General features: G+C 40.5%; 1 protein-coding gene and 2 long non-coding RNA genes across 6 annotated transcripts; 1 reads left to right on the forward strand and 2 right to left on the reverse strand.

Moving 5' to 3' along the window:
* Positions 1 to 14,628: 14,628 nt before the first annotated feature.
* LOC134336547 (uncharacterized) lies at positions 14,629 to 47,811 on the reverse strand. The gene is made up of 3 exons (XR_010015827.1): positions 47,674 to 47,811; positions 16,167 to 16,299; positions 14,629 to 15,500 (listed from the first exon to the last, which is right to left on the reverse strand). It is a non-coding gene; the product is annotated as an uncharacterized LOC134336547 (long non-coding RNA).
* Positions 47,812 to 73,058: 25,247 nt separating this feature from the next.
* Positions 73,059 to 207,928, reverse strand: LOC134342792 (uridine-cytidine kinase-like 1). Of its 4 annotated transcripts, none has more exons than XM_063041372.1 (15): positions 207,755 to 207,928; positions 138,980 to 139,173; positions 132,657 to 132,763; positions 131,680 to 131,850; positions 129,927 to 129,998; positions 126,331 to 126,520; positions 123,389 to 123,450; positions 108,785 to 108,801; positions 93,061 to 93,159; positions 87,539 to 87,632; positions 81,134 to 81,196; positions 78,708 to 78,830; positions 78,473 to 78,580; positions 76,762 to 76,918; positions 73,059 to 74,035 (listed from the first exon to the last, which is right to left on the reverse strand). In XM_063041372.1, exons 1-15 carry the CDS (start codon positions 207,826 to 207,828, stop codon positions 73,959 to 73,961), a joined length of 1,608 nt encoding a protein of 535 aa, XP_062897442.1. In that variant the 5' UTR covers positions 207,829 to 207,928; the 3' UTR covers positions 73,059 to 73,958. The 4 variants fall into 4 exon arrangements, with proteins under 4 accessions (XP_062897442.1, XP_062897441.1, XP_062897443.1 ...); XM_063041371.1 differs by lacking the exon at positions 108,785 to 108,801 and adding an exon at positions 107,926 to 107,945 and having other exon boundaries at positions 207,755 to 207,927; XM_063041373.1 differs by lacking the exons at positions 108,785 to 108,801; positions 207,755 to 207,928 and adding exons at positions 107,926 to 107,945; positions 164,109 to 164,417.
* Positions 128,008 to 149,363, forward strand: LOC134342793 (uncharacterized). Its single transcript, XR_010017097.1, has 3 exons — positions 128,008 to 128,075; positions 147,939 to 148,084; positions 149,179 to 149,363. It is a non-coding gene; the product is annotated as an uncharacterized LOC134342793 (long non-coding RNA).
* Positions 207,929 to 224,436: the final 16,508 nt, after the last annotated feature.

The following is a 224,436-nucleotide window of genomic DNA, read 5'->3' on the forward strand; positions in this document are numbered from 1 at the left end:
CAAATTTGAATTAGACAACAATTGGATTGAATGATTATTAGATACATAATGAGAATGGATAAATATAGAGATCAATTAAAGAAGTAGTCTATATGGAAAGAATTAAATGGGTATAAAGTTTACTACTTGGAAGGCAGAAAGCATATATGCCAAAAAAGCATCAAAAGAAGATGGTGGCATACAGAGATCAAAGTTGCTCAATGCAGAGTAGATGTATTTCAAACTTTCACCCAGCCCTCAAATTCACTTGGTCTATCTCGGACACTTCTCTCCCCTTTCTCGATCTCTCGGTCTCCATCTCTGGAGACAGACTGTCCATTGACATCTTCTACAAGCCCACTGACTCTCATAACTACCTCGACTATACCTGGCCATTCCCTATTTCCAGTTCCTCCGTCTCCGCCGCATCTGCTCAGAGGATGAGGTTTTCCATTCCAGGACATCTCAAATGTCCTCTTTCTTTAAGGGTTGTGGTTTCCCTTCTGCTGTCATCAATGATGCCCTCACCCGCACCTCCTCCATTTCCCGCACTTCGGCTCTCACCCCATCCTCCCGCCACCACAATAGGGACAGAGTTCCCCTTGTCCTCACCTACCACCCCACCAGCCTCCGGATCCAGCACATTATCCTCTGCAACTTCCGCCACCTTCAACAGGACCCCACCACTCAGCACATCTTTCCCTCTCCACCCCTCTCCACTTTCCACAGGGATCGGTCCCTCCACGACTCCCTGATCCACAGGTCCCTCCCCACGGATCTCCCACCTGGCACTTATCCCTGTAAGCGCAAGTGCTACACCTGTCCCTACACCTCCTCTCTTGCCACCATTTAGCGCCCCAAACAGTCCTTCCAAGTGAGGCAACACTTCACTTGTGAGTCTGTTGGGGTCATCTATTGCATCCGGTGCCCCCGGTGCGGCCTCATCTACATCGGTGAAACCTGACGCAGATTGGGGGACCTCTTCGTCGAGCACCTCTGCTCCGTCCGCCACAACAGACAGGATCTCCCAGTAGCCACCCACTTCAACTCTGCTTCCCACTTCCATTCAGATATGTCCATACATGGCCTCCACTACTGCCATGATGAGGCTAAACTCAGGTTGGAGGAGCAACACCTCATATACCATCTAGGTAGTCTCCAGCCCCTTGGTATGAACATAGAATTCTCCAACTTCTGGTAATTCCCTCCCCCTCCCTTCCTCTATCCCTATGTCACTCTGCCCCCTCCCCCATCTGCCTATCACCTCCCTCATGGTTCTACCTCCTTCTACATTGTGTTTTCCCCTATTCCTCCTCCACCTTTCCTGCCTATCACCTCCCTGCTTCCCCCCCCCCACCCCTTTATCTTTCCTCTTTTTCCTGGTTTTTTACCTGGAACCTACCCACCCTCCCCCCCCCCCACCTTCTTTATAGGGCCTCTGTCCCTTCCCTGTACAATCCTGATGAAGGGTTCTGGCCCGAAATGTCAACTCATCGTTTCCACGGATGCTGCCTGACCTGCTGAGTTCCTCCAGCGTTTTGTGAGAGGTTCTAAGGAGGAAGGTTCTACTGAGGGAAGAAATGAATGTTTTAAGGAAGTCAAAGGTGAAATGTGTTGATGAACTGGATCAAAGCACTGAACGTTGAACCAGGTAATAGATTGGTGGGACTTTTTGCATTTGCATTGGTTTTAAGATGTGAGCGAGTAAAGCAAAGGATAGGAATAGTTAAGTTTGGAAGTTACTAAAGAATAGTTGAGGATTAGATCAGCTGATGGGCTGAGGTGGATAATTCTGTAGAACGGGAAGCAGGAGAAAGTATAATGCTAGAAAGAAATTAAGGTGCTAGAATTCTGAGGTGGTCACTGGTAGATAGGGTCATAAAGAGACATTTTGTAAATCAGAGTACTGAGTACAGAAGTTGGGATGTTGAAGTTCTATGAGACATTGGTGAGGCCTATTATGGAGTATTGTATCCAGTTCTGGGCACCTACCTACAAGAAAGATATCAATAAAATTGTAAGAGTGCACCAAAAATCTACAAGGATGCTGCTGGTACTTGAGGACCAGAGTAATAAGGAAGGGTTGAATAGGCTTGAACATTTTCCTTGGAGTGTAGGAGAATAAGGGGAGATTTTAGAGAGATGTACCAAATTATGAGGGGTGTAGATAGGTTAAATGCAAGCAGGCTTTTTTCCACTGAGGGTGGGTTAGAGTAGAACTAGAGATCATGGGTTAAGGGTGAAAGGTGAAATATTTAAGTGAAGTTTGGCTGGGAGGGGTACAGAGGGTTCTGATCCAGCTACAGCTCCATGGGTATAAGTGGAATAACTAGATGGGCTTGTTTGTTTGTAGCTTGTTTCTGCGCTCTATGACTCCATTCCCTGAATAAAGCAAGGAGACAACCATCTGGATGCAGTTTCAATGCCGAGCAATGGCACTCCTCACTAAGTTTGCACTGTGGTTGCAATAAATGACCAATTTGTACAATAAAGTCTAATTGGAGAACTGGACACATTACTCCAAATTTGGCCTCACCAGCATCTTATATAACATCCCAACTCCTGCACTCAATACTTTGGAATGTATTTCTCAAGTTTCCCCTGCAAATTAAAAGCAAATATCAGGTCCTCTAGATGTCACAAAATTAAACTGTCGTCTTTACCCTGTGATTCTCCTTCCATCACAAGCACATCTCTATATCACTCTTCCCACCCAGAATGACTTTGGTAGCTGCCCCAAGGACAAGTCATGTGAACAATGCATGAACAAATCCTAGGCCTCAGAATGTCACCAGCCAGTCTCATTGTTGCTGAGATGACTAGTTAGCTATAGTCTAGCAGCTGGTTGACTAAAATCTGAAGCTCATGCAGGCACGACAACTAGGGCAAGAAAAAGGATTCCAATAATGTTAAAGCATCAGAGTAGACAAACTCCAGAAAGTACACTTAATTGTAAATGTTTCATGTTTCATTGAAGTTCATATAACTGACTGTGCATTGATTGTTGTAAGAGATGTATGTTCTATATTCCTCAATCTGCTTTATAATGGATTTACTTACAATGACAACACTGCATGGTTGTTTTTTCTATAAATTTATAAATACAGACTACATTCTTTAATATAAACAAGGAGATTTTGCAGTAGCTGGAAGTATAGAGCAACACATACAAAATGCTGGAGGAACACAGTTCAGGCAGCATCTAAAGAGGGGAATAAATAGTCGATATTTTGGGCTGAGACCCTCCATCAGGACTGGAAATAAAAGGAGAAGAACCCAGAATAAAAACCTGAGGGAGGGGAAGGTGTCACAACTGGGACGTGATAGGTGAAATATGGTGAGGGGGAAGGTGTTTGGGTGGGTGGGAAGAGCTTGTGAAGTGAGAAGCTGAGAGGTGATGGGTAAAGGACTGAAGAAGAAGGAATCTGGTAGGAGATGAGAGTGACCATGGGAGAAAGGGAAGGAGGAAGAGCACTAGAGGGAGGTGATGGACAGGGTAGGAGAAGAGAAGGGGTCAGAATGGAGAAGGGAAAAAGAAAGGAGGAGAAGGGAGATTAATTATTGTGTTATAGAAATTGATATTCTTGCCATCAGGTTGGATGCTATGCAGATGGAATTTGATGTGCTGCTTCTCCAACCTGAGATTGGCCACAATGTGGCAGTAGAGAAGGCCATATTTGGAATTAGAATTGGTGACCTCTGAGAAATTCTGCCTGTTGTGGTGGACAGAGCAAAGGTGCTTGGAGGAGCACCCCTCCCCCGCCCGCAGTACATAATACAGTAGATGACTCCAACAGACTTGCAGGTGAATTGTTGCCTCACATGGAAAGACTGTTTAGGGCCCTGAATGGTGATGAGGGAGGAGATGAAGGGGCAGGTGTAGCACTTGTCCTGCTTGCAGGGATAAGTGTCAGGAGGAAGATCAGTGGGGAGGATGAGTGGACAAGGAGAGTGATCCCTATAGAAAGTAGAGAGTGTGTAGTGGCAGAATCCTATTGAAGGTGGTGGGGTTATGGAAAACGATGTTCAGGATGCAGAGGGTTGTGGTATGGTAGATAAGAACACGGAGAATACTATCCCCTTTATGGCAGTGGTAAAATGTGGTGAGCGTGGAAGTCTGGGAAATGGAGGAGATGCAGGTGAGGGCAGCATCAAAGGAGACTTTCTTTTTGAGAAGGAGGATATCTCTGGAATGGAAGGTCTCATCCTGAAAACATATGTGACAAAGACAGAGGAACTGAGAAAAGGGAACAGCATTTTTACAGGTGACAGGGTGGGAAGTGACATAATGGGAAAAGTTATGGTCAAGTTTATTGAAGACATCAGGAGGCAGCCTGTCTCCAGAGATGGGGGCAGAGAGATCAAGAAAGGGGAGAAAAATCACAAACAAAAGAAAATCTGCAGATGCTGGAAATCCAAGCAATACAAACAAAATACTGGAGGAACTCAGCAGGCCAGGCAGCATCTATGGTAAAACATACAGTTGACTTTTCAGGCCAAGGCCCTTCACCTAATCTGTTACCTTCATAAGTTTATAACCACCTCTTTAAGTTCTACATATCATTTTAAAGTAGGCAGCACTTCAAGGGATGTTGTTCATAATGCAGCTTACAAAGTACAGTACAGGGAATGCAGCTTCATATAAATAATTGCTAAATTCTTAATAAACAAAAATTTTGCAAGTTGACATTACAAATATAAACTCTTTGTAGAATTAGTTCGCACAATCAGAATGAGATTTTCACAAAACAGCAATTGACCGTGTGAAATTTAAAATGAATATATGAATTTTATCGCTGATAATAGTTCTTTAATTCACATTGGAACACTTCAGTGACTCTTATGTCCCAAGCCCTAAAAAAGAACTGTTATAATTTAAGTGTCATAGATTTCCTTGTCCTATTTTGTTGCAAGACTACTTGAGATTATACAGAAGAAACTATTGGTATTTACAATAGGAAAAAAAAGCTTTATTTGTTATTTGTCTTCAATTAAAGATAGGATCTTTAAAAGGCGACGCCTCAGAAAGGCGGCATCAATCGATAAGGTCCCCACTACTCGGGAAAATGTACAAGAGTCTGAAGACACACACTCAACGTTTTAGGAACAGCTTCCACCGTCAGTTGCTCTCTTGTTCTATTACTTATTTTTTCTATTTTTATTATAATATACTTTTTAATGTATTGCATTCTACTGCTGCGGCAAAAAGAAAATTTCAGGATATATGTCAGTGATAATCAACCTGATTCTGATTCGGAAACAGTCCTACAACATTGCACAGACAATGAATAAGTGCTGCCACGTCTATGTTAATTAATTCAATTTAGATATAGAACAATTTCAAGCGAACGATTACTTCTCGAGAATGGTCATGAGTAAAACAATGCATTCCATTTCTGTCTCTGTCCCCCCCCCCCCCCATAAAGCATAGGTTTAATATGCTGGAAATGATCGGCTAGTGAGAGATGTGGAGGCAAAACTGGGAATGTTGGGGTGGCCACGACTGACTAATTCTTATTAAGATCTTTAAAAAGTTCAGCGGTTTCCTGGTTATTCAAATGCCGTCATGTTTGATCTGGGCGTCAATCATATTTTCAGCAAGCTTAACAGCGGAGCCGACTCCGAACAGATTAATTCTAGCCTATTTCATTGCAAAACGGATAAGTTCTGCTCCTATTTATTGACACCACCTCCCTCCCCCCCCCCCCATCCCTTTTGTTTTGCAATGAGTTTTCCTATCAACATTGAAGTCCGCGGCATATTGGCTGTTGACTGGGTAATCGCGATGGCTAATGAACTCTCATTTTGCGATGCCTAGCCTGACAGCAAGGATTCTTCAAGTCCCAGTTGATACATTCACTGTCATTTAGAACACCCGACTGAAACTGCCTTGAGATCGATGCGCATGCATATTTTGGGTCTAGTGTTTGGCAGATTGGTTGAGGAAAAGAAGGCAGCGAACATAAAATTAAGTGAAGGCTTTTTTTTCAAATTAAATGTCAGGAGTACTCTGTATCACCTGATGCTATTGCTTAAAGAGACCAAAAAGGAATAAGTCTTTAATTTCCTAAAATAGTTCAAGAAATGGACTTCCATATCCATAATCAAAACTGCACTCGATCTTGAACGACTATCACGTGCCGTTTTACTATCAACGTAAGCCCCTTGTAATAAGCAGCATCGGAGTAAAAAAAATACTGCGTTTATCACATCTTTCAGCAAAATGTGATCAGCGAACCAGTTTCGAATGTTGCTTCCACCCACCATTTAGGGTGTAACGCGTTTTGAACAACAGTATGGAAGAGGGTCGAGCGGAGGACTTCGGTCTTTGGACCTCCTGGGCTGTGAGAGCGAAGTGTACACTGAAGAACAGGTGTCTAAGAGCCCAGAGTTTCGTTCCGAACGCTGGCTGGGCCGAGGCACTAATGTCGGTGCTGAAACGCCAGAGAAGGTGTGCGGGGTGCACCGCTGATTTGGACAACAGAAATTTTAGGATGACAAACTTTTCCGGGACAGGCTACACGAACACCATAAACAACAAAACTAGCTTCGAAGAATGTCAGGTACCGATGCACTTTTACAGTTTTTTATTAGCAGAGTGATTAAGTACAAGCATTTATATTAAAGAGCAGGAAAAAAAAACAAAAATTAGCGAAAGTTGGTTAATTACGATTTCTTTAGGTTAACCTGTTGTGCAAACATTTGGTACATATTTAGAACAATAACAATTTATGCTGTATGAATTGAAATTTGGGTTCAAATAGTTTTAACATAATACACGTCGCACAACTATTAGGTGATTAATTCTAATAGACTGATCTGAATTATTTTCCAATGCTTTCCATAATCAGTCTATTACTCTCTGCTTTCTGGGCCATTTTTTCAGCTTTGGCCATTCCCAAAAATTCTCTCAGTAGATGAAAGGTAAGGTCGAGGGAATTGGGGTTACTATTGAATCTTTTATATCGGAGTGTGTCCTCTTCGCCTCCTGGACGGTCTTGCGTACTCTGACCATTTGAAAGTACTTGGCCCAGAGTAATCAGCGATGGCTCTCGCATTTGCGCCATGGTCCTTGATTCGTCCGAAGATGCTTGAAGTAGGTTCTGCTGAACTGGCAACTTTCGGCTGTGTTCCCAATGCTCTTGGTCTGGTCCAAGACCCTTGCTGTTGTGGCTGTCAAACCGTTTGATATTTGTTATGGGAAGCGATTCTTTCGCAGGAAGAAAGCAGAGCATGAAGAAGGATGTTGCCAAGAAGACCGCATTCATGTTGACAGGATCTAGATCTGGATCTCTACAAATACAAAAAAAACACCACAAACGCTCATGTATCAATTGATCACTGTTTCTGTCTTTCATTGATGCTACTCAGCCTGATGAGATCTTTTTCAAATGTGTCTTCCGCACAAATTTAGGCAACACCCTTCTAGTTGCTCAGGGAGTGTTTAATTTGCGGCGTTAAATTTCAGAATGGCCAATTGATTTGGTAATTAAAGTCCAGTTTTAAAGAAATTTGACAGTTAATGGTATTAAAAGCGACTTGATATCTATCTTCAAGCCGATAAAAAGTTTGTAACCGATAGAGTTGAAAAATAAAGCTTGTCCTTCTTACCCCAGTCTATAAATGTAACAAAAGCCACCTAAACGCCTAATGGGGGGGGGGGCGGGGGGGAGATAGTACTCTTCAAGTTTCTGCACAGATAACTTGCAATTTGATAAACGAAATGTTGCTTTAGATCACTATGCTATCCGTTACATTATAGAGTAATTGATGTAAGGTGTTGTTCCTGCCAGTATCATTCAGCCCCGTTACCCTACTGCTGTCCTCATCAACTTACAGTGCCGAATTCTTCAGATTCTTTGAATTTTCTTGCTTGTATTTCCTCCCCGATCCAAGTGCTGGAAGTGATGTGTTCCAGTGGGTAGCGGCGTTTTATATAGAAGTAAAAGTCCGGCAACTTTCCACAGGTCACTGAGCGTGTGTCCCAAGTGAAACTACTGCGTGCCGGAGCGTAGAAATCAAGGCAATCCCGATGTGACTTTTGCCATTTTTAAAATGTTTACATAACGGTGACGCCAATCAAGCGGCAGAGTTCGTGGTCATTGACGTAAGAAAACGTTTCCCTGTTGTCGAAGTCCAAGACAAGATGACTTTCATTGTAATTTCCCACGGAAGGTAAATTCGAGAGAGGGGGTTTGATTTAACCCAAGCAAGCGCTGTCCTTGGTACCTACAGGCGCTGACTCGAAGTGATCATCTCGATGGCGTCCACAATAAAAAAAAATCCGCTCAAGTGTTGCAGAAAAATATACGATTGGCGAGTGTAGTTTTAAATAGGAAAATCTTGTGGAAGGAACGGCGTGGCTGGCTCCGCTCTTACTATTTTGCCCCGCTCATATACTGGGACCTGAATTTAACGTGTTCCTTTCTATTACAGTATCCGAAGAACCGTTCCTCACCATCACACTCCCTACTCCCGCCCCTTTACTCGCTTCAGAGTGTGTTGCATCAAACACAACTGAATGTAAATACAGGAAGGGATCGCCGTTTTGAGATAATCGGATTGCAATTATTGTTTTTCTCTCAGTAAGCCGAGTAGTTGGTCCCAAGGGCAGAATCCACAGTGCTGGAACTAACTGGACCAATTGTATAACAGGACAGACAAGCGAATGACGAACGGAAGAAGATATCCTAGCTGAAAGGTCGGAAAGAAAACTGATCTCGATGTGTTCCTCAGATGATACGACAGGGTAGATTTAAATATATGAGAAAGCCGGACTTGAAAGTACCCGATCTCCTAAAACACCCGTTGCCCCTCTTAGAGGGAGTTGCTATTCGATGCATAGCAAGGAGGACTTTTAAAGTTCAGGCGTTGGTAAACGAGAAATGGTAGTTAGAGAGCGAAAGGGTGGCGGTTGAGCAAGAGGAGCCGGTTACGAGAGTATAGCAGTTAGAATGGGTTCAGCTTTGCAGAGGGTGGAAGTTCAGTACCCACAGTCGACAGCGTTGATAAGGTAGGTTCTCGAGGTGACCTGCGCAATGAACAAGTTCTCCCGAACTCTAAACTTAAAAAAAAGACGAATCCTGATCGGGAAATAATTGGTGATCGACCAGAAATTCTGATGGAAGTGCCACTTTCCAGCCTCCTATTTTGGGGGGATTTTATCCATATTAGTCAAAGTAGCCTTAAATGAACGCCATTCCCTCTGACTGCAATGATTTGTGAATACTTTCAACTCCACCTGACTAGAAGTGAACAATAGAACTATCCTCCAAATCAGAGTCACAGAGAGATACAGCAGAGGAATAGGCCCTTCTGCCCATTCAGTCTCTGCATGGATTATCAACTACCCATTTACACTAATCTTATATTAATCCCATTTTTATTTATTATATCTCTCATTTCTCATTATCTCTCCCAGACCCACTTACCTATACACCAGGGGTAATTTACAATTAACAATTAACTCACCAATCCATGTATCTTTAGGATGTGGGAAGAAACCAGATCACCATGGAAACCTACTCAGAGAATGTGCAAACTCCACAAAGTGAGCACCCGATGTCAAGATCATAAATGATAATATCTTGGATAATAAAATATCATAATTTATTAGGCTCATTACAGATAATATTCGTCCACAGAAGCTATCTAAGCAGCTGATTGTCAATATCGTGCAGAGATATTAATAAATGCATGACTGAAACAGGCCTTTCCACCTGCTGAATCCATGCTTACAATCAAACAATGTTCCCTCTCATTTTGTTTTACTGCTGTGTGGACCAGCCATTGCTCTGAGTAGGATTTTTTTTTTCACAGCCTGAAAACTGTGCAAACACTTTAATAAGTTGTCATGTAAAAGAAAATCCCAGCTGTGTGGCAACAAAGGCTATGTGCGTGGGAGCATTTCAGTTACTGTGCACCCGTGCTGATTAGAGGGAACAGTGCCGTCAAACACTCATTTTTACACAAATCCTACTGTAACCCATTTTAGTTTTCCCAGATTCCCATCAACTCCCCTGGATTCTACCAGGGATAACTATACAGTGGTCAATTAGCCTAATGGCCTGCATATTTCTAGAACGTAGTAGGAAAGCAGAACAATTTCCTCCTACGTAGGAAGAAACTAATGCACTGATGAAAAGAAAGTGCAAGATCCATATAGACAGCAGAAAAGTCAGGAATGAATTCTGGTTGCTGGAGTTATGAGACAGTTGCTGGCAGCCCCACTGCCTTTGGACCACTCTGATGCTGAAAGTCATTCTTTGTGTATGTGAGCTTTAGACTTTATGTTTTAAAAAACTAGTGAATAAGATCAATGACAAGGAAAGGAAGAATTAGAAAGAAGTCTAAACAATGATTAGAATTCATTGATTACAGATTACTGAAGAGCATAGTCTGGAAGTTGAGGCTCAACGGGCGAAGCGCTGGACTGTAAATCCACAAGCGAAGCTGATGGACCAGTGTCTGTGAGTCCTTAAGTCCACTGGAGGTCCAGAGCTGGCTTGTCCTCGGGTTAGAGGACTGTCTGTGAGTGTCGATGCGTGGGAGGGCAATAAGGGTCTTGGTTTGCTGTTCTGATGTTGTTGCCTGTGCGTTCTGGACATGCTATGTTGGTGCCAGAATGTGTAGTGACACTTGCAGGCTGTCCCCAGCACATCCTTAGATTGTGTTTGTTGTTCACAGAAAAGACCAATTTCACTGTATGTTGTGATATAGAGTACTGTGCCAAAGTCTTCCTTCTACTGTATGTAGCTAGAGTGCCTAAGACTTGCATAGTACTGTCAATGTTGAGCAGAGAGCGAGTTTGTAAATCTGGTGGGATCATTATCCTTTACATTGATACCAGTGTCTCAACTGGCTTCACCCCCATTGTGACGGTCACATGCACAGGCTATGTTTCCACAAGAAAATTACTAGATATCCAAATGGAAGAAGGAGAATTTTGCTAGTTCCAATGTTTACTTATCTTTGGTAGTGTAGAGTCCCATCGAAACAAAACTTAGAATTATTTTAGGGCTGCAGACTGACACTTTGATGATTCCAGGATTCCACTGTTTAAAATTATTTAAAATCAACTTGATTTTTCCTTTTTGTGTATCCCAATTTCATCTTCTGGTGTTGCCATTGTACAATAGCACTATCTGATGTGTCAGTGATACATTTTTTATTACTCTTATACCTACCATTAATTCTTGCCTATGGTTTTCAAACCATAGCATTAGCATTCCAATTCCAGCTACTGCATTCTTTTAAGATGAAGGAGTTGATAGCTGAAGACAGTGGTTACTGCAATAATATGTCACTTATTTGCTCTAAACTTTGCACTAAAATAAACATTTTGTCCTAATTGTATTCTTTCTTGTAATAATTGTGTTTGATTCATGTTTAATGTATAATTTTCTTCTGAGTACTGCTGATATGATGTGGCTGCACGTCAGGTTTTCATTGCGCCTGTGCACATCCGTACTTCTGCGGGAGACGGTAAAGTCAACTTGGATTTGTAACTTGGACTTTTAACATATTCTCTGGCCAGAGGTTCTTTTGAACTTTTGTCAAAATTGATACAGCACTTGTATGTATGGTACCATTCCTCCAGTCTGTGGTCAACTCCTTTATTCCATCTTGTCCAGCTGCATGAACTGTTGGAAAGTTCTTTATTTCTTCACAACTAATGAGGAGCTATTATATCTCCATTTCTTTCTCTCCAGAACAGTCACCCCCATCTCAGCTGAGCTGTAGTACATCAACATTACTTCCACATCACTCGAGAGAATAGGTCTTGCACTCAACATCTACAAGCCCAAGTTCCTGTACAACTTCAGCCTGCTGCACCACACCCTCAAAGTCAAGGCAAGGTGTTGGAAATGCCCATTACCTCCGGTTTCTCAGGAGCCATCCCTCTATGAAATCAAATATTAGATGATAAAATTCACTAACTCCTTCAATGTAGCTATGCAGCCTTCCATAGGTTCAGGAAAGTTTAAAGTTTAGTATCTTAAAGCGATCATAGTCTAAAGTGAGTGACAGTGATCCATTTTTTGAACAATTTAATCACATTTTTGGAATCCTTTCTGCAATGTGGGGGTAGTAATTCTTGCACTAGTGATCTGGCATCTCTGAATAGTACTCCCACAAAATACTCATGGCAATATTTTCTTATTCATTGGAAAACAAGGCTCTTTTCTCATAAGATCTTCCACCCACTCCCCCCTCTCCCCCCACCCACTGCCCAACCTCAACAGCCATGCCTAGCAATCTGTGTATCTTTGTAAGAATACTTCCTGCCACCATTCTCACTTGACAGCAATAAATTGTTGCTATGTTGGGATTCAAAATATCAAAGTACAGCTCGCCCTCAACTGAGACATAGAACCATAGAGCTTATAGCACAGAAGCAAATGGTTTGGCCCTAGTCACCCCGTCAACCCGCACCTGGTCCATAGCCCTCAATACACTCCTATCCATGCATTTATTGAATTTTCACTTAAATTTTGCAATCAGACGTACATACATCACTTCCACTGGCAACTCATTCCACATGTGGTCCACCTCTAAGTGAGGACCTTTCCCCTTGTGTTCCCCTTAAATTTTTTGCCTTTCACCCTTAACTTTTGATTTCCAGTCTCACCCAACCTCATTGGAAGAATCCTGCTTGCACTTACTTATAATTCTGTAGACCTCTTTTAAATCTCCCCTCACATCTTATGTTCCAGAGAAAGATAAGTCCTAACCTATTCAACTTTTCCCTTTCACTCAGGTCCTCAAGTCCGAACACCATCCTTGTAAGTTTTCACAGTACCTTTTCAGTCTCATTGATATCTATCCTGTAGGCAGGTGACGAGAACTGCATACAATACTCAAAATTTGGACTCAACAATGTCTTTTACAACTTCAGCATAACATCCCAACTCCTGTACTCAACACTGCCATTTTTCAGTCCAATTTTCCCAACAGATCCAGATTCTTTTGCAAGCTTTAATAGACTTCCTTGCTGTCCACTCTCCTTGCCCCACAAATCTTGGTGTCATATGCTAATTTTGCTGATGCGGTTTAACACATTATCATTCAAATCATTGATATATGTAGATGACAAACAATAATAGACCCAGCACTAATCCCTGCGGCACGCCACTAGTCACAGGCCTCCAGTCAAATTGGCAATCATGTACTATCTCTGTCCGATTACCCTATGAAGCCAATGTTGACTTAAATTTACTTCCTCATCTTGAATGCCAAGGCACTGAGCCTTCTTGACAAGTTACCCATGGAGACTTTGTCATGGGTCTTTCTAAAGTCCATGTAGACAATGCCCACTGCCTATCCTTTGTATTTCCTTCAAACCTTCCTAAAAACTCTGTAAGACTGGCTAAACATGACCTACCATGCACAAACCCATGTTGAATTTTCCTAATTATGTCCTGTCTATCCAAGTACTTGGATAGCCAGTTCTTTAGCATGCCGTCCAATAATTTACCCACTACTGATGTCAGGATCACCGTTCTGTAATTTACTGGCTTATTCTTAGACCCTTTCTCAAACAACAGAACAACATTAGTTATTCTCCAGTTCCTCAACACCCCATTTATGTCTAAGAATGCTTCAAGTACCTCTGCCTGAGCTCTTGTAATTTCTGCACTAACCCTCAACAAGGTCCGAGTGGACACCTTGTGACTTATCCCCCTTAATTTATCTCAAAACAGCATGTGCCTCCTCTTCTGTAACAGTGTACAGTCCGTGACCTCACTACTGTTTTGGCTCAGATTTATAGATTCTACAGCCAGCTCTTGAATAAATACAGATGCAAAAAATTGTTTCAAGATCTCCCCCATCTCTTTGGGTCCATGCATCGGTGACCACACCTTTTCCCCTTGCAATCATTGTGAGGTTTAAGCTGTTGTTTAATACAATATTATAACTGCCATGGAATTGGACACCCCTGGTGTCCCTGTCTTTTGATGAATGTTGGTGGTATTGTGGTTCTAGATTTATGGACTGGGCTATTACTGTGGACTTTTTCCAGACTTATGGTTATTATATTCTGTGTTTATTTATCACCCGTTCCTTTTCTGTCTTTGTTGTGTGAATAGAGGGTGTTTGGGGGGAGGTGGTCAATGATCCTTTTCCGTTTTGTGTGTGATGGGGGAATGCTTTGAAGTTGATGATTGGGATGCCCTTCTTTTTTGTGCATGTGCGGGTGAGTTTGATGTTTCTCTCTGAGTGACTTTCCTGTTCGTTCTTGTTTCATGGCTACCTGGAGAAGACAAATTTCAGAGTTGTACATGGATACACGCTTTGATAGTAAGTTAACCTTTGAATAGAAATTACAGGAATAGTATTAAATACCAAATGTATCAACATAATGCAATAGTTTGCTACATGCCTCAACCTAGCTCTGAGCAAGTGCATCAATGACTATCCTCCTTTTGTCCCATTTTTGCTATATTAAATCCTTTGTCCTACTTCATTAAGAAAGCTAGGCCTTAGCCATGAACAGTATCACAATTTGGAGTAGAGTTATTAAAGCAGAACTCTGAAATTGTTCATTTGTAAAGGGAAATTTCTAAATATAACATTCAACATTATGAGTTTTTTCATTAATAGAATTTTATACTGTTTTGTGTCCTTTATCTAATCTGGCAACAAAGAGATATTTGCCAACTATTTAAGTAATGGCATATTTGAAAATACTGTTCCCCAGGATATTTCACTGCTTTCCACAATTTCACAAGAGAATGTTAATTGAATTCGTGTACTGGGAATAATTAATGAGTTGTCTATTAAAACACGTCATCTCTTCCCTCAAAAAAAACTAAAAGCACACAAAATAAGGGAAAAATTGGAACTGTCGGACTTGTCAGTGTGCAGGGAATTCTGTTAAGTTGTATTAGCTTCCAGCAGGGATTAGATGTCTAAGTCTACATAATATGCCCCAGCTATAAAGAAAGCTACCTCTAATTTAGAAACAATACTGTTGTTAGACATATTCCAGACAGTGTTATTAGGAATTATGTGTCATGTAATGTCCTTTGGTATAAAACTCTGTCAATAAATGGTAAATCTCTGTCAAGCTTCATACTATTTTTACACTGGTATCTTACATTTTTTGGTATTGTATTCAATGAGTGTTACCAAGTTGAAAGAAAGTAACAATTTTCTAATAGCTGGCAAATACTGTATATCAATGTCAGTGAACTAAGAATACATAAGCACAAAAATTCTTTATGAATAGTCCTTTGTGCTAGATAGATTTTTAAAAAAGGCTTGTGGTTGCAGAGTTGAAATGTTGATAGCTCAGAAATGCCGACAGTTTACTATTGATATTTCATCATGTCAGGAATTTGATGAACACGTGCAACTCCCAAACTTGTTGGCTGGTGATTTTCTTTCCCCAGTGGTGCTCCAGAATTGTACTCCTCATGGTCTCCAGCATCCAAGTGCAAACTGGCTGAAGTCTCCTCGCAGTTATGCTGGAAACCTTTGCCAAGTTAGACCTGGTGCAGGAACAGCAAAACCAGTACCTTTAAAGGGAAAAACATTTAGAAGTGGAAGTATATAAGCAGGATTTTAAGTTAATTGTGTTTACTTTAATGTTTTTGTTTAGAAGTGCATAAATATTTTTATGGATTTTTATTGGAACAAATATTTAAATTGTTTTCAATAGCTTTGAATCCTTCAGAAATTAATAACATCAATGTCCTTGGCAGCTTTGACAGCTGGCAAAGCTGATTTTTGATTTGGGCTCTCAGCTTTTCCGCACTCTAGTGTTGCTTTCCATGAGGCCCTGTGACTCACTATTTAGGCAAGAGGTGTGAAATGCCAGAAATTCACTAATGTTGATGGTCTGCAAGAAATAATTTGAAGGGTTTTCATTAAATTGGTCCCCCTATAGCTAGTCCATGCGTCATGTGATTCATTGTCACCAGATGGTTTTATGCAACAGTGGGTTAAACTGTTAAATTGGAACTCTTGTGCAAACCACTGCAGTTGCCACTAGATGGCATTGTACCAATGTATTGTCACGATGCAGCAGACCCATTGGTGAAGGGGCAGAAGTTGTAAACGGCTCATCAAGGAAACTATTCGGCAATTCCACTTTCATTTAAGTTTTTTTTCTGCTCAAAGCTTTATCACACTCTTGCAGCACTTTAGTTCTGTTGCTTGGTTGGCTGGATTTCCCTACTCACCTCTCTCCCCAAAGCTCAGGAGGTCTTTTCAAATGAACTTCCTCCCTGTGAAAGAACTGAGTTTTATTCCAAAATCCATTCTGGTACTTGCAGATGAGGGAGTTTCAAACATATGCCTCAGCGCTCTTGCATGCTAGAAGAGACAAGATTGTGGAAGGCATTCCTTTAAGACCAACTGTTTAATATTCATGCCAATGTAGGATCATCCTAGCACAAATTCACCTCAGTCCAGTTTCACTTAGGGAGCACCTTGTACCATATAAGTTCATGTTTGTTTAGGGTAAATAAGAAGTAATTGTTAGAAGCATATTTTGAAACATTGATACACATTGTTAAATATTGTTCCTAATGCAAGTCTAATTTATGCACAAATGCTTGAAAATACTTCAGGCCCCTTTGGGTCCAAAAAATTGTGGCACATACAGTACTGTGCAAAAATCTCAGGCACGTATATGTAGCTAGGGTGGCTAAGACAATTGCACAGTACTGTAGTAATTTTATGTATTACACTGCTATCACACACAAAAAAACAAATTTCATGATGTGAGTGATGATACTCTGTTGTGGACTGAGTGGGAAGAGGACGGAAACCAACTGCTACCCCAGCAGTCCTTCTCCGCTACCTGTTCTATAGCCCTCCTAAGGTACTCAACCCTCTCCACTTCCAACATCCTTTACTCCCGCCAGATTTACAAACGAGCTCTCCGCTCCACGTTGACAAATGCAGTTCTAGGCTATGCAGCCTCACCTTTTCACTCAAACACTCCAGCCCTGTTAACATCCACATACTCTAAGTCTATATTTGCACTTTTTCCAGTTTAATGACAAGTTCATATGAAACTTTTTTGAGATTTTTGCAAGAAACATATTAATGTATTTTTCACACCTACAGAACATGTGGGAGGATTATGATAGGATATGAGTTATATTCTCATAGTAAGACCCTTGTTCTTCCTTGTTTGGATACTCCCTTATTAGGAGCACCTGTTGTATACCTGCTTGTTAATGCAAATATCTAACCAGCCAATCACGTAGCAGCAACTCAATGCATAAATTATGCAGACATGATCAAGAAGTTCAGTTATTCAGACCAAACATCAGAATGGGCAATAAATGTGATCTAAATAACTTTGACTATGGAATGATTGTTGGTGCTATTCAGGGTTGTTTGAATATCTAAGAAGCTGCTGACCTCCTGGGGTATTTAGATTCAAGATTCAAAAAACGTTATTGTCATTCTAACCATACATCAGCTCTGCAGGGCAGAATGAGACAGCGTTTCTCAGGGACAGTGCAATCATAACATAACAAATGCAACACTAAATAATAAACATAACAATAAATGGTAAAACACAACAGCCACATGTCAGTTAAAATCAGTTATAAGTGTCCAGCGCAAGTTAAAAGTGTTCAAAGCACAACAGTGTCTAGAGTTTACAGAAAATGGTGCTAAAAAAAGCATCCAGTGATCAGCAGTTCTGTGTGTGAAAACGCCTTGTTAATGAGAGAGGTTAGAGGAGAATGGCCAGACTGGTTCAAGATGACAGGAAGAAGACAGTAACTGAAATAACCATGCGTTGCAACAATGGTGTGAGATGAGCTTCTCTGAATGCACAGCACTTTGAACCTTGAAGTGAATGGGCTACAACAGCAGAAGACCATGAACATACACTTAGTGGCCACTTTATAAGGTATAGTATGTATTCATCTCTTAAATTCTTTCGAGTTCTGTACTAGTTTATTTATAATTCTCAGGGGCTCTGTTTGATTTTAGCTTACTAAACTTTAAATGTGTTTCCTTTACCTTCTTGACTAACATCTCTTTACATCCAATGTTCTTGGGCTTTGCCATACTTGGCGTTCCTTCTTAACTATCCTGTACTTCGCACAGTTTGTTTTTAAACACCATCTGCATATCAGATTTTAACTTACCTAAAGCATTTGTTGAACATAACTCTCCATAGTTCCTGCCTAATACTTTCATAACTTCCCCTGCTCCAATTTAATACCTTCCCATAAGGTCCATACTTATCTATAGATAACTTAAAACTTAAGGAGTTGTGATCACTGTTCCCTTGCCATTCTCCCACTAAAAAGCTAGTAACCTGATTAGGATTATTCCCCCAACAATAGGTTAAGAATGGCCCCTTCTGTTATTGGACTATTCACATATTGATTTTAGAAACTTTCCTGGATACACCTAACAAATTCTGCCTACATTTTTTGCATGTAGGAGGTCCCAGTCCATATTCAGAAAGTTTAAGACAGCAACCCTGTTGTTTTCACATTTCCCTGATATGCCTGCATGGCTATCAGATGGTCTGTAGTTTAATCCTATCAGAGTGAATGCACTTTAGTTCAGACAGTAAGTTTTGGGTTATACAGTATCTATGCCTCACACAGAAGAAGCAGCAACAGACTTTCAAGTGAAGATGTTGATTAGCTTGCAAATTAGTACATTTGAAAATTATTCAGTATATTTGAGAAAGTTCAGTCAGACTTGTTAGATGGAAAGCACTGTCAAACAGAAAACTAATCTGATAAGGTTTTACAGACATTGGAGAAAATTAGACTGCAGGACTCTACAAATTAAAAGCCACTGAGAGGATCACTGGGTCACCCACCCTCCTATTCGTGACAATTACCAAGAGCATTTCAGATGAAGGGCTCAAAGCATTGCTGAGGATCCCTACCACCCATCCCACAATTTCTTTGGCCCGCAACTGTCAGGAATAAGATTGCCAGACTGGATAACAGTTTATTCCTTCGGGCTGTGAGACTAATGAATTCCCTACCACCACTGATGTCTTGCCATTAGAACAGCAAGCTGTTTATCTTTACCATTTACCTGTATTGTGCTTTACTAGGGGCATTTTAAATAATATTTTATTAACTTATTAATAGTATAATAGTTTGGTTTATGTGCTGTGTGTGATATATGTTGTGGGTGCACTACATTCCAGAGGAATATTGTTTTGTTTGGTTGTGTATATGTCCAATCAGATGACCATAAACTTGAACTTGAAATGCACACTGTACAACATATAATATTGAGCAACCTCTGAAAACAAGCCAGTCTTAAACTAGTTTGGCAAGGGGGTGGGAATCAGAATGTGAGTGCAGAGATTAGGGTGGAAGGACAAGAGCATGATGCTATGTGTTCTGAGTTGGTGAGGAAGGACAAGCGGGGGACAAAACATGAATGTAGCCAGTTAGAGGGATTGAAGTGTGTCTATTTCAATGCTAGGAGTATTGGGAATAAAGGGGATGAACTCAGAGCATGGATCAGTATGTGGAACTACAAAGTTGTGGCTGTTACTGAAACTTGGCTGGAGGAAGGGTAGGATTGGCTAATGCAGATACTGGGGTTTAGGTGTTTTAAAAGGAATAGGATGGGAGGTAGAAAGGAGGGGGGAGTAGCATTACTGGTCAGGGATAGTAAAATGCTATAGAAAGGGAGGACATTGCAGAGGGAGTGTCCACTGAGTCAGTGTGTGTGGAAGTCAGAAAGAGGAAGGGATCAATCACTGTGCTGGGAGTGGTCTATAGGCCCCCAAATAGCCCTCAGAACACCGAGGAGCAGATAAACAGACAGATTTTAGAATGGTGCAGGAAATACAGGGTTGTAGTTATGGGTGATTTCAATTTCCCTCATTGACTGGCACCTCCTGACTGCAAGGGGCTGAATTTGTCAGGTGTGTTCAAGAAGGATTCCTGACACAGTATGTGGACCGGCTGATGAGAGGAGAGGCCATACTGGATCTAGTTCTGGGTATGAACCCGGTCAGGTGGCAGACCTCTTGGTGGGGAGCATTTTGTTGAGAGTGACCACAACTCCCTTAGCTTCAGCATAGCTATGGAAAAGGATAAAAACAGACAAAATGGGAAAGTGCTTAACTGGGGAAGGGCTAACTATGAAGGGATGAGGCAGGAACTAGCGAGAGTAAATTGGAAACCGATGTCCAAGGGTGAAAGCACAGAAGTAATGTGGAGGAAGTTTAGGGACAACTTGTGCTGGGTTCAGGATAGGTTTGTCCCACTGAGACAAGGAAAAAATGGTAGGAAAAGGGAACCGTGGCTGATGAAACATATGAGGCAACTCGTCAAGAGGAAGAAGAAAGCATATGTTAGGTATAAGAAGCAGGAAGCAGGAGGGGCTCATGAGAAAAATCGGGTAGCCAGGAAGAAGCTTAAGAAAGGACTTAGGAAAGCTTGAAGGGGGCATGAGAAGGCCTTGGCATGTGGGATGAAGGAGAACCCCAAGGCGTTCTATGCGTATGTGAAGAACAGAAGGATGACAAGAATGAAGATGGGGCCGCTAAAGGATAAAGAAGGCAACATGTGCCTGGAGGTGGAGGAGGTTGGGGAGGTCCTAAATGAATACTTTGCTTCAATATTCACAAGTGAAAAGGACGTTGATCAGGGTGAGGTTGAAATAGAATAGGTCTGTGTGCTGGACAATGTGGAGATTAAGGAAGAAGAAGTGTTGGATCTTCTTAAAAACATCAAGATTGATAAGTCTTCAGGGCTGGACATGATATACCCCAGGTTGCTGTGGGAAGTGAGAGAAGAGATCGCTGGAGCAGTAGCTATGATCTTTGAATCCTCTTCGGCTGCAGGGAAGGAGCCGGAGGATTGGAGAATGGCAAATGTAGTTCCCTTGTTTAAAAAAGGTAATAGGGAGAATCCTGCGAACTATAGACTGATGACTCTTACGTTGGTGGTCTGCAAACTATTGGAGAGGTTTTTTAAAAATAGGATCTTCGAGCACTTAGAGAAGTACAGTCTACTCAAGGATAGTCAATATGGCTTTGTGAAGGGAAGGTAGTGCCTCAAGAGCCTAACTGAGTTTTTTGAAGAGGTAACAAAAGAAATTGATGAGGGTAGGGCAGTAATCCATGGTCTACATGGATTTTAGCAAGGGATTTGACAAGGTCCCCCATGACAGACTCATCCAGAAAGTCATGAGGCATGGGATCAGTGGAACCTTGGCTGTTTGGATAAAAAATTGGCTTACAGGAAGAAAGCAGAGGGTAGTAGTGGAAGGAAAGTATTCTGCTTGGAGGTCGGTGACTAGTGGAGTGCTGCAAGGATCTGTCCTGGGACCCCTGCTCTTTGTGATTTTTATAAATGACCTGGATGAAGGGGCGGAAGGATGGGTGAGTAAGTTTGCGGATGACATGAAGATTGGAGGAGATGTGGATGGAGCTGTAGGTTGTTGAAGGTTACAAGAGGATATAGACAGGATGCAGAGTTGGGCAGAAAAGTGGCAGATGGAGTTCAATCCGGATAAGTGTGAGGTGATGCATTTTGGAAGGACAAACCAGAAGGCTGAGTACAGGGTTAATGGTCGGTTACTTAAGAGTGTGGATGAACAGAGGGACCTTGGGGTTCAAATCCATACATCCGTCAAGGTCCCTGCACAGGTTGATAGGATAATTAAGAAAGCCTATGGGATGCTGGGCTTCATTAATAGAGGGATTGAGTTCAAGAGTAGAGAGGTCATGTTGCAACTCTACAAATCTCTGGTGAGACCACACTTAGAGTATTGTGTTCAGTTCTGGTCACCTCATTATAGGAAGGATGTGGAAGCTATGGAGAGGGTGCAGAGGAGATTTACCAGGATGTTGCCTGGGTTGGAAAACAAATCTTATGAGGCAAGGTTAGCAGAGCTGGGACTTTTCACTTTGGAGCGTAGAAGGATGAGAGGGGACTTGATAGAGGTCTACAAGACTATGAGAGGCATAGATAGGGTGGATAGCCAGTACCTGTTTCCCAGGGCATGAATAGCAAACACCAGAGGGCATATGTACAAAGTTAAGGGAGGGAAGTTTAGGGGAGACATAAGTGGTAAATTTTATACACAGAGGGTTGTAGGTGCCTGGAATGACTTGCCAGGGATGGTGGTGGAGGCTAAAACATCAGGGGTATTTAAGAGCCTCTTGGACAGGCACATGGATGTCAGAAAAATGGAGGAATAGAGGGTTAACGGGTAGTGTGGGTTCAGTACGTTTTTTTAAGGAATATATGGGTCGGCACAACATCAAGGGCCGAAGGGCCTGTACTGTGCTGTAGTATTCTAGTGTCTAGTGTCTTTGTGGTAGGAAAGGCTGAGACAATTTGAGCTGGAGTGGAAAAAAGTGTTTCCAGCAGCAATGCTGCAAAGAAGCATTTTAACACTGCCTCACCGTACAGCAAGTCGAGCTGCTGCCTCATAGTGCAAGAGACCTAGGTTCAACCCTTACCTTGTACACGACCCAAGTGAACTATTTCCTTAATTTGGAGATCCTCTTTGGAAGTCCTCCCCATTTACATTGTGAACATGGGGTAGAAATTGTTGCATAGTGCAGTGCCATGCAATAGATTTTTGAGTCAGTTCACAGACTCCCCAGCCGCCAGTCATTTTTGTGGCTGAGTGGAGACAGTGCATCTGGAGTGTGAGAGGTTGCAGCCTCTATTTGAATACTTGAAGATGCTGCAATTCAGCCCCACCCCATGATCTCTGGTTACCAGGTACAGATGAGGAAAGCCTGCTCAGGAGATCTTCAGGTTGATTTGACACTTGGTCTGGATTAGTTAGGCATTCACGAGGACTCTGCCTCAGTGTCCCTGCAGAAGGAGCACATGGTATCCACGAGCACAATGGGGAATTTCTAGGAAAGGTGGGCCCCTCGGGCTTGTGTATGCTATTGATAATCATATTTTGAAACTGTAAATAGTTTATGAGGTCCTGAATAATGTATAGTGTATTGCTGTGATAGACTTCACTTCTCTCATGGCCACTTTGTCTAATACGTTTGTAGAATATAGCGTGGTGAGAAAGCATTCAGGGTTAGTGGTATGTTCTTTGTGTGAGATGTGGGCATGCTTGAAGACCTCCAGTCTCCCTGATAATTATATTTGCACAAAGTGCATTGAGCTGCAGCTCCTTAGAGACTGTGTTAGGGAACTGGAGCTGCAGCTTGATGACCTTTGGCTCACACAGGAGAATGAGGAGATAGATAGGAGCAACAAGGAGGTAGTCACTCATAAATTGCAGGAGGCAGGTACCTGGGTGACTGCCAGGAGAATGAACGGGAATAAGTGGCCATTTCTCTCAATAATAAGCATACCATTTTGGATAGTGTTGGAGGGGGTCAACCTACCAGGGGGAAGCTGTAGTGACCAGATCTCTGGCACTGAGTCTGACTCTGTGGCTCAGAAGGAAAGGGGGGAGAAGAGGAGTACAGTAATGAGGAGAAAAGTAAAAGTGGCAGGCCGACAAATCCAGGGCAAGCATTAAAGGGCCACTTTTCAACATAATTGTATAAGGGCTAAGAGAGTTGTAAAAGAGCGCCTGACGGCTTTGTGTGTCAATGCAAGGAGCATTCGTAATAAGGTGGATGAATTGAAAGTGCAGATTGTTATTAATGATTATGATATAGTTGGGATCACAGAGACATGGCTCCAGGGTGACCAGGGATGGGAGCTCAACGTTCAGGGATATTCAATATTCAGGAGGGATAGACGTGAAGGAAGAGGAGGTGGGGTGGCGTTGCTGGTTAAAGAAGAAATTAACGCAATAGAAAGGAAGGACATAAGCCGGGAAGATGTGGAATCGATATGGGTAGAGCTGCGTAACACTAAGGGGCAGAAGACGCTGGTGGGAGTTGTGTACAGGCCACCTAACAGTAGTAGTGAGGTCGGAGATGGTATTAAACAGGAAATTAGAAATTTGTGAAATAAAGGAACAGCAGTTATAATGGGTGACTTCAATCTACATGTAGATTGGGTGAACCAAATTGGTAAAGGTGCTGAGGAAGAGGATTTCTTGGAATGTATGCGGGTTGGTTTTTTGAACCAACATGTCGAGGAACCAACTAGAGAGCAGACTATTCTGGACTGGGTTTTGAGCAATGAGGAAGGGTTAATTAGCGATCTTGTTGTGAGAGGCCCCTTGGGTAAGAGTGACCATAATATGGTGGAATTCTTCATTAATATGGAGAGTGACATAGTTAATTCAGAAACAAAGGTTCTGAACTTAAAGAGGGGTAACTTTGAAGGTATGAGACGTGAATTCGCTAAGATAGACTGGCAAATGACACTTAAAGGATTGACGGTGGATATGCAATGGCAAGCATTTAAAGGTTGAATGGATGAACTACAACAATTGTTCATCCCAGTTTGGCAAAAGAATAAATCAAGGAAGGTAGTGCACCTGTGGCTGACAAGAGAAATTAGGGATAGTATCAATTCCAAAGAAGTAGCATACAAATTAGCCAGAGAAAGTGGCTCAGCTGAGGACTGGGAGAAATTCAGAGTTCAGCAGAGGAGGACAAAGGGCTTAATTAGGAAGGGGAAAAAAGATTATGAGAAAAAACTGGCAGGGAACATAAAAACGGACTGTAAAAGCTTTTATAGATATGTAAAAAGGAAAAGACTGGTAAAGACAAATGTAGGTCCCCTGCAGACAGAAACAGGTGAATTGATTATGGGGAGCAAGGACATGGCAGACCAATTGAATAATTACTTTGGTTCTGTCTTCACTAAGGAGGACATAAATAATCTTCCAGAAATAGTAGGGGACAGAGGGTCCAGTGAGATGGAGGAACTGAGCGAAATACATGTTAGTAGGGATGTGGTGTTAGGTAAATTGAAAGGATTGAAGGCAGATAAATCCCTAGGGCCGGATGGTCTGCATCCTAGAGTGCTTAAGGAAGTAGCCCAAGAAATAGTGGATGCATTAGTGATAATTTTTCAAAACTCATTAGATTCTGGACTAGTTCCTGAGGATTGGAGGGTGGCTAATGTAACTCCACTTTTTAAAAAAGGAGGGAGAGAGAAACTGGGGAATTATAGACCGGTTAGCCTAACGTCGGTGGTGGGGAAACTGCTGGAGTCAGTTATCAAGGATGTGATAACAGCACATTTGGAAAGCGGTGAAATGATCGGACAAAGTCAGCATGGATTTGTGAAAGGAAAATCATGTCTGACGAATCTCATAGAATTTTTTGAGGATGTAACTAGTAAAGTGGATAGGGGAGAACCAGTGGATGTTGTATATTTGGATTTTCAAAAGGCTTTTGACAAGGTCCCACACAGGAGATTAGTGTGCAAACTTAAAGCACACGGTATTGGGGGTAAGGTATTGGTGTGGGTGGAGAATTGGTTAGCAGACAGGAAGCAAAGAGTGGGAATAAACGGGACCTTTTCAGAATGGCAGGCGGTGACTAGTGGGGTACCGCAAGGCTCAGTGCAGGGACCCCAGTTGTTTACAATATATATTAATGACTTGGATGAGGGAATTAAATGCAGCATCTCCAAGTTTGCGGATGACACGAAGCTGGGTGGCAGTGTTAGCTGTGAGGAGGATGCTAAGAGGATGCAGGGTGACTTGGATAGGTTGGGTGAGTGGGCAAATTCATGGCAGATGCAATTTAATGTGGATAAATGTGAAGTTATCCACTTTGGTGGCAAAAATAGGAAAACAGATTATTATCTAAATGGTGGCCGATTAGGAAAAGGGGAGGTGCAACGAGACCTGGGTGTCATTATACACCAGTCATTGAAAGTGGGCATGCAGGTACAGCAGGCGGTGAAAAAGGTGAATGGTATGCTGGCATTTATAGCGAGGGGATTCGAGTACAGGAGCAGGGAGGTACTACTGCAGTTGTACAAGGCCTTGGTGAGACCACACCTGGAGTATTGTGTGCAGTTTTGGTCCCCTAATCTGAGGAAAGACATCCTTGCCATAGAGGGAGTACAAAGAAGGTTCACCAGATTGATTCCTGGGATGGCAGGACTTTCATATGAAGAAAGACTGGATGAACTGGGCTTGTACTCGTTGGAATTTAGAAGATTGAGGGGGGATCTGATTGAAACGTATAAGATCCTAAAGGGATTGGACAGGCTAGATGCAGGAAGATTGTTCCCGATGTTGGGGAAGTCCAGAACGAGGGGCCACAGTTTGAGGATCGAGGGGAAGCCTTTTAGGACCGAGATTAGGAAAAACTTCTTCACACAGAGAGTGGTGAATCTGTGGAATGCTCTGCCACAGGAAACAGTTGAGGCCAGTTCATTGGCTATATTTAAGAGGGAGTTAGATATGGCCCTTGTGACTACGGAGGTCAAGGGGTATGGAGGGAAGGCTGGGGCGGGGTTCTGAGTTGGATGATCAGCCATGATCATAATAAATGGCGGTGCAGGCTCGAAGGGCCAAATGGCCTACTCCTGCACCTATTTTCTATGTTTCTATGTTTTCTATGATTGTGGATTCCATAGTTAGATGATCAAGCTGAAGATTCTGTGGATGTGAAAGAGACACCCGGATGCTATGTTGACTCCCAGGTACCATAAATATAAAATAAATTTATATTTACCTTTATAAAATGTAAAAATAACAGTGAAAATTATAGTTAAAACCACAGTTAAATAAGCAGATTTTAAGCTGGCACTTAAAAGTGTCAACTGAGTCTGCATCCCTTATAGGTTTAGGTGTTGAGTTCCACAGTTTAAGAGTGTGGTTAAAGAAAGCCGACCTGCCAATTTTCTTTTGAGTGAGATTGTTTAAACTTAAGACCGGTGGAAGAAGAACCTGAACAGTAAAACAAAAATGATTCAGTGAAGTACTTCGATCTTAGATCATTTAGAGCTTTACAAACAAGTAAGATAACTTTAAGAGAAATTCTAAAAGATGCACAGTATGTAGGATGGGAGTGATAAGCTCCTTCATCGTGATTTCAGTTTAAAGTCTCACAGCATTGTTCTGATTTGAGTTGAAGTTGCTTTGGAAGGCCAGTAAAAAGTGCAGTGCAGTAATTTTGTTTATTCTACATAAAGATGTGAATTAGTTTTTCAAAGTCATTAAATTGAGAAACAGGCGTGCCTTTGCATTATTACTTGTGTGTAGAAATGTTGTACTGGTCACTTTATGTGAGATTTGAAATTCAAATCTGAATCAAGGAAAACACCCAGCCATACTCGTTACTTCTGATTTTACAAAGGCAGCCAAGTTCCCAAGTTCATCAAAACGTTTATCTCCTTTGGCCTTGGGACCAATGAAAAGTGTATCCGTTTTACCTTCATGTGGTTTTTGGAAAATATTGCTCATCTATTTGTTTATTGCAGCCATACCAGAAGTTAGACAAGATGAAGTGTTATCATCAGGGTCAACCAAGATGTACAATTGAGTGTCATCAGCATAATTGTGGAAATCACGTTTCTGCTTTCTAATTATGTCACCTGAGGAGAGTATGTAAAAGGAGAAAAGGGGATCAAAATGGCTTTCCTGAGCTATGCCTAAGGATACATCTTATCTCTTAGAAAAATAGTCTCCAAGACAGACAAAAAAATTTCTCTCTGGGATGTATGAGTTAAACAAATTAAGGGCACTATCAGAGAGGCCAAATCAGTCTTCAAAGTGATTGAGGAGAATGTTGTGGAAAATTGTGTTGAAGGCAGAATTTCAAATTAGGGGAATTAGAACTGAAACCCTGTTGGCGTCATTGCTGAGAATAAAGTCACTGACAATTTTGGTAAGGGTCATCTCCACGCTGTGGTTTGCTCTAACAGCTGAATTAAACTTTCCTAGAATATTGTTCTCATTCAGAAAGTTGTTGAGTGAGTTGAAAATGACCTTCTCAAGGACCTTGCTTAAAAAGAGAATATTTGATATAGCAACATACATCAAAGTTGCTGGTGAATGCAGCAGGCCAAGCAGCATCTATAGGAAGAGGCGCAGTCGACGTTTCAGGCTGAGACCCTTCGTCATTTGATATTTGATATAGGCCTGAGTTAGCTAGTACTTCACTATAAAGGTCTGGCTTTTTAAGTAGGGTTTTGAAAGCAGCAATTTTGAAGGCATCTGGAAAAACTTCAGTTTTGTTTAACAAATTGGAAAAAAGTTGAGTCCTTAAAAGTGTGGTAGGGATGGTGTCAAAACAGCAAGGAGACTAATAACCTCTTCTGGGGTTTCCAGCTGGGTACAGGTATCAATTATAACGTTGCAATGACAGACTCTGCCATCTTCAGGGATGAAGAAGCATCTTGAAGAAATCTCTCTGCCCAAAAAATAGACAATTTTTTTTTCTTTTCCTTAACTGCTGCTTGCCCTGCTGAGTTTCTGTAGCGTTTTGTGAGTGCTGCTTTGGAAGATAAAGGAGTCATGTTGGGTCCGTTGAGGGAGCCGGAACATTGGGATGGCTGTGAAAAAGAACTGGTGGATGGTGTGGAAGAAGTAGTTAGAGAAGGATCATACACACCATTGATTGGAAATAGTCAGACATGTTATGCACAAGATTAGTTCAGGGAGCCATGGATTTGTTGTTGCCATTATTACAGGACGAGAAAAATGCCTGATTTTGTTGCTCAAGAGCATGTATTAGCACAAAGTTTTTGCCACAAGAAGTAGCATAGGTTGGTATGAAGGTTGATAGTAATAGTTTACAATTTGTCAAGACAGAAGTAAACATTATAAGCAAAGCCTGTAGGTAGCAGAAGGAAGGTCATTCCTAGGGATGATACTTTGTTCCATCTACACCTTGCATTGGTGTTTACTTCATTACATCTCCTACTGAATGTGAAGTGGATCAAGAGGCAACAATGCACATTTGATTAATACAAGGAAAGTTTAGTAGGTAAAACTCTCTTTGCTCATTATATTTTTTCAACTTCATTTTGGCATATGAGGTGGCAAGCTATGTTGTAGTAATCATAAATTGTGTGGATGTAAATAAGCAAAATTGAATAGTTTTGCTACCTTTTTAGTATATTGTACATTGAGAAATGTGGTTGACCAATAGTATGGTAGTTTTGTGGGACTGAATAGTAGCCACTCAAAGTGGGTTGAAATGAAACTCATGCATTCACAGACTGTTGTTGCTATTTACAATAGATGAGTATGTGGATGTCGTGGTTTTAACTGAAGAGCTTGTTTCAGACATTTCCTAGTTTTGATCTACTTTGCAAACTTTATGAAAGAAAATAAATACCAATATGCTTTTGTTTCTTAACATCATCCAACTTTGTATGAAGCAAACTGAATTGTCCTCCACTGCAGAGGATTCTACTACTCTCTGAGGGAATAGCTTCAGTTACGAATAATCAATCCCTTATTTTGTAGCTATGTTCTCTTGCTTGAAAAGAGCTCAACATCTCCCTTGTCAAGCCTCCTTGGTATTGTTATATGTTTGAATAAGATCACTCCCACACGGCCATTCTTCAAGTCCAAGTGTACAGACCTAAACAGTCACCCCACTTTTTTAAAGAAGCATACCCTCATCCTAGGAATTAGTCTAGTGAATCTCCTTTGGACTGCCTCCAATGCTACTGTACAATTGCACAAAATCTTCCTATTCTTTAGTTCCAAACCTTTGGAATAAAGGCTAACTTGTCATGTTCCTTCTTAACTACCTGTTGGGCCTGTCTGCTAATATCTTGTGATTCATGCACCTGAAAACCTAATTCTCTCTGAATTACATGTCATATGATCTAAATGCACACTATCCATTTAGAGAATAATCTATAGTTTGATTTGTTTTACCACACTGTATGTCCTAAATGGACACTTACTTTATTGCAGTAGGCCTTTCTGGCCCTTTGAGCCATGCAGCCAGCAACCTCGACTTAACCCTAGTCTAATTATAGGATAATTTACATTGACCAATTAACCTACCAACCGGTACTTCTTTGGGCTGTGGGAGGAAACCGGAGCACCCGGAAGAAACGCTTACATTCACTGGGAGAACGTACAAACTCCTTACAGGCAGTGGTGGGAGTTGAGCCTATGTCACTGGCATTGTAAAATGTTGTGCTAACCACTATGCTACCTTTCCCTCCCAAGAGACTTCCACGTGAAAATGTCAGCTTTCTTCTTCCAAATGTTGATATCTCTATTGTTTATTTCTAGCATTTTCTGCTCTTTAAGTTTCTAAAAATTAAGTTATCAGTATCTTAATTTGTCTAAGCTATGCAGATGTTATTGGGAATGCCAGCATTTATTGTCTATCCCTTACTTACCTCTAAATTAAGGTGGATTTGAGAATCACAAACTAGAGAAAATCTGCAGATATTGGAAATCTGAGCAATGCACACAAAATGCTGGAGGAACTCAGCAGGCCAGGCAGTATCGATGGAAAAAGTACAGTCAACGTTTTGGGCTGAAACCCTTCACCTGTCACCTGGTGGTTCTCTCTCCCCACTCCCCACTTTTTAAATCTACTCCTCATCTTTTCTTTTCCAGTTCCTGCCAAAGGGTTTCGGCCTGAAACATCAACTGTACTTTTTTCATAGATGCTGCCTGGCCTGCTGAGTTCCTTCAGCATTTTGTGTGTGTTGTTTGGATTTGAGAGTCTGCAACCTTAGTGAACTAATTCCATTTTTATAACAATCCACTTGTTACTGAGACTAACCTTGTTTTTAAATATCAGATTTATTGAATTACTTGAATTTAATTTCCTGAGCACCACGATAGAATTTGAGTGTGTGTCTCTGGGTCAATGGCACAGAAATCTGGCTACAATTACAGTGATGTAAACAATGTGCTACCTTGCCTAACATTGCTAATAATTAATTGATATTCAAGATTGTAGCTGATTATTTAAGCCAATAGAGTGAGATTATAGTTGTATAAGCAGTGTTAAATTAATGTAAATAATGCTTCTCCACCTCTTCCTGTCTTCCCTAGTTTGATCTCATTTTACTCCTGTTTTAACTTCTCATTCCTTGATCTCTTCATGAAAAATACATCTAAAATTAGGAAACTGAACATCATGTGAGGTTTACTATATAACTTAGAATGAATAATAATATTATAACAGATGAATAATTTATACTTAAACTGAATATTTCAGCATGAAATTTGTTTCACTGAAATAATTATTTAGGCAGCAGAGAAGCAGAAAAATTAAAAGCAGTACTTCTGTGCTAAGAATGTAAAAATGTGAATGGAATGAATAGTAGACCATTTGGCCTCTTCTACGTGCTTTGATAGTCAATAAGATTATGGCTGATATTTTACTTCAGTGCCATTTTCTCAAGCAAATACATATCCCTTCAGCTACATAGTTTCTACAAATCTATTAATCTGTGTTTTGAATGTGGTTGATAACCGTGTCTTCCCAACCCTCTTGGATAAAATAAAAGGTCGCTATTCCCTAGAGGAAGTTTCTTCTCAGTTCTCTCTGTGGTTGACAATTTATTCTCAGACTGGTCCCTAGTTCTTTCACCCCACCTAGAGAAAACATCAGCCCTATATCTACCCTGTCAAACTTCTTAAAAATAATTGTATACATTTTAATGGAATCACCTCTCATCATTCTAGACTCAAGTATAAGCCAAGTCTTAAATATTCCTCAAACATCTAATTTACCATTCAATTTCACAGTCATCTTGCATTATTGCACCTCTCCTAACCAAATATATGTAGCTCTGTTGATAACTAATTTTAAATTCCCTTAGATCCTTTAATCAATTTGCAGTTGTCACGATATCATTCTGTTCAAAAACTAGGACAAATATTGCCCAGAAAGTTGAGGATATCATGATACTAAGCCAGTCCCATGAACCCAGATGGGGCTCAGAAGTTTCTTTATCTTTTCAGAAAATGATCACAATTTGTAGTTACCTTGGTATGGATGTTGAAACCAATTACATCTATCAGATCCAGTTAGTGTTGAGTTACATTCAGCAGTCTGTCCCGGTCATGTATGCTGTATTAATTTCCCACCCATACATCATTCCAAATTTACTGCAACAACGTCTTTCTATTCCTTCAATCTTCAAGTACGTCTTTCCCTGTCATGTATCTATACTACTTGTCTCACTTTCTCCTTGTAATATTACAGTCTCTTCTTGCAAGGCTGATTCCCCCCGAATTTGCAATTAAATTTATTAGTAATTTTCTACATTTATGCCCTTCCCCCACCCCAGTTTTGAATTCTTTCTCTGTTTCTGGGGATAGATGGCAGAAGCTGGGATTGTACTTTGAGAAAGTTGGAAGTTAAGAGATAGAAAAATTCAGAAGCAGGTCATTCAACATGATAAATAATGAGAAATTATTTCTGTTGACTATAGGCTTGGTAATCAGAAAACAAATTCAAGATGATTGGCATAATACAAGGATGACGTGGTGAGTAGTCGTGATGTGAATTTCATTCCCTAGAAGGGTAGAGTGAATGTAGAATGGTGGTCTTGGACTAACCAAGCTGAGGTCCAGATCACCTTGGCAATAATGGGAAAGTTGAAAGGATGGTAGTGGCCTGGTTTCCTCCTCTCCTTTAGAATTGCAGGAATAAGTTTGGACAATGTAATTATGAGATATGAGATTTGTATTTGATTTGTGGGAAGTGTAATAGAAAAGGTTGAACTCAGTACTGTTCCAGCTCATGATTGTCTTGATGAGAGTTCCATCAACTGAAGAAACAGAATTTAATAACTGGAAGTAGATACCACATTAGAGGATATGGGTAAATTATTTCAAGAACAGCATTAGCTTGAACGATAAAAAGAGTTTTATTTCTTTTTAAACAATCCAATGTTATCAGTGCCTTGTTTTTAAGAAAGCAATACATCCCAAAAGAAGGACAAACTAGCTCTTGTATTTAAAAAAATTGTAAGACACTTGAGGAAAAACACACACAGAAAAGAATTGAGGCAGGGGATTATTATGGATTACACTTACAGAGATGTCTTCCATACGATTATACTGCAGAGGATTGTGGGTGCAGTTCAGTACAACATGAAAACCACCCTCTCCTCCATGAACTTTGCCTACATATCTTGCTGCTTCAGTAAAGCAGCCAATGACCTCACCCACCACACCCCAGACTTCCTCTCTTCTCCCCACTCCCATCAGGCAGAAGACACAAAATCTGACAGAATGTACCACCAGGCTCAAGGACAGCTTCAATGTCACAGTTTGAAGACCATCAAATAGACCTCTTATACGTGAAGCTGGACTTTTGACCCAAGAATCTACCTTGCTGTTGCCTTATACCTTAACGACTGCCTGCATTGTCTGTAACTGTAACATTATATTTTGCATTTTGTTATTGCTTCCCCTTATACTACATCAAAGTACTGATGGGATGAAATGATTGTATGGAAGACATCCAAAACAAAGTTTTTCACTGTACCTCAGTATCTGTGACAATAATAAACCAATTTACCAATTCATGTTATTTGTTCTCAAGTTCAGAATATTTAATTGTTCTTTTCAGTTATTGTGTTTAATCAGAATTCTCGTGAGTACAAAGGATAATATGCAGCTTTTCCTTGAGAAATCAAGCTAAATTTAAACAAGATCTAACACCTTTATCAAAGAATAGTTCAAAATTTCTGGGCCATTAATTTAGCATCATGGATTATACTCCAGTGTGGCTTTTAACTGTTGGCATTGTGGTATTTCAAGCAATTTTATTGTAGTTATTATAAGGTTGTTTTTAAATGAGCTCAAACTGCAAAAAGGTTGGAAGGATATGCTGCACTGTCACACTTGCCTTTTCTTGAGAGCTGTTTGACCAAGGACCATCACTTCACTTAGACATATATTTTTTAAAAATCTCATGGCAGAAAAGATGACCACATTTGAGACTGTGTAGGTATTTAAAGTTGCCTTTTGTTGAGGACATGTTAAATCTTTTGTAGATAGGGAAAGTTGGTGAATGGTTATTAGTTGTGGAGAGGGCCATCCTTACTTCACTCTAACCTGTGCTCACACTCCTATCCACACAAGGAGCACATGATAAATAGCAATGATACCAATGCAGTGCAAGTGTGTGTTTGATAAGAAACAAAATTTGCAGGGCATCCCCTGACAGAACCATTGTTTTTTGAGACTAAAAGTAATGATCTGTTGGACATGATGTAAATAATGAATAACAATTCAAATATTTCATTATGATGAAGAGGAATGACTATGATAAGGCAGTTTATTTCCCAAATGATGTTTTAATAAGGTTTTCCAATGGTATATTTAAGAAGCTTTGCAAATAAGGAACAGTGTATGTACAGGCTTAAGATCAGAATGAAATTTCAAACTTAGTAACATATTGAATCATGTACATTTTCAAAAAAATTCCAAAAATAAAACCAATTAAATAAAATGCATCAAAATGGGGTCCAGTGTTTAATTCTGTAGAATAAATATAAAATATCTACACGTAGACACATAATGCTGATGAACTTGCAGAGTAGTTTTGTAATTTTCTTAGCAAATAAGAAGTGTTTCATGGGCTGACGAACCTGAGATTGACCTTCTTCTTCACCATTCTCAGGTTAGACAGTCCTTGAGGCACGTCTCCACATTTTCACATCTTGCTGTTCAATGTTCCTTTGATCCTGCTGGTAATTCATTACACACTGTCTTTTGTTCAGACGTTTAAACCTTCAAAATTGTCAAGTATTGGAGATGCTCTTTCAGGCTAGAATATTATGTAATAAATGGAAATGTTCACCCAAAGATATTTTCACATATAAGTAACCTTTCCAAATCCACATCAGCTTTGTAATTGGTTTTGTAACTGGAAAATGCTTTACAATATCTGAGAATATTGATTTAAAAAATATGCATTGTAACATTTTTTGAAATGTTTTTTCAAACCATCAAGATGGAATCTCATCGCTGTTTAGAATCTTGCCACCAAATATTGCTGGCATTATGTAAAAAAGAAAGCATCAGTTTAATTCACTTAGTTTGATGTCTTTATCTGGCAATGTTAGTTTAGACAAGAAGTTGCTGCTAGTAGTAACAAACAAGTATGGAAAATGTTTTTATTTAAGCTATTAACGATATAAAATCTATTTGCAAGGGTATTTGCACAAAATAATAAGTTATTGAAGTGAATCAGTCTGGATCTATAAAGGGGACCTTAATCTAATTGAGTTTTTGCAGACATCTCCACTGCAGAACCTGGAGTAAGTAGGGAGGCGATTGATTCTGAAGAGGTGTAGCAATGCCTGACGGAAGCACATCTCTCTATACCTACATTAAGGGTACAGGGTAGTCATCCAGTAAGAAATACTTATGCTTCAGAGACCTCCAGAAACGACCAAATATGTAATACTCCATTTGCTTTTGAGAACATTGAGGCTTTGTGAAATATACTTGTGAATGTGTATGACAGAGATGAAGACGTAGATGTATAGATAACCCTAACTAATATTACCTTTTATGATTTTTGATTATCCTCAGAGCTATAATACACACAATACTGTCAGAAAATCAGCTCCAAGTAGAGAACAACAGGAGCGAAGATTCTAAATAGATTTTAGTTTTGCCTGTTTGCAATGTACTCTAAAATGGGTACCAATTCCCCCTAGAGCTTTCTTGTGACTTGAAACCTTATTAAAGTGTATCTTATTATAACTACAGAAATTATATTAGACCATGTGGAATGTAATTCAAAATTATGATTAACAATAAATGCACTGCTGGGGCAGTGCAAAACTTAGTTTTTGGATAACGGGGAAGATACAGTCATAATTTACTTCCTGAGAAAACTAAAGAAACTTGGCCTATCCCCTGAAACCCTCACTAATTTTTATAGATGCAGCGTAGAAAGCATTCTTCTAGGATGCATCACAACCTGGTATGGAAGTTGTCCTGTCCAAGACTGGAAGAAGCTGCAGAAGATCGTGAACACGGTGAAGCACATCACACAAACCAATCTTCCGTCCTTGGACTCACTTTACACCATACGCTGTCGGAGCAGTGTTGCCAGGATAATCAAGGACATGACCCACCCAGCCAACACATTTTTCGTCCCTCTTCCCTCCGGGAGAAGGCTCAGGAGCTTGAAAACTCGTACTGCCAGATTTGGGAACAGCTTCTTTCCAACTGTAAAAAGACTGCTAAATGGATCCTGACCCGGATCTGGGCCGTACCCTCCAAACATCCGGACCTGCCTCTCGGTTTTTTGCACTACCATAGTTTCCATTTTTCTATTTTCTATTTATGATTTATAATTTAATTTTTAAAATATTTATTGATTTGTAATCCAGAGAGCGGGAAGCGCAGAATCAAATATCGCTGTGATGATTGTACGTTCTAGTATCAATTGTTTGGTGACAATAAAGTATAATTGTTTATGAATGATGAAGTTTTTATTTTTAAAAAAACTAAGCACTTAGCCAGGTGGACACTGTAGTTAGGAAGGTGGATGAGTGAGATGAGGCCTGCCATTAGGGATGCTCATTCATCAGAAGTTGTCCTCAAGGTTCAAAGTACATTTATTATCAAAGTATATATACAGTATACAACATTGAAATTTAGCAGACCACCACAAAACAAGAAATACCATAGAATCCATTTAAAGAAAAACCCCACACAAGACCATGATAAATGATAGGGAAAAAAGTGAACAAATTAGATAGAATATTAAACATTAAACCGTAAAGACCCCAGAAGCAAGTCCACAGCCACAGACTTGTGAGATTGGTAGTAGATTGTCCCTTTGAAAGGTGATGCATTTACGTTTGGGTTCAGCCATAGCATAGAGGAGTAATCCTTCAAGCTCAATTTGAGCACATCACCACAAAATAAAGATTACTTTTGGCCATTTAAAATTCCCTTGTCAAAAATTCTGCTCAGCCACCAGCAATTAATTTACCAGTCTGTTTGTAGGGATGAGGTAAAATACCAATCCTACAGAGTCTTTAACAGAAGAGTACTTTGTTTGAAATCTGAGGTAACCTTATTGATCTGATATTTTTTAAGCCATAAGAAAGTTTCTCCACCTTGGCAGAATATAACATGATTTCCTTTGGACAACTATCTTAGTGTCACAATTTTTCACCAAGGTTATTAATAACGAAATAGGAATAGACACATATTCTAGTCTGTTAATGATGTTCTCTTGGGTAGTATAGCTAGGGAGAGGGAGTTGCAATATGGAACTGACAGAACAATGGCAGGTAGAGTCCAGATTGAGGAAATATTAGATCATCCAATTTAGATCTGTGAAATGTGAATTGCATTTTTTTTTTGCCAATGAAAGAACTGTGGAGAAAATGGACTTGGATAATTTAAAGATAGTGTCATAGCAATGCAGCTCAGAAACAGGCCCTTCAATTTAACTGGTCCATGCCAACCACAGCAACCTCCCTGCTTGTCCCAGTTGCCAGGTTTGGCCCATAGCTCTCCAAACCCTTCTGTTCCGTGAATCAACCAAAATACCTCTTGGTACAAAGGTATAGAAAGTACTCAATAAGAAATATTGTCTTTAATCTTTAAAAAATCTGGAATTTATAAATAAGAAACTTTTTTTTTGTTGTACAGAACCTTGTACAGCTTAAATCCAGAGTACAGATTTCAGTTTTGGGTAATATGTTGCAGCAAAGTTATAGTGACCCAGCTTTGAATCCATCCTGGGTGCTGTCTGTGTGGAACTATTTCCTCTATTGCAAAAATCTAGAATGTAATCTTAAAATTAAAACTCGGCCATTTGGGACCCAATGAAGAAACAATATTTCACAAAGCTGTAATGAAAATCTGGGACAGACCCCCTCCCCCAAGGAGATATTGACTGTGATTTGATTGAATTTGGAAGATATTGTGGTCACATAATGATATGATCTAATGAATGTCAGTTTGCTTCAGGGGCTGAATGACCTAATTCCTTTGAATAGAAATGTCATAAAGCTGCACGTATTGTTTTTGAGTTATTCTCAGCAATTATTGTAAAGTAATTTGCATCAAAGCATAAATTTTTCAAACTTGCATTTCTAGCACTCGGCCTATTAAGATGTCTATTTAGAATTGCTCCAAATAGCACGATATTTTATCCCTTTAAAAACTATGGTCAAACAACCACATGGGCCCACTGTCCGACACAGGTGTTGCCTTGGCTGACAAAGATACTTGTTTTTGGAATTGCAGTTATTAGAATTAGAATTTGATATCACTTGATGTTACCGAGTGAAATCTAATCTTAAATAATCAGGTTTAGAAATTAAATTTATTTATTTTGAGTGTTCAAATGTATAGTGAGAAGGCCATGAAATGGATGTTCATATTTCAATGTTAGCTGTATTTTAAATCAGTGAATATTGTGTATTGTAGGAAATACAAGAAGAAGTAATTAAAATACAATATTTGTGCCATAAGATTAGCTGTGATATAATGATGGAACCAGATCTATGGTTAAGATGAGAAAATAATTTGTATTAGAATGCACAGGAACTGTTTCATGTAACACAGTTTAATTCACTGACAGTAGATACACTATCTAAATTAAATTTCATACACTTCTGGAGGGTTGCATTTGTGTAAGGATGGAATGGATTGAAACCAAGTTGAGCTATCAGGGATAACTTATGCAAAATGCATAACATCTCTTTTATCTTAATTCCACTGTTATGAAATTCTGTGAGGAACTGCCACAATGTATGAACTGTCTACAGGCAGATCATTCTTAATGTTAAAATCAGCATTGAAAGCTACATCATCAAAGACATGTTCAGAAACATAGAATATTGGAAGCATTTAGCAATTCAGGCATAAGACCTGTGGAAAGACAGGAAAAGTCAACAGTTCAGGCATTGCCTTTTATCAGAACCAGAACAAAATAATGACTTATAAGGAGGAACAACATAAAGGAAAGCATTCCCAAAAAAAGACACAGTAACAAATTATAAAAATCAAACTATTAAATGAACTTGTGAAATGTAGGTTGTGGATATATTTCTAGCATTTTAATTTACTGAGCTGAGCAGAAACATGAGTATGAAATAGAAAAAAGAAATACACGCCGAACAAGGGAATGTGCAGCTGGTTTAAGTGGCCTATTCAAATTTGAGAGGAAATTGCAACCACAGCAAAGGGACCATGTACTAAAGGTCCAGGTGGTCATAAAGGCACGTCTACATTAATCTTGTGATAACACTATTAACAGAAATTCTAAAGGCATCTTACTGCAATCTGCCAACACCTGCAAATAAAATGGAATTACGCATGACATTCAAAGGCTTTCGTAAAAAGCACAAAGTCAATTTAATCAAGAAATTCTGGTCAATTTTCGTTATTTTAAACAATCAATATCTATGCAAAATAGTCCAGAAATGTGCAAAGTTGAACGGGCAATATTGAATTCTTAATGTTTTGCAATTGACTGTAAAACTGCATGCATGAACTGATTTGTATTAAATACAAATCTGATAATCAATTCGGTTTTTAAACAAAATAATTAAAGGAGGAGGAAAAAGCACCAGGACATTACTTCACTAAATTATCCACAGTATGGGTTTGAACCACAATGACCTGATGGCTGTTATGACCTCTTATCTCTTTTCAGGTTGCTGTATGTCAGTGATATAATTCATAGACTTAACATTTTTATAATGTACACTAATGGTACTCCATCATAGCTTTTTCAATCCATCTGCCATCTCAGTTTTCAGACATCTTATCCAACTTTCAATACTAGGTAAGAAGTAAAAGCAAAAAGTGCTGGAAACAAGTAGCCAGACATGCAACATCAGTTATCATTTCAGATCCAGGTTTCTTCAGTGGAACTGGGAAAGAGAAAAATTCTCAACTCGTGTTTCTTGCTATTTTCTCTTTCCCAGTTCTGATGAAGGGTTCTGCAGCTGAAATGTCAACTGTTTCTCTTTCCACAGCTGCTGCCTGACCAGTGGAGTGTTACCAACATTTTTTGATTTTATTTCAGATTTTCAGCGACTGCAGTTTTATTGTTTTTGATTTTGATTACCAGATAGGAAGCCTCACCTGATACCGGGAACGCAGAAGTTAGTGCAATTGCTCCCCACTGCAAATTTGAATCCCCTACTTCATTTCACACCTTTGCTGGCACCAGACTATTCATATTCTTGTGTCTGATTTGATTACAGGATGAGCTTCACACTATGTATTCAAAAACAGTCCACTCATTCCCACCTCCACGGCTGTGCCTTTACCTCGGAAAAGAGTAAGCATCAGGATTGAGAAAAAAAGACCCTTCATCAGGATTGGGGGGAAAAAGAATGACAAATTAGAGCAAGAATGTGGGGGGAGGGGGAGGAAGAAGTGCATGGTGGTAGATGATGGGTAAAATCGGGAGAGGGAGTGTGGTAGTTGGAGAGGGGAAGTAAAGAGCTGGGAAGTTGATAGCTGAAAGAGATGAAGGGGAAATCTGATGGGAGAGGGTAGAAGACCACGGAAGAAAAGGAAGAGGGAGGAGCATCAGAGAGAGGCGATGGGCAGGTAAGAAGATAAGGAGAGAGAGGGAAAGAGGAATAGTAATGGTACAGTGGGGGATGCAATCCTGGAAGTTTGAGAAATCGATGCTTATGCCATCAGGGTGGACGCTACCCAGACAGAATATAAGGTGTTGCTCCTCCAACCTGAGTGTGGCCTCAACACAGCAGTAGATGAAGCCATGGACTGACATGTCGGAATGAGAAGTAGAATTGAAATGGGTGGCCTCTGGGAGATCCCATTTTGCCTGGGGGATGAGCGTAGGTGTTTAGCAAAGTGGTCTCCCAATCCACGTCCAGTCGCTCCAATATACAGGAGGCCACACTGGGAGAACCAGATACAGTAGATGACCCCAGCAGATTCACAGGCGAAGTATCGCCTCACCTGGAAGAAGCATTTGGCACCCTGAGTGGGAGTGAGGGAGGAGTTGTAAGAACAGGTGTAGTACTTGTCCTGCTTGCGCATTTAAGTACCAGGACGGAGATCAGTGAGGAGGGATGAATGGACAAGGGAGCCGCGCAGGAGCAACTCCTGTGGAAAGCGAAAGTGGGGGGGGGAGGGGGAGGGATAGGTGTGCCAGGTGGTAGGATTGCTTTGGAGACGATGGGAGATATGGAGAACCATGTGCTAGATGCAGAGGCTACTGGGGTGGTAAGTGAGTACAAAAGAAATCCTATACTTGGGGGGTCAGGAAGATGGGGTGAGGGCAGACATGCGCGAAATGGAAGAGACGCGGGAGAGGGCAGCATTGATGCTGGAGGATAGAAAGCCCCATTCTTTGAAGAAGAAGGGCATCTCATTGGTTCTGAAATGAAAAGCCTCATCCTGAGAGTAGATGTGGCGAAGACAGACAAAATGAATGAAGTGCATGGCAGAAGGAGAAGGGGAATGGGATGGCCTGTTGAGTTCCTCCAGCACTCTGTCTGTGTTGCTTTGATTTTCAGCATCAGCAGATTGTCTTGTTCTTTTGCCCTAATCTTTTTTGGTACAGTTTCCCTGATGCTGAAATTCTTATCCATACTCCTGGTAACTTCCACACAAAATGCTGGAGGAATTCAGCAGGCCAGGCAGTATCCATGGAAAAGAGCAGTCAACGTTTCCTTCTGAGACCCTTCAACAGTTACCCTCCTGTTAACTTGTCCACTACATTGTACTCCCTGACTGTTTTCCCTTGTTTTCCATTTTCAATAAACTTGGGCAGAAGTTTTGCAGAAAACCCTGTCAATACTCGGCATGAGTTCCAGGCATCCTTCACATGTGTTTGCTATTGCATAGTGGATTTTATTTGAGCGATCTTTCGGTTTTAAAATTCTCATTCTTGTTTACAAATTCCTCAATGTTCTTTCTTTCCTTCAAATCAACACCTCTGCAAGACAAATCCATTCCTCCAATTCTGCCTGTTGAATATCACTAAGTTTAGTTGTTTGCTCTTGAGCAAAGATCTTATGTGATGGAGATCTCACCCTAAAACATTCAGCCTCTATGTCTATGCCTTACTTTGGATCCTCCAAGATTGTCTCCTTGACTAATGTTTTGTTATGTGGCCCAGTATTTAAATTTTGTTTCATAACACTTCATGAAGAACCTTGCAATGTTTGATATTTATGTGTATATCTTTTTGTGTATAGTAAAGTTCTTAAATTAAAGTTATTTTAGTTAAATTAGTGACAAACATGAATGAAACAATATTTTACCAGGATTGATTTTATCACAACAATCAATTAAACACATCTGAAATAAATTAATGTGTGGTGGAAAATATTGAAAAAGACATTGAAACTGAGGCAAATGGTGGTACCAGACCATCAGAGGACAGTTCAGCAGAGATCCTGCGTCTCTGTGTTTAACTCAATTTCACTAGATATGTCAACTCACAATGCATTGGACTCAGCCTGCCAACTAATTTGACGCTAATTCACTGGCTGTAGTTGGCTGCTTTGAAGATGATGTTAAAACATAGTTATGTAGTTGGGAAATGAGATTTAACAATCATTTTGGAACATTTCAAGAAGGCTTCACAAAAGGGTAGTTTCAGCTTTGAATTATCTGTACAAGGTATTTAAGTATCATGAGTTCTTGAATAATTCCATGGTTTCTAGAATTGTTCTCACAGACTGGAAGATAACAAATGGAAATCCACCATTTAAAAAGAGACTGAGCAGGAAAATAGTGAATTACAGTTAAACAAGACTAACATCAGTCTAAAGGAAAATGCTAGAATTGATTATTAATAAAGAGGTAAAAGGGAACTTTGGGAAATAATAGTAAGTGGATCAGCTAGAGTCAGCAAGGTTTTATGAAAGAAACCATGTTTGAATGGAACGCTTTTAATGTGCACGCAGTACATTACCATACATGGATATCAACCCCAAGGCCAGAAAGGGTTCATCAGATTACGTTAACTGCTCCACAACTTGAAGATGCGAACACTGTAAATTATGCAGGCATTAAGACTTACCTGTGCATTCTCTCAAACAATATCAGCAATACTTCTCAGAGGTTTTATGTGGAAATTGCAGAGTCTTTTGAGTTGCAAACTAGCAAAGGGGAAATCAGTATGAAATTTTTGAAACTTCAGAAGACCCTCTACAAAATTCTACACCAACATATTAACACATTGGCCAGGATTGAGGATAAACTGGAAACAGAAGGAAAATTAGATCATTTTTGGCTTGAAAACTTTATGCAGTGGGATGCTGCAGCTTTAGCTTGGAGGTCTCCAACTGGTACAATCTGGATGAGGGTGATCAAGTGTAATGTATCCAAATTTGCAGATGAAACAAAGTTGGGTGATGGAGTAGGTTGTGACAAGGATGAAGAGAAACTAAAGGGGATAAAGGGAAGGATAAGTGAAGGAAAAGGACGTTATAAATGGAAAATAGATGAAATCATTCGGTTTCATTTTAATAATGAGAGAATGAAAGAGGAGCTTGTGTGTTCTGGTACAGAAATCACTGAAAGGTGATATGTGCCTATAGCAAACATTTAGGGTGACACGCACATGGACTTTTAATGCAGGAGGATGCAGAAATTATGAGTAAAGATCTTATATTGAAATTTCTTTTCAAACCTTGGTGAGAGCACATCTAGAATATTGTGTAAAGATCTTGACTATCTACCAAAGGAAAGATATACTTGTGATAGAGGAAGTAAAATGAAGATTCATTAGATTTATAGCATGTGGTGATTTATCCCCTGTAGACATATTAATCAGTGCTTATGCTGTCTAAACTTTAGAGGAAAGAGAGGGAATAGAACATAGAAATTTACAGCACATTACAGGCCTTTCGGCCCACAATGTTGTGCCGACCATGTAATCTACTCCAGAAACTGCCAAGAATTTCCCTAGCACATAGCCCTCTATTTTTCTAAGCTCCATGTACCTATCTAAGAGGCTCTTAAAAGACCCTATTGTATCCAATTCCTCCACCGCCGCCAGCAGTGCATTCCACGCACCCAGCACTGTCTGTGTGAAAAACTTACTCCTGATATCCCCTCGGTACCTATTTCCAAGCACCTTAAAACTATGCCCCCTCGTGTTAGCCATTTCAGCTCTGGGATGAAGTCTCTGGCTATCCATATGATCAATGCCCCTCATCATCTTATACACCTCTATCAGGTCACCTCTCATCTTCCATCACTCCAAGGAGAAAAGGCCAAGTTCACTCAGCCTATTCTCATAAGGTATGCCTTCCAATCCTGGCAACATCCTTGTAAATCTCCTCTGCAGTCTCTCTAGAGTATCCACTTATTGTATCTCATTGAAACAAACAAAATTCTTATTGGGCTTGACAAAGATGATGCAAGGGTGTTGTTTCCCTGGCTCAGCTGTCAAGAATCAAGTATCACAGCCTTAAAATAACAGATTCACAATTCAAGACTGAACTGAGAAGAATTTTAAGTCCTGAGAGTAGTGAATATTTGGAGATCTCCATAGAAGAGACTCAGTCACTGACCATATTCAAGAAAGAGATTTTAAATATTGAGTGAATGAAGGGTTATTATGAAGTAAGTGCAAGAAAGTGATGCTGCATTAACAGATTGACTAGGATCCTATTGAACAGCATGGCAAATAATTACTTATAACACGTGGAACCTCTTCTGCCCATCAAGACCACATGGCATTATGCAAAGCAAATGTTATCAGTCCCCTTCCTCTTCCTCTTGTATCCCCATAATCCTGCAATTAATTCTCTCCACTTGCGCCTCAATTTCCCTTGTTGCTACACCAGAGGTGATTTTATAGTGGTCATTAAGGATGTGGAGGGAAAGAACGGGAACACTCACAAAACAAAGTGGATGTACAAAATCCACATAAATGGCACCCAAGGCAGTGTCTCTGGAGGCAACAATACTAAATGCTGCACTATTCTGCCGCCCTCATATGACAGCAGGCCTTGGCCTTCAATACTTGCTCTGTTTCTTATCCTCCTGGAAATACAAACCTTATTAAAACTGCCTAGTTTGGTCACTGATGCAACAGAAGAACCAAAGCATGTACAATGTGCAAATGAAACTCCAAGCTCCCTAAACTTTTTCCCACAAAAATGGGAGCATGTTTCACCACCTCAGGGTGTTCCAAACCCCTTGGCACCGAAATATTTTTGAAAAGCACTCACTCTAGAATTTAAGTAGTCGCAGGGAGTGTGTAGGAGTACTTACAATATTAAAGGAACTAAGGAAATATAAGTTTTTCTCGTGACAACATTGCTGTGGTCACCTTATGATAAGAATATTTATTCAACTGGTGGTGATCTAAGCTCTGAATCAAACTGCCTTATTGAAGCTTGTTGAGGGATAATTGTACTGTCAGAAGTAGTGTCTGAATCTTTATCTTTTATATTATCCAAAAAAAGCACCTTAAATATTGAGCTTTTAAAGACTGTTGTGCAATAAAAATGGATAAATCCAGTGGGACTACAATGTATGTAGAATGACTCAGTCACTGCATTGAATATTCTGTCTTGCAGATGGCAGGGTTCAACCTATGCCAACTACCATTCTACAGTGCTTTGGTAAGATTAGACCTAGAGGACCGTGCTTTTCTTGGTCTCATTACCCAAGACAGGATATATTTGGAGTAGAGAGTGTATTGAAGGTTTACCAAACTCTTTCCTGGCAAACAGAAAACACCGGTACAAAATGTGAGGTCGGAGCTGGAGTGAGCCAGATGGCCTTTTAAGCCTGTTCTACCATTCAACACAATCATGGCAGATCCTTTATCTCAATCAAGTATTCGGACTCTTTCCTCCCCTCCCCCCCCCATACACATACCACTTAACCTTTGTATCTCGAAAAATATCTATCTCCTCTTTAATTATACCTAGTGGAGACTTTGCTACCACCATCTTCTATGCTAGAGATTTGCATGAATTCATCGTGACATTGAGAGAAGACATTTTTTTCATGTCATTTTCTTAAATGTCTTGCCCTGTAGCCTGAGACTGTAATCGCTGTTTTGAGATACGCAAAATTTTATGCATTTCAATAAGGTCTCTTCTCATTCTTCTAAACTCACATGAATACAGGCCTCTGCTTCCCCCTTGTACAACTGCCTTGCCATCCTGGGAATCAGTCAGTCAGGTGTATCCTTTCTTCACTTTCCCTTAATGCAGTATATTTAAACTTGTACCCCATACTCCTTGCCCGATCTTACCAACAAGCACTCTGCTGGAGAAGCTCAATGGGTCAAGTGGGATCTGCTGGTGGGGCGAATTGAGGAAGTGTCAATTTTTCTGGTTGAAACCCTGCATCACGATAATGAGCGTGGTTTGAACATTGCTCTCACTACATTTTGAATATTTGTCTCTACTGAGTCACTCTATGTACGTTTAACCTCCACTGCATTTCACGACAGTTAGGAAACATGAAATGGTTCGCTGATGTATCTCTGCAGTGGGTAGTCATTCAAAATGAAAAAAATCGTAGCTTGCCCAATGCTCACACCATAAAAAAAGTTTCTCTCTCAATATATTTAACCCATTTTATGTTTATATCTCCATTAATACTGCAACTTACTTTAACCTGCACCATGAATAATTAAAGCAAATTAAACAAAATGGATATTTTTCATTTTGCTCATACATGTTGTTCATTTCCTCATTGTTGCATGGAGATAAAGAACTTACTGACAGTTTACCTTGTTATTTTAATTAATGTATGTGGCTTTACTTTAAATCACAAAAATGCAACATTTGTCACAGTAATAAAACAGCAATGTTTATTGCTAATTCACTCCCACTCAGTCTGAAAATAATCTGGCCATCCTTAAAGGTTTTACTCTTAATGCATGTAACATAATAGAGAGGGGTTTTGGAAGTGGATATTGGTTATTTAGACCAAATAAGAAAGTTCCAGAAAACAAATTATTTTATAGTTGTTGTAGAATTTGTCTAAAGGCAAGCAAGAACAGATGATAAATGACAACCTTCCCAGCAATATCCACGCTATATGAACAAATATAGAAAGAAAAGTTGAATAGTTAACAATATTTTAAACCAAGCAGCTCTATAATAATCTCCAGAATTCTGGGTCTGCAAATATCCACAGCATAATTATCAGAAGTTCCAAAGTTTGACAAATTACCACTGCGTAATATTTAGAGCTTAAGTTTAATTAATATTATCATTATGACTAAAAGAAAATGTGCTAATGACTTTAATTCATCTTTCATAATGTTAAAACTGCACAGCATTTTCATTGAAAATAGTTTAATTTTAATTATTATTTATACTAACTGTGTTAAGGAATCTTATGAGATTTCTGCTGTATAACTAGTGCAATTTTACTGGATAGTTCAGTTAAGAGAACAAGAGCTTATTCTCATATGTCGGTTGTTGTCACGATGCCTGATAACTCTGATTCACATTATCTTCTTTTTAGCCTGAATTGTAAATTAATTAGGTATTTGTGAAACACACACAGAATCCTAGAGGAACTCACAAGTCAGTCAGCATCCATGGAGGGGAATAAACAGTTGAAATTTCAGGCCGAGGCCTTTCATCAGATTTGGAAAGGAAAGGTGCAGAAGCTGAAAACTTTTAGGATGCTCTGCTCCAAGATTATTTTCTTTTCATCACCCAGTTGTCCGAGACATTTTTAAAACTTCCCAGAATAATTTTATGGAATGAAGAACCTTTGGTAGCTTTTTGCTAAGAGGCATTTTAATCAATGAAAAACTAAATTTAAAAAATGAAAATTAATCAAATAATAAGTCCGCTATTCTATATTTCTATTACACGGCTTTCAATTGCTCGCAGTTTTGATTTTCTTGCATTTAGAATTTATGATTAGAATAAACATTAGCAAATCTAGACAACATATACAAATTCACCTTACCTGTGTACCTGTGACTGTTAGAAGCTCAGGTGCCTTGAAAGAGGCAATGGAAAGATACTTAGAGGGCCTAGCAAAATCTGCATAACAACCTTTCTAAAAGTGTGAAGTAAGTACTATCGTAAAATGTGCACACCAGGATGTCCTATGCTTTATGTCTCCAAAAGGCCTATTTGCTTTGAACTGGCTACTATATACCATCACACTGTAAGCTCATTTCCTGTTTATCAATTGTACTCTGGTTTGTGGTCAATTTTCCATTACACCTAAGGAGACTTGATAGTTCATTTTTGACTATTTAATGTAATTAACAAATTACATGCTTTTCACGGTGAAGGATTAAGTTGCTGTGCTGATGAGTCAAAGAAATGAAACAGCAGCACTAAAGCATTTGCAAGCAAAACTGGTATTTTAGAAGCATAAGATAGCATAACAATACCTAGTATGGCTCTCTCATGGAGTTATCTTTTCATCATTAATAATTGTTAATTGCATGTATTTTCCACATTAATTGATGAGGAAAAAAATCCAGTTTACTCACCATGTGCAAGGCTTTGCAATATCTTGCACTATAGTGAAGTTCATATTGAATTAAAGACTTTCCATACCATGATCGCGTCTGACACAAAACCTGACAGTTTTAATTTAAATTAAAGTGCAAGCTGTGCACAGTCAATAATTTATCTTAGATAGGAATAAATGTACACATGCTGCAATAATGGAAACTGATCACAGATATTGCTAGTTTCCATGTTGTGAACTGAACCACAGCATCCTTCCTGTCGTTACTCTGAATAAAATCTTTAACATTTTGAAGTGAACTATATTAACGAAGAATATTCAAGGATGAGCCTATCTGAAATAATTAAATTTCTCAGTCATACAGTCTACAGTGAATTTTCCAAGTGCAAATATTTAAAGTTAAACACATTGCATATTGTTGCCTTATCTTAGGATGGATTATTGTACTCTTAACATAAGCACTGACCCATTTGAGTTTAATCATCTGCAATTATACATTTTGTTTAATGGTGATGCACAAGTATCAAGGAACACTATAAGCCAATGTTAAAAACATTTCGCTGCATCCATTAGATCATAAGGGTTTATTGTGAATTTGAATCTTTAGACATGCCGGATATGGTTTTTGGAAAATTGAACCACTTGTGATACTAGCCACACACTCACCGACACCACAGAATGAGTTGGTTATATTGGCTGCAGACTAAATTTGGGCTTGCTGACACCACTTTGAGTCGGTTATATTGGCTGCAACATGAGAGTTGTTCTTTCCATAAGTTCTTTCGGCCTGATGTGTATTCTATTTATAAACATGGTCTGTGAGCTGACGAGCAAGTGAGAGCAGGTCTTTCGTTTCTTGACTCCAAATATTTGATCGCAAGTCCAGGACCATATTCATAGTAAGTCACAGGTAAACAAGTTAAATCTGGTTCAAATAAGCCTTATTTAAGTGATGGGTCCTGGCAAACTTTGTAAGAAGTAGATTGAATCATTAAAGTCTATGTGTACAAATCTGAGAAGTTTTTCAAATCCTGCTGACTGTTGCTCTAACTGCAGAATCAGCTCGTAACAAAGGTGCACGTTCCTACCGCTGGGATATATACCATACCAACATTGATATCAGGCATTTCATATGTAAACTACCTACTCTGCGGAATGTTCTCTGAAGCTCCGGTGTTGGGGTTAGAAATGCTCTAATAGAATTCCCATTCTGTCATATTTCCTTTTCCTTTACGTTTCCACCGATCTGCTTCAGGAAAAATGAAGCAAACTCCTCTGAGCATATGGTAGGTGGCAGCAGCCCTGTTCAGCTGGTTGTTTTTTGCATGTGAGCACAGAGTTTGAACTATAGTGATTATTTCAGGTATGGGGTAGGGAGAGGAAGATGATAGTGAAGCCATGATCATCAGCACAATATCAAGAATATTTCATTTTCCTCATTCCAGAGTCCAAGGGCAATCCACAGTTCATATGTATATAGAACATTTCACATAGGAAAACTTTCTAAAGCATTATCAGGCATCTTACATTAAGCTACAGGAGATACTAGGAAGGATAAAAAAGATTTGGGTGATGAGAAATTTTATGATATGCATTAAAGTAGGAGTTAAAAATAAAGAGGCAGATAGGTTTAGTATTGTTTTGAACCCAATGTGTGAATTTTTAAAATTAAAATATTAGTGGACGCGTGTTAAAATTTAGGCTGACAAGCACAAGAATGGTAGGTGACTGGCATTTGGTTCTTGAAAGGATAAAGTTGGGAAGTTTGAATGCATTAGAGTTTATGGAAGGCGGAAATGGGTATCCAGCCAGGATTGCAGTAGAATGCATAACAGATTTATTTAAAGATTTCAGTGAATGCCAGACACTATTTGGTGCCTTTTGTTTGGGACCACATCTTCTCTACAAATTCCGTTTTGTATGAATGCTAATGAGCCATCAAAGTTAATCGAGCCTTCAAAGAAAAAAAAGCTTTATTTTTGATCCTGCTTAATGGATTCACGATGCTTTCAGAAGAGTTTTACATTTGTGTTATAATATATTCAAGTTATACTTGGGAGTTATACATTTATATTCCTTGAAAGGTGTACCCTAAAGAAAAGCCAAGGGATGTACCTGTACCTTTAAAACAGGATGAACTGCCATTGAAAGTCTGCCCATAACTACTTTAGTTGTAAATCGAGCAAAGAAAACCTTTGTGGCTTAAGGAGTCAAGTATTACCATTTGACGTGAGCCCTGTGAGGTACAAATATAAATACAGTGAGTTTTGGCAGAATTTTTGTCTGAAGGTTAGGGAAGAGAGAGAGTTGGTGGCTGAAAGTCTAATCCGGGACATAAGGTTGGAGCAGGCTACACTGAAATCAGTGACTCCGGTTTAAAAAAACAAATGGAGTCCAGAGACTGGAGTAAAGAGTGCTCTGTGTTTGAGGTTTGAGCAGCTAACTGTAAACTGGGGCTTTTGAGGGATTGGGGATCAGTGCCTGGATTCTGAGTTTGAAGCATTGTCGGAGAGGAGTGCACTTACTCAGCGATCGGGACCCTGGGAAAATTGGTGAGTTCCAGGAGCTTGTTTCTTTGGATGGAGTAGGCATCTCTGTGCAAGTTTGCTTCTGGAATCTTGACAAGAAGCAATGGAGGGTGAAAAGGTTAGCATTCTGGGAGATAGGGCCTAAAGTTGATTTAAAAACGCATTGATGGACTTCCATGAGCCCAGTCATCAGCACCATGGTGGGACTACAACAGACAAATGCCACATCATTATCATTTAATTTTCCAGACTGCATCGAGCAGTGGATGGGAAATTGGTTTGTGTGTAAATCATATCAATAGTTCAATAATTCCATTTAGTATCAGAGAATGTATACAACATACAACCTGAAATTCTTGCTCTTCACAGACATCCACAAAAACAGAAGAGTATCCCAAAGAATGAATGGCAGTAAAAAAATGTTTGTACACCAAAGTCCCTTCTCCCCCCACCACACACAAGTAGCAGCGATGCATCTATCCTCCTCCTCCCCCACTTCCCCAGCACACACCACCCACCACCCACCAAGCAAGTAACATCAAAGCTCCCCAACAGAGATATGCAATACAACAAAAACTGATTGTTCACCCAACCAATTTGCCATGCCTCAGCCTCAGGCTCTCTCTCTCTCCATAATAAAAGGGCAGAAAGGTGTCACACAACAAGAGGGGAAATGAACAAAAACAAAACAACTACGAGGAAATCTGCAGACGCTGGAAATTCAAGCAAACCACACAAAAATTGCTGGTGAACGCAGCAGGCCAGGCAGCATCTATAGGAAAAGGTACAGTCGATGTTTTGGTCCGAGACCCTTCGTCAGGACTAACTGAAAGAAAAGCTAGTAAGAGATTTGAAAGTGGGAGGGGAAGGGGGAGATCCGAAATGATAGGGGAAGACAGGAAGGGGAGGAATGGAGCTAAGAGCTGGAAAATTCATTGGCAAAAGGGATATGAGGCTGGAGAAGGGAGAGGATCATGGGACGGGAGGCCTAGGAGGAAGAAAGGGGGAGGGGGGGAAAGCCCAGAGGATGGGCAAGGAGTTATAGTGAGAGGGACAGAGGGAGAAAAAAGAGAGAGGAAAAAAAAATTAATAAATAAATAAGGGATGGGGTACGAAGGGGAGGTGGGGCATTAACGGAAGTTGGAGAAGTCAATGTTCATGCCATCGGGTTGGAGGCTACCCAGACAGAATATAAGGTGTTGTTCCTCCAACCTGAGTGTGGCTTCATCTTCACAGTAGAGGAGGCCGTGGACAGACATATCAGAATGGGAATGGGACGTGGAATTAAAATGTGTGGCCGCTGGGAGATCCTGCTTTCTCTGGCGGACAGAGCGTAGGTGTTTAGCGAAATGGTCTCCCAGCCTGCGTTGGGTCTTGCCAATATATAGAAGTCCGCATCAGGAGCACCGGATGCGAGGGGACAGAAAAAAAAGCCTACAGAAAGAAAAAAAAAAGCCTTTTGTTGGCTTTGTGGAACAATCCATGTTCCAAGCCGATACTGGTATCTGTTCCCCACTATTCCTTCGCTACATCGACGACTGCATTGGTGCTGCTTCCTGCACGTATGCTGAGCTTGTTGACTTCATCAACTTTGCCTCCAACTTTCACCCTGCCCTCAAGTTTACCTGGTCCATTTCCGACACCTCCCTCCCCTTTTTTGATCTTTCTGTCTCTGTCTCTGGAGACAGCTTATCTACTGATGTCTACTATAAGCCTACAGACTCTCACAGCTACCTGGACCATTCCTCTTCCCACCCTGTCTTTTGCAAAAATGCCATCCCCTTCTCGCAATTCCTCCATCTCTGCCACATCTGCTCTCAGGATAAAGCTTTTCATTCCAGGACGAGGGGAGATGTCCTCCTCTTTTAAAGAAAGGAGCTTCCCTTCCTCCACCATCAACTCTGCTCTCAAACGCACCTCCCCGATTTCACGCATATCTGCTCTCACCCCATCCTCCCACCACCCCACTAGGAATAGGGTTCCTCTTGTCCTCACCTACCATTCCACTAGCCTCTGGATCCAACACATAATTCTCCATGACTTCCGCCACCTCCAACAGGATCCCACCACCAAGCACATGTTTCCCGCCCCCCCCTCTCTTTCTGCTTTCCGCAGGAATCGCTCCCTACGTGACTTCCTTGTCCATTCGTCCCCCCCATCCCTTCCCACCGATCTCCCTTTCAGCACTTATCCTTGTAAGCGGAACAAGTGCTACACATCTCACCACTATTCAGGGCCCCAGACAGTCCTTCCAGGTGAGGCGACACTTCACCTGTGAGTCGGCTGGAGTGATATGCTGCGTCCAGTGCTCCCGGTGTGGCCTTCTATATATTGGCGAGACCCGACACAGACTGGGAGATCATTTCGCTGAACACCTACACTCTGTCCGCCAGAGAAAGCAGGATCTCCCAGTGGGAATGGGACGTGGAATTTTAATTCTGTCTGGGTAGCCTCCAACCTGATGGCATGAACATTGACTTCTCTAACTTCCGTTAATGCCCCACCTCCCCTTCGTACCCCAGCCCTTATTTATTTATTTGTTTGTTTGTTTGTTTCCCCCCCTTTTTTCCCCTCTCTTTTTTCTCCCTCTGTCCCTCTCAGTATAACTCCTTGCCCATCCTCTGGGCTTCCCCCTCCCCCTTTCTTTCTCCCTAGGCCTCCCGTCCCATGATCTTCTCCCTTCTCCAGCCTCGTATCCCTTTTGCCAATCAATTTTCCAGCACTTAGCTCTATCCCTCCCCCTTCTGTCTTCTCCTATCATTTCGGATCTCCCCCTTCCCCTCCTACTTTCAAATCTCTTACTATCTCTTCTTTCAGTTAGTCCTGACGAAGGGTCTCAGCCCGAAACATCGACTGTACCTCTTCCTATGGATGCTGCCTGGCCTGCTGTGTTCAAAAACAAAACAACTGCCTGATTTACGATGGTGAAGTCTGCTTCCTCGATTTTTCCAGTCATCCAACTTGAGAATCACCAACAAACTCTCCCACCAAGAAGAAAGAGAGAGAGAGTGCAGTTCGCTGAGAATAGAGACCTCCAGCAGCTGATCAGCAGTTCCCAATATTCTGTTTTTTACCTGCAGCACCAGCATAGAATTGGCTCATCCATGGGGCCACAAAGCCTCAGGACCCTGAAGGCGTGCTTGTCTTCTAGACTGAGCTCTTGGGATATGGAAAAATGGCTGTTCAGTGAGCCCCGGCAGCAGGAACCATCACCGTAAAGAACCGCAGTTTAAGTGCAGCTGCAGGTCAAAGGCACTGACCAGAACCCATCCACCTTAAAAAGGAAAAAAAGTGACATTAAAAGTAGAAATTAAGCTGTGTAGAAGCTGCTCTCTCACAACATCATAGCTCCTGTGATTCACAATCAGGAGTGAATTTCACACAGAAATGGTTGCCGTTGTTCTCCTTGATTTTTCCCTTTGGGCATTTCTGAATTTCTGAGGAATATGGGGCCTAATTATCAAATCTGAAATACACAATCAGATTTTCATGTGTGTAACTTCAATATGAATGGGAAAACAAGCAAACACAGAAATACTGGGGATAATTCAATGCAATATATCAAGTTAACTGAAGGCCTCCAACTCTTTTCCCTAGCCATCAATTCTTAACTCTTGATTTGGCTGTTTCAGCAGTTTCCTGGATCACTTTGCATTTCCCACCATACATAACTGAAAAATTTCACAACTTTGTGAGTTCTCAACACCCATAGTCTGTCACACACACACAAATTTAGGCACATTGGCCTAAATTATAATCATTCCCCTAATGGTCCCAAAGCATGTCCCCAAATGTTTTTGAAATTTCTCTTATGAGAAGTGGTTGAACGAGCTGGGGCTTTTCTCGTAGAAGCGACAAAGGATGAGAGAGGACTTGATAGACATGTACAGGATGATAGGAGACATAGATCAAACGGATAGCCAGAGTTTTTCCCAGGGCAAAAATAGCTAATGCCAGGGGGCATAAAGTTAAGGTTATTGAAGGAAAGTATGGAGGGATGTCAGAGGTATTTTTTTTACACCCTGAATGATGGGTCTGCAGAACGCTTTACCAAGGGTGCTGGTAGAGGCAGATACATTAGAGGAATTTAAGAAGTTCTTAGACAAGCACCTGGATGTCAAAAAAATGGAGGGTTATGTAGGAAGGAGGGATTAAATTAATCTTAGACTAGCTTAAAAGGTCAGCACAACATCGTGGGCCAAAGGCCCTGTACTGTGCTGTAATGTTCTATGTTACTTGTTCTACAATTCTGTCATTTATACTTAGGTTGCATGCTTTGAATCTCTGCCTGCTTCTCTTGCTCTTGGGGTATTTCTACCAAATTCACATCAGCCATCCCTCTCTACCCCACTTCAACTTAAAGGAGTTTCCTGGATACAATAAACCAGAATGGAATGAGCCAAACCAGAACTCGTGTGAGTCCAAAGACAACACTTACGCCAGAATAAAAATATCTTGTACCATTCTTTCCAGAAAGCAAAAATACACCACCTTGTCTCATCAAAGAGTATATTCCACATTTCTTGCATGATATCAAAAATTATAATATATATATTGGACAGTTGCCATATTTCTTCAGCAAATGGGTAAGACCATAAGACATAGAATTTGGCCATTTGGCCCGTCAAGTCTTTTCCACCATTCCAACATGGCTGATTTATTATTCCTCTCAAACCCATTCTCCTGACTTCTCCTGAAGCACCTTTAAAAATCAAGAACCTATCAACCTCCACAAACAGGTGAAAATCTGCAGATGCTGAAAATCCAAGCAATACACACAAAATTCTGGAGGAAATCAGCGGGCCAGGCAGCATATATGGATAAAAGTACAGTTGATGTTTCAGGCTGAGACCTTTCGGCAGGAATGGAGAAAAAAAAAATGAGTAGATTTAAAAGGTGGAGAAGGGGAGAGAGAAACACAAAGAAATCAGTGAAACCAGGAGAGGGAGGGATGAAGTAAAGAGTTGGGAAGTTAATTGGTGAAAGGCATACAGGGCTAGAGAAGGGGAATTCCGATGGGAGGGGACAGAAGGCCATGGGGGAAAGAAAAGCAGAGAGGAGTGCCAGCAGGAGGCAATGAGCAGGCAAGGAGATAAGGTGAGAGAGGGAAAAGGGGATGGGAAATGATGAAGGGAGGGGTCGTTACCAGAAGTTTGAGAAATCAATGTTCATGCCATCAGGTTGGCAGCTACCCAGGGCTGGAGAAGGGGGAGTCTGATAGGAGAGGAAAGAAAGCCAGCCTCCTCCCTCATTACCATTCAGTGCCCTAAACAATCCTTCCAGATGAAGCGACACTTTGCCTGTGAATCTTTTGGGGTCATGTACTCTGCCTGGTGCTCTGGGTGTGGCTTCCTGTCTATCCGTGAGACTCATAGATTGGGAGACCACTTTGCCAAGCACCTACAATCCACCCGTCAGAAGAAGTGGGATCTCCTAGTGGCCACCCATTTTAATTCCACTTCCCATTCCCATTCCAATATGTCTATCCATGGCCTCCTCTACTGTCATGATGAGGCAACTCTCAGATTGAAGGGTCAACACCTTGTATTCCCTCTGGGTATCCCCCAACCCGATGGCATGAACATCAATTTCTCAAACTTCCAGTAATGGCCACCCAATTCACTATTCCCCATCCCCTTTTCTCTCTCTCATCTCCTTGCCTGCTCATCACCTCCTACTGGTGCTCCTCCCCCTTTTCTTTCTTCCATGGTATCCTGTTTTCTCCTATCAGACTCCCCCTTCTCCAGCCCTGTATCTCTTTCACTAATCAACCTTCCAGCTCTTTACTTCACCCCTCCCCCTCCTTGTTTCACCTATCGCCTTGTGCTTATCTCTCCCCTCCCCCACCTTTTAAATCTACTCCCCATTTTTTTTCTCCAATCCTGCGAAGGGTCCTGGCCTGAAATGTCGACTGTACTTTTTTCCGTAGATGCTGTCTGGCCTGCTGAGTTCCTCCAGCATTTTGTGTGTGTTGCTCGGATTTCCAGCATCTGCAGATTTTCTCTTGTTTATATTTCTTAATAATTCCGGTCCTTATCCGATAAAAACTGGCTCATTACATTAAAGTTCCTCTTGGCCTGCAAAGTTCCTCCAGCATTTAGTGTGTGTTGCACCAGCCAGCCTCCACTTTAGATAAACTCAATGCCTTAGCTTCCCTACAGCAATGAATTCCATAGACACACCATCCTCTGGCTAAAGAAATAAGAATTCTGAATTCAACTGCGAACCAATGGTAAACCATCTTTATCTTCCTTGAGGTTTTGTTTTAAAAACATGTCCAATTGATTCAGTGTCTTCTTTATCCTGATCACCATTCATTAACCTTAATGATGGAAGATGATAATACTGATTCTAGTTTCAAGCATTATTGGACTCAGTAAACAATTATTGGCTATATTAGGGGTCCCCAACCTTTTTTGCACCGCGGACTGGGTTAATATTAACAATAATCTTGCAGACTGGCTGAGCGGTGGCGGGCGGGGGGGGGCGGTGTTCAAGTAGGGATAAACTCACCTCAACATGTCTTTTACAGTTAGGGTTGCCAACTTTCTCACTCCCAAATAAGGAACAAGAGTAGCAGTTAAATCCTGGGACACTTTACCCCAAGAAAAACTACCATGACCATGAAGCCTTGCACAGGTACCTGTGTGCACATGCGTGACGTGCGCATGCGCGTACATGCCGATTTTTTTCTCCCACAAATCGGTTTTGCCTTCATCTTCCCAACTATACTGTACATAACACTATTTCTACTTTATATAGCCTGTGTATTTATCATATCATTCCTGCTTTTACTATATTTTAGTGTTATTTATTTTCGGTTTTATGTGTTATTTGGTATGATTTCTTAGGTTATTTTTTGGGTCTGGGAACACTCAAAAAATTTTCCCATATAAATTAATGGTAATTGTTTCTTCACTTTACGCCATTTCGGCACGAATGGTTTCATAGCAATGCTCTACCTTAGCGGGGGAAATACTGGACATGGGTGGTCCCATATGGGACAAACCAATTTAGCCCAATATACAGGATGTCCCGGCAAATACGGGACAGTTGGCAACTCTATGTTCAAGTTCAACAGTGCGTGACAGGGAATGAGGAAAAGTGCAGCTGACTCATATCGTTTCCTCACGGCCCGGTAGCATATGCTTTGCAGCCTGGTTCCAGTCCACGGCCCAGTGGTTGGGGACCGCCGGGCTATATGATGTAACCTGTGGAGAACTCCTGAGAGTTATAATACTGTCATGTGTTTGGAGCTTCACCTGGATATGAGTTAACTAGTGTTAGTAATTAACAATGGCAAGACAATAGAAAAGGAGTTTAAATATGGATTAGGTGCAGCATAATATAGCTGCTTCCCAAATGCCAATGGAGAGACAAGGCACAAGGGAAATATTTAGCCCGGGTAGTTCTTTATTTTAAAAAAACAAACTTGAGAAGCCAGTCATCTGGAAATTGAATTACTGGAGTTGCTGCAAACATTACTTTGGATGCAACTAACTAAAATACCCAGCCATCTGTTCTCAGCATATCAGAACCTCTGCAGCAGATTTAAACAAGTAGCTGCCAAGTGTGGGTAGATGGACAAGCAAAGATTTTCATGTTTATCTGATTAAAAGATTATTGCTTGTTAGCTCATTAACAAGCCATAATCTGAGTCAGAAAATTGTGGGCTCCAACAAATCTCTGGGGTATAGAAATCCTGCCAGGATGACAATGTTCAATAATGTTCTGGATGTACTTTGAAGCTCATCAGTAAAACAAGCCCTGGCATTTTAGGTGAATGTGAAAGACCCCTGGGCACTCTTTTTAAGAGAAACCAGTTTAATTCTTGACAGTACCTGGAGCAATATTTTTCTCTCTATTATCATTAATAAAATAAATATTGCTATTTCTCAGAGCCTGTCCAAATTAAGCTTTTATTTTATAATTACAGAAACCACTTAAACAAGAGATAGAGGCTGTACTTGATGATCTGGTATTGGAAAATGAACCTGGTTAGATGTCAGATCTCTCGGTGGGAGAGTGTTTTGGAGGTAGTGATCACAACTCTATCTCCATTACCATGGTACTGGAGAAAGATGGGAGCAGACAAATTGGGAAAACATTTAATTGGGGTAGGGGGAAATATGATGTTATTAAGCAGGAACTTGGGAACATAAATTGGGAGCAGAACGCCATGTTCTCAGGGAAATGCATGGCAGAAATGTAGCAAGTGTTCTGGAAACATTTGCATGGCGTTCTGTATAGTTCCATTGAGGCAGGGAAAAGATGGTAGGGTAAAAGAACCATGGTGTAGAAAGGATGCAGAAAATCTAGCTAAGAAGAAAAGAAAAGCTCACGAAAGGTTCAAGAAACTAGGTACTGTTAGAGCTCTAGAAAATTGCAAGGGTGTCGGGAAGGAGCTCCAGAATGAAATTGGGAGAGCTAGAAGGGGCCATGAGAAGGCCTTGGCGAGTAGGATTAAGGAAAACCCCAAGGCATTCTATAAGTATGTAAAGAGCAAGAGGATGAGCAAGAGTGGAAACGTGCATGGAGTCGGAGGAGGAAACAGAGGTACTTAATGAATACTTTGCTTCAGTATTCACCAATGAAAAGGACCTTGACAATTGTGGGGATGACTTACAGCGGACTAGAAACCTTGAGTGTATAGACATTCAGAAAGAGGATGTGCTGGAGCTTCTGAAATGTATTAAGTTTGATAAGTCACTGGGACCGGTTGAGGTATAGCCTAAGCTACTGCGGGGAATGAGGGATAAGATTGTTGAGCCTCCTGTGATGATCTTTGTATCATCAGTAGGGATGGGAGAAGTACCGGAGGATTGGAAGGTTGCAAACGTTGTTCCCTTGTTCAAGAAAGGGAATAGAGATAACCCAAGAAATTATAGACCAGTGGGTGTCACTACAGTGGTGGGCAAGTTTTGAGAGGCAGGATTTATGAGCATTTGGAGAAATATAATCTGATTACGGATAGTCAGCATGCCTTTGTCAAGGGCAGGTCTTGCCTTACGAACCTAATTGAATTGTTTGAGGATGTAACAAAACACATTGATAAAGGTAGAGCAGTGGATATAGTGTATGTGGATTTCAGTAAGGCATTTGATAATGTTCCCCATGCCAAGCTCCTTCAGAAAGTAAAGAGACATGGGATCCAAGGCGACATTGCTTTGTGGATCCAGAATTGGCTTGCCCACAGAAGACAAAGGGTGGTTGTGGATGGTTTGTATTCTGCATGGAGGATAGTGACCAATGGTGTCCTGCAGGGATCTGTTTTGGGACCCCTCCTCTTTGTGATTTTTATAAATGACCTGGATGAGGAAGAAGAAGGGTGGTTTAGTAAGTTTGCTGATGACATAAAAGTTGGGAGTGTTGTGGATAATCTGGAGGACTGTCAGAGGTTACAGCATGACATCAATGGGATGCACTTGGGCTGAGATGCAGATGGAGTTCAACAGATAATTCTGAAGTGATTCATTTTGCTAGGTCAAATTTGAAGATAAAATATAATAATGGTAAGATCTTGGGGTCCGTATCCGCACTCAAAGCTGCTGCACAGGTTAACAGTGTTGTTAAGAAGGCGTATGGTGTGTTGGCCTTCATCAGCTGCGAGATTGAGTTCAAGAGCCATGAGGTAATGTTACAGCTATATAAGACCTTAGTTAGACCCTACTTGGAATACTGTGTTCAGTTCTGGTCACCTCCTTACAGGAAGGATGTGGATACTATAGAGAGTGCAGAGGAGATTTACAAGGATGTTGCCTGGAGAATAGGAGCATGCCTTTTGAGAATAGGTTGCGTGAAATTGGCCTTTTCTCCTTGGAGCGACGGAGGATGAGAGGTGACCTGAGAGAGCTGTATAAGATGATGAGAGGCATTGATCATGTAGATAGTCAGAGGCTTTTTCCCAGGGCTGAAATGGCTAACACAAGGGGGCATAGTTTTAAGGTGATTGGAAGTAGGTACAAGGGACATGTCAGAGGTAAGTTTTTCACACAGAGAGTGGTGGGTGCATGGAATGCACTGCCAGTGAAGGTGGTTGAGGCAGATACAATAGGATCTTAGATAGGTACATGGAGCTTAGAAAAATAGAAGACTATGCGGTAGGAAAATTCTAGACAGTTTCTAGAGTCGGTTACACGTAGGCACAACATTGTGGGCCGAAGGGCCTGTAGATTCTATGTTTTCTAATCCAACCACCTGCCTTGATATTCAATAGCATTGCCATTAATGGTGTCACCATTGTTCAGGCATCAACAATATCAGCCATTTACATTCTGTGCTTATCAGAGCAAACTGAAGGTGTGATATGCAGTGGCAAATGAATCACTACCTAGTACCCCATAGCCTTTTATAACCTACAAGTCAAAAATCATGATGAACGTAGCTCCAATGCAGGAACTTCAACACCAGCCAGAACAAAGCAGTCAGGCTTTATTGGTATCTGATGCACTCTGCAGCGCCAATACACAATGGTGTGATCAGCTGCAAGATGCACTCTGGTTCCTTGACCCTTTATCCCAAACCCTTGACCGCTACCTCCAGTTCTTCAGATATAGTGTAACCTGCCCAAGTTTGTACAACATCTTGGCTTGGAAACCTATTGCTGGTCCTTCACTGTTACTGGATCTAAATCCTTGAAATCCTTCCTCACCAATGTTGTCACCACCAGGGCAGCAGCAGCAGCAGAAGAAAGTGGCCCATTACCACCTCTCTGAGGCAGTTATGCATGGGCTATATATGCTGGCCTTGCTCGCAATTCCCGCTTCCTGAAAAGTGAAAATATAAAATAAGTAATTGTAGTCTGTAGAGTTTTGAGTTCATGAAAGAGAAATTTATGTTTATCGGTTGCTTTATTCCTGAATTCAGTTGTATAAAACCCCTGGTGAGACAATTAGTGATGGAAGATGGGTTAAATGGAAGAAAATTTCCATTCCACCTCAAATCGTGATCCAGAAGGTTTATTGGAAAATCTAGGTGTTCATTTGTATGATTTCTTTTTAAATGCATGCAGAAAATGCATGTCTGTTTTTAGTCTTTTGCAAGAATCTTAAAGCTACTTTAAAGAATACATCCAAATGACAGAATCAATACAAAAAAAAAATGAATTGGTGTTGAAATAGTATTTTATATTCAAATTATCTCTTCCTAAACTACCCCATATTTCCACTTCCTGGACCAAGAGGTAAATTCAGATTCTAAAATCTAGTTGACTCTTTGTTAGGAGTACCTGCGTGACTGCCCCTTGAATAAGTACCAACTACCATCAATGCCATGGTATTCAAACCATAGAATTATAATTGCTGCAGATAATATGGACGAGAATTTTAAAAGGAACTAATGAAGGTTAAGGAGTTAAGCAAAAGCAATTACAGTAATTTGGATCTTCAAAGCCACAAAATGGTATCCATCGGAGTTACACATATTTGACAGATAATTGCATCAAATGCTGTATTGACTCAAAGATACAAAGTACATTTATTATCAAAGTATGTATGCAGTGTACAACCCTGAGATTTATCTTCCTGCAGACAGCCACAAAGCACAGAAACACTGTGGAACCCATTCAACGAAGACATCAAACACCCAATGCACAAGAGGTGATAAGTCAAGGAAACGGCAAAAAAAAACAAGTGAAAAATACACAGAATATTAAATAGATGAGATTGTTAACACATGCACAAACAGCATAATTTGCAACTTTCATACCAGCACCGCCAGTTTTAACTTGTGCTTCATCAAAGACCATCTCTCAACGTCACATGTTCAGAGGCAGGAAGGGCTTTCCTATTGATACAACTGACTGATATCAACAGTATCTTTAGGTAAGCCAGCTAAGTTAATTACTTTCAGCTGTTGTGCAATTATTTTCTCTTTTTTTGTAGTTACTACTTGATGGAAAGAAAGAATTGGTGTGGCATGTGTTGAAAGAAGCCTTGCTGTTTGAATTTTTTTGCAAACATGTTCATCTGAGAAACAAGCACTGGACTACTTTATGTTGTAGTAACACGTCGTTGAATGTGCTCTTAGGCATCTATTGAGCATGCACTATTAGGCGTGTATTGATCTGTACGTGTGTGTTCAGTTCGGTTTCAGTCAGTAAAGAACCCCGTCTTCAGCGTTTTTATTTATAGCTTCGTTGTGTAACCCGGCCACATACACACAAATTGTTGCCATTGTGGGAACAGGTCACATGACCCTGATGATTGTTGGTTTAAAGATGAAGAATACAGAAACTGTGGCAAACAGGGCCACATTGGCAGAGTATGCAAAGCTAGTAAACAGCAGAAAAAGGACAAAATACAGAGAAACAAGAAACTCCAGAAAGGAAAATACAACAATGTGCACAAAATGAAAGAAAGCAATTCCGATGAAAACGACTCAGACACAAGTGAATTGTCTTGTCTGCAACTTCACAGCATGAAAGAGACAGATGATCGAAGAGTAATATGGATCACTCCACAAGTGGCAGGCGTGAGACTGAAAATGGTGTTGGACACAGGCTCAGCTTTAACAGTGATCTCTGTACATGACTACAATCAACTGTTTTCTCACATACCTCTGAAACGAACTAAACTACTGCTAAAGACTTACACAGGACAGAAAGTGCCTCCCAAAGGTAAAGTTAAAGTGACAGTGACCTACAGAGACAAAACACAGCAGCTGAACCTCTATGTACTGAAAAATGGAGGACCGCCGTTGCTGGGACATGAATGACTCAGGAAAATTCCGTTGGATTGGCACAACATCAAGGCACCTTGCGGGCAGCAAGGCTACATCTGAGAGACTGCCACAATTACTTGCTGACTCTGAGGAAGTGTTCCTGAAAGGAATAGGAACACTTCAGGGCATGAAGGCAAAGACTGAGATTCAGGAAAATGCATGTCCAAAACTTTACAAACCCAGGCCAGTGCCATATGCAATCCGTCCAACAGTAGAGGCAGAGCTAAAAAATCTGGAGCAGACTGGGGTCCTGTCAAAGGTGGATTGGAGTGAATGGGCCATGCTCATTGTTCCAGTGATGAAGAAAACCTCCAGCACAAAACCAGGAAAACCAAGCAAGGTGCGCATATGTGGTGACTTTAAAGTGACTGTTAACCCATTTCTCCGCACAGTGCAGTATCCCCTACCCCGAATTGAGGACATTTTGCTTCCCTGTCAGGAAGGGAACATTTCACAAAAATTGATTTGATCCAGGCTTACCTCCAAATGGAAATCGATGAAGCATCCAAGAAATACCTGACAATAAATACACACAAAGGACTTTACCAGTACAATAGATTGGTGTTTGGGATAGCAACAGTGCCTACAATCTGGCAATGGAGCAGGTTCTACTGGGGATTCCAGGGACTCGGTGTTACCTGGATGACATCATTGTCACCGGCAAAGATGACGACGAACATCTTTCTAACCTAAAACAAGTGCTCACCAGGTTATGAGAATATGGGCTCAGAGCTAATCGACAGAAATATGAGTTTTTCGAAAAGGAAATCTCATACTGTGGGCATGTGTTCAACAAGAATTGCTTACACATGTGTCAAGACAAGATAGAAGTAGTGCTTAATGCACCACCACCTGAAAATGTGTCTCAGTTGAGAGCATATCTTGGTCTTGTGAACGACTACCACAAGTTCTTGCCTAATCTATCCACAGTCGTACACCCACTAAATGCATTATTATGGACAGGGACACAATGGAAGTGGACTGAGAGCTGTGAGAAAGTGTTTCAAGAAACTAGAAGACTCATAACTTCAGAAGGGGTGCTTGCGCACTTTGACCCCTCCTTATCTATCCGACTGGCTTGTGATGCCTCGCCCCATGAGATAGGAGCTGTGTTATCACACAAGTTTCCAGATGGCTCCGAAAGACCAATAGCCTTTGCCTCAAGAACGCTAACTTCAGCTGAATGCAACTACGCACAGATTGACAGAAAGGCCCTAAGCTTCCTGTGAGGAGTCAAGAAATTCAGTCACTACCTGTATGGCCAAAAGTTTACTCTGTTGACTGACCAACAGCCTCTCGTGTCAATCTTCAATCCAAGAAAAGGCACAAGTGATGACAGCACAAAGGCTGCAGCGATGGTCTCTTCTCTTCGGAGGTCACAGGTATGACATTGAAAACAAGGGGACCAAGCAACTCGGCAACACAGATGGTTTGTCACATTTACTACTGCCCACTTCCAAGATAACTATGTAAATGGATTCAGCAGAGGTCTTTCACACAACAATAGTTGAACAATTACCAGTAACAAACAGCCTTATTGAAAGGGAAACACACAATGACCCTATGTTGTCAGAAGTGTATGACATCATGGTAAAGGGATGGCCAGCGCGGGGTAACATACTGTTTCCAGCCTTTTCAGTGAGGAAGGAACACCGTTGTTAGTGTGTCAAGGAACACTAGTGTGTGGCTCACGAGTTGTGATGTATCCCAAGCTACGCACCAGAGTGCTGGAGGAACTGCACAAGGGGCACCTGGGTACCGTGAAGATGAAAAGTCTTGCCTGTGTCTGTGTGTGGTGGCCAGGAATCGATAAACAGATTGAGGACTTGACCAAGAACTGCTCTGGATGTCAAACGATTCAGAACACACCACCACAAGCCCCTCTCCATCCATGGGAGTGGCCCTCATTACCATGGCAACGAGTGCACATTGACTTTGCTGGACCGTCAATGGACTCTATCTTTTTAATCGCCTTTGGTGCACATTCCAAATGGCCAGAGGTCATCAAAATGAAGACAACCACATTGGAAAAGACCATGACAGTTCTGAGGACCATGCTCCCCAGGAATGGAATACCAGAACAAATCTGCACAGACAATGGACGACAATTTGACTCTAAAGAATTCCAAAGTTTTGCGAAGAACAATGGAATCAAGCACTTTACATCTGCCCCTTATCATCCATCCACAAATGGCTTGGCAGAAAGATTTGTGAAGACATTCAAGAAAGCCATCAAGGCAATGGACAGCGAAAACTGACCACTGCAACACAAGATAGACAACTTCCTCCTTGCCTATTGTAATGTGGTACATGCAACCACTAATCAGACCTCAGCAATGATGTTTCTGAACAGGAACCTGAGGTCCTGCATGGATCTTCTCAAACCAGATGTATGGCATGATGTGGAAAGCATACAGTTTTAACGCTAAGCCAACACTGAGCTTCAGTGTGGGACAGTCAGTTCTTGCACATGATTACCGGACTGAAAAGTGGCAATGGGTATAATTTCCGCCATAGACGGGCCGCTGATGTATAGAGTACAGGTGGGAGAGAATGTATGGAGACATCATGTGGATCAAATCCTGGATGCTCAGGTGAAAAACTCAACAACACCTTGCCCGGACTCCCATGACATAGAAACAAACACTCCTGATGTGACCACATTGGCCTCATCCACAGATAAGCCTGTCATCAGTGCTGAGGACCCACCTGATGTACCTGTGGAGACTAATTCCCCAAAGCAAAAGTTTCAGGGCAGACGTTACCCAGAGAGGGAGAGAAGACCCCCCCAGAGACTTGAGTTATAATTATTATTATTATTACGTTACTTTGTTATAACTTGATATTAAAAAGTTGCTAAGTAAACAATTGATAGGCATTTCTATGTTAAGGGTACACATTTGTTTAGCTTAGTGCCCCCGGAAAAAAAACAGTTGATACATTTTTAAAATAAAAGGGGAGGAGTGTACCATATAGCCTACTGTATATTATAGGACTTCCTTATGTTGTAGTAATACATCGTTGCATGCACTATTGGGCGCGTATTGATCTGTACGTGTGTGTTGAGTTCAGTTTCAATCAGTAAAGAACCCTGTTAACTTCGCTCCCGTCTCCAGCGTTTTTATTTATCACTATGTTGTGTAACCCGGCCACATACACAAGAACTGGGAAAACAGGACTGGGAAGAATCTGGTCTATTCAATGCCAAAAGTATCTAAATGCAACTATAGGATCCCCATTCCTAATTTGCCATCCATCTCCTTGACTTTCTAATTGTCTGTTTAATCACAGCAGAAAAATAAAACCCATTACAAGAAAACACTCCAGATATGCTAGTTCATTCCATACTTCTTCCAAAGGCCATAAAATCTCTTTTAGAAGTGCCTGGTCTTGACTTGCAAACACCTTTGGCAAAGCTGATGATTTTGTATGCTCTGAACTGATGGTTGCTGCTTCACAACAGACTTTTGCTTGAGGAAGTAGCAGATGGGTTTGACGTGAACATCTGTGAGACCTACTCCATCATCCTGGCAGCATTGACTCACAGTAGTAATACTTTTCACTAGTGGAGTGGTGGAGTAGCCTGAGGGAAGGTATTGATGCTGTGGAGTCACTGCTGTTGCCCCCAAGGCAACAGCCTTACTGATCCAGGTAACCTCATGAAGGCTAGTTTGCTGGATAGTCTTACTACCCAGCAAGCCTCATTGCACACAATATTCCACAGTTGTAATGGCATCAGGATGAGGTTTCTGGGGCATCTGGCCACTGAAGTGGACATTCTGACATTAGCTCCAAGCTACTGCATTATGATAGGTTCCTCAAGCACATGAGAAATGTTGACCATCATCTATATGCAGGTAAGACGAGCACCAAGCACTCTACAAAGTTGGAGCTGCAATCTTTATATTTCTTTGATATTGAAGAGCAGCTTTCTGAACTTTCACTGTAGAGCACAGCTACAATGTATGTTGTTCAGTGCTGTTTAGGGTGAGTGTTTGTAGAAGGAAATCCTATTGAATTTGTCATCTGAATCCTCTACAGGAGAACATTACTGATTTTTGATTGAAAGCCATATGCCTGGAATCTCACTAATGGAAAATCCATCCTCAATACTGTCCTCTAAATTACACAGATCATCATCAGCTTAGATACTGACATCAAGTATATAACAATGTGTCTTCATGATTACTGTCCTTGTTCCTCTACTGTCAGACCGATTAGTAATTTTTGCATCTCAGGAAGAAGAACTGGATTTGAAAGGTTTAGACTACGATAAGGGGGTAAAGGCAAGAGGCATACACTTACAGTCATTGCAACTTGTAAATCAAAAGGCTGTATGGATTAGGAGGAAGTGAGATGTGAGAAGATACAATGAGCGTAAGGACACCAATATCCTTGTTGCTAGACCTACTGCTACCATCTCCTCCATGGTGGCTGGGACAAGCACATCAATATTCCACTAGTCAGCTTTTGACTTGCAACACACTGTTAGAAGTTAGTCAGTGTGGTGCCTTCTGTCTGCATGATGTGGCTTCTCTTTTCAAATATCCAACAATGTGAGCAGGCAGTGAGGTGTGTGAGAGTATCCACTTAGTGTGTAAGGATCAGCAACACTGAGTCTGTAGAGATGAAATAGAACATTTGAATGATGTCTACGTCCTAGGTACACATTAATGAGTGGTGCAGTTGATGGGATGTGATTGACGATGCTTTTTTCTGATCTTGATGACTTGTGAGAACATTGAGCAACTTGCTGCATCATATAAATCCTGACGAGCAGCATTAACAAGGGAGGGCACAATTTCTGCCTTCAGTAGAAGAACCTACTCACAGCAAGGATGATACATTGTTTTCTTAGCAGAGGCTTGAGTAGGACAGAGATGTTTACCAGTAACTGAATCAGATCTGAGCCCCCTGGTTACAGCAGTCGTGGCTATGAAGCCCCTGTCATCCACAGGCTCAAACTGTGATTAGTTTAATGGAATTGACTGACATGAGCATTGCATGCAAATTAAAGCCATCGTGCATGCTCTGATACCTCTGTGCTTCAGAGCTGCAGCAGTCAACTGATAATTTCATGAAACTGCAAATGCTGAAAATTAAAGAGTGTGCTAGAAACAATCAGCAGGTTAAGAAGCATCAAAAACAAAGTCTTAGTCTAAGATAAGGAATTTTCATCAGATCTGATATGTAAATCAGCTTATTTTTCCACAGATGTGGCTTGAAGTGTTGAGTCTTTCCAGCATTTTTTGATTTTATCATCAATTTCTTGCATTGTACTATAGAAATAGCAAACCTTTTTAGAGATGTGCTAAGATCTTTTTAAGCATAACAATTACTCACTCCCTTATTGATCATACCAACATGCAAGGTTTTGCACTTTCTTTCATTATTAAATCTTGCTAATGTAAACCACATACCTGACTTTGTAGCAAACATGCATGTCAACAGTCCTGTTTAAAATCCTAATATCCATAAAATATTTAAAGGTTAAACAGCAGATGATGCTTTTGGGGATACACATAAAAACGGAAATGTACTCTCCAAAGCTGAATTGGTTCCTTTTTAATATAACAGTCTGAGATTAAAGTGCGCTGTATTCTTAACATACCATTCAATTTCTAAGGTGTGTCTCAAGGAAATTACTATGCAGTATTTATAATCTATGCAGAATAACAATCCATGTCTTTAAATACAACTTCCGAAATCATTAATTTCGCAATAATTCATCATTTTCACTCATGTAGTATTTTTAAAAGTACATTTATTATCAAAGAATGTACAAATTATACACCTTGAATCTTGTCTGCTTACAGATAGCCACAAAGCAAGAAACCAGGAGAACCCAATTTTAAAAAAGACTATAAAAAAGGGTATAAAACACACACATCATACAAACAATAGAAGCAAATGACGGCACTCTGAACCTGATTGAGTCCTTAGATCTGCTACCCCAGAGCAGCTGGAGTAGGCCCGAGCCTAGAACAGTCAAAGACTCCCTTTTTTTCTATTAGTAGACTGTACCATTTCGCAATTGTGAAAATATCAGTTTGGCAACTATTTGAAGTAGCTTTAGAACTTTTTTAAGTAACTGAAAGATTGATTATGACTGAAGTCACTGGCAGGTGTTTGATTCAGTATCTTTCAATTTTTGAACTTTCATGTGAAACGGGGATAGAAATAGATTGAAGGAGGACATTGTGGTTATGGAGCTCGCAAGATATAAAACATTCAATTACAATTTACACCAGACCCGCATCTCAAACAGTACTTCTGAATGTGTGCACTCCTGAAGGTGAAACTAATCTTTCCTGCCACCACTGTGTGCAGAGGAACTGATGCATTTGACATGCCTCCTGACCTCTTTCACTTATGGCGTCCATTTCAATCCTACAGCCTGCGCTCTTATGCAGGGAGCTTCAACTGTCTGTAGCATGTGGAAAATTGCTGATTTTTAATGAAGGGAACACAACACCTTTGTAGGGTGACCTGAAGCACCCACAGCTGTAGAAGACCTACATACAGAACAATATATTGTACTTAACAATATTAAATAAAAAAAACAGGATATGTTCAGAAAAAAAAAGATCTGATATCCACACCAATTCATGCCTGAGGAATGGAATACCTGCTTGCCATAAATAAATGCAAAAGAGAACTAAATAGACAAGGTAATACACAACTAGGAGAAAAATCATTATTAAATACTAAGATACAAAGATCCATGGAAAGTGACAAAACAAAGTAAGATAAACAAAAATAGATGTAAAGAACATTTCAAACAACATTGAGGTTGACGAAAAACTATTTACAATTACATTAGAAAGAAATGTGGTCAGGAGCAATACTAAGAAACGGATGTTTCTTTGCACCTGTATTATTAGCAGAGAAGTCAACCATCTGCTGGACATCCCTGGAATAAATGTCAAATCTGTAATAGGTATCCAACAAAATGTAATGAAGATTATAATGACAATGAAGATAAAAGGACTGACAAGTTCCCAGGACGTAGGCAAATACAGTGTGGATAGACCAATGATAATCTTCCAAAGCCCTCTTGATTTGGGAATTGTTCACTTCGATCTGAATATTGTGCATTTTCTCTGCTATTTAATAAAGAGGTTGGGAGAGAACTGGGGAAATAGAGACCATTTTTCAACATCAGCAGTTCAAAAATCACTAGAATCCGTAAGTGAGGATGGAGGTACTGAACACTGAATATTCTTGGTTGAATCAGAAAGAGTAAATAAGGATTTGTAAAGATTGTACCTAATGAACTCAAATATATTTTTTTCTGAAAAGTTTACTAAATAGTGAGTAGGAAAATATTTCTTATTTGGATTTCCGGAAGAGTATCAGTGCCTCTAAAAAAGTTAAAACTTAAGGAGGCAAAGACAACTTACTGATCTAACTGGGGAAATTGGATAACTAAGATGATAGAAATTCAAAAATCAAAGGTTTACAATGGCACAAAGGAGGCATTTGAAAGAAATGTAGTAACAAGCCTGAACTTAAAAGGTTGCGGTGTTAAATGAATATTTCTCATTGATATTTATCAGAGAAGATCATGAAATCTAAGGAATTAAGGGAAATGAATGTTAATATTTCCGCAGAGGAGGTGCTTATTGTCTTATTAAAGTGGATAAATCTCCAGGCCTGATCAAGTATATTCTTGGACATTGTGGGAAGCTAGGAAGGAAGTTGCAGGGGTCCTAGCAGAGATATTTGTGTCATCTTTAGCCACAGGTAAGGTTCAGGAAAACTGGAGCATTAAAAAATCCTTGAGTGTCTCACGGCCATTGTGTCATTATTCCCCAGAAGAATATGTGCTGCAGGGCTTCGGTCATCTGCTCCAGTCACAATGAAATGAATCAGAATCAGGTTTAATATCACTGGCATATAGTGTGAAATTTGTTGCTTTGTGTTAACAGTACATTGCTATACATAATAATACATAAAAACTATAAATTACGTTAAATGTATATATTAAAAAAATTAAGTAAGTAATGCAAAATGAGGGGAAAGTTCTGAGGTAGAGCTCATGGATTCATTATGCATTCAGAAATCTGATGACAGAGGGGAAGAAATGGTTCCTGAAATGTTGAGTGCGTGTCTTCAGACTCCCGTATCTCCAACCTTGTTGGTAGCAATGAGAAGAGGGCACATCCTGAGACAGGAGTCCATAATGATGGATACTGCCTTTTGAAGTGTCCGGCATGCTTGGGAGGTTAGTGCCCATGATGGAGCTGGCTGAGTTTACAACTTTCTGCAGCTTTTTCCAGACCCGACCAGTGGCCCTGCTATACTAGATGGGGATGCAACCAGTTAGAATGCTCTCTCCACAGTATGTCTGCAGAAATTTGTGAGTGTCTTTTGGGACATAAAAATTCTGCTCAAACCCCTGATGAAGTACAGCCACTATTGAACCTTGTTCATAATTGTGTTAATATGTTGGGCCCAGGATTGATCCTCAGAGATGCTGATACTTAGGAACTTGAAACACTCATCCTTTCCACTTCGATGAACTGTATTTCCCTCAATTGCAGGACTTTGCAGAGGGTGGTGCGGGCAGCCCAGGCATCTGTAGATATGAACTTCCCACTATGCAGGACATTTACAAAGACAGGTGTGTAAAAAGGGCCCAAAGGATCATTGGGGACCCAAGTCACCCCAACCACAAACTGTTCCAGCTGCTACTATCCGGTAAGCGGTACCACAGCATAAAAGCCAGGACCAACAGGCTCCAGGACAGCTTCTTCCACCAGGCCACCAAACTGGCTAATTCATGCTGACACAATTGTATTTCTGTGCTATATTGACTGTCCTGTTGTGCATACTATTTATTATAAATTATTATAAATTGCACATTTTGGAGATGTAATGTAAAGATTTTTACTCCTCATGTATATGTAGGATGTAAATACAAAGTCAATTCATTTCAATTCAAGAGGACTGGTGTGTGTTCCCTCAACTTCATGTGGATAGGACTTTAACTGTTCAACATACTGGTGGAAATTTTGACCTGCCAATCTGTGATATTTTGAGCGTTTCTCTCTTTAATCTTCACAATGAAGAAATGACTTAAGTCATCTGAATTTTTTCCACAACTTCCACTGGTTCATGGCAAGAAAGAAATTGCGAGCTGCTGTAGTTTAAAAATTCAGTTTGCAATTTTGCTACTTGTTTACACTTAATCAGAAATTAAGAGGGGGTATTTATTTCATAATTTCTCCAATAACCACACTCTGATCAGTGATTCAGAATTATTCATGTTACCCAAAATAATTTTTTGTTGGGCGGTTAGCACAACGCTTTACATGACAGGCGATCGGGTTCAATTCCCACCGCTGCCTGTAAGGTGTTTGTACGTTCTCCCCGTGACCGCATGGGTTTCCTCTGGGTGCTTGGGTTTCCCCTCACAGTCTAGAGACACACTGGTTGGTAGGCTAATTGCCCATTGTAAATTGACCTGTGATTAGGGTAGGACCAAATAGGGGGATTGTGAGTGGTGCGGCTCCAAGGGCCAGAAGGGCCTATTCTGTGCTATATGTAAAAAAAAATGAATCATCAGGTGAAACAAATCAAAATATAAAACTTTTTTATTTTAAAATACATGACAGTTTCATTCATTATAAACACAGATTCTGATTACAAGTATTGCAGCTAATGTCTATCAATGGAAGTATTTGTTGATCTCTCTCCTCTTTCTTTCTTTTCACAGTGACCCCACCACCCATACCAAAATGGCTGTAGTTGGGGGGTGATGATATTCCTTTTATGGTGAATATTTTCTCAGGATTTCAATGCATTTAAATTCACACAGATCTTCTAAATAGGAATGATAATTTACACCATTTTAATTTCTAAAGTGCTTGTGAACAATCTCCAGAAGTAATGCAATCATTGTCATAACTGTTAATAAAAGTGTACAACATAAGCACTCAGTAGTGATGTACCAAATTGAAGCTAGCTGCAAAAACAGATACACTATTTCAAGAGTATTCTGAGTCTGGGTAAAGTTTTATTTTAAGAAAGAACATTTTTGAGAAATCTTACATTCAATTATTTTAAATTAAAAGTACTATATTATCTAAAAAGTAACAATAAAAATAAGAACTTTCCTCAGTTTTGAAAAAAATGTTTCCATATTTCCAACGTTGCAGGAAAATGTCAACCTCAGCTATTTTGTATACAAACTCTTATCTGATGCAGGATAGTACCAACTGCATAGTAGATACTGTACTTACTAAGCTGTTGTACTTTTGATGTGAAATAAACCAACAGGTTGTGCTAAACTGAGGTGATAGGCTGAATTTGAATTGGCATTTTTAGTGCCAAACAAAGGTTAGTCCTTCCACTCCAAGGCGATAAGATATTGTGTCCAATAAAACTAAAGGATGTAGGCCATAACAAACAGCTGACCACTGCAACTAAATTCCATTGTGCAAAAGCTTGAATAGTTCCTCTAATAGTCCACAAGGCCCTTAACTACAACAGTGCCGACAATATGAATATGTATCACAATGCTGCATAGTCATCATCTTCACACCAATCAGCAGGGGCGTCAGTTCCAAAATAACGATCTCCAAAATTGCCTGAAATACAAAAGATAATTAATCATCTAGAATTCAGATTCCTCAAGCTCTACCAAATATCAACAGAAAGCTGATCCGGATTACAGGGAAATCACTTTCATAATAACACTTCTCAGTGCTAAAATGTCTATAATAGTTGCAATAGTTGCAGTGAACATTTTCACTGCAACTGGTTTGATGGGGTTAAAGGATAATCATTGCACAAAAAGTATGATATTAATGGACAAGGAAAATTTGCTGCAAATGTTGTTGTTGGGTTTTACTGGAGATGAGGAAAATCTTGTGAATTCAGGATATTTTCATGGCATTCTTTGAGATACTGTAAAATTAGACTATAGGAGGTGATGGCCAGAATTTACACTGAAGCTTAATCATGAAGTTATTTGTTGAAACAATATTTTATTCAACTACTACTTTAGGATGTCGGGGGCTTGCGAATACTTACAGCTATACCATCAACTTAGCTCAGCAAATTGCTCAAGATTTATTATTTATTGCAGTTGTGTTTCGTTCCAAATATTTCAATTCTAATTCTTTTTTCAAATATTTCTGAATGTCAATAAAGAATAGCAACATGTTAATTTTGTATTCTGGGGCTTCTGAGTTGAGCACATGGGTACAAACCCTAGAGATGTTATTTCCACCAGGTAATAAGTCAAATTACCATAGGTTTATTGTCATCATTTTGGAAAAACTGGAGACATGAATATCTTTTTCTTGTTGGTCCATCATTAAGGACCCTCACTATCTGGGACATGCCTCCTACTCGTTACTACTATCAGGGAAGAGATGAGGAGACAAAGACCTACACCCAGTGATTCAGGAACAGCTTCTTCCCCTCCACCACAACAATTTTGAATGGTCCATGATCTCTCTTTCTTTATTCCTTTTTTTTTACACTTTTTAAAAATAATTTATAGATTCTTATGGCTTTGTGCTGTATTGCTGTCCCAAAACAACAAATCTCATGTCACAAATCTGATTCTGAAACATAGGAGAACCTGGGGTGATTTACTTGGGTGTATATAACTAGGAGGGGCATAGAATGAACATGCAGTTTTTATCCCCCCAGGGTACGTAATTGAGATCTAGAGGACATAGGTTTAGGGCGAAAGGGGAGATATACAATAAGAACGCAAGGGAAGCAACATTTCCACACAGAGAGGGGTTAGTATATGCACTGAGCTGCCAGAGGAAGTGGTTGAGGCAGGTACATTAACAATATTTAAAAGACAGTTGGGGGACATGTGCAGTGATAGGAGAGGGATATGGTACAAAGGGCCCAGCTTAGATGGGAATCTGGGTCTGCATTGACCAATTGGGCTGAAGAGCCACTCTGTTTGCTATATTACTCTACGATACAGGAATATTGTTTTGTCACAAGTAATCAAAACGGGATGCTTAATTTTTGGAGCTGTCCTGTTCAGCATACTTGTTCCCCTAAACTAGCTGCAGTAAGTTTTGGCAAGCAATGTTCATACTTGTACTTTTGTATGAACTAAATTGGCAACATAAAATTTTCAAACTAGCCCTCATGTGGACATTGAGCAGCAGATGAAAGGGAAGCTGGCAAACATTGTAATCAGCCATATTATTACTATTCTAATATCTACAGTATGGCTGGAATTACATTAACATTTAAAGGTGATTCGACTGCACGAAGGGAAAGAAATCTATAAAAATAATCTATCCGAAGTAAGTAACCTGATAAAACTAAGTGTTATGTACATTTGTAAAAATCACCAAAATGGCTTTATAGATTAGGGTAAACTGGCAGCTGTGGGGCTTGAAAGGGACAGCTTTGGTTGAGAAACAAGTTTATTTTAAGGGGGAAGGATGTAATTCCCTTCATCATTTTCTCTTTACCTTTCCTACCTATCTTTGTGTTAAAGACATTCCAATGTTTGAAAATGTTGACATTTCACAGAACCTTCAGCTAAGCGAGAGGCTGTTTTACTAGTCGGAGATTGTCCATTTGGCCACCTGGCCATGACTGCTGGCTAAGCTCATACAGTAGTCTGAAATGGATTGATGACTAGTTGGTAGATCTGTAGAGAACCACAGGTTAACTACAGAGCATTGCAGATGACAGTGTCAGCACACTACAGCATAGAAATCTGAAATATGCTGGAGGCTCAGTGTGGGCATCCCCCACCTCTCATTCCATCCCTAGACTTGCCCCATTGAATTGCACGACATTCCATAGGTCGGTGAATTAAGGAGCCCTGATACTCTTTGTGAACATTCCCTTAGTTTTGTCCAGCCGAGGCTGATGCCCTGATGCAGTCCACTCATTTAAGAAAAAATGGTTTCAATGATTTTTACGTATTTTTTCTTTACATCATTTTAAATGTAGGCAAAAGAGATTAGTTTACCTGGTTATTTAATTACTAATTTAATTTGTTTGCACAACATTGTGGGCTGAAAGGCTTGTTCCCGTGCTGGCTGTTTTATGTTCTAAATGTGTGCATTTTAAATAGACCAAAAGGTTGAAGTTTTTAAACTCTTTTAATTTTTCTCATTTTCAAATACCTCTGAACAGAGCTATTTGGAAACAATAAAACCAAAGTTTTCAGGCAGCAAACTTTCAGGAAACCATCAACAGTCTATGGGCAGTGTCCAAATTTCTATCGCTTGCCCTTGGCTTGCTGCGTTCATGGAAGAGCCGATGTTAACTTCTCTGTTAAATTATGCAAATCATAAAAACAGTTAATTTGAATACTTGCCTATGCCAGGGATGATGTGGAACAAGTCATTGACTTTTTTGTCTACTGCTGTGGTGATAATTTTCACCCGTGGGAACGCATATGCCACTGAATGCACGCCCATTTCTGCCATCAGAAGGGAGATCAAAAAGATCTTATCCTCTTGCACATCATGATCCTGTGGCAGACAAAAATCAGGTACACATCAATTGGATAGCCTGTATCCACAGAATTATTCTTTTTTCCCCCCTCAAAACTGCATTCTGCAAAATAGCTGAGAAATGTTTTCTTTTAAAATTATTCACATCATTGAAATACTTCATGGTCTAATTTATTAGAAATAAGTACTTTGTAATTAAAATTATTAATAAAGTCTGCAAAAGTTAAAGCCATACACGTTTTCAATTAATAGTACAAAGATGGAACAAAAAGGAGCAATTAATCTGCTTACACATTTAGATTATGAGGGAATGATGATTATAAAATATGGAAAAAATTATATAAGCATTAATTGCTGGAAATAGATGGTAGAATCATATTTGTAACATCCATAAAAAGAGAGTAAAAACAAGACATTAGCTTTCACATATATAGTGAAATGAATCAGCTGCAACAGGGATATGCTGGAGACAGCCCAAAAAATGTTGCCACACTTCCAGCACTAACAGAGCATGCCCACAATTTCCAACCCTAACTCATATCTTTGGAACGTGAGAGGAAACTGGAGCATTTGGAGGAAACCAAGCGGTCACCGGGAGAATGGAAAAACACTGTTTAGGCAACCTTACAGATAGCAGTAGGAATTGTACTCTGATCTTATACCCAGCTTCTTAATTAGTAATGGCTTCAAAGATTAGGGGGAGAAGGCAGGAGAATGGGGTTGAGAGGGAACCGAGATCTAATGGTAGAGCAGACTCAATGGGCTGAATGGTCCAATTCTGCTACATTATCTTATGGCGGACCAACTCTCTGATTCAAGTCAGTATCACGTTAGTAAATCACACTACGTGAAAATTAGGTTGCTTAAACAGTGAGCAATCCTAATCTAAAAACTTCAAGTAGCATAATCAAAAGTGTCATCCCTTTCACAATTTTCATTAGTATTCCATGCAGCCACTGCCTGTTACATTTCAGTGAACAGTACCACCAACCTGCTGTACGCTGTAAAGAAATAACTGATATCTGTGGGCGAGTGTTAAGGCTTGTCAGTGTTGAGTCAGTGATATCAAAAACAAAGTACTTTTAATTCTTTGAAAACTATATAGAAAATAAAATGGAATGAAGTTTGTGTGCACACATAGCTTTTCGTCACCTCCTTTCTATAATTTACCTGAGTTTGATTATACCAAAGAGCGCGAACATTTACCAGCCGTCTGTCCAAACAATTACAAACCAGGTCATTTCAGAGATTTGAAAGAATTATTTTCTCTGACTTGCCAAAGGTCATGTTCTCCATTCTATTATTTATCTGGAAACTTTCTTCCTCTTCGTGTTGTTTCTATAACTATATAGAAATGGATTCCATGAGAAAAATCTTAGCAGTTTGATACCATTGCATTTTCTGTGGACTGGTGATAGAAACCTCAGATACTGGTAGAATGGACTGTACAGACTTGCTGCTGAATTATGGAATTAATTGTAATAACGTATCAGGAGAATGTTCTGATTGTTACTATAATTTGATTTTAACTTTAAATGCAACTTAAAATTACATACTCCAAAACTGTCTTACCAGTAACACTCTGATGGCCATCAACGCTGCAGCGCCCGTGGATACTGTACAGTCCATTAAAATAATGTGATCCTCACTGATGTCCTTAGGCAATCTCAGGTAGTGAAGCTGCAAATTGAGTGAACAGTTTCATAATGGCCCATAATAACAGGCTGACTCCATTTTAATTGCTGTGGCAACCCAGATTCAGTACTATTAAGTCACAATGAAGAGGGGGAGTTTTTTCAGTTTTTACCTCTGGTTCTCCTGTAGTGTGGTTAGTCTGGATCAGGATTTTGCCGACCCTCACGTCTTTACATACTGCTCGTAGGGCAGGTTCCATAGTCTCTCCTGCTCTTAGAATGGATACTCCTGTAATCTTTAAGCAAGAAGAGAATGGAATTACCAGCCTCAGACAAAGTGGAATCAATCTCTCTGTACTGCAGTACTATCTGTGTGGTGAGCAAAGGCATTATGAGAGGAGGCAATGGAAGGGAGGGAGCATTCTGATGAAAGATTATTAACTTAAAATATTAGCTTTGTTTCTCTACGGGCGTGACCTGACCTGCTGAGTAGGTCTAGCATATTCCAATTTCCAGAATCTATGGAATTATCTACCTGTTCTAATAAATTATTTTTTTCTATGTATCCAATTTAAAATAAAACACAACTATTATTTACTTAATTTGGAAGCCATATTTCCTTTATTCAGCAACTCACACACTGATGAACAAATCAAGTTACCAAGTGCATTAACTACTGTACCGTGTAAAAAGTATTCAGCCCCCAACCCCTTCTTCACATAAATGAGAATTATAACCATCGATTTTGCTCAATTTAACTGAGATTTTTTATTTGTGAATCACATGCTCCTTTATTTTTTGCCCACAGTTGAGCCCAAAAACAGGGGAAGTCATAAAGCCTGAAAAACTAAAAATTCAAAACCTGAAATGTCAGCAGTTCAAAAGTATTCATCCCTCTTTGCTCTGTATTTAGGTGAACCACCTCTCTTGTAAAATTGCTCAAGCTGTGCCCGATTAGTTGGGGAGCGGCAGTGGACAACAATCTTGCGGTCTTGCCGGAGATGTTTGATCAGGTTAAGGTCAGGAACCTAGGTCACTCAAAGACATCAATTTTTGTCACTGGAAGCCACTCCATGGTTGCTTTAGCTGTGTGCTGCTGAAAAGGTAATCTTTCAGCAGTTTGTTGTTCTGCTTATAGATGAACTTCCTCCCCCCCACCCCCTTTTAAGTTTTCTGGTCTCCTAAGTGACACTTTGCAAAGTCTTGACAGGCATTTTTTTAAAAGCCAGGTCTTCTTCCTTGCCATTTTTCCATAAATACCCTTTTTTTGTGCAAGGCCTTAGAGATAGAGGAGCTAAGAACTTCCTCTCCTGTTGCAGCCACTGACTTCTGCAGGTCAGAGTGATTGTTGGTGTCACAGTAGCCTCTCTTACAAGTGCCATTCTTCTCTGGTGACTAAGTTTTGAGGGGCAGCCTGACATAGGCAGTGTGGCAGTGGTTTCATATTTTACCCCCACTTTTTCTACAGTGGACAGCACTGACCTCCGAGTTATGTTCAATGTCTTAGGTCTTGTACCCTTCTCCAGATCTGTGCTTCTTATTATCATTTCCCTGAATTGTCTGGAATGCTGCTTTGTCTTCATTTTGGTGAAAATATACCACACTATTGGACTTTACATAGAGAGGGGCTAGTCATGCTTTTGAACTAACTGAAAACAGGTAATCCTCTAATTTGCTACATCAACAAACTGGGTGAGTAGGTTAGGCATTACATGTATACTGCACTTGAGGAAAGTTAGTGTTTAAAGTAGGTTTAAAGGGGATGGATACTTTTTCACTCTCACAATTTCATTTTTAATTTTTAGTAAATTGTTCACAAATTTTGGAATTTCTTTTGATTTGACATGATGTACAAATGTTTTGTAGATTCGCTCAAAAATCGTACTTCAATACATTTTAAATTTCAAAAATGAGACAGTAAAATGTGAAAATAGTTGAGGGGGCTGAATACTTTTTCAAGGCAGTATATACTGAAATGCCACATCAAGGTCATCTATTGTTCACCCAAGACCATTAAGGATTAACCAATCACATATAAATTTATCTCTAACTGAATTGGACATTTTATTACTAAGCAATATGATTATGATAATTTATGCTGTTTACTTTGTCCCATTTAATCATTAAAGCACACGAATTAATGGTTTAAGATTGGCAGTGTTTCTAACTGGATGGTAAATTAAGTTTGGGTGCCGAATTTGCTGCCGTTTGAGGGGTTGCTGGGTCCTGATGCTCCCGAAGATGTTATCGAAATTCTGAGATTTATGGATCGGACTGTAGTTCATATCGGCCTCTTTCAGTTCTATGCTTGTTTTTCCTGTTCTCGCCCATTCGTTCTTGTTATGGATTGGCAGGTGGGGGTTTGGGTGATCTGTTAGCTTTTGTGCGAGGGAGGGGTTGGGGGATGTTTGTGAGGTTTGCGAGTTTTCGTTTCTTTTTCACGCGGGGGAGTGATGTCTTTCAACTACTTGTACGGTTTTCTGTAATCTATCGCTATTTGGAGAAGACAAATTTCAGAGTTGTATTCTGTATACATATTTTGATAATAAAATTAACTTTTGAATGTTGCTTCACAACACAAACTTTGTAACATACTTACTCTTGTACCATCGTATCTTCTCCCTTCGTAGTCCTCTCCTTGTAGTGTCTGAACTGTGCACGTCTGTTGCGAAAGACCAGACCACAGTGAGTTGGTTTGGATGCATTCACGAGTTTCATTCACTCAATGCATCAACCTGATTTCAACGGTATGAAATCTAGATTCATTTCCTGGAAGCTTAACATTCTCTGCTCATGAAGTCAATGGGCCACACAAGTGGGAATGGGAACAGCAAATCGGATGTGAATATTATATATGCAAGCAGAAATCTGCTTGAGTACTTTTGGTACTAAGTAGTATTTATGGTCAAGAGTTCACTCGGGTAGTTTGATAGGGACAACAGAAATTTAAAACTGGAATTTAGAAGGATGAGAGGGGATCTAACTGAAACATATAAGATTATTAAGGGATTGGACACGCTGGAGGCAGGAAACATGTTCCCGATGTTGGGGGAGTCCAGAACCAGAGGCCACAGTTTAAGAATAAGGGGTAGACAATTTAGAACGGAGTTGAGGAAAAACTTTTTCACACAGAGGGTTGTGGTTCTGTGGAATGCTCTGCCTCTGAAGGCAGTGGAGGCCAAGTCTCTGGATTCTTTCAAGAAAGAGTTAGATAGAGCTCTTAAAGAGAGCAGAGTGAAGGGATATGGGGAGAAGGCAGGAAAAGGGTACTGATTGTGAATGATTAGCCATGATCACAGTGAATGGGGGTGCTGGTTCGAAGGGCTGAATGGCCTACTCCTGCACCTACTGTCCATTATCTAAATGATATTGTTTTGAATTTGGCAACCATTTTTTTTCTATGAATATCATCCCTGTTTTTGGATAATGGGCAATGGTCAGGAGTTCATAGTGTATCTGAAGTCAGCTAATAGGGGGGTGGCTATGACTGATGAGGTGATTCAAACGAAGGTCGGCCGGTTTTCCACTATTTCAAAATAATTAACAATTCTACTGCTTTGATCTCAATTTGTTTCCTTTTGACTGTTGTCACTTAAAAAAAGAGCACAGAAACTTGGTGGCTAATACAATGTGTTGGCTGTGAAGTGTGATATCTGAGAGGTTAAATTGCCAATGAATCACCTACCGTCCCATTTGTACTAGAGTCTCAGCTGCCTTTACTTCTACAAAAGGGCATGTAAAATCTATATATCAATCTACAAATATTACTTTGTGGATGTATACACAAGTAGAGATTTTCTTTTACATGTTTTATCACTACAAAACTAAATTCTACTTCAATATTGCTGAACCAGATTTTACTGTTAAAATGATTGTGAGGCTAATATGGTTTTGCATGTTTTTGCATAAATGGCACAATATTTTCATAACTGGAGGTAAACTCATGTCAAAGATCAACCAATCTACTGTAAACTTGGTTAAGATAATGGCATTTCCTATGCATTGAAAATCTGATAGTTATTGTAATGGGAAGGCAGATCTAAACAAAATATATTACAAAAATTTAGAGCTTAGAAGTACAGGCTTAAATAACTGTCAATTAAGATCTTGCACCACTAATTAGCTGTTGCAAGCATTAAGTATAATTTCTTGAAGTTGTCAATAGTTTTAGAATCTAAGTGATTTGCATTTTGCATCACTTTCCTGATGTTATATTTTTACGTATTATTCCCATTTCATCTCCCTTTTTCTTTCCAAAGCCTGTTTGATATTTTGTTTCTCCAATTGTTTGTTTGCTTCCTAATACTTAAACCTCATTGGTTAAGGTATTACTGTATTCAGGATCAATTCACAGTTTCCTTTGATCTGCCATTATCCAGTGAATATTTCCTGCAACTTTCGGAGTCAAACTCTTCAAGCTGAAGGATTTGTAGGGCAAACCAACTCATGCTAGATCCTGTCGGATAGCTACCTACATAAAAACAACCTTGTGTTTTTAACCTCGGGAGTTAATAATAAGCTAATGCATAAAACCACAGTTACAAAATTGGATTGATGGAACTAAATACTTCTAAAAGATCTGAGCTCCATTTGTAAGAGCCATCTTAATGACTGCCAGCATCCATGACTCTTCAAACTGTCTCCAGTCCCAGCCCATCCCAGTTCCTACCCACTTTCCTGGATGTGTTCTTTCCTTGAAATGGCTATTTTGGCAGTGAAAGCCTGTTATATGGTGACTGGTTAGTAAGTCACTCAAATTGCTGACAATTTTTCAGGGAATAACATCTGGAGGCTGAGACATTTTGTGAAAAGTAACTGACAAATTCACAAGTATCTGCACGCAGAGCGAAAAGAAAACACCTGTGCCTGAACCAATCAGGAGGCTGAACTCAATAACCTCTGTGTCAAGCTCTGCTGTGGTGGTTGCTTATGCAATGTATCAGTCTGTCCTTCACTGCAGTCTTGGGGACATTATTAATCATCTCAACTGAAGGATATGGAGCAACAACTGTACAGATATGCAGAAACTGCAAGGACAATGGGCCTCCTCAAGTTTAGGAAATTATAGATTGCATTCTTGTTGTACATTGGATTTCTTAGCAATTCAGGAATTCTAATTGTCTGTCACTCACAAGAGTAAGTCTACAACCATGAGATATACAAAAGGTACCTGAATATGCATGTATGTATGCATGTGCATGTCTTTATTGTTTTTGTTGCTCATTATTGTCACTTTACTGGTAACTAGGGAATTTGTTATTGCCATTCTATTGGTAACTTGGAAAATTGTGCTGTGCATGTGCAGCAATAGGAAGGGTTCATTTGCTGCAAGGCTATGTTTACCTGCTGGTGAGTCCAGAGGCAGAGACTCAAAGGATGAGCCAGGGACCGGAAGCTCAGGGCCCAGTGGCTGAGAGGCCAGGCCCAAGGCCTGTCCTGTGCTGCAGGTCTGCCTATATGTGTGAGGGTGTGACAGGAGCTTGTTTTGTTGTTTTCCTGTTTTGTTCTATTGTTGTTGTTGCTAGTGTTGTTCCACTGAACATTGTGGACATGCTATGTTGGTGTCAGAATGTGTGGTGATACTTGCAGGCTCCCCCAACATATCCTTGGTTGTTAGCACAAATAGGTATTTCACTACATGCTTCAATGCATATGTACAGAACTAAAAAATTCAGAATCTGGAGTTGGAAGAGCTAGCATGCTAATGGATACAGTTAGGAAATAGTGTTTCTATGGGCAAGCCAATTCTGAATCCAAATGCCCAATTTACCTTGGCTCCCATGCATCTTAATCTTCTGTAGGAGCCTCCATCAGAGTCCTTATCAAACACTTTACTAAAGTCCACGTGAACCATGTTCACAGCTTTACCTTCATCAATCATCAAAAAACTCAGCCAAGTTAGTTAGACACAACTTGCTCTATATAAAGCTATGCTGACTGTCCCTAATTAGGCCATGGTTTTCCAAATGCTCACAAGTCCTATCCCCCTCCGGTCACTTCCCTACTAATGATGCGAAACTCACTGGTTTATAGTTTCCCAGATTATCTCTATTTCCTTTCTTGAAAAGTTGAACATTAGCTACTTGCTAGTCCTCCAGGAACTTACTCATGGTTAGAATAGACAAAAAGATATTGCTCAAGGGCCCAATCTTACCTCCTGCCTCACTCAATAACCTGGTGTCTATCCCATCAGGCCCTGAAGACCTATCCATGTTAATGTCCTTTAAAAGATCCAAAGCTACCTCTTTATTTGAAATTGCCCTAACAAATTACCATATTCCACACTGATCCTCCTTTCCTCAATGTGCTTCCCTTTAGGAAATTCTGAGGCAAAGTATTCATTTAAGAGCTCAACCCTATCCTCTGCCACCAATCACATGTTCTCTCTTTTATCCCTAGTTATTCTCTTTCTTTTGATGCATATGCATAGAATGCCAGGGGATTCTCTTTAATCCCACTTGCCAAAGGCTTTTCATGGCCCCTTCTGGCTGTCCTAATTCCCAGTTTGAGTTCTTTTCTGGCTTCTTGTAATTCTCAAGGGCTCTGTTTGATCCAACTTCCTAAACCTTACATACAGTTCCTTTTTCTTCTTGACTAAATTTATTTCCCTTGACAGCTTATTGAAAACATACCTGTCTTTTATTGCATGCAGTTGGTCTTTAAACACCCTCTGCATATCAGATGTGAATATGCCCAATAACATCTGTTCCAAATTAACTCTCCTTAGTTCCTGCCTAAAACTTTCATAATTTGCCCTGTTCTAATTCAGTCTTACCCTGCAAGGTCCATACTTATCATCAAATTAAGGAGTTGTGATCACTGTTCCCTAACTGTTCTCCCACTGACAGGAGAGTCACCTGACCAGACTTACTACCCAACACCAGGTCCAGTATTATCCTTCCTCTTGTTGGACAATCTACACATTGATTTAAGAAACTCTCCTGGATTCTGCCCCATCTAAATATCTTGCACTAAGGAGGTCTAAGTCCATATTGGAGAAGCTGAATTCTACCCCTACAACAACACTGTTCTTTCTGCTCCTTTCCCTAATCGGCCTGCATATCTATTCTTCAATGTCCCAGTGGCAATGGCGGGGAAGGGGGGTGTAATATAATCCCGTCAGAGTGATTACACATTTCTCCACATAATCATTCAGTGGATGAGTCCTCCATTACATCCCCTCAAGTGAAGCTGTGATTTCATATCTGATTAATAATGCAACTCCCCGCCCCAAGCATCCCCTTTAATCTTCTATACTCTTAGCATTAAAATAGACACACTTCAACCCTGTGCTATTGTTTCTATTACTTTGCTCCTACCTATTCTTACTCAACATGACATCTACCCTCCCCACAATCCCTCTGTTTACTGACTTGGTGACTGATTCCCATCCACTTCAAAACTGGTTCAAACCTTAAACTAATCCTAATGCCCCAAGAGGGCAGTAGGGCACTCCCTCAGCCGTATCTAAAGAATTATATTCGTCATTGAAGGAGCTGATCACAGGGAAACCATGCACTGACTGTTAGTGGTCAGCCGTACGTACATCTGAAAACTGTCCTTTGGTTGACAGTAAAAGTCAGAGGTTTCCAGCCTCCTAGATGGTCAAGCGTGTGTCCAGCTCCAGCTCCAGTTCCTTGATGCCGTCTGTCAGGAGCTGGAGCTGGGTGCACTTCCTATAGATGTCGTCTTCCAGGAGACAATGAGGTTCCCTGGTTTTTCACATCTTGCACAAAGAGCATTCCACTGCCCCAACTACCATCCTGCCTACACTCATCAAGGACTAAGGATAAACAACAAAATAAAAACATTGCTTCTTCTTGCCCGTGACTTCTCACTAAAGCACTTTAAAGAGCTGCTCTCATCTCCACAATTAGGCCAAGTACTCTGCCTCTTCATGCTAAAGCCTCAGACCTACTCCTCATCTTGACCCTAATTTTATTTATTGGTTGTTGTCAATTAGCTAAATAGTCAATCAATTCAATCAATTATTAACAGTATGCAAACGTACCTCTTTTAGCATTCTGGTAGGTGAAATTCACCAAAAAGTCACAACCCCTACTTTTTTTTAAAAGAAAACACTCATATTTCTCACTCCAAGTCATGTCTCCTGATAATTAGTCCAATATGTCTTACTAGCCAAATACAACTTGAAGGAAACAAAAAAACTGCAGCCCAATAGATTTGATTTCAGTGCAAGCAGATTCTAATTCACCAACAATTAACTATTAGAAATATTCCTACTCTGCGACATACAAAACCACATGATCATCTCATTAATTAATTCCACCACATTTATCCTTTACAGGTTCCAGATTTCATAAATTGACAAATGAAAATATAATTAAAAATAAAAAACATTGCAGTTAATTTCTTTTTTAAAAAATCAACCATCGTTTCATAATTGATGATAATCCCATTTGAGTTTAAAAGCATTATTTACATAAATTGCAATACATTAAGGGAGCAGACAGAGGTACATAAATGCCAGGTCTTTCACAGCCTGTGCAGCAGAGAACAAGATGGTCTTTGAACTTTTCTCTCACAATTCCCAATACTCTAAATGAGTGACCAGAACTTTTATCCTTTCAACCCAACCTTAACAACCTCCTTCCTCTAACAACAGCTTTCCCCAATGTCTCCCATTCCCTCTGTGTATAGACAGCCACAGCAGTCTAGCACATTGACATTTCCTTCAGTTTCCTTTTTCTATATTTTCAGAGACCCCTCAAAACTCACTATGCATTTTCGCATTTCCTTTAACAATGATCATTTTTTGGTCCTTTGACATATTATTTATAGTACATCATTGACATAATGTAATTAAGAATATGATCATCTAAAAAAGTATAAAGGTGTTTCTAAGAGGAAAGGAAAGGCTAAAGGCATCAGGGAGCAGAGACGGCCAGGCTCAAGTGGAGGGAAATAAAGGACACAGGAATAAACAGTCTATTCCTGTGTAGCAACACTCTGAATTAATAGATAACAGTGTTTCCATACATACCCTGAAAGGCAATAATGAAAGTGCGTGCTCTATCAAAAGTCTCATCAACCTCTTTGAATAGAATATAAACTCATCTCGACATGTGTCTTTATTTCTATGAAAGGAAATGGCACTATGAGTTTTCAATATTTCATTTGGAAAATGTACAAAACATAAATTGCACCTCATTAACAATGTCAAGCACAATAAAAGTTTTTCATGGAGCTAATATATCTCAACATTTCCTAATAATTTATAGTTTAAACACAATTCAAAATTTCCTACCAAGTTGCTTGTGATATCTTCCCTCAGTTCTGGTTCTGTATCCTTTGGATTTCATTATTCTTTAACCTCCATGTTTCATTCACAAGAGAACAATTTACTAAATTGAGAAGTTAACAACTTCTTGATTATAAATTTCAGGGATGTAGTTTAGATTCCAGACTCTGATGACCTCCATGAATTATTAAAAGGCTAACATTTTAACTGAAATACATAACCAGAACTTCAGTTTGAAATATAAGCAATTAATTCACTGTAGTTGCAAATAAAAAGGGAGGAAAACACCAGATGCATCAATCATAACTATGTTGTTGCATAAACAAATTGCTTCACAGGATGGCAGAACTGATTAGCAAATTTGAAAGACAAGCTCACTGAAGCCTTCACAAATATCTTTGGGTAAAAGTATGGACAACAGTGAAGATGATCAGAGGTCAATACTTTTCAAAATGCAAAAAAATAAGTGCAACTAGAAGTGTGTGTGTGTGGCGGGAGTGTTGGAGTGTGGTTGATATCTAGCCTGAGCTAAAAACAATTAATGCTGGAGATACAGAGGTCCCACATGTTCATGAAGAAGAAAATCTTCTACCCATAGTTTATCTGGTAATTATGCAACTGGGGTTTTCATGAAACTAGCAAAAACAGTTTCATATTGAATTCTATTGTAAAACATTTTTACTTAAAAGAGAAAGGAGAAAAGCAGATGATACATTGTTCTGCAATTTATCAAAAGGTTAGTGTACAGAATACTGGGTGTGAAGAACAGTAATATTTTTGAACAATTCCCATGCAACCAGCATGATCATGTAACTGGCATCTCCCATTACCCCTGAATGGCTGAGAGTACATATAAATTACTAACCTAACTGCATCTCTGAACAGTGACAGGATTCCCCAGCACTGGCAGCTTTTAGTTTATTGTTCTGATAACCAGCCAAATTATTTTGCATTCATAATTTTGAAGCTTCTGAACCATCTGCTGCAAGTCTTGTGGCTCTTCATGTGGAATTTTATCTGATGACTTTTCAAAACAGCACTTTATCAAAGACCTTTTGGAAGTCAGGTACACAAATGTCTATTGCAGTCCAATCCAAAGAAAGATTGACAGGACTAATGTTCCTCTTTTAAAAGCTGAGTGTCTATCACTTGTTGCAGAGGCTACTTAAGTATATCTACAACTGTATTGTTGACAGTAAAATTCTGATTTGGAGATTAGTTTTGCATCCTGGCTTGGTGAGCTCATCTCATGACTGCAAGAAATGGTAAAATATTGTGGACACAGCTCAATGCATCATTGAAACCAGCTTCCACTCCATGACCTCTGCCTATACTTTTCACTTCCTCAGTAAAGCAGTCAGCACAATCAAAGACCCCACCTACCCCGTATATTCGCTCTTCTCCCCTTTCCTATCAGGCAGAAGATACAAAAAGCCTGCAAGCATGTACCACCCAGTTCAAAGACAGTTTCTATCCTGCTATTATGAGAATACTGAATGATTCTCCTGACCTGATAACCTACCTCGTTTCGACCTTGCACCTTCCTGTCTACTTGCACTGAGCCTTTTCAGTACTACAACTCTTTATTCTGTACTCCTATTGTTTTACCTCCTATGACCTCAATACACCGTGGTAATGAACTGTGCTGCATGGACAGTATACAAGGTAAGTTTTTCATTGTACTTTGTAGATGTGACAATAATATGCTAATTTACCAAGAAAAAAATAATCTAGTGAATCATTTTGCATGCGTGAATGACACTTACACGAGACATCTGCTTTTGTAACTGCATTGGTGCTGTAGCTTTCAGGATCACCAAATTTGCATCCAAATTAAATGTATTACAGTGTGGCAAGTACAGAGGAAAATGCACATCTGAAACAGCACCCTCATGGCCTTTGGTCATCCAAAAAGATTCTATGGCCAATGAAATTGCAATCACACAGAACTTAGAAACCTTCAAGAGATGGGGACAAGAGATTGGCAGCAATACCTTTTTCTGCAATTGGATCCTCAATTTCTTCACTTGCAGACCCCAATCAGTACGGATTGGCAACAACATTTCCTCCACAATCTCCATCAGCACAGGTGCCCCACATAGCTGTGTACTTAGTCCGCTGCTTTACTCACTTTATACTTATGACTGTGTGGCTATGCACTGCACCAATGCCATATTTAAGTTCGCTGACACCACTGTCGTTGGCCAAATCAAAAGTGGTGATGTATCAGCATATAGAAGGGAGACTGAAAATCTGACTGAGTGGTGCCACAACAATAACCTCTTACTCAATGTCAGCAAGACCAAGGATCTGATTATTCAGATGGAGAGGGTCAGCAACTTTAAATTCCTCGGTGTTAACATTTCAAAAGATCTGTCCTGGGCCCAGCATGCAAGTGCAATTATGAAGAAAGCACGACAGCTCTCATTACACACACATGCAGTTCAACTCTTTGAATGATTATGCAGAAAGTTTGAAGTTAATAACTGATGTCCTTCTACTTTAGGCCACAAACTTATCAATCACCCCTGCTGTGGACCACTTCTGGAGGTCCAAGTCGCCGACTTCTACAAAGAAGGAATCCGTATGCTCCACGACCACTGGACTAAGTGTGTACATGTAGGAGGGGGTATGTTGAAAAATAAATATGCTAGTTTTTCTAAAATTGACTCCTTCTACCTTAGGCCACGAACTTATCAATCATTCCTTGTACTGCATGTACTTTGATAATAAATTTACTTTGAACTTTGAAATGCTAATCAAATAGTGACTTAGCACTTGGTATATATTATTAATTTGGAATGAAAAATATTAACACAAATCCCGTATTGCTGAGAGTGGGAGAAAATTTAAGAGATATCAATAATTCATACAATAAATCAATGTAGACTTATTGAAGACAGCATCCATTTTAATAGAAAAGCCTGATGGGGTTCCCATATTCAAAAAGTGTGCGACTACTCACAGTGCACCATAAACCTAACTTCAATGATGTGTGAAATACTGGAGTTAATTATTAGTTACATATTTAAGGATTGTCACTGCAACAACAACAATCAAACTGGCTTCTGAAAGAAGATTCTGCCTGACAAACTTCCTTCAGACAGCACTGCAATAAGTACCATTATATACTTCACTTCCAAAAGATGTTTCAATAAAGTTCTGCTTGAAAAGCTGTCAGCCAAAGTTCCACATGAAAAGCTGCTAGACTTGGAGCAGATGTCTCAGCAGCTTCAGAATTAGATAAGCAAAATAATTAAGTCAGACAATGGTAGAGGAAAATTACCGAAGAGAAATGTACAACACAATAAACAGAAAGGCAAAGTATCCCTGTGAACTGTTTAAATAGCTAAGATTAATTTGACAGATACAGGGAAATATCAAATCATCCATTCAATAAAGTTGGGAGAATCAAGCAACACAGTCAATGAAGTGTGAAACCACATAGCCGTAAAAGCATAGTTCAGGAAATATTACAACTCCCTTCAACGCTGCTCAGAAACGTATTGAATTTGCTAGTCTACAAACAGTTCTTCTGGAGGAACACACATGGTATCGAACAGGATGCCACAGGCTGGTTTCAAATGAGTAAAAAGTAGGCTCGATCAGGAAATTCACTTTAATAGGCTATTGTTCTAGAAATTTAAAAATTAAATTAAATGGATTTGTTTGAAGTATCATCTGTCAGATGGAGAGCACTGTATTTTCAATGCTTTCAATACACATCCTTAGAAAGATGCAACTAAAGTTATTAACTATCGTCAAGAGATGCTGACAAGCAATTTTCAACTTAAAGACTGTATAACACCATCCAGCTAAGGGCATATTGAAAATTACTCGCAGCTTTTCAGTATCATTTCAGTAGCAGGATGGGCAAATTGCCTTCAGTTTGGATAAGTGTGCAGTATTGCATTTTGGGGAGGTACACAAGGTTTGGAGAAATGGGGTGAATGGCAGGCCCTGCTGAGTGTAGTGGAACCGAGGGATCTAGGATTACGAGTACACAGTCTGCTGCAAGTGACATCACAGTTACGTTGCATTTGAGGTGACATTGTGTACAGTTTTGGTCACCCTGTTATAGGAAAATCATTAAGATGGAAAATATTGAAAGAAGATTCATGAGAATGTTGACAGGAGCCCGAGTTATTGACGGAGGTTGGGCAGGCTAAGGCTTTATTCTTTGAAATGTAGGAAACTGAGGGGGTAACCTTATTTTTTTAAATTAGAATATACAGCATGGCAACAGGTCCACTCCGACCATTAAGTCTATGCCGCCCAATTACATCCATGTGACCAAGAACCCCAGAGAACCTGTACATCATTATAATGTGGGAGGAAAATGAAGCACCGCGGAAAGCTCACGTGGAGAACGTACCGACTCCTAACAGACAGTGGTGGATCTGAAACCAGATTGCTGGTTACACTAACTGCTCTGCCAGCGTGCTGCCCTACAGGGGTGTATTAAACCATGAGGGGCACAGATAGGGTGAGTGCACACCGTCTGCTTCTCTTAGGGAAATGGAGCTAAAATCTAGGGGTCATATGTTAAAGGTGAGAGGGGGAGGGATTATAAGGGACGAGAGGAACAACTTGTTCATGGTGGGTGAAGGTATATGGAATGATCTGCCAGAGAAAGTAGTGGAGGCAGGTGCAATAACAACACTTAAAAGGCATTTGAGTAAGTACGTGGACAGGAAAAGTTTAGAGAGATATGGGCCAAATATGGGCGAATGGGATTAGCTTAGGTGAGCACCTTGGTCGGCTCGGATAAGTTGGGCTAAAGGACCTTTTCCCATGCTGCACTACTCTATAAATATTTATTTTATTAGATTTAAAAATCAATAAACACAGCACATTTCTGATAAGGATTAAGCTAGGTTTATAGTTAAAGTGCAAGCTTTTGGCTATTTGAACAAAATATCAATCACTGGGTATACTAACAAATCAATGAATGTTAACCAACTCAAACTAATTATGTCTTAACTGCTGAAAAATAGAAGGCTTTAGTTTTATTCGTTTCATTTTACTGAACATACCTCATAGAGTAAAAGATCTGGGAACGTATCATCATAGCAATGAAAATGGGAATAGAAAAAAGGATTTTTAAAGAGTGGCATAGCAAAGGAATGGGATTAATTTACAGGCACTTTCAGTGGCCAGCTTTTATATGATGCCTCAGTGGTCTTAATGTCCAAAAGATGATGGTACTAAGTTAAGGAATTAAGGTGATCATAGGTTTGGATCAGACTGAATGGATACAGTACCTAATAAATGTATGCATCCCCTGAACCTGCGGAGTACTCTTCAACACACTCAATGTCTCTGGCAATGGTTGTGCTTGGTGAGCCGATGCCAAGGTTGCCCTAAAACAATACAATGTGGAAACATGTTACAAATCTCAATAGAAGACAACAACAACAAAAAAAATCAGAGCTTTCAGATATTAAAGACATGTTTGCTTTTTAGAATATGCAATTGCACAGATAGATGCAGAGTTATACTTGAAGATTTTTATATTTGACTCCTGAGTAAAAAAAAATACATCTTTATTGAGGTTTGTATCTGTTAAAATTAAAAAAAAACATTAAAAATTATTTGCACAACTAAAAAGCAAACAGAATTTCCCAAACAAGCAGTTACTGTATGCCTCAGCTTGATCACTAAAAGCTTAGCAACATATTGGACAGTGGTTTCAATTTCTGGCGTAAGTGAAAACTGTCAATAATCACATTGGCTTTCTAAGGTACATCATCTGATTCTGCGTGGAAACAAACACTGCATATGTTAAAAAAACAAGTCATCTCATAAAACCATTTTGCAAACCACTGCCCAAAAATAAATGCATTCCACCTTGTCAATAACAGCTTTTGTTGTCACTTTGGCATAGCAGCACCCAGGCAGATCTTACTGATTTTAAGTTGGATAGGTATGAACAAAGGTTGAGGTGTGAGATAAAGGTCCTCTTATGAAACCTATGCTGCTTTCATTCCAGAACAAGTGACAGTAAATGATCTAAGTTAGTCAGGTAAACTGTGAGGTATAGTACTCAATATTAAGCCTAACCTGTTAATCTTGTTATTTAGGTGTAAAAGATATTGGCTAACAGAGCGATACACAGCAGGTCAGACAGAATCTATGGAAGAAATGGATAGCCGACGTTTCAGATCGAGACAATTCATCGGGATCTGACAAAGACCTCAACACCAAACATCAACTGTTCATTTCCTCCACAGATGCTGCCTGACCTGCTGAGTTTCTCCAGCTCCTTTGTGTGTTGCACAATAACGTCCAACTTTTTACCAGATTCCAATATGAGACCCCACTAAACTCCTGGAGTTTGGCAATCTCATCTTCTGACAAATCCACATTCTCAATAATGTGTGGGAGATGTCAATTGGTTCTCACCCTGGCTAATAATATTACTGTGAAAGGAATCTCCAGCCGAGAGCAAAAAAAAACTACTTGATCAATCTCTCAGGCAACATCAGCACTCAAAATCCCCTAACTATTAAGAAATGGAGCAATAGAAATATACCAGAGTTACGCAAGACAACACAGTTTTGGGAACTGAACAAGATCAAACTGTATTTTAGAATGACTATACACTTAATGAGACTCCATACTCCCAGCTATACAACGAGGGACCAACAAGTAGCAGTTTTCCAGCCTAACAACTAAGTGCCTCCAACAGTCCAGTCACCTTCCCAGCTGGCAGTTACAGCAGTGACCTGTAATCAGTGGGTCAAACATTCTGGGCCATTGTGGCCTTTAAGAAGCAGCTTATGTTAAGCATCCTGAGAAATAGGCCTGCCTTTCCCACCGTGTCCCCATCTCTGCTGCTCACAGCAGTGTAACAAATACAGCAGATTTCAAAACCAAACTCCACAGCCTGAAATAAGTTTCCTTTACTTTTACCTATGTAGGCAGTCAGATTTGGTTGAGAGACAGGACAGTATACATTAACCTTCCACTCCATCACATCTTTTACCAGCAGGGTGGGAGGGTGGAGCTGCTGCCTTTCGTTGTCAGAGAACCAGGTTCGACCCTGAACTTGGGAGCTGTCTGTGCATAGCCTATATGTTCTTTCTGTGGGTCCACCTTCCACCCCCATTCAGGAGAAGTATGGGTAAGTAAGCCATTGTAAATTACCAAGTTTCCACTGTAAAATACATCCTCATGAGGTGGAATTTCTTTAGCTAGATAGGTAGTGAATCTGTGGAATTCATTGCCACAGATGGCTGTGGAAGCCAAGCCATTGAGTATACTTAAAGAAGAGGTTGGTGGGCTCTTGATTAGTAATAGCATAAAAGGTTATGGAGAAGACGGCAGGACAATGGGTTGAGAGTGATAATCAATCAGCTATGACGGAATGATGGAACTGACTTGATGGGCCAAATGGTTGCTCCTATGTCTTATAGGTCTCATTCATGTTTAGATAAGTGGCAAAATCTGGGAGGAGTTGAGAATAAAAAGTGGGCGGATGATGACTGGGGCAGACTTAGTGAGCTGAAGGGATTGTTTTCATGTTGTATCTCTCTACTGCTTCTAAAGGCATTTAGCAGACGCGGACACATATGAGAATGAGCCAAAGTGACCTATTTCTCTCATTCTGCTGTGGCTAAGTCTCAAGCCTCTTTTCTCCTAATAGTAAAAAAAATCTTATATAAGGAGATCTTTGTAATTTTCATACTTTCTGGCAGAGCACTTGATGCTGAAGGCATTGTTGTCTGGTACAGCTGCAGATACCTCACTTCTTAAGGTAAATGTTGATAAATTTATGACAGTATTTTACGGAATGCTAAAGCTAAAAGCCTAAGTTCTAGGATACCTTTACCGTAGAAACACTATGTGGTCTGCTCCAATGGAAGCCTGGTCTCCATTTAAATTTTCAGTTTTCTCCTTCCTTCTCATCCCTCCTTCATCATTCCCCCCCCCCCACCCACACCACCCAAACCACCATTCATCCATTCACTGATTCTGCACCTGGAAATTAACCTGTGGGTACACAGACATCCCACCTCTCCCGGAAATTCCAGGAGTCTCCCGCTTATTAATAGTGGCTCCCTGATGCCCACAAATTATATACAATGTCACTGAAATCAATTTTTTTGAGAGCAAGCGAGAGAGCGCGAGAGAGAAAGCAAAACAGAAAGCCCAAGAGCGACCACCAGAGAGAGCGAGAGCAAGCAAGCGACGGAGAGGGAGAGGGAGAGCGCGCGCGCGTGCGCGCGAGGGAGAGGGCAAGAGAGAGAGCGCGTGAGGGCGAGCATGAGAGAGCACGAGAGAGCGCGTGAGCAAGAAAGCGAGAGCGAGCGAGAGAGAGAGGGGGATAGAGCGCGAGCGAGAGAGAAAGTGCGAGAGCGACCACAAGAGATCGAGCGAGAGAGAAAGAAAGCAAGAGAGAAAGCGAGAGCGCACCATGGGAGAGTGTTCCAAAAAAAGAAAATATAAATCGTACATTACCCCAGACTACACTAAAGTGTACCCCTGCCTAATAGGGGTCAAAAATAATGACAGTGTTGCTCGCTGTGCTGTTTGCAACAGTGACTTTTCTATTGCCCATGGTGGGTTAAGACTGTAGAAGACATGTTGAGGTGAGTTTAACAGGTATCATTCGTTCATTAGCATAGCTAACGTTATTTAAACTAGCTGGCTAGCTGCTAAGGAGCTACTCTATTGCAGACATCCCACCTCTCCTGGAAGTCTCCCACAAATTGATGGTGCTACCTCCCTGGGATGTCTGGGTACAGAGAACTAAATTTAAAACCTAGGAACATTTCTGCTGTTTACACAGATTCCAATGTTCATTTCTACTCAACAAAGAGCATGCTGTGCTGTGTACCCAGTTGCAATTTTAGCAATACCACTTGCAGGACAATTTCTCCTCCTGTTCAGTACTTCAGCATACGTTTTGAATATAGTCTGTGCTTTAATGTCCATGATGTCTGGGAGAAGGGATGCTCAGTCCTAAGCCGCTGAATGTAGAAACACAGATCACATCAGTACTAAGTGGCAAATAACTTCCTGAGACTAGGATCCAGATACTATCCAGGAAAAGTGATCTCTCAGCGTCTACTCTGCAGAGCTTCTTAATAATTTTAAGTTTCTTTGAGATAATTTTTCATTCTTCTCAGTCCTAAATGGTGGAGCAGTCTACTCCATGTCTTTTCAGTGGAAGCTTTTTCATTCAATAAACTCATGTGGTATAATCTCAAAATCAGGTACTGCTTGGGTAAAATGACTGAAAGTGTAAACTATATTTGACTTGTGTTCACAGCAGAAGTCCTATATAGTCCTTCATAGTCTTACATTTCAATCTCTTGCAATAAACCCTAATGTATGATTTCCCTTCCCAACAGCTTCCTTTGCCTGTGTGTGAATTTTCTGTAATTCATTTACAAGGAAACCTTTGAGTTTTCTGCTTAATCCTCAACCCCCCCCCCAGCAAAAAGAAACACTCCTGCCTTTGTGCTTGTATCCATTGTAACAATTCTTCAGTCAGACACAGCAAAACTTGGTAGAAAACCAGGCTCTTAAAAAAAACATGCTGAATGCCTGATTAGCATTTGTCATTTTATCATTAAAATCTGATCCTAAAATTGTGTAACCTATAAATAATAAGTTATACTAAAGCATCAAACTTTTATTCACCCAACTTCATTTTAAATTGATTGACATCTTTGCCAAGATGGAGTAGAAATTAGCTCAAGCATATTGCATCCTTACTAGGGCCCTCAAATATTCTCATGCTATTTATTCATCAGATCTAATACCTCACAGGAGATTAAAAACAAACACTTAACTTTCTTGCTGTCAATTTTAGAAATGTGGACACAACGAAAACCCCAGAGAGGTTTTATAAAATTCTTCAAACACTGTAAATGAAAAAAAAATGAACAGACTAAACTGCAGATTAAATTAATCCCTAACCATCTCTCAAATGAACTGCGGAATCGTTGATGGGAATGTCACCCTTAATTAAGTTAGATGGTGGCAGTTGCTGGGCAACTGTCTCAGAGTTCAGCACTGACATTTATATTTTCAGCAGGTGAAGCCTGGTATAACTAGGCAGCAGTCATCTGCTCAGTTAGCATGTGCATTGTTGTTGCGTAGTTAATGGATTTCCATTAAACTGCTACAGGAAAAATAGATTCACAAAAATAAAAGATCACTAATGTTTTGGTGCCTTTCTAAAATAAAAGAGGAAGAATACCTTGAACACCTTGAGTTGTATCTACCTAGCTATGGAATATATTCTATTTGTAATATTGAAGGTAGTTCTCCTTTAAACTCTGTGCTACTATTGTCATAATTTCAATGTCAACGTTTTAAAAATTTGTTTGAAACAAAACAATAACTGAACAGCTGGTGAAAGTGGCCAAGGTAACTAAAGATAATCTGGCCAAAAGATGAGAGTAAATGCCATCAATGGTCTCTTTCCCAGTGGAGACACAAGAGAGTGCAAAGCTGGAATCTGGAGCAACACATGAAGCACTGGGGAAACTCTGCGGGTCAGAGAGCATCAAGGGAGGCAAGTGAACGGTTGACGTTTTGCGTTGAGATCCCTCACCTGGACTGACAGCTTCAGAGAAGATGGCCTCAACCACAAAGTCAGCTCCTTATTGTCACATCTTCATCCTCACTAAGATGTTGAGACTGGGAGCTCGGAGCTGAATTTGTGTCATCTGCAGCGATGTCAAATTTTATAAAGGCTTGTTTTGCATTATGGGGTTGCGTTGATTGGCAGTTTTCATACTTTCTGGGCTTTTCAAACTCACAAAACAGGCTACAACTTAAATGTAGGAAATGCAGTCATCAATGTGTAAACAGCAAGCTCCCACAAACAATAATGTGAGTCTTACTATTTATTATTATTATTGTCCAGAGAAGTCACTGGAGAAATTTGTTCAAAATGGGATTTCTCATTCAACTGGACAAGGCCAAACAGCCTTTGTTTGATATTCAAACCTGAAAGCCACACTACAATGATTGTGTTCTCAAGCCTAGAGCTAATAACATCTTTCACTGAGCAAGATGCTTTTCAACTCAGCGAAAGCAAAGGAGGCTGGTATCTAAAAGTTATCCAATTAGGTGCCAGGGTAGGTTAAGTGACTTAAAATGCCAGAGCTACCTAGGAGAATTTTGATTATTATATTTTTTTCATAAATCAGTTCATTTCTTAATAAATTAGTAAATTTGCTGATGACACAAAGGTTAGGGGTGTTGTGGATAGTGTGGAGGGCTGTCAGAGGTTGCAGCTGGACAGTGATAAGATGCAAAACTGGGCTGAGAAGTGGCAGATGGAGTTTAACCCAGGTAAGTGTGAGGAGGTTCATTTTGGCAGGTCAAATATAATGGCAGAATATAATATTAATGGTAAGAATCTTGGCAATGTGGAGGATCAGAGAGATCTTGGAGTCCGAGTCCACAGGACACTCAAAGCTGCTGCGCTGGTTGACTCTGTGTTTAAGAAGGCATACAGTGTATTGGCCTCCATCAACTGTGGGATTGAGTTTAAGAGCCGAAAGGTAGTGTTACAGCTATATAGGACCCTGGTCAGATCCCACTTGGAGTACTGTGATCAGTTCTGTTCACCTCACCACAGGAAGGATGTGGAAACTATAGAAAGGGTGCAGAGGAGATTTACAAGGATGTTGCCTGGATTGGGGAGCATGCCTTATGAGAATAGGTTGAGTGAACTTGGCCTTTTCTCCTTGGAGCAGCGGAGGATGGGAGGTGACCTGATAGAGGTGAATAAGATGATGAGAGGCATTGATCATGTGGATAGTCAGAGGCTTTTTCCCAGGGCTGAAATGGCTAACATGAGAGGGCACAGTTTTAAGGTGCTGGGAAGTAGGTACAGAGGAAATGTCATGGGGTAAATTGTTGTTGTTGTTATGTTTTTTTCTCCCCACACAGGGAGTGGTGAGTGCGTGGAATGGGCTGCCGGTGACAGTGGTGGAGGCAGATATGATAGGGTCTTTTAAGAGACTCCTGGATAGGTATATGGAGCTTAGAAAAATAGAGGGCTATGGGTAACCCTAGATAATTACTAAAGTAAGTACGTGTTCAGCACAGTATTATGGGCCAAAGGGCCTGTATTATGCTGTAGGTTTTCTATGTTTCTATGTCCCTAATTACATAGTACCCAATAGCATCATCTGTATCACGACATTATGTGTTTTGTACAACTTTAATTAAACTTGTGCCTAGTTGTGAATCACGTAAACTGAATCCTCATGCTGTTATGAAGTGTTTCAGTTTGTTCAATGCAAGCATAAATTAAGGCTTTACTTTTATGTTGGTATGTTCTACCCTTATGGTTACATCTAGGCCGCCCACACAGAACTAATGCAGCTTACAATGCAGATGCTTTATTTTTTACAAGTGATAAAGTTGGGGGAAGGGCAGAAAGCAGAAAGTTATTTTTGAAAAAACAAGTTGCTTAATAGTGATTGTGTTACGCATTTTAACTCGTTTTAGTAATTGGACTTTGTTTTTCCTGTAATCCTCTAATTGGCAGAGAATTTGCAGGAGAAAACTCAATGAAAACATGACTTAAAAGCATGTTGGAATCACCCAGCATGTTGGGGCTGTATTGATGGAATGACGAAACAGAGGCAAATTTTCAAGTCAGAGAAGATTAATCATAACTGAGAAGAGAGAAAGCAAGTTGGCTTTAAGTTGTAGAGAGACTGGGAGGAGGGGCATGGAATGATTGGGAAGGAATCTCTCTGAAAGTGCAACGCCAGTGTTCAACTTTGATGAATTAACCTGGTTGATGGATTAATAAGGATAGTTGGAAGTAACAAACAAAAGAATGCCAGAAGTGAAAAATGCAAAACTGTAGGGACTGCTAAGCAGGGGAGGCCATGTTAATGAAGAGAAGAACATTGAGACAACTTTATAGATAAAGCAGCATTGCCCAGCTCTGACACAGAGATAACTTAACACAAGCTATAAAGTTAAGGTGACTGGAGGAAAGTATGGTGGTGGGGGGTTGTGGTTAAGAAGTAGGTTTTATTCCCCCCCCCCCCCACCAAAGAGAGTGGTAGATGTGTGGAGCGCATTGCCAGGGGTGTTTGTAGGGGTAAGTATATTAAAGGTATTTAAGAAACTCTTAGATAGCCAAATGGATGAATGGAAAATAGAGGGCTTTGTGGGAAGGAGGTGTCAGAATGATTTTGCAAGGTCAGCACTGGGCTGCCGGCTCCTACGCTCCTACTGTGCTGACAGGTTTATATTCTAAGCTGCTGATTTCAATACAGTGAAGGTGAGTTGCAGTTCCTCGAGCTTGCTACAATGCTGGAGACACAGAGTGGGAGTAGGTGTTAAAAGTGGCGGTGCACAGGAGGCTCGCAGCTGACCTGCAGACTGAACACTGGAGCACTACAAAGTGATCACCCAATCTGTGTTTAGTTTCACCACTGCCGAGGACATGACACTGTGAGCACTGGATGGGAAAAAGTGGAAGTGAATCACAGTTCTACCTGGAAAGACCTTTTGGGTCCCTCGGTGGTGGAAGAAGGAAATGGATTAAAGCAACACTCACAACACGCTGGAGGAACTCAGCAGGTCGGGCAGCATCCGTGGAAATGATCAGTCACCATCCACCACAACAGACAGGATTTCCTGGTTGCTACCCACTTCAACTCTGCTTCACATTCCCATTCGGTTATGTTCATACATGCCATGATGAGGCTAAACTCAGGTTGGAGGAGCAACACCTCATATACTGTCTGGGATGCCTCCAGCCCCTTGGTATGAACATTGAATTCTCCAACTTCTGGTAATTCCCTCCCCCTCCCTTCCCCCATCCCAGTTTCACTCTGCCCCCTCCCTCAGCTGCCTATCACCTCCCTCATGGTTCCGCCTCCTTCTACTACCCATTGTGCTTTCCCCTATTCCTTCTTCACCTTTTCTGCCTATCCCCTCCATGCTTCCCTTCCCCCACCCCTTTATCTTTCCCCTTACTGGCTTTTCACCTGGAACTTACCAGCCTTCTCCTTCCCACTCTCCCCCCATCTTCTTTATAGGGCCTCTGCCCCTTCCCCCTACAGTCCTGACGAAGGGTTCCGGTCTGAAATGTTGACCAATCTTTTCCACGGATGCTGCCTGACTTGCTGAGTTCCTCCAGCGTGTTGTGAGTGTTGCTTTGACCCCAGCATCTGCAGATTATTTTGTGTTAAGGAAATGGATTAGTCCTGCAACTCCACGATTAGAGGAGAAATTGCCATATGAAGAAATTCACCAGGATGCTGCTGAATTAGAGAGTATTAACTACAAGGAGAGGTTGGAAAAACTTTGATAGTTTTCCCTGGAGTTTTGGAGACAGCGGAGACCTGATAATGTTTATAAAATTGTGAGAAGCACAGAGAGTGTAGGTAGTCAGATCCATTTCAGAGGCTAAAAATGTCATATATTAGAGGGCATAGATTTAAACTGGATAGGAGATTTTAAAGGAGATGCGTTTTACACAGAGCCCGTTGGGTGGCTCTAACAGGCTACCAGGGATGGTGGTAGAAGCAGACAGGATAGTAGAATTTGAGAGGCAGTCAAACGGGTAATGAACATTGCAGAGAATGGGAACATACACTCAGCGGCCACTTTATTAGATGCATCTGCTCATTAATGCAAATATCTAATCAGCCACCCATGTGGCAGCAATTCAATGCACAAAAGCATGCAGACATGTTCAAGAGGTTCAATTGTTCAGACCAAACATCAGAATGGGAAGAAAAATGATCGAAATAACTTTCACCCAACTTAAGTTTGAGGATCAGCACCTCGCCTTCTATCTGGGCACATGGCATCTTTTGGACTCAATATTAATCACAACAGCTTCGAATATATCTCTCCTATCAGAACTGGCAAGTTCTGCCATTAGTCACAATTCTCAGGTTTGTCCCTCTCTACTGGCATAGTTTGACGTGCTTAACCAGTCTCTGAAGTTCTGCCTTTCACAGCTTTTACATTACGTACTTTGGGTTTGTATTTGTATTATCTCCCTCACTGCCCTTATCACTTTCAAGGGCTCTACAAATCATGTTGTCAGTATTATTTATTTACTTATATGATTTACTTGTATATGCAGTTTGTCTTCTTTTGCATATTGGTTTCTTGTCGGTCATTGTGTGGAGTTTTTCATTGAGTCTATTGTATTTCTGTGCTCTACTGTGAATGCCTGCAAGAAAATGAATCTTAGGCTAGTATATGGTAACATATACATAATTTGATATAAGTTTACTTTGAAATTGTGAATCAACCAACGTACTTCAATGGTTTATCCGATGACAACCCTGACATCACATATTGGAGCTTCTCCTTTGTTTTCTTATTCATCCCTCCCTCACTCTTTCTGCAACTAAAATGAATTAATTACCCCTCCAACAGACTTCAACCCGAAACATCAACCCTATTCCTTTTTGCCCCCATAGCTGCTGCCTACTTTGCTGAGTGTTTCTAGCATTTTCTGTTTTTTAACCTTCTAGCATCAGCATTTAAACAAAATTCCAATGTAAATATGAAGTGACAATCTCAATCAGTAATATTTTAGACTTAACTGTATTAACACCGATCTTGGGAGAGAGATTACCACATCAGAACAGCTCATACGAGTTGTGGAATCCACTCATTTTCAAATCTGATGATTTTAAAACATTAAATTGGAGGGGAAGCCTCTCACTATGACTGACATAACCTACAAGTATTGCATTTCTATTAAAATATCCACATAAAGAACATGCCCAGAGAGCTAAATCAGGAAGATGTAAAAATCAAATAATTGCTTTAACATTTAGAGGGCAGATGATACTCACAGGGTGAAATACATTACTTTAAATGGGAAAAAATTACAGGAGGTAATTAGATTTTCCTCCATTTCTTCAGCTGCTTTGTGTAACTCTAGTTAACTATAAGCACAAGAAATTCTGCAGATGCTGGAAATCCAAAGCGATACACACAGAATAGGGTCATAAAGAGAGCTTTTGGGACACTAGCCTTCACAAAACAATGTATTGAGGACAGGAGATGGGATGATATGTTGAAGTTGTCCAAGATGTTGTTGAGTCCTAATTTGGAGTATTGTGTCTGGTTTCAGTCACCTACCTACAGGAAGGATGTAAACAAGGGTGAAGGAGTGAAGAGAAAATTTACAAGGATGTTTCCGGGTCTTGAGGACTTGAGTTATAAGGAAAGACTGAATAGATTAGTTCTGTATTCCTTAGAATGTAAAAGATTAAAGCACAGAACTGTTGAAATAATATCAAAAATGTCTTTCCAATATTTTTCCAAAAGAGGACGGGACCAAAACATATGAGTTAAAGAAGCCACTTCAGAGTGACATCTATCACAAGTAGGGTTTATATGGGAATAAAAACAAGCTAGTTTATCTTTGGACATATGAGCTCTGTGTACTACTTTAAATTGTATAAAAGTATGTTTAGCACATATAGAAGAAGTACTAACTAATTGAAAAATTTTATCCCATTTCTCTATAGGTAGGGAAAGTTGAAGTTCCCTTTCCCATTAATTTTTAATTTTATCAGATATATCTGGCTGTAATTGCCCCATCCTATTACGGCAATCTTTGGATTGCCAATGGTAGAACATAGATCTTTGTCTTCTTCAGCCTCTCGAATGATAGCTTTTGTTATTTTAATGGCGAGAAGATCTATTTTGTTGAACTGGAAGGAAACTAATCCTCCAACTACATTCCAATGGTTTTCTCAAACCATATTAAGTTTAAATTTAGAAAAAATTAAAAGTGATATTTTTGACCCTTCGGTTAAATTTGAAGATACTTGGAAACCTTTTATGCAACATTTTCATATGATGTAATCTGACCTTTTCGAATCTTTTTTCTAAAATTATATGATGAGAGGAGCGGAGTTAACGACATTATTGATCGTGTCTGATACAAGTTGTTGGTCTAGCCCTATTTTGCCATTTATTTGTTTTTTTTTTCTCTTTTTGCTTTGGGTTTTTTTTTGTTTATATGTTTTTTTCTTTTTACTTCTTTGTTAATGTTTAATCTCATTATGAGTTTGGAAGTCTTTTATTTCTATGTTACCTAAAATTCATTTTATATATGCTGATGAAAATTTTTCCAATCTCTTTGTACCAACTTTGTTATTGAGTTTATAATTTTGAAAAACTAATAAAAATATTTAAAAAGAAATAAAGATTGAGAGGAGATTTGACAGAGGTATACAAAATTATGAGGGGTATTAACAGGGTAAATGCAAGCAAGCTTTTCCCACTGATGTTGGGTGGGACGACAACCAGAGTTCATGGCTTAATGGTGAAAGGTGAGAAGTTTAAGAGGAACATGAGGGGAAACTTCTTCAATCAGAGGGTCATGAGAGTGTGGAACGAGCTGCCAGTGCAAGGAGTCCACGCGAGCTCTATTTCAAAGTTTAAGAGAAATTTAGATGTCTACATTTGTTCAAAAAAGGTAGTAGGGATAGTCCGGGTAATCATAGACCAGTGAGCCTTACGTCTTTGGTGGGAAAGCTGTTGGAAAAGATTCTTAGAGATAGGATCTATGGGTATTTAGAGAATCATGGTCTGATCAGGGACAGTCAGCATGGCTTTGTGAAGGGCAGATTGTGTCTAACAAGCCTGATAGAGTTCTTTCAGGAGGTGACCAGGCATATAGATGAGGGTAGTGCAGTGGATGTGATCTACATAGATTTTAGTAAGGCATTTGACAAGGTTCCACATGGTAGGCTTATTCAGAAAGTCAGAAGGCATGGGATCCAGGGAGGTTTGGCCAGGTGGATTCAGAATTGGCTTGCCCGCAGAAAGCAGAATGTTGTGGTGCAGGGAGTATATTCGTATTGGGGATTGTGACTAGTGGTGTCCCACAAGGATCGGTTCTGGGACCTCTACTTCTCGTGATTTTTATTAACGACCTGGATGTGGGGGTAAAAGGGAGGGTTGGCAAGTTTGCAGATGACACAAAGGTTGGTGGTGTTGTGGATAGTGTAGAGGATTGTCGAAGATTGCAGAGAGACATTGATAAGATGCAGAAGTGGGCTGAGAAGTGGCAGATGGAGTTCAACCCAGAGAAGTGTGAGGTGGTACACTTTGGAAGGGCAAACTCCAAGGCAGAGTACAAAGTAAATGGCAGGATACTTGGTAGTGTTGAGGAGCAGAGGGATCTGGGGGTACATGTCCACAGATCCCTGAAAGTTGCCTCACAGGTAGATAGGGTAGTTAAGAAAGCTTATGGAGTGTTAACTTGCATAAGTCGAGGGATAAAGTTTAAGAGTCATGAGGTAATGATGCAGCTCTATAAAACTCTGGTTAGGCCACATTTGGAGTACTGTGTCCAGTTCTGGTCGCCTCACTATAGGAAGGATGTGGAAGCATTGGAGAGGGTACAGAGGAGATTTACCAGGATGCTGCCTGGTTTAGAGAGTATGCATTATGATCAGAGATTAAGGGAGCTATGGCTTTACTCTTTGGAGAGAAGGAGGATGAGAGGGGACATGGTAGAGGTGTACAAGATAATAAGAGGAATAGATAGAGTGGATAGCCAGCGCCTCTTCCCCAGGGCACCACTGCTCAATACAAGAGGACATGGCTTTAAGGTAAGGGGTGGGAAGTCAAAGGGGATATTAGAAGGACGTTTTTTACTCAGAGAGTGGTTGGTGCATGGAATACACTGCCTGAGTCAGTGATGGGGGCAGATACACTAGTGAAATTTAAGAGACTACTAGACAGGTATCTGGAAGAATTTAAGATGGGGGGGGGTTATATGGGAGGCAGGGTTTAAGGGTCGGCACAACACTGTGGGCTGAAGGGCCTGTACTGTGCTATGTTCTATGTACATGGCTAGCAGTGATATGGGGGGCTGTGGTCCTAGTGTAGGTCTGTGGGAGTAGGCAGTTTAAGTGGCTTTGGCATGGTCTAGTTGGGCTGAAGGGTTCGTTTCTGTGCCGTACTTCTCTATGACTCTATGAATGTTGGAGGATCTCAGGTCTGGCAGTATCAATGGAAGTGAATAAACAGACACATTTTATGCCGAGACCCTTCTTCTGTGCCCAATTAACACTGAAGCATTGACAGTGCAAATTCAAAGACCTGTCAACACTAAACTCTGAGAAATCTGGTTAATAATCAGATTATAAATATTGGACAGAAATGGTGGAAGTTAGAGAGAATAGACAATGGAAGATTCTTTTTTTCTGCTCAGAAAAATAATCAGAATCAGGTTTATTATCACTGGCATATTTCCTGCAATTTGTTAACTTAGCAGCAGCAATTCAATGCAATATATATTAAAAAAACAAAATAAAAGAATAATAATAAGTAAATATGTAAATCAATTGCAGTATAATTGATGGCTCTGGTAAAAAGTATTTAAATTATCAGTGAAAGAGGGGAGAGGATGATTAGAAAGGATACTTTTAATGTTGTTATTAACAATCAAAATACTTGTTGCTTGTGATAGTGAGACAATCCATTACATTATTTAAAAATAAACTATTGCCAATGCATTCTCAAAGATATGCAGGATTGAACCTGGCTACCTGACCTGAGCCAAACTGTGTGATGGGTTTTCACCAGATGAGTAGTGAGCACCCAAAAATGAATTCACCTGGATTTGTGCGCTAAGGACCAAGCATTATAAATTGCAATACAAAACCTGTATTCAATTCACTTCAGATACTTTCTGAAAGTGTAAGGAGCAGAGTTATACTAAAACACAGATTTATTTGTGCATTTGGTTATGATAGGGATTTGCTAAATGTAGGTATCAACTAAAGTCAATCTCAAGCCAAGATCAATTATTAGTTCAGATGTTGTGATCAGTTTGTTGAAATCAATGAACACACCAAGCAATAGAGAATTATTTAACTTAAAGACCCACTCTCTACAAATCAGCCGTTAACTTTACTGATGTAACGAAAAGGGAAATTCTCTCAAGATGCAAGGAATTAATTTAATTAAGCCACTTCAAAACAATTCAAACTATTGGCTGACACTAACAGCAAATTAAAGAAAACTATTGTAAGCAGTAATATGCGATTATTCATTTTATGCTTTCTAAAAGAGCCATTCATAGGCTTGAAGTGCAAAAACAGCTAAGAAGAACAATGAAGTATGCAAATTCTGCTCACATATCCCAGCGCAGTTTCCTCTGTTCAGGTGGGAAATATATTCGAAGCAGGACAATGAAGGAAAAACAGATGGAGGAGAAAGAAGAGATTTCAACTCATTAATGCCTAACAACAAAAACAAATCACATCTGTCCCCAGTGTGTGACAGCAGGATATCAGTGTTCCATGTAGTGCATGATTACTCCTTTTGAAATTTTAAGGTTGCAAATTAATTTCATTAACATATTTAAATATTAAACTCTTAAATATGAGTTTTTAATTCATCCATCACATTTCCAATTTAAATGATTTTCCAAAGAACCGCACTACAAACACGGTAGATGTTACACGCTGTCACTATCAAATATGACATTAAATTCTGTACCCTCTAAACTTCCTGTATCTAAAACAGAAAGTTGACTTCCTGTTGTATTTCCATTGTGGGTGACCATTGATGGAAACTTGACTTGAATAAGATCGATTTTAAATTTTAAATTTTGGAAACTACCTTATCTGATCAGCCTTCCTTCATCTTAGATTTTTGATTTTACTAACTTGAATACACCAGGAAGTTTAGAGAGTTGTTCAATAGCCAGTTAACAACCTGTCAGTCAGCACAGAGACATTTTGAGTACTCACTTTGCTCCATAACATGAATATTCTTTTTTAAAGTTGGTTGAGTACTAGTTGAAAATTGTATTTAAAATGCCCTCAGATTAATAGGCATATCTTCATATAATTACTTAATTCAGAAACATGGGGGCAGGATGCCAAACGCAAGTTTGATGTGGGACTCTGTTTGTCAAAGCACGGGTCAGTATTCATAGTGCCTCTCACGTTTCATAGTATATGGTGCATTCCTACCGTCATTTGTTCATACCTTACACTGAGTTCACGCTGAGTTGAAAACAGTAACAATTCGTTCAAGCAGTTTTAATAGCACATACAAGAGGGAAAAGAAAGTTTTAAAACAAGAATTTATTCACATTTTGCAGCATTTAACAACATTCGGATTTGGGTACCTTTCCTGAAAGCTTTGCTCTGTGGAAACTACATTCATTACATAGACCATGGATGAGAGTTTTGGAGAAATTATTAATATTTAAATTTAAGAAAATCTACAGAATCACAATAAAATGCAGTGGAAGAATACAGTTAATGGGTTAAAAGGCAATCTTTGTATGGTAAACAAGCAAGCTTCAAAATATTGTAGAGTGCCTTAACCATTTGAGTGCTGAAAAGCTATCAAAGATTATTTTTCCAGTTATCTAAAGAGATTATGTTAAGAGTCATGGAACACTACAGCACCGAAACAGGCCCTTCTAGTCTGAACCAAACCATGCATCTACGTAGTCCCAGCGACCTGCACCCAGACCATAGACCTCCATGCCTGTCTCACCCATGTACCCATCCAAATTTCTTTTAAATATTGAAATCGACCCTGCATCCACCACTTGTACTAAATTTCAAATGTGGAAATTAAAGAAAAGCAAGAAACAAGGTATTTAGCCTTTCTAACTATTGGTAGTTGTAAATAGATTCCATTTCCCAGCCCATTCTCCTATTCTCTCTGCCCCACTCCTCAAACCCTAAGAACTCTCAGCCACTTCCTTCCTCTATCCTATTCTCCATACTTTGCTACTTATGGAAATGCTGGCATGTTCTGGAGATAACAGGTAACTTTGAACTCTGACACCCTTGCAAGTGGGTGAAAATTAACAGAAATTATCTGGCAGAACAAAAGCACTGATCCGAAAAGATGAGGTTAACTTTTGTTGCAATTTTACAAGTAAAACTGTTCAGACTTTGTGTAAGTAAATCACCTAAGCCATGAATGTCAACAATTTGATTATACTGGGCTGGTAAATTTTTTGTAGCACTGGAAAGACCGGGAGACTTGAATATTTGTCTTAAATTTTGGAACCCTTATTTGCTGCAAAAATGCAACTTTCAAACAGATCCCCATCTTCTAGAATATCCTGTCCTTGTAAAGTATCAGGAATAGGCCATGGCTATATCTACATCAACACCACTTCCAAAATACTTTATATCCAAGAAGTCTCCATCTTGAATGAATTCAACTATCAAGAGTTCCTTAGCCTTTCTTCCTTCTGCAAGTTAAATTGTTTCATATCTGTTCTACAGAAAAAAACTAGCTATAACTTTTAGCTCATGTTCCCCAACTAAAGACATCAGCTGTAGTTTCTGCCCATCAGCCCTAACAGTTCTCTTTAATCTCATAAAAAAATTAAATTATCCCTTAATTTTCTGATTTCATCAAATGCAATTATTTTTATTCTCAAAACTTTTTTTCCTGGATATTGTTCCAAACACTACGTGTAATTTGGACGTGTTCTAATCATATATATCTGTGCCAACCCAATCACTCCTTTCCTTCTGATGGTTCCACCAGCCCCCACTCTAAACACTGTCTCTTTAGGTACTTCATCACTGCATCAGTTCATGACTTTTTACTGACGTGTGTACAAGAATCTCCAAATCTCATTTGGTCTTCACTATTCCCAGCTTTGATACAGTATAGTTCCAAAATAGATTGCCTTTGTCTGTCTTCAAAGCCAGTTGCCACAGTTTGCTTATCAGCTTAAACCATTAATACTTCTGGTGTTTGTTCATTTTGCTTGAGATGCAGAGCTCATTTCTTAGTGAGGTCAATTATTTTGATTAATCTTTTCCTTTCACTATCATCTTCTTAAGAAGTAATTTCTATTTGCTTGCCCGAACTCTGTAACTACCATTCTCCTGTCCTCAACCTGTCACCTCTTCAAAAATAAATGTAATTCCGCTTATCAGGCCTGTTACAAATACTTATAGAATCTTTCGGATGAACTGAAAATATTCAGGGTCTTCAGTCACACTTGTTAATTATAAATTCTAGAAAATCATCAACAACAGATGTTAGGATAAATAATCCACAATTCCCTAGATCCCACCCCTCGCCTCTCTTGAATAAGCAGTGTGACATGCAGAGTTTTCTAACTAAAAGAAAAGGTTCTCCAACTGAGAGAACTTTGCAGATATCCGATGATATTATCATCTCCTTCCTTTAAAATCAATTGGCATTGAGGACTCCTTAGTCTTTATTGCCATATTTCATTCATTGCTATTACAGTAACTTTGGTGAATTCTCAAATGACAAAATATTATTATGGGAACACCTGGAATGACATTATCTTTTGCCATTGTAAATACTAATCCAAATTAACCATTCAACATGCCTGTCAATTCTTTATTTTTAGGTATAATATGATGATCTGTTTGCTTTTTCCATTCCAGCCTTTAACATTCAGACATATTCTAGGCATTCTTTGTGGATCTCAAGCCACAAAGCTTCAGTCTGATTTTCATTTGAGGATTTGTAACAAGCATGTATTTTACACTAGACATAAGGTCAAAGCACCATTACTGGACATTGCTTTTGAATTATGTGAACATTATAAATTGCCTCTGAAATATTTGTGTAAAACTGCTTACAAGAAAATGGCAGGTATAAGTGTCAATTTGAATGGAAAGTGTATCCACTGACAGAGGAGATGGGCTCAATGCCTTCAACCACCTATCACTGTCTATTTCAGCATTGTGCAATTCAAAGTTGACTTTTTTCTAGGCCAATAAAAAATAATGAACATGTCCAGGTTGCTTCACTTCACTTTGGAAACATAAGCAGGCCCTATTTGCATGATTGACACTTGCACACAACAACAAATCAAATAACATCATTGCACAGAGTTTATCTCAGGATATACTGAGGTGTGTCAGCCATTCCCTTGTAAGCATCATTCCCAATGTAGTGCTCCTGTCATGAGCAGGAATTTTGGTTGTGATTTATTAGGAATCATCATTGCTGGGTACCCAACTGTTCCAATCTAAAAAAAACCCAATCAGCCAATGGCCCAACTCTCTGCATTTTCTGCCCCATCCCTACACCCATCTAGAACAATTTCTGCACCAAGGGGAAACTCCACATGAAACCCAGCTCTGCCTCTGCCCCCAGCAAACAAGTACTGATCGGTGACAAGCTAATTGTCAACCTGCACAGGTTTTGACCGCACCATCAACGTCCCCATGACCTGCTACGCCACTAATCAGACCACTGGCTGCTGTCCTATTACTGCACAGCCCCTCTTGGCCCGAGCCTCACCGTGTTGGTGAAACATGAAGAGGAAAATGGGTGTTAGTGTTTCGGTGGTGTCTGGGACCAAAATTTTCCATCACTATTGAAGTTTCTTGTGGTAGGCCCACAATCTGAAATCATCATCAGCAACACAGGATGGAGACCAGTAACTCGACTTTTATAGCAATACTCAGTTTCTAGGCCACCCTCTTTTTGAGTCATCTTCACTAAACCGTTGAAAGCTTCCTGCCCAGCTTTGCCTACTTTCTCCCCAGTCGCTGCTCTGTTCTACAGTTTTCAATGCTCAAATGTAAACTAAGTGACCTCACCAACTCTTTATTTGTTTAAAATCCTATCTGCCAGTTTGGGTACTTGATTTTCTAGGACCCCCATGCCAGCAGGATTTAAATAGAGGAAATACCAAAAGTACATTTCTCCCTTTCCCACATTCGTAAACCTGTCTAATCATGGAAAAGCATCACTTTTAATCTGATTTATCACTATTCTACTTTACAGATGACTGATATTCTTTACTTCGAGGTTCTTTGCTTTAATTTTGGATGTTACTTTCCCTAATACACAATTCTATCTATGGTGCTGATATTATCAATGAAAACCAGATTTTCCCACAAGTTCTCCTCAATTTGTAAGGTAACAATGTCAACTACATGACAGAACAGCTAAGGATCTGGAGGTAACTGAAAACATATACTGTTTCTTTGATTATGAAAACTAATGTTCTACCAATAACAGAACCTTCCTTAGTGTAATGGTTTTAAATTCATAAACTCATTTTACAGCGATAATTAAATTGCAACAACTAGAGACTTTAGCTTAGAACCAAATCTTTCCAGCCTGCCTAACACATGCTGTTAACTATACAAGGTTCTGATTAGTTAAATTGGAACCAATTGGTATTATGAATATAGGCATAATAATCTATTGTCATGTCAAATTATGGCACCAAAATGGCAAATATGTAAATATGTGTCTGTACATTGGTTTCTACATTAAAACTAAACCACACACTGTATTTTACAATTCATATTTAATCAACTTAATTTATGGTGTCCCTAAATATACGTGGTGACATGAATATGATGTTGGTTTAACTGCTAACTCATTCCCATCTCTTCTGCTCTTTAATATATAATGATGATCTTATTTTTCCTCCCATGTTGCTTACTGAATTCGAGCACTTAGCACCTCCTTTAAATCATTTTTATATTCATGAGTTCTTGATCTATTTATATCAGCTGCTCTTTTCTTTAAACTGAAATTTGATCAAGAAAATTCTCTGGAAGCATTATTAATAGAGTTATTTCCCTACCACTCAAGAGACTACTCTCATCTTTAGTCTCAATACCTTATTGAAATTGTTCACCAGTAAATTGTAGATTTCTGAGAAATATAACTTGCAAAGATTTCCACACCTGTTTGACAAGTTTTTTGGTATATTCTGCTTCGACTCAACAATACTTTCAGTCTTAATACTAACTTCTCCAGTTACCAATCACAATTGGCTATGGATAAAATCTTGTGATCACCAATAATTTACTACATTTAATTGGGCTAAATGCTTAACAATTCTCTGTCACTCATTCTATGACTGATAATACACGAAATCAAAGTTATTTATTTTGTTGATATAACTTCTGAGCTGGTATTCCTCTTAAAGCGATGTATCTACTCTTTAATGAAGATGATCTTTTGATCTTGTTAATTTTTAAAAGCATTCACATATTTAGTAAGACCATAAATGAAGTTGATTAATGTTCAAAGTATATTTATGATCAAAGTATGTATACTTTATACAACCGTGAGCTTCATCTCCTTACAGGCAGCCACAAAACAAAGAAAGCTAATAGAACCCATTAAAAAAAAAATGAAGAGTGACAAATACCCAACGTGCAGAGAAAAAAAAAAGCAAATCACGCAAACAACAAAAGTAAGCAAAAGGCATTCAGAACTGAAGTTCACGAAGTGAATTCACAGACATGAAGCCAGGCATCACTGCAACCAATTCAGGAGCCCGTTAGTTGTAGGCCACGGCCTCAGTTCAGCACAGAGCTGTGTAAACTTTATAGAGCAGCGAGCTGAACTGGCCCATCCTTCACCTCGAGTCCTGACAGCTTGACATTTTCAATCTGGCTTGACGCTTAAATTGATTAAATACAAGTGCAATATTCAGCTCTATTGCAACATAGTTGTTTAGTTTTAATGCAGTGGCATATTTAAAGGTCTTACACATCAACAGTAAGCAGATTATGATTCCAATTATCTCTATTATTTTACACATTACTGACATGTCCTCCTAAAACCTGCTTTTTCCCTAATGAAAACAAGATTAGTTATACAAATACTGTATTATATGGAGTCCTTGAGTTCCCATCAAGGCCTTTCTCATTCAATAGTTTCAATGAGGTCACCTCTCATACTTCTGAATTCCAGTGAATACAGGCCCAGAGCCATCAAACACTCTTCATATGACAAGCCATTCAAACCTGGAATCATTTTCGTGAACCTCTTTTAAACCCTCGCCAGTTTCAGCACATCTTTTCTAAGGGGCCCAAAAGAACTCTCACACCAATGCTTCATAAATTTTCAACATTACATTTTTGTTTTTATATTCTAGTCCTCCTGAAATGAATGCCAACTTTATATTTGCCTTCCTCACCACAAACTCAGCCTGCAAATTAACCTTTAGGGAATCTAGGCCCAAAACATCAACTGTACTTTTTTTTCCCATAGATGCTGTCTGACCTGCTGAGTTCCTCCAGCATTTTGTATGCATTAACCTATAGGGAATCCTGCACAAGCACTCCCAAGTCCCATTGCACCTCAGTTTTTTTTTTGTATTTTCTCTCCATTTAGAAAGTAATCAACTTTCATTTCTTCCACCGAAGTGCATGACGATATACTTCCTGACACTGTATTCCGTCTGCCTCTCTACTTCCTCAAAACTACCTGCCCCTCCAGCTATCTTTATATCATCTGGAAACTTTGCAACAAAGCCATCAATTCCATCAACCAAATCACTTGTATATAATGTAACAAGAATCAGTCCTAACACAGACCCTTGTGGACCATACCAGTTACCGGCAGCCAACCAGAAAAGGCTACCTTTATTCCCTCTCTTTGCCTCCTGCCAATCAATCACTGCTTTATCCATGCCAGATTCTTTCCTGTAATACCATGGGCTCGTAGCTTGTTAAGCAGCCTCACATGTGGCATCTTGTCAAAGGCCTTCTGAAAATCCAAATACACAACATCAACTGATTCTCCTTTGTCTATCCTGCTTGTTGTTTCTTCAAAGAATTGCAAAAGATTTGTCAGACAAGATGTTCCCTTGAGGAAACCACGTTGGCTTTGTCCTGTCCTGTCCTGTGTCACCAAGTACTCCATAACCACATCCTTAACAAATGACTCCACCATTTTCCCCTACCACTGAGGTCAGCTAACTGGCCTATAGATTTTTTTCTTCTGCGTCTCTCCCTTCTTGAAGAGTGGAGTGACATTTGCAATAACCAATCCAGAAAATAGTGATTCTTTAAAGATCATTACTAATGCCTCCACAATCTCTTCAGCCACCTCTTTCAGAAGCCTGGGGTGTACATCTTGTGATCTAGGCAACTTACCTACTTTCAGAGTTCTCAGTTTCCCAGGAACCTTCTCTCTAGTAATGGTAACTTCACAAACCTCATGACCCCTGACACCTCGAACTTCCACCATACTGCGTCTTCCACAAAGAAGACTGGTGCAAAATACTTATTCAGTTCATCTTCCATTTCCTTGTCCCCTATTTCTACCTCTCCAACATAGTTTTTCAGCAGTCCGATATCCACTCTCGCCTCACTTTTACACTCTATGTTTCTGAAGAAACTTTTGTTATCCTCTTTAATATTATAGGCTAACCTACTTTCATATTCCATCTTTATCTTCTTAACAACTTTTTTTAGTTACCTTCTGTTGGTTTTTAAAAGCTTCCCAATCCTTTAAGTTCCCACCAATTTTCCCTCTATTATATGCACGTGGCCAAGTGGTTAAGGCATTGGACTAGCGACCTGAACGTCGTGAGTTCGAGCCCCAGCCGAGGCAACATGTGTTGTGTCCTTGAGCAAGGCACTTAATCACACATTGCTCTGCGATGACACTGGTGCCAAGCTATATGGGTCCTAATGCCCTTCCCTTGGACAACATTGGTGTTCTGGAGAGGGGAGACTTGCAGCATGGGCAACTGCTGGTCTTCTATACATCCTTGCCCAGGCCTGCGCCCTGGAGAGTGAAGACTTTCCAGGCGCAGATCCGTGGTCTCGCAAGACTAACGGATGCCTTTATATGCCCTCTCTTTGGCTTTTATTTTGGCTTTGAATTTTCTTGATAGCCCCAGTTGTTCCATCTTGCCTTTAGAGTACTTCTTCCCCTTTCAGATGTGTATATACTGTGCCTTCCAAATTGCTCCTAGAGTTGCTCCAGCCATTGCTCCTCTGCCGTCATCCCTGCCAGTGTTCTTTTCCAATCAGTTTTGGCCAACTCTTCTCTCATGCCTCTAATTCCCTTTACTCCACAGTAGTACTGATACACCTGACTTTTACTTCTGTTATAGAGGTTCCACTTGCAATGTTCCTTTTGGAACACTGTAGAGGAAACCTTGACCATTTTGTTCCAGGAACTATTGGCACATGCGAGGTAATATAATCTTACCATCCTGGCAGAGGAAAAGTCATCAACTTCAAGTTTTAACTAGGTTTCCTCTCTTCACGGCTGCTGACTAATCTGCTGTGTGTTTCCTGCATTCCCTCTTATTTCAGATTTCCCGCATTCATGAGATATTGCTTTTGATTTACCAGTGTCTGCCTGGCAGTCCTGGAAGGTCAATGAAATACTTAATCAAATCTTTCTATCCTCACAGTGCTCTTTACGCCTCAGCTCTGATCTCTCCCAGAGTCAAAACCATAAAGGACAGGAAGGTCAGAAGGCATCAACATCTGGTTACACACAAAAAAAAAGATAGTTGCATCTAGTGACACTATTGTTCCAGCCAGAGGAGAAATAATTATGCATGATACTTAGCAATCATTCCAGAGTAACCACTGCAACTGCAACAGTTGTTACGTCAGAATTCTTTTCTTATAATTTACAGACACACTAAATTGTCTATAAATAAACCCTAAGCAACATACACAAAAAGCTGGAGGAACTCAGCAGATCAGGCAGCATCTATGGAAATGAATAAACGGTTGACGTTTCCAGCCAAGACCCTTCTTCAGGACTGACAAGAAAGAGGGAAGATGCCAGAATCCCACCTTTATATTCTGGCGTCCTTCTCAGTCCTGAAGAAGGGTCTCGACCCAAACCGTCAACTGTTCATTCATTTCCCTTGATGCTGCTTGATCTGCTGAGTTCCTCCAGCATGTTGTGTGTGTTGCTTTGGATTTCCAACCTCTGCAGACTTTCTCGTGTTTATAAATAAATCCTGTTTGCTTTGGTTTTTGCTGAAAAATGCACCGTTGGTTTTATCCTACCACACCTCCAATCTATTGGTTGGCACATCAATAGATATTGACTACACAGTAGATAAGACTGGGACAAGAGCCAAACCCTCAGCCCCACTTGCACTTCCCACGTGTTCAGAGAGCACCACTACATATACTTGCAACACTACAACATTTCATTTCCTCATTACTACTCTGTTGATAGTAACACTAGATGCAAACAAATAATGCAATAAAATTAGCAAATATACACGGCAAATAAACAAAAGGAAGGAAATGCCTAATATCTGCGTCTGACACTAGATGGTGCTGCACTGTGAAAACTAAACACATTCAGCATCCAAACTTGCACGTGGTTCTTCAAACAACAGTGCAATCTTCTTTGCAGGATGGTTTTAAGTTAGTAAGCTAACTACTCAATAATTAAAGTCCATGGACAGCAGCAGTTCAAAGTTGCTACTCACCACCAGTTCAAGGACAAATATCAAATGGTAACAGAGATGGGGATTACCAGCAAAGCCCACATCCCAAATACACATTTCAACAAAATTCATGTTGTTCCTATGATAATAATCAATGATTTAAAGTTCAATTTGTATACTTCAGGAATCCAGCAAAAGGTTCAGGGAGGGCCTGAAATCATTTGGGGATATACAGTATGATATAAAGATTAGGCTAAGGTGTGGCAGTGGAGGGCTTTAGCAACATTTCAATTATTGGTGGTTGTCTCTCGGGGTCCGAGGAAGACTAAACATTGCGCAGTCATCCGTGGATACGCATGTGGCTTCGGAGGCCGAAGGCCAAAGCACACATGCGGTTGCAGGTTGGACATGGAATGGCGGTTGTTAGCACAGATGCATACACAGCTTTGTGGCGTCAGTCTCTAGCTGCTGCAAGGCACTGATTTCGGTCATCCTCAGTCAGATGCAGCTTTTCTGGTCAGGGCGCACCACGCAGCCCTGTTGGCTGCGGACTCCTCCAGTTGTCGAGGCTGGAGGTCTGCCCATTTGATGTACGATTTCAGATCGTCTTTGAATCTTTTTTTGGGGCGACCCTGCCATGCTCAAGCTCACCGTAGAGCAGCTGCCTGGGGATTCCTGTTTCACCCATGTGGATTACAGGGCCAGTTCAGCATAGCTGGGCCTGGAGGATCCTTGTCTCAATGCTTGTGTTGTTGGCTCTGTCAAGGACTTCCTGGTTGGTGATTCAATCCTGCTATCGAATCCTCATGATCAACCGCAGAGAGCGTGTGTGAAACTGCTCCAGCTGTTTGATATGCCTGCAGTACAGGGTCCAGGTTTCACACCTGTACAGGAGAGGGGTGAGGACCACAGCCTTGTACACCCAGAGCTTGGTTGAAAGCTGAGTGTCTTCGTGCTCCAGAACTTTGACACGGAGTTTCCCGAGTGCCTGGCTGGCTTTCTGGATCCTTGCTATGATCTCTTTGTCGAGGGATCCGTCACTGGAGATGGTACTTCCTAGATACTTGAAGCTCTCCACATTCTTCAGACAGTGCCGTCGATGGTGATGCATGGCTGAGGAGGGTGACTGTTTGGTGCAGATTGTAGGAGTACTTCTGTCTTACCGAGGCTGATTGTCAGGCCGAACAGCTTTGAGGCTGCAGAGAACTTGTCAACAGTCGTCTGTAGGTGGTTCTCCTGGTGGGCCATGAGGGCACAGTCATCAGCAAACAGGGCTTCAGTGATAAGCTGATTAAGTAAGTATTCTACAGCAACTGAAGAGGGTAATAAATTTATTCATCTCATGTCACTTTATTATTAACCCAGTTTAAAGTAAGCGATACTAGATCTTTCACTTCTCAGAACATCGCAGTGGTATCAGCAATAGTCATTCATCCTTAACTGATAAGCTGCAAATGCAGAGAATTGTAAACTCCATCACAGGCACTAGCCTCCATAGTATCCAGGTCATCTTCAAGGAGTGATGCCTCAAAAAGGAACAAATTTTTTAAAGTTCTGTGACAATTTCTATTCATTCAATACCGCTAGCTTTACAGTAACAGCAAGCAACCTTACTTTGTTCCAAGCAATAGGAACTTTTTTCTTTTAAGATTGTGACAAATACAAACATTGATTGATTTTCATGCACTATAATAGGTTTGTATTTTAATTATTTTTAAACCAGGAAATACTTACAATTTAAAATAAATCTGTTATAATAAACTCCTAGCAACTTATCACATTTTTATATATAGAACCACAGGAAATTTTAACGTGTCACAATTTCAAAATGATTGAGCCAGTCATACAGTCCTTCATCCTATACTATTCATGCCCATGTTTTGATCATCTATTGTATACTGATTCCATGTGCTCACATTACTGTTATATCCTTCTGTGCCTTGCTATCTGTCTAAATGGCTCCTACGTGTAGTAATTGTACCTGATTCCACTACCTCCTTTAATAGTGAGTTCCAGGTACCAAGCTCTGTAAAAAAAAATACAGTTACCCCTCAGATCTCTTTGAAAATTCCCTCTCACTCTATCTGTTTATATGCTGTAGATACATTCAATTCCACTATTAGTTCCAAATTAATATTTATAATTAATAAGAATTAATTATTAATTCTTCCAAAATATGAAAGATTGTTGTTTCCCTCTAGCTTAATTTTGCAGTGAAGCTTACACATCATTTTTTACCTATTGCAGCAGTTGTCCACTTCAGAATATGCCTAACTTCACAATAGTCCGGCTATTAGTAAATAGTTGCTAGCCAGTCTTAAAGCAGTCCAAACCCAAACCCCTTCTTTACCCTTAGTCATGCCTTCCTCTGTAAGCAGAATTCAGGATTTACCATTTCCAATTTACACAGAATCTTATGTACCTCACAAAGCCCCTTTTGTCTTCTCCTGTTTGAGAAGAATTGCCCAATTTGTTGAACATTTCCTTATGACTCGCTCACCTGATACCAAAAATGTAATCTGCATAATTAGGTCAAAATATTTGCATAATTAATTGAAAAATATCTGCAGAAATCTCTAAACTAATTAAAAATACTGACATGCTTACTAAATAACTACATTGGTGTAATGCGGGGAAATATCTAACCATCAGCTATGCAGTTTAAAAACAATTATTGACACAAAGTGCTATACATTCTGTAAATTTCAATAAATTTATAATTCAACAGAACTAAAACGTGACAGAAAAGCTTCTCTGATATAATTGACAATGGAAATTCAGCAGAAAAAAGGTCAGGTAAGGCACCTCTACAATGCAATGGAAATTTAGTTAATGATCTACAATTGCTGAAATGGGTTGAACATACAATGAGTTTGTACTAGCATCATTAGTGCAAGGTAAACCACCTCAATGATGCTGTTTTTATTTGACATCTACCTGTATTTTCATTCAAAAGGTGAGAATTAACAATGAAGACTTTGATGTCTATCGCAAAGTTCCTTTAAAAAATCAAAAAAGCATGAAATGAATGAAAGTTACCACGTAGCAAAGCTGTAACTTCAAGGTATATGCATAAAGGTCAGCATATACTGAATGAAAATTTAATACTACAAACCACATTTTATTCCACCAAACCCATCAACTGTTAGTCTCTGTAGCATGCAAGCACTAGAATGCTACACTATCAGAGTGACACACTTTCTAGTTTTGTCAATACTTGACAATAATACTGATATAGACAGGATGCCAATTTTAAGACCAATTAAAATTATCAATGTAATATTACCAGTAAACTATGGAATTTTGTGTAGTTTTATATTAATTTGAATTTGAAACAAAATCGATAAAATAGGAATTCTAATTCAATCTTTATTATGCTTCACTTAATCAGCTGGTTATTAAATCACTTTATTGTGTATTGACATTCATGTCTTAAAAAATATTTGGGCGAGTTAAGACAATAGTATGCAAATTAATCCAAGCATGAAACCAGAAATCCAGCATTTGACGCATATCTTAAATTATATGACAATAAAATATTAATATGAATATGAAGGGTGTTTGCAATATTTTCCAAATGACTATTTTCTATCAATCAATGCAAAAAGTGAAAATTCAACACCTAAGGCACTCATTCTGTGGTCGTTTTTGCTGGCACCTTTTTTTTTAAAAAAACTGTTTCAGCAAATACAATAAATAATGAATATCATGAGGCAGTTTATTCATGTGTGAGAAGTTAGCAAGTATTTCCTCACCATAGCATTTTGTATGCTATATCCATCTTAAACTGACATGAAAGAAATTTCATTTGAAAGATAGTTTAGGCTGCATGAACTCTCTTCTTCCAAGTCTGACAACACAGAACTTTATGACATTGGAGGGAACTTTCCTCACAGTAACCCACAGTGCTGAAATAATAGGTAGCTTAACTAGAAATGAGCCGTCAACTGAATTGAATCAGAAGACGCAAATTAATGCAAATGCTTCCCCACTGGGGAAACACACTGTCCTGTTTGGGGAAATCAAATGTTCTTTAACAACTGGATGATTTGTCTCCCACGAGGGATATTAGCCAGAATTGATAGCAGCCTCATTTATATTGGCTACCCAAGTAATCATTATGGACTACACAAGTTTCTCATCTTGTGTTCGTTTCAGTTGAGTTTTTAAGTGATTGCTCCATAGTATTGAGTTTTATTGTAGTACTTTAGCATAAGACAATTCTGGCTATACATTTTCTATAAATCAAGTAAGTAGCGTTAAAATCTAATATGCTATCTCTTGCACCTAACATTCAAGCCAGGAACATGCAAAGAATCAGTCTCCTATGAAGCTACACAAAACAAAACGAGATCTGCCAAACTGTTTCCATTACAACCTTGTCACTTTCAGAGGATCTTGGTTCTGAAAACTATCTGCTGCAATGTCAGTGGTTGGTAGTTGACACAAAATAGGAATAGGGTTTTAAGGTCACAGTCCAAGTAATTTTATTGGCATCACGCCTATGGCTGCCTTCTAGCACTGCACCCCTAGAAAAGATGCAAGTGTGTGCCACTATAGTGGCATCTCTGGTGCCAGCTGAAAACTTAAAGAGATGTTTTCAATTAGGGTCATGTACTAAACACTTCCCATCAGAAGACCTATCGAACCCCAAAAGAAATTGATTTTCAAGAAGTCTAAAGACTGTGAAATGCATTCTTCCTCAACTCGTGAGATGAAGAGTCATTGCTTTCACAAGAACGTTCATGAGCAACAAGCTTACGGTATACTTCAAGGGATTTAACATAAGTTTGATCACACCCTCCTCCAAATCAAGTGAGGCATTAGATTTCTGGTTGCATGTATTGCAAATAAGCAAAAAAATTAAGCTTAGAAATTAGTAGCATTTTAAGGTCAGACATTAAAAAGGGCCATCTTATACATTACACCAGTGTCCTTTTGCAATGACAATTGTATTCAAAATATCTATGCATTTTGCATATAGTATACATCAGTTTGTACTTCCACCAGCTTAAGTTTATAATGGGAAACAACAATCAACAAGTGAATAATAGGAACAAAGCACATAAAGGAATCCAGTGAAAGCAAAATAAAACTTGTTTTGTACTCAAACAGAACATGGCAGTGATAGCGTTACAGATTCTAGTGCATGCAAAATAAGTGTATCAGTAAGCAAAGCCTCTTGGATTCGGATTGCGTTGTAGCTATTTGACTTCATTCTTAAAACTCCCCTTGCTAAATGCAAAAGAAAAGCAGTAGATTGATTTTTATGTGAAACATTTCTGTGTGATGATCTCCAGTTAAGAGGACCCAAGGTCAGGTTGTAGCTAGTTGCAATGATCTATAATTTAACACATTAAACCATATCTACAATAAATAATTTCAGAGTATCTTTTGATTTTTTGAGAAAGTTGCACTAAATATATTCTACTTACCTCCTCCAGCTGACTATGGACATGTTGGACTATTAAGTCGATGGCTACCATATTCCCTCCTCCTGAAGATAAAACCAATAGATACAGCATTAAGTGCAAGGACAATAATGGTATTGCGTGTTAAAAATAATCTTTGATATTTCCAAAAACAACTTTTGACTGAATGCTGTATGTTCCACAGAGCTACAGTACAATGCAATCAAAGTCTCAAATTGTGCATCAGTAATGTGCATTTTATTTTATTAAATAATTAAACTGTTCTATGTGAGTGTAATTACCTGATTTTGCACCATATGGGAAACATTTTGCATGGATAAGGGTAAAACCGGGCTATTGATACAAAAATAACAATTTGTGTTTATGTGACAACTTTGGCAGATCAAAGCATCCCAAGACACTTCACACAATACTGTACTTGTATCAAACAAAGCCACAAAGCTGATGCCTGAAAGCTTAATCAAAGAGCTAGGCATTGAGAAGTCTTCTACAAGAAACAGATCTCATTGAATGCCAGAAGTTACATCTTGGCACCACTGGTAGATTAATTTGGAGATGATATGGAAGTCAAATTTGGAAGAGTACAGGTATGTGGGAGGGCAATTGAAGGAGATGAGGAGCAAACAATGGAAAAATTTGAATAAGTGAGAATTTTAAAAGGGATATGTTATTTAACTCCCCAAAAATTACAGGGAAATAGTACCATACAGTGAGACACCAATAGCTCAGACTGATGCTTTCAAATTTATACAGGCAAGAGAAAAATGGCAAGGTCAAGAATAGAGACGAAAAAAGTAAGGGTTTCAGCACAGATGTATGAAATTACTTTCCCCATTTTAACAAAGCATCGCAGGTTAAAGCTCAAGAAGAGTTTCTAAATAACTGCAGTTTACAGAGTAGAAGGATGGAGGTTGTTCTGAAGCACATAAAATAGCAGCAGCCCTCTCGTGCCTCATTCAGACCACTATTACCACCAGATGTAACAAAGGGATGAATGAGGCACAAATGGGGTCAGGCAACATTATAAAGGTGGGAAAAAGCAACCTTAAGGGTTACACCGATACATGATTCAACAAGTCAAACTTAAGAGCAATGTTTTAGATAATAATCAGGGATAGAGACAAAACTGCTAGCCAATAATCAGGATTAAATTCACATGATGTAGCTGTCAAAAGACTCTAAATGTAACATATCCTTTAAGCACACAATAAATGAACAAGCATTCCCACCGGTAGAAAATGCCTGCAACTCAGTTTTACCAATAACTGTTTACTGTAGATCAAAAGTTGCATTGAACAAAATAGATCAATATTAATTAAGAAGTATTTCCAGGGGCCAAAGATAAATCAGTGGCTTTATTTAAAATGACTTGAGTTTCCACACATTTTGCTGAATTCAATCCATTTAAATAGGTTGTTGCAAGTGGATGTGGACTGATATGAATTGAGAATGAATTTTTCCATCTCTCCGTGTAATTAAAATAAAAATATCCAATAAATGCACACAAAGCAACAATTAAAAGCCTTTCATAAAAGGATTTCAGATATGATCTTGATCTTCTGCTCTGGTCAATCACACAGGTGAAATACCCCTAACATACTCTTGGCTAGAAAATTCTGTTTATTCCAGATTCTTGCCAGCTCTCTTAATAAGAAAATTTAAATTTAAATTGGATGCAAACCAAATACAACACACAGGAAGATAAATTAAATTTGTTCTTGCCATAATTAAAAAGGGATGTATTACGGTTTATTCAATTACTCTGTAATCATCACTGTGGTGTTCAGGAGGCAGCAGAAATGCAGACTGGAGGATTACTTAGCTGCACTTCTGATCTTCAGGTCTGCATGCCACAGCTCCCAATCAGATGCAGTGGCTTTCAAAAATAAAATTAACAAGTCAATTTGAAGTTGGGGTGAACTTTTTCCATTTGATATTGAAATAGATGTTGGTTTGGTCTGGTATGTTACTTTAACACACAAACAAAATTCTTCCTCAGGTACTTCCAAGTCTAGACTGCATTATGTCACAAAGTAAGATTCAATTTAAAAACAACTACATTCTTCCTGTTGCCTACAGACAGGGTTTAAATATTTTGATGTAAAAGTGCTGGTGAAAAACCCATTTCATATTTCAAAAATTTTAGAAATATTTAACTCCGAGTTTCCCAAGCTTTGCATTCAATGTGTTCGTTCATCCTTCACCAGTCACAGTTATTTGAATACGAGAGCTTGCAAAATATAGCAGTTGATACTTGCAATGTACAGTTGCTGGATGTACACATTCAGCAATATTACAGGCTCAATATTATAATAAGCCTCATTCTGAAGTTGTTCCATCAAGGCTACTGCTTTGTTAGGTCAAGACAATTACATTGTTCGTGACCAAACTTCAAAAACTCTTAGCTCTCCTCTAGTCCCTTTTCTCCACCAGCCTATATCTTATTTCCTGTTGCACCATCTTCAACCACTTATGACATTATGTTTTACCTCAAAGCTTCCAAAATGCCTTTTTCTTAGATGTTGGCCTACCAAGCATCCCTGCCTTTCTTGTTCAGTATCTGACATTTGCTAAAGTGCCTTGTGATGTCACCATATGTACAGCTGCAACTGTACATATGCTGCTGACTTGATAAAGAAGATGATTTCCAACAGGGTATTATAAAAATCACTGCCACATTAACACCAGCATTAGCCTACTTATTTTAAGTCTGTTAACACAGGTGAAATGATATGAGAGAGTAGAACAAAGGAAACAACAATTAGTTACTTGTAAATTTAAGAACTTAACACACCATGATTGTTAAAATATCATATTAAAAAGGATAATGGAATTCCTGCATGATTTTAACTGACTTTATATGTATTGAAAAACTTGAAGGTGGTTTTCAATGAACACTAAAGAAATTCATACATTAAAATAATGCTGCATCTGATAGATTTTACCTCGTGGAACAACTATGTCTGCCAGGCGCATTGTTGGCTCAATGAACTGCTCAAATGATGGCTTGACAAATTTGCTGTACTGCTTGATAACTCCTTCAATGTCACGCCCCCGCTCAGCAATATCTCTGCGTAGGCGTCGTACCAATCGAATATCTGAATCCGTGTCTACAAAGATTTTCATGTCCAACAGCTGCAACCACAAAAAAACATCTTGAGCAAATAGCCAGGCTCATGTTCTGCAAACAAAATCAGCTTTTTAGAAGACACATCTCTTGCATGGAAAATAAAAAATGTAACCTTTCAAGAAATCTGAAAACTGGATAATACAAATATTGACATTCATTCTTGGGAGCTGAGATAACAAAAAAAAGCTTGTGTGATTAATTTGATCACCACAAATAAAAATAATCTTTTTGTTTATTTATCAATATTGTGCTAACAGACTGGTTCTAAGCTAGTGACATTATAACATTCTCCAAACACTATAAAACTAATTTGATTCCCTCCCAAAGCAGAATGGTACAGGTGCCATTTTTTTCTACTGTGCTACACTTCAATAATATCTTAGCAGGTTGTCATTTTAGTTGTCTAAGGGGAACTTAACAAATTGTTAAGATTTACAGCATGTGTGGACGTTGAACTGGGTATTAAGGTCATTTGTTACAGCCGACAATAACCTGCCTCTTTAAGCAGACTACAAGTTGGACTCTGCTTACTCTAATATTTAAGAATCATGATGCAGCCAATGTACAGCCAATAGATACTGATAGATTCCTAAATGATAATGCTAAATTTACACATTTTTAAAAAGCACAGACAGGGGATAGCAGGTGTGAGTTGCAGTTGTTGAATTGGTATGAGTTTATTATTGTCATGTACAAAGATAGAGTGGAAAGCCTGCCTTGCATTCTGTTCATACAGATCAAATTATGCACAGTGCACTAAGGTGGAATGAAGTAAACCAAGAACAATGCAGAATAAGGTGCAAAAGCTACTGAAAAAGAGCAGTGCTCTAAATGATAAAGTGCAGGGTCATAATGAGATAGATAGTGCAGTAAAGAGTCTATGTTATCATACAAGAAGTCCAGTCAAGAGCCTGATAACAGTGAGATAGAAGCTGTCCTTGAGCCTGGTGGTATGTGCTTTCAGGCTTGACTGAACAGATAGTTGTGTTTCTGTATTGTAATTGAAAAGAAGTTAAGCTGTCGATTTGAGGAATGGCTGATGACAACCTTGGTAAAATAGAGCGAAAACTTAAATATCATGATTATTGCTTTCATTATTTTTATTCACAATGTATAAGTGTGCCAATGACTTTGTCAGTAGATGGTGCTGTAATCAGCATTTACAATATTAAATAAAACAATAAAATGTTGGGTTCTAATTTAGTGTCTGCTGTTAAATACCAATTGGTTTTATTAATCAGATTATACGCACATTGGCCAGTTAATTAAGTAGAGGCAACACACATAAAATGCTGGAGGAACTCAGCAGGCCAGGCAGTATATATGGAATAAAGTACAGTTGACATTTCAGGCCGAAACCCTTCGGCAGGACTGGAGAAAAGAAGGTGAGGAGTAGATTTGAAAGCTTTGGGGGAGGGGAGAGAGAAACACCAGGTGGTAGGTGAAACCTGGAGGGGGAGGGATGAAGTAAAAAGCTGGGAAGTTGATTGGTGAAAGAGACAGAAGGCCATGGAAGACAGAAAAAAGGGAAGGAGGAGCACCAGAGGGAGTTGATGGCAGGTAAGGAGATAAGGTGAGGGAGGGAAAAGGAGATGGAAAATGGTGAAGGAGGGGAGGGGGTGGGAGGCATTAGTGGAAGTTTGAAACATCGATGTTCATGGCATCAGGTTGGAGACGACCCAATCGTAATACAAGGTGTTGTTCCTCCAACACCACCTTGCATTATCCCGTTAGTGGAGGAGGCCACGAATGGACATATTGGAATGGGAATGGGAATGGGAAGTGGAATTAAAATGGGTGGTCACTGGGAGATCCCACTTTTTCTGTCAGATAGAGCGTAGCTGCTCGGCAAAGTAGTCTCCCAATTTATGTCGGGTCTCACCGATATACAGAAGGCCACACCAGGCGCACCGAACACAGTACATGACTCCAACAGACTCACAGGTGAAGTGTCAGCTCACCTGAAAGAATTGTTTAGAGCCCTGGATGGTAGTGAGGGACGTGGTGTAGAGACAGGTGTAGCACCTGTTCCGCTTGCAAGGATAAGTGCCAGGAGAGAGATCAATGGTGATGGATAAACAGTCCTTCCAGGTGAGGCGACACTTCACCTGTGAGTCTGTTGGGGTCAAACACTGTGTTCTCTATCCCCGCCTCCACCTTTTAAACCTACCCCTCAGATTTTTTTTCTCCAGACCCGCTGAAGGGTTTTGGCTCAAAACATCGACTGTACTTTTTTCCATAGATGTTGCCTGGCCTGCTGAGTTCCTCCAGCATTTGTGTGTGTTGCTCGGATTTCCAGCATCTGCAGATTTTCTCATTTGTAATTAAGTATAGGAGAGGAACCCGATGTGGCTTTCTGCTCCTGTAGCCTATCCCCTTCAAAATTTTACATGTTGTGCATTCAGACATGCTCTTCTAAACACTGTTGTTGTAACATGCAGATATTTGAGTCACTGTCAACTTCCTGTCAGCTTGAACTAGTCTGGCCTTTCACCTCTCTCTCATTAACAAGGCATTTTCGCCCATAGAACTGCCACTCATTGGATGTTTGTTGTTTAATCACACCATTCTCTATAAACTTTAGAGACTGTTGTGTGTGAAAATCCCAGGAGATCAGCAGTTTGAGATACTCAAACCACCCCGTCTGACACCAAGAATCATTCCATGGTCAAAATCACTTAGATCACATTTCTTCCCCATTCTGAAGTTGGTCAGAACAACAACTGAACATCTTGGCCATGTCTGCATGCTTTTACTGTACATATTGAGTTACTGCCACATGATAGGCTGATTAGATTTTGCATTAACAAGCAAGAGTACCTAATAAAGTCACCACTGAGCATATATCTGCACAGAAGGCACGCATGATCCCTGTGGCACAGTCTCTCCCCCTTAACAACTGACTGAGATGACAGGACAGGGCTTGGATACAACTTGCTGCCAACAGCAAGTCTCTACATGCAAGGCTGATACCAGTTTTGAAAACCCTGCCAGTGTTAAAGATGCACATGGATTTCAGAGGACACGAGAGATTGGCCACTCTCAGAGAGGCCAGAAGGAGTAAGACCATGTCGGGGTTTGACCACAGACAAAGATTTTAAAGTCATGAAGTCTCTAAAGTACTCTGGCTGATTCCATTTTAGTGTGCACACAATTGCACTCTACTTGACCTCATCTCTCCTCTTCCCCACCTGCTGACCACGTTACCCATTGGGAGAATCCTGCCTTGATTTGGGATAGCTGGATCGGCATAAACAGCTTAATGCCAACAAAATGCAAAGTTAAAACTTTATATGGCCAACGGGCTGATAACTTTGAGCACACACTGGGATTACACTGTACATTTTTCACTGGAAATCAGAATGAGTTGCATTTTCCTATTTTCCCTTTTTCCCAAATACTGATACTTACCTTCAATAATTCTTTATCAGCAAAAGCCATTATACCTTCAAATATGATCACACTGGCTCCATATAATGTTTTCTGAGGAAAGGATGCAGAAAATAAATCAGTTTGTAGCAGCAAAGAAATAGTTATAACCATATGGCCAATTCAGGTGACGTATCGAGGGTGGTTATAGATATCACATTTGATTAGATCAATTGGACTGTCATTCTTATCTGATGAAATTATCAATGGATACACGATTCCAGCTGAATAGAACTTTCCCCTCATTCCTCAGACTTACCCTCCACACCCAAATTACACCCTGTTATTGTGATAATGAGTTTCAGCCAATGATCTGTCTCTTTGGTGCTCAGAGTGTTCATGATATTAGGTCTTGCTGCTGATTCACCTTCACTCAATAAACAAATCCCCCTTAACTAATTCCACAACTGAGTTTATGGAAGGGTGTGACAAGTATAGAATTAAATTAGAAATATTAGTGTAGAAAATACTTAACATTTTTACCTGAAATTTCCATCCCATTGTAGCAAAAGGATAAAATAATTTGTAAATAGTGAACATAGAAATAGTACTAAACTTTTCTACACAACTCCGGATTCTCTCCCTTTTAATCATAAAAGTTACAATGTCCGAGCCTTCCACCATAACATACTTTGTTAATCATATTTAACTGAACCAAAGTAGTAAGATATTAGATATATATTTGAAGGTTTGTTAAATATCGTTGATGCCACAGGTGTTAATTATTTATATATGTTTTTCATTGAATTTATGGTATATGTTTGGTATGGTGCAGAGGGAAGGAAGGAGATTCACTTTTTAATACTTGGAGGATCATACTTATACTCCAAATAGTTTCTACAAAGCAGAAACAGTGACCTGGACAAATTAGTGAAAGCAAAGCGTATTCCAGGACTATATAAATGCAAATTATAAAACGTAAAAACGTTTTTGCTGTTCATTGCAAAAATATGACACAAGTTAACCTGTTTACATTACATTCAATAGAGTTCAAAAGTGAATTAATATCAGCAACCTAAATCCTGGATTTATATAAATACCACAGAAGAAAACTATGGTTATATTGATGGTAACTCTTCTGCTGAAAATACTTGCTTTAATGGATTTGTCCTGCTATTTGCCTGTATTCTATCATGATACATTTAATAAAAAGTTGAATATTTATCTAATTTTGACTCAGTTTACATTATTACATCTACTCCAATGACCACAATACAGAATAAATACTTCCAATAATCAGGAAACTCTTGCACAAATTCGAATCTCCCTTTAATTCTTTTAGTCATAATCCTGACTTTATGAACCTTATTACTGATTAGTCCTCCTTCACAAAATCCTTCAAAAGGTTTGAAATGTTTTATTTGACTTCCACTTTCACTGCTCCAGTAGAAAAATTCTCTATATTTCTAAGCCAATCACGTTATTTACACAAAAGGAATAATAATCAACGTGGAGAAATGAGGAACTGCTCAGAGCTCTGATGTTTATTAAGCCCAAGTAATTCAAAGGATGAATTTCTGTGTAACCAAAGTCTCTCATTCCTGGTTACATACTCTGAATTTTCCATTACTGTTATGGAATGCATGGAATAATTTGGAACATGATGGTCTGCGTCTTGCAAGAATTATCAATTTTAATTTCCTTTCTTTATTCTTGTCTAAATTCTCATGTAACTGGCAATGCTGCAATTAGTTCTTAATCCTCGTCCATTGTTTCCATATCACATTGTACTTACCCATTCCTTCTTCCTTGAGTGTGTTGTAAAATCATACACTGGAATTTTTACACTTTTCCCTTGTTTTAATTTCTTTAGAGTAGACACAATGAGATCAAAGTCAAAAGCATCGGGATGGTCAAAATTATACTCATTGTTGGCAGCTCGCTGTTGTTGTTCTTTTGTGAGAATCTAAGTGCAAATATAAAACATTTTTAAATTGCTCAACAGTTGTAGGAATAGATACAGCAAGCATTGCAAGGGAAGAAACAACGTTTATAATATTATATGAGAACGTTAACAGGGTGATACACTTGTTTACCCCATACACAACTACAAATTAGGATTCCAGTGCTTGAAGCTCAGTGCTGAGTTTACTAATCACAAAATATGCATTGCTAATGCTTTATCTATAATTTAACTCAGTAAATATCCACATAAAATAAATTACAGAAATTAAGGACTCTTAAGACTAGACAAGAAAGTACAATCATCTAGGAAACTTTTCTGTAACTCAGGGGAACTCAGCAGGTCAGGCAGCATCTATGAAGAGGAACAAACAGCTGACACTGTTTCTTGCAGAAAACCCTTCATCAGGACTGGAAAGGAATGGGGAGGAAGCCAGAATAAGAAATTGGGGAGAGGGGTAGGAGTTCAAGATGCAGGTGAGCAGAAGAGGTAAGAAGAGAGCTGGAAAGAGGAATTGAAAAATACAGAATGGGAAGGGGGAAGAGATTACCAAAAGTTAGAGAAATCAATATTCATGCCATTTGGTTGGAGTTTACCCGGGTAGAATATGAGGCATTTCTCCTCCAATCTGAGAGCAGCAGCAGGAGGCAATGGACCAACTTGTCCCAATGAGAATTCAAAGTAGAATCAAAATTTCAACTTCTTTAACTTTTAGCTTACTATTTGAATGATTCACCAATTAAGTAATTCCTTCTCTACAATAGCAACTAATGAAATAACTACAATATCTGAGTCATAAGTATATGTACCTTGTAAAAGGAGTCCACAGACAGGAGGACAACCCAGGGCACATCCAAAGCTTCGATTATTTTTCTCGCCACTGTCGTTTTGCCTGAAGCACTGCCTCCACACAATCCTAAAAAAAAAGCACAAAATGTAGTTGCCAGCTTTCTGAAACACTGAAAAAAAGACAAATTTCCTTATAAGAACCTTCTCATCCCATTCCAGAGAATTCAAGGAATAACAACATACATCAAAGTTGCTGGTGAATGCAGCAGGCCAGGCAGCATCTGTAGGAAGAGGTGCAGTCGACGTTTCAGGCCGAGACCCTTCGTCAGGACTAACTGAAGGAAGAGTAAGTAAGGGATTTGAAAGTTGGAGGGGGAGGGGGAGATGCAAAATGATAGGAGAAGACAGGAGGGGGAGGGATGGAGCCGAGAGCTGGACAGGTGATAGGCAAAAGGGGATACGAGAGGATCATGGGACAGGAGGTCCGGGAAGAAAGACAAGGCGGGGGGGGTGACCCAGAGGATGGGCAAGAGGTATATTCAGAGGGACAGAGGGAGAAAAAGGAGAGTGAGAGAAAGAATGTGTGCATAAAAATGAGTAACAGATGGGGTACGAGGGGGAGGTGGGGCCTTAGCGGAAGACAGATGGGGCTCTGAATATACCTCTTGCCCATCCTCTGGGTCACACCCCCCGCCTTGTCTTTCTTCCCGGACCTCCTGTCCCATGATCCTCTTGTATCCCCTTTTGCCTATCACCTGTCCAGCTCTCGGCTCCATCCCTCCCCCTCCTGTCTTCTCCTATCATTTTGGATCTCCACCTCCCCCTCCAACTTTCAAATCCCTTACTCACTCTTCCTTCAGTTAGTCCTGACGATGGGTCTCGGCCTGAAACGTCGACTGCACCTCTTCCTACAGATGCTGCCTGGCCTGCTGCATTCACCAGCAACTTTGATGTATGTTGCTTGAATTTCCAGCATCTGCAGAATTCCTGTTGTTTGAATTCAAGGAATAAGCAGCTTTGAGTTCTGATTGGAGAACTCCTCGCTTATTCTTACATCTCTGAAAATACCCTCCTAAATCCGACATCCTTGTCATTCTGTGGTTCTTTCAGCCATTCTGGGAAAAGCCCGGTTTTCCTTTGACATCCACCAGCACCGGTGTTTGGGAATATTTAACCACAATTCTAAATTATGAATATGTGATAACTATGAATGAATATTTCAATTTACAAGCTTCCAAAAGCTAATTAGTTTTGCAGAGGAAGCCAACACTATGCACAATCTAATTTTTTTAATTATAAGGAAAATGCTTTCATCTGCTTGTATTCAAGAATTTTCTTTCAATCACTCTCCAAGGACAAACAGCAGAATCTTTCACAATTCTGTTAGTGTTAAAAAGAGTGTTGTGGATGATTTATGTCAATAGAAAACTCACCCATTCAGACTTTACCTGATGCTGCAAAGATGTATGGCTATCTTCAACAATTTCTTGGTTTAAAGTTCACCAACCTGTGCAGATTGGTGATAACATTTTTCCTCGCCAATGATCAACACTGGTGCATCTCAGGGGTGTGTGCTTAGCCCACTGCTCTACTCTTTGTATACACATGACTGTGCGGCTAGGCATAGCTCAAATACCATCTATAAATTGGCTGACGATACAACCATTGTCGGTAGAATCTCAGGTGGTGACGAGAGGGCGTACAGGAGTGAGATATGCCAACTAGTGGAATGGTGCCGCAGCAACAACCTGGCACTCAACGTCAGTAAGATGAAAGAGCTGATTATGGACTTCAGGAAGGGTAAGATGAAGGAACACACACCAATCCTCATAGAGGGATCAGAAGGGGAGAGAGTGAGCAGCTTCAAGTTCCTGGGTGTCAAGATCTCTGAAGACCTAACCTGGTCCCAACATATTGATGTAGTTATAAAGAAGGCAAGATAGCGGCTATACTTCAATAGGAGTTTGAAAAGATTTGGCGTGTCAAAAAAATACACTCAAAAATTTCTACAGTTGTACCGTGGAGAGCATTCTGACAGGCTGCATCACTGTCTGGTATGGAGGGGCCACTGCACAGGACCGAAAGAAGCTGCAGAAGGTTGTAAATCTAGTCAGCTCCATCTTTGGTACTAGCCCACAAAGTACTCAGGACATCTTCAGGGAGCAGTGTCGCTGAAAGGACCTCTAGCACCCAGGGCATGCCCTGTTCTCACTGTTACCATCAGGTAGGAGATACAGAAGCTTGAAGGCACACACTCAGAGCAATTCAGGAACAGCTTCTTCCCCTCTGCCAACCGATTCCTAAATGGACATTGAATCTTTGGACAGTATCTCACTTTTGTTAATATACAGTATTTCTGTTTTTGTACATTTTTTAAAAAATCTATTCAATATACGCAATTGATGTACTTGTTTATTTATTATTTATTTATTTATTTCTCTCTCTTTGCTAGATTATGTAGTGCATTGAACTGCTGCTGCTAAGTTAACAAATTTCATGTCACATGCCAGTGCTTATAAACCTGGTTCTGATTCTGACATTCAATGCTCATTCTGAGAAGAGTTTAATGTTGTGGCTTGTCATGGATACTTTGTTGGTCAGATCTTCCCAAATAACCAAACAAATTCTTATGTTTAGTTACTGTATTTGCATATTATTTTAAATAAGTGTGTGATGATACAGTGAAACTTGAACTTGATAGTTTTTATATTTTTATATTTAAACTTTCTACATTCAAGTGAAAACAGGTAAAACCTACTGTAAAAAGTTGTTCATTTCTAATTAAATATTAAACTTGGGAATCAATGTCAGAAGTATGAGCAATACTGTTGTCGGCAAAACCTGACTGTCGTTGGCTGAATGAGTGGTGTTGCAACTTCAACCTTGCACTCAACGCTGTGCTCCAGTGCACGGGAAAAAAACTGCAGAGGGTTGGAGACTCAACCAGGTCCATCATGGGCACACTCCTCCCTACCATCAAGGACATCTTCAAAAAGTGATGCTTCAAGAAGGCAGTCTCCATCATTAAGGATCCTCGGTATCCAAGGCCTGTCCCCTTCTCATCACCGCCATCACAGAGGAGGTACAGGATCCTGTCCATGCACACTCAACATTTTAGGAACAGCTTCTTACCCTCTGCCATCAGATTTCTGAGCTGTCCATGAGCACTGCCTATTTATTTTTATACATTTCTTACTGGAACTTACAGTAATTTTTCTTTATTGCGCTGTATTGTTCCACAAAACAACAAGTTTCATAACCTACGTCAGTGATAACAAACATGACTCTGATTCTAAAAAAAGACTTATGGGTTTACTGTTTGTATATATCACATGATACTAAACATTTCTTTCCATGCAGCAGTTTACACACACTACAGTTCGTGGCTGCTTTAATGTTGCCTGAAATTAGGAAGTGACGGTACAATAAATTTTGTCAAATGCAGGTCCTATGAGGCTTGGTGTACAGGAGGAGCCTGACATGAAACTGAACGTCTTTCTGATTCACAAACAATTTGAATAGGAGAAGGGATGGCCTCCAAAACCTTCCAATCAGAATCAGGTTTAATATCACCGGCATATGTCAGGAGCTACAGCAGTACAATGAAATACATGATAAATAAATTAAGAGGAAAAAACCGTTACATTGTGTGTGTGTGTATATCTACTAAACAGTTAAGAGAAATAAACCGTTACATTGTGTGTGTGTGTGTATGTGTGTGTGTGTGTATATCTACTAAACAGTTATGAGAAATAAACCGTTACATTGTGTGTGTGTATATCTACTAAACAGTTAAGAGAAATAAACCGTTACATTGTGTGTGTGTATATCTACTAAACAGTTAAGAGAAATAAACTGTTACATTGCGTGTGTGTGTGTGTATATCTACTAAACAGTTATGAGAAATAAACCATTACATTGTGTGTGTATATCTACTAAACAGTTAAGAGACATAAACCGTTACATTGAGTGTGTGTGTATATCTACTAAACAGTTAAGAGAAATAAACCGTTACATTGTGTGTGTATATCTACTAAACAGTTATGAGAAATAAACCGTTACATTGTGTGTGTGTATATCTACTAAACAGTTAAGAGAAATAAACTGTTACATTGTGTGTGTGTGTATATTTACTAAATAGTTAAGAGAAATAAACCGTTACATTAAGTGTGTGTGTGTATATCTACTAATTAAGAGAAATAAACTGTTACATTAAGTGTGTGTGTGTGTATATCTACTAAATAGTTAAGAGAAATAAGTAATGCAAAAAAAACAGAAATAAAATATGTAGTGAGGTCGTATTCATGGGTTCAATGTCCATTTAGAAATTAGATAGCAGAGGTGAAGGAGCTGTTCCTGAATTGCCGAGTGTGTGCCTTGAGACTTTTATACCTCCTTCCCAATGGTATTAATGAGAAAAGGGCAAGGTGGTTGTTATGACACCACTGAACTAGCTGGTGTATCTCACTCCTGTATGCTCTTTTGTCACAATCTGACATCTTGCCAACAATGGTTGTATCATCTGCAAGTTTATAGATGGCATTTGAGCTATGCCACGCCACACAGTCATGGGAGTAGAGAGTAGAGCAGTGGGCTAAGCACACATCCCTGTGGTGCGATAATGCTGATTGTCAGCGAGGTGAAGATATTATTTCTAATCCACACAGATTGTGGTTTTCTGGTTAGGAAGTTGAGGATCCGCTTCCAGAGGGAGGTACAGAAGCCCAGGTTCTGTAGCTTTTCGATCAGGACTGCAGAAATGATTATGTTAAATGCTGAGCTATAGTGAATAAACAGCTTCCTGACATAGGTATTTGCATTGTCCAGGTGACCTAAGCCCCCATGGAGAGCAAATGAGATAGCGTCTGCTGCAACCTACTGCGGCGATAGGTGAATTTTAGTGGGTCCAGGTCCTTCCTGAGACAGTTGTTCATTCTAGCCATGATCAACCCCTCAAAGCATTTCACAACCATAGATGTGAGTGCTACCAGATGACAGTCGTTAAGGTAGCTCACGCTGCTCTTCTTGCGCACTGGTATAGTTGTTGCCCTTTTAAAGCAGGAACTTTGACTGTAGCAGTAAGAGATTGAAAATGTCCTTGAATAACCCCACCAGTTGGTTGGCAGAGGTTTTCAGAGCCTTACCAGGTACTCCATTGGGCCCTGCTGCCTTGGAAGGGTACTCTATCAGAGCCCTCTTGAAAGACAGCCTGACATTGGCCTTTGAGGCAGAGATCACAAGGTCATCAGATGCTGCAGGCATCCTCATAGCTTTGGTTTAATTCTCCTTTTAAAGTGAGTATAAAAGGCACTAAGCCCATCTAGTGGTGAAGCATCGTTGCCATTCATGATGTTGAATTTTGCTTTGTATGCCAGAGTTGACATGCATCCAAAGTCACCCCTAGCCTCTCTGAGAATTGTTTCTTGGCTCTTGAACTAGCCGTCCACAAGTCATACCTGGTTTTCTTATATAGATCTGGGTCGCCAGACATGGATGCCACAGATCTAGCCCTCTGCAGACGACGAACATTCTGGTTCATCCATGGCTTTTGGTTTGGGAATGTACAGCAAGTTTTTGTAGGCACACACACATCCACGCAGGTTTTAATACAGTCAGTGACAACTTTGCAAGACAGAGGAAATAAAGAAACCTACAGAGGCCTGAAAGCTTAAACAAAAGGAGAAAACACTGGAAGCACTCAGCAGGTCAGGCAGCATTCGTCGAAGAAGGAAGTGCTTAATGTTTCAGATATGGGATCCTTCAACAGAACTGGGAAGAGGGAAAAGCAGAAATAAGAGAATCTGCAAATGCTGGAAATCTAAGCAACACACACAAAATGCTGGAGGAACTCAACAGGCCAGGCAGTATCTATGGGAAAAAGTACAGTCGATGTTTCGGCTGAGACTGTTTGGCAGGACGGTTAGTTTTCAGTAACAGAGAAGGCAAGGAGGGAAGGTTAGCGCATAGGGGATATCACTGATCAGATGGATCAGATGGGTTCATGAATTCCCTCTACAGATGCTGCCTGACCTACTGAGATCATCAGCATCTTATGTATGTTAATCCAGATTTCCATCATCTGCAGTTTCTCTTGTGTCGCTAGAAGAAATCATTGGGTTAAACAGCATCAAACAGGCACTGGAATGCCCAATGTTTTCAACAACTACTTCAAGTTCAAACTGATGTTGGGAAATTAGTTTTTTCTAAGCTGTGGCTATCAGGATCAAACTAACAATTGGGATTCCAAATAGTATTCAGCAAGGACTATTACAGATTAAGTGACAACAATTGCAAAAATATTTTCAAACATAAATATTCTAAGCCCAATTCTGCAAATGCTTACCAATAACAAATGCTTCTTTGGACTGAGTTCCATGTTCATTGTACCATGGAGGCCGTCCTGCCGTATAAATTGTCCGTTTGTTTGTTCTTAGAAGTGGTGGCTCAGATTTGCATTGGCTTGTGCTTCGCTTTCTTGGCGACAGAGTATTGGTCACAGGAGGTAATAATTTGTCCAATGTCCTCTCGCTGCTGCCACTACAAAGGAATAGAATTACGAAGTTCAGAGTAAAATTTATTATCAGAGTACATACGTGTCACCACATACAACCCTGAGATTCTTTTTCCTGTGGGCATTCTTAGCAAATCTATAGGACAGTAACTGTAAACTGGATCAATGAACAACAAACTGTGCATATGCAAATATAAATAATAGCAATAACTAACGAGTACAAAATAACAAGATAAACAGTCCTTAAAGTGAGACCATCAATTGTGGCAACACCAGAAATAGAATGAGTATAGTTATCCCCTTTTTTTCAAAAGCCTGATGGTTGAGAGGTAGCAACTGTTCCTGAACCTGCTGGTGTAAGTCCCGAGGCACTTGTACCTTTTACCTGATGGCAGCAGTGGGAAAAGAGTATGACCTGGGTGGTGAGGACCTTTGATAATCGATGCTATTTTTCTACAGCAAAGTTTCATGTAGATGTGCTCAAAGGTTGGGAGGGTTTTGCCCGTGATGTACTGGGCAGAATCCATCTCCTTTTGTGGGATTTTCTGCTCGAAAGCATTGGTGTTCCCATACCAGGCTGCAATGCAACCAGTCAGCACACTTTCCACCACAACTATAGAAGTTTTTCAAAGTTTTTGATGACATGCCAAATCTCTGCACACTTCTAAGGAAATAGAGGCAATGTTGTGCTTTCTTTGCAATTATATTTATATAATGAGTCCAGGACAGGTCCTCTGAGATAGTGTCACCCAAGAATTTAAAAGTTATTAACCCTCTGCACCTCTGATGAGTACAGGCACATGGACCTCTGGTTTTTCTACCCTAATGTCCACAATCAATTCCAACGTTATTCCAAAGATTATCTGTCAGAAACAATTAAAAAAATTATTGGGTCTACAGTATTGGTACAAATCCTCCCAGGTTATGATTGGCCACCTTATACAAAGCCCATACACATGACCAAGTGTTTGGTAGATTAGATGGATGGATTTGTCGGCTGCCTCAAGGCTACAGATTATGAACAGTTCACAGGAACAGAAACCTGTCGCAACCTGGGGTGAACCAAAACTTGTTCATTCATATTCTGACTCTGTCATCATAGGTCAGTCATTTCACCCATTCATCGTTTCATGTTTCTCCCTCACCCCACCCTGCGTCTGTGTGAGAGTGTGTGTGACAGTGTCTGTGCGTGTGAGAGAGCCTGAGTTTCTGTGCGTGTGAGACAGTGTCTGTGTGTGAGAGAGTCTGAGTGGCTGTGAGTGTCTGTGTGTAAGAGAGTCTCTGTGTCTGTGTGTATACTGTACATACATATACATGTGCACACAAGACCGAGTGGAGATAAAGTGGAAGGAGCAAATCAAAGTTCAAAGTAAACTTATGATCAAAGTGCATACAGTACATGTCACCATATTCAACCGTGAGATTCATTTTCTTGCAGGCATTCACTGTAGATACAAATAAACACCATACAATCAATGTACACCACACACAACACGGTTGAACATCCCATGTGCAAAAGACAACAAACTGTGCAAACACAAAAAAAAGACCATTAGATGAATAGTCCTTGAAAGTAAGCACATAGGTTGTGGGAACATTTCATTGATGGGTGAGTGAAGTTGAGTGAAATTGACCCCTCTGGTTCAAGCACCTGGTGACTGAGGGGCAATAACTGTTCCTGAACCTGGGGTGTGGGTCCTGAGGCTTCTGTACCTCCTTTCTGACGGCAGTCACAAGAAGAAAGCATGGCACAGATGTGGTGATACTCGAGGATGGATGCCGGTTTCCTGCAACAGAGCTCCTTGTACATGAGCTCTATAGTGGGGAGGGCTTTACCCAAGGTGGACGTTCTGGAGCATTGGTGCTTCTATACCCAGGCCGCCATGCAATCGGTCAGTAAACTCTCCACTGCACGTATACAGAAGTTTATCAAAGTTTGAGATGATACCTTCACAAACTTTAAGAAAATAGAGGTGCTGCCATGCTTTCTTTGTAATGACACTTACATACTGGGCCCAGGTCAGATCCTCTGAAATGGTAACACTGAGGAGTTTAAAGATTCTCACCCCTCTCCACCTCTGATCCTCCAATGAGGACTGGTTTCTTTCTCCTGTAGTCAATAATCAGCTCCTTGGTCTTACTGATAATGAGTGAAATGTTGTCCTTGTGGATTTTGAATCTCCCTCTATATGCTGATTTGTCACCACCTTTGATTCAGCCAACGACATCAGCAAACTCAAATATGGTATTGGAGCTGTGCTTAGCCCGATAGTCATAAGTGTAAAGCAAGTAGAACGGGGGCTAAGTGCACTGTCAGGTAGTGCACCTGTGCTGATGAAGATTGTAGAGGTTTTGTTGCCAATCGAAATCGACTGGAATCGGCAAGTGAGAAAATCGAGGATTCAGTTGCTCAAAGAGGTATTAAGGCCCTAGTTTTGGAGCTTATTGATTAATTTTGAGTGGATGATAGTATTGAATGCAGAGCTGTAGTCAATGAAGAGCATCCTGATGTAAGAATCTTCACTGTCCAGATGTACCAGGATTGAGTGAAAAGCCAATGAAATGGCACCTGCTGTTGACCTGTTGCGCAGAGGGGAAGAGGAACACGGTGTACATCAGTGAGGAAGAGGGAAGTGTGTTTCTGAACCATGATCAACGCCCGCCTCTTCAGTCAGCTAGTCAGCTGCACCAATAGCAGACCAGAAGTCACAGATTCCAGAACTATTTACAGAAGATCACAATTGCTCAGAGCCACTATTAATAATTGCAAATGAAGTTAGATGTGACAGAACTCTTAAGTTTATTACGGGGCTTGAAGGAGAAGATGTAAAGAAAATCATTCTACTTCCAGAGAAAAATCAAAACTATAGTCTATAGTAAAGTCACCATTAAACCCATTGGGGAAATCGGGGGAAAGACAACCCAGAAGGTGTCAGAACATGGAATGTGCTGAAAAGAGTAGATGTTGAGGAGAACGGATTTTGAAAAGATGGATTTTCATGTCATATAAACTAAGGTTCCTGGAAGCCCATGTGAAGGATGAGTTCTGTTCTGGATCTACTGGGCTGAATGGACTCATTGCGTGATGGAAATAGTATGTAATCATGTATTACTATGTAAACCAATTGTAGCAAAAATAGATTGCAAGTCAGAATGAGAAACATGCCTGTGCCCCCGAGATTAAATAGCACTGCAAATTCACACAGCATTTGATGCTGTGCGCATGTTACAGATGTATTTGTCAACGAAGGTTAGTTACTTTCAGAATCAATGCTAGGTTACCCATCATGTATACTGCAAAACAAACAAATGGAAGCACAATGCGCACGCATGCAATACATTCAGGATTATTTTAATGAACACACTACTATCAGAAGGAACTCTCTTCACTTGGCTACACAAAATCATATCTGTGTCATAATTATGCATCTCAGAATATGATAATTAAAAATATCAATTGTTATAAAAGCAAACTAGACATTTAATTTGATAACCTTGAGCACTGCAGTAGGCACTGCAATAAGATCATAAGATATAGGAGCAGAATTAGGCCATTTGGCCCTTCGAGTCTTCTCCACCATTTCATCATGGCTGATTCATTTTCCCTCTCACCCTAGTCTCCTCCCTTCACCCCATATCCCCTCCTGCCCTGATCAATCAAAAATCTCTTAGCCTTTGGCTTAAATACATGGAGATTTGAGCTCCACAGCTGCCTGTGAGAACAAATTCCACAGATTCACCACTCATTGGCTAAAGAAATTCCTCTTCACCTGGCCAAACTTCCCTGGATCCCATGCCTTCTGACTTTTTGAATAAGCCTACCATGTGGAACCTTGTCAAATGCCTTACTAAAATCCATATAGATCACATCCACTGCACTACCCTCATCTATATGCCTCCTCAAAGAACTCTTTCAGGCTTGTTAGACACGATCTGCCCTTCACAAAGCCATGCTGACTGTCCCTGATCAGATCATGATTCTCTAAATGCCCAGGGATCCTATCTCTAAGAATCTTTTCCAACAGCTTTCCCACCACAGATGTAAGGCTCACTGCTCTATAATTACCCGGACTATCCCTACTACCTTTTTTGAACAAGGGGACAACATTCGCCTCCTTCCAATCTTCCGGTACCATTCCCGTGGACAACGAGGACATAAAGATCCTAGCCAGAGGCTCAGCAATCTGTTCCCTCGCCTCATGGAGCAGCCTGGGGAATATTCCGTCAGGCCCCGGGGACTTATCCATACTAATGTATTTTAACAACTCCAACACCTCCTCTCCCTTAATATCAACATGCTCCAGAACATCAACCTCACTCATATTGTCCTCACCATCAGCAAGTTCCCTCTCATTGGTGAATACCGAAGAGAAGTATTCATTGAGGACCTCACTCACTTCCACAGCCTCCAGGCACATCTTCCCACCTTTATCTCTAATCGGTCCTATCTTCACTCCTGTCATCCTTTTGTTCTTCACATAATTGAAGAATGCCTTGGGGTTTTCCTTTACCCTACTCGCCAAGGCTTCTCATGACCCCTTCTTGCTCTTCTCAGCCCCTTCTTAAGCTCCTTTCTTGCTTCCCTATATTCCTCAATAGACCCATCTGACCCTTGCCTCCTGAACCTCATGTATGCTGCCCTCTTCCATCTGACTAATTTTTCCATCTCACTTGTCACCCATGGTTCCTTCACCCTACCATTCTTTATCTTCCTCACCGGGACAAATTTATCCCTAACATCCTGCAAGAGATCTCTAAACATCGACCATATGTCCATAGTACATTTCCCTGCAAAAACATCATCCCAATTCACACCTGCAAGTTCTAGCCTTATAGCCTCATAATTTGCCCTTCCCCAATTAAAAATGTTCCTGTCCTCTCTGATTCTATCATTTTCTATGATAATGCTAAAGGCCAGGGAGCGGTGGCCACTGTCCCCCAGATGCTCACCCACTGAGGGATCTGTGACCTGACCCGGTTCATTACCTAGTACTAGATCTAGTATGGCATTCCCCTGGTTGGCCTGTTCACATACTGTGACAGGAATCCATCCTGGACACACTTAACAAACTCTGCCCCATCTAAACCCTTGGAACTAATCAGGTGCCAATCAATATTAGGGAAGTTAAAGTCACCCACGATAACAACCCTGTTATTTTTGCACCTTTCCAAAATCTGCCTCCCAGTCTGCTCCTCTGTATCTCTGCTGTTACCAGGGGGCCTATAGAATACCCCCAGTAGAGTAACTGCTCCCTTCCTGTTCCTGACTTCCACCCATATTGACTCAAAAGAGGATCCTGCTACATTACCCACCCTTTCTGTAGTTGTAATAGTATCCCTGACCAGTAATGCCACCCCACCTCCCCTTTTCCACCCACTCTATCCCACTTTTAAAGCACTGAAATCCAGGAATATTGAGAATCCATTCCTGCCCTGGTGCCAGCCAAGTCTCTGTGATGGCCACTACATCATAATTCCATGTATGTATCCAAGCTCTCAGTTTATCACCTTTGCCCCTGATGCTTCTTGCACATTTCAGCCCTTCTGCCTTACTACCTTTACACCGTTTATTCTGCTTCTCTTTCCTCAAAGCCTCTCTATATGTTAGATCTGGCTTTACTCCATGCATTTCTTTCACTGCTCTATCGCTCCGGTTCCCATACCCCTTGCAGCCAACCAGAAAAAGCTCCCACTATTCCCACTCTTTGCCTCCTGCTATATGCTAGTATTTTTCCTGTAATGTGGAGCTAATCCATATTCTTTGCTTCCTGTGCAGGCTATACTACAATTTTGTGCTTTATACAGAACTAGTTGTGGAATTTAGGAAGGAGAAGTCAAGCAAACATGCACAAATCCTTATTAAATGGTCTGCAACAGAAAGAGTGAGCAGCTTGAAGTTCCTGAGTGTCACCATCTCAGAGGAACTATCCTGGGCCAAGCAGATAAATTAAATGCAACCATGAAGAAGGCTTGCCGGCATCTCTACTTTCTTAAAGTTTAAGATAATTCAGCATGTCATCAAAGACTATGACAAACTTCTGCAGATGTACTCTGGAGAGCATCACAGCCTGGCATGGAAACTGCAAGAGGTTAGAGAGGGTAGTGGACTCTGCCAGTTTCATCTACTGGTACAGCTCTCTCCGTCACTGAGAATATCTACAAGAAGTAACCTGTCAGGAAGCTGGCATCAAACACCAGGTATCATCTGGGCCAAACCCTCTTCCTGTTGGTACCAGCAGGAAATACAGGAGTCTGAAGACTCACATCTCAAAAATTCAACAATAGCTTCTTCTCCTCTGTCATCAGGTTCTTGAAGCAACCTGGAAAACCTTAACATAGTCTCGACTACACCTCTGGTGTTATGGTATTTTTTGTGGAAGGTGTGTATGATTTACATTAACTTAAGTTTACGTTAGCCATGTTTGTAAGATACTGTGCTGTTGCTACAAAGGAACAACTTTGATCTAATTAGTATGATTACACTACGATACATATTTCAGCACATTAACCATATCGCATGTTAACTGGCATAAGTACATGTTAATTGTTTTGTTTAAATGGACACTTTATTAATGAATAATGAATAATGAATTTAATGAATCAGAATGAGAATCTGAATCAGGTTATTATCACCACCATGTGTTGTGAAATTTGTTAACTTTCAGCAGCTCAATGCAATATATAATACAGAAGGAAAGGTAAATAAATAAATAAATAAATCTATTACATATATTTATTGAGTAGATTAAAAATCATGCAAAACCAGAAATAATATATATTAAAAAAGTGAGGTAATGTTCACGGGTTCAATATCCATTTAGGAATCAGATGGCAGAGGGGAAGAAGCCGTTCCTAAATCGCTGAGTGTGTGCCTTCAGGCTTCTGCACCTCCTACATGATGGTAACAGTGAGAGAAGGACATGCCCCAGGTGCTGGGGGTCCTTAATAATGGACGCTCCCTTTCTGAGACACCGCTCCTTGAAGACATCCTGGGCACTTTGTAGGCTAGTACCCAAGATGGAGCCAACTAAATTTATGACCCTCTGCAGCTTCTTTCAGTGCAGTTAATAATTCATCTCATTATTAGCAGTAACTTTCACTCACTACAAGTCGAACCTAGACATCCAACCCATTTCAACACGAACTGGCTGTACATGGCACCCTTAGGTGATATACAGCAAGAACATTTTTTTCCAGGGTTAGGTTAGATTGGGCTGAGCCAACTCTTCACATTTCAACACAGAATTGAAATATTACTCAGAGCCATCTATCAGATCCAAGCTTGACGGGATCCCACGACATATCTATTTAATGTCCAAACCAAACAAGTTAAAAGCCCTTGCTTCTGGGATGGTTTCAGAGTTACGGGTGCTTGGGTTAATCTTAATTTTATACCAAGCAGCTCTTTAACTGCGAATACAAATGCTGAACAGACATGCCTTGCAGACTGCAAAAGGATGACTGGATTTCAGGATTAATCTCTTTATTCTTCTAAATGCATGTTGAAAGTGGTTCAGGTTGACAGACATACAAAGTAGATCTTCGTAATAGAACAAATTCATAATATGCAAATGTGATACCAGCAAGTTTTCACTGCTTATGGACAAATGCGACCTGTGGATATAGAAACAAGGTCAGTAAAGACACAGAGGACCAAAGGGCCTGTTTCGCTGCTGTATGACTGTCATTTTATTAAAGCTGACAGCAGTCTGGAGCCCATTCACCGTAACTGTGAAGTGTTTGTTATTGATATCCTTCTTTTCACAACGTGCACTGCCACAGTCTTGGCAGAAAAAGAAATTATTGACTCATTACAACTCAGTACTTGCAATAAAAATGAAATCATAATTCATTCAATGTCAAAGAACAGGGCTTTTAAAAAGGCATACTTTAGCTGTTGAAGAACCTCTCTGCACTTAAAAATTGCTTCTATGTGGAACAACTGTCATTACCTCAAAATAAAATACAGGTGGCGTTCCCCTTATCTGACATTCCAAAATCCAAAAACCTTAGAAATCTGAATTTTTTTGAGCGCTGACCTGATGTTCTAAATGGAAAATTCCACGAGACACGGGGAAGGTTCCCAGGTGATAAGCAGGTCTCTGCGCACCACAGACATTTCTGAAAAGTGACCTTACACGTGTCATGAACAGAAGTTAATGAAAAATAGAAAAAACAGTGCATAAAGTGAAAAATGAAGATCGGGAGTGTGCATTGAAAAAGTGGATTAATCAGTGTCGGGGTCACATGCACACATGCTGCTTAATGGCATACTGATCATGATACAGAGCTAGCATGATGAACTGATAATTGAAGGTAATTGTTTCATGCAAAAAATAATTAAAATTATTATTTAAAACTACCCCCCCCCCCCACAGTAGTTGCTGTGGAATGTGTGACAGTTTGAAATCTATGGCAGATATGAAGCCAATCACAGTGCTTTGGGGGTGGTCATTCAACGCTGACAGTCTGTGGAGGAAGCAGTTGCATCATGTCAGTCTGTGCCCCGACTACAGACTGTTCATTCTGTGCGCTTCGCTCAGCTGTACACAAGCTGTACTTGTAATGTAAATAGATTTTGAGTTTAGACTAGAGTCCATCCCCAAGGTATCTCATTATATATAGGCAAATATTCCAAAATCCCAAAAAAAATCTGAAATCCAAAGCACTTCTGGCCCCAAGCATTTCAGATAAGGGATGCTCAACGTGCATTACTCTTAAAAGCTGGTAATGGTTTTTCCTTTATGCTCAATCCAATCTTAACATTACTTTCTTCCCTGCTTCCTATCAGTGAGAATTCTTCAATCCACTTGGCTGATTAGGGCTGCTTGCAAGATACCAGAGTTCCCTTACGGAAAGGGCCAAATTGAAACTGATATTAGAGGAAAGAAACTCTCTTCGGTCTCTAACCTTACAATAAGCTTTCACAAGTCAAAGGTAGGTGCCATTCCTTGTAGCTGACCCAGTTTGTTAATTCTCTTAAAAGACAGGGGAATGATGACTTTGATCCCAATGACCAATTAACTGATGGAAATTCCATAATTTTTAGTTCCTATTTCACAAACCTCAATTGTACTGTTTATTTGAGGTAGGTGTTTAGGCAACTTTACAGACCAGAGCTTAACAACCCATCGAGTTAGGCTGAGGATAATGTTTCACAGGTCAGCAGAGATCACCTTATTTTAAAATAAGAATTTCCCAGCTTCAATCTACATACACCAAACATTTTGTTCGAAGAATTTAATATTTGCTTATCTAGACTACGCCCTCATCAACATCATCCAATAAAGTGTAATCAATTTACATGTGGAGGATAAATTCTCTTTCTGCATCACTATCTAACCAGACACCTCAATTGCCTCCATACTGTCAGCTGACTTCTTTGACATTCTGTAGAGGACCAACCAAAATTTCCTCCTCCTAAGTACTGAGAAGATGAAAGCCATTAGCTTCAGTCCATTCCATAAACACCAACAATTTCAGGCTTCCCTTTGTCAACTGGAGAATGCAGAACCAAACACTTCATAAACCTGGTGTCATATGTAGCTCCCAAATGAGCTTTTGACCACGTATCTTCACCACCACAATATCTCTACATTCATGTCCACCTACAACCCCACCCCAGTCTATGTACTGGTGAAAAATCCTCTTTTTTTTTGTTAGATCCAAACTCAAAAATTGTGATGTAGCCCTGGACAGCCTTCACATTGTAACTTCCACAGTGTACAGGTCGTGCAAATCGCTACTATGTCCAACTCAAATTCAGTTCACAGATTACCTCCTATGCTCCTTAGATCATGAAAGAAAATGTCTCTTCTCATTCTAATTTACACATTTTGACTATGAAAAATACTTTGGAGCATCTAGAGCAGATGTTCACAGTCAAAATTTGTAAACAAGAATGATTACATGACTTCTAGTCAAGATGGCACCAGCGAATAACTCCTCAGGCATCTTCCAGATAGCAAATCTCCCAAATTATTTCACTTCTTCTTCTGCTTTTTCTTTTTGTCTTGTTTGTGTTATGGAAGCTGTTGGAGCCTGGGACATACAGCACGGAAGATGACTGAAGGATCCACTGCTCTGCTGTGTCTGGACAGCTGCCTCATGAGGCTTAGAGACGGAGGGGCCGAGACGGTCCAAGAACACAAGTCGACTCATGGAAAAGACCAGAGACGAGGTGCAGGCTCATGAACAACTCCATCTTGAAGCAGCAAGGAAGACTAAAGCATCAAGGTGTATGTGGAGGGGGTCACAACGGAGATGGTCAGCAGCCAGATTGCTGGGGGAGGGGAGGGGGAATTGATGTCTCTTCTTTCATTAACGCCTATGGACTTCCTATATTTAATGGCTATCTGGAGAAGACAAATATCAGAGTTGTATTGCACATGCCTACTTTGACAATAAAATAAACCCCTGAAAACAATGCCTGCAAGAGGGGTATTCTGTTCGTAAGTCCCATTACCACTGGCAATTTAAGGGTGCCACGGTAGTGTAGCAGTTAGCAAGACACTATTACAGTTCGGGCTGGACTTCACCACAGTGTCCTCCTTAAGGAGTTTGCATTTCTCCCCATGGAATCTGTGCATTTTCTCCGGGTCAACTAGTTTCTCCCCACAGTCCAAAGGAGTACTGGATAGTAGGTTAATTGGTCATTGTAAAGTGTCCCATCTTTATGTTAGGTTTAAACAAGGGGGTTGTTGGGGGTTACCGGGAGGTGCCACTCAAAGAGGCAGAAGGGCCTTATCCACACGCTATCTATCAGTCAGTAAACAAGTAAACAAGCATCTACAGAAATTCTTCAAGGGTATGGCTAATCACTCCAGACAAGAAGGCACACAATTGTCTTGAAACTAGCACAAATGCTCTGTCTGAAAGCCTATAGTTTGGGGAAGACTAAATCCCAATGTTTTTTCTGCTCCATTAGGCTGAAGGAAAAGTACGCGATGTCTCCTCTGCTTGAGTGTGGAACTCAAATGATCTTCCAACACAGCAGTGAGCAGCAAGCTGTCAAATGTGACAGAGATCTGGGAAAGCACAACCTGGAACAATGCTTACACCCAACAGAGATGACCTTACCTCTATTAGCAAGGGAGGTGCAGTTGTCAGCTCAGACCTCAGCAAGGATAGAGAATGCAGTCGCAGGGTTGGCACTTTAAACAGAACAGTCTCAGGGGAAGCAGTTAATAAAACTTGGGTGTCAAAGTACGTAGGAATTGGGATTTTTCAACTCAATGAGTGAAAACCATGTTGAAGTTTAATTCTACCGGTTGCTCTGGAGGAATTGGTACACGGTGGGCATTTTACTCTGGAGTAAGGCTACCAGGACAAATAAAAATCCTACCAAATTAAGAGGATCTAATTTTTCAGCAGGCACCTCAATATCCCAAAATCTGGATCAAATTGCTGCACTCTGTGCAAAGTCAATTTTCAACTGAGCAGCAGTGTTTTAGACTTTAAAGTCAAGTGAAGGAAATTCTAGGTCACGTTGTTCGATAGGCTACTGAATGCCAGCTTGCTGAAGCAGTGTTCCTTGCTGAGGCAGCCTGTTCCAGAACTTCAGCATGCAATAAGACTGATATTCCATTGAGGTACTGAGAGACTTGGATTGTACAATGTGATCTTTCATATGCTTCACTTGTGCCCTTGAGGAAACTGGTCGCCTTAACGTGATCTGATCTATAAGCAAGACAGACCCTAACCAAACAGACTGGCACTTATTGAAGAGTGGGAAGCCATCTTGCCCTTTGAGCTACCCAACTACTAAAACATAGAAAACCTACAGCACAATACAGGCCCTTCGGCCCACAACGCTGTATGAAACACGTCCTTACCTTAGAAATTACCTAGGGTTACCCATAGCCCTCTAACTTCATGTACCTATCCAGGAGTCTCTTAAAAGACCCTATCATATCTGCCTCCACTACCGTCACTAGCAGCCCATTCCACGCACTCACCACTCTCTGCGAAAAAAAAACTTACCCCTGACATCTCCTCCGTACCTACTTCCGAGCACCTTAAGACTGTACCCTCTCATGCCAGCCATTTCAGCCCTGGGAAAAAGCCTCTGACTATTCACATGATCAGTGCCTCTCATCATCTTACATCTCATCCTCTGTCGCTCCAAGCAGAAAAGGCCGAGTTCACTCAACCTATTCTCATAAGGCATGCTCCCCAATCCAGGCAACATCCTTGTACATCTCCTCTGTACCCTTTCTATGGTTTCCACATCCTTCCTGTGGTGAGGCGACCAGAACTGAGCACAGTACTCCAAGTGGGGTCTGAGCAGGGTCCTATGTAGCTGTAACATTACCTGTCGGCTGTTAAACTCAATCCTACGTTTGATGTCTTCTTAACCACAGGGTCAACCTGTGCAGCAGCTTTGAGTGTCCTATGGACTCGGACTCCAAGATCCCTCTGATCCTCCACACAGCCAATAGTCTTACCATTAATACTATATTCTGCCATCATATTTGACCTACCAAATTGACCACCTCACACTTAACTGGGTTGAACTCCATCTGCCGCTTCTCAGCCCAGTTTTGCATCCTATCAATGTCCTGTACCCTACTATCCATTCCCTGTCTCATTGGAACGTACCTATGCAGAACTTCACACAAATATCCCCTGAATATTTGCCATATTTCTTCCATACGTTTCCCTGAGAACAACTGTTTCCAATTTATGCTTCCAAGTTCCTGCCTGATAGCCTCATATTTCCCCTTACTCCAATTAAACGCTTTCCTAATGTGTCTGTTCCTGTCCCTCTCCAAAGCTATGGGAAAGGAGATAGAATTGTGATCACTATCTCTAAAATGCTCTCCCACTGAGAGATCTGACATCTGACCAGGTGCATTTCCCAATACCAGATCAAGTACAGCCTCTCCTCTTGTAGGCTTATCTACATATTGTTTCAAGAAACCTTGAACACACCCAACAAACTCCACCCCACCTAAACCCTTCGCAATAGGAAGATGCCAATCGATATTTGGGAAATTAAAATTTCCCAACATGACAACGCTGTTATTATTACACCTTTCCAGAATCTGTCTCCCTGTCTGCTCCTCTATGTCCCTGTTACTATTGAGTGGTCTATAAAAAACACCCAGTAGAGTTATTGACCCTTTCTTTTTCCTAACTTCCACCTGCAGAGACTCTGTAGACTATACCTCCATGACTTCATCCTTTTCTGCAGCCATAACACTATCTCTGAACAACAGTGCCACGCCCCCACCTCTTTTACCTCCCTCCCTGTCCTTTCTTAAACATCTAAAGCCTGGCACTCAAAGTAACCATTCCTGCCCCTGCACCATCCAAGTCTCTGTAATGGCCACAACATCATAGCTCCAAATACTGATCCACACTCTAAGATTATCCGCTTTGTTCACAATACTCCTCACATTAAAATAGACACATCTCAAACCATTGGTCTGAGCATGTCCTTTCTCTCTCACCTGCCTATCATCCCTATCACACTGTCTCCAAGCTTTCTCTATTTGTGAGCCAACCGCCTCTTCTTCTGTCACTCTCCCCAATAACCTTTGCAAAGCTCCCCACCAGGATATTGGTCCCCCTGGGATTCAAGTGCAACCTGTCCTTTTTGTACAGGTCACACCTGCCCCAAAAGAGGTCCCAATGATCCAAAAATCTGAATCCCTGCCCCCTGCTCCGATCCCTCAGCCACACATTTATCCTCCACCTCATTCTATTCCTATACTCATTGTAACGTGTCACAGGCAGTAATTCCAAGATTACTACCTTTGTGGTCCTGCTTCTCAACTTCCTAACTCTCTGTTGTCTGTTTTCAGGACCTCCTCCCTTTTCCTACCTATGTCATTGGTACCAATATATACCATGACCTCTGGCTGTTCTCCTTCCCACTTCAGGATATCGTGGACGTGATCAGAAACATCCCAGACCCTGGCATCTGGGAGGCAAACTACCATCCGTGTTTCTTTCCTGCATCCACAGAATCACTTGTCTGACCCCCTAACTATAGAGTCCCCTAACACTGCTGCCATCCTCTTCCTTTCTCTACCCTTCTGAGCCACAGGGCCAGACTCTGTGCCAGAGGCATGGCCACTGTTGCTTCCCCCAGGTAGGCCGTCACCCCCAACAGTAGTCAAACAGGAGTACTTATTGTTAAGGGGGACAGACACAGGGGAACTCTCTAGCATCTGCCTCTTGTTTTCCCTCTCCTTACTGTTACCCACTTCTCTGTGTTGCGAGGCCCCAGTGTAACTACCTTCCTATAGCTCCTATCTATCACTTCCTCACTTTCCCTGACCAGACAAAGGTCATCGAGCTGCATTTCCAGTTCCCTAACCTGGTCCCTCAGGAGCTGCAACTCGACACACCTGGGGCAGATGTGGCCATCTAGGAGGTTGGGAGTCTCCAGGATTTCTCCCACATCTGACACCGAGCACAGATCACCAGCCTCACACATATACTTCCTGTCTGTATTCTACACAGATAACCTACCTGGCCTCGACCCATTATCGCCGAAGCCCCATTGAGCCAAAGCCTTCCTAATCTGTCTCAGTCACCCACTCTGTAAAGCTGTCTCCTTTTAAGCTCTTCTCGCAGTTCTACCTGGCTGACGTCCACGCGCTTGCACAGTTGTGCCCTGATCCCTCTTTAGATTTTGGCTGATCTTCTATTTCAGTTCCATTTTCCAGCACCAGCCAGTTTGATTCTCCTCATGTACAGAAATCCATCAAATATTTTGAAATGAATATAACAACTTGCCTCTAGAGTAGAGCATTCACCACCCTTTGATTGAAAAAATTTCTCCTCAATTCTACTACAATCCCACCACTACTCTTAATTCTCAAACTATGCCTTCTGGTCCTTGGCTTCTCAACTGGGGGGGAAACATTGTGCAACTAGCTGGTCAAGTCTAAGTACTTACTCCCTAAAATGAACCACTTAGCCAATCAGTTCAAGCACAACTAGGTTTTGGCAATATTACGCAACATTTCCAGCAACATTCATTGCTCACCATTTAATATAATATGCGCATTAAAACCCAGCCAAAGGTGTAGAGGCATCAGCACCAGACTTTGAGGCGAACGGTGCCAAGTTCGTATGCGGCAAGCTCTTTGCATGTTTTCCATCTGTGCTAGGTTGAGCATTGAGCTAACAACTGGGCCTTGTGAAAAAACAAATGCTACAGAAACAGCAGAAGTACCTTCTAATTTGCCACAAAGTGTGAAAAGGAACAACGGGCATTCAAGATTCTGAAAGAATCAGAAAAAGCCATAAGAATAAAATTTTACATTCAGCTTTCTCAGCAGTGAACTTCTAATGCCAATGACACATATCAATAACTCCTGGTTTGCAAACCCACGCAAAAATAATTAAAAATGTGCCTTGGGTGACATTTCATCCTGTAATGATATAGGTAACTACCAAATCATTCATTGCTTAACAAAGTTTGGCTGTGTTGACTCCCTCTCAATGTTCTCTTTGTTAGAATAATCACTGCTCTTCAAAGTATTTGACTTAACTAGAAAAATATAACTGCTCATAATGAAAATCTCTCTTTAAAAATTTTTATTCAGATGTTAGAAAGATGTGACATAGGATCAGAAGATGTTGAATCTTTGTGGGTTGAGTTAGAAACTGCAAGGGTAAAAGGACCCTGATGGCAGTTATATACAGGCCTCCAACAGCAGCTGGGATGTGGACTACAGATTACAATGGGAAATAGAAGGGGCAGGTCAAAAGGGCAAATATTATGATAAACTTTAACACGTAGGTAGATTGGGAAAAATCAAGTTGGCAATGGATCTCAAGAGAATGAACGTTGAGTGCCTACAAGATGGCTTTTCAGAGCAGTTTGTTGTTGAGCCTACCAAGGGATCAGCTCTACTGGATTGGGTGTTACGTCATGAACTGGAGGTGATTAGTGAGCTTTATACTTTATCCTTTATTGTTGCCAAACAATTGGTACTAGAACATACAATCATCACAGCGATACTTGATTCTGCGCTTCACACTCCCTGGATTACAAATATTAAATATTAAAGATATTAAAAACAGTTAAAATTAGTAAATATTAAAAATCTAAATTATAAATCATAAATAGAAAATAGAAAAATGGGAAGTAAGGTAGTGCAAAAAAACTGAGAGGCAGGTCCGGATATTTGGAGGGTACGGCCCAGATCCGGGTCAGGATCCATTCAGCAGTCTTATCACAGTTGGAAAGAAGCTGTTCCCAAATCTGGCTGTACGAGTCTTCAAGCTCCTGAGCCTTCTCCCGGAGGGAAGAGGGACAAAAAGTCCGTTGGCTGGGTGGGTCGTGTCCTTGATTATCCTGGCAGCACTGCTCCAACAGTGTGCGGTGTAAAATGAGTCCACGGATGGAAGATTGGTTTGTTTCTTAAGGTAAAGTGATCACCATATGATTGAGTTCAACTTGAAATTTGATAGGGAGTAAGTAATTTCTGATATAGTAGTGTTTCACTGAAGTAAAGGAAATTACAGTGGTATGAGAGAGGAGTTGACCAAAGTAAATTGACAGGAGATACTGGCAGGGATGACAGCACAGTAGCAATGGCTTGAGTTTCTGAGAAAAATGAGGAAGGTGCAGGATAGATGTATTCCAAAAAACAAAGAAATACTCAATTGACAAAATCGTACAACGGTGGCTGACAAGGGAAGACAAATCTAATGTAAAAGCAAAAGAGAGGGCATACAACAAGCAAAAATTAACAGGAAGATAGAGGATTGGGAAGCTTTTAAAAACCTACAGAAAGCAACTAAAAGAATCATTACGAGGGGAAAGATGAAATATGAAAGCAAGGTAACAAATAATATCAAGGGTGGACAGATAAAGCTTTTTCAAGTATATATTTTAAAAAAATCGAAGAGAGCTGAGAGTAGATACAGGACTGCTAGAAAATGAGGCTGGAGAAATAATAACGAGGGACACGGAGATGGCAGATGAACTAAATGAGTATTTTGCATCAGTCTTCACTGTGGAAGACACTAGCAGTGTGCCAGGTGTTGAAGGGTGTGACAGAAGAGAAGTGAGTACAGTTTCTATTACAAGGGAGAAGCTACTCAAAAAGCTGAAAGACCCAAGGGCACACAAGTCACCTGGACCAGAAGAACTATACTCTAGGATTCTGAAAGAGGTAGTAGTAGAGATTGTGGAGGCATTAATAATGATCTTTCAAGAATCATTGGACTCTGGCATGGTGCCAGAGGACTAAAAAATTGCAAATGTCAGTCCACTCTTTAAGAAAGGAGGGAGGCAGCAGAAAGGAAATTATAGACCAGTTAGCCTGACCTCAGTGGTTGGGAAGATGTTGGAGTCAATTATTTTCGACGAGGTTATGGAGTACTGGTACACAGGACAACATAGGACAAAGTCAGCATGGTTTCCTTAAGGAAAATCTTGCCTGGTGAACCTGTTAGAATTCTTTGAGATTACAAGTAGGATTGATAAAGGGGATGCAGTTGCTGTTGTATATTTGGATTTTCAGAAGGCCTTTGACAAGGTGCCATACATGAGGCTGCTTAACAAGTTAAGAGCCCATGGTATTACAAGGAAGTTACTAGCCTGATTAGTGCATTGGCTGATTGGTAGGACACAGTAAGTGGGAATAAAAGGATCCTTTTCTGGTTGTCTGCCAGTGACTAGTGGTGTTCCACAGGGGTCAGTATTGGGACCGCTTCTTTTTATGCTGTATATCAATGATTTAGATGATGAAATAGATGGCTATCTTGCCAAGTTTATAGATGATAGTAGCAGGTAGTGTTGGGGAAACAAGTAGGCTGCAGAAGGACTTAGATAGATTAGGAGAATGGGCAAGAAAGTAGCATCTGAAATATAATGTTGGAAAATGCATGGTCATGCACTTTGACAGACAAAATAAATGTGCAGATTATTTTCTAAATGGAAAGAAAATCCAAAAATCTGAGATGCAAAGGGACTTGGGAGTCCTTATACAGAACACCCTAGAAGTTAACTTGCAGGTTCAGCTGGTGGTGAAGCAGGCAAATACAATGTTAGCATTCATTTCAGGAGGGCTAGAATACAAGAGCAGGTATCTGATACTGAGGCTTTGTAAGGCACTAGTGAGGCCTTACCTTGAGTACTGTGAACAGTTTTGGGCTCCTTATCTAAGAAAATATGTGCTGGCATTAGAGAGAATTCAGTGAAGGTTCACAGGGATGATTCTGGGAACGAAAGGGCTATCACATGAAAAACGTTTGATGGCTCTGTACTCGCTGGATCTTAAAAGGATGAGGTGGATTCTCACTGAAATCTTTTGAACGTTGAAAGGCCAAGTAGATGTGGAAAGGATGTTTCCCATGGTGGGAGAGTCTAGAATAAGAGGGCACAGCCTCAGGATAGAGAGGCATCCATTTAAAAAGAGATGCAGAGTAATTAGTTTAGCCAGAAGGTGGTGAATTTGTTATCTTGGGAAGCTGTGGAGGCCAGGTTGTTGGGTGTATTTAAGATGGTGATTGATAGGTTCTTGATTGGCCATGGCATCAAAGGTTACAGGGAGAAGGCTAGGAGTGGGGCTGAGGGGGGATAAAAGAAAGAATCAGCCATGATTGAATTGCAGAGCTGACTCGAAGGGCCAAATGGCCTAATTCTGCTCCTATGTATCATGGTCTTGTTTGTATATTCAGAAATTAAACCACTGCATTAACCAAATCAGGTCAGCACTACAAAGATATGGAATAACAAACACAGTGAAAGAGTTATCTTATCTTACTTTGTTGAATACCACCACCCACACAATTCCTCCTCTGTTATCAAATAATAGGTAGAAGCATGCCTCGACCTAATGTGCTTGTTCTTTGTTGGCACACCACATCAGTTGATGCAGAGGTGTTCTTTATACTATATTAATGTCCAATTGTGCATGGCGTGCCACCACTGTCACCAACAAAACAAGCAAAAACTAGATCTTTGAATGTATTTGGAAACTCAGTTTTACTGCAGTGAGAGCACAAACAGCTTGCTATTGTCCACTGACAGTCATATTCCAGCTTTTCAAATCATAAAGCTCTTCACTAAACAACCAATGACAGACTTGCTGTATGTGCAAAAGTTTTTACTAGGGCATACTGATTAATCAGTCTGCTAGAAACTTCTTGGTGGGGGTGGGGGGGGAGTGTATAGCTGTTTTATAGCTAAAGAATTGCATGATCAAAGGCAAGGAATATAAAACCCTTAGGTGGCTCAACATGAACAAACCATTCCTCCATCCCCACTGACCATGCTCCCTACCAAAGATTCAGCTTCATTCCCAGGTCATTAAATTGCATAATATCTATGTGACTCCTGCACCATTTTCACTTTAATCTCATTTCTTCCGCTGTAATACCAGAATCATAAGCATGCAGCAACAGTGGCAGTGCCTGCCATTCCAGGATCAGCCTCAATAGCCACAGTTGATGCTGCTCAACAAACCAGAGACTACCAGAGGTGAAGTACCCCATGGTCAACCACGACCGACTGAGGCCACACACACACACACACACACACGCGCGCGCAAGTTTATAATCACTGACAAATGTCTTGAAATTTCTTCTTTTGTGGGAGCAGCACAGTGCAGTACATAAAAATACTGTAATTTACAATTAGAAATACTTAAAAAATTAAGTAGTGTGAAAAGAGAGGAGAAGTAGAGAGGGAGTGTTCATTGTCTGTTCAGAGATCTGAAGGCGAAGGAAAGAAGCTGTTCCTAAGATGTTTTGTGTGTCTGCCTTCAGGCTCCTGTACCTCCTCCCTGATGGTAGTAATGAGAAGGCACATCCTGGGTAGTGGGGTTCCTTAATGACAGATGCTGCCTTTTTGAGGCATCATCTTCTGAAGATGTCCTCAATGCTGGGGAGGCTAGTGCCCATGATGGAACTGGTTGAGTTTACAACTCTCTGCAGCTTTTCATGATCCGGTGCAGTAGCCCCTCCATACCAGATGGTGATGCAGTCTGTCAGAATGCTCTGTAGAAATCTGTTAGAGACTTTGGTGACATTCCAAATCTCCTCAAAATTGACATGCCTTCTTCAAAATTACATCGATATTTTGGGCCCAGGAGAGAACTTCAGAGATGCTGACACTGAGGAACTTGAAACTGCTCACCCTTTCCACTGCTGATTCCTCGATGAGGACTGGTGTGTGTTCCCATGACTTCCCCTTCCTGAAGACCACAATCGGCATTAAATATAAGGTTGTTGTTGCAATGCCACTCAACCAGCTGATCTCTGTCACTCTTGTACACCTCCTTGTCACCACCCGAGGTTCTGCCAACATCAGTTGTGTCATCGGTGAATTTATAGATGGTGTTTGAGGTGTGCCTAGTCCCACAGTCAGGAGAATAGTGAGAGTTGAGCAGTGGGCTAAGCATTGATCCTTGAGGGGTGTCGGTGTTGATTGTCAATGAGGAGGAGACAACTACAACAAACTCACTTTATTTTTTTTAAAAAAGGGGTGCTGATGCAGCAGTTTGTGGTGGTGGCTCAGTGAATTCCTAAATGAGTAACCCAGAGACATTGGTTCAAGTCCCACCATGGGAGCTGTGGAACTTAAATGCAGTTGTTTATTTGAAATTAAAATAAAAACTTCTAAGGATGACAACAGAAACTGGGGATCTTCAAATAAGGAGCACAGTAGGGCATGTTGGAAGCAGCACTATGCCCAAGGAAATGAGGTGGTGATGCAACAGAAAGAGATACACATGTGCTCAACAGCAAAAATGGCATTCAATAGACAAATCAGAGCAATCTCATAACGAACTGGCAGATCAAAGTTTCGTGGTCTTGCCACAGGCCCACTTGCAAATGGGTGGGTCATTATATATTTAATAGGAAGAGGAGGTTCCAAGCATATCCCCATGCTCAATGATGGGTGCCACTGAGGTGGCTGAGGAAAGGTTGAGTGAGCTTGGGTTTTTCTCTTTGAACAGTGATTGCTGACTTGATAGAGGTACAAAACTATGAGGGGCACTGACAGAGTGAGCAGCTTGCACCTTTTGTCCTCAAGGCAGCAATGGCCTACACTGTATCAGAAACTGTCTGTTGAAGGTGAGAGGAGGAGAAGGTGAGGGAGATGTCAGAGGGAATTTGTTTTAAAGAAAATGTGTTAAGTGCCCTGAACGTACTGGTAGGTGTGGTGGTAGAGGCTGAAACAATGGAACATTAAAAGACTCTTAGACATGCAAATAGATGTAAAAGAAGTAGAGGATTGTGGGTTATGTAGGAGGTAAGGGTTAGGTTGATCATGGATTAGCAGACATCCCACCCTGCAAAAACTCATTTCAGGAAGGTATCACCACCATTTCAGGGAGGTAGCACCCCACCCCACCCCCACAACACCATATTCCGCACCCCCCATCGACCTCCAAGGGTGTATGTAAATACTTTGTTTAGTGATTTTGTCTAATCTGTAAACCAAGTTGGGTATATGCAGCAAATGTGACATTAAAATATGTGCTAATATTATATTATATTATCATGTTTATTCTATTACAACTTTAAGTAAGTCGACAGGGAGTTTGGCCTCGTCATGTAGGACATCAATAGCGTAGCTCCTTAGCAGCTAGCCAGCTAGTTTAAATAGCGTTAGCTATGCTGTAATGACACCTGTTAAACTCACTTCAACATGTCTTTTACATTTTAACCCACCATGGGCAATAGAAAAGTCACTGTTGCAAACGAGCAACACTGTCATTATTTTTGAGGTCGACTGTAAAGCCCGCCCACAGAGAAAACTGATAGGTCTACTTAGCAGGGGTCCCCAACATTTTTTGCACCGCAGACCGGTTTAATATTGACAATATTCTTGTGGACCGGCCGACCCGGGGGTGGGGTGTTAATCACGACAGGAATATAGATGATAAGTCAATAGCATCATAACATTTTAAGTAACGTTTGGATATTAAACACACAGCGCATATTTTCCTCATATGAACATATAAAATCATTGCAACACACCAATATCGCTGAATCAGTGGGAGCCCTGGGCTTGTTTTCCTGCAACAACACGGTCCTATCGAGGGGTGATGGGAGACAGCGATACTTGAAGGGGGTTCCTTATGTCCAGTCTATTCCGCAATTTAGTTTTCGTTGCATTCATTGCAGAAAACTCCGCTTCGCAGCGATATGATGTTGGAAATGGAAGCAACGTTTTCAGTGCTTTCGTGGCTATCTCAGGATATTTAGCCTTGACTTTGATCCAGAATGCCGGCAGAGATGTTATGTCAAACATACTTTTCAGCCCACCGTCATTTACAAGCTCGAGGAGTTGATCTTTTTCCCGCGCTGACATGGATGACGCACGGGTAATGACCTCGTGTGCGTTCAAGTTCAACAGTGCGTGACAGGGAATGAGGAAAGGTGCAAATGACTCATATCATTTCATATCGCCCAATCATATTGTTTCCTCATGGCCCGGTGGATGGGGACCACTCTTAGCACGAAAAGAGACCAATCAGGATGCTCGCTCTCCCTCTCCCTCTCAAAAAAAATCTATTTCCGGGATATTGTATATAATTTCCAGGCGTCAGGGAGCCACTATCAATATGCGGGAGACTCCCGGACCTTCTGGGAGAGGTGGGATGTCTGGATTAGATTTATATTAGTGGCACAGCATGGTGGATTGGTCCATATTGTGATGTACTGTTCAATGTTCTAACCAATTTGACTTCCTCAAGATCAAAGCAGAAACCAGCCTTCAACTAATTTGATTCACTCACAAAATGGCTGATAGCACGGACACAGCAAAGAATATGGGACTAACTGACATCTCAGCAGAGGTATTGGAGATTGATGTTCTAGATTCAGCTGTATTTCTCGCCAAGCTGCATCAGTCAAGCACGCCCTCTACAACTACCCTGTGTAATACTGACCAGGTGTGTCCTCTCCAAAAATAGCAGGATAAATCCATTCCAACTAATTATCACTAGTCTACATTGCGTCATCAGAGAAGTGATGTAAGGTGTTGTCAACAATGTTATCACCTGCTATCTATTGCCAGGATTGCTCAGCACAGCCTTGACCCAAATATGGAGAAAAGAGCTGAGTTTGTGGTGAGGTGCAAATCACTAACCTTGACATGAAATGGATGATTTCATCATTTTCCCCACCTTACATTACACCACCTCACCCATTTACATTATCTATATCAGCAATGCCTTTCTGTTGCTCACAGTCCACACACATATACTCACCCAATTAAGAATTATCAGTAAAACTGCATGAATTATACTTGGCTCTGTTGTCCTACTCACTGTTAAATGATGTAAACAGCTATGCCACCAGCGACTCCCAAACAAGAGACCCACATCCACGTGCAACGACACCCAGACAACATTAAACAACCAATAATACTCACATCGCACAAATACCAGTCAATGACCATCTCCGGTAAAACAGTCTATCCCCAACTCTTAGCATCCTATGGTATTACCCCTTCCTAGTCTCCAAACATCATTCCCCATTAACTCAACTGAACTGTGATGAGTAAATCACCTCCTGACATCCCAAGCTTTCCACCACTTACAAGTCAGTACTGTGGCGGAATAATCTGAACCATAACTCATACTAAGTGCAATACTTATGCACCTAAACTATTCCCAAACCCATGAGCCTAACCACTAGGAAATAAGATCGTTGGGCACATGGGAATGTCACCTGCAGCATGCTCGCTACTAAATCACACGCCGTTCTTATTTAAGTATTTATCACTGTTTCTTCAGCATTGGAGATTATTTAAGAATCATTAACTATCAGGAATGTAATTTGGGATAAGCCCACTGATTCAACTTTAACAGTGTCCAAAGTCCTTTAGAAACGTAGATCTGTAAAAGTCCTTTTTTCTAAAAAAACTGGTGTACTATGAAGAGCATTCTAACTGGTTGTATCACTGTCTGGTACGGAGGGGCCACTGCACAGGCTCCGGAAAAGATGCAGACATTTGTAAACTCAGCCAGCTCCATCATGGGCTCTAGTTTCCCACCATCAAGAACATCTCCAAAAAGGTGTTGCCTCTAAGAGGTGATACCCATCATCAAGGACTTCCACCTCAAAGCCCTCTCCTCATTATTACCATCAGAGAGGATGGACAAGGGCTTGAAGATCCACACTGAGCATTCCTTGAATAGCTTCTTCCATTTCACCATGAGATTTCTGAACAGATAATGAAACTGTGAACACTACCTCACCATTTTCCTCTTTTCACTTTTTAAAATATACATTTTTTATTATAACTTACAGTTTTTAAAAATTATGTATTGGAATGTACTGCTGCTGTAAAACAACAAATTTCTTGACATATGCTCAGTGATAATAAACCTGATTCTGAAGAGCTTCAATCATCTCGGTACCTAACTGCAGGAAGCAAGATGGTCGGTCCAAGCACTAAAACTCCAAGAGAAGTGATTAATTCAGATCAGCTACACCTATGCAAGACTACGCCACACCAATTTTTCCACCAGCAAGGATCTCAGTTCAGAAATCAATCTGCAGGAGCTCTTGTACACAGAATTTAATTTCTACCACTGCATCCGAATCAAGACTGTGGAATCAGGTAACAAATATAACATGGTTTTGTTGTCAATCTCACTTCCCAACACTGTCAGCTGCTCTTCAATTCCTCACTGACTCAAGAACATTCAGAAGCTCATCAATATCTCAGCTGTAACTCTGTAACAGTATCATAATACTCGTCATGCTTTAGATATCTTGTTTTCCAGTCGGAATCTAATTACATTGGCCCCATGCTTGTATCAGCCATCTCCGTCCCACCCACTCTCCTTCAGTAGAATATTTTATAAGACTTTTCCCACTGATGTAAAGACCCAGTGGAAACCCACTTCTTTTAATTTTTGATTAAAATTACAAGCTAGCACTAGTAAATTGCTGGTGCAGGCAGGGCCACTGGAAATTGCACTCGCGAAATAAAATAAAATGCAACTTAAATGAAAGAAATGCTTACCTCCCGTCCGACCTCAGAGACCAGCATCCAGATATCCTGGCACCAGAGTAAACAGGGAGAGAGCTCATACTAATTGGAACAGGGTTGCTTTCAGGAACTGTGCAGCTTTGCACTGTAGGCTGTGCACTGGTGTTTGGACTTTTATTTCATTGCTCAATTCCTACACGGAGGCAGGTTACTGGCTAGGACTTCCAGGAGCTTTATTTTGGATGTTGTGTGAAACTGGAAAATGAAACCAAGGAAGAAACTGAAACTGACTAGTTTTGTTTCTGGTAAAAAAAAGGAGTGAAAAGCAATGGCTCTCAATCTACTGCAGTGAAAACAGATAAGAGGATAATGTTTCCCAGAGATTAAGTTCATTACCTGATATTAATAGCAAACTCTTCATACAAGACCCTTGACACTCTGCCCATTTTGATGTAAGCAGTTATCTGCATATGACATTTGGCTGCAATGGGTCATTTGAGAAAGATATGTACTACAGCACAACTAAAATAAACAGACTGAATTTGTAGGATAATGCCTCAAATGTGCAGAATTTTTGCCATTTAATGTACACTTAGTGTTTAATCTCACACACAAACTGAAACAGTGAACCACCTGGGATGTTTTACTGCTTTGAGTCAGGCAATCCCTTTAGGAGCCTCTTGCACACAAAACTAAATTTATAGACACTCCACCTTGTAGCACAACACCTAATCATTCATCAGACTCTCATTTAGTGCCTTACATAACAAGAACACACTACACTGAAACCTTTGGCATTTAGTGATAAAATGACCTAGACACGGCAGCCGTGGTGTTGAAATATGTATGGAGCAGTACAGAGTTGTAATGCAAAATTGCTAGCTTTAGTCCTCAGCACTCTGTGAAACTGACAGCAGCATCTGACATCAGCATAGGTGCAGCTAAATGGGGAAATGTACAAATTCATGTCGGACGTGACGTGCTCCGCTACAAGGTACATTGTTGCTGGTTGTGACAATGCAGTAAGGACAGAACTGGGAATTAAAATGAACTTCAGGTTCTCTCCAGCCTTGTGTACCAGTCAAAAACTTAAAATGCTGCACCATGACAGGTCAAGTTACTGGAGACATATTGAGCTGTAATTCTTCCTACGTCACCCTCTGATGGTCATGAAAAATAATTTGATAGCTTCCACAGCAAAATTTTTATAAATTAAAATTCTCCCACAAGGGAATTACTTATCAGTCCTGATGGCATAGAACATTCTTTATGTTTACTAACAGTTCCATATAGAAAGATGAGCAATCCAGTGATCCATCATCAAGATCGGTGGCCATTCAGTCCCACAATGATGTGAAGGTGAATGTGTCACAGAATCATACTGCATAGAAACAGGCTACTTGGCTCTTTGAGTCTACAATAGCCACCAAACACCAATTTAGATGAATCCTATTTCATTCCCATATTTTATTCTCCCCACATCAGCTCCCACAGAATCTACCTCTCACCCACACACTAGTGATAATTTATAATGGCCAGTTAACCTTTGAGGTGTGAGACGTAACAGAAGCACTGGAAGGAAACAGGGAGAAAGTGCAAATTCTGCACAGTCAGCACTCAAAGTTAGGATTGAATCCGAGTTTTCTGAAGCTCTGAGGTATCAGTTCTATGGGTTACACCACCGTTCCCCTCCCAAAAAATGCAGGAAGCAATTCAGCTCATTCTTGATCCAGTCCCTTTACTGTGTGATGTCCTTGTATTCCATTCACAACTCATCAGCAAAACTCTGATCTCTGTCATGCAGGACAATGTAGGCAACATTCATCCATGGATTGATAGCACTCATGCAACAAAAATACCAGCCAGTGATCATCCCCAGCAACACAGAGTTTAATCAAGTCTCTTTGGCATTAACACCAAGTCCCCCAACAACAACATTCTACACATACAAAGGCCCTGTCCCCAAAATGCCCTGATGGCCTCTCACAGCTTGGCATCAAAACTCTTTAAATTACACTCAGTGCCATTTTATTAGATACGGGAGGTACCTAATAAAGTGGCCATTGAGTGCATTTCTGTATGTTTGTGGTCTTCTGCTTCTGTAGCTCATCCACTTCAAGGTTCGATGTGTTGTGCGTTCAGAGATTCTCTGGTACACACCACTGTTATAATGCATGGTTGATTGAGTTTCTGTTGGCTTCCTGCCAACTTGAACCAGTCTGGCCATTCTCAGGATTCAAGATTGTTTAGTGTCATTTCCAGCACACAAAAGTGTAAAAGAGAATGAAATAATTGTTACTCTGGATTTGATGTAGCACAAAAAGAACACAATAAGATAATGAACACAATAATAATAAAAAAAAATACATATAAATACAGTAGATTATATACATGGATTGAATGTATGTCTATAAAGTGACAAGAGTGTCTATACGTAAGGTGACTCAGACAGGAAATGATAAAGGATTGGTAGTGGGGGCTGTGGAGCAGTGGGTTAGTGGGTGAAGATGTTGATCAGGCTTACTGCTTTGGGAAAGTAACTGTTTTTGAGTCTGATAGTTGTGGTGTGGATGCTTTGTAGCCTCCTTCCTGATGGGAATGGGACAAACAATCTATGAACAGGGTGGATGGGACCTTTTATGATGTCACTGACCTTTTACTGGCACCTTTCTGTATCTATGTCCTTGACAGCAGGTAGGCTGGCGCTGGTGATGCATCAGGCAGTTTTGACTACCCATTGCAGAGTCTTTCTGTCCACTGGAGACCTCTCAAATTAACAGGGCAGTTTCTCCCACAGAACTGCCACTCACTAAACGTTTCTTTTTCCTGTTTTGCATCATTCTCTGTAAACTCTAGAGACTGTTGTGCATGAAAATTCCAGGAGAACAGGAGTTTCTGAGAAACTCAACCACTCTGTCTGGCACCACGGCCAAAGTCATTGAGATCACATTTCTTCCCCACTCTGATGTTTGGTCAGAACAACAACTGAATCTCTTGACCACGCCTGCATACTGTTATGCATTGAGTTGCTGCCACATGATTTGCTGATTAGATATTTACATTATCGAGCAGGTGTACTGGAGTACCTAATAAAGTAGCCACTGAGTGCATTTTCTGAAAAGAATGCAATAAACAAAGGTTTGAAAACTGTTTAAATATGTTTTTAAAAAGTAAAATAAAAGTTACCAAAATAAATGTACATGAAAATGCTTTAATGTGCTAAACATTCGACACACCAGCTGATCACAGGCTGGCTTTCTTGGCATGTGACTCATCTCCTAACACCACCAAGTCACATTATCAACCAAGTCCAGTCAGTGGTACAGTGAACTTTCTCTTTCTCTTGGATGCATACGGTTCCATCAGCATTCTAGAACATGAAACACTACAGCACAGTACAGGCTCCTCAGCGCAAAATGTTGTGCAGACCTTTTAACCTACGCCAAGATCAATCTAACCCTCCCTTCCTACGTAGACCACCACGTGCCTATCTAAGGGTTTCTTAAATGTTTCTAATGTATCTGCCTTTACCACCACCCTTGACAGGGCATTCCATGCATCTACCACTCCCTGTGTAAAAATCTTACTTCTGACATCTCCCTACGCTTTCCACCAATTGTCTTAAAATTATGCCCCCTTGTATTAGCCCATTTCATCCTGGGAGGAAAAAAGTCTGACTATCCACTTGATCTATGCCTCTCATCACTGTCCTAGTCAAATCAAACACTACATATTCACTCCCTTCACATGTGCACAGTGAGTAATATCTATACGAAGTGTTGCAGTTACTCACTTGGTACCTCCCACACCCAGGAAGGACAAAGGTCCTGAACACATGGGAACATCGATACTGCAGGCACCTTCACACCACCCTGACTAGGAAATGTATTGCCATTCTTCCACTGTCAGGCTGTGGTGGTGCGGGGGCAGGGGGGGTGGCTGTAATTTCCTACCCAGTATCAACATGGAAGGATCTTCACCAGGACTGCAATTAAAAGTTGTTCACCACAACCTACAATAAGGACAAAAAAATGACAACCAGATGGTGAGGATACAAATTGTAAAGTATTTGGGCAAAATTCTTTAAAGCAGATAGAGAATTGTAGAGAAAGGGGGTGGGAGCTAATTTACGGTGCCGGTGTTCAGCCTCACATTTATTTCCGTTAGGTATATAGCCACAGATTTAGCACAGAAACAGGCCCTTTTGTTCATTAGATCGATGCTGACCATGAAGTGCCCAACAATAATAATTCCATTTACCACCACTTGTTCTATAGCGCTCTATACAAGGCATTGGTGATATAATTTCTTGTCTTCGATGCTTCTTAAATGCAGTAGAAGTCCCAACCTCCAACACCACTCAGGGACTGCACTCCAGATTCTAACCTATACGATTAGATGGACTCATAAAAACAATGCCACACTGTCACTCTCCTATGACCTGTGGAAGAAAAGAATTCTTCCTTAGATCTTCTCCGAACCTAATCGTTTGCCTAAACCTATACCCTTCAGTTTAAGATCTCAACTATGGGGAATACATTCCTATTATTTACCACATCACTGCTTCATAATTTTGAATACATCTATCTGGTGTCCCCTCAGCATCTGCCATTATAAGGAGAAACCAGTATTTCAAAACTAAGATAGTCCATCCCCTACAACATCCTGGTGAATCTCTTTTGTATCAATTACGTCATTCCTATAGTGTGCCATTATGATTGTATACCGTACACCAGCTGAGGCCTACAAAGAATTTTATTAACTTCTACCATAACCTCTCATATTTAATGTTCCAGCTAATGTGAGCAAGTATCCCGTATGTGTTTGTCACCATCTCATCTACCTGGGATAATGCTATCAGGGATCCTTGTACAACATGCTCCCACTCTTCCTCAATTCTCCCTTAGGATCTACCATTCATTATACATGTTTTGCCTTTGGTTCTTCCAAAGTGCTCACCTTGCAACCATCAGAATTAAAATCCGTCAGACACTGCTCTGCCCATTTTACTAATGCAGAAATTATCCTGAAATCTAAGATTACGCACCCATTTCAATATTACCAATTTTTATGCCATCAGTAAATGTGTAAACCATACCTCCTACATTAGGGTTCCCACCTGTTTTTATGTCATTAACCAATACCATTAAAGCAAGTGTTCCGTGGACCCTAGGTTGGGAACATTCATATACAAAACTATGATGAATATCATAGCACCAATCCCTATGGTACACAATTAGTCATGGACTTAGAAAAGCAATTCCCCACCATTAAACTCCTATGACTCAGTCAATTTTGGATTGAGTTTGCCAACTTGTCTTGGATCCAATGGGCTCTAACCTTTTGGACCAGTTTTCCAAGTGGGTCTGGTCAAAGGTTTTGCTGAAATTCATATCGACTGCGTCAACTGTATTGTCCTCATTAATAACCATCTGTTAACTCTGGAAAAATTCAATCAAATTAGTCAGGCAGGGTTAATAGAATTATTCTGAAGACAGGTTGAAAATAAACAACCCAGCTCCAAAGTGCAGTGCCCAAATTCTGTACTGTTCTAGAGAGCTAATGCAGAGACATCTCACAAGCAGTAGAGGGCAGTCTGCCCTGCATGCCTGATTTTATTTGCAACAATTTAAATATTGAGCCAAGTTCTTTTTTTAAATGACTTTTGCTGGAACAACCTTTTTCAAGAGGTGGCCTTTGGTTTTCACTTCACCAATAACACGAGAAGTGTTTATTGCGAAAAGGAAATTACCTCCATTGATATCATTCTGCAACCACGGCATTGATAATTGTTATTACAGATATCTGTCGAGCTTAAATTGCATGCAAAAGAAATGGCAGTTGTAAGTTTGCCAACATATCGCACATGATTAGAACAGAAGGCAACCTTGTTTTAACAAAATACAACATTTTACCATTCAATTTCGAACTTGCATCAGGGCAATTGCTCACTACATTCCAGTTCAAAGGTGACGAGGCACTTCTATCCCAGAATTTTTTTTGCTGTATCACCGTTTCAAGTAAGGCAAAATTGGATTCCTGGCTGAAATCCAATTTTGCCTTACTTAAAAAGGTGATATAGCAAAAAGAAATGCTGAGATCCATATCCACTGGCTGGAACCCAAATCAAATTCTGAAGAAATTCTTTCTGTTTATCGCTCTGGATGTCCTGTTTGACTTGTTGAACGTATCCAGCACCTTCTCTTTTTTTTCATCCAAGTTAAGCCTGCCAGGATTAATTTGGTTATGTTGTTTACACTGGAGAGTAAAAGTCAGAAATAAACAGACGACAACTTCACTTCCTTCAGATTTTCTGACTTCATTGTTACATCGTGATCACTAATTTTCAGCAGAAGCTTCACAAACAGATGCACACAAGACAGAAATAGGTCATCCGGTCCACACAAAGCTCCTTTCACTTCTTCACCTAATCCTTTAAATCTTTAATTCCCTTCACCCTCTTCTTAATTGTATCAATACATCATCTTTCAACTACTCTGTGGAAGTGGGATCTACACTGTTTTGGTAAGGAATAATGCTATTGGATTAATTGGTGAACCTAATATATTTATGATGCTCAGTTTTGGCATACCTCACAATTCAAACATCTTTTCTAGGTCCCATCAAATCTTTTCATAATCTGAAAGAGCTCTTGCGAGCCACCCTTCCTCTTCTAAAGATTAAAGCCCAGCTAAACAAATCTTTCATGATATTTATAACCTCTCAACTCTGGTACCCTCATAGCACAATCTTTGGTGTCATCTGATTTGATGTTTTTTCCCCTCTTTCCTGTTCCTCTTCATATTTTGCATAATATGAAAATCAAAGCTCTCTACTAAACTAAATGTGTTCAATGATTCTATGCTCCACTAGAAAGGAACTCCAGTGAAAACAAAAAAGATAGGAGCAGCAGAAAACTTGTCCTGCCATTCAATATGATTACGAATGATCTCTGGCCTCAATTTATCTTCTGTGACAATTCTTCAATCTTTCAAAATTTTCTGACAGCCCACTTAAAAGCTTAAGATAATCTAGTCATTGTAGTTTCATTTTGCCTGGTATTAACTTGCATTGGTATTTTCAATGAGCTGTCAATATAGCACTAGATACCTTAACTCCCCCCACAGAGAGACTACTGAAGGACTTGGACAGATTAGGAGAAGGGGCGAGGAAATAGCAGATAGAATACAGTGCTGGGAAGTGTATGTCATGCACTTTATTAACAGAAATAAAAGGGTCGACTATTTTCTAGATGGAAAGAAAATAAAAAACACTGAGGTGCAAAAGGACTTGGGAGTTCTTATGCAGGATTTCCTGAAGGTTAATTTGCAGGTTCAGTCTGTGCTGAGGAAGGCAAATACAATGTTAGTATTCATTTCAAGAGGTCTAGAATATAAAAGCAAAGATGTAATGTTAAGACTTTATAAAAGTTTCACTGATCAGGCCTCACTTGGAGTATTGTGAGCAGTTTTGGCCCCCTTACCTTAGAAAGGATGTGCTGAAACTGGAGAAGGTTCAAAGGAGGTTCACGAAAATGATTCCAGGATTGAATGGCGTCATGTGAAGAGCGTTTGATGGCTCTGGGTCTATATTGACTAGAATTCAGGAGAATGAGGGATGACCTCATTGAAATCTATTGAATGGTGAAAGGCCTTGATAGAGTGGATGTGGAGAGGATCTTTCCTGTGGTGGGAGAGGACACAGCATCAGTATAGAGGGGCATCCTTTTAGGATGGAGATGAGGAGGAATTTCTTTAGCCAAAGAGTGGTGAATCTGTGGAATTCCTTACCACAGGCAGCTTTGGAGGCCAAGTCCTTATGTATATTTAAGGCAGAGGTTGATAGAGTCTTGGTTGGTCAGGGCATGAAGTGATACCGGGAGAAGGCAGGAGATTGGGGCTGAGAGGAAAATTGGAATAGCCATGATGAAACGGTGGAGCTGACTTGACAGGTCAAGTGGCCTAAATCTGCTCCTATATCTTGTGGTCTTATGATTAGGAGTTCGGATTAGGTGGAGATTAGAAGTTTGAGGAGACTTAGTACTTAGACTTACAGATGTACTGTGGAGAGCATTCTAACTGGTTGCGCCACTATCTGGTACAGAGGTGGCACTGCACAGAAGAATCGGAAGAAGCTGCAGTAAGTTGCAAACTCAGCCAGCTCCATCATGGGCACTAACTTCCCCAGCATCGAGGACATCTCCAAAAGGTGATGCCTCAAAAAGGCGGAATCCGTCATTAACGCTTAAGGGGATCATGAGGGGGATCTTCTTCACTCAGAGGGTGGTAAAAGTGTGAAATGAGCTGCCAGTGCAAGTGGTGAATGTGGGGTCAATTTCAACTTTTAAGAGAAATTTGGATAGATACAGGGATGGTAGGGGTATAGAGGGATATGTCCTGGAGTGCAGGTCAAAGGAACTTGGTAGATTAATAGTTCACCATATGGGTTAAAGAGCCTGTTTCATTGCTGTGGTGTTCTATGACTCTATGACTACTTCTGATTGGGCAATGGACCTATACACACTACTTCAGTTTTTTTTTTATTTTGCACTACATATTCAATTTAAATAAATTTCTATTGTATATATAGTAATTTATATTTTTATTATGTATTGCAATGTACTGCTGCCGCAAAAGAATTCCTAACATATGCCAATAGTATTAAATACGATTCAGATTTAGACTCTTACTTTCCCATAATCTTGATTTTTTTTAACCAAAAATGCACCAAGATAGAGGTACAGAAAACATTAAATGATCAATGTTTGATTATCAATATAATTAATGTTAATAATCCAGAAAATCTGCTAGGTCTAAACTACCAAAGCACAAGGGGTACTGGATTATTTGAGTTTTGGCAGAATATCTATCTGTAGCTTTCATACAAAAACCCCAATTGAAACTCCATTTACCAACAGTGTGGTTGAGTCAAAAGAATTGGATGGTATTACCTTCATACCATTGTAACTGAATGCACTCTGGATGTACATAGTTAAAACACGAGCTTTATGATGTAATTAAACCTGAATCTGATGATTCACTTAACTCAGCTCCATATTAACATTAAACTTTCCAGGCCTCTATCAGCAGAGACCCTTTTTTATTTCAAAAATAAACTTTATTCACAATACAAAATATACATTGGAAGAAACAGTGCAAAAAAAAGTTAAAGGTTAGCTTTATTTGTAACATGTACATCAAAACATACAGCAAAATGTGTTGTGTTACATCAAAGACCAACACAGATGGAAGCCGCCTACAATTGTTGCCATGCCTCTGGCGCCAGCATAACATGCCCACAACTGACTATCCCAACCTACAAGTCTTTGGAATTGAGAAGAAACCAGAGCACCTGGAAGAAACCCACGTAGTCATGGGGAGGACATACAGTGACAGGAATTGAACCTCGATCTTACACTTCGCACTGTAAAGCATTATGCTAACCGCTCCATTACCACGTTGCCCTTATTTTTACATGTATGGTCATTATAATCAGTGGTGCAACTTTTCTCCAACAGAATAACAAAAAAAAAGGTCCAATGCCACTAGTGTGGCCCTGTGAGTAAATGCACCTTTTTCCATTGTTCAAGTGGCTACCCTCTGAACTCAGCCCCTATAAGTGCATTAGAAGGACCTTAGACTTTGGCCACCCCCACAGTCTGAGCATTGGTTGCTCTGATCATCAGTGCGTTCCTCACCATGCACTCCTGCTGCCTGGATTGTGCCAGTTTCCAGCATTTCCCTACAGACATCTCACTGCGCTGGAAGATGAACAAGATTCAGGCCGACCAAACGGCCTCGTTCACTGAGTTCATGACCCTCCAGTGTGTGTTCCTGGGAACAACCTGTAGATAAGAGTCCTCTGTAATGCAGCTGCTGGGGATGAACCAGGACATGGACTCTTGCATCTGTCTCAACACCCTCTCAGCAAATCCAGTCTGCAAAGAAGTGGGCGACGGTCATTTACCCACCAGAGCTGACACTCAGGCAGCGTACACTGGGGGTGATGTCTTGTGTCAAAGAAGACTTACTGGGAGGGTCAGTCTCACCACCAGCCAACCAAAGCCTTGGTGCTTGTTGGTCAGATCTGATGATGAAGCATTCTGCTAGAAGGTTTGGACCATTTGCTCAGGGAACAAAGTCACAGAATCCATGGTGTCCCTGTTCCACAGTATCTGAAGTACATTCCATGCTGACCACTGCCTGATAGACTTGTGATCAAAGGCATTTGCTTGAAAGTACTCTTCCATAAAGGAGAAGTAGGTGTAGCAATGACCAGCTGCCAAGAACACGTGTGGTGTTAGACCCATCTTCTGCAACATCAAGAACAGGTAGGAACTCAGCACTTAGTGCCCAAGTACTTTGAGACCATTACACTGCCTGATGAAAGTGGTCATCAGGGCAATATTTGGTACACATTTGCTCCCATTGTCTGCAGACATCTGAATTGTGATCCTCAATCCCCAGATAAAATGGATGATGACTGAGTTAAAGAGATGGGAAACAAGTCCTACCTGTGGCAAGTACAGCAGTGATGGCAACCTATCATACCCAATGGCCCAATTCTTTTAACAGAAAGCATTTCCACAGACACAATTTTTGTTGGGCCTTCCTAGTCCCAATCTGTTCCAGCCAAATCTTGTTAAATGCCTCACCTTATCCAAATAAGATCCCTAACACCTTCAGGTAGATAGATCAGAACTGGACAGCTTTTAGTTTTTAAATATCAAAATAAAAATTATTCATAATAAAAATTTACAAGGATAAACAGTCAAAGCATTTTCATTCTTATATTCCAAGTCAATCTACCAATCTCCCAGCACATTCTGAAATCAGGATATCTAGTCTCTTGTCATTGACAGCCAGGCCCTTTTCAATATCGATGGAGGGGAAATGTGAGAAGTCACCTGATCTCCTTCAAAGAACTATTGATCCCCACCATTCAACACATCTACAAGGAGCACTGCCACAAGAAAACAGCATCTATCAAGGACCCCCACCATCCAGGCCATACTCTCTTCTCATTGCTATCATCAGGAAGAAGGCACAGGTCCCACACTATCTGATTCAGATAGTTATTATCCTTCAACCATCTGACTCCTGAACCAGCATGGATAACTTCACTGACCTCAACACTGAACTGATTCACATCCTATGGACTCACTTTCAAGCACTCTACAATTCATGTTATTTCCTTTTTTTTTACATTAGGTTTTCCGTATTTGCTCAGTTTGTCTTCTTTTGCACATTGGTTGTCTGTCAGTCTTTGTGCAGTTTTTCACTGATTTTGTTGAATTTCTTTGTTCTACTGTGAATGCCCACAAGAACATGAATCTTAGGGTAGTATATGTGACATATATGTACTTTGAAAATAAATTTACATTGAATTTTGAGTACTGAACTCTTTACTGAAAAAAAGATCTAAACACTCATTCAGGGAAAGAGATGGCATGGAGAAAAGCAAGCATAAATTCTGAATAAATCAGCAATTGGGTAAACATCCTTATTTACCTGATCAATATTTTAGTTGATTTTGAAATTATATGGAGAACTTAGCAGGTTCATTGCTTTTGCAAATGACCTTTATACAGTAATTCCAACGCATGTGAAAGGATTTCATTTAAAGTTTACAAACTTTCATTTCTTAATTTTTAATTAATATTACATTACACATTAATATTTAATAAATCCTGAATAAATGAAAAATGAATGTTTAAAGTTATCTGATTTCTATACAATGAACCAATCCATGAACAAAACGTCACTACTTTTTCTCTCCTTAATATATAATTAATTTATATTGTCTGACGTTATGTGTTTTACTGATATTTGCAGTAAAAGTTTAATTATATATGGGTAAAAACTGTAAATTTCAGTCTTGATGCTCTTGATAATGTTGTTACAAGAAGGCTTGGTTATTCTGGGCTTTCTTTCCCAGGTCATGAGAAGGATGAATGCAGAAATAAGGTGCACTGTATTTGTCCAACACTCAAGTTGATTCTGCACCCAAACATTCTACTAGAAAGGCTGATAAGGCAATTGTATGCCTCTCAAACCGAGATAGCCAGGATCTTCTACCCACAAATAGCAGACATCCCACCTCTCCCGGAAGCTCCCAGAGTCTCCCGCATATTGATAGTGGCTCCCTGATGCCCGGAAATTATATACAATATCCCGGAAATTGATTTTTTTGAGAGGGAGAGGGAAAGCGAGCATCCTGATTGGACTCTCTTCGTGCTAAGAGTGGTCCCCAACCACCGGGCCGCAAGGAACCAATAAGATTTGGCGATATGAAACGATATGAGTCAGCTGCACCTTTCCTCATTCCCTGTTGAACTTGAACGCACGCGAGGTCATTACCCACCGTCATCCATGTCAGCGCGGGAAGAAGATCAACTCCTCGAGCTTGCAAATGACGGTGGGCTGAAAAGTATGTTTGACATAACATCTCTGCTGGCATTCTGAATCAAAGTCAAGGCTGAATATCCTGAGATAGCCACGGAAGCACTGAAAACGTTGCTTCCATTTCCAACATCATATCTCTGCGAAGTGGGGTTTTCTGCAATGAATGCAACGAAAACTAAATTGCGGAATAGACTGAACATAAGGAACCCCCTTCGAGTATCGCTGTCTCCCATCACCCCTCGATGGGACCGTCTTGTTGCAGGGAAACAAGCCCAGGGCTCCCACTGATTCAGCAATATTGGTGTGTTGCAATGATTTTATATGTACATACGAGGAAAATATGCGCTGTGTGTTTAATATCCAAACGTTACTTAAAATGTTATGATGCTATTGACTTATAAGTGACTTATAATTGACTTATTACAATATCCATGCGAGGAAAATACGCGCTGTGTGTTTAATATTAAATTTGTTAGATAAACCCTTTTAGAAAAGAAATTGAGTGTATTAGCCACTTATAAGTGACTTATAGTTGACTTAACACCTATATTCCGGTCGTGATTAACACCCCTCCCTCGCAACCCCCCCCCCCACCGGTCGGCCGGCCCGCAAGAATATAGTCAATATTAAACCGATCCGCGGTGCAATAAAGTTTGGGGACCCCTGAAAAGTAGACCTATCAGTTTTCTCTGTGGGCAGGCTTTACAGTCGATCTCAAAAATAATGACAGTGTTGCTCACTGCACTGTTTGCAACAGTGACTTTTCTATTGCCCATGGTGGGTTAAAATGTAAAAGACATGTTGAGGTGAGTTTAACAGGTGTCATTCATTCATTAGCATAGCTAACGTTATTTAAACTGGCTGGCTGGTTGCTAAGGAGCTACGCTAGGATGTCCTACGTGATAGAAACATAGAAACATAGAAAATAGGTGCAGGAGTAGGCCATTCGGCCCTTCGAGCCTGCACCGCCATTTATTATGATCATGGCTGATCATCCAACTCAGAACCCAGCCTTCCCTCCATACCCCGTGACCCCTGTAGCCACAAGGGCCATATCTAACTTCCTTTTAAACATAGCTAATGAACTGGCCTCAACAGTTTGCTGTGGCAGAGAATTCCACAGATTCACCACTCTCTGTGTGAAGAAGTTTTTCCTAACCTCGGTCCTAAAAGGCTTCCCCTCTATCCTCAAACTGTGACCCCTCGTTCTAGACCTCCCCAACATCGGGAACAATCTTCCCGCATCTAGCCTGTCCAATCCCTTTAGGATCTTATACGTTTCAATCAGATCCCCCCTCAATCTTCTAAATTCCAACGAGTACAAGCCCAGTTCATCCAGTCTTTCTTCATATGAAAGACCTGCCATCCCAGGAATCAATCTGGTGAACCTTCTTTGTACTCCCTCTATGGCAAGGATGTCTTTCCTCAGATTAGGGGACCAAAACTGCACACAATACTCCAGGTGTGGTCTCACCAAGGCCTTGTACAACTGCAGTAGTACCTCCCTGCTCCTGTACTCGAATCCTCTCGCTATAAATGCCAGCATACCGTTCGCCTTTTTCACCGCCTGCTGTACCTGCATGCCCACTTTCAATGACTGGTGTATAATGACACCCAGGTCTCGTTGCACCTCCCCTTTTCCTAATCGGCCACCATTCAGATAATAATCTGTTTTCCTATTTTTGCCACCAAAGTGGATAACTTCACATTTATCCACATTAAATTGCATCTGCCATGAGTTTGCCCACTCACCCAACCTATCCAAGTCACCCTGCATCCTCTTAGCATCCTCCTCACTGCTAACACTGCCACCCAGCTTCGTGTCATCCGCAAACTTGGAGATGCTGCATTTAATTCCCTCATCCAAGTCATTAATATATATTGTAAACAACTGGGGTCCCAGCACTGAGCCTTGCGGTACCCCACTAGTCACCGCCTGCCATTCTGAAAAGGTCCCGTTTATTCCCACTCTTTGCTTCCTGTCTGCTAACCAATTCTCCACCCACACCAATACCTTACCCCCAATACCATGTGCTTTAAGTTTGCACACTAATCTCCTGTGTGGGACCTTGTCAAAAGCCTTTTGAAAATCCAAATATACCACATCCACTGGTTCTCCCCTATCCACTCTACTAGTTACATCCTCAAAAAATTCTATGAGATTCGTCAGACATGATTTTCCTTTCACAAATCCATGCTGACTTTGTCCGATCATTTCACCGCTTTCCAAATGTGCTGTTATCACATCCTTGATAACTGACTCCAGCAGTTTCCCCACCACCGACGTTAGGCTAACCGGCCTATAATTCCCCGGTTTCTCTCTCCCTCCTTTTTTAAAAAGTGGGGTTACATTAGCCACCCTCCAATCCTCAGGAACTAGTCCAGAATCTAACGAGTTTTGAAAAATTATCACTAATGCATCCACTATTTCTTGGGCCACTTCCTTAAGCACTCTGGGATGCAGACCATCTGGCCCTGGGGATTTATCTGCCTTCAATCCCTTCAATTTACCTAACACCACTTCCCTACTAACATGTATTTCGCTCAGTTCCTCCATCTCACTGGACCCTCTGTCCCTTACTATTTCTGGAAGATTATTTATGTCCTCCTTAGTGAAGACAGAACCAAAGTAATTATTCAATTGGTCTGCCATGTCCTTGCTCCCCATAATCAATTCACCTGTTTCTGTTTGCAGGGGACCTACATTTGTCTTTATCAGTCTTTTCCTTTTTACATATCTATAAAAGCTTTTACAGTCCGTTTTTATGTTCTCTGCCAGTTTTCTCTCATAATCTTTTTTCCCCTTCCTAATTAAGCCCTTTGTCCTCCTCTGCTGAACTCTGAATTTCTCCCAGTCCTCAGGTGAGCCACTTTCTCTGGCTAATTTGTATGCTACTTCTTTGGAATTGATACTATCCCTAATTTCTCTTGTCAGCCACGGGTGCACTACCTTCCTTGATTTATTCTTTTGCCAAACTGGGATGAACAATTGTTGTAGTTCATCCATGCAACCTTTAAATGCCTGCCATTGCATATCCACCGTCAATCCTTGAAGTGTCATTTGCCAGTCTATCTTAGCTAATTCATGTCTCATACCTTCAAAGTTACCCCTCTTTAAGTTCAGAACCTTTGTTTCTGAATTAACTACGTCACTCTCCATGTTAATGAAGAATTCCACCATATTATGGTCACTCTTACCCAAGGGGCCTCTCACGACAAGATCGCTAATTAACCCTTCCTCATTGCTCAAAACCCAGTCCAGAATAGCCTGCTCTCTAGTCGGTTCCTCGACATGTTGGTTCAAAAAACCATCCCGCATACATTCCAAGAAATCCTCTTCCTCAGCACCTTTACCAATTTGGTTCACCCAGTCTACATGTAGATTGAAGTCACCCATTATAACTGCTGTTCCTTTATTGCACACATTTCTAATTTCCTGTTTAATACCATCTCCGACCTCACTACTACTGTTAGGTGGCCTGTACACAACTCCCAGCAGCGTCTTCTGCCCCTTAGTGTTACGCAGCTCTACCCATATCGATTCCACATCTTCCCGGCTTATGTCCTTCCTTTCTATTGATGAGGCCAAACTCCCTGTAGACTTGCTTAAAGTTGTAATAGAATAAACATGATAATATAATAAGTACATATTTTAATGTCACATTTTCTGCATATACCCAACTTGGTTTACAGATTAGACAAAATCACTAAACAAAGTATTACATACACCCTTGGAGGTCGACGGGGGGGTGGGGAGATATGGGGTTGCGGGGGGCAGGGGTGCGATCTCCCTGAAATGAGTTTTTGCAGGGTGGGATGTCTGAAATAGACACTGGCAATCAGAACTGCAGATGCCTTGGATAAGAATCAATTAAAAAAAAGATGCATTGAAGACTACTTTCAAAAAATTCACCAGCAAAAGGTGCCTCAGAGATGCTTCCTAGTGAATGGGCTAATCCTGAGCAGGTCAGAACCAATTACAAACAGAAAAATTCATTCCTGGCTCAAAGTTTCTGAACATTCTGGGTCAGTTACAGGAATTAGGGAAATGTCGATGCACACGGTGAGATCTGCAAAAGAGAAAGTTTGAAGTTTTAAAGGGTTATTTATTCTGAAATCATACAACTCTGAAATTCTTCTTCTCTGGGTAGCCATGAAACCAAGAAAAAGAAAGGTAGCACAGATATCAGCCCCCAAATCTCCCCTCCCCACAAAAAAAACAGAACAGGCACATCAACACCCCCCCATCCTCCTCCCCCACACAAAAAAAAGAGAAAGATGGGGCAAAAGACACAGGATATATTTTAAAAAATATAAGACTGAAAAAAAGTCTATAGTCCAAGTCCATATCCAAAACACAGAAAACCTGGGTAACATTCTCCAGGCACAGCGGCAGGCTCATTCCTCTCTGGTAGTAGAGCGATCAACAGACAGGCAGCTGGCGCTCACTATCTGCATTCGCTTCGATGTTTCAATCTCCCTTGTCACTTTAATCAGTACACTATGGAAGCTTTAATTGGCAAAAGGAGTCAAATGTCGGCTTGCACCCTGTCCCACAGCCTGCCCACCATGAGGTTTGTGCACGCCACCTCTGTCTCCTGGAATCCTCTCGGAGAATGCAGAGCGCTGAAGCACCCAAATGATCTCCAAACAGCAAATCACAGGATCCAACAGTTTCAGAATCACATCCATGACAAAAAACAAACACAAAAGACATAAAAGAAGTGAAGTATAAGGTTTCAAGATCTATCCCAAAGATGCCAACCAAAGGAGCGTTGTACACAGGCACCACTTGCATTATAGGAAGAATTGAAATAACTTCACTGTATAACCAGAATATACATGTCTTCTCTGAAGTATAAACAGTTTTGTTTGGTTTCATATATTTTGATTACTGTGTCACTGCTGGGAAACTTCCCCACTGTCCTCCTCCGTTTAAGTAGGTGTAGGTTGCTCAAAGCAGCATTTGGAGTTGTCGGAGCAGGGAATGATAGACGAGGGAAGAACAGTTTGTTCAGGGTTGGGGACAATCTGCTTGACACTTTACCACATTCATTCATTCTAACCCCACCAAGAACATTAATTTTAATCCCATTTTAAAGATGAGCTGATATGTGAGTAATTGGTTAAAATTGTTACCAGTTTTAGTTCTAATGCATCATAGAGCTGGACTGTTGGATTGGCAGTATTATCAGAAAATGTCTGATATTTTGCTAAAGATCAGTAGGAAAAGAGAAAAAGGAGTGGTCATTCCAAAGAAATCACAAACTATATGGGCAGTTTGAAAGTGCAAAAGCATAATTACAAAACACTGTCATTATTTACTCCTTTACAGATTAACTCTGAGAAAATATTCCCAATTTGTCATTAATTAAATACATCGACTGTCTAACTACTTGATGCGCCAAAAGTGAATCTAGTGTAATCTTTGTCAAAGACAAGGTACAGTTTACTTCTTTCATAGCAGCTGCTCTGAGGGAAAACAACCCATAAACAATGGGATCTTCTTTTATATAGTAACTACAATGTAGAAAAACATGCTGAAATGTCTTACAAAACTTGCCAAACAAAACTTAAACCACCCACGTGAGATTTAACGGCACAAGGCAAAATGATCGGAGAAAGACTTGGATTTCATGATTGCATTAAAAGAAGCAGAAGAAAGCATAGAGAGGATTAGAAAGGAAATCCTAGATGCAATATTTCCTTCATTTTCTGTCACAGCTGCGCAGGAAGGAATTTTATTTAACACACCCTTAAAACTGCTGACTACTTTTATTTTTTTTGTAATATGCACACTATGAATATTTAGAATGAAAACTGAGAAATCACTTACTTTTGATTTTATTAATTGAAGGGTATAAAGAAACATGGTACAAAGAAAACCTTTCGTGTTTGATAAACTTTTTATTGTCTGTCTTTATTACAAATTCATTATCTACAAACACTGTCCAGATTAATTTCACATCCAGAAGAAAGATACTTCTTAATCCTCATTAAATCATCCAGATTTTCCACTTCTAGTCTGTTTCTGGATTTGCATTTGATTGAATTCATAAGACTGAATCCACATTCACAGTTAGCACTGTACGCTTGAAATGTTCCAAGATGTTAATAAGAATTAACAGTTCTTCAAACTCTTCATTTCCAAGCCCATATTTCAACACATCGGTGAATGTCTCAATGAACCAGTCTTAACTTTCTCAGAAATAACAAAGTTGAAATCAGAGTATTGCTGTGATATTTTGAGGAAATCTTTCATCATATTTCTAATAGCAACTGAGTATTTTTTTGTCAGTCATACAACATTTTTTTTCCAAATTCAAAATTGGCTGTGTTTGCAATAGCAACAGGATCATCGTCAGGGAAATCTATTACCCAAGTGATTACACACATGTTGAATAAATCAAATAATAGCCACAGTATCAATGTCAGAGCTTATAGGTGCAAGCAGATCTTTCACTTTGTCACTCCCATAAATGATATTACTAAATTTTGTAAATTTTTTCTTTTGCACACTGGAATGCTTCAATTGTAATCAAACAGCTTTTCTGAAGGAATTTACAAGGAGATGCTAGATCTTCTGAAACATAGTCAAGGACAATTAATGCCCTTTGATATTGTGGATTGGTTAAAATCTTAAATTGTCTTAATAATTTCAAAATTATATTAACATTATATAAAAGAAAATTCCAGCTGTGGGCAACAAAGGCTGTGTGCATAGAGCATTGCAGTTACTGCAAAACTGCAGTTTAGAGGGAAGAGTGTGGCTAGGCGTTAATGACTTGACAATTTGAGAGGGTGTTCATGGCTAGCATCAACGTCTGTCTAAGGAAGGACTTGGACCCTTTGCAGTTTGCCTATCGCTACAATTGATCTACAGCAGTCGCAATCCACATAGCCTTAGGATCACCTGGACAATACAAATCCTATGTTAGGATGCTGTTTTATTAACTATAGATCAGCATTTAACACCATCATTCCAAATGTCCTGATTGAAAAGCTACAGAACCTAGGTCTCTGAACCTCCCTCTGCAACAGGATCCTTAATATCCTAACCAGAATATCACAACCGGTGAGGACTGGAAATAACGTCACCACCTTGCTGACAATTAACATTGGTGTTCCACAGGGATGTGTGCTTAGCCCACTGCTCTACTCCCTCTACACCCATGACTGTGTGGCTAGGCACTGCTCAATGCCATCTATAAATTTGCTGATGATACAGTCATTGTCGGCAGAATTTCAGATGGTGATGAAAGGGTGTACCAGAGCGAGATATAACGGTTAGTTGAGTGGAGTCATAGCAACAACCTTGCAATCAACGTCAGCAAGACCAAAATGCTGACTGTGGACTTCAGGAAGGTTAAGACGAGGGAATACAAACCAATCATATTAGAGGGATCAGAAGTGGGAAGAGTGAGCAATTTCAAATTCCTGGGTGTCAATATCTCTGGGGACCTAACCTGGGTGTAACATATTGATGCAGCTAAAAAGAAGGCAAGAACGTGGCTATGAGAGCATTCTGACTGGCTGCATCACTATAGGGTATGAGGGGTTGGGGGACACCACAAGAACTTGTACAACTAGTCAGCTCTATCATACCACCAGCTTGCATAGTATCCAAGACATCTTCAAGGAGTAGCGCCTTAGGAAGGCGGTGTCCATAATTAAGGATCCCCACCACTCAGGACATGCCCTTTTCTCACTGTTACAATCAGGTAGGAGGTACAGAAGCCTGAAGGCACGCACTCAGCGATTCAGGAACAGCTTCTTCCCCTCTGCAATCTGTTTTCTAAATGGACATTGAATCCATGAACACTACCACACTACTTTTTTATTTCTGTTATTTTGTACTATTTAATCAAGGAACAGAAAGGTAAGCAGAAATGTCTTGGAGGTTCATAGAAGTGAAGCAGAATACAGCTGAAGGCCAAGCTGAAGATAAATCAAATCAAATTGTTTAATTATCATTCAGACTATACATGGCTACAGTTGAATGAGACAGAATTCCTCTGAGGCCCAGGCGCAATACATGCATTCAAAATAGCGAGAGAAAAAGGTGCGCGCGCGCACACACAGACACACCCCCACCCTGTTACACATGTATAGTCCAAGTCCCTGAGCAATATGCAAATTGATGTTACAGCCTCCAGCAATCCAACCTGTTCTTCAGCCTGTCAAACACTGGAAGGCAGCACTGATGGGAGAGGCCAAATCCCAATCGAGAACAGACTGCATGCGAAACCACCTTCAGTGATGCTTCACCTGCACTGCAACAGCAAGCAAGCCTGCTTGACGCCTTGTCTTCGCTACAACAGAGGCCACACTGCCGTCTCTTCACCTGCCTCACCACCAAACAATGGACACAGGCCTGCGGATCTCACATTATCAATGTCTGACAGGATCTTGCAATCGCTGGACAAATGTCCAAGACAGTCTCTCACAGTTACACTGCACACTGCACTCGTGCACCAACTCCGATATCTTCCAATAGCAGCCAGCAGCATGTTCTGCACCCAGGTCACCTCCTTGGAACCTTCACCGGCCCATCCACCAGCTTCTCCTCCAACCAGCTGTGCGCCAGCTTCTTTGATTTCCCCAGCCGATAGCTCCGAACAACCGACAGATCACTAATGAGGTAGACCTACTGTACCCATTGCTTGTAGAGTACAGCATAGTCTTATGATCATAAAAAACATTTTACAAAGAAAAGTGCATTTAGGGACTGAAAACACAGAATGTAGTGATACCCATATAAAGTTATCTAGTTATCAGAGTGCCTAGCAGATACAAGAAAATTAGCAATTGCTACTGGACCAGGCCTGAATCAATGGAAAGAATACTTTCTCCAATTTATAACCTAAAATACATAGCCCAGAAGAGGCATCCCATCTTCAACCCACAGCAGTGCAAAGTTCTGATGGTGAGACATGTTCCATTTAAAATTAATAATACAAGGGCTTAACCACAAACTCTGGAAGTATCTAGCATTCTGAAGCCCTTTCATTGGAAACTTCCGTCCAGTGCCCAGCCTACACACACAGGTTGTGCAAAATGACAAGTGAGAGTGGCAAATCAGATTGAAGCCACAACCATTCAAGAATTTTCTTCCAGTTAACCATGCTATGGAAGACCTCATAAGGCATTCTGAATATTAAGACTCAAACTCAACTGAACCAGAAGAATTCTACGAAATTACATGACCTAGAAAATAAAAGCATGGATGTACTGTTAAGAATTTATAAGGCATTAGTCAGACCACATTAGAGACATTTTGAGCCTCAGGTTTCAAGAAAGATGTGCTAGCCATGGAGAGGATCCAGAGGTGGCACACAACGATCTAGGAATGAAAGGCCTGATATATGAGGAGAATTTGATGGGTCTGGTCCTGTATTTGATGGAATACTGAAGAAGGGGGAAAAGGACTGAAAGGCCTGGATTAAGTGGATGTGGAGAGAGTGAGTCTAACATATGAGAGCACGGCCTCAGAATATAAAGGATGTTCCTTCAGAACTGAGATGAGGAGGAATTTCTTCTTCAGCCAGAGGGTAGTGAAAGTGTGGAATTTGATGCCACAGACTGTGGAGACCAAGTTATTTGGTGCGTTTAAGGCAGAGACTGATAGGTTCTTGATTGGTAAAGAGTTGAGACTTGCAGGGAGAAGGCAAAAGCAGCCATGATTGAATGGCAGAAAAGACTTTGTGGCCAAATGGTCTAATACTGCTCCTGTATCTTATGATTTTATGATCTTGCCTTAAGAACAGCCAGCTCCTAATTTACTTTGTATTGTATCACCAGTTTGAAACTCAACAGGTCATTTTATTGTGTTTGAACTATTACGAATAAAGGCTCAGACTGGCATGTGGAGTTCACTTTGGGTCCACAGCACCCCAAAAACACCCAATTTGCTCTCACCAGACAAACTCTATTTTTTGTTCCTGCTGAGTTCAGGATGAAGCCCCTCTTGCAAATATGGAATTAAGGACCAGCAGTTTAAATGAATGGAGCTGCCTGTCAGTGCCAATGTGAGAGCGCAACACTAGTCCTGCTTCACTGGTGTCCTGAGCCAAGATGAGCAGCTTTATGAAATCAATACAGCAAATGGCATCTAGAAAGTATCATGTTCAAAACCACATAATTCTAGTCTATTTCTTATTTCAAATTAAAGCATTTATCTGATATTTCCTTGTTCCATTCTATGATATGGATCTGCGAAAGCACAGACACCACACGTAGGCGCACTTGTCGTAATGATAACCATATCAAACTGGTATGGATGAGGGTGCAGTAATCACTGAGTTGTCTTTTGAATCATTCACAAACTTTGTGTGGTTAATCTAATATCCTATCTTCGATCTTTGCAGAATTACAGGGCAGGATTTCCCAAGACTGCATTTCATTAAGTCAGGTGATATAATGTAGGGAGCTAATTCGACACCTTTTAAGAGCTTGTTCAACAGCAGCATGGACTATGAACAGACTATCCCAGTCAATGGATCATGGTACAAAGTTTTAAAAGATTTTAAGAACACAAGCTCAAAATCATACAGAAGTATTGGGACTATCCAATGTATACTACATTTCACAATCTGAAAGGGTGATGGAAGCAATTCAAAAGGTATTTTCAAAGGGGAATTGCCGTATCATCTGTAGCAGAACTGTTTGTGACCGGGGCCTCCAGCAAGCTTGCATCAACACCATCTCAGCTTCCACACTACACACAAGTGCTTTCTAAACCAGAAGTCCCAGTATCTGTTCGGGAAGCTGCAGGTGTGAAATCAGGTACATTTACACCATCACTGCTACCATGTCACCCCTCCATTGACAAGATGGGGTGCACTTTGTATTAAAAAGGGGAAAGGTAAAACAATAGAGGGAGGGGTAAGTAAGAACCAAATGCTTTCATCAGCTGCAGCTTTGATTAGGATTCAGATTAATTTATTGAAACACAGCGAAATGCTTGCAAATCAGAAAATTCTTAAGAATGAAGGGTTATAGGTAAAGATCTTGATATCTTCAATATTCTCAGGTCAGCTTATGCCCATGGTCATGGTAACGGCAGTTAACGGTGGGTAGGTCACGCAAGCTCACTTGCCATCTCTCTTCTTCCCCTCACTAGGGATAGTCCACAGTTTTACATCACTTTTCATGCAGGAACAGTGACTTTAGAAAGTTGAAAGGTAGTTTGCCCTACATTGTGGAGTCCAATGATGGAGTCTACTGGTGTTGACCACCTGGGGAATTGATACTTGAAGGCTCCACCAGGTGAGAAGAGGTGCAGGATCTGGTACTCCACTGATTTCAATGACGGCTGTAAAATGAAATGTTTGATGTTTATAATTACTTTTAAATACTCTTACGAGCTGCTTTTACTGCAGTTCTTCCAATTGTGCAACATTTTTAACAGTCACCCGACTCCAGTGTGGGGAACCAACGAGACAAATGCTTCATAGTCAGTTCAGGGGAAGCTGTGCGAATTGACTCTAAGCAGAAGGACTGGCCCTCTGCCAAGAAACCCAAATTTTATGTAAAGTTAGGTCCTCTGCACACTCCTACAAGTGGTAGTTCCATGGTCACGCTGTTTATTGCAGCTCTTCCACTGAAAGCATCCTCTGGTTCAACAAACTCTATTCTTGGCTTCGCTAATTTAACAGCTTGATTTGATGAAGCTCATTCCCACTTCTGATGCCATAAGACATAGGAGCAGCATTAGGCCTTTTGGCCCATCTGGTCTGATCCGCCATTCAATCATGGCAGATCCTTTTTTCCTCTCCTCAGCCCCACTCCCCGGCCTTCTCCCTGAAACCTTTGATGCCGTGGCCAATCATGAACTGATCAATCTCTGCCTTAAATACCCCCAGTGACCTGTCCTCCACAGCTGCCTGTGTTAACAAATTCCACAAAATTCACCACCCTCTGGCCTAAAAAAATTTCTCCACATCTCTGTTTTACATGAACTGCCCTCTATCCTGAGGCTGTGTTCCCTTGTCCTAGACTGCCCGACCACGGGAAATATCCTTTCTACATCTACTCTGTCTAGGCCATTCAACATTCAAAAGGTTTTAATAAGATTCCCCCCTCATTCTTCTAAATTCTAGTGAGTACAACCCCAGAGCCATCAAACTTTCCTCATATGATAACCCTTTCATTCCTGAAATCATCTTTCTGAATCTCCTCTGAAACCTCTACAATGCCAGCGCATCTTTTCTTAGATAAGGAGCCCAAAACTGTTCACAATACTCAAGGTGAGGCCTCACCAGTGCCTTAAAAAGCCACAGCATCACATCTGTGCTCTTATATTCTAGACCTCCTGAAATGAATGATAAAATTGCATTTGCCTTCCTCACCACTATTCAAACTGAAAATTCTATCCCCCTCCTCTAACCATTTACTTCTTTCACCAGTCAACTTCCCAACCTCTCCTCCTCTCCTGATTTCACCTATCACTTTGTACTTCTTCCTCCCCTCCCTCCACGTTTCTGCTCAACTTCTCATCTTTTTTTTTCCAGTCCTGCTGAAGGGTCTTGGCCCGAAATGTTGCCGGTTTACTCTTTTCCAAAGATGTTGCCTGGCCTGAAGAGTTCCTCCAGCATTTTGTGTGTGTATCTAAAACCTCACGACCCTCATCAGTGAGGTTGTACAGCTGTACCTCAGCAAAATCTGGATGTGAGATGGTTTTACAAAATTTTAAAGCAAGTATGCTATTTATTCCAGTTTGAAAGTAAAGGTTGATCTTGAGATTGTTGCACGTGAATTTGTGACATTAATAAATTATTTTGACGTGAAGAGCTATTCCCACGTTAGATCTCTTGGTGAGCTGTAAAAATGTTCTGGGCATTTTTGTGGCTGGGTGATTTTTTTTCCTCTGTTTTAATAAATGCCTTAACAAAAATTGTGCAAATAGACCTACTAACCCCATACACCTTTGGAATGTGGGAGAAAACCTAGCCCCCAGAAAAAAACTCACATGGTCACGGGAGAACGTACAAACTCTTTACAAACAGTGGTGGAATTGAGCCCAAATCTCTGGTCCTGTAAAAGCACATTAACCTATGCTAACACGCCACCCCATGCCTGGTGATTGATGAATACAGAACTCTAAGTATGCCCAGTTTGATGATTAAAAGCAAAATCCATCTCAGATATATTTAGGGAAAAAAAAATTAAAGCATCTCTGCATCTGTAGATCTCCAATTAGAAAGGACTTGGATATGAAGCATCTGGACTACAAGCTCTCAAGTTAATGGAATTGCCTTATTAATATCCAACACGCAGTTCATTTCCCCAACATTTACCACTAGATGTTATTTTTGTCTGATGTGTAGTAGAGTTTAGATGCTCTCCCTTTGCAAAGGAGGCTCTCAGGCCATCTATTATCTCAAGAGATGTTTTTCTCCTACCAATTCAAACAATAGCCGAGAATTTGCTGAATTTTGACAAAGATTCTGCATTGTGCCATCAGTATTTATCCTATGCCTGAACATGCTCTGTTATCATACTCTTCATGGAGATAAACTGCACACTAACAACTTGCTTCATACTGCAAATCACTTTTGGTCTTATTACAGGGAGTTAGAAGCAACATTTGAGCCAGTGGAAAAGAAACCCATTTTTATAAACCCTAGCCGGGGATGTATTGAAAGCAATATAGAAGTTCCATCCCTTCAGCAACATTTTGCACTGGAGATTCAGAGGTAGAAACTACTTCTGCAGGAATCATGGGCAAGTCTCATGTTTCTCTGGATCTTTCCTGGAGGGCCAACTGGAAGAAGCCTGGTACAGGAGATAAGTTCTCTTTGCAGCCAGTGGACCATCGTAAAGGTCTCAATTTGGTTTGTTCTTTTTTCAAAGTTCCAAACAAGTCAAACCTAAATGAACAGCATACAGACTCAAAAGGTTAACATCCATCTCTTGTTAATACTTTGCCTTATCTTGGCTATGTACTTGCTAATAAAACCTGCCAATCTTTACCTTCCTCCAATTCTCATGAAAGGTCACTGACTTGAAATGTTAACATATTTTCTTAACAGATCAACTTTAAGCAGCCTCTAATCAGTTTGTACTCAATTTGCACAGTAATATAAAAATACTACCCAGACTATTTTCCGTGAATTCAATGTGGCACTGAAGGAGAATGTGATAAATCTGGTTATTTGTTAATTGTGGTATTGAAACTGCACTCATAACTACTGTGCTTAGTAAAAGCATAATAAAATCTACCAGACAAGTGTCAAGAAAAAAAAATTAGCCTTCATCCTGAAGGGTTACAAAACTCACCATCTGATAAACCACATTAGTTTCATTATTTCTACAATATTCTGAAGGTAACTGAGTGTCATTTCCAACAGTTTTCACTACGTAATTGACTGTTAATTCAGCATTTACTAGATTTCAATCTGAGAGTCATTTCAACTACTCATTATTTTCTGAGAATTAAACATGCATGACCACACAATTTTCCGTACATTTTAAAGGAACAACCTGCATTTATATTATACATCTCACAATCTCATTAGCTGCAGAAGAGTTTGGGAACATCCTGAAGTATATCAGAAGTGTGGTCATTATTGAAATGGAGGATATTTATAAACAACGTTCCCTCTAATTTCTTCTTACAGCTGCGCAGACCAACTCACTCTGAGCATGAGGTTTTTACATGGCCCGAAAACTCTTGCGGCACATGATATAAAAGAAAATTCTAGCAGCACAGCAACAAAGGATATGTACACTGGAACATTATTTACTGTACTTAGAGGGAACAGTGTTTACAATCTAACTCAACAGTTGCCTACAGCTGTCCCTTGCGCAGATACACTGACAATAGAGACCAATGTGCTAAGAATAAAATTAGCACTAATTCAAATCGAGTACCAGGAAGAATGGAATGTGGCAAAGCTATCTAATGACACCTGCAACCTAATGCAAGCAAATGAGAAAAGAAAATTATTGGGAAAAGGGCCATGAAGGGATCTTAACATAGACTAGTGTTGTAGCAGGTCAGGGCAATGTGCTTCAGCACTCTGTGGAATGCATAGAATACGAATGCTTTGCAATCACGGACATCTTCCCTTTGATATTTAAGCACCTTCTTTAAAAAAAGTGATATTATTCCCAGACAAGGTGGAGGTAATGGTGTAATTTTATAGACAATTAGGCCATAAATGATAGATTAATTTTAGTTACATAATTTGGATGGAATGCTCGTCGTGTATTTTGCTGGAGAATTTGCCCCGTTTTTACTGCAAGTTGTCATTTCCCCCACCGCCCACAGAAGTTCAGCACCCTACTCTTTAAGTAGATGTATTATCTGAATAAATTGGCTATGTTGTGCAAATGCCCACTTACGGTTAACCCAGATGTACTTCCTGCCTGGGCTCCAATTCATTGGCTGATGCATTGGGGTTGCTTTGTCTGACAGCCAACTGGCAGACACCGGAGTAACACCCCGAATTTACCCCTTTTTCATGACAGAGTGTGGGCTCCTAAGAAGTGGCACACACCAGTCACCAATGTCCCAGCCTGCAGACATCACGTACACTGTCCATGCCGGTCCCTCACAGCTGTTGAGTTTCAATGGAGTGTGACGTCTCCCATCTTTTGTACTAGGGGGTCGTGGTGGGACTTTTTAAGTACGAAAGACAGTAGGCAGCTGGCCAAGTTACGCAACAGAAAGGGATGATTAGTTAACCCAAAAATAAATCCAAAGGCACAGATAGATAGAAAGGAGTAAAATATTGAACTGAAAGATTCACTCTGAAAAACAACTCATACCTGGAATCATATAATTAAAATGTAAAAAGGTACAACCAGTAATGCCTTGCTTGGTGGGTAAGCATCACAACAAATGGTTGTTTATTTTCAATTTGGATGTCCAACTATTTGAATTTAGTCAGTTTATTAGTTAAAAAGAAACTTCGGTATTTTGCCAATCACTGTTTTTCTCCCTCCCCCCCCCCCACCCCACCCCCATCTTCAGGCTTGTGATCTCTTTACAAATAGGAACAGTTTCTCAGTATCTACTATTCCCCTATTGCTACCTAATATCTTCACCTACTTCTGTCACTTCCTCTGACCCAAGGAGATCAAATCCAGTTCTTCCAGACGGTCCACATAGTTTCAAGTCCTCAGCTGTGAAAGCCATTTAGAAAATCTCTTCTGCACTGTCTCCAAGGACTTCACATCTTTCCTGAAAGGTGGCACCCAGAAAAAAACAATATGTTTGTGGTGGCCAAACTATCGCTTTACAGAAGTTCATTAAGTCTTCCTTGTTCTTTTAATCTATTCCCCAATTTATAAAATTTCCAGAACCTCCAATGTATTTTAGGCAATTTCTAAACCTGGCCTGGCACTTTCAAATGAACTATGCATTCAGCTGCAGATCTCTGTTCTTTTGCTGCATTTAGAATGGTGTCCATTGGTACATTATCTTCTCATTCCTCCTAGCTGCAATAGATCACATCTTTCAGCATTTGTCAGTTACTGCCTATTTACCCATTCCACCAGCCAGTGGTGCATCCGTATCAGACTTCAAAGAGAGCGGTCCTTGCATGCGTTCCAGCTGTGCAGGGTTGAGCATCGAGCTAGCAACTCGGCCTTGCAAAAAAAGACAAAAATGCTAAAGAAAAAAAACCCAGCAAGGTTGTTGCCCACAAGGCGTGGAAAGGAACAACAACCAGCCAACTTAAACCTTCGTGAAGTCTATTTCTAGCCTTCACACTATACCTGGAAGAAAATTCACTGTAACTTGAAGATTTGTGCCATTTGCAAATTTCAAAATTGTAATAAAACCAAATCATAAACAGTACTCTCAGAAAAGCAATGGTCAAAATCAGACTTATTATCACTGGCATATGACATGAATGTTGCTGCTTAGTGACAGCTATACAGTGGAACAGATAAAACTTACTACAAGTTACAGAAACAAGTAGAATGCAGAAGAGCAATAGTGCGATGGTGTTCATGGGCCATTCAGAAATCTGCTGGTCATGGGAAAGAAGCTGAGCTTAAAATGTTGAGTACAAGTACGAGTCTTCAGGCTCCTGTACCTCCTCCCCAATGATAGGAGGGCAAGTCCCAGAAGATGGGGGTTTTTAATGATGGATGCTGCCTTCTTGAGGCACCACCTCCTGAAGATGTCCTCGATAGTGGGAAGGGTTGTGCCCGGTGATGGAGCCATCTGAATCTACAAACCTCTGTGCAGCCCGGTGAGGCAACCAGTCAGAATGCTCTCTTCAAGAGTCTTTGGTGACATGCCAAATCTCCCCAAATTCCAAGTGAAGTGGAACCACAGGTGTGCCTTCTTCATGACTGCTCAATGGGTCAGACGTCCCACCCTGCAAAAACTCATTTCAGGGAGGTAGCACCATCAATTTGCGGGAGACTTCTGGGAGAGGTGGGATATCTGCAATAGAGTAGCTCCTTAGCAGCTGGCCAGCTAGTTTAAATAACGTTAGCTATGCTAATGAACGAAGGACACCTGTTAAACTCACCTCAACATGTCTTTTACAGTCTTAACCCACCATGGGCAATAGAAAAGTCACTGTTGCAAACAGTGCAGCAAGAAACACTGTCATTATTTTTGACCCCTATTAAGCAGGGGTACACTTTAGTGTAGTCTGCGGTGACGTACGTTTTATATTTTCTTTTTTTTTGGAACACTCTGCCATGGCGCGCTCTCGCTCTCTCTCTCTCTCGTGGTTGCTCACACGTTCTCAACAGGAATTCTGCAGATGCTGGAAATTCAAGCAACACACATCAAAGTTGCTGGTGAACGCAGCAGGCCAGGCAGCATCTCTAGGAAGAGGTACAGTCAACGTTTCAGGCCGAGAACCTTCGTCAGGACTAACTGAAGGAAGAGTGAGTAAGGGATTTGAAAGTTGGAGGGGGAGGGGGAGATCCAAAATGATAGGAGAAGACAGGAGGGGGAGGGATGGAGCCAAGAGCTGGACAGGTGATAGGCAAAAGGGATACGAGAGGATCATGGGACAGGAGGTCCGGGAAGAAAGACAAGTGGGGGGGGGACCCAGAGGATGGGCAAGGGGTATATTCAGAGGGACAGAGGGAGAAAAAGGAGAGTGAGAGAAAGAATGTGCGTATAAAAATAAGTAACAGATGGGGTACGAGGGGGAGGTGGGGCATTAGCGGAAGTTAGAGAAGTCGATGTTCATGCCTCCAACCTGATGGCATGAACATCGACTTCTCTAATTTCCGCTAATGCCCCACCTCCCCCCATACCCCATTCATTATTTATTTTTATACACACATTCTTTCTCTCACACTCCTTTTTCTCCCTCTGTCCCTCTGACTATACCCCTTGCCCATCCTCTGGTTCCCCCACCCCCCGTCTTTCTCCCCGGACCTCCTGTCCCATGATCCTCTCATATCCCCTTTGCCAATCACCTGTCCAGCTCTTGGCTCCATCCCTCCTCCTCCTGTCTTCTCCTATCATTTTGGATCTCCCCCTCCCACTTTCAAATCTCTTACTAACTCTTCCTTCAGTTAGTCCTGACAAAGGGTCTCGGCCTGAAACGTCGACTGTACCTCTTCCTAGAGATGCTGCCTGGCCTGCTGCGTTCACCAGCAACTTTGATGTGTGTCGCTTGAATTTCCAGCACCTGCAGAATTCCTTGTGTTTGTGAACATCAGGAGGAGCAGGTTAGCTGCCAAAGGTTGTGTGCCCAGTAAACTGCACCTTTTTGGGGCCGACTCTCTGGCGCAGAGCTCGGAAAAAGTGACGCAACAGACTTCTAACATTGTAAGTCAGTGAGTCATTTCTTATGTCTCCCCTCTCAATGTGAAATGCTGACACCTCTTTTTCCCCTTATTAGGGAGAGAGAGACCCTGTGGTATGTCGAATTATTGGGTGAATGGGTAGCTTTTGTGGTACAGTAAGTCTGTGTCTTTATTGATGCTTTGCTGCATGCTTGAGTGCTCAGTGGAGGATGCTAATGCTTTTTTACTGGTGGGGGGGGTCATTGACTTGCTCCTGCTTGTGCGTGGGAGTTAACTGTCATTCATTCTTTAGGACAATGTTCTCGTAGCTATCTGCGAAGAAAAAGAATTTCAGGATGTATATTGTATACATTTCTCTGACATTAAATGTACCTTCTGAAACCTATTCTGTTGCTAATTGGGCTCTTCCTTTGATGCACAGGTTTTAATTTCTGTAAGCAGGTCCACTGAGGACAATATAGCTTAATTACTGCAAATATATATCTGGGAAAAAAAATTGAAGATGAGCGTTGCCGAAACGAAGAATCCTTTGTAAATTCTTCTCACTTCACTCTATTCCAAGGCAAAAATTCAAATCGCTAAACCCACACATATGGGAATCCCTACAGCATTTGGTGACCCTGTGATCTGCATCTCAGAGTCCGACGTCAGAACATCTTTCAATAGAGTGAAACTTCGCAAGGTATCAGGCCCTGTTGGTGTACCTGACAAGGCTCTGATAATCTGTGCCAATCAACTGGTGGAAATGTTTAAGGATATCTTTAATCCCTCACTACTGCAGTCGGAAGTTCGCACCTGCTTCAAAAGGACGACAATCATACCAGTGCTCAGGAAGTGCCGGGTGAGCTGCCTCAATACTATCGCTCAGTAGCACTTACATCTACTGTGATTAAGTGTTTTAAGAGTTTGGTTATGGCTAGATTCGACTCCTGCTCAGCAAGGACCTGGACCCACTGCAATTCGTCCATTGCCACAATAGGTCTACAGTGGATGCAATCTCACTGGCTCTCCACTGCACCTTGGATCACCTGGACGATAGTAAAGCCTACATCAGGCTGCTGTTTATTGATTACAGATCAGCGTTCAACATAATCATAGCCTCAGTTCTAATCAACAAGCTCCAAAACCTGGGCTTTTGTACCTCCCTCTGCATCTGAATCCTTGAATTCCTTACTGGGAGACAACAGTCTGTGTGTATCAGAAGTAACATCTTCTCCTCACTGACAATCAACACTGGCTCACCTCAAACACGTGTGCTTAGCCCACTGCTCTACTCTCTCTACATCCAAGATTACGTGGCTAGGCACAGCTCAAAAGCCATCCATAAATTTGCCGACAACACAACTATTGCTGGTAAAATTTCAGATGGTAACAAGATGTACGTAAGTGAGATATGGTATACACACACATCCAAAACTTTTGCGCAGGAAGGTAGTAATTTTTTGTATTACACTGTAGTGCTGCCACAAAAAAATTCAAATATGTTGTTGTATATTTAATATTTCAGTAATATGAGTTATTTTGGAAATATGTTGCTGATTAAGCATTGTTTAAATAATTCATTACAGGTTATATATAAAAAAGAAAAGTCAATTGCCTACCACATGATGCTACCACATGATAAATGCGTGCTTTGCTACGAAGTTAGACTCGCATCTCGTGAGCTCCCATCTTTTTCTTCAAATTAATTTTGTTGTTTGCAGTTACAAAACATAACAGTGGCGATGATGTATTTTTAAAAAGAACCCGAAACAACTGGCAACCTGCTGAAATGCAGTGCAGCATGTGTTCTTCAGAAGGGAAGACATAATTGAGTTTGAAAAAAAAAGCAGAAAATGGAGGAATTCATGGGATCATAAGCAGTGAGTACTGGGTGATAATAATCATTTTAAAAAGTAAAAACAACTGGTTACATCAGAAAAATAGACTTGATTGCTCAGTGGATAACTGGCTCATGTATACTTAGCCAATTAAACAGTATTTTGAAGTAAATGGAATAGCCAACGAGAAACAAGCAGCAATTTTGCTAAGTACGTTGAGTTGAAAGGCATACAGTTTGCTTCAAAGTTTAACTGCTTCAAGCAAAACAACAACAATGAATTTTGTTGATATTTTGAAAGTAATGTAGGAACATGTAGAACCAAAGTCATTGTTGATTGCAGAACGTTTTAGGTTTCATAAGCAGAATCAAAAAGAAGGGGAGACCATTTCAGCTTACGTGGCTGAACTGAACAGATTGTCTGAGCACTGTCAGTTCGGTAAGGGGCATAATGATGCACAAACAGATAGTTTAGTTTGTGGAATCTTACAAGGAAGCATTCCAATACAGTTCCTAGCTAAAGCATAACTTACATTTAAAAGAGCAGTTGAAGTAACTGTATCTATGGAAACTGCAGACAGGGACGCAATTAAGTTGCAGTCAGGAATGAAATTAAGCATGAACAAAGTTGCAACATCTAAACAGAAACAGGCCCGGCTGAACAAACTGTGTTACTGTTGTGCAGGGGCTCACATACACCAGACAAATAGAGCTTTAAAGGTGAAACAAGCAGAAAATGCAACAAAGTAGGATACATACAAAGAGCATGTCAAGCAAACAAACAGAAATGGACTTCACTGAAAGACATAGATAAAATGTTAAATTACAGTTTCAAAAGGAGCATTAATCCTCATACTGTGGAAGAAAAATCCAATAATGATTAAAGTGACACGGCACTGACTAGTCTTAAGAATTACAATGTGAGATCTAACAAGAGACAAGCAATATGGCTTAAACCATACTGAAATGAGCAACAAATTTTTTAAAATGGAATTGAACAGTGGGTCACCTGTTTCTGTGATTACACCAAATGAGTTTGAGTGGCATTTCAAAGATACTAAACTGAAGCCTGTAGATATCCAACTAAGAACTTATACTAGAGAATAGGCAACTCCTTTGGGAATGACATTCGTAACGGTGAAATACAACAACCAACAAGCCACATTAAGCTTGTACGTGGTAAAAACAGGAGGTCCAGCATTGTGGGGATGTGATTGACTGAGACAACTACAGCTTGATTGCAGATCCATCCACAAATTCCAAGCTGCATCCCCTGTTATACCGTTACTATAAGTGAACTAAGAAAGGTACTGAATGATGCCACAACCATCGCCATGCTATACACCATGAATTGTTGCCGAAAATCAAGAGTCAGGTTTGTCATCACCGGCGTGTGTCGTGAAATTTTATAACTCAGCAGCAGCAGTTCAATGCAATACATAATATAGAAGAAAAAAAAAACAAAATAATAATAATGATAAATAAGTAAATCAATTATAGTATATTGAATAGATTAAAATTTGTGCAAAAAACAGAAAAATATTAAAAAAGTGAGGTAGTGTTCAAGGGTTCAATGTCCATTTAGGAATTGGATGGCAGAGGGAAAGAAACTGTTCCTGAATCACTGAGTGTGTGCCTTAAGGCTTCTGTACCTCCTACCTGATGGTAACAGTGAGAAAAGGGCATGCCCTGAGTGCCGGAGGTCCTTAATAATGGACGCTGCCTTTCCGAGGCACCGGTCCTTGAAGATATCCTGGGAACTTTGTAGGCTAGTACCCAAGATGGAGCTGACTGGGTTTACAACCTTCTGCAGCTTCTTTTGGTCCTGTGCAGTAGCCCCTCCATACCAGACAGTGATGCAGCCTGTCAGAATGCTCCCCACGGTACATCTATAGAAGTTTTTGAGTGTATTTGTTGACATGTCAAATCTCTTCAAATGCCCAATGAAGTACAGTCGCTGCCTGGCCTTCTTTATAACTGCATCGATATGTTGGGACCAGGTTGGATCCTCAGAAATCTTTACAACCAGGAACCTGAAACTGCTCACTCTCTCCATTTCTGATCTCTCTGTGAGGATTGGTATGTGTTCCTGTGGTCCACAATCAGCTCTTCCGTCTTACTGACGTTGAGTGCCAGGTTGTTGCTGCGGCACCACTCCACTAGTTGGCATATCTCACAATGGTTGTATCATCAGCAAATTTATAGATGGTATTTGAGCTCTGCCTAGCCACACAGTCATGTGTATATAGACAGTAGAGCAGTGAGCTAAGCACACATCCCTGAGGTGCACCAGTGTTGATCTGCAGCGAGGAGGAGATGTTATCAACAATCCGCACAAATTGTGGCCTTCTGGTTAGGAAGTCGAGGATCCAATTGCAGAAAGAGGTACAGAGGCCCAGGTACTGCAACTTCTCAATCAGGATTGTGGGAATGATGGTATTAAATGCTGAGCTATAGTTGATGAACAGTATCCTAACATAGCTGTTTGAGTTGTCCAGGTAGTCTAAAGCCATGTGAAGAGCCATTGAGATTGCATCTGCCATTGACCTACTGTGGTGATAGGCAAATTTCAATGGGTCCAGGTTCTTGCTGAGGCAGAAGTTCAGTCTAGTCATGACCAACCTCTCAAAGCATTTCATCACTGTAGATGTGAGTGCTACCAGGCAACAGTCATTAAGGCAGCTCACATTATTCTTCTTCAGCACTACTATAATTGTTGCCTTTTGAGGCAAGTGGGAACTTCCACCCGTAGCAGTGAGAGATTGAAAATGTCCATGAATACTCCCGCCAGTTGGTTGGCACAGGTTTTCAAAGCCTTACCAGGTACTCCAACTGGACCTTTCGCATTGAGAGGGTTCACTCGCTTTAAAGACAGCTTAACATCGGCCTCTGAGTCAGAAATCACAGGGTCATCAGTCGCGGCAGGGATCTTCACAGCTGTAGTTGTGTCCTCCCTTTCAAAGCGGGATAGAAGGCGTTGAGTTCACCTGGTAGTGAAGCATCACTGCCATTCACGCTATTGGGTTTCACTTTGTCGGAAGTAATGTCTTGCAAACCCTGCCAGAGTTCTTGTACATCCGTTGTCATCTCCAACCTCGTTCAAATTTGTCTCCTCGCCCTTGAAATGGCCCTCCGCAAATCATACATGGTTTTCTGGTATAGGCCTGGGTTGCCAGATTTGAATGCAACAGATCTAGTCTTCAACAGACTACGTAACTCCTGGTTCATCCACGGCTTTTGGTTTGGGAATGTACAGTAAGTCTTTGTAGGCACACACTCATCCACACAGGTTTTAATGAAGTCGGTAACAACTGCAGCATACTCATCCGGGTTCCAAGACGAATCCCTGAATACAGTCCAGTCCACTGATTCAAAGCAGTCCTGTAGGCATTCCTGTGTTTCCCTTGTCCATACCTTCTTGGTCCTCACTGCTGGTGCTGCAGTCTTCCGTCTCTGCCTATACTCGGGGAGTAGAAGTACAGCCAGGTGATCAGACTTCCCGGAGTGAGGGCGTGGAATAACACGGTAGGCATTCTTGATGGTGGTGTAGCAATGGTCCAGTGTGTTGTTTCCTCTAGTATTGCAAATGATAGGTACAGCGATGTCAAGAGTAAGTTCTTTTACGCAGAGGGTGGTGAGTGCGTGGAATGGGCTGCCAGCGACGGTGGTGGAGGTGGATACGATAACATCTTTTAAGAGACTCCTGGATAAGTACAAGGAGTTTAAAAAAATAGAAGGCTATGGGTAACCCGAGGTAATTTCTAAAGTAAGTACATGTTCGGTAGAGCATCATGGGCCAAAGGGCCTCTATTGTGCTGTAGGTTTTCTATGTTTCTATGATCTGTTTATAGTAATTGCTTAATGATTTTTTTCAGAGTGGCCTGGTTAAAATCCACCAAAATGATGGTGAAGGTGTTAGGGTATGCTGTTTCATGCATGTTGATCCCATTGCTCAGATCATCGAAAGCCTGATTGACGTTGGCCTGAGGTGGAATATATACTGCTGTGAAAATGATCCCAGATATCTCCTGCGGTAGGTAAAAAGGATGGCACTTAACTGCTAAATATTCCAGGTCTGGTGTGCAGATTTGGGACAGCACTGATATATTTGTGCATCAAGAAGAGTTGAACATGAGGCATACTCCTCCACTTTTGCTTTTGAGAGGCTGTATAGATCTATGCTGACGGTGTATAGTAAACTCGATCTAAATAGCTGTATCCAGTACAGAAGGGGTTAACCAGGATTCTGTGAAACAAAGGACACACACGGTCCTAATGTCCCTCTGATTCAGCTCCCTAGCTCTGAGATCATCGATTTTATTCACCAGAGACGGCATGTTCACCGGCAAGATAATCGGTATAGGGAGTTTAAAACCCCGTTGCTTTAAATGCACTTCTATCCCTGACCTGCAGCCACTAGGATGCATCCTTCTACAATCAGTATTGTTTCCGTCAGTTGTAAGCAGTGATAGTTCGTTTAAGCGCATTGAGACATCTTTGATGACTGTACTGACCTTGGAAGCCGTTGTGCTTTTTAGCTGTATCAGGCTGAAACGAGAATATTTAATCGTATCCATTGACAGTACTGATGCCCCTAAGCACCCCAGAAGTACAAAGTGGACAAACATGTGTTGGTACCAATCTTTGTGCCTCTAGTTGGAAAGCAAATTGGACCAAGAAAAGACTATGTCACTCAAAGGAATTGTGGAAGGGCCAAAAGCAGTTTTTGTAGGCAACATATCTGAGAAAGCCTCTGAGTCTCAGAGTCAGAATCAGGCAGTCACTTGTGAAATGTGGCTTGGTTTTAAGCAGGAAGAAAGTTCAAGATGCTTCAGGAAAGTTGCTATCTACTCCATGTGCATTAAGGTTATTGGAACTTCAAGTGGGAGACAAAAAGCTTCATGTAACAATAAATGCAAAGACGAAAGCCCAGCTGGATGAATGCAAGGCCAAAGAGAAATGAGTCAATGGAAATACAAAACAGAGGTTTGCTCAGATGATGCTGTGCGTGAGGAAACCAAGAGGAGTGAGCAGATCGTAAGGGAGCAATAGGATTAATAAGAGAATACTCCACTGAACTAAATACACTTTCCCAAGATCAAGATGCATAACCTAGAACAAAGAAAATGGAAAAGAAAGAGGACGACATAGATGTTATGAAAATGTGAGGGGATAAATGTCTTAATTTCGAGAAATTAGCAAATTCAAAGGTTCAAGGATCTTCAAAGCATGTATCCATATACAGCTCTGAATCTCATCTTCTCCAGACAGCCACAAAACAAAGAAAGAACATGAAAATCATTCAAAGAGAACGATCAGAAGAAAGGCAGTCGGTGCTGAACTCTTGCTTGGTGTCCACATTTGCCTTAATGTCTCAGTATTCCTCAACACTTTAATCAGTGATTAATGGACACTTTAACCAGCTAAATGAAGTTGAACATCGGCTCGCTCCCTATCTCAAAGTTTCTTCACATCCAGGTGCTCACTTGCTTTCCGGAATCTTCTTGGAGACAGGAAAGTGCTGGATGACAGCTGGGAAGGTGAGAAGACAGCTGAAACGTCTCAACCCAAGCAAGGCTGCAGGACCGGATGGTGTCAGTACCAGGGTGCTCAAAGCCTGTGCCCCCCAGCTATGTGGAGTACTTCGCCATGTCTTCAACATGAGCCTGATGCTCCAGAGGGTTCCTGTGCTGTGGAAGACGTCCTGCCTCGTCCCTGTGCTGAAGACGCCGCACTCCAGCAGCCTCAATGACTACAGACCGGTGGCATTGACCTCCCACATCATGAAGACCCTGGAGAGACTTGTTCTGGAGCTGCTCCGGCCTATGGTCAGGCCACACTTAGATCCCCTCCAGTTCGCCTACCAGCCCCAACTAGGAGTTGAGGATGCCATCGTCTACCTGCTGAACCGTGTCTACACCCACCTGGACAAGCCAGCAAGCACTGTGAGGGTCATGTTTTTTGACTTCTCCAGTGTGTTCAACACCATCTGCCCTGCTCTACTGGGGGAGAAGCTGACAGCGATGCTGGTGGATGCTTTCCTGATTCTTGATTACCTGATTAGTAAACCACAGTACATGTGCTTGCAACACTGTGGGTCCGACAGAGTGATCAGCAGCACTGGGGCTCCACGGAGGACTGTCTTGTCTCCCTCTCTCTTCACCATTTACACCTCGGAATTCAACTACTACACAGAATCTTGTCATCTTCAGAAGTTTTCTGATGACTCCGGATGCATCAGCAAGGGAGATGAGGCTGAGTACAGGGCTATGGTAGGAAACTTTGTCACATGATGTGAGCAGAATTATCTGCAGCTTAATGTGAAAAAGACTAAGGAGCTGGTGGTAGATCTGAGGAGAGCTAAGGCACCAGTGACCCCTGTTTCCATCCACGGGGTCAGTGTGTACATGGTGGAGGATTACAAATACCTGGGGATACGTATTGACAATAAACTGGACTGGTCTAAGAACACTGAGGCTGCCTACAAGAAGGGACAGAGCCGTCTCTATTTCCTGAGGAGACTGAGGTCCTTTTAACATCTGTCGGACGATGCTGAGGATGTTCTACGAGTCTGTGGTGGCCAGTGCGATCATGTTTGCTGTTCTGTGCTGGGGCAACAGGCTGAGGGTAGCAGACACCAACAGAATCAACAAACTCATTCGTAAGGCCAGTGATGTTGTGGGGATGGAACTGGACTCTCTGATGGCGGTGTCTGAAAAGAGGATGCTGTCCAAGTTGCATGCCATCTTGGACAATGCCTCGCATCCACTACATAATGTACTGGTTGGGCACAGGAGTACATTCAGCCAGAGACTCATTTCACCGAGATGCAACACTGAGCGTCGTAGGAAGTCATTCCTGCCTGTGGCCATCAAACGTTACAACTCCTCCCTGGGAGGGTCAGAAACCCTGAGCCAATAGGCTGGTCCTGGACTTATTTCCTGGTATAATTTACATATTACTATTTAACTATTTATGGTTTTATTACTATTTAATTATCTATGGTGCAACTGTAATGAAAACCAATTTCCCCCGGGATCAATGAAGTATGACTATGACTATGATCACTCAAACAATCTCAAACCTGTAAATCGCAGACTCTGACAGTCCAAGAAACACATTTAAGGTAAAGAAAAAACACGCATAAAAGAAGGAGAAAAGACATTTTTGTGATCTATCTGGAAGATGACGAACAAGTGAGCATTGTGCACTGGCGCCATCTTGTTCTGATTCAGAGATTCTCACAAGAAACTAGTAGAAGAAAAAGGATGGCAAGAAGACGAGAAGAACTTAAAAAGGAGAGAAGTAATAGACAGAACAAGTGTGAGTGATAGAGAATGGTGTGAAAGAGAGAAGGAATACAAGAAGGAAAAATAAAGGGATCGAGAGCGGGATAAAGAGAAAGAAGCCAGGACAGGCAGAGAAGCAAGGATCAAAGAAAAAAAAACAGACAAAACTGAGAAAAGGAGAAGGAAGGTGTCCAGAGCTGTCAGAACCATTTCCTGCCGTCTCAGAGTCAACTCCTACAACCAGAACCTGGGATTGTTTCACAGCCACAAGTCTACCTGCCAAGCAGAGTGATCCCCCTTGTCAAGGAAGATATTAATCACACAAGAATATGAAAGCCTTCACAGCGATTAAATCTTTAGGCCTGAATGGGACAATTCAAAATTTACTGTGTCGTGGATGCCTGTATATTAGTTGTATTATACAGGATGCTGTGTATGCAAGCTGAGGTACTTTCTGTATTGAGTTGGAGTTAATAGCTATGCAGGAAGGAGTGTACAGTATTAAATATTTCAGTAATATTCGAGTTATCTTGTAAATATATTGTTGATTAAGCATCCTTTGTTTGTTTAAATAATTATGGTCTATATGCAAAAGTAAGTGAATTGCATATGGCATGGTGCTACCACCTGAAAAGTGCGCGCCTCGCTTAACGCAAATACAAAGTTAGACTCACTCTCTTGTGAACCCTTGTTCTTTTTCAATACAATTTTCTGTTTTGGAGCTACAAAACATATGAGTGATGATAAACCTGATTCTGATATGTGTCTCTATATTGGACAGTCGGTGGAAAGGGGGCAAGGAGAGGGGAATCATGGTTGAGAAAAGGGGAGAGGGGAGGGAGTGAGAAACATTCTGTATGATCAATAAACCAATTGCTTGGAATCAAATGACCTTACCTGGTGTCTCAGGGTTGGGTGTGTCTGCACCTGTGTCACACCCTGCCTGGCACTCCTTCTCTACCACCTGTCCCACACTCTACGCATGGCGCTCTACCCTTCGTTATACCCACCATCCTATGCTCCTGCCAGATTGACAAACTGGCTCTCTGCTCCCTGATGACAATTACAATGCTGTCCATATATACACACGGTGTATATTATACATATACCCCTGAGATGTTTGCATAGCACTGTTGATCAGCTAGTTGAGTGATGTCACAGAAGCAACCATGCACTCAACAGCAGTATGCCCAAGGAGTTGATTGTGGACTTCAGAAAGGGAAGTTGAGGGAACACACTCCAGTCCTCATCAAGGATTCAGAAATGGGATGGATGAGCATTTTCACATTCCAAGGTGTCAGCATCTCTAAGGATCTATCCTGGGCCCAATATATTGATGCAATTACAAAGAAGGTAGCTATATTTCATTAGAGTTTGAGGAGACCATGAGACAGTCTCATATGTATCAGTGAAATTTTAGACAATGGGGTTATGTTAATTGGTCTGCATCAAACCAGGCAACTAAGGGCAAATTTATTTGCATTATTGCAACCAAGTTTAAGGAAGCTTATACACCATACTGATTTTGTCACTAAACACATCACACATGGTCACAGGCATTACCGATCCATCAATAGTTGGGACACTTGGGTATTCAGAGAGTTAGCCCTCACAACACTAACCTTAGGTGTCTGTGTTCTCTGCCTTCAGAAGCTTTTAGATCATCTGTGTGAATGAGTTTGTCCCAGCTGAGATGTTTGAACTTTCAGATGTGTCTTATCAATTACAACATGTTTCCATTGCAAATATGTACTTCAAAGGAAACACTTGTCATACACAAAGTATTGAAGTGTGTGATGTCATTTTAGGTTTTGAAATTGTATTGATTTCCTAGTATTACCATTGTCATCAATAGTATAAAATTTTGATATACTTTTGATTTGGGAGAGGATCTCCAACAGAATGCCTGCTTGTCGAGTGGAATAAAGATTTTCAAATCCACTAACTTCTCCAGTGACTTATTCAGTCAAAATAGACCTCAAAAAAACCCTGTATTCTGAAATATATTTCTCTTTGTAGTTGAGGATTTTCCCTCATCTGACATCAGCTGCTATCCAGTATCAATAAAATGCATCTGTGATAGCCAGTCAAATGTATCACCATCAAGTTAGTTGAGTAACCAATCACATTAAAGAATGCTCACAGGCATAAACCCAGGAAGTAAAAACACAAGTTTCTAGACTGACCTTGTAAGCAAAATATGAATTAAAAGTTGAAACCTACAAAGATGGAAACTGAAGTGTAAGCAAATGAAAAAATATTGGAGTTTAAATCTTTTAAAATCATAGAATTCTTTTTATTAATGAAGGAACAACAATCCTCTTGAAGTTAAATATTTTGGGACCGGATAAATTGTTTATTAGCAGATCTGCATTGTTTTAGAAACTCAGATCCTAACATTAAAGAAACGACTTGCAGGTTTCCTTCTTAAGCAGCAGACTAGCATATTCGTATGAATTCACCTGATCCCTGTTATGTTAGAGTGACCTGTACAATCAAGCTCTTTAAGAAGAGCAGTTAATCACAGGGAATAGCTTTTGGACGTTTGAAGCTGTATGCATGTGAGTTTCTTCTATTCCAACATTGAGTCCTGATGGCCTTAGTCTCCACAAATTCCAAGACTTTATAATTACCTCCTTAGAACATTTACTGCATTAAAGGCAGATTTATTCCAAGATAAATAAACCTTTGCATTCAAGATCCACAAGGAAAATCCAGAAGGGTGAACTTCCATTCAATGAATGGCCCATTCTCCTAACTTATTTTCTTAGTTTTACAATTTTCATGCATTTTGTTGTCTCAGTTGAGTATGTAACCATGACAATGTGTATCCTTCCAGACGGTTTAGACAATGAACATACGTTCCATTACTTTGAATACTACACATTATTTTCCTAGTCCCAAACTGAAGATACGAGAACAGTTCCCGTGTAACCAGACAGCAAACTATAAATAATTCTCCACTGATGATATACATTTAGTGGTTTAACACTGAGTCTTTCTGCCACTTTTAGCAGCTGCAACAAACCACCTGTCAAAAGGATAAAATTAACCAACAGGAGAGAAAACGACTTCCTTCCCAATCCCCAAAAGGGCAATAGCAAATTACAGCAGAGGTTCAGAGGGCGAGCAGCTGTCGTGAAAACCAGAAACTCCCGCAAACTTTTATTCATATAAAGCTCAACGTTGCAACTTTAATGAGTCAACACCAGATGGGATAAGTAACAGTTCAGAAAGTAGCACAGCCAGGTTTAACGGTAGTGTTGCAAACATTAGTGTGAAGGAAAAAAATGTGTCAGGATTACAATCTGGAAGGGCATGCCCTGCCCCGAGCTTCCGGGGCTTTTTTATACCAGCTGATTGAAACGTCCAGGATCAGCCTGTGCTGCCGGAAGGAGGACCATAACAGAAACGGCCTCGGAGATTGCTTACCTGCGGGACTTGGCGGCTACCATTTCAGCACCTTGGGCATCCTTAGTAAAACTCCCCAGCTCAGTCTCTGCCATTGTTCTTTCCTGCACTGGGGAAGTCAAGCGCGCTGGGTTGTGTAGTTCAGCGAACGGGAGGAGCCTGTAACACAGCCCAGCACCAGAAGTGAAGAAGACTACAATACCCTAAAGCCTCGGCGCTTGCTAGACGCTTAGTTGAAATAGTAACGCTAAAGTGAACATCCCAGCAACTGTGAGAAGCTCCACCTCTCCTATCAGCTTTTCAAATATTAAACAATCCACTGCATCTATCAAACCCCCAACGACACCCGGAGATCCCGATCAGAGTACGGAGAAGAAAAAAAATGCGGTGGCCCATTATTAGAAAACGAACTATTACATTTCATGTCCGGCAGTCAGTGCCTGAAACTATTTGTAGTAAAATTACAAGCCGACTGCAGTACAATTTCAGCCTCATATTTAAATGGTGCAGCAGTTTCAAATTACTAGCACAACTATCGTTAATTTTGCCAGAACATAAATGTGCTACTAATTCCTGAGCTGTTTGCGTCTGTATGTATTTTTTTCTGATCTGTGTACAGATACGGGTGGCACATGCTGGTACACTCTGTGCATGGGGAAATTGCCAAGCTTCAAACTCGAGGAGGAGATTTGAGGTACTGGGACCACGACCAACTGGAGAAACAATGGGTGAAACAGAAATTGCTGTCGACTGTAACAGTTACGAAGGCTCCAGTTTACTGTCAAAACAATAGCAAGTCAAATGAAACTCGCGATTGTTGGATGAAAGACAAATGAGATGGAGTAAATTCAAGCAGGTGATGGCTGCCTGGTTAAATATGGTTCTCAGAGGCAGAATAATTCAACTGGTTATGTTTAGTGTTATCTTATGCATACCGTCACATAACAAACGATACAAGCAAAAAAAACCCATAAAACACGACCAGAGCACAGGACTATTCCCTACCTTTGTATGTGCAGTATTTTTGCCTGTCTCACTTTTAACAACTAATCAATGGCTTGAAGTTTCTATATTCGCATGTCGATAAATATATACCGTGTATACATTTACAAAGAGTGAAAAGTGGGAGCAGGTGCAAATTGTATGGCCTCTTGAACTGTTCCAACGCTCAATGCAGATTTGTTTAGCATTAAGAAAACCACCCAGTCGGCAAAATGATGCTCTGTACGTTATTTACAAGAGCAAACATCTGGATTATTTCTTTACCCTATCCCCATGAGGAAGAGGCAACAAATGGGAAGAGATGTGTTTTTCTCCCAAGGTGACTGGACTCCACAAAATGAAGGTCATAAATCGTTCTGCATGTAACTCAGGCAACCAACAGAATGTCACTGGCAAATGGTAAGGTTTGTGTCCATGCAGGCTATTTGCATAATCTAACTGAGAGGCATAATGGTCCTTCTGAGAGTTATTTGTTAAAATAAAGATAAATCAAAATTGTAAATAAAACAGAGATTTATGAACTTGGGACTTGCTCCAGTGTCTCCAGAGATTACTGGTTATGGAAGGCTTCAAGCATGCAGAGACACTCTACTGCAGGCCAGAGTCCTCACCTCATCTGTGAGGAGAGTTCCATATAGAAACTAGCACAAACTCTGGAGTCACCAGCTTCAGTTTAGCAGCTGTTGAAAGTGCCCAAGGACTATAGGATACATATTCCTTTTGATTCTAAATAGATCACGTAAGAAATAAATATCGAATAGGAACTTCCTTTCAACTGCTTCATGGATTTCAGAACAAAGTTACTATCAATACATAAAAGCATAAGGTGTGCACATTTTCAGCTCTTATATTTACTGGGGAGCAACAAAGGAAACCATAAAAGTAAATAACTTGTACACAATTTTAAGTTACATTCCAACATTCTAATTATCAGTGCCAATTGAGTGGTCCAAAATTAACAATGTTTGAAGTTTTATTGGATTGCTTATTAGTTATACTTTAACTTGAGTATGGTTATAAGTAAGATGTAACTAGACTTTAGAAGACCACAGACAGAATGGTTAGAGGCATGTTATGGGTACACTGGGTTTGGAAAATTAACTCAGAGAAGCATAAAATGAAACATTTTAGTTGGAAGGATGAGAAGGGATCATTTGATTTTAAATGAAAGAGCTTTAAAGGGAGTGTTGGAACAAAGAGACCTTGGGTTATTTTACAAAAATTGTTGAGATTGGGTTGCACATGGAAACCTTAATAGAGTACAAGAGTGAAAAGGCTATACTAAACCTTTACAAAGTCCTGCCAAAGGATCAGCTGGAATCATTCTTTTTCAGAGACTGGGAAGGTGATCAAAGAGAGTGTAAAAGAAAGTTGGCATAAATTTAGATTTCTTCTTCTGGTAATTTTTTCCCTTCCCCTCCCTTCTTCTATTTCCCACTCTGACCTTTTACCTCTTCTCCCCTACATATCACTTCCCCCTTGGGCACCTCGTCCTTCGATTTTCCCTTTGGTGCACTCACTTCTATCAAATTCCTTCTTCTGCAGCCCTTTACCTTTCCCACACACTTGGCTTCACCCATCACCTTCCAGCTGGCCTCCTTCAATTATGAGACTATTCCAGTCAAAATCTGTCACACCAGGAAAATAATATGCAATTCCTTCCAGAAATTTATTCTGCCATGGAGGAATACAGTGTTCTTTAAATAATAGCACTGTGATTTTGTCCTATTGCTTCCTTCAAAGATTCCTGCTGCTGTCTGTAAGGAGTTTGTACGTACTCCCCTCGACAGCTTGGATTTCCTCCAGGTGCTCTGGTTTCCTCCCACATTACAAAGGTGTACAGGTTTGTACGTTAATTGGTCACAGGGAATAATTGGACGGCAAGGTCGCGTTGGATCGGAAGGGTTGTATCTCTAAATTAAGACAAATGCCATTCATAACATACACCAATGAGAAGAGAAGCTTGTTAACATTGACAAAAATCTAGGAAAGGCTAATTTTACTACATTACTTCCCTTCCCAGAATATTTAATGCATATCATTTCAGAGACAGCCCTCAGGATCAAAGTTGGGACTGTGGAAATCATTGGGTTAAAAACAAACATCTAGAACAGAAGAATGGGCTGTATTTTCAGTTTAAATTAATAATTTCATTTTATCATATAGAAGGATGTTTAATATTCTGTGAATTTCTCTGAGAATGTTGAGAAACATGGGATCCATACCGAAGGAATTGAATCTCTAGGATTGATTAATTATGGGGTGAACTTATCCCACAGGAGATTAGAGAAAATACTGTTGTAATTTTCTTTCAGTTTTACGAGGCAGCAGCCATCAATTAGGAAGTAAGATTGCTTTAGTAAGACTCAAGGTCTCAAGAGGCCTAGTTTACAGGGAAGCACTACAGTCATTATAAGATAAGAAACAACGGGTCCACTTTAATTCATGTCTAATAGTATCCAAGGCCTCAAACACAGGCAGAAAAGCTGGTTGTTACTATAGTAATATGAAATAACTCAAGACCTCGGTCAACACCATAACGTAACTATGTGATGGGACATGCAAATGTGGGGAGTGAGGCCTTTGAATGAACTTACAAGAACAATCAAGTCTATGCATCTCTGTTGCTGATCACCTACCAATATCTAGAATGGTAATAATTATCAAAATGGAAAATGGATGTGATACTATAGCAACCAATAGTCCATCTACCTTACTTGACCCCCCAAGATGTAAGATTTTGCACTTGCTGCGATTGAATTCATCTGTCAATGCTCTGCCCAAATTTCCATCTCATCTATATCCTGCTGTAGTCTTAGATAATCTTCCTTGTTATCTAACATTTAGTCTTGCCCACAAACTTTACAATTATATCTCCACCATTCACAGCAAGCTCATTAATATAGATCATAAAAAAAGGCTCCTTGCACTGATCTTTGTGGTGTGTCACTGAGTATGAAATTAGAAATAAAACCTTCCACCACTACCGTCTGTTTCCTATCACAGCCAATATTGTATCCAATTTGCCAACTCACTTTGAATCCACATCCCTTCACTTTCTGGATTAGTTTACCATGTGAGACTTTGTTGAACGTAATACTGAAGTCCATGTAGACAACATCTTTCCTGCTTTAGTCTATCTTCTTAATTATCTCCTTAAAACTACTCAGATAGAATTTACCCCACCCCCATACATACCCAAATTGACTATCCCTGGTTGGTCCCCCCTTTCCCAGCGACTAATCAGAAAGAGTCTGATTTGTCAGAAATGGGCTTTGTAATGTGGTGTGGGATGAGGGGTGGGGGAGTAATCACGTCCCTTACAATTTTCTCCAATCTTCCTACCACCAATGAAAAGCACACCAGCTAGTAGTTACCTGGTTTATCCCTGCTCCCCTTCTTAGATAAAGTAACATTAGCTATCCTCCAGTTTTCCAGCACCCCACCTGTAGCTAATTATATGTGCAAAAATCTGTCAGGGTCCCCAGCAGCTCTTCTCTTGCTTCCCATAGTACCGTAATGTAGATCTTCTCAGGCCCTGGAAAATTATCAACACATATGTGCCCCTTGACATCAGACACTTTCTTCTTCTTAATACCGACTTCTCAAAATTATCCATGAACACTATCATCCATACCCTTCTCCTTGGTAAATACAGATGAAAAATATCCATTTAGGGCCTTGTCCACATTGCCTGACCCTACACATGGCCTAACCCTATGGACCCAAAAGAGTCCCACTCTTTCCCTTGCTCCCTTCTTGTTCCCAATATAATTATTGAATGTCCAGCGTATTTACATAATCTTAATTCCAACGATATTTCCTGACCTATCCTTCTATTTTTTTTCTTATTACTCTGCTGCGAACTCTGTATTCTTCCTTTATTTCCAGTTGCCTAAACCTGCCATATTCTTTTTTTCTTGTGTGATCAAACCTTCAATATCCTTTCATCATTCAAGTTTTCCTAATCTTGTCATCTGTTCCTTTTTAGCCTTGTCAGAACATATTGGCCCTGAACTAACTCTCTTTGAAAGGACTCTCACTTGTCAGTTATTGTTTTACCCACAAGTTGTTGTTTTACCCACTGCACCCAATCTACTTTCATCAGTGGGTCCTCTTGCTCTAATGAAATCCCTCTTCAAGTCATTAACTTAAGGTCCAACCTCATTATTTTCCATACCGGTCTGAAACTTTCATTATCTGTAAAGTGTTCTGATATTGGCACTTCCACCACCTTTGCAGTTTCATTTCCCAAGATATGGCCAGGTATTGCCCTGTTTCTAGTAAGACATTACATACTAGCTCAAAAACTTTTTCTTGATGTACTGAACAAATTCCACCTCATCCAATTCCTTTAAACTAAGGTAATCCCAGTCAAGATGGAAAAATTAAAATCCCCTACTATTACAACTATATTTTCTCATACTTTGCTGCAATTTGTTTATCTGTTCCTATAATTCCCACTGACTGTTCTCCAGCAAAGTTTGTAACTAATCTCCCTGTCTCTGTCTGGCTCCCACCCTTTTTCTCTCATCTTCCAGCTGTCAATTTCTAGAGCAATTTTACCCTTTTCTTTCAAAAATACATTTTCTTCCTTTCTCTTTTGCTCTATTTCATTTGCAGATTTAACCATTCTTTCTCTTTCTCAATTTATACTGATGTAGACCGAGTTATTCCAAAAAAGTATACTAAACGTCTAGGATTCTGACACATACAAGGAGAACTCTATCAAGAACAGTGAAAGATCTCTACGGGATGTGGAGACTGGTCATGAGTTGCAAGGTATCACAGGCACACAGATGGTGAGGCAGTGGAGGAGCTTTCTGACCAAAGTCAGTAACAAAAATAGACTCACTAGCTTCATAGTCCATGAATGGAGGAAGGCGGTGTACAGAGCAAAGCTACAGGAGAAGATTCTGTATGCAACTGTGAATGACAAATGTTACAGAATCACATCTCAAGACAGTGAGGAGGTGTCAGCTCTTCAGTGTCAACAAGAAGAAGCAAATGGCCGCCTACTTCTCCATGCTGCCCATGCCACAAGAGAGGGATACCAATCTGTAGTGATCTGCTCAGAAGACACAGATGTCTTTATCAAGTCTTTAGCATTTTGTGACAAGATTGAGGCCCCATTGTTCAAGAAGTGTGGCACTAGAACCCGTACAAGGCTTGTAGACATCAGGAAGGCTGCTGCCACTGTTGGCATAGAGGTTTGTAGGGCTCTCATCGGGTTGCACGCATATACAGGATGTGACACTGTAAGCACTTTTGCAGGCAAAGGAAAGACAAGTGCCCTAGACCTTCTGACCAGTAACAGGGAAACTCAGGACACATTCTTAGAGTGGGGTCAGGAATGAGATCTCCCCCCAGAACTGATGGACAAACTGAAGGCATTTACCTGTCTCCTGTCTGCCCCAAAAGAATCAACCACTAAGGTCAATGAGCTCAGGTATCACCTTTTCTGTGCCAAAAAAGGTGAAACCAAAAGTTATCAACTCCCACCAAGCAAGGACTGCTTAACATAACATGCACAGAGAGCCAACTACCAAGCTGGTATATGGAGAAGATGTTTGGAGAAGGACCCACAAGTGCCAAGCCCTGTTGGCAGAGGATGGAAGATGGAGAGAGAAGAGGAAGCTAAACAGTTGGTGCTGCACAGGATGGAAGGCCAACCTGCACCCGATGCCGTCCTGGATCTACTGGCCTGTAACTGTCCAAAAAAATGCTCCCAAGATGAATGTGTGTTGCAAATGGCCTCAGATGTACTGACATGTGTAGACTGGCAGACTGTGAGAACCAGGCACCCACCTCAGAGGGTGTGGAAAGTTCAGATGAAGATGTGGAAGACGTGGAAGACTTGGAAAATTATTATGATTATTAATAGGTTGTGAAAGTATGGAAAACAAAGTATGGAAAGCAGTCTTTGATTAAATATATTCATTTTACAACTAAATGGGCCTAGGTTATGGCCGTGCAGAGCCCCACATTTGAATTATTGTACTGTAATTCTGTATGCTATGACAAAAGCTTAAGATTGTTTTGACTTGATACGACAATATGGAAAATATCATGACATTGATAAAACTCCAGAAATCTCTCCAAATGAGGTTTTTTACCTTTTGGGGGTTGGGATAGCATTTTCTGCTGTACTGATGTTAATATGGAATATATACAAAAAGTGATTACTTATTTGAAGTAATAAAGCTACCACTGGTGCAATGCTATCACATATTTTCTAACTCTAGAGATGTATACCTTGCCAAAAATCACTATGAGCATTATTCCCCTCAGATGGTACCGACCAACCCTACTGGCTCACGGTCTAATAGAAATATCATTAGCTCTAGCAACATAGTCTTTGGCTGTTGCAAATCCTTCTTTGTTCCCTCAATCCCCAATTAGTGCTCTGACCCTTCTTCACATGTTTCAAGTTTGGTATTTCATTAGTCTGTTCCTGGTAGCTTTCATGACTTGTCCTGCCTCAAGCTAACTGTCAGCTTCAACCACAGCATCACAGTCTAAATTAGCACTCAGTCTTTCACTTCCTGAAAGTTTTAAACATAATTCTGCTTCTGCACAGTCTTTGTAGTTACCATTATATTTTGACTTAACCACCAATCATGCTTTGCTTCTCAATCTAAAAATATGTAGATTGTGCCTAGTATCGCTTTATGGACAAACAATCATTCTGTGTATATGAGCTATTTTATCTGTTTATATTTATTGAGTTTTTTATTATTATGCCCTTTATCTTACTTACTGTGTTTTTGTGCTGCATTGAATCTGGAGAAACAATTATTTCATTCTCCTTTACACTTATGTAATTGAGATGACATTAAACAATCTTGAATCTTGAATTTTTAAAACAGAATTAATATATGTTTTACACATATTTTGAAGCACTAAGAAACAGCAATAACACTTTGAAACAGACTAAAACATTTAAAATATTTTACCATTTGTTTCAGCCATCTCTTACTGGCAGGTAAGCAAGCAATTAAAAAGGCAATGAAATTCTGGGCTTTACTGAAAGGGATACAAAAATAAAAATGTTTTAATGCAATGTTGAAGGGCATTGCATTTTGGTCTCCATTTGTAAGGGAAGATGTATTTGCCTTGGAGGAGGCAAAGAGAGGGTTAGTTGATTCCTATGGCGAAGGGGTTGAAATATAAAGAAAGGTTGAGCAAGTAGGGCTTATACCCATTGGAATTCAGAAAAATAAGAGATAATCTTATTGAAACCTGTAAGATTCTGGCAGATTATCACAGGTGGCAGAGTAGCAAAGTATTAGCACAACACTTTAAAGCCCTGCTAGCGATCACTGATGGGGGTTCAATTTCTGCTGTTGACTGTAAGAAGTGCATACATTCTCCCTGTTACTGAGTGGCTTTCTTCCAGGTGCTCTGGTTTCCTCCCACATTCCAAAGATGTACAGTTAGGATTACTAAGTTGTGGGGCATGCTATGTTGGCGCCAGAAATGTGGTGACACTCGCGCCTGTTCATCCCCTGCCCCCACAATTCTTGAACCTTATAGGTTGTTGGTGTAAGGAAAGCATTCCACTATATATTTTGATGTTTTGATCAACACATATGACAAATAAAGCTAATCTTTATAAAGATTGAGAGGCTGATGTTGGGAAGACACTTCCTTTTGTGAGGGAACAAGAATTTAAGGCCATAGTTTCAGAAAAAGTGGTTGAGTATTTAAGCTGGAGATGAAGAGAAATTTCTCCTCTCTGAAGGTAATGAATTTTTAAAATTCTCTACCCAAGTGAGCTGTGGAGACACTTATTGAATATGTCCTTCCTTTTTGTTTACAAATATTTAAACTGCAAGTGAGTTAAAAGATTTAGAGAGAGAGGAAAACTGGTGTTGAGCCAATCATGAATTATTGAATGATAGAGCAGGTTCAATAGATCAATTCATCTATCCCTGCTCCTGTTTCATATATTCTATGTAAAATGGAAGATCTAGTAAGGAGAATAGCTTCCAAAAGTCAGAGTCTTAGATTTTTGAGAGTTCAAATAATTAGTAGAATTAACTGACAACAATGATGATTAAAAGTGAATTATGTTTATACTTAAAATGGAAGTATTTTCCAAGTGATGGAGCAAGTGCCAAGAAGTTGATCCAATTGGATAGCTTATCTGAAAAGCAGGGACTGGAGCAATGCCCAGATGACCTAGTCTGCTGTGTTATGATTCTACGAAAGTCAAATTTAACATATTCCTTTCACTAACAGAGTTGTGCTTACTGAAAGCAGTATGATGTCATTGATCCCTACAGGATATGATATCTAGTTATGTCCAATTCCCTTCTTGTATTATTGGCTCAATGGCAGCAAAGGAGAATCTTCTTTAAACAGAAAGTGACTATAGAGTGCTGCTCTCTAAAGAGTTTTCAGTGCTTTCATGCATGCTTGCAAACCAGATTGATATTGTCACTTTGCATCGAAAATCTGGCTATATATACCTTCTAATTCTAGAACACCCTTGCCCTGCAGAAAGGACCATCTATCATATTTACGCCCTCCTTAGCATGATAAGATCACTCCTCACCCTTCAATGTTTATGTATAAACAAAGCGTATCCAATATCTCCAGTGACTCCAGCTTTCCATTCCAGGCAGCATCCTGGTGGACCTGTTCTTCCAGGTTACCACATCCTTCTTGTAGTGTGCTGACCCTTCTGGTTGCAACATTCAAGATTCTGAACGGGATTGGCAAGGTATGGCTCAAAGATGCTTCCCCTTGTGCTTGATCCATGAACTAGGAGACAGTTTCAGAGTGTGACAGTGCCGATTAAAGATGCGTGGAGATTTTTTTCCCTTAGAGAATCGTCAGTTGGAATTCTGTACCTCAGAGAGCTGGGTGGGTGAAGTCATTGAATCTCAAGGTTGAGATAGACAGATTTTTGGACTACGGGGGAGGGCATGTGGAGAAGGGAGTCCTTGACAAAGGGGCTCAGGCAGAAATGTGGAGTTGAATCCAAGCTTAGGTCACTCATTATATTACCGAATATTGGTTTTGGCTTGAAGAGTTTTATGGAGAGCATCTGCTTTTCTTTATGTTCTTACTGGCATCTCCTAATAAACAGCAGCTGTTTTGCCATCTATATTTCATTTACACTGGTCCACTGTGGCCTGTAGCTTCTGAAAACCACGGAATGATCGTGAAGTACAATTTATTCACATCATACCAACACAATAAAGGTGACCTGTAAATGTTGTGTTGCCTAATCTTTGACTGATTGAAACAATCAGGTAGCAATGATGTGCTGCTGATGGCTGGATGCTCACCACAAAGGGAGAATTCTGGGAAAAGCTATTATTAGTTAAATTATATCTTTAAACTATTTTTTGTGTGTGAGAGATGATTAATAAAGGCATAGCTTGGGAGTGAGTGACTCTTTGATTTTCAAACTCTGTATTGGTGAAGGAGGTGGAGAACAGGAGAGTTCTCCTTCTACAGAAGCCCAGAATATTGATTCAATATTCAGCCCTGAGGCCTGTGATATGTTCAGATCAAAGATGACGTGCTGTTCCTTAAACTTATGTTGAGTTCCATTGGAACATGGAAGGTGGAATGTCACAGAGAAATGTCAGAGTGGGATAAAGTGAAGACAAACTAGAAGGTCAGGGTCATCTCTGTGGGTTGAACAGAGATGTTCTGCAAAGCAGTTACCCAAGCTGTCTGGTTTCCCCAATATAGGGGATACCACATCATGACTACTAAATAAATAAAATAGGTTTAAAGAAGTGCATTGCTTTATCTGGAGTGACTGTTAGAATCCATGGACGGTGGGACAGAAAAGGTAAAGATGCAGTTGTTGTATCTCTTGTAGCTACATGGAAACTACCACAAAAAATGAAATGGTTAATGGAGATGGAAGAGTGAATCAGGGAGGTACAAAGGGCATTGTCCCTTCCAAATGCTGAAGGGGAAGGGGAAATGAAAACTGCAAAGGATGATCCACTGAATATAGGCATTGGCAGATGGACAGTGAGGGCCTGCGGAACTTTATTCTTGCTCCAGCCAATAAAAAAGAAGGTAGGAATAAAGTTGTAGGAAATAAATGTTTTGCATTTGGAAATGAGTTGCCTTGTAGAGATTATAAAATCGTGAGGGCATAGAGGGGTTGAATGTGCACAGTCATCTTTCCCAGGGAAAGGGAATCAACATCTAGAGGGCATAGGTTTAAGGTGAGAGGGGAAAGATTTCGGAAGAGCCCGAAGGTTAACTTCTTCATGCAGAGGGTGGTGATTATGTGGAACGAGTTGCACTGGTCTTTGACTCTTTGATAGTTAAGGCCTGTGTCAACAATGATTAAGGAAGGCTACCCTGAGGAAAGTTTTATCAGAGCAGAAATGATGGAAACAGAACACACAGAAGAATGGAGTCCTTTCAGGAAGGAGCATTGAAGCATAGTTGAGATAGCTGTGGGATTCTGTAGCTACTTGAGGATATTGGTTACTATGCTGTGGAGTGAGATGGAGAAAGAGAAATCCAGAAAGGATGGGGATATATATCACCATGTATGTACGACTCCAAGAAAGTAAATCTCAGTGTGGTATATGATGACATATAGTTGTTAGTTAAGCCCATCACTCCTACTGGGGCATAGGCTGCTGGCAGCTGCTAGCCAGAGTCCTCAGTCCTAGGCCATCCTTTCAAGTTGTCCCAGGCATAGTTTATCTTCCTGGTGTCAGCTTCAAAATCACGTGGTCAGATGTTCTTTGGGAAGCCTCTCTTCTGCTTTCCCTGGGGATTCTACGTTAGCGCTTGTCTGGTGTTTGATACACAGCTTATCCATCTTCTTTTCTTTCATTCTTCTTCTGCTGCGCACTCGTGTGTTCTCTACATAGATTCGTGTTGCTGATGACTTCTGGCCAGCACATCTGGAGGATTTTTCTCAGGCAGCCATTAATAAAAGTCTGCACTTTCCTAATGATAATCTTTGTTGTCCTCCATGTCTTTGCCCCATGCAGTAGAATTGAGTTCATGTTGGAGTTGAACAGCCTTATCTTCGTGCACTGTGACGGCTCCATGGAGAACCAAATGTGGATGAAAGCTGCCTTAGCTTTGCCAGTCCTCATTTCGACATCCACGTCGATGCCGTCCTGTCTGTCAATGACACTACCTGGGAAGCTGATGGCTTCTACCTCTTTAAGCAGACTTTCCCCGAGAGCGATTAGGTTGACACAGGTTGAGTTGATCTTGAGGACTTTGGTTACTGCTTTGTGGATATTAAGGCCCACTTACACTGAAGTGGTTGCTAGGTCTGTTGTTTTTTCCCTCCCTGCATCTGCTTGTGGGTATGGGATGGGGGAGTTATAACATCAGCAAAGTCCAAGTCATCCAGTAGTTTCCACAGGGTTCACTGAATCCCATTCTTTTTCTGTGCTGTAGATGTCTTCTTGATCCAGTCTATAAACAGGAGGAACAGGAAAAGGGACATCAGGCACCCTTGTCTGACTCCTGCCTTCACCTAAATGTTGCTGCTGAGCTGGCCACCATGGTCAACTGTGCAGGACATTCCCTTCTACAAATTCTTGATCAGATTGACCATCTTTCCTTCTGTAGTGCTGCAGGATTCTCCATAGGATCTATCTGTCTGTGCTGTCAAAGGTATTTTCACAATTCATGAAGTTGATGTGCAGAGATGAATTTACGGTAAGCAACTGCTCGACTATGATGCATAGTGTTGCCATTTAATCAGTATATGATCTGTCCTTGCGGAAGCCTGCTTGCTTACCTCATAGTTTAGCATCTACAGCATCTTTCATCCTCTCTAGTGTTAAGCTAGTATTATGTCTTGAAAGCTTCTTCAGGAATGTTGTCTGAACCAGTTGCTTTACCCTTCTTTAGCAGCTTTACTGCTTTCTTGACCTCTTCTCTAGTAGGTTTGTTGCAGTTTATAGGCAGGTCATTACTGTCTGGAGGGATGTCAGGTGGGTTAAGATGTATGGGTCTGTTCAGCAGATCTTCAAAGTGTTCAAACTCCAAATTAATTTATTTTCAAAGTGCATATATGTCACTATGTACAACTCTGAGATTCATTCCCTTGCAGGCATACTCAATAAATCCATAAAATAATTACCATAACAGAACAATGAAAGTGCAGCAACTTGGGCATTCATCAGTGTGTAAAAGACAACAAACTGCAAATATAAAAAGAAAGAAATAATATCAAACAAATAAAAAATAAATATCGAGAATGTGAAATGAACAGTCCTTGAAAGTGAGTCCATTGGTTGTGGGAACATTTCAATGATGCGTTAAGTGAAGTTGAGTGAAGCTATGCCCTTTGGTTCAAGAGTCTGATGGCTGAGGGGTAGGAACTGTTCCTAAAACTGGTGGTGTGAATCCTGAGGCGCCTGCACCTTCTTCATGATAGCAGCAGCGAGAAGAGAGAATGTTCTGGTGATGGGAATCCTTGATGATGGATGCTGCTTGACTGTGGCAATATTTCATGTAGATGCACTGCTTGTTCTGTTTCTAATGCCAGGCTTATTCAGTTTTAATGCTCTTCTTCACTGCCCGGAGCCTCTGCATGCTCTTCCAGTGCTTTTGCCTTTCCTTCTTTAGTCCTGCTGTTATTCAGGACTTTTGTGTAGATCCTCTTGCTCGTGCAGTTCTTATAGCACTTGGAACTTGTGGCTGAGGTCCAATTTCTATGTTTCACAGTCTGAATGTCCCTCAAAAGGTTGACTTTGAATCTCTGCCCCATTGAGGCTGATTCCAGCCCTTCAGTTTGAGTTCTAGTGACCAAGAGGCAATGGTCAGATGCGACATCTGCTCCTCTACTCACAACGACATCTTGAAGTGATCTCCTGAATTTCTTGGATATACAGGTGTGGTCTATTTGGTTCTCTGTTATGTGGCCAGGGGACACGCAGTTTTTCTTGTGAATTCTTTTGTTTGAAAAGGTGCTGCCTCCATTGATGGTGTTAGTCAATGCACACGTCAGCAAAGCACTCTCCATTCTCACTCAACATACCCAGTCAAATCACGTCTTCTTAGCCAGTGTTATCCAATCCTATTTTCATATTGAAGCCTCCCATGAGTATGTTAATATCTCTCAGGATGTTCTGGAGTCTCTTGCAGAAAATGTCCTTGGTTTCTTTGTTGCTGTCATTAGTTGGCTCATAACACTTCTAAAGGATGCTGAGATGTTGCAGGGACAATGGGCTTCCCATCTTATTAATGCCTTCTGTGCTACATTTGATAGCATGAATACCACTCGTGCATCCGGGGTGTCACCTTTCTTATGTCCTGAATAAAACAGTAGTTCCCCTGTCATCAGCTGCCTCTGCCAGGACTGTATCCACCTTGTCTCAGTGTTGCCGAGCAGGTTCAGATTATTGTTCTCCTTATTCTCTGTCACTTATGCTGTGCTTTCCAGTTTCATACATGGCCTTTACATTCCATGCTCCAATGGTGGTGGTCTTGGATAGAAGGATGATCCTTCCACAGACTTACGGCTTTCACCGCATGACTTCATACGTCTTCGAGGCCAAGGTCCTTCCTCTCCCAGGGTTGAGGTCTTTGGAGCTTCTGTTGGCATTTCTGTAGCTGTAAGTTTTTGTGGGATGGAATTGCTAGCCCTATGCCCAATACTCCTCCTTTTCTAGCTGGTCTTGGGGCTGTCCATGGTGGATTTACTTTGAACTTTGATAAACTTACTTTGAGTCAGAGATGGACCATATTAAAGCAATAGCTAGGTAGAAAACAACAGCAAAAAATTATGCAATTTTTAAGTTGTATGTCAAGCCACATCCCTTGCAGGATTTTCATATCTGCCAACAGCTTCATTTAAATGCTGGCTTTGCATGTTAAACATATCATTTGAATTGGGATGGGGCGGGGTACTAAAAGAAAGTCATATGATTCAACTTGTTAACCAATCAGTCCTGAAGAAGGGTCGTGGCCTGAAATAATGACTGTTTACTCTTTTCCATAGATGCTGCCTGACCTGCTGAGTTCCTCCAGCGTTTTGTGTGTGTTTCTTTGGATTTCCAGCATCTGCAGACTTCCTTGTGTTTTTAAAACATCTAATGATTAGGATATAATCAGCAAGATTTTGTTCAAATTATTCATCTTGGCATCAACAGATGCTAGCAAAATGGACAATTTTCCTTCCATAATGTCATTTGTATCAATGATATTCTGCATATTCATTCTATAACAGAGAATGTTTTTCACTTGTTCAATAATTGACCACACAATGACACAATTGATGCTAGCACAAACCCATTAAGTTCTTGATCTCTGTAAACCACGTTCAATAACTCCAGAGAAAGAAATCCAAGATCTCACAAAAGGCAAGCCAATTCTCACTAAAGTATGATTTGATATATTCAGATATCAAACAAAAAGATGCTCATAATTCAGTTGTTAACATGCACAGCTCTATGCTAGAAGTGATTGTTATTTGAGCACACATCCATTAGAAGCCATTGAGATCAAAGGATTACAACATGGGATTGCCTCAGTTAAACAGCAAGAATAATCAAAGACTCCATTCTCTCTTCTCCTCATCCCATCAGGCAGAAGATACAAAAGCCAGAAAGCACCAGACGCAAGGACAACTTCTGCCTCACTGTTATCAGATTCTTGAACAGACATCTTTTACGATGAGAAGGACTCTTGACCTCACAATCTACCTCATGATGAACTTGCATTTTGTTGTTTACCTGCACTGAACTTCTTTGGTAGCTTTTACACTTTATTCTGCATTGTTATTGTATTACCTTGTTCTGTCTCAATGCATTGTGTAATGATTTGATCTATATAAACAGTATGCAAAACTCTGTATCTAGTATATTTGACAATACCAATACACATATAGGTTCTACTGCCCATATAGATCAAGTAAACAAATTAGTTATCTACTTGTAAAGTCTTTGCAGTGCTCAATTTCTCAATAAATAACAATGAAAAGTTCCCATATTCGTTGAGGATTGTATGCTGCTTGAGATGGTAACAACAACATGGCAAAGAAACAAAACAGTTGATTAGTTAAGTCTCATTCCACTGAACAGCACCCTAAGTAGTGACAGAATTACAGAGTAAGGAAGGGTTTGTCTAAAGCAAAGTCTAATTTATGTGCTGCAGATCCCCACAAAGTATTGATCACCATCTCATCATTGATTAGTCAGGAGGATTTTTTTTGTTTTTTTTATCCTGACTTTTGATCAGACATTCACAATTTTTGGCCAATTAAACAAAAAATGTGAAAATGTTATATTGCAATTAGTGCTTTGTGCAGATGCAAAACTGGACTTGAATATCATCTAAAAAATATCAGGTATGTATGGTGCTGTTGTTGGATTTACAAGGAAATGCTGAAAAAAATAAATACCAAAATAATTGAAATGTGTATCGAACACAGTAAAAATCAGTAACCCAACAAAAGCTATCAATCTTTATGTGAAAAGATGGGACATTTGCTTAAGCAACTTTTGTATCATACAGAAGTGAAATGGCTGTCACAAATTCAAATTTTGGAAAAGGCCTGGCAACCAAAGGAGTGTTGATTTTTTTTGTTTTGATTCACCATTTCTACAGGACAACAATAAATGGATTCAGATTTTGATTGGGTTTTGGCTGGCTTTATCTGTTAAGTTGATTAATTTAATGTTTCTTTGTTAAAATTGCATATGTCTTAGAGATTGAATCCAAGACTTCCCCAGCAGGAG

Source organism: Mobula hypostoma, chromosome 2 (genome assembly GCF_963921235.1).
Source record: "Mobula hypostoma chromosome 2, sMobHyp1.1, whole genome shotgun sequence".
Classification (NCBI taxonomy): Eukaryota; Metazoa; Chordata; class Chondrichthyes; order Myliobatiformes; family Myliobatidae; genus Mobula; species Mobula hypostoma.

What these genes read in the sequence shown, in the direction of transcription:
- LOC134342792 (XM_063041371.1), bottom strand. Translation starts at nt 207,828, where the DNA reads ATGGCAGAGACTGAGCTGGGGAGTTTTACTAAGGATGCCCAAGGTGCT. An exon ending in CTGTGGACTCCTTTTACAAG is followed by an intron (nt 131,851 to 132,656) that starts GTACATATACTT and finishes ATTTGCACTTAG; the next exon opens with ATTCTCACAAAAGAACAACA. An exon ending in GGGATGCATACATTTATTAG is followed by an intron (nt 87,633 to 93,060) that starts GTACTGTATCCA and finishes TTCCTTTCATAG; the next exon opens with AAATAAAGACACATGTCGAG.